We start from the raw sequence: 245,015 nt of genomic DNA on the forward strand, positions 1-245,015 counted from the left end.
GCTTTATTTATGGGTTGAGCCTAGTAATAACTTTGGTTTGAAGAAAATATCTGTGGGCAAAGCGTGGCTCCTGAGGCTGTGTCTGTGCAGGAAAATAGAGGTGAAGTTGCAAATAGGCAACCAAGCCCACACTCTCTTTAGTCTAGCTGGCAGGATGGGAAGGGCTAGGAGGGTAAAATTTGTGCCTTCTGTAGACCCTTGGTCTCTATGCTGATGTTGCCCAGCTGTGCTGCTGGTGGCTTTACTGCTACTATTAACCAGGCTCCTGCTGTATATACATATAATCCTGCTGATACACATATAATATACACCCTACCTGCAGATTAAGTCTTTTTGGCTCTTTTTAGGTGCGGTGGAATTATAAAAAGTAGGAGGAGAGGTAGATACTGAGTGCTGAAACCTGCTAGGTTCTTGGGATTCACACATTTTTGGGTATCTGGCCTGGGTGCACATGATCAACAGCCTTAGCTCTGTGCTAGCATAATGTGACAGACTGAGCACTGAGAGTGAAGAGTGGTGTGTGTTTGGAAAGAACATATGAACTCTCTTCTCCTTCCTGGATTTGTTAGGTTTGAGCTTATCTTTACAGTTCCTTAGCAACCTTATTTGTTTTCAGTAAGTGCTTTCTGGGTTTGATTGTGAGAGTTTCCCTCCACCACTGGCTGGGTTGCAGCTGGGGAGGGTTAGAAAAGAGCAAGAAAAGAGGACATGGCAGACACATCAGGTATCACACTGACTGCTGCTCCTTCAGCCAGGGGAAAAAAGGCTTGTTGTAGATGGTATTAAGTATGAGGGAGCAGGGGAGCAGGGTAAGGAGACTAGAGCAGAACTCTGTTACAGACATTTTCATTATTAAAGAGAAGAAAGTGGAAAATGTTAGCTGTGCATAATATATATAACATAGCCATACATAATACACGTTAACATGTGTATTACACATGGTGCAGAGAGTTCTCCCCTGTCTCCCAGTGCAATTTATCTCCTCCCTTTGAACTTTGCTAAAGTGCCTCTAGCAGTACTGACACATCCCAGATGCAATCCAAAAACATAGCTGAGAAATAGGTCAGTTGCATCAGAAGTCGGGTTTTCTAAAAAGGTACAAGGAAAAGAGACATGAGGTTTCTGAATGTGAAGTCTCTGTAGGACTGCCTTTCTAAATGGATGAATGTTCCAAGTTAGCAACATGCCTAACACTATATAGGAAGAACAGCGTCTCTGTCACTCATCTATACAGAGCATAGTGAAAAATCTGTAGGTAATCTGGGATTAAAATTTGTCCTAAATAACACGGGCATCATCTACTCAAAGCAATCAGTGAACACAGCAGATGTTCTCTGATCAACAAATTTCTAAGGCATCTCTTCTTCGTTTCTTGTTTTGTTTGACTTTTGGTGATACTCTGTTTACTCGATCTTCATCCCTCACCCTGCTTTTCTAAGATAATCATGAAGTAATTCAGGGGAAGTAGACATCAATTTTTTAGCAGAATTTAACAGGGAGTATGCATGGCAAATGACAAAATCTCATTTTCTTCCAACTTTCCCCCTTGACAATGCCGTAATTCTTTCTGTGATGCAACACAACACCTATGAAACCTGGATTTCTCACTCCATCCATGATCCTGAAGTACACCCATATGGGCCCTCTCTTCTGTTTTGATTGTTGCAAATTGTTCCTCTTGACTTCTTTCACCCTCTCACAGCCTCCAAAACAAACCTGACAGAGCTGCAATGCCACTTTTCCGCTGTTTCCCCAGACCATCTCTTTATGCTGGTAAGAAGTTAAGTTTCTTGTCTTGTCTTGTTTAAGCACAATAAACTGTATTTTTCACATATACAGTGCTGCAATGCAAACTAAGGTGAACCTCAGAATCTAAGTTTCTCTCCCTGTTTCCCAACATTTAGAAGTATTCCCTGGAGAAGGCAGTGCTCGTCAGGCATGCAGCGAAAGGGCTGTCACTTGAGTCAGAGCTCTGTGATCAGTTCTAAGGCTGCTTTAGGTACTGGCATTATTTTTCCCCCTTTTCATTCTGCACATTTAAACCACTGATGTCTGCTGCTGGCCTCTGGGCAGGAGAATTACTGATGCTGCTGTATGCCCTGGAATTATTGCTGCAGCAGAGACTATCTGTGCTGGTTGTAGATAGGCTTGCTGGGGCCCAAGGTCGTCTGCTGCCAAAAGATAGCTTAAAACCTTTCTCCCTCTCCACTTGTTTTTCAGATAAAGGCATGTTCCTTGAACTAGGTCAGGCTCCCTGTTTTCCTAATTCAAAGAAGTCCATGAGTAGTTGCATCTTTTCAACTTTGATTGCAATTTACTAATATTTCTCTTCAGTGGCAATTGAGCCCCTTGGCCTAGAAGTTGCTCTCTCCTCTGGAGGAAGGGACTGCAGCAGTGAGGAGGAGGAAGATTCAAGCAAAATGTCTTCTCTCTCCCCTGGTGTGTCATGTTCTTGCATGCGACAGAAACTGAATGCAACAAAGAAATGTGAGATATTGGGCAGTATAAATTCACCCAAAACATCTCTGAGCAAAGTTCTCATGAGCCTCTCACCTGTTTGGTGTGAGTCACTGCCAAAGATGGGCAGTCACAGCTGCTGTATCAGGGAGTCTGTCTCGGGACAAATTGCTACAAAGAATGTGATGTAGAACTTGCACTCACCTCCCATTGCTGCCATTTAATTTTTTTTTTTCAGTTTAAAAGATATTATTTTGAAGAATTAATGAGGCTCTCCAAAGGGCACATGCAACATGCCAATAAACACTGAAGAGCTTTTCATTCATAAGAGGCAATAGACTTCAGCTCCTGTTGACTTATTTTGCACTCAGGAATCATTCCTTGCTGAACAGCGTTATCTGGAAGAAACGTTAGACACGGCTTATATGTTATGTTGTGAAATGAAGTTTCACAAAATAAAACTAGATGCTTCTTTTTTGTTGTTTAATTTTTTCATTTTTTCTCTGGAGATGCTTGAAATACCTAAGGGCTTCTAGGATATTGTAGGGAAAATAGTGATATGACACAAATGTGTTCTGTAGTTGATGAGTGAGGGGCTTATCTTTGTGCTTCAGATCTCGCCTCTTCAGGGCTGTGCAGAAAGGCTCACTTGAAGAAAGATTCAGAGGCCTGGTAACGGCTGGGCACTTCTCTCTTTCCTTCCAGAGAGAGAGGGATACCCACCCTTCCTGCCATTAGCCCTCTACAGTTTCTCAGAGGCAGTAGGTCATATATAATAATATTTCTTAAAAAAACCAAGCAAACCCACAAACCAAACACTTTCTAGATAACACCACATGGGGAGTGCCGCAGCAGTGCTGACATAAGGAGTTAGGGAGGTGCAGCTGTTTGTGGGACTGGCAATCAAGTCAGGGAATTGAATTCGCTTGAAAAGGCAGGCAGGGGAGAGGGAAGGGGCTGTGCTTTCCTTTGAAGCCTGGATCAGCTCCCTGATCTAGCTCACAGCACAACTGGATGTGCACTGCTGCACTGGGGAGGCAGCAAAAGGCTGGGGGTGGGATAGGACATGTAAGGGAACTCCTGCCACTTGAGTTGCTGTTTACAGCAATATCAGTAACACAGCACCCAAGTTTGAGAATTACTACAGTTCTGAGTTTGCTCTTAAGGAAATGAATGGGACTTGAGACCTATACTTGCCAGTAAGCTTCATAACGGCTGTCCTTGCGACGGTCTCTTTTAACACCGTTTTACAGAAGTGATAGCAAAGGTCAACCAAATGGATTTGCTTTGGGAACAAAGATAAAATGTCAAGTAGTGAATTCTTTGTTGGTGTGGTCTCTGTTGGTGGTTTCCATGTACCTTCCTGTGGCTGGCGCCTTTGCTGTCTGTGCTGTGGTGTCGCTGGCACAGCTGTCAGCGTCACTTGGTCAGGAAAAAGTTGACTTAAGTGGAACCACTGATGATTTTTCATTTACTTTGCAAGGAAAACCTCTCAGAAATGCTGAGCTTTTTCAACAAAGACCAGTATCAGTTGTAAGAAAGATGCTAAGTCATCTCTGTGCCATTTTTAGCAGAAGAAATTGGTCCAGATTGGTTTTAAGGCAGCCTTCGAAATAGTATTCAGGAATCTTCTCCTGCTGATTAGAAGTAACCTCCTGACAGAACACCCTATGTGGCTTCTGGTTTAACTGGAAGGATTTTTTCCACTATGAAGATTTCTCAACATATATCTTTTTCCTCTGAGGGAAATGCTATGGATCCATGCCATGAACAAGACTTTTTGGGCTGCACTAAGTGATTTTGATTAATGAACTTGAATAAAATGTTAAGTTGGGCTTGTTCTAGTCTGAGCATGATTAGAAATACTTAATGTATGTTTTGCTTGGAAAGCTAATGCTACATCATAGCATGAGCCTCAAATTTTTGAAGACAGATTTGCTTATTTTCTCCAGCTATGAAAAATATTTTAAATTTCATTAGATCTATGTTAGTCTTTTCAGGATGAATTAGCTGGTTAGGTTCTTAATTACTTTTCTTTCAATTTTTGTAAGGAAATCTATTCTGTGGCCTATGTGGTTAAGTGATTGAAAGGTTTAAGCATGTGTAGACAAAGATGTCCATGCTAAGGAAAAAGTATAATTAGAGGAATATTATGAAAAAATGAAAGGTGAAATTATTTTTCAGCATGTGAGCTGCATAGGACACAATCAAACTACCCTAAGGATGGTCTCATGCATGACATTCTGTCAGAGGTAATTCTTGTTCCATTGGGGACTCATGTTTGTGGCAGGAGATTTATGCCACCTGACTGGTATGCCTGGAGAAAAAGATATATTAAATGCTAGCAGAGAAGAAGGAAAAAGCTTGTCAAAACATGCGGTTTATGAAAATTGTGCCAACAGTTGGTCAGAGCCAGTTTTGCTAGGGTTGTAATCAATTCTGGGAGCTGAGTTTACAGGGAAATTTTGCAGTTCTATGAAAAGGTAGAACAGGATGAACTTTTCAGCCTAGTAGGTAAAGAGTTTCCATGGGCCCAACTCTGTCAGCAAAACAAATGTGTGTTAAGGAAGAGCAGCCAAATTACTAAGACAAGGCAATAGCAGCAGTGTCTTCTCACAATAAAAGCCAGGTGGTTGAAATCAGAAAGTATCTGCTCTTCTATGTCCCCTCTTGGACACTGAACAAGACACTTGGATACTTACTCAGAGACTGAATATGGCTTTTCTGAATGATGGTAACTTCTACTTTTAAAACAGACAAGCTCTAAGACCTTGTCCTTGAAGCTCTCCTGTTTACTTGCAACTGTGAATTGCAGAAGAGTGTTGAACAGTCTGTCCTGGAGAACCCTGCTCCTTGTTTTCCTCGCCTTGAGGGAACCCTTAATGAGAACAGGCATTCCTCTTTGTTTGGGAATGTTACTCCACCTCTGTGTTTTATACATGCCAAGAAGTACTTGTGTGATTAAGGTGGTTTGTTATTTTAGATCGATAGTCTGGGTGTGGGATACATCCAGTTTCCATGGGCCAGAAAATCTCAGTGAGCTCACTGCTGCTCTCACATCCTGCTTAGGGAGAGATCTCAACAGGATCACTAAGGTTTAGCAGTTGTGTGAATAAAGATATCTCCAAGATTAATGTTGTCATGTGAACAGGAACCTTCTTTTTCCAAACAAATACACTGGTGTTTCATAATCTAGGAGAAAAATAAGCTGTTTGAAAAATGGAATTTCTCAGAATCACAATATTTGCAAACTTGGTGTTGTTCTAGACCAGAATATAAAGGCCAAACTTCCCATTGTATGAAAACTCTGGGGAAAGGAGAAAGTTGTTTTGTCACCATCAAAAAATTCATACCTTTATATTAGGTATAATATTGCCAATAATGCAAATATCAATCTTACTCTTTTGTAAGTCGAAGAAAAAGAAATTCAGTTTAGTAAAAGCACAATGCTTTATTTTGACATTCTTACTTCTACACATTTTGAATTTCCACCCATGTCACAAGACAAAAAACAGCTACACTCAATTAGCACCAAGAGTCCTTTTCATCTAAGGGCGTGATTTAGACACTTCTTTTCCCAAAGGTAAGACTTATTTCTTACATGCTGGATGGGTTGTCCCTGTGATTTCCTCAAATATGAGAAAATTCACTGCAGGGTTTGTGGTAGCACTGAAATGACTTCGTGCTTCACCCTGGAAGTTTAAAATGAGCATTAAGTCTCCACTAAATTCCTGGTACTTTGGGAAAGAGTATGAGAACAGGGAGAAACTCAATGGAGCCTTATTTCAATACCTCTCCTCTTATTTCCTAGTACAGAGAAATCCACACTTTGAAAAGTTCCTGAGCTGGAAGTAATCTTTTTGTTGTGTTTTGTTGTTACTGCATCTTTCTTTTATGACTCTTCCTATTGTTTGATTAATGCAATTTTGGCATCTTAAATACTGTATATTGGTTTGTTTAATAATTTAGTTTTGTTGAGTGGCACAGAAGTTATTGGGTTAAACTTGAGTTCTGATCATATTCTCAGATCTTCCTTAGATATTTTATTTGAGTATTATCAGATAAACATTTCCCTTCACCTGTTTCATGCCTATCATGACTTTACAGGCCTCAGTTTCCTTACTGATTTCTTTCCCAAGCCATGTCTTGGGAAAATTTGAATGTTTTTCACACAAACTGTAAAATAGGACAAATATTGCTTATCTGTTCTCTTTGTACTCTTTCTAGCTCTGTTGTGTTCTTTCTGAGAATTGTGTGTGATTGTGAAAAGGCATTTTTACATGACTAATTCAAACTTGCGCAACACTTTCTTTTTTATTTTCTCTTCTTAGATTATTGTTCAGATGGAGGCTGAATATTTATGTTCAGCCTTGTCTTGGCAATGCCAATGCCAGCAGATGAAAGAGCTGCAGAAACAAGAGGATCTTTCCAAGAAAGCTGCAGCTGGGGCGTTTGCTCAGCTCCAGACTTGCAAATGTCTTGCTTAGGGATACGGCTTAGTGGTGGACAGGGCAGGAATATTTTTACAGTTGCACTCAATGAGCTGAAAGGTCTTTTCCAACCTCAATGATCCTATGATTCTATGTGCCAGTTAGACACTGCTTAGGGGAGCTATTGCTAAGTTCTTCCATAACTTGTAGTTTGATAACAATGAAGTTTGATTGATGTAGTAAAGTTGACTGGCACCTGCAAAGATATCCATAAGACTATTGGGAAGTTGCATTTTAATGCCCCACAGGTTTAATGTATTGTTATGTACAAACAATGAACAAAACTGACATCTTTAAAAAAAAACAAAAACAAACCACTGAGACCTTGCAATTGCAGTAGAAAGGGAAAAAGTCATCCTGATACTCATAGTCAAAAAAGAAACCAAATGTTAAGAATTAGTATGGGGAAATGAGTACAAGGAAAATTAAATAGACTATAAAAATGCCCTGCTGTATAAATCCAAAGTGTGCCCATACTCTGCCTGCTGTGTGCGGTTTAGCTCTCCCTGTCCTCCACCTTGAAAAGGGCTGTAATAGAACTACTTCAGAAAAAGCCAGATGTGATCTTCAGCTATGAAATGACTTCTACAGGAAGAACAAATATGTCTTCTGTTTGGAAAGGCTATAACTGAAAATAAATATTGCAAAAATACAGGAATTCATGGATGGTATGGAGATTACAGAATCATTTAGGCTGGAAAATACCTTGAGGAGTATCCAACCATTTATTAACCCAGCACTGCCACATCCAACACTAAACCATGTCCCAAGTGCCTCATCCACTCATCTTTTAAATACCTCCAGGGATGATGATTCAACCACTTCCATGAGCAGCCTGTTCCAATGCTGGACAACCCTTTTTGTGAAGAAATGTTTCATAATACCCAATGTGAACCTTCCCTGGCACAACTTGATGCCATTTTTCTTGTCCCTATTGTTCTTTTATGGGAAAGATGGTTGATTTGGGACTATGCAATGAAGAAAATAAGTGACATATGCAATTTTTTAACACAGGCACTTAAGCTATGGAACTCCTGCTAGAAAATATGAGTGATAGAAGGAACTCCATTTTTCATAATTCCACTAAGGCTAGGGAATACTAAGAGGAAGTTACTACTTTACTTCTTTACAAACTAGCTGTGCAGTGGAATGGTCTGTGCTGCATGAAGAGTTAGGGGGAAAGGAGGAAGACTTCACAGAACAGAAAACTTAAGGAAGGATGGGAAAGAAAATGAAAAGTATGAGAGGTTCTGGATTGTAGGAATGAGGTGAAATGTTTTGACTCTGTGAGCCGAGGAGGTGGCTTGTGAAAGGAATTTGGAGATAGAAGGGTTTGGGACATAAAAAGTCACAGCTATGAAAAAGCAGATGAGAGAAGGGAGTCAGGGGATGACTGTGCTGTGCTATACAGGATTTTGATTGAGAATGGGCAGGGATTACTGTGGTGCCTCCCTGCTGCCTCTAAGCAGCTCTTATCTGGAAGCAGAAATTTGCAGACTTGGCCTTCCTCTCCCAGCAGCAAGGGCAATGTCACCCCTACATTCTCTTTTTGTCCTCAAAGGTATAAGAATTAAAGTGTAATTTCCAGACGAAAGCAAATCTGTTTTACCATCTATTTTAAAATCAATATTTCATCATCATGGATCCCCCAAACTAATCTCCTCCTCTACAGTTTTTCCCCTCCTTTTCCAGCGTGAGCTGGAGAAGTATGCACATACTTCTGTCCCGCGGGCAGGCTCAGCTGACGGTGGCACCGTCTCCTTTGCTCAAATCTATTTCCAAATTTAGTCAGGGAGACGTAGCAATAAATTGCGGACAAAACCCATTCCCGGCTTGACCAGCAGATGGCAATTCCTGCTTTGTGAGATGTCCTTAGGCGGCCTTTAAGGCGCACAGAAAGAGGAGCTTGCAGTAGCTGAGTGTCCGTAACACTACATTGAGCATAAAAACACCTCTGGAAATTGTGTTCGGGTTTCCTGTCAGCTACTACCAAATCAGATACCAGAGCTGCTCGGTGTGTGAAATCAGTGTTGTCATACACTAAGGAGAAAAGAACTTAACTCTGCTCTGTTCACTCAGCAGTTAACACTGTTTTGCTGTTCTAACAAACAGCACAGGAACTTTTGGTCCTGTTTTAGTGGTATTGCAGAGTCTACATTGCTTTGGGGGATGTTTTCTGTCACATCAAATGTTCCTGACATGCATTGACATGGAAAGCTGAAGTTAAAGCAAGAAGGTGTTTCTTGCTGTCACAAATCTATGGAAAATGACCTGTTCCATTTCAGAAGAAGAAGAAGAAGAAGGAAAAAAAAAAGCAAAGCAGAGCATGCAGATGCAGATAATATATGCATTAAATTATAGACTTTTGGAGGAAATTAGCAGAGAAGACTGCCACACACAAATCAATGTAAACTTGAGTTCGGTTCTTTGCTGTAAAACGGAAAATTTCAGGAATGATGTAAAAAGCCAGCAAGACAGAAAAATTATTAATGGACGAATTTATATTTTCCTTTTCCTTGCCTGAATTTCTGTTTCATTTTCACACTGAAATGGCGCTGTAGGGCTAATCACAGTGTGTTATTTAGGGAATGTTGTGAGTTACATGTTTCAGGATTGGTAACTCCCGGTGTAGGGAGGAGGAAGGGTTAAGAAGGGGGTCCAAGCAGACACTGCAGAAATGACTGGGCCAGAAGGGGGTACAGAAGTTCTCAGTAAGAATGGTGGGAAAAAAATCCTTAAATAATTTCTGGTGACCTTTTTGCCTGGAGAAGCTTAGATAGGATATGAAGCAAGCTTTATCTACCTTTTGTGGCTCAAAGTTTAGTTGTCCTGATGTGAGACTGAGGGCTGAAGGGAGTGCAAAGGGAATATTATTGGAAGAGGTACTAGGGATCCTGCCAAGAAGACAGGTTTACTTTTAAACACTCAGTATTTGAAACTGATCAAAATACTGTGTTTTACTTTCCAATTGTACCAATACTGTCATAATATAAAGAGAGAATTTGTTCCTAGACTGAGAGTGTGAGTAGCAGTTTTTGACTCAAGGTACTTTCCCAAGCTACTGTACACAGACCAGAAGTGTGCAAAGTCTGCCCTTGTGTTTCTGTCATCAGTGGCCTGTGCTCTGTGACACCCTGAGTTACAAGTCTTCTCATTGTCAGAATAGAAAGTGCTTCCTGGAGTAAGGGAGAGTCTGGACCACCAGAAAGAAGCCAGTTGAAGCAGAAGTCTGGAGGGGCTCAGGCTCCAAAGGAGGGCCAGGATTTGCTATTGGTGAATAGCTTAGGCAGACCACAGGGACTGTGCTCAAATGTTTGTTTAAAAACAAACAAACCTGTAACTCTTACATGTTAATGCGTAAGAGATTCTTGCTCTAAGCCTGTGCTCATTGCTTTAACATCAAACTTGTTTCTGAAAACTGTTGTTAGGAAACCATGTTATTAGGAAAGAGTAGCAGGAATTCATCCAGGTAATTGGGAGGGTTGGTTTTGGGGTAGGAGAGAGGAGAGGCTCATGGTGGTGAAAATGGAGTTAACATGGGCTTGCACCTGGCAATTTGCTTGAGAAATCCAGAGTTAGGAACACTGTGTCTCTCTGCATCAGCAATGATTTGAAATGTGGGAGATTGAGCTTGGATACAACCAGTCTAAGCAGATGTCTAACCAGAAAACAGGCATCAAGCCTCCTTGTGGCAATCAGCCTCCTTGTGGCAATCAGTGCTTCTGGTTAATATCTCCTCATATATTGCTCTCCAAAAGGAGAGTGACATCTCCTCTTTACAAGAAGCACACATCTTGACTAGAAGAAATCAGAAGTCTAGCTCTCCCACACTGATCCTGCACATCAGGAAAAGCAAAATGGGAAAAGTTGCACTCAAATCCCTTTGGAGGTTACCCTAGAGCATCAGTCCTACTGTGAACATTGAAGTCAGACACAAGGCTGGGGTTTTCATTAGTGTCTGTAATTCCAGGCTATGCTTGGATTCATTGCAGAATTGAAAATCTACTTTTTCCAACCAATAGCCTTGCAAAGACATATTGAAACCAAATAATACTGTGTACTTTTGCAGAGGTATTACCAGCCATAAAGACCTGGCAACTGTGACATCTGTAACAATCTTGCTAATTGTTTTTAAATTGGAATGGATCAACCCTTCTAACACTGAATAAAGAATTTTATTTTTCCCAAGGAGAAAAGCAGATAGGAGGCTGGATGTATACAGGTGAGCAGGGTTTTAACATGGATTTCTACAACGAGATTTGACACCAGGCTAACTGTTCCCATTTGTTATGTGGGTACTAGTTATTAGATTGCATAAAGTAAAAGATGGTCTAAAGTTAAAGCTCTGTAGTAACCCCACAATAATTCATGTGCAAACAAAACTTAAAGGTCGGGTTTTACTCCATAATCATTAACATGTAAACAGTCTTATGTGAGAATAATTATTTTTCTTCTTGTTCAACTTCTTCCACATGTCCTTGGAATATTAAGCTAACTCATGAAAAAGAAAAAGGTCCTCCTGTATATGTGTATATATAATGGTATATATAAGAAAGGGTTGGTAGTACTTTAACTACCCGCTTTTCTACTGACTCATGGCAGCACATCAAATATCCTGCAGAAATACAATTAGAAAAATGTCTTAAGATCAAAGGAACTACAAAATTAAAATGTCTGGGAACAAAGTGGGTTGTTAAGAATATCAGCAAATATTCTTTCTGTAAAACTAAGGGTCCCAGGTTATTTTTGAGATCACCTCCTTATGTCAGGGGTGGCTTTCTTAGTGGGAATATTAGGCATGTTTTGATAATACAGAAATCTGTAGTATCAGATTAATAGTGTTATTCTCCATAGCAAATTTACCTCAAATAGAAGAATTGTACATAATTTAGCACACAGTTTTCATGCCCAGTGTGTAGCATCATAGGTCTTACTAATTGTAAAATCCTGTTAGTACACAGAAGTGCTCTTCAGTAAATTCCAGCAAAGTGAATTCTGGAACAACGATAGTACTGCCTGTGCATGGTTATAAATCAGATTTCTAAATGTCTGGGAATTATTCATGTGGTTTAAGTGGCTTGGGTTTATATTGTTTTATTACTTATTTGGCCCAATTTGAACATGTGAGCTTTCCCTCAAAGGGTGGTACTCTGTGTACTGTATTATTCAAACAGTTGGCAACTTCTTAAAGGTTTACATATTACTTGAAGAGCTTACAGGAGCTGAAGGCTTTTAGTGAAATAATTAGGTGTTGTGTCATTTAATTTTAAATATTACTATCCTAGGGAGTTTAAATAAGATGACCTTGATTTCACCCTGATGAGAGAAGGAGGGAAGTGTTTTCTTTACAGTGTTTCTAACATATATGTGTCTAATATAAGACACAAAGAAACACCTAAATGGTTAGACCTTTTATATACTGAATAATTCTGCCTGAAAACAGATACTGTGGCTGTTATGTCACAGTGCTGTGATCAGAAGCCTCTGTAAGGCAAAATCTTTACACAGTTTATATTTTAAATGATTGGAAAGAGCCTTATGATGATAAAATAAAAATAGATTAATAATTTTATCTGTTTTAGGGAGTGCATCTAGGATTCCCAGAGAGGAATCTTAGCCTGTGTGCATCTCCTGAGTTATGAAAAATGCTGTTTCAGAGGGAGGACGAAGAGCGCTTGGGAGCCACTGAACCTGAACGATTCACATCTGGCTTTCAAGTAAATGGTGCACTATGAACGACCAGCTATGAGATAACCTCGTACTCCTCATGGGTGAGGCTGGCCAGGGGTAGCACTTTGTCTTGCTCAGCCTAAGTAATAGGATGGGCAATTTGGGATTCCTTAACGAAATTGATTTGTGTTAATATATGCTATACTAGAAGTCTTTCTGTACTCATTTGTTTTATTTTTGTATGTAAAGTAACAGTTACCCCTTTAATCTGGTAGGGATGGATTTTATCAGAGTATAAATAGAAAGTGCAGGGCCTAGGAAGGTTCTTACTTTAGAACAAGTGGTATATTTTTACTTAACCACAAAGTAAATATGTATTTAGAGGAAGGCCACTGATACAGGATTTATTTAACTTTTAAAAAATCCTTGTCAACAGAAGGATTAATTTAATTCTTCTTTTGAAAGACAGGAGATATTTAACGGTGCTAACAAGAATTGATATTTTTTTTTCACAAAATACAGTCATTGCAAATTAATGTTGCATTTTCACACACCTTTGTTGAAATCTATTTTACCCATATTAGCATACATGGGATGAACTGTGTGTTAATAACCTAGCAATTGGAGAAAAGTGAACCAAAGCGAGTATGTAATTATTTTTTTATTCACCTGCAAAAGATTGTGGTTTTTTTCTTGTAGGATACCCAACTTCAAATTCAGGATTTCAGATAATAGTTAAAAAGTAAATGCAGACTAAGGACAATAATTTAGAATAAAAAGAAAAGTAAAAAGGTAATATTTGTTAATCTTTCACATATTAAAGAAACTCTTCATGAGTAGAAAAACAGAATGGAATTAAGTCCTTCTCTACCAGCTGCAAGGCAGATGCATGAAATTATTCACTATATATTTAATGCCTGATATCGTTTAAATACTTACATGCAAATATGTACAGCCCAAAACTATTCTTTGCTGTATTTAGTACCTCTACCACAGTCTTAAAATGTCAGATTTTTTGATGTCGTATTTTCCAACACAAATCTGTTCTATTTTCTACATGGAAGACTTTATTAACAGTTTTCATATGCCTTGATATTTGAATTGACTCACTTAGATACACAATTTTGCTTACCTATTAAGTAAAATGCTGACAGTGTTGTAAATCATACCTTGAAATGGGGCCACTACCACCTGCTAATCCTTGTTATAGCCTTTAATACAGAAATACTTTCAAAGGGAAAAATGGACAACAGTGATCAACAAAATTAATTTAACTTACATAGAAATTAGAATTCTTAAAAATCAAGTGAGCAAGATTAGTGTCACTTCTATTCCTGGTGGTTTCTCACTCCAGGTTGTACTGTCAGAGGTAGTAGTTCTTTTCTTTTTCAGCTTTTTGCAGCCTGAAAAGTTGACTGAGTGGCCACTGAGCAACCAGCTAAAATCTGCTTCTAGACAACAATCTGATTTGGTTGATTTGGTAAAACATTTGCTTCTCTGATGCTCCAAACTTTTGTGAGAACAAAATTGAGTTCTTGAGATTGCAAAGGTGGAAGATATTAAATCTACATAAACAAAGGAACTCTGAGGTGCTTAGATCCTATGATAATGCATACAATATTAAATACTTGACCCACGTAGTTGTATCAAACCAAGCCTGAAGACAGCCTAAAACAATGGCTTGAAGCAGTTCCTGCTCATTTGAAAGAGATATTAACTTTGAAGCTAAATGAGAATGTTGCCAGCAGTGTTAGTTATTTCACTGCCAAGAGAGAGGTGAATGATCATGCTAGGACAATGTATTCTTCATGCTTCCTCATTTAGCAATAGGATCAAAACAAATTCCATGTTTGAGGTCAGAATAAAAATTATCCTAAGACATTCTTCCACTTAATATCCATGGGTGGGATTAATTTCACCAAATTTTAGGTGTCTAGAGTTCTCACTCGTACATCTAAGCTACTCATCTGGGCTCCTTCAGTATCACTTATCACAAATGTTAATGTTTAAAGTAATTTGTGCCCCTGTTCCCACCTCCCAACACCGCATGTCCCCAGTCAGATGTTCACGGTGGAGATAGTGGCAAGGTAGGCTAGAGAAATCCTACACTAAAAGTCTGTCATCAAATATTTAGCTTTGTGCAGCGGGGGATTGGCAGGGGCAGAGGGCTTTGACAGGTAGTGACTGCCACTTTCTTTCACTTGCCCACCTTTAATAGTAGCAGTTATGTGTCAACCACATTCCAGTCAACAGCTGGTCAAGTGCCATCCACTCTTCACTGAATGATAAACTAAATCCCAGTTTAATTTGTAAAGGAGCCAGACCTGAGCCATAAAGCGAACCTAAATAAGGAAAATGTTAAGTCTGGAATTGGTGTTTTAAATAAATGTGGAAGTGGGAACTGGACGTGTTGCTTTTCCTTAGCTTCACTGTTTAGACATTTAGTCTGCTTTCTTTCCCTCTCTCATACTGTTTGGAATTAGGAGGGAACCTATATCTTGACAACAAAGAGCAGTCTAGAAAACTTCTACTGTAGGTATTATCAAATTTAGGTTAGACACTTTCAACACTCCTTACAGTAAACAAGTAAAATCTGCGGTTTTTACCTTAGAAAATGTGACTCATCTACTCAGCAGTCAGATGCAGCCCCTGGTAGCTGGGCTTCAGACTCAGCTGGAGCCCAGTCTGAAACATCAGTAGAACATCCTGTCTGGCTGAGAGATGCATAAACACTCCTTACTGAATAGGATTTAATCTAATGTTGATCTTCACGCAGTTGGCGATACCATATGTTTTTGTGTTTTAATGGTTATCCTGTTTATCTCATCTTTCTGACCTAAGTCCAAATCCTTCTGCTGAATAGGTGTCTTAATAATACTAGCTTAAAATAAAGGAACAGAAAGGCTTAGTCATTAATATAATGCATTAGTCTAACAAGCCACAAGATTTTTTATTAACTTCATGTCCTCTCTGTATAGTTCCTCTCTTTCTTGGATTTGCTTCTACTGCACTTCTTGAAAATCTGTGGTAAAGTTAGACATTCTGCTGAAGACCTATTTTTTTCTGGATGATGTAGGCATATACTTTTCATTGATTACAGTACAAATTCTAATCAGAACAACAGAAGAAGGAAGAATCAAACTCTCTGAACACATATTATTCAGGCTTGGGATTCTGTGCACTTTACTTTTATGGAATATCACATGACTTTGAAAAGCTTTAAAAATGAAATGGTTTATGGAAAAACTGTCCTGGTGTGTCACTTACATTATGCTTCAACAACATAGGTAATATTTTTTAAGACATAGGCAATTGAAATATTCTTTCTGGTCAAAGAAAATGCTGCATGTGAGAGCTGCTGAAGTCTTGGTCTATTTTCAATAGCTTCTGAGAAAGCGAGTCAATGTTTAATGGGGAGCTGGCTAGAATTTCAGATAGGGTTGCAGAAGATGCCATTTCCATGCCCTGGGGCTTTTGAAAGCCCACAAATGATAGGGCAGATTCCTCCTTTGGCATTGGTCTTTTATATATTGATCCTAAAATAGTCACAGCCTAAGTACAACCATAGCAGATGTCTGTCGGAGAGCATTATGTCTTTTGCGTGCACAATTGCTGTTTGCTATCAGCTGTAGGGTATTAATAAAACATGTAAAATAAGCACATTACCATAAACAGGAAGGAATCTTAGACAAACCCAAGGCTTTCCTCACATCACATTTCTCATTTTATCCATACTCTCTTGTTTTTTCCTACTTTTCTCTCTGTTTTGCTGTTGGTTTTATGATTTTTTCTTTTTGTTTATAACAACAATTTAGCTGAAACATATGCAATTAAGAGGTATATTTTCTATATCTCTGTAACCTCTTTATTTTCACTGTTTTATGGTGATTATCTCATGTCCATCTTCCTTCTTTTTCCTTTTCAACTGTTTTTCTTATGAACATGCAGGGCTCAAATAGCAGAGCCACAAAGGTGACCTTCCTTTCACATACTTTTCCAGAGTTAGTATCATTTTTTTTTCAAATAATACTTCTAAAATTCTTTGATAGCAATAATTTAAACAACAGTGCTTTTGATGTGAATCTTTGGGGTTACAAAAAAACAGAAATCAAAACCTTCAGGAATCAAACGGTGGTCAAACCTGCCCATATTCTATTTGCAAAGTACATTTTCTATGGAAATTATCTGGCTATGAAGAGTGAGATTTTATTGTTCTTGTTCTTGGGAACTACTTGGGAAATAGCTGAGATCTCAAGAGACCTCTCTCAAAAGGGAAGAGGCTTAGCTCTTGAGAGGAGCAGAGTGTACAAAGAGCTACAAAGTTTCTCTAGATACCTACTTATGGCCTGTAAAGGAAGACCCCATGAGCCTAATTTTTTCTGAAATATAAATACTGCATATTTTTCAGTTTAGCTAAATAGCAATAGAACAACAAAATACAGAATATTGAAGGAACATTCAGAATAATTATAGATATTTCATTTATAAAAGCTGTATGTACTGGAGAATCTGATTTTTTGACTAAGTATTCCCAAACATGAGGAGAAAGGGAAAACAATTTGTTCATACTAATCAGGGTATAAGAAACACTTAATGACTGGAAATTTTTTTTCTTTAAATGCACAAAAGTGGAAGCTGCACACAATATGTTCACAATGGGTTTTCTTAAAGACACATCATTTATCTTAAAAAGTGGGGAAGAAACTGTAGTGCTTATAGGAAACAGGCAAATGAAACTGAGGTACATAAACATGACCTTGAAAAATACGCAGAGAGGGAATTAGTCTTGAGCTTGGCTGAGCACTGTCCAAAACTGAAAAAATACGTGGCACTTCCCCAAGTTGATTTGACTTTCCATCATACAGTTCTCAGGCTTCCATTCAGGACTCCCATCTGAGGAATCTCACTAAGAGTAGGAAACATATATAAGAGTTTGTGGAACCAAGGCCCCTTGTCCAGATGCAGTCTTGGATTTTGCCCTTGTTTATTTCTAAACTGAAAGGTTAATTAAGTTAATCGTTGTTGACGAATGTAATGAAGATTGAATCTGAAATCAAAAAAAGTTTGTTTGAACTGTCGTAACTGTTCAAAAAATGTTATATTGTGGTGGAAGAAGCTTTAATTATTGTCAGAAAGCTCAACAGATTTAGAAAACTGCTTCTGAACAAAGAATTGATGGAGAATGTGAGCTGTTAACTTTTGCATTTTAAATTGCCTATGAAATGTTTTGAGCACAGTTATGCTTATCATAGGCTCAGGGTTTTAATAAGCATTCAGACTTGTTCCTTGGGGGGAACAGATGTGTTTTTCAGTGGCTGGCCAAATATCCTCCCTTTGCTTTGACAATCTTTTTTTTATTTCATAAAACTTTCATAAAACTGTATTGTGTTTCATTGCTGGGCTTTTATTTTTTTTCTGAATACTACTTCTTTATGTTTATGTGTAATGTTTTTATGTTTTACTTAGAAGGGCATGGGTACACAAGACAGTGAGTGTGCAGCAAGATTAGTGCATCTATAAAATGCACTTCATTGTAATAATACATGTATTTTGCATTGTTATGTAGTTTCCTTTCTTTAGCTACTACTGTTTTTCATGTGGAGACCAATGTGTGCTGAACCAGAAGACAGGTTCTTAAGAATCTGTCCTTTGTTTCGACTAAACTTTGTTTTTTCCGTGTGGTAGGTAGGACAGAGAAGGTAATTCATGGTCAAAAAAGGAGGAAGAGGCTTTGGCAGGCAGGCTGGGGAGTGGGATGGTACAGCGGGCACAGCAGTAGAAACCCAGGCTCTGAGGGAAGAAATCGGGATGGTGTATGGACGCAAGAGTATGCTTGGAATCCTCCAGATCTCACAGGGAAGGACGAAGCACCCAGATTTAATCCGCTGATTTTCTTTCAAGAAGCTCTCTTACTCATCAAGCCCGAACTGCTAAAAACGTAAGTAGCTGCCGAACAGCGGAACAGATCTGCGTCTGCAAGCTTGGGGGCAGGATCATGAATCAAAAACTTGTCATTTAACACTCCTGACCTGCGCTTTCCCTATCCTCTCACTTCCCAGGCTGTGGGGAGGAAAGGTCAAGAGCTGATGCCCCTGTGCAAAGGGGAAACATGTCAAGAGGTGTACAGGAGCAAGTACTTTCTCTTCCTTTGTTAAAAATTGGGAAAGACAACTGGGCAGAAGCGGTTCCCGCACGGTCTCCCCTGGCACAGGGTGTCCCAAGGGGAGGTGCACAGCTGTCCAGAGGACAGCGGATGCCCCGAGGGCCCTGGAGCCGATCGTCTCCGTGCTGGGGCTGGCAGCCCTTCCCTCGGGGAGGAGGGTGGGCATTGGAGCTCCGGAGAGGCACAGAGCGCCGGGCAGGGCCGAGAACCGGCTATCACTGCTACAGTGGCTGTGGGGTGTGTGTGTGTGTGTGTGTGTGTGTGTGTGTGTGTGTGTGTGTGTGTGTGTGTGTGGCGGCGGGTGAGACTTTTGGGGCGGCTTCTCTTTATTTCGTTGTTGTTTGCAAACGGCCGGGGCGGAAGTTTCAGACTTTTCCCCCTCTCCCAGCTCGGGCGGGACACCGCTGGGCGCAGCTGCCCTGCCTCGTGGGGAGCGGGCAGGGCCCGGGAGCAGGGCTTGTTTACCGCTCTGCCCGCCGAGGGCAGTGCGCGGTACCTGTGCTGCAGGCTCGGGGCGCTCGCCCGCTTCCCGCCCCCTTCCCGGCGGCCTTTAACCGCTGGCTTCCAGTCTCGCCCTCCGCTTCCCCGCTCCCCCTCCTGCCCGGGAGGCCACCACACGGTGGGCTCGCCGCCGCCGACACGGTGCGCCCCGCTCCACCCCCTCCGCCGGAGAGCCAGGGCGGCAGGGAGGTGGGGGGGCCCGGAGCGTGGCTTTGCCCTGCCTTTCCCCGGCCCCCCTCCCTCCTCTCCCTCCTCCTCCTCCTCCTCCTCCCCCTCCTCCTCCTCCCTCCCTCCTCCCGCCGCCAATCGGCGCGGAGGGAAGCGCTCGTGCCGCTGACGCCCCCGAGGGAGCCCCCCTTTTAAAATAAAGCGGCGGCGGCGCGGCGGGAAGAGAGGGGTGTGCGCTGGTCTCGCTGGGTCTTGCACACCGACGGGAGGACAGACAGACAGAGAGATAGGCAGGGAGAGAGCGAGCCGCAGAATGACTGCAGCCCCCGCGGCCAGGGGCTGAAGGGGGCGAGGGACGAGAGGTCTCGAGGGGAAGGGAAGGAGAAGGAAGGCGGGAGCGGCGCGCCCGGAGGGTCTCGCGGTCGCTCCGAGGATGGCGCCGGTGAGCGAGCAGCTGGAGCCGCAGGGCGCGGGGGGAGACCCCGCCGCCGCCGCCACCCCCCTGCCCGGCCCGCCGGAGGTCGAGGAGCCGCGGAGGGAGAACGGCGGAGAGTGGCGCCCCGGGAGCGGCGAGAGCGGGGCCCAGCCCCGGGTGGCGGAGGAGGCCCCCGGGAGCCCGGGCTGCCCCGGGAGCGCTGCGGCGCCGGAGCCCCCCGAGGGCGGCTGGGGCTGGGTGGTGATGCTGGCCGCCATGTGGTGCAACGGCGCCGTCTTCGGCATTCAGAACTCGTGCGGGGTCCTCTTCGTCTCCATGCTCCGGCTCTTCGGCAGCAGCGAGGACAAGCAGCTGATATTTAAAACAGGTGAGGGGCGGCCGGGGAAGGGGTCGGGGTGGCTTCCAGCCCCCTCCGCCTCGGGCCTTCCCCGCCTGCAGCCCGGGAATAGGAGGTGCCCCGGCCGGGGACTCTCCCGCCGTCAGAGCCCGAGCCCCGGGGGGGGCCGCAGGAGCGGGACCCCTCTGGAGGGCTGGGCTGGGCCGGGCCGGAGCCTACTGGGACGCTCGGGAATACCCCCGAGGGGAAGGGCAGCTCTCCTGGCAGCCCTGCGCCCGGGCAGCGACCTGCCGGGGTATCGGGGCAGAAGCTGCGGGAGAGGAGCAGGTGTGCTCGGTTCTTTCACAACTGGATCTTTGGGCATCCGCTGTCGTGCCTTATGGGTTACGATGCACACTTCTGGCCGCAGAAACCTTTATTCCCCTGCCCCCGTTAGCCTAAAGATAAGTCTAAACGATTTATTACTAGTGGGGTATAGTGGCACTTAAGATATGTCAAGAATGGGCTTGACAGTTGCCATAGCGTTTTGATGTGCAGATTTACTGCTGCAACCAATGTCACAAAACTCACCAGTGAAGTTAATGGTATTTACTAAACTTTAAAGACATTAACAGTACTCTCACATGTTACTGATCTAAAGCACTTTAGACATATAAGATTCAATTATTTAAAAGATAAGCATACATTCTACTTTATTTTATGTAAGTTTTCTGTGGAAAGTGTCTTTTGCTCTCTGACTTTGTAAATTGAGGAAATTAAGTTTTTGGCTCTTGGAATAACAACAATTGAAATTAGGGAACAGAATTAAAATTATATTTTATTATAGTAAATAATAATGTTGACTTACATAAAAGATAGCTTTGTGTTAAATTATTAAAATGAAATACTGAAAAATAAACACAGTCTTTTATGTTTTTGTTCCTTTTGCAAAAAAATGTCTAGCCTTGCAGAGTTGTACACATTCTAGAGAACTTTTCCAGTATGGGGTGGGTGTTACAGACCTTTTGAAATTTATGTCTTCCTTAATACTTGCATAAGTGGGCCTGAAGATGAGATGTTAAGACAAGTTAATTTTCCTCCTGCAGCTTAATAACTATTTTTGTCTGAAGCAGAGAACCGGGGCAGGTGTTTAGACTGAAGCAGGAAAGCTGAAAAGTTGTGATGGAGCGTTCAGTGATGTCCTCTCTGGTACTCGAACAGTTTGCAGTGATATACATACAAGCTGTATTCCCCAGTGTTCTTGAGCTAGGAAGATGGGAAGCTACATCTGCAGGTCAGGTTGGGCAGTGCCTGTTTCTCAGAAGGGAGATGCACATCCAGAAGTAGGTGCCTAGGCTCCTTAGCCCACACAGGAGAAGAATGAGATTCAGAGAATGGGCTTTGACCATTTTGCATACTGACCTGGGAGCCCCTGGCCAGTCAGAAATGCAAAAGCAAATGGGTGGCTGATGCTCTCTGCCTGTTCATTGTACAGAAGTGTAAAAATTGCTTTTTCTGAGTATCTGGTTTGGTAGTAACAATCTCTTAAAAATTGTTGTGTTGTACTTAAAAAATAAGAGGTCTTTAGGTAGTAGTGTAGTACTCAAAATAATCAACAAGAGAAAGACTGAAATTATCTCCTAACTTCCAGAAGGGTCATTGCACCGCTGGTATCTGAGTGAGGTGAGATTGTGGGTGTGCTCCACACATGTTTTTGAAAATTTGCCCAATTGCAGAAAAGACGGGGGGAAAAAATGGAACCTGTCTTTAGACCCTAGCTGTTATACATCCTGCTTAGAAGAGCAAGAAGAGTTCTGAGTCCTGGATGCAGCCAGCACCTACTGTATTGCCTTTTAAATGATTTGAAGGGGGAAGAAAAGCTACAGCTGCACTTTGTTGCACTTTGTTTTGCTCTATCAGATATATTCTGGTTTGAGTAATGCAGAAGGTGCAAATTTTGTTTTTTTAAAAAATCCAAATAGGTTCAAACTGGGGGAAATACTACAAGGTACCGCCTTGACTAGATGACTTGTGTGCATGTGAAGGAGGAGTGCAAATGCAAGAAGTCTCTTGTAAGCAAAAGTACAACAGATAAAAAAAGTTCCTTTCCTTTTAATGCCTCAAAGTACCTTGATGAGTTGTGTAATGGAAGGGAAAAGTCACTGTGATTTTAGTGTTAGAGAAAAGTCTAGCCTGATCATTCCCATGGTATTGATCCAAATACTTAATCTGCTGAGCCTCTTGTGTTTGGACTGATTGCAACTCAAACCTGGCAGTGGTAGCTGAGTTAGTCAAGTTTAAGGAATTGGAAAACTGGAGTTTGTAATGAAAGTTTTCTTGCTGTGGGGCTTTGCTTTGGAAAGCAAAGTTTAATAGACTAATCCTGGGGGGGGAAAAGAAAATTCTCTAATACCCGAAATGCTGATTTTTTGAGAGGCATGAGTATTCTAGGTAGTTTCTATAAGGACCCCAGGTGTCTGTGGAATTTTACAGTTGATCCACAGTACCAAAGAATTCAGGTCTGTTTGTGATTTGTTAGGTTTTTGGGTTGTTTTTTGTTTGTTTTTTTTTTTACTATAGGGTTACTTAGCTGTTGCCAAGAGCGCATACGTTGCCAGAGATTTTTGTGTGCCTGCTCTTTTGGGACCAGTCAGTATTTGTCTCTTCCCTGGTGTTTCTCCTGAAAAGAGGAATTAAGTAGGTTGTAATAAAAGCTGCTTTTGGTATCTCTTTTAAATGCTTTTTGTAATATCTTAAAGTCAATGCAAGGCAAAATGGGAGGGCACTAAATATCATAGTCAATTCTATTTTTGTTAGTGTTAGTAGATGGCTGGGTGTCTATCAGTGTGAAAGGCAAAAAGGGAGGGGGCAGAATGGAAGATGTAGTCAAGAAGTGACTTTGCCTTGCAGATGAAGAGTGGAAGGAACTAAAAGTATGGGCAAGGCAGCAAGGCTATTTACAGCATGCAGCATCAGCACTGGATAAATAAGATAAAGAACTATAATTAATATTGTTGCAGGATTTAAGACTATTAATGGAAAAAACTTGTGGGCCATAGAGGGTTCAAAAATTCCTTCAAGGAACAGCTTTTATGAAAAAAAATTGAGTATAACCAGTACGCAGTATTTTGATATTTATATTAGTAAAAAGTAATTTCTTTGCTTCTGTAGTGCACTGTATAAGCAATTCCATTGTTTCCTTGTGTAGCCATTTTTTGTTCAAAAACTAATTGATTCACAACTCCAGAAGAGGAAAGGCCCCTAGTGTAAGTATAAAACTTCTAGAAAGGTGTGCCTGAAGCCTCAGGAAACTACTCTGTTCATTGTTTGTAGCTCATTGTGTTAGAGGAACAAGTTGGGTGGGGAAAAAACAATGACCATGAAATACAGGAGGCTCTTGGTCCTTGGAAATAAGGCAGACCTAGCTGGCCTCTAGTGTTCAATTGTAGTCTGATCATCCTTCAAGGGAAAGGATTGGTCCAGACGAGTCCAGGGTCTGGCAGGAAGAGCACTTGGTTCCTTTCCCTCTTGGAGTTGTCACATGGGGATGAGGAGCACTGAGCCAGTCCCATTGTTACCTCAAAGATTTCTGTGAGCCCCATCTAGTCCCATGTTCTGCTCTCTTGATAGGTGCCCCTGTTATATAGTTTTCTATGTGTTTATGTACCCATACTTGTTTACAGAAGGCAAATAAATACTATACTAGTGGCAACAGAGGTGAAAGTGGTAGGTTTCATTAAAAAAAAAAAGTCATATAAAATAGTTCAATAATAGATAAAATAAAGTAGTACCAATACTTTAATTGCTCCCTGTTCTATGATTTGCTGGTTCTGCAACTCTATTGCAGCTACTAATCTACTATTTAGTACACTTGTGTGTACAGGTATCACCTGCACAGTATGTACTGCTATTAGAGTTCTGCATCCACGTGTTTGCTTTATTAGCCAGTGTTCCTAGAAAACACCACCTCACCTTGCCTGGACTGGTTATCTGTGTGCTTGTATGCCTCTGGGTTTGACTGTCTAAGGTGCAGCCTTTGGTGACTTATCTGGGTATCAGCATGATTGATTGGCTGGCTTAACACTGTTGGCACCATCAGGACCCTTAGACCTGGATTGGTGAGAGTTTGATAGAGCAGGGAGGAGAACTCTGATTTTACTTTCACATTCAGGCTGTAATTCAGATACTGAGAAGATAATGTTGAATGACTACAAAGATCTACAGTGGATATTTTCACAGCACAGTTTGAAGTTTTCCTTTGCTCTTTTCTTGAATCTTTTGATATCTTCCTGAGTTTCCCTCCAGAGATAAAGACCATCAGCAATTATGATATAATTCAAGTCCTTGTTATGTAATTGTCCTTCAGAACCACATTTAGGGTTCTAAATCTATGGGCTGCTGTATCCAGTAAATTGGGAGGAGCCAGGCTGGAACCTGTGAGTTCTGTGAGGCTTATGAGAGAGCAACTGACTTTTGTTTTGAAGAAGTAGTAAGTCAAATGGAAAGCAGAAGTTATCAGGGTACACAAGTGTAACTTTTGTGAGGTACAAGGAAGTGTACTATGTAACACCTTCGTCACTAAGGATTACATTGCAGTGTAGGATGTAGCTCAGCAAAAAGCTGGACTTCAGTTTTGAAGGAAAGAAATAGCTACACAAGGAAACAATGTAATTGCTTATATAGTGCACATGATTATCAGTGCTGCTGTAGTCTGCTTTCATTCTCGTGTTTGTACGTCTGTTGAAACCAGAACAGTGAAGAAACAATGAGCTGTAACCTGATATATAAGTAGTGATTAATTTTATTCTGCTGCAGTAATTTTTGTACCCCTTTGACATGGCTTTGTGATTATAAATACCTATGCAAATGAAGATTCTGAAGAAGTTGATATGATGACTGGGTCAAACTGGAAAGTTGAAGGCAATTTCTGTAGTATGCTGTCTTTTTTTGGACCAGAATGATTAATTAGACGCTTCACTTCCCACTACACTACTGTCTATGCATACACACATGCAGTGGCTTTATGCCTCTGGAACATTTCTCTTGTAGAGAGATTACTTAGGTTGTCCTTCTGTGGGTTTTTTGTGGTTTTTGTTTTTTTTTCTTATATTTGATTTCATGTTGTTTCAGTTCTTCCTGTTCCAACTGCAGGTTAACTTACAACAAACAGCTTTGTTAGGGAGAATAATCTTCCTAATATGCCTGAAAGCTGGTTACCAGTTGTAACAGGCAGCACTTGAATTTCATAGTGACAAACCATCCCTATAGAACTCTGAAGAAGACTGGCAATTGTCACCACTCTGCATTAAATCTACATGCCTCAAGTTATGAGCTCTGGTGTGCTGCCCGTCAGACAAAACTATATCCTCTAAAATCTCCTTCATACAAATCCACTGAAATAGTAAATTTTACGGTACTCTGTTTGTGATAATTTTGTTGTTGCATGTGAAATACCTTTCATACTCCCAGTGTTATTTCTTTGTCGATGTCTCTGTTGCTCTTACTCTCTGTAATGTAGAGAAGAAAGGTACTATGCCACATTACAAAATGAGGCTTTGCTGTTTTCTGGCATGAGTGATGCACTGTGATGACATGTCTATTTTGCATTATTTACATAACATAATGTTTTTCTTACTGCTTATTATTAGTACCTGCAGCCAGTGAAGCTTATTTGACTTTGAAGTTTTCCAGTGTGCATTATTCCTTGCTCTTCAACTTTGTTTTGTTTAATTGGTGCCTGTAGTCTGTTCAATGCCATCTTGCTCATCCATTTTTTTGGCTACCATTCTTTGAGGTTTTTTCAGATCCCTTCCTCATTTTTGAGTTGCCTTAAATAACTGCTGTCTAAAGGGGAAGTTAGCAAAATGTGTATGTTTATTAATAAACCTTTTTCTTGGACTTAGCAAGATGTACCTGTGCTTAGTGTTTGCCTATCCATAAACATAATTTAATCTTTCAACAGTCTGCTTACCTCTGGACACTTACAGGTTCCTGATAATGTTCAATCTCTTTTATCATGATTTCTTTAGCCTCTGGGAAGGAGTGTTATTGAAGGCCATACTGAAGTTTAAATTATATTGATCTCTCTTTCTATTACTGAGTTCTTAATCTTGTATGAATCAATGTAGTAGACTGTCCTTAAACTATGATAGATAATATATCTGTATGTCTATATACTCTTTTAGCCAGTTTGAGTTAATTAGAGATAATGACAAACTGTAGCCTCTACTTGGAGCAATGTCTACTAGAGCAGGCATCTAAGGACCTTGCCCAGTTGGGTTTTGATCATCTGCAAGGATGGACACTCCACAGCCTCCAAAGTACTGGCGTTTGACAACTGTGAGCAAATATTTTTCTTACCTTTACATGGAATTTTCTCTATTTCAATTTGTGTCCATTGCCTCTTGCTTCTTGTCAGAATACCACTGAGAAGAGTTTGGCTCAGTCTTCACAGCCTCTCATGGGGTATTCGTGCATGCTCAGATTGCCCCCTGCAGCCTTTCCTGCTTGAACCTAACCAACACCACTCTCTCAGCCTCTCATCATGTGTCAGATGCTCCAGTTCCCTTATCTTTGCAGCCTTTTGCTGGATTCACAGTAGCAATTGGACTGCCTGTTCCACTTTTGGCATTGTTGGTGTTTCAGGCTTTTGACACTTGAAGGTCTCAGAGAAGGTAAAGTCAATCCATTGTCACCTCCAGTGTCAGGCATTGTGCTGACCCCCTCCCACATGTCCCTCACCTGGTAACATAAATACTGCACCAGCACACACCTCCTCAGGTGTCTAAGTGCCTGCTGCCTGCCACGCTCTTTTAATAGAGTTCTACACATCAAAGATCATGCTTTGAAATGAGAAAAATATTCAGAAAATTCTAACTTGTATTGCTGTGTATTGCAAAGGAAAATAAGGATTTTCAATAAACATTCATCTATAATGCTCAGCACGTAGTTGCCCGATCTGAAATTGCTTCTGCTCTGTGAACTCTGGGGAAGGAGATGCACTGATTATTTTCACCCAAGCTAATGTAGCACTGATAATATAACTGCGTGGTTTTAAAACAGTCCTTGTACAAAGGAATGATATAGGTTCTTTCTTATATCTTCCACAGACTTTTTTTTATTCTTTCATTTTGTGAACATACCATGCAGCCTTACACCACTGCAATTCAACCTTTAGCAAATATGTACAGAGGGGATAATTCTGAGAAGCATTCCCTTGTGATCTCATACTATCTGTTTCCGTTTCAGAAATCTAATTTATTACAATAACAACAGCTCTGTTTTAGATATTGCCTTCAATTTTCATGGGAACTGGATAGGAATGACTGGTTCTAATAGCTAAGTTAATAGCAGCCCTTTAGTAAGGATGGGACCAATTTAAAAATGATCAGTGCTAGTTCGTTCCCACACACAGGAAGGGATTACTGGGATGTTGAACCCAGCCTCTTTGTTATCCAGCAAGCATGTCTATAATCCCATGGAACACAGTGTCACTTAGATGGTAGGGACTTATTCTTAGACTGGAAGTTGTAAATCAATTTTCTTGCTGCCTTTTTGCTGAGTAAGCAGAAGTAGTGCAATCTTTGGCTGTTTATCTTCTGCAGTGTGCTTTGTTCAGCAGAGCTGTACTTTATGTATAGCTTCCAAGTACCCAGTAGTTTGTTTTCTTCATTTGCATTCTTGAGAACCTAGATTGGAGAAATAATAAGTAATTCAAAACATGTTAACTATTAATTTAATTCTCCTAGTCTCTAGCTCTTGTCCTCTTAGAAATGATTTGTAAAATGTGCAGTAAAGATTGTCTTCTGGCTCCTAAACTGGCTTTTAGCCATTTTTTCAAGGTGACTCAATAAAAATATTGTGAATAGAAAATGCATTGAGTAAATGAAATTAGTCTTCCTACTTCTTTGTAAAGAAGTATGTGGATATTGGTACCACATAATTTTAGCCGTATTTTATCAGTGCTGTAATTGAGGAAAGATAAAACACTATGATGTAATGTTCTAAATAAACTGTGATCTTTAAGCTTTTGTAGTCTAGAATGAACGAGCAGTCCTTTATTTTGGACCAAAACAGCTTTCTTAGTGGCAAGTTCATTACATGAAACCAGAACAGTGTTCTTGTGTACCAGGTAGGAAAGTTTGTTTTGAAGAAAGAAAAACCCCAAACCCCCAACTTTACTTAACTACAACATCAAAAGAGATTGTTCTAATTACAGATGTCCTAGTTTTAGCACTTCCTATATTGCATCGAAAGCTTAAGAGTCAAAGAATTCAAGAGAAAAAGAGAAGGTTAGTATTCATTACCAAGTGATCTGGAGTGAGTGTTGAGATGGGCTGTATCTTTGAAAACTTTTGTCTGTGCTGTCTCTGGTACCAGAGCTCTAAACCTGCCTGTTGTCCTTGGGCTGACTGACTGCTGCGACTTTGTTTGGTTTCTGTACCCGGGCACAAACATACTACATACAAACACATATTAGCCATGTGTCCCTTAAGGAGCTGCATAGTCTGCTCTAGATTAGAGTCTGAATGGCAGCTGAGCCACATACGGAGTGAGCAGTTGGGCAAACAAGGACATCTGTGTCAAACAAATGGATTGGGTTGGTCCAAGGAGGCCTGGAGCTCTTGTCCAAAGAGTGGGAAGCACTAAGTGCGCATGGGGTACACAGCCAGGGCTTTCTTGATCCTGTCTTGTAACTGAACATGCTGGGATTGTGGGTTCCACAGGTCAGACTGAGCCTGTTTGTTGTTGGTGTGCTCCCTGTAGTAGTTTCAAAGTGGTTGGAACTGGTTGATGACATCTGCTTCTATACAATGCTGCTTGTTTTTATGACAGGAAGGAAGGTGTGGTTGTGGTGCTCTACCTAAAGATGCTGTTAACTTCAGAGCACATGAGATTGAGAGCCTTAACTGGTGCATATTTTGGACAGTGGTATGTGTCATGGTTCAGAGTAACAGCCTTATCAGAGAGTTGATTTAGTATGGCTAGATAGTATTTTTTTGAATCTTGAGTGTACCATTTATATGATGACTTTTGTATTCTCCTTCAATTTATCTGTGAAAACACTGCCTGTGGCCCCTTGAGTACATTAGATTAAGTTGTCATGTGTGTGACAAAACTGAAGGTATGTACTTTAAAGAAAGCCTTTATGATTTTGGCACACAAAAGGGAATTTGAAGTTGCTCTTTGTTCTTTTATAACTTCAAGTAATTTCTTACCTTTGAATTATTTATGTAGCTTAGGCTCTTCAAAACCCAGCATTGCATTCCAGACTTGAAAGAAATTAGAGCTCTCAATTTAAAATTTCTGCCACAGCTGGGTACTGGCATTAATCTAGAAAATTAAATCAACACTAGGAAGTTTTCTGGAAGCTTAAATGTGCAAGTCTGGGATGTATTTTCTAATCCTATCAGAGTAACCCCATTTTTTACAAATTGAAGCATGAAGCATTATCAGCTTTTTACACCTCTGTACATATCAAAGTATTTTGTTCATAGTGCAGCAGTTTAATGAATATTTAGCTTCATGCAGTGAAATCATTGACCCTTGAAGGTGTTGTGGGGGGGAACCTGGGAGAGAACTGGGTAAATTAGTGGGAAGGATGGAGTAGAACTGCTCAAAATTAGTATGTACAATATTAGTCTTTGTATGCAGTCAGCATAGCCCAGCTCTAGTGTTCTGACTTTTTGTTTTTGCTTTTTCTGTTATTAGGCAAAGAAAATGGTATGTTTTATGCAGTTTATGCAACGTCATGCTGCAGTATTGATCTTTTGTATATGTGGTTTAAGGCATTTAACTTAATGTATGTTATGTTCAGTCTCTGCATTGAGGTTTGTGCCAATAACTGTATACTGTATTAATTACTTTATCTGAAAATTTCAATATTTCAGCAGTTGGTCAAAATATTTTAAAATATTTTGTAGAAAATTTAGCTGTATTTATTAAGATAATTGCATTGGGAAAATAAAGGTCAAGAAAGGCGAATATCCTATCCTGCTTGTTCTTTGGGATACTGTCTCTGAGCAATTATGACTTCCTTTCTATTTTATGTGGTATCCCACTCTACCAGTATTCTAAATGTAATTTTCCTGATCAGAGTAGGTAAGAGAGGTGCTATAAACAGTAAACTTAAAACCCAAGTGAAAAGTTTCATCATGTCTTTAAAATTGCCTCCATCTGGACCTATGTGGTTGTTCCAGAGTTTCAAACAGAAAAGGATGTGGGTTCTTAATGGGACAGCATTCCTCTAGGTTTCAAGTAAAGAATCAGAATGAAAAGGATAGACACTTGTAGCAAATTTTCATATTGAAATTACGTTGTCTTCTGAAGGTGATAAATCTTAGCATTTCACACTGCTTGCTGTTTATAAGCAGTGTGAATTCTCTCAAAACTGAGTGCTCATTCTTTGGGATAGGATCTCAGGCTGAGAGACTGTTGGTCAGCGTTTATTGCGCAGAAGATGGGGATAATATGAACAGCATTCTTAAAATGAAAAGACTTTAATTATTTTTATCAAGACATTGCTTTAGCAAAAGAGGGCTAAGGCTCTGCTTTTTCTTGATCTTTTGCAGAGATCTACAGAGTGCTCTGGAATTTCTCTTCAACACCCTTATTTGGTTTTTTGAAAGAGAATAATTTCTGTGACTAAGATACCAGAACTTGGTTCCAATGGCTTAAAACCCGGTTATTGCCTTTCTTTTGTGTGTTAAACTAAAATGTGAAGTAGGGGAGGCTCAGTGGACTCCAAAAGCTAATTAGGAGTGGTCATACTAGGAAACTGGTGACAGTAAGGTGGACAAGGTGGCCCTGACAGTCACCACATGCCTGAGGACGTTGTCCAAATGCTTCTTGAGCTGTGTCAGGCTGGTGCTGTGACCACTTCTCTGGGCAGCCTGTTCCAGTGCCCAGCCATTCTCTGAGTGAAGAACCTTTTGCTGATATCCAACCTAACCCTCCCCTGGCAGCTTCAGGCCATTCCCTTGGAACCTGTCACTGGTGACCAGAGAGAAGAGATCAGTGTCTGCTCCTCCTCTTCCCCCCACAAGGAAGGTGTAAGTGCAGTGAGGTCTCCCCTCAGTCTTCTCCAGGCTGAACAAAGTGACCTCGAGTCCCTTGTCATCTGAGGCTTGCCCTCTAGACTCTCCACCATCTTTGTGACCCTCCTTTGGATGCTCTCTAACACTTTATACCCTTTTTATATCCTTGCACCCAAAACTGCCCCCAGCACTGGAGGTGAGGCTGCCCCAGTACAGAGCAGAGCAGGACAATCCCCTCCCTTGCCTGGCTGGCCATGTTGTGCCTGATGCACCCCAGGATATGATTTGCCTTTCAGTTTATAGCTCTGCTTTTTATGAACTTTAAATTTCATGACAAAAAAATCACAGGGGCCATGAACTAACTTTTTCTCTTAGGCTTTCCGTGTCATTCTTGCCAGAACTATCACATATCTTTTGTGCAAAACTCATAGCTTGCAAGTTGTGAATTAATTTTAAGGTAATCTTGCCACCAAGTGTGAAATTATGTAATGAAAAAAAGTCCTTTTTTTCTTGAATAAGTGCCTGAAGTGGCCAACCTTTTAGTGAAATGTTAAGTGTAGCTTTGTGTGAAACAGATATCAATTAAATAATGGGATTAACAGTTTGTGATTGGGGGAACACATCAATGTTTAGTGGAAGACTAAGAGGTAGTTAAAGAACAGCTTAGCAGTGTTTACACATAGATAGTCGAAATGTGTGAAATTCAGGGCTAGAGTAAATGCAAAGGAAGGAAATTGGAGCCTCCACTTATTGTTAGGGCTGGTGAAGAGGAGATCAAAGGTATCTGCTTATTTTAAAAGTGGGACATCTTGTTAAACCACCCTCCACTGAGAATGCTGCATCCACACAGATTTGTTTGTTCATAAAAGTGCTTATCTTCCAAACTGACTTGTACTGCTTCTGATTTCAGCTATGCTTTGTTGGCATTGCTATTTGCTTTGGCAGTCATTTTTTGTCTTTAGCTACTTCTCCATTTTTTATGAAGTAATTTCATAATAGCAAAGCATTTTCCTGTGTGCAATTGGTTTATCTTAGGTGGGCATAGCTTCTGTGAAATTCTAAGTGATGGATTTCAGTTTAGTGTAAGACAAGGGTATCACAAATGTTTTATGATAGAAGACAATATCATAGGCTTTTAGAGCCAGTCTGTTTATATGCTTGGCTCCAATTTAAGGAGAGTTTCAAGTATCGTAGCTACATTTTTGCCCTCAGTAGTTATATCTGGTATGTGTTAAAATAATAAATGGGTAAACTATATATAGTTGTTCCCCTCCCATACCTTTTTTCCTGTTTTTATCTGGGTCAGTATGGGAGTGCTGAAGCAAATGTGACTGTTGGAGGGTTTTTTTCATGTTCTGAAAGGTATGATATTTCCTGAGGTGAGAGTCAGTCCTCCCAAATGGCAGTGGTGCCAGTCTTTCAGTGATGCTAGGCATCATACTGTGCAAATAGTGTATGTTTTGCTTTCATTGATTTTTTTTTTTTTCTTTAGCTTTGCTCTGCTTGTCTGTTTTGCTGCACTGGTGAGTTGGGTGACATTTTCAGGCAGTGATGCAAAATATGCAAGAGTGGTGTTACACCTGGAGAAAACTGGCAAGGTGTGGAATTCAGCTGGCAGATTACAGTAGATGGAGGTCTGTTGAGTACATTTAGTGGTTTATGGAGAGTTACTCAGCTGGGCAGATGCCAGCTTTTAACTTTAGGGTTGGTTGAAAATCTGCAGTTAACCCAAACTGTGCTGATTATATCTCCACTGCCTCTGGTGGGAGCTTTGACTCCTCACTCAATGCTTTCACATGGAAATCAAACCCAACTCCAGGTGTCCTGTAGCACACCCAAAAGTACTGTCATAGCCTTACGAGTATGTGGTACATCTTTGTGGTCTTTGCTCTAACAGTATCTGCAATGTCATGCACACCAGTCCATGCTACTTAGAGGTCACATTGACAAACCTGGTCATTGGATATTTAGGGGGTTATTGCCAAAGTTACCTTTCTTTTGAAGGTTTATCAGAGCCAGATAAGATCAATACAGAAAGCAATGCCCTGTGGAGCTCTTTGATGCTCTGATCTTGTATGTAGCCAGTAATTTAGCTCTATTTGCTGATGAGTCTCCCATGTGATGTTGTATAATCTTCAGCTTCTAGTTGCTCTAGGATTTACTTCATGGCATGTGGAAAACAGGCTGATGCTGGCTTCATGGCCAGCACTTCTGAATGATTCTGGAAAGGTAAATTCATCTTGTATTTGGAATGCCTAAATTAATTTATATAATTCCCAACAGTTAGATTGCAATTATAGGTGTTGGATCCATTTCAGCTGTTTCCAGATATGAGGTAGTTATAGGCAGCTTTTCCAGGTATGATTGAGGCCAGTGGTTTCTTGAAGAGCAAAGTTAGGCTACAAAGAAGAGCAAAAAAATCAGTGTAAACATCCAGAAAGTTGAAGTAGTTTACCTGCCAGCCCTGGTGGACTTATAAAACTTGTTCTTGGGGGCAAGATAGAGCTGCTTGGTGTGTCCTCTCCACCTTCCCCCCACTGCCCTTTAACCTTTTTGTTTCCAGTTTTGGTCTTGGCAGGGTTATAGAGCTGCTGGCATACACAGATGCCAGCCAGTCATGTCCTGTCTCTGGGAGAGGGAATTCATGCCGAGTCCCACATTTGGTAGAAGCTGGAAACTGCAAATTGCTTTCTCTCTGAAGCGGTACATTGCTTCTCTGAAATTTGTCATGGTAGGACCTAATGTTTTGCCAAAGTATCTGAGAGATGCCAGTTGGTACCTGCCATTCAAATTTATTTTTTTAAGTGTTGGCTGGGCTGATATGCTATTTGAGGCTTTTGTTCATGTGTTAATTACATCTCAGGAAGATAACCAAATACTTGTAAATGAAATTCGGAATTTTTTGTAGGAGGAAGGTGTCTAATAGGTAAATCATCTAACTAGGATTTAGGTGGATATACCCAAATACAAGTGGAATCATTCTGGTAATGATTTTTCTTATTCTAAGGAAATCTCTTCAGAGGACATTGCAACAGTTAAAACTTGAAAGTATTTAGCTATAACAAGAAATTTGTAGTTACTTTCAGTTTATTTTGGTATTGGAGGTTAAATAAAACAATAGAATAATTGAATCTGAAAGCATAGACATTGTTTGCTGATCTCTTGATGTAAAGAGCCCTGATTATGATCCCATTGGTACTCACTTTTATATATGTTCTCTACATATTATATATGAAAATGTTTCTATTTTGTTTTTATCATTTATTTAACTGGAATATTCTAACTTTTTTGTGTTGGGGGCTGTGTGTGGTGTTGGTAGGTTGGTGTTTTTTTAATTATTTGTTTGGTTTTATCTGTTTGTTTTTTGACTGCTTTGTTTTTGTTTTGTCCTGTAATTATTTTAGTTTCTCTGGAAATAGACCAGTTGCTATGAAAATAGTTCAGATTAGCATGCTGCTTGGTTTTGGCTTAAACAGGTATAGGCAGCCAGTGGCACTGCTGGGTTTCTGCATGGAAATGAAGAGCCACCTCTTCTTTTCCTAAGAGTTGTTGGCTGAATATGGGCAGTATCTGGAAAGGTCAGTGCTGCTCCCTTAGAAAATGGCTTGAAGAATATTTTAATTTTTTTCCTTTCTGAAATGGTTCCTTTTTCTCCTTAAGAATGTTATCTAGACAACTAATCTCAAGATTTTGCTGTGCTGTTGATCTTCAGCAGCAAATTGTCAGGTCTCTGAGTTCCTGTGTCTATCAGCTCTTGATACTTTACTGATGAGAATTGCCCAGAAGCAGCACTGGTTTCTACAGTTTCTGCTTGCAGCTGTCTGCTTTTCTGAGCTTTCAAACAGAGGAGAAATGCAGGAAGATGAAAAATACTCTTTTGTTATTGTAATAGTTTTACTACTTTTAGTACATTTACTTTTACATTCCTTACGTTAAATAAGGTAAGATGTTCTCCACTTTCGACTGGAAAGAGGGAAATGTAGAAGTAACACTTAATCCAATTAATGTATTTTCCTGCTCTGATTCATTGTGATGACTTTGAGCATCTGGTGGTAACTGAGCATGAGCTGCTTAAAGTCACAGAAACCCAATTCCTATTATTTCTGCTCATTGAAGAGAATAAATGAATTACCAGACACTAATCTTGGGATAATTGCTTGCTGAGCAGGAGATCTTAGCTCTTAAAGAAATTAGTTTTGTAAGTTTGTGGAGCTGTCAGAACTAGTGAACTATTAAAAAAAGGTTAACCACAAATGAACAGCAGCCGAGCTCTCAGTCTTTTATTCCTAACTATTGCAGTTGAACTTTGCAATATAGAAATATATGCAGTGAAGATAAATATTATTTCTTCCCCTTTGTTGTAGTTTAGTCCCAGCCAAAACAGGGACGCCCTTATGGGTTTTACTGTTATTATATCAACTGAAGTTTAAACTGGAGACTGAAATTTGTCAGTGTTTCTGGCAGTACAGCGGTAGGAGGTACGTGCAATAAGTTACTGTATGTACTGCTGTTTTGAATGACCAATCCATTCTGGGATTGAAGTAACTGTTATTTTGGGTTGGTCCTCTGACCTGGACATAGAAGAAGGCGTGTGCTTTTTAGCTCTAGGCAGTCTACCCTGTGACATTACCTCAGTTTTCCTTATTCTCCTTCATTTGACATGAATTAGGCAGGTTAGTGTCCAAAATTCTTTCTGAGTTTTTCATGACTGTGTGGCCTTGTGGTTTACGTCTTCAGGGTATTGGTATTTGAAAGTCATGTTGCTTTTCACTGGTGGTCCTACTCCTTTGCCTTTGGAGAGCAGCGTGAAGCAGGTGTTGGAGTCATCATTCTTAGTTCTTGCTCAGTGGCATTGACCTCACTGGAGTCTTCTACTGGGTCTGGGGGCAGACTTTGTCCCTCACACATCTATCTGGAAACATTCAGAGCCCAAAAATAGCTATATAAGCAAGCAAACCTCAAATACACATAGATTTTTTCCGTGTAGAATAAAATGCCTATTAATTTTCAACACCTTTATTTGCAGGAGTAACTAAGGAATACTTTAACTGGATCTTCTTGTCCTGATGGGTATTTTCTGTCTCTGTGGGTTGTTGCTATGGACAGTCAATGCATTTCTTTGTAAAATCTGTATTTGTCCGTTAAATTCTTACTCTGTATCTGCTCTTTACAAATAACAGTATATAGTCATTCAGATTTTTTTCACACTGTTTATAACAATGTTTAATACATTGCATGTTTGATCAAAACCCCACAGGGATTCCAGCAAAGTGATAACAGTATCCTGGGTTAACACAGATTAAGTGCTCTGATTGGAAGTAATGGTTTCATGCAATATGCTTCTGCCTGTCAATGAGAACTGCAATTTTGTCCTGTAGACAGTCTCTTTATTGTGGAATCTCTGCTTGAAACATCCTCAGCTTAAAAAAGTAAGCTTTATTTATTCTTCCATTTATTTTAACTACTGTCAAAATATCAGGATATAGCAGACTTCTCATGTAAGGACACTATAATTGGTGTTCTTTAGGGACAAACTGTGATGCCTGTAAGTTGTGCTTGACTTGTATTCAGAGTGGGCATGGAGGCTTCAGAGTCCTCCTCCAGTCAATGACCAGACATCATCCACAGGTTGGTAATAGTGGAAGTGTGAAAGCTATGTACTCTCACAGGCACCCGCTGCAAATATATGTTTTATTTTCAACACACAAGAAGGAAACAACACTTCCTTTTGCACTCAGGGATTTCTGTTTCTGAATGCAAACACACACTTTTACAAAAAAGTACAAAAAGTACAAAAGCAGGATCAAACCCAGCCTACTGTTTGCAGATTTGTTTCTGCCACAGCACAGCCCCAGTGCTTTTTATTTTTTTTTTAAATTTTAATAAAAGCTGCACACAGTGGAAATAAATCTATTATGGGGAAAAAGTCAATATTGTATATATTTGTCATTGCAGAATTGAATTTTGATTGTGAAAATATTAGCATAATCAGATTAGATTTATAAAAAAAATTTTAATGGATTGGTACAGAATTCAGAAGTATGTTATTTCAAATACATGGGTCTTCACAAATGCAGTTGTGCAAACAAGAAAATAGCTTATTCTTGGCATTTTTGGTGGTCAGGAGAATCACACTATGCACAGCATATCAAAATCAGAATAAAGTGGGAGGAGAGGAATGTTACTTCTTTCCCCACTGTTGTCTTTGAATTTCCTGGACTACTGCTAGAGAGTTCCTCGATTTGGTATTTCCTAATGCCTTTTTATTTCTAATTTAGAGTTAATTAGAGTTGTTTTATACCTTTCTTGAGAGCTTAAAAGTTGGTTTTAAACCCAAATGCTTCAAATTCTGAATTTTATGAGGAAGTTAGCATATGCAAAAGAATCGGTACGCACATTCTACAATCACAGAACCATTAAGGTTGGAGAAGACCCTTAAGATTGAGCCCAACCATTAACCCAGCACTGCTAAATCCATCATGTATCCTCAAATTCCACCTTCACATGTTTTTTGAACACTTACAGGGATGGTGATTCCACCCCTCTCCTGGGCAGCCTGTTTTCAATGCCTAACCCCCCATTCAGGGAATAAATTCTTCATAATATGCAGTGCACAATATCCTTTCTTGGTACAACTTGAGGACATTCCCTCTGGTCCATGATTTCCTACCTGGGAGAAGGGACCAACCTCTGCCTTGATACAACTTCCAGACCCTAACTTTTGAATGCAAGCTAAGAACCATAATGCACCATAAGAAGTAGTGGTGGCTTTTATTTTGCACACAACTTATTGCATACATCCCTGGCTGTGTGATTTACTGCTTTTTTAAAATGGGATTTGTGTTGCTGTGACTGATGAGTGGTCATGTTGTGTCAGTGTGCTCACTGGCATGACTGTGCTTGAGAAAATAAATTGACTTGGTGCAAAATCTGATTATAAAGATTTTTGAATAATTGAATTCAACTTTCGTCTTTTAAAGTAATGTCTTCAGTGGTATGAGAACTCTCCCAAGGAGAATTGGGACAGAAATATGTAATAGATTCTGTAATTTTCTGGCAGAAATTTCATTATTAAAATAGATATTTTATTTACTGTTATAAACTTGAGCTACTTGGGAACAAACCTCTAGGGTAAACTAAGTAATGTTTAATTTATCAAAAAATGTGGTTACTTGTTACTTCTATTGTATCTTCTTCCCTGTGTTTGGTAGCTATGGAGAAAAGAGACTTGCTGCATTCAAAAAACATTCCGAGACCTCAGTCTGTAATGGTGTACTTTGCATAGATCCTCCTGTTAATTTGCAAGGAAGATTTGACCTGTCAAGTGCACTGGCAGTGGATTTTAGAGGAAGTAACCCTGCTTATGAGGACTCTCCTAGCTGTGGTGTCTGTATTAATGATAGGCTGGGTAGGATCTCTGGATCCCCTGTTCAGAGCAAGTTCAGTCAGATCAGATTACTTAGGGCCTTTGTCCAGTTGAGTTTGGATAGAGATCCCATATTCCATCTTCTGCCTCTTGCATTATGGCTGTGCACCTTTTGAGCAGTGTAGTTACATTGTCACTGCTTTTTAGGTAACTCTGGATGTCAGTAAGATCTGTGCTCCTTGTGCCTCCCAAAACTTTTCATAAGGCTGAAAGCCCCCACATCTGCCAGCCTTCTCTCCAACATTAGGTGCTCCAACCCTCGGTTACCTTGGTGGCCTTCTTCTGTTCTCAGTCCAATATATCAATGTCTATCTCTTGCTCTGGGGTAGAGAAAACTCAGAGCAGCTCCAGGTACAGCCTCATGAAAATGCCTGTGTCCCTCAGCCTGTTGGTAATGCTCCTGCTAATGGTGCTTGGAGTGCAGTCAGTTTTTATCGCTGAAGGGCACACTGCTGGCTCACATTCAGCTTGTGTCCATGAGGAGGTCTCATGTGTCCCCTTCTGCAAATCTGCTGTCTAAGCAGTTGACCTGCAGTCTGCACTGGTTCCTGCTCTTTCATCCCAGGTACAAGACTTTTCATCTGCCTCTGAATTCCTTCTGGCTGCTGTTATCTCTTTTCTCAGCCTATTGAGGTCCGTGCACATGGCAGCCCTGACCTTCAGCACATCTCAGTCACTCCTTCCAATGTGTTGGTACATGTGAAGTGTTTCTTTCAGTATGTGTTATCTCTTATAAAGCCAACTGTATGTCTTTAATGCTCAATAAGAGACTTTCACACTGGAAATTGATCTAAGATAGTGTTCTGTACTCAGTAACTGATGCTTACCAATTACTAGTAATTGATGCTTACGAAGCTTAAAAAGTAATTTCTCCTATAATTACACCTTCCTCTCCTTGATCAGTCTGTGATTTTTGAACTGGGAGAGGCTGAAGTCCAACTGACATCAATTGCATTTAATACCTGTGGACTTCAGAATGCTCATTTGTAGAGGATACACAGTTAAAATTTATTTTCTTAATATAATCCATGCTTCCTTGTGTTCTAAATGTGTTTTCTGATAATTTTGGGAGTCTCATCTTGTTTTTGTTTGATGAAAAATTTAAAAAAAAGAAAACACACAATAAAGCCAACTAAACAAAAAAAAACCACCTTTAAACTGCAGTCACCTGAGTTATGTTTTAAGAAGATGAATTTTGTCTCTTCACTCTTTCTCTGCTTTCCAGGTGATTAGTTAATATTGCCAGAGCAAGGGACTCAAAATGGATTCCTTCTGGATGTTGCTGGTAACTGCTTTGTATATGCTAATTTGACCTCTCCTTGTTTCTTTAACCTACTTAATTCATACCTCCGAGGGCTTTTCTCTTATCAAATGGAAACTTTGTTTTTCTAAGAATCTTTTGTGATGGATGAGCCCTTTGTTGAAAGCTGTTAGAAGTTCCATCTTAAACATACTTTGAATGGCATGTTACTTTAGCATGTCCAGATAATTCTAAATAAGTGATTATATCTAAATACTGTTTTTCTTAAATTCTTTTATTCAAAAGAAGTTTAATTGCATGATTAATGATTGCTTGATGAACGATAAGTATGTAAAGCTGCTTTTAGACATGCAAAAGTTCATGATATTCAGCAGCTTTGAAGAGGTCTTATATCAGAGGTGGTGACCTCATTGTGGTGAACGACTACTTCTGTTTTGTTTCAGTGCTTTTTAGAACAAAAATTAGATGAGGGAGAAGATTACTCCTTTAGAAAGAAAATAAACCCTGTAAAAGAATAAGGCAACTCTCACTTCTTCTAAGTTTTTTTCCAGTTTCTTAGCAAAATGCAGAAAACACACTTAAAAATAAAAATTCTCTGGTAATGTACTGAAGAGTCTCTGTTCTTCTTGAGGAGTAGTTTTAAAAACAAATCCTAGTTGTGTCTTTGCCACGTGGAAATGCCAGGGTCTTTTCTCTCAAACAAAAAAAAAAGGGTTTTTTTCCTATCCCCATACTTTCTAAAAAATAATACTTTTATATATTAAAGCCATGAAAAGGGTGGTGGTCTTGAAGCTTCTACCAACTTGCACTTAGCAAATACTTAGTTCTGATTGTCAGGAAACCTACTATTTATGTTCAGCAATGCTGCAGTGTATGGCATCATCTCTTTGTTTTGGCAAGTTTTCGTGAAGATACTTCCTGACTAGGGGTGAGGGGCAAGGGAGAAGGATTGATAGAGATTTTCATGCCTTGTTCCTTGCAGGCTTTTGAAAAGAAGGAATGACTCAGTTTGACAGTAGCCATCTTGAATATGAGCAACTTGAGTGAATTTGTCCTCTGTCTTCTAAGGAGCTGTCCCTAGTTGCATTTATGAATGGAAGAGAAAGACATAAAAATAACATTGTTGCTCTTTTTATTTTTAAGATTCTGTAATTTCTTATATGAAGACTGTAATATTCTTATGAGTAGTAAACTGGTTGTAGAACTACCAGAATCCTTTAGTAAGTATGTTAGAAGTTTGTTGGGTTTTGTTTTTGTTTGTTTGTTTTGGTTTTTTAAAAAAAATTAATTCACTTCAGAGCTCCTGAAAGTAAAGCCATTGCCTCAAGCTAAGCATGATGTTGGCAGGAATTGTGCAAACTTCTTTGTGTAGTTTTTGCCAAAGAACCTTGTTCTTGACCTGAAATATCCCTCCTGTTTCCAGCTGTGAGCTTCATGAACAAACAGTATGAATTTTGACAAGCTGACCATTATTCATGCAGAATAATTTATTAGATCAAATTTTTGTTCCTAATTAGTTTCCCTTTGTTTTTTAACAAGCTTTACTTTGTTGTTTTCACTGCCTTCTTATCAGCTCTTACTTTTTGCTCATGTCATTGGGTTGAGTAAGTAATTCTGAGAAATGACTGAAGGATACAAGTGACATGTGACATTGCATTGTCTAGTTCAAATGTCAGATACCATAAACTTATGGTCTAAGAATGTATTAAAATGCAACATAATTTTATTAGTACATGGAATTATCTGAATTGGTCTTTAAATTGTTATGTTCATAAGCCAGGAATACCCACGGAGAGAATTAATTAAATTGGAGCTTTAAAAGAGAACTTGGAGTGGTTTGGCATTTAAATTGCTGCATCAGGTTTTGTTTTACAATAAGCTAGTGTTATATGCTATTTAGAAAATCAGGAATTTCTCCTGCAACAAAATCTTTTCCTTGGTCAAATAGTGGGAAATATTGAGTCAGACATAAACCAGTCTGTACTAAAGCTATTACGTGTGATTCCTTAACGCCTGAATGATATGGTGATAGAAGTTGTAGGCTGTTCCCCTCGGTAATACAGTATGCAGTTTTTTCCCTTCTTACTTTTCCCACTCATCTCCTTCCATCTGAATGATGAATAATGTTGAAGCAAAGTTCACTGTGAGCTCTTAGAAGATGGGAAGGCAAATATACTTTTCAGACCTATTGCCTGAATTGTTATTAAAATTACTCCCTTTTTGTTTGGGTAGGTATGTCACCTACATGTTCTTCTTTGGGGCTTCAGTTTGTTAGACTCTTTTTGTTCTTATCCTGTCACCCAAGTCTAGTTTTCCTTCTTCCCTTTTTTGTGCTTTCTCTACCTTGATGGTGACAAAGGAAACACAAGACTTGTGTCACACTAGCTTTAGTGTTGGAGCTTATCAGCTTAATGCTTTGCTTGGTCTTGGTGCTGCAGCTCCTATCTTGTTCCTACCTGCAGAGTTACCCATCCTTAGATCTTTCAAACCTTCTCAACACTTCGCAGTTCCTCAGTTTCAGGCTCCCAATTCGCTTCCTCTTGTGGGCCGAGTTTGCATTCCCTGTGCAGTAAAGATTCTCTTGTTTTCCTTAAAGAAACTCTCTGAAGAGCAGCCACCTTCTTCTGGAGATGGGTTCCTAGACAACTGGTGGGGTGGTTACCACCAGGTTTGAACTGCCAAGGGCTCCTCACATTACTGCTGATTTCATCCTTCTTTGGCACCCAGTGCTTTTTACTAAATAAAGCACAAGCCACAGGGCTTTCTGCACTTCAGTCTGCACGCTGAATTAAAACCAATCAGGCCTTTTGATTCTTTGTTTTCTTTGGGCTGGCTGGGGGATTCTGAGTGTCAACAGCTTTTCTTTAAAACACTTAGGCTAAAGAAACATGCCTGCTATAGTTTAGTTGTTGATAATTCTAGAATAATTAAAAAATAAGCACTGTTCTTTTGCTGTCTGTGCTCCCAATAGTTAATTACTTGTGCAGTCTGTCGGACTGATACTTTTGTTTGCAGTCTTACTTGAAAACTCTCCAACACTACTCGTGAGCAGGCATGCTAGTAATTCATGCTGTTTGATTACTTTTACCTAGTGCTAGTTTACATTACGTTATGCTATCAAGGTTAAGCTATGCACAACAAATTTCCGTATTTCTGTTTAGGCATCAGGCATGGGTGGTAGGTTTCGTTTTGTTTTGGTTTTTTTTTCCAGGAAGACATTTGAACTTCATGGAAATTTAGAACAGCTGCTGAGCTCCCTAACTTGTATTCCAGTTGCTGCAAGGAAAGTGTTCTGTCCCAGCAACTCTTATGCTATGCTAGTCTTTGGGAGGAAGTGCAGAGCTTCCCAGAGATTTGCTTTATGACTGAATGCTGCTCTTTTTACCAGTATGAAAGCTACTTGCGAATTTACCTGACATGTACATCTCTAGGGGGATTTTAGTGCAACTGCAATGCCTTGTTACCTAACCCTTGATACAATTTAGTACTCCTGGTGCCATCTCAGTTAACTCTAGTAGCTGACATTAAATGCTATAGTAGCTCTTCAGGAGGACAAACATGTTACCAAGTGGATGCTGTACATGAGAACTCCTTTGCTAAGATGGTGGAATTAAAACTGGACTTTCAGAATTGGAAATGGCTTGTTTAGCCAGCTCTGCTGAGCTTTGCTATGTCACTAGTTTTTCATTGACTGCTGTAAGGAAGAAATAATTGTTCTTGTGTGAGACGTTCAACCTGCTGAAAATACAAGCTTGGGCCAGAAGGGGAGGACTAGTGTATTTTAAGTGTGTGTATATATATATATATATATATATATATATATAATTTTTTTTCCTTTAGTTCTAAATGTTTGGGAAAATCTCAGGCAAGATCTGTCAGCCTGAGACCACTGAAGCTGCTGCAGCTTTGTGTCCTTGGTTTAGCCAGTACTGACACTGAAAATATTTCCAGTAGGCAACCTCACACGAAGTCCACATGCACACCACACATGTACACATGTGCACAGCTAGTCACACAAATTAATAGCAACAAATTCAAATAGCAATATTCACATGAACACAGCACTACTGGTGTTATCCTGCTCCCCTCTCTAGCTGAACAGAATGGAGTTTTGGAGTGCAAGTATATCTGTACTTATAATACATGTATATGTGTTTGCAATGTGGATCCCTCCAGGTGCTTCAGTGTTTCAGACACTCGGATATGAACACTGATGCCTTGACCAGAAGTTTAAATGGGAATTTAGCAAGCAGACAGGACAGGTTGTGCTGATCAGAGGCAAGGCATGGTGAGATTACCATACTGGCCAGCAAACTGCTTATGTGTGGGCAATGCTTTTCACCCTCTCATAAGTCTTACTTTTCCACATTTGTTCCCCCCCAAACCCCTAAACATCTCCCCAGTTCCTCCCATAAATGTCCCTTAAGATAATTGTGTGATTCTGAAATGTTTTCCTCCCAGTGTATCCCATGACCCAGGTCAGTTCTCTCCCTCGGTTCTCAAAGTGCCCAGGCATAGACTCATCCTGGTGGGTGTCACACCTGGGCATGGGGACCAGGCTCTCGTGGGACAGACCAGGGAGAACAGTCCAGGGTGTCCTGTGTTGGGGCACAGAGAGACAGGCTGGAGCTGATGAAGGCTCTTGGTGTGGGTCTGGGGGAAGCCAGGGCAGGATGCTCTTTGGGCTCCCTGTCCTGCCCCTGCCTCTCTGTGCCCCTGTGTGTGCCTGCAGCTAATCTTGCACTGCCTAACCCAGCGATGAGCAGCAGGAGCTCCATGGAAAACACAACCTGCTGAGGTCACTCGTGGTGCTGACAGCAGCCCTTGGCCAAGCTCAGTAGAGTTGTGCTCCATGAGCAGCAGAAATCAAAAGCTTTGTTCAGGATCTTGTATGTGATACAATTAATGGCCCTTTTTCTTGTTCTGTTGCTTTTCCTGCCCTTTTCTTCTCTCAGAAGCTGTAATTTAGTGGTTAGTGAAAAAAGCTCTGTGTCTTGAGCTTTTAGATCATTATACAACTTTTTCTTTTATAATCAAGGGGACAAAAATCCCTGTATATTTAATAAGGGTGTTTTGTATGTAATGTGTATGTATATATTGTATACACATTATTAATGTTAATCTAGCTGTTGTTCACACATTATCAAGTGACAGTTACTGCTGTAATTGCACTTTTGTTAGGCTTATTGTTATTTTTACTACTTCCTCTAAAACCGGAAATAGGGAATAATCATTCACTCAGTCATACAGAGTTAAACTGCATAGGTGGAAAATTGTTGGTGTAATTCTGATGGAGCTCTGGAAATTGCACTGAAGTAAATGGAGTTGTAGAAGTGGTGGTGATAGCTGAGCTACTTAGTGCTTAGTTAGCAAGCTGATAGAACATATGTAAAATACAGAGATTCTAAGAAATCAGAGTGAAATGTTATTGGATGGAGATTGAGCCTTCAACAGAAATAATTGGGTGCTTGTCTTTTGTGATAACTGTTAGATTATTCTGTAATGTACTAGTATGCATTATAACTGTAAAAAAAAATTCTGTACTGTTTATATATCGGTTCTTGCTTTTGACAGAACAAAAATGGCTGTGTCATTGCAAGAAAGTATTTAATATTTGCCCACTTTAAGCAAGACTACTAGTTTCTAGGAAGAGTGGTGTTTTTAGGCTTCTTCTCAACAAATAAGAAGTTTTTCTAGTGAACAGTTAAGGAGAAGGGCATTGACACTTCGTAAGATCTTCCAGCTCCCGTCAGACATTTGAAGGAAACAACTGATTCCTTGACTAAATATTCTAGTTTCTCTTAAAAAACTGCCAAACCCCAAATCAGCTTACATTAAGGAAGTAATAAATAATGTTTTAATCCAGGACTTAAAAAAAAAATTATACTGGACACTGTGTGCCTGTTTGTTTGTTCATGGTGGGTACAAAGAGTCTTTTTAAAACAGGCATCCAGAAGCTTGAAGAGCCAAAGGTATTGGTGAAAAAAGGGGAGGAAAAGAACCAGCAGTATGATTGGCTCAATTTTGTGCTGTTTTACCTACTTATTTTATAAATAAGAGCTTTGGACTTCTGATATTTTTCCAGAATACAGCAAAATAGTCAGTAAAAACATTGGTTTTATTACTAAGATAGTGTGTTCTTTATCGAGCAAAACTAATTTTTTCTTTAAAATGATCTTCAGAAGGTTGTAACCCTAACCAAAATTTGATGGACTGGTATGTGTTGTGGTGTCTTTGGGTTTTTTAACCACTGTTTTGATGAAGAATTGCTAGTAGGTGGATGCACAGTCAAAGAATAAGTAGCATAGTACCAGTTACTTCTAATTTTTTATATGAGATATGTAGGCTTTATTACTTCCTTTTTTTTACTTTATTACTCTTTGATGGAATTTTATCTATATAAAAACTTAAAGTATTTACTTTGTAAGGCCTCTCAGTATTTTGAGAGCTGATTTGATGTCTTAAGCATAAGCATATAATTTTTGGAAAATAATACTATACAATAAAGGAGAAAACCTGTAATGCTGAAGAGGAAGATGTGGACAGAGGATAGGTGAAAAATCTTGTAGAATAAGATTTGTGCCTTATCACAAGAAAAGAGTTTTTGCTCAAAAGAAGTATTGTCTTTTTAAAATGCTAAGACAATGTTTGAGTAGCTCAATCACTTGCCCATTTATTTGTATTTTAAAGTTAATTTGCTGTGTTTTGCTGTGGAACTTCCTGGTTCTGTCTGTGAAATAAGGAAGTTGTATGAAAGGAAAGGAAGTACAAGAAACAGTTGAAATTGGTTTTTGGATAAACCCAGTGACATGGATAAACCTGTGGACCCCTGGAGAGAGGGAGCCCATGCTGCAGCACATTTGCTGTGACCCACAGTGGAGCAGCCTGTTCCTGAAGGTCTGCAGCCCATGGAAGAGGTTTGCACAGCAGTTCCCATGGGAAGAACTCATACTGGAGAAGGAAGCTAGTGGAGCATGGTCCCCTGTGGAAGGAAATAAAGTCCTGTGGAAGGGACCCCATGCAGGAGCATGGGAAGAGTGTGAGGAGGAAGGAGCAGCAGAGACAATATGTGGTTGTTTCTCTGCAACCCCCATTCTATATACCCCTGTGCCACTGAAGGGATGAGATAGGGAATTTGGGAATGAAATTGAGCCCAGAAAGAAGGCGTGTGTGTATTTTAGGATTAGGTTTTGTTTCTCATTACTCTAATCTGATTTGATTTGTAACAAATTAAACTAATTTCCCTAAGTTGAGCCTGTTTTGCCCCTGACAGTAAGTGGAGACAGATCTCTCTGTCCTTGATCTCAACCCATAAGCCTTTAGTTATTTTCTCTCCCCTGTCCTGAGCTGAGGAGGGGAGTCATAGAGTGGCTTGGTAAGTGCCTGGTGTCTAATGAGGATTATTCTACCACACATTCAAATTCTCAGCTCTAGGTTATTAACTTGAAATAAGTGTGCTGTTCCTTTAAAATAGTCTTTAGGGAGTGTTTCCTTTCATGTTTCTCAGTAGTGTTTCCTAAGGAAAAAACCAAACCCCAAAACATTCGTATCAGAGAACCATAGCGTAGTTTGGGTTGGAAGGGAGCTTGAACATGTAGCTCCAATTCCCCTCACACCATGGCTGGATGCCCAGGGAACCCTGTGAATTTTTAGGGCGTCAGTTCTTTAAGCAAGAAATAATCATTTTGGATACCAGGAAAGCACTGCCAGCTCTGGGAGTGTGGGGTGCATCTAGTGCTGCAGCTCCTCCTGCTACCTCCTGGGAAGCAAGTTTGGGAACCACTGCTCTGAGAAACCACTTCTGGTTTGTGGCTTCTTTTTAACTAGGGGAAAGTGGCACGTTTAGAAATACAAATTACTTACAGCCCCAAGGTATGCTGTTCTAAGAGTAAGTCCCTCTGTGGTAGGTGCTCAATCCATGCCGTCTTTCTCAGCAGTAGGTATGCAAACTCTCCTTTCCTTTATCCCCCACCTTCCTTGGAAGGAAAAACAAGCACTAAATATTGATAAAAAGTGGCTTTCCCAAGTTCCTGCCCATTGGTTTGACTTCAGGATCTTGCAGAAAATAGGGTTTGGATGGTATGTTTTATCTTGGGGGAGGGTATTTTGATTCAACAGCTTATCAGGAAGCATTTTATTTAAAAAAAATTTGTACTTTACTAACTGTAAATATCATCCATATTATAGCTGCAACCTGTGATATTTGCTGTGTTGCCCACTCAAAATCCTTTGTTGTTCATAATAACTAAAAATATGCAGACGTGAACTCCAAATCTGCTGAGTACCTCAACAAGCTGTATTGCAGGTGTCCTGTATCTGTCAGGCTGATCCATGCAGCAAGTCAGATCCAGCTGCTTATCTAAGATAAAAATACTCTGTGGGTGTTCAGTGTAGCAATTTGTTCAAGTTTTCTAGACGAATGGCAGCCTGGCCATCTGGGTTGCTGGAAGTCAGATACCCTACTGCCTGGGTAGCTGGGCATTAAGTTAATGAGAAATAGTTTCTTGTCCCAGCAAGTCATATTAGGAGACTTGAAAATTTTGTATGGGGATGAGAGAGAAGAACAAGGTCAAGAGTTAACAGCAGCTGGTTCACTGTAAGGGTTAGAGTGCACATGAGTGTAACTGATATAATGGGCACATGCTGACATAAAGATTTTTTCTGTCACACGTGCTGTCTGCTCTTATCAAGCTTTCCATGCAAATGATTTCCTCTTGCTATTAATCCTCTGAAAGGGAGGATACTTTAATTCATGTGTTTGCTGTCCAAAAGCTTAAAATGCCCTTATTGTTTGACTTAAGTTTTCTGTACTTGAAGGGAAGAGAGTAGGAGATACAGGTAAAAGAAAATTAAATGCATGGAAGTTCCCTTTTTTTCCCCTTCAGCCTGTGAAAACAACATCCAACTCTTAGTGTTGCTTAAAAATCCAGTTTTGGACTTCTGTATCCACTTGGCGTTGCATTTGTGATAGGGCTGATAAAATGACGTGGAAAAACAAGAAAGCGTTCTTCATGAAGGATATATACTGAACTTGCTAATTGTCACCTCACTTTACCTGAAGGTTCCTTGCTTTAAAGTCAAATGTAGCTTTCCATGTAACTATAGCACAAAATAGTGTTACAATGCCAAAGATGGAAATTTGCTGTATAGTTTGGTGTTTGTACTTGTATTATTAAATGCAGGCAAGTGGCTCTGAACATTTGTCTGGTTTTTGGTTTGTAGAGTCAGGTTGCAAAATAGGCACTGTTGTTTCTGTGCAAATACAGACTCCCCTCTGAAGCAGATGCAAGTTAAACAATCAGATCTTACCTGGAAAAAATACTTACTTTTTGCAGCATCTAAATGATTTGCCCTAAAGTCACTTGTTCTTCTGTTTGATTTGGCCTGCTTAATAGAATTTGGTTGGTCTACCTATTTTTCTATGGTAACTAAAACTAACTAAATTCTATCCCTTAAAATGCCTAGTGACTGATGACTGCTTTGGGGTGGAGAGTGGGAAAGGGTGGTTTGTAACATGAGAATGTCTTTTAGATTACAATTTAATCCTTGAGAGTAGGATTGAAAACCTCAAGTTTGATTATTTTGTAGGGATGTACAGAACATAAGGGGAATATGTTGATGTAATCAGGGAAGAAGAGCTGTTAGAATCTGTCAAACTGAAGTTACTGACACGTGATGGGGTCTTTTAGCCAATCCTGATAGATTCAGAAGGATGTTTTAATGTGAAAAAGTAGGGTTAGTTTGTGAGTTGTGTGGTGGCAGTCTGTGCTCCTGAACTTTTTATCGTGTACCAAATGTACTTGTGAAGTAAGATTTCTTTATCATGCTGCTTTTATCTTCATGGTCTCACAAGGACTTCTGATACTGTAGAAGCGAAATTAATGCCTGTGTCAATTAAAAGGCAACCTTGATTTACAGGTCTTGCCCGAGTGCAAGTGAGGTGAGGGAAAGAAAGACTGATAGCCCCATTAAGAATTTAGGAATTTGAATCTTGAGGTCTAATCTATGCTATAGCTCTAAAACATGAGACCGCTGCGTAATGTTCGGTTGCAGATATGTTTGGAATGTATGCAGCTGTTGGTTGGGAGAGCAGTTAGGATTAAATCTTTCTGGAAAATCAGAGTGTCATCTTTGAAGTTAAGAGCTAGTACTTCCTTATGAAGAAAATTACTGATCCTAAATCAAAACAGAACACGATTCTTGGCCTTCAACCATTTTGGAATTAAGAAAAAAAAATGAATAAACAATCCAGTGCTAATTTGAGGGGAGGAAAGGAAAGATAAAAACTATCCTGGAAATCAGTTCTGGAGCTCATTTTTTTAGGGTATTAGTTAAAAATGTGATTACATTGTGCTTTGAAAAGAGTCTCAGTCAGCAGAAAACATTCTTGTATTACTACTAAACGGAAAAACAAGTGGTTACAGCCATTTCTTATCGATTTGTTCCTTGTTTATTCTTCCTACCACAGCATTTTCAGACTTTATTAAGTGTCAAAGGTCAAGCTCAGTTTGCTATGAAACCCAAATGCACGTGTTTTTCTGTTAATGATTAACTTCAGCTTTCCCTTAAAGGTTCCTGAAGGCTTAACACTTGAAATCTCTAGTAGCAATATTTTGTCTAACACTGCACTTTTGAGCTTTTGTTTTAGCTTCTACTAACTTAAGCACTTGTTTATTTTCCTCCAGCTTTTTACAAAATGTAGAAGAGTTGCAGTCTCTCTGGTAGTAATAGTTGTCTGTATATAAGTACATCTTTAACTGTTTCAGGCTTATATTTGAAAAAAACATTGTTTTTCTGTTTGAAAAAATATTGTGATAGCTTCCCATGGTACTTATTATTGGCTTCTTGCAGTGGTGTGGGATGTTTTGTCAGTATATGAATACTCTTATTTTCTTTTTTTTTCTTTTTTTTTTTTTTTTTCTCCTGTTCTGCTTTCCTGCTACTAATGTACACAAGGAGTTATCTCAGTAGAAATTCTGATCTTGTGTTGTCATTGCTGATGAAGGCAGAGGGTGAAATGAGTCTGATCCAATTCTGGTAAATGGCAAGTTTGGGGAGGCTCACTGTATTAGGGATATGTGTGACTCTCTTCTGGTACTTGGTATTGTATCTGTCACATCACATGAGAGAATATGGTGTAAAAACCTTGAAAGAAATAACCCTATGTTTTGACTTTGACAGTATGTCTGGCTTTGTTTTTTACACCTACAAGTATAAGCTTGCTTTGCTTGTACAACAACGTTACAACGCGTTGACAAGTTTGTGCTTCCTTCCACCCTCATGCATTACGTTCAACATGGCATAGGTGAACCTGGAGTAGCATTTTGGACAGTCAAGGGCAATACCCTGAAGAGATGCTATACATCAGCACAGGAAAACTTACAGCTGTTGGCAAGATCTTCGAGTTCAATCTTTCAGAATAAACTAATTCAGACTGCCTGATAATGACCTCATGTTTGCAGAAAGCAGAGGTTGTGCTTTCGTGCTTTGTGATATGGAAACAAGGTGTCTGTTCAAAGGTCTCTTTATAGGGATTCAGTGACTCATATTTAGTTATTGGATTTGGATGCATTGTGACAAGCAGTATTTTTCAATAATAAGGTTATTCGTTGAGAGTTTTTTTCCTTAGGGACAAGGAGAAAAGAGTGCTGGGGGGAAATTCCCAATGCCTTGCATTCCTGTTGGATACTTCCACTAGTTCCTGGTTCATAAATCTCCATTGGCTGACTGTGATCTTTGAGTGTGTTATGGAAATCTTAGATCCTATACAGATAATTATGATTTCCAAAGTGTGTTCAAGATAGCTTTGATGTCCAAAATTTCCTTGTGCTAAATTACCTTTGCCAAAACTATATGAGAATTTCAATTTAAATTATACTTCAAAAGACATATCTATTTTTTTGGATACTATTGCTTTAAGGGAGAGCCTAGCTCAGACATCTGCAAAGTAAACATGGGAAAGTAAGCAAATTGAAAGCTGTAGTCATGTAACCTGAGTTCTGAGTATAGGATACTTCCTGTAGCAGCATTATGTCATAAGTTTATTTTTAGTCCTTAAACACATACTTTCTCTAATGGGATCAGCAGTTCTCTTTTGGATAGAAGAAGCAGTGCGCTTTTTTGACAGTAGGGATTCTAAGTGTGTCTCTACATGCAGTTTAACATCTGCTTTCCTTTTCCACTGATGAGCTGTTCTGGGATCTGTGGATTACTCAGTAGTAGGAGAAGCAGTGTGGGAACCAGTTGCTCTCTCTCTCTTGCACCCACGACTAATGAAATTCCTTACAATTCATGAGAAGTTACTGAGCAGGTTCTGGAATAATTTTCACCGGCAGGTGTGACCAAAGCATGTAGCACAAGGTATTTGATGTTGTCTTTGGGTACTGATAGGTTAGGTAAAAATGGGGTGGCAATTTCCAGGAGGATGACCTACAGAGGCTCTCAGAGGATATGGGGGGGATGTTGGAATATTTGTTGGGTCTAATGGTTGTGTTGATCTGTTAGATTACTTACATCTGCTGAGCAATTCTCTCTTTTGGAAATTGCTGGCTTTCCCTGGAGGAAAAGAAAAAAAAAGATAATGGATAAAAGAGGATGTATCTGGAGTGCCTTAGCCAAAGGATAACCCAGTGCTTCTGGGCACGGGCAACAAGCATAAAACAATGCTGGTGGAAAAGTTGCATCAGTAGGAGGGAGATACAGTAGTTGTAAGCAATGGATTTCACATCTCTAATAACTGATCTCATAAGATCTACTTGTTAGGATCTATTTGGTTTAGAATTCAAGGATATCCTCAACTCCTTCCCAGTCTTAGGGGGAAAAAATTGTTTTAATCTCATGGTTTGGTTTTATTTCCTTTTTTTGTACTTGAAGGAGTTCATATTGCCAACTAATTTTTTTTTAGTCTGAAGAATTGCTGATGTTTAACATGATCCTCAAAATCCAGTTTTTCAAGCAGCTGGGATTTAGAACAGTACTGTTCCATAAATTATATGGAATAATTTGAGTTGAGTTGGAGGACTCAATAAATTGAGTTGAAGGAGACTCTCTGGTTATTTAGTCTGATACCCTTCACTCAAAGCCAGCCAAGTTAAAACACCTTGAACCTCTGAGTTAGATCAGATTGTTCAGTGTTGTCCAGTTAAATTTTAAATGTACCCAAGGAAGGAATTTCCACAACGTTTTTGGGTCACACTTTGTAAAATTTGACTACCTTTATGGTGAAAAATTTTCTTGACATCTAATTGGAATATCCTTTATTGTAGTTTCAGCTGGGTTTTTGTCCCATCGCTGTGCACCATTGAAAAGGAGTTAGCTTTATATTTGTAATAATCACCTGTCAGATACCTGGAGGCACTGATTAGATTCAATTTGAGCCACTTGTCTTCTGCATGCTGGACAAATTCAAGCTCTGCAGTGTGTCCTCAGGCAGGAGCATGTTGGTGGCTGGCCACCAGACTTGCTGTGCTCTTCTGTTATTGCTGAGTGATTAATATGGCAAGTTAAATTCAGTTTATGTACGTGAATGTGTACATGTGTCTCATGAAGAGAAATGTAATCCAAATAAGTGGTAAAAAAAAGGTGTCTATACCTTCAGACATCATTAGCATTTGTAGGAAAATAAGGTCACAGATAGTTTTCTAAATGTATTTACTCTAAAGCAGCTGCAATACACAAAGAACAAAAAGAGGGGGGGAAAAAGGAAGTATAACTAGAACATAGAGACTGGGAAGTAAATTGTTAGCACAGAAATTTATTATTAAATGATGCATGCAGTTCTGGCTACCCAGTCTCAGAAACAGTGGGGTGCACTCAGACTCATATGAAGGGGAAAACACATCTTCTGTACAAAGACTGAATCAAAAAGTTGCTTCATTTCAGAGAACAAATTAGTATGAACAGATCTGATTAAGGCATATAAAATTATGGGTTTCAAGAGGAACCACAGAAGGGACAATTAATTCGTGTTTCTTGTAGTGGAGGAATTAAATATTAGTAAGTTCAAAGCCAAGGGGAGTCATTTTTAATGTGGTGCTGGAGCATGTTCTGTAACTGATTCCAACAATAGCAGCGAAGCCAAAGTAATATTGATGGAACTAAATGTTCTTGTTGAATGGTTAGATGCAGCATTCTGCTTAGGCGGTTTCTAAGCTGCTTATTGCTGGATGTTGGGAGGATGTAGCCAGGGAAAAAGCAGGATGCTAGCTGTTTTTCCAGAGTTCTTTGTCTAAGTACTTTTTGGTGGTCAGAAACAGGATACCGGGCTAAATCAGTCTTCGATCTGCATAGCATTGCAATTATTTTGTTATTTTAAAAATTAAATGTCATGTAAATGTGATTAAACGGGCAAGGGATTATTAATACTAGCTGGAGACAAGCAAATTATTTCCAGAAATAACTTTCAACAACCGCTCTTGTTTCCTCCAGAACAGGATCTCTCAAATTCCCAAACTATTTTCATAATAAATCTTTTTATGGAAGCCAATCTTCTGCTTTGCTGAAGAGAATATCTGTGTGTGTAACTGGCCATAATAGAAGTACAGATCCTTTACCCATTCCAGAGTTAAATTATGGAGTTTTTTGCTCCACAAGAAGTTGTGGATGCTGAAAATACACTGGTGTTCCAGAGAAGTTTGGCAGTTCACGGAGGAGAAATACACTGGAAAAAGTAGTAATGTCCAAATTTATGTATAAAGAAAACCAAATAATAATAGGCTTACCAAGTCTCTCAGCTGTTAATGGTTTGAGGCTGGGAGAGTACATACAGGCTTCCTTATTCTTGCATAAATTGTAACTAATAACTTAGTGAAAGCTAAATATTATTCAAGCTTATTCAGCTTTTAGAAGTTAAGTGCCTTTATTTTTCTTGCCTCATATTACTTGTCTTCTAGACAGTAGCATTTTGTTCTCTTCCTCAACCAGAACAATCTCAAGGGAAAATATTTTTTAAAAAATCTTGAAGCTTGTTGAATAATGAAGGGTGTTAATACTGTGCTGAGCCAACCACTTGAAAAACACCTGAGGATAAAAGTTCCTTACTGTAATGCTTAGAAAATTTTGACTTTAAAGAAGACTGTTTTGGATGAATAGCATTTATTTAAATTTGTGCATGATAAGGCACTTCAATGGAACATGATAACGTTTTCTTTTTGTTGTCGTCCTGTAAATCCTAGTTCTTGACTCTAAAAAAATGAACTAAAATATTTAATAGCTTGGTTTATAATTTGGCAGATAAATATGTATTATGTAATCTAACTGTGACAATGGAAATAATTCAGAGTGCTCAGATATTAAGATACTATATTTATAATAAAGACACTATTTAAAGTAATTTTTTAATTTTTAAAGAATCATAAATAGCAGCATATTTTTGGAGCTTGTGGTATAGATGCATTGCTGTAGACTGTTGAACGGAGGAAATAATTAAAGAACTGTCAGAATACATGTTCAGATTTTCAGTGAACTGATCAGGAAAGAACATGTTGCTGTGACTTTCATGTTTGAATAATTCTAGTTGTAGAAGTTTTGAGTTTTTGTAATCCATTATGTGTTTTGGTGGCACAGAACAAAAAACCAGAATTTTCAGTTCAGCTGCTCTCTAGTCTGATACTTTTATCTTAAGGATGACTACTTTTCCATCTTCTAGGGAAGTCTGGGAATTGTTAAATCTACAAAAAATCCCATGTTTTGAGGAGCTAATTCTTAGCTTCCAGTGCCTTAAGGAGTGTTTAAATCCTTAGAATTGGAATAGGTTTTCTTCTATAGCAATCAAAATATTTTGTATATGAATGCAGTTATATGTAGCAATTAGGTGCTGTATTAATATCTGAATTAGCAGCTCTGGAATATGGCCAGCTTGTGCCAGGAAAGCAGCCAGTAGCCTGGAGGAGAAATACTTTAATTAATATGTAATAAATGCTCTAGAGAGCTCTCAGTATTCTGGCAAGCTGCATTTGTAATTTTTTGTATTATTTAGGACAGTTGTAACATCTGTTTGAAAAACTGTGGAAGACAATTCAGTGTATGTTTTTCATACTGCATGAAAAAATGTAAGGGTGCTTGGAAACTTACTTAAACAAAGTGAGATCGAAAATTACTTGGATCTATTGAATATATTTTAAAGCCATACATTTCTTCATAGAATGAAGAAATCACAGCAAGAATTATTTGCCTTGGGGCATGTAAAGATTTACTCATGTACTGTTCTGTTTATTTTTATTTTTGGTGCTAGGTTTTCTCACAAAGGAAGAAGACAGCACATTTTCTCGATCTATGCATACATGTGAACTTTAACTTCAAGAATACTCTTCAATAAGTAATAAAGTTGTCCAAACAAGACATGCCGACCATGTCTCTAAATTACATTTCTGTAGGCTAATGAGAGCAGCTTACTAACCTGAAGTAGTGATTTTAAAGGGCTCCAGTTTTCATTAGGTAGATAAGTGGTACAGCATGGGCTCCCACTTCTGTGGTGGGACTTGTTTCTACGTGACCATTCCGTTCTGAAATATTTCAGATAAGGCTTCATCATTTATCTTAATTGATCGATTGTATTGAAAACCAGTGGAAACCTTCTCTGTTCGGCTCTGCCCTGTCATTGTAATAATAAGAAGAGAGAATCAGGTGATAAAAAAGGCATAGTTTTTTCATGGGTATCTGGAAGCACAGAGACAAAATCAACATGTTAGTTTAATTTGAGCTGAATGTCTTCACTTCAGCCTTTTATATTCCTATTATTTTATTAGCTGTATTGGACATCAAAAAACACTGTAAACTTTGACTTCACTAAGGAGAATGGTAATAAAATCACATCCTATACCTCTAAAGTAATTTAATTTGTTACTTTATGCAAGCTACTTAAGCTCAGTTTCAGATGCCCACTCTCTTTGCCTCCATGAATAGGGTCCATGTGAAATTGGTTCCTCAAAACCAGTTCTCTCTGGTGGGCTTGTCTCGTGTCTGCTGCCTTTGTATCTTTTTGTACCTGGGCAGGAAGGGTGACAGAGGAGGTTCAGTCATTCATAGCACCTGAAATAGCACATGAAACTTTGGTGGCTGCTTCTCAAGACTTAGCTGCCTCTTGGCCTTGCAGGAGGGAGACTCTGATTCTTAGTGCTGCCCTGCAAATCATGCAGAGGTGCTGAGGGCTATTCATGGTGGTGTAGCCACCATTTATTTGGGAGGGTGACAGGCTGGAATGGACATTCTGTCCCCTGGTGTTTGCAGTTTCCTTTGGACAGTAAAACTGCAGGCTCGCTCTGGGAAAGATAAGTAAAAGGATGAGGAATCTTGTAGAAGTTGGACTTCCTAGAAGCTTTGTAGACTGGCTGGTCTCCAGCTGTATGAGAGCATCTCCTCCCTCAGACTCCTGCTTACAAACTGTGGTTTGTGTAATATCTTGTCCCATCAGGGGCCATCTGGGCTGTAATAGGGGACAGATCTCAGAGGAGTTATGTCCTGCCACACCCAAGGTGCCTTTGAGCATTCCTGTACTGCAGAGAAAGACTAGACCTTCCATAACATGTTCAGGCAGTGTCACAGGGTCTTTGTGCATCCTATTCTCTTGTGCTAGTCCCTTCATACAGCTTGAGTTTTTGCTGCAGAGGTGCAAAGCCAGCCGGGCTATTGTATATGGTGTAGTTCTATACAGGAAATGGCAATAAAAGTACTTCACTCTTTAAATTGTGCCTTGAAACTCTATTATTTTATCACATGATGAAAAAATCCCAGTAACACACCTCTCCCTCCCTTCCCCAAACATTTAGGCCATGGTTCATTAAAAGCATTGTTTGCCCTAAAATAAAGGCTTTGTTTCTTGTACTCATTTCTGGTTTTCTCCGGCCATCTATTTTCTTGCCTTTCATTTACTTTGTAAACTCTTGGAAGAAACAAGTTTTTGCTTGTTGATTTCTTTTTCTGTCCTTAGTGCACTGCACAGTGAGGTCTTAGTCAATGTGTAGGACTCATTGGCACTTCAACAACACATAAGCCTTGGTAGTGGTAGATCTATTTGCAAATATACTTCATTTAGTCTTGTGGTTATACACTTTTCCAGATAATTTTATTTGTCTTCATCTGAATCAGAGTTGTTTATCTAATTATATCTTTAGGAATGATATTCTAAACAAATTTCCAGTTACACAAATTTAAAACTCTTCCAGATTGAAAGAGTTGGCATGTCTTCCATACAATTCAAAATGAAGTTAAAATATTTCTTTCCAATTCATTTTGAATTAGAAGCTTTTTTCTTTCTGTCTAGACCATTTTTTTTCCCATATAGGCGGGGACATTTCCAATATATATGTTACTGCTAAAAAACCACCACTTGTGGCTGAAACTATAGTGGACTCACCTGGATCGAATCTTAATCATCTAAGAAGCAAAGTACAGTTTTCACAATATCTGTAAAGCTGGAGTGGTATCAAAAGTAGTGAAATTTTCCCATTATATATGGAAGTGGTTTTACTAACTCAAGTTTGCTTAGATAGAGGTAAAATCACATTCCTAATGTGTATATTACAGTATAAATGCCTATTGTTGATTACTCATTACTGATATTCAGTATGATCTACATTTAGTAATGAAGTTAAAAAATTACTAATTTTTTTTCAGCAAATGTACTTGTTTAAAGTCATTAAGGTCTAGCAATAAGTCAAGTGAAATGAACTAACTCATGTCAGAATGGATATGTATCCTCATAGGTATCTTTAATGACCTAGACATCAGTTTAAATATTAGGTTAGTTACTAGAGAAATGTTTGTGTGTTTATAAAAAAAAACAGTAATTGTAGTAATAGTAACAAAAAAGTTAATTGCAGTCTTTGAGCTGATAAAATCTAAATTAGTTGATTATGTAAATTGTTAGCATTTTTTACCGTGTTAGATAAATACATTTTAAGATGTAATTAAATGTTTTTAAAATAGTTACCCAGTTGCTACCCAACTTTAGTTCAGCAACATAAAATCCTAGGTGAAAACAAGTATTAACTGAAAGCTGAAATTGGTCTTCTAAATGTTGTCTTTTTTTTTTCTTCTTCTCTATTTTGCAGCATGGGTGAGCTCTCTTTCTATGGGAATGGTCTTCTTCTGTTCCCCAATAGTCAGCATATTCACAGACCTGTTTGGCTGTCGAAAAGTAGCTGTTATTGGAGCTGCAGTAGGGTTTGTTGGACTCCTTTCGAGTTCTTTTGTAAGGTAAAAAACTTAAATTCATAACTTTCAAGGTATTTTATAATTTTTTTAGTGTTGTAATGTTGATGTAATCAATAGAAGGGGCAAACAGTGCTACTTTATTATCTGTAGAAAACTTGTTTTGTTTTGTCTTTCAAACTATGACTTGTGAACTTTCAATTTAAAAAATATTTTTGAAAATGTAATGTTTATAAATAAATACAAGAGTCCCTATTTAACAGGAACTGCAATATGTAAATATATCAACAGCAACACTAGTGCTGTAAGATCAGCAGCATTGTCCAGGATAAGCTTACATGTTTGCTTGATTTATGCTGTGTTTTAACAGGTACATAAACATTGTTGTTGTCGTCCCTTCTTGCCCCCTTCCCTTAATTTTCTTTTGAGACAGTTTTAATGGTGAGAAAAACACAGTAGGGCCTCCAGGATGCTGTTAAACTTCTAGTGAAATTGGATGTTTTCTTCTGTTCTTACTGGTCCAATTGCCAAACATGGAGATAGAGGAGACATTGGTATATTGATTATACTAAAGGCTTATTTGTTTTTTCTTCTAGTTTGCTATTAATTTTTATGTTTCTTTTAATTTTTTCATTTGTATGAAACTTTTGCAGAGTAAATCTTAAGAAATTCAAGAGCAACTGATTTGTTGAATGTAGCCTGTAGAAGATGAGGAAACAGGAAATTTACTTAGTTTAGTCATTGTCAGAAATTGGTTAGTGAAGGTAGGGTGTAAAAGTAACAGGAAAATATCTCTCATTCTCAGTCTAATTTTTTTCCCCACCCTCAGCAGAATAAGTATAGGGACAATCAAGCCACATTCAGAAGAGCTTTCTACTTATGTGCAAATGTATTTATACCGGCAAAAAGCTTGTGAAAACGTATTTTCTGTGCTTGTACTTTGCAAGAGCAAGATGTTTTGTAAAGGTTTTAAAAATATTTCAGCTTAACTAAACTTTGAAGAGCACTTTGAGAGATGAATTCTTGTAAGAGTACATGCCAGGTTCATGTGCATACTTGGTGTTTCGTTTTGTTACTCACACTAAAATGATTTATGCCCGTGATGTTATCAGTTCATTAAAGGAGTATGGTTCAGATACAGAAGTCAGTGTTCTAGAAGTAAAATGTTGTAAACCAGACAAATGTTAGTAAGATCTACTGCTTTTGCGTTGCACTAATTTCTTAATATAAATTTTATGTCTTAGGAAATTGAGATGTGTTTATAAAGCAGGACAGTATTTAATATGCATGTTGTTCTGCAGGCTCTTTGAGAGAATTTTCATACAGAAGCAAAAATTCATTGTCTTCACTGTATGATGTTGCTCCTCTCATTTTGTAACTTCTGGTTTTATTTTTCTTGGTTACTTTCCATTAATAAAGGCAATAAGCTTTTCCCCCTTATGTTGTTTCTGCTGGCTTACATTGTACATCATCAGTTTCAGAAATTGATAGTTTAATATAGAAAGTGACAATATTATGTTACACAAGTAATTATTTTTCACTATAATACACAAAACCAGAGTTCCTGGAGTCAGATCTTTGTTAGTCAGATACTATTTTCTAAGAAGTTCTTTAATTGCATAGGAAGCTTGTGGAGTCTATTTTTGTACAGAGGAGTGCTGGCATCCTGTGATGAAAAGCACTACATAAAGCATTCATGTTTTTAAACTTTTAAAAAAAAGTTTAAAAAAAGTCAAAAAGGTTAACTGTTTTCCAGAAGTGCTTTAAAAGAAGGTGGTAACTGATGAAACAAGAGGTGAGGTTTCATTGTAAACATAGCATTAAAAAATTATATAAACTCTCAAATGCCACCTCAGAAAATTCATAAAATATTTCTTGCACCCTGCCTCCATCTAAATGTTAGAAAATGTTTTCTTTCACTACCTTATATTACAGCACTAATTTAATTAATTATACTGATGCTGTTACTTCATACTTTTAACATTTCTTGCACAAGTACTTTTTATTGATGTCACATGTTTGTGGTCAATTTGTTTCAGTTGTAGAGTAAATGGTAATAATAGTGAACTTTATGATGAAGACTCACCTTACTATGAGATTATTCATTTCTTATTAACAATTTTTTTTAGTTCTTTCTTAGCATATTCAATATATATATCAAAACACTGAATTTAAAATATTTATTCAAAAGGAGACTATTTGTCTAAAAAAATTAATACCTAAGGAGTTCATAATTTATCAATGTGTTACATTACAATATTTTGTCAGTATTTAAATATTTTTTTTTCAGTATTAATGATGTGTGCCACGTTTGTGACTTTATTGTCATAACAAACTGTTTACTTGATTTTTCTGGGTTCGTGAGGAGAGTTCAGGATTACATTTGTGCTGCTAGCAATGAGGAAATGTGCAAATCAGAACAATACAATTTTCTTTCTAAAATAAGAATCAAAAAACCCAGCAATGGTTGAACTTACATTTGGCTAATTTGCCCTGACAATTATTTTTTTAAAACTTTTTTTAGCCACACTATTTGATATAATTATAATTGAATGTAATTTTTCTTTTTATTACCTGTTCAGTGAAGTCTATGAAATTTTTCAGTGGAAGGAGATAGGTAGAATAGTTGCTGAATTAAGCTGATACAGCGCAATTCCACTGTTAGTATATACAAAATCTTATTTACAGTAGTGAGTTATGTTGATTGATTGTTTTGTTGTCACTACCAGGTGAATGAGCATCCACTGCCTTATGAAACACTAATGATTTGTTGTTTTCTTTTGGTACAGCACCATTGAGCCTCTGTACTTCACCTACGGGATCTTGTTTGCCTGTGGCTGCTCGTTTGCCTACCAGCCGTCCCTGGTCATTCTCGGGCACTATTTCAAGAAGCGCCTTGGACTGGTGAATGGCATTGTCACCGCGGGCAGCAGCTTGTTCACAGTGTCACTGCCCTTCCTCCTGAGGGTCCTGATCGACTCTGTCGACCTGCACAACACCTTGAGAGTCCTCTGCATCCTTATGTTTGTTCTGTTCCTGGCTGGATTTACATACAAACCTCTTGTTCCCAACACCAAAGACAAGGAGGGAGGAAAGAAGGGAAAATTCAAATTACCTCCTGCGAGAAAGATTTGCAATTTCTCCGTTTTCAAAGTTCTCAGTTACCGAATCTGGGCTTTTGGGATCCCAGCTGCACTTTTTGGATATTTTGTGCCTTATGTTCACTTGGTAAGTGCACATTTCTTCCTACGTGTGATGTGTTTGAAACTATACATACTTGCCTGCCTTTGTGTTATTGATTTAGAAAGCAATTGGTGATAGGAAGCCAGATTTAAACTGCAAGTTGTGTCGGGGAGAAATACAAAATTAATTTAGTTGTTGTCTTATTAAAAGAATGCTTTAATCAGAAGTATTAGTTAAGCCAGTTAAAATCTTTGTTCTCAATGCAAGGTTTAAAATACTTTAACCATGAAAAAAGAGATTTGAAAAATATTCTATACTATTTCAAAAAGAATTCTTTATTCTGGTACTCACCTGCGTATGTTGCCAGTAACACTTGTGTGTTTTAGGGGAAATGTGAAAGGAGTAAACAGTGGGAAACATATTAGAAGTGTAATTTTTGTTTCTTTGTATTGAGGTATGTTCAAGTGACAGTTTTTGGGATCTGTTGTAGTCACCATTTTTCAGGTTTATTAAAAGCAAAATACCTGGATATTTCTGTCTCTCAAATTTCAGCCTTGTAGTTTACTAGTACAGCATTAATATAACTGCTCCTCTCCCCCTGTCCCTCCCAGCTGCCAGGTGAGCTGTGTTTTACTGCTGTCTGCAGCAGCTGATGGGGCTCTGGTTTCTGGGGATGGGGAAGATGGCAATTAGCCATTTCCTGTACATGGACTTGAGTTGTTTGCCTAGCAGCTGTTTTTTCTGTAGTACACTCCTAAACTAAGAAATTTAGGTGCAGCTGGGAGATGTGTGCATTTGTATCAGGCTGGCTGGCACACATTGCACTGCTTAAATGGTGAATTATTGCTGGGCAGCTTGCTGGTGGTGCTCTCTAAACTGAGGTAGTGTAAACCAAAAGGCTTAAAAGGGAAAAGTGGGGGAAAAGCCCACAATCTCCAATGAGATGCTGCTTTGAGACCATCACACGTCCTCATATTAAGAGTATTTGTTGATAGAGCATGGGCTAGTAGAATGATTGTTAGTATGAAAACAGAAGGGTCATTTTAATATTCTTTATTTACCCATGATAGAACAGTGAGATTAATGATAATAATTATCTTCTGTCAAAAAATTGTCAATGCCTTAAAAGCTGGTTTTTATGCAACGTAACAAGTGGTTGTCACTGCTTTCTCGTAACTGATTAGATTACTGGCTCTGCATGAGATATTTATTTTTTAAATTACCTTATGGTTGGAACTAGTGTGTTTTTGAGCAGCTGTAAACTGACTTGTATTAATGGTTAGTTCTTGTAATTTAGTTTTTAATCATGTAGATCTTATTGTATAACACTTCAAATTAGCCTGTTTCAGAGGACTATACAATCCAGATGACATCCTGTGCTATTTCCCCATGAGCTTTGTAGAGATGTTTTAAAATAAAACCAACTTCAGAGGAGTAGGAGTCAAGTGTTCTAGAATAAGGTTTTGAATAGGTCATAAAAGATTCTTATCCCTTGCAGAGTACTGAAGAATAAGGCTATATAAGCAGGCACAAAGAACTTCTAAAATATATTTATTGAACAAAAAGCTTGTGATGTTTTTTGAAGATGCTTGTATTACTGCTTCCTGATTATAAGTCAGGCTAAAGCAGCTAGTTGGCTTATAGAGGGCAAAGCACCTTATATTATAGTATACTAGATAATATTATAATAATATAATTTTTTTAATAGGGTGTTCTCACTCTTGTGGAGTGCTTTCTCCCTCCATCAGATTGGCACAAATTCTGCTTAAGAAATAAATCTCTAGTATAGGAAAATTATTTGATTGGGACTGTTTCTAATATAGTGTTTGATAACACCACAAAGCTTATTCCAGTGTACTGCTAGAATCTAATATTTTAAAAATTACCTCAAAATTATATTAAGATACTCTTTTTGCTCAGAGCTTCAGAGAAACCATGATGCTTAAGTATTAACAACATAAAATCTTCAATGGTAGACAGACATGTGCTTTGTGTGCCCCCTTTGAGAGGGGAAGATTTAGTAAAACTTAGACCAAACAGTTCTGGTCAAAACCCTCCTTGACACCCACAAGTTTTCAATTTAATTTACTTGTATCTAAATTCTCAATTTTCCTTAAAGTCCCTGTATTAGAGAGCGTGCATAAATCAGTGTTTATGAAGGCACAGCATGGATTGTGCCCTTCAACACAGATACTTCAGCTCAAGTAGATAGCTCTGGATGTTTCTTATCCCAGTTTTGTCTGCTTTTGATAAAAAAGCCACACTTTGCATACTTCCAGAAGTACATAGAAGTATGTACTTAAAAATATGTCAAAGGCTATAAGAAAAAATAAGCTTTTTCACTGGTACATCTACCAGACCAGAGACTATTTTCCTCAGCTTTTGAAAATGAAAGTTGCTATTGCTTCATTGTTTATTGTATTTTTAAAACGGTAGTAATAGCGGAAAAGGGATATGATCCTTAGGCAAGTGACAGCTTTTGTTATGTTAAAATTCTTGAATTCTTACCCGTGTTAAGGATGGCTGACAGCAGCCAGACTGCTAGACAGGGATGCTGGTTACAAGTGCCCTAAGAAAAAAAACACTTATACAGTGAATGTCATGCCCTCTGAAGCCTGTTGGGAAGGAGAATACATGCTGTAAATCCATGCTGTATTACTACATGTAGTAAAAAAGAAGTGAAAACATTTTTGGGCTTTGAAATAACAGAATTAGCCAAGTCTTTTTAATTTAATTCTCTGCACTGTATTTGCTATGCAAAGTAAAAGCTGCTAAAATCAAAGAAACAGCCTGCTCATTAAACAGGCTCTAATTAAAATTAATTCCACTAACAAATTGATTATATGGCATGCTAGATAGGAGCTGGTAACTCTTCCCAGCTCCTTGACATGAATCCTGACTGGTGGGTATCAGGCATCAGATTCCTTTTGGCTCTTGCAGGGGAGAACCAAAAGGGAGAGCTTTTCTTATCCCAGTTTAATTGGTGTCAAATTCCATTAATAGGTGTTCCATTACATGCAACTTGGGAATTGGGTTGAGATAAAGACTATAAATAAGTTTTGACTTAAGTTTGTTATATACTTTCAGCATTAATTGAGATTGTTGAAGAGCATACTGATAAATTGTAAGATTACTAAATCAAATGGTTCTTCTTCCTCTCAGTTTTAAAACCAGTCCAAACTAGTGATTGAGGGGTTTTTTTTTTGTGCTCCTCTAAAATAGGCAGACAGACAAGTAAAATCCTTGCTTAGTCTATTTTGGTTTAAATTGTAAATTCATAACTGCAATCTGTGGAATTAACGAAAAATGCTCTTTCCAAGTGTTTTTAGTAAGGACTATCTCACAAGGAAACGAGTTATATTTGAAAGGAAGTATACCTAGTCTTTGTGCCACTTGTCCTGTGTTTGATTAAATAATAAATAGAGAACTTCTGCTTTTCAGCAGTCTGATGTTAAGGGCTTAGTGTTGTTCTCTTACCCTTAAAAAATGTTTACTCAATCAGAATCATGCATCCCTAATTCTTAGGAGCTTGTTAGGTAATTTCTGTTAAAATTTGATACAAGGTCACATACTCAGTAGCTTACAAGATGTGGTTGTTTTTTGTGCTTTATTTAGCAGGGTGAAAAAAAATACTGGATGTTGTCACTGTCTGGTCTTCAATAAGCAGTGACTAAAGTCATTACCAAGTTTCAGTATTTAGGAAAATATTAATTATGGCACGTTTACAGATAGGGGCCCAGTATTGTGTTATTTTGATTTAGCAATATTCAGCCACTATGAGGAGTACTGCTAGGACTGATAATATCATCTTATTACTTTGAGTGCAGTGTTTCAGTCCTGTAGTAATTTGTCTTGGACTGCTTACAAGTATGGCTTGATTTAGAAGTTAGTTTTCTTAAATGCCTCTTACTAAAGATAGGTCGTGCCTTATTTATAGCATTTGTCCCTTGCAGGATGAAAAAGTTGAATATCACAACCAAGTAGTTGAAAAAAAAAGTGCACATATTTATTATGTGTTCTACTTTTTAAAAAAGCAACTGGATGGTAGATAATGCATTAAAAGTCTGTCTTGATGAAGTTTACCTTTCTAAATTTAAATATTTGTTATGAAGAAAATACTCCTGAAGAATGACTATATATATTTGAAAATTAGGCTTATGGTTTACATATGGCTGCAGGCTTGTAAACAAAGCTACCCATTAATGGATACAGTGTGAAAGTTATCATGACACTGACTGTCCTCTTCAGAGCAACTCAGGAAAAATATTTCAATATCTCTTACCTTGCTTTGCTGCCTATTCCTTAATTTACTGTGTAAACCTGGCTTTTCCCGTTGAATGCTTATTCATGCTCATATTCCACAATGGGTACATAGTTGGATATGTAGAGATTTTTTGGTTAGCAGTAGCTATGTGGAGTGCATGTGTTCTCTGTTTGTTTGCTTTGTGTTTAAGAGATGAAAAAATGGTTTGTGTCCGACCATTTTTTCCAACAACTTTCTTAGGAGAATCTATCTTGGTAGGCAAATAAGTACTGGATTTCATGTCCTCCATAGATGGATGCTGAAGATTCAATGCCTCATTGCTTCTCTGAAATCTGCACGTGCCAGGTTCATCTGGACCCTCAGAGAACAGGGAAGTGAGATTGCAGACCTAATGCTTAGTGAAAAAAAGTAGATACTTCTGCTGAGAAATGAAACATCACCTTGGACTCTGCTCTAGGATTCTTGGAAAATAAAATGCATCTCAGAATGAAAAGTAAAGATGCTTCCAAGCAATTTTATTAATGGGAGAATCATGAAGCTGGTTACAGTTGCTGTAAGAGTACATGTTAGTCAAAAGAAGTTTTTCATGCATATAAACAAACTCATTTTCTTGGCTGCATCACAAAATCAGACAACTTGGATAAATATTAGTCTGTCCTCTGGGTGGCTGTGTCTGTCTCCAGATCTTGTGTTTGTCACTTTGAAGTTGCTGAGTCTAGTGCTATGCCTATGTAGTCTGTCCTTGGACAAAAAGATAGTGCTGTCTGGTGGTCTATGCTTCCTATCCTTTGCTGGAACATCTATTTTGTTCCTGCTCTTTAGATAAGAAAAGTCCTTTTCACTTCAGAATTATCATAATTAACAGGAGGACTGCTGATATGGATTAGAGCTTATGCAGACTTTTTTTGCCAGATTTGATTCCTTCCCCCCGCCTTCTGATCTGTAGTGTAAGTTCTGTGTCTTTTGTGTAATTTGACTGTTCTACAACTACTCTATCACCTTGGAGTACCTTTTTAAATCCAGCCTAGAGGATGGCTTGATCTTCAGCTCTGCTCTTTGAGACATCTATTTTGGCTTGTCTCTGCCCATTTCTCATTCTCTATCAGTGATGTGCCTTGTTTTTGTTAATAAGAGATCAGATTCTGCTGTGCAAATTCAGTGAGTTTGAACTTTTGCCCCCTAAAATATGTGCCAATAAAATCTGTCTTGTGCAATCAGCTTGGAGAAATGAAGAGCCAAGTTCTTGTAAGAGCCTCTGTAGTTACAGCTTTCACAGGAACTCGTCTGAAATTCTTGCTATCTAATTTGAAAGCTGCATTTACTTCCACATAATTTGGAAGTTTCTGAAACTTATTCAGGACAAAATATTCTATCTATTTTGCCTATTGAAAAATAGACATTTTCCACTTGTAAACTGTACCATACCCAGGCAAAAGCTTTGGGTTTTTAGGAAGAATTATATTGGAAAACATAAAGGGGGTATAGAAACCACCTAAGATTCTTCAGGCAGATCTGAGCTGCTGTATTGGGATAAGCTATGATAGGATGGATCTCTGAAATGCTGCAGTGTTTGATGTTCTGCCCAAGACCCTAATCATCATCCATAACATCTCTTACAAATATTTCTGTAACACTTCAAGCCTTCCTGGAGGGGAGAACACACTGATGTTGTGTTCCCTAAATGTTGTTAGATGTGACACCTCTAAATTACATCTCCTCATTTGAGAAATGATTGTTTTAGCTTCTACCCTTGTCCACAGACAGTGGCAGGGGGCTCCATGTTCTCTGCAGTGGGATATTTGCCCGAGGAGCCAGAGTAGAAAGGATTTAACTTGCAATATGTGAAGTTGTTCGGGCTCTGCATTGTGTGTAAAGTCCTGATCCTACACCCTCTCTCCTCCCTTTAATTCTTATGCCCCCGGACTCCAAAGTGGAGATAAATGGAAGCACAGAGATAAATGTTTTCCTCCGTGTCTGAGGGCAGAGCATAGTGAAGGGTCTGGTGTATGAACTCTAGTAACCAAAAATCTCTAAACTTTAACATACAAAGTCTGCATATCCACAATATGGTGTATACACATAACACATCTTGTAAGGCAATGACACATCAGTTCTTGGAAGGTAAGTACTGTCTGTTTTGTGAACCACGTGTATTATGTCATAAATTTGCTACTTTTAGAATGTTGTGTAAAATAATTCTGAATATCCAATGGGTGTATCTGGATTTTTTTTTTTTTTTTTAATTCATACTGGGACAAAACAGCCTCCATCACTCCATTCACTTCCTTTAATGTGCTGCTGTTCAAGGAACCTCTTCATTTCTTCAGATCTCCTACATCAGTCATTTGTCTGAAGTCTACCACATCTTTTATTGTCCAGAATCTGATGTTAGTCTTGTAATGGTAGGAAAGTATCTTTTAAATTATGTCCAGTACTAACCCTAACTGTGTGTCAAACAGATTTCTCTACACTGTAGATATTCTAAAAAAGCTAAAACTAGGTATAGCTGTCAGTTTTAGCATTATTACCTTTCTCATCTCTTTAATCTATCATATTTCTTTCTCCAATGGAAGGCTAACAAAACACTGGTTTTGTAAAGGTCTGATGTAATTGTTAAGCAGGTATCTCTGAGACCCAAAATCTTCAGTGGCTCCCCATGCTTTACTTGCTTTTCTAATCTTTGCATTTATCTCCCTTCAGATCTCAACATCTGCTGCAGTTTGACTGCCCAGGTTAGTGAAAATTTCCCCCTTTATCCCACTTCTATTTTCCCATTTCTGTCATTATCCTGTGCACCATTTCTTTTCCAGTATTCCTTAATGTTGACATATGAAGTATTTATTCTTGGTTAGATTGTCCACTTCGGACATTAGGGGTGGTGGTGGGAAAGGAAATAAATGATTTCCTACTTTATACTTGTAATTGCTATTGAAAGCATAGTTTAGATATGGTTTTTTTTTAGATACTGAAGACAAATAAACAATATAGGTACAGAAAGAACAGAAACAAAAAAGAATAAAACAAAGGTTTTCTAGGTTTTTTTTTGGAAGTAAAAGTAAATGAATTTTTTTAAAAAACAATTGGGCAGCAGGTATGTTCAGGTACAAACCATGTGACCCTGAAGGATAAGAGCAAAGCAGTCTTCCTCAGGTCTGTGCAATACTGGCAGGTTGAAAAGTCTGAGTTTCATTGTGATTTCCTTTGTTTCTGTCTGCAACAGCACTCTACTTCATGTACTCTGGTATAGTACAAACTATTCCGAGAGCAGATGGAGTGTATAGTTCAAAGTCAGAGTAAATTGCCAAGTGTGTTATCCTTTTTGTTGTTGTTGTTTTAATCCTATTTTAATGGTAAACTCAAAATCCTGTCTTTGGATGTTTGAAACATCTTGTCTTGAGCTGAACTCTTCATGTGCCCAGAAGCTTGAGATCACAGCTGCTTTTGCCCTGCTGTCCTCATACAAAGTAAGAAACACTCATTGCCAAATTCCTTCACTCTCATACAGACCACCTTTTGTGTCCAGTTCCTGCTCCAAGAAGGAACTTCTTTGGAAGTATGGAAAACTTCTTTGCTTTTTAAGTCCTATTCAGACTTGTGAATATCTTACCATGTGTTTTGAATCTTCCATTGAGGAGATCTCAGAACCTAGCCCTTTCCATTTGATTGTTGTAATTGTCAAGCTCTGAGTCATTTTTCAAGTTCCTTCCATCAGAAGAAAGTTGAGTTAAATTTTTCATTACTACTGAGCAGAACATTTGCTAGAAATGGAGAAGTGGTTTTGGATTGCTCCAGGCAGGAAAAGAAAAGGGAACCTAAATGTCTGTATTTCTGTATAAGGAATCTTTTTCTTAGGATTTAAATGAAAATTTGATTACTTGATTCGATCTCTCATGGCCCTGATCTAGTAGATACTTGGCAGTGTATTTAGGACTGTCTTAAAGAATTGAGACAATTGAGAGCTTTCTTCTGTTCCCCAGTAAAATGAGTCAGGTGCTTCACCCAGGTCTGTGGAAGCTTGACGGGGATTATGACCATGTCCACAAATAGATCTCTAATTCTGAAGTGCTATGGATGCTCTGGGAATTCTGTGGTGGTTAAATAGAGGTTTGATAATCTGTTTGGCTTTTACTTGCTTAGGTCCTGTGGTTTGAGGAGTTTAGCTTTGAGAGATGTGATATAAGTAGCACAGATGCTGTTGAGCAAGGACATCAGCCTCTCTTAGGACACGGCAGTAGCACTGGACAGTATTTGTACAGGATATCCTAATCCATTGCTTTGATATTCCATAATTTCTTAATCATAGCATATCATATAATGTGCTCGGTTTTAATCACATAAATTGTAAACTGATAACATTTTATTACATTAGTAAATGCCACAAGGATTTGAAAATAATTACTTTAGTTTTTACAAGAGCAATGTAAGTGGTAATGATAGAAAATTCCTTCCTTCAGTCACAGGTTTCCTTTTAATCAAATGTGCAGCAGAGTTTTACCAAGCTTAGAACTAAATTAAGAGTTTTTAAGTTGTATGACTCAGTAAGTATATATCTGTGACTATTCTAAGACATCCAGCAAATCACTTTGGGAATCATAGAAAATAAGACTTGGAGGTATGCTGGTACTTTATCCAATTTACTCAGCTTTTTTTTTGTTTTTTTTTGAGTACCAACTTACTGTGGAGTAAGACCTTTTTAAATAATACTTTTTAAAAAATCTTTATTCATAAGTCGTGCTTATCAAATTTGTTGGTTGCGAGGTCTTTTTTTTTTTGATTCTGTACACGTGGCCCATGTAATAATGAGTAATGAATAAAACAGGACATCAAAAAAAAAAAAAAATCAGCTGAGCAGTATGTAAAGGTCATGTCATGTCCTGAATTTATGTATTTTATTATTCTTGTATTAGACAGGCATTCTAAACTGGCTCATAAGAATTATGAGAGAATTACTAAATGCTGGCCAAAGTCAAGATTTGTTATATCTTTCCTTCCCTCTGTAAGCAAGCTTTGCTACCTACCATGCAGTAGAGATAAATTAGGGAAATTAGGGTTGGTTGTTTTTCCTTTTTCCCCCACAAATCTGTGTTGGTCCTTAGTTTGTGATGTTACCTGTTAGAGGTTTAAAAATAGTTCTGCTGTTATTCTGGAAATTCAGATTCATGTAATTGACCTGTAACTCTCTAGGATGTCCTGATAGTAGCTGATTTTGGACATAGTTGAGTTTTGAGAGTAACATAGGCCCTGGAAACACTGCTTCAGGCCACAAGAAACAGATAGAACTGAGACTGTAAATATGGATTGTAGTCCCAAATAGGAATAATTTTTAAAAATGTTTTAAAAGGGTTTTATCTAACAATTTAACTCTCATCCCTTGTGAACATAACATTTCATTTCTTGTGGACCCCTGACTTTATTCTGCATCCTTGTGCTCAGTCACTATGAGCTCCCAAAGATGCCTTATTTGCCTTATCTGTCCTTCTGCTGCTACCCAAGCCACACCAAGCAGCTGGTTTCCTTCACATGCTCTTTAGGATAACACTAACAGCTCTAAGATTTTTTAAAATAGCTATTATTATTTAGGGTATATGGCTTCAGGACTAGCTATTTTTTGAAAACAAAACCAAAAAACCATAAAAGCAAAAAACACTTAAAATTATTTTCACTGTCTAATTGTCAGCCTTGAGTATTTTTTAATTTTTAATGTTTAGGGTTTTTATGTTAAAAAGGCTTAACAGTTAACCTGTTAACTGTTGTGTTCAGTTTTACTTAAGAAATTCAGATTATGCTTTTTCTGAATCTTCATAGTACATGAATTATGCTGTTTAATCTGCTTTACTCAGTGGAATAAAAGAAAATTTCCCTATTGGCATGTAATGAATCACCTCGTTTATTTATTTTTTTCTTTGTTCTTTATATAGTTTAAATTGACAAGAGATAAAAAATGGTATTACCACTGTTGGGGCAGGTGTGTAAGCAGGAATTATTTAAAGATCTGTATATGAATATTTGTGAAGACAGCTATTGTATATATATAGAAATTATCTCAGGATATTGGCACTCCCTTAAAAATTGATCCAGGTTAGGTGTTAGTAATGCTATTTCTGTCTCTTAATATGAAGATCACCTTTTCTGTAGAAGTGCAGGAGTTGCTGGCTCATTTTGCTGTTTTTTTGCTCACCAATAAAAGTTTCTTTGGTTGAGTCTGGACTAGAAATGTATTTGCCTTAAATGATCTTCCTGGTGCCCAGTATCATAAAGCTCACTGGCAACTAGGTTTCTTTGTCTTTTTCTCACCCTTCTTAACCCTAGTTTTTGTGGTGAGACTGTATGTTGGAGAATAAACAGTGACTTATCCAGAGTTACTTTATGCTCTGCTTTTTAGCACTTTCTGAAACTTCCAATCATCCAGGACAATTCACTGCAAAGAAAGAGGTTACCAGTCCTGGCTACAGTGTTGATCCAGCTGATGGGATGGCCAGGGTGCCACCTGGACTTGGTGGGGCTGCTTTTCTCTGGCCTGGAGATAACTAAATTGCATAGAAAGTGAGAAAGTTATGCACAGTCTGTTCCTGTAGACCTTCCTGGAAATGGGTTGGGGTATTTCAAGGCTCTTTGGTCCTGATTCCACCCTACAATCCATACTGGCTTCTTGACCTCATTCCTGTGCTTGCACCGTTCTGTTGCACTTATCTCCAGGAGGCAGAACAAGGACATTTGTCCTGGAAAAGAGCTGCCCTACCTTTGTATGGCCCCCTTCTCCAGCCACACACTGTTCTTTTTCACAGTATGTTATTGCCAACAATCCTTGGCTGTTATTACCAACAATCCTTGGTTGGCTCCACAGCTATCTGGCTATCAGTGTTTGAGGCATGCACATGAGCCCCCTTATCTTCTGGGCTTCTACACCCCCTCAGCTCTTTCAGGAAACTTAATTTGGAGCAGTTAATAATATTTCTGGTATATGAATGGTACTCTCTAAGCATTTCCTTATATCTTTATGCTTGCTTTCAGTGGAACTGTCAGATGCAGGACTTGCATCAGTAATTGAAGAAAATGGTGGTTTTAATGTTCTCAGTTTCCTAGGTTATATGTTGCTGTTGGCCATCTCTTTTGGCCAGAGAGACTATTTCACTTAGCCTACTAAAACTTTGCTTGATTGGGAATTCCCAAAATGGAATATACATGGGAGGAAATTGGTTGACAGAATTATTTCTTTCTGGTTCATAACCATGAACTTCTATCAGATTCAGGTTCTTTGTGTTTGGAGAAAAAGGAGCTACAGCTTTGCTCAGATTGCTCAGATTGATGTCTTTGATTCATTGTGTGAATATAGCTGAAATATGTGTGCACTGAAGGGAAGGTCTTAGCAAAACCTTGGTCTTGGCTGGTTGGAGAGAGGCCAACCAAAACTGCATATCAGAAAGCATTCCAGCCACTACCAAGTGGCTAACATTTCTTCCAGTCTCATTCCAACAGTGATGAGAATTTGGACAACACGATCTGTGTGTATCACCCTGATAGCAGAGAGCACAGGTGTAAAGGAGAATGCTGATGCCAGAGATGCACTTAGCTCTGGTCTCCACTGGCTATATATCTTTATTTGGAAAACTGGATTGTATAAGGATAAAATATATTTTTTAATAATGAAGAAGCCGGGCTACTCTGGACTCTAATTTTGCCTGAACTTACCAGGTCTTCCCTACTTTTGGAAAAAGCCAGGCCTGCAATTCAGCATGGACACAGCCTTGAGTGAAGAAGCAGCTACATTACTGAGAACAGGCACACCACCACTAAAATGCTTTGGTCTTTGTGTGGCTGGATCCCCATTTTGCTGCTGTAGACAATGCCTGAAGAGTCATATAGTTCTGTATAGTTCTGCGGTGAGAAGAACATTAATGCCTGAGAATGTTTACAAGCAATTGCTCATTGTGGGATTTTTGAGAAGTTTTAACAGCTAAAAAAAAAAAAAAAATCTGTGGAAATCTGAATCTTGCTTGAGCTACTTCATGAATGTATTTAACCTAGAGTTACTTGTATTAGAGCTACTACTCAGACTTACAGCACTGAATTAGTCCTGAATCACTGTATTTTCCAGCAGTTAATACTGCTGCTGCTTGCAGCTTATTTGGTAACTGTGTCACTGAAGATTGAATCTGCTGTTTAGGATCTGAGTGTCAGCTCTGAGAGATCAGGCCAGGTTGCTCAGGGCTTTGTGCACTTGGTCCTGAAGAACCTCCAGGGAAGGAGACTGAACAAGCTCTCTGGACAGCCTGTACCACTGCCTTCCTGAGGAAAAAAATTTCTCCTTAAATCTAATTGGAAGCTTTCTTTAAGGTAATGGTGTGCTTAAGAGTCGCTAGAACAAAACAAACAAACAACCCAGAAAAACAAACCAACAACAAATTTAGATATATTAAATTTGGGATGAGTAGTGGTTATTTTCTTGCTAAAGGAGTTAATTGAATCAGTATTTTCCCTCCTTGACTGAAGAGTGGCAGCATTTTACCCCCTGTGTTGCTTTGAGAAATCCAGTTACTCAGTTGCAGGTGCAGGGTTAATAGTTATCTAGAAATAGAGCTTTATCTTGCCTTTTGAAAAGCCTCCAGGGAATGCATGGATCAGGCCTGCTAATTAAACAATCTGGAGGCTGCAGAAACCTGGAAGTGGAACAGGTGACAAAATTTGCAAGGAACACCTTGGCTTCTCTTGCCAGCTGGGCCAGCAGGTGATGACAGGCACATAAAGGTAGGGGTGGGAAAACTGTCAGCTTTTCCTTGCCTCACCTTTGGCAGAAAGGGAATAAGTAGAACAGCTTATCTTTTATGTTTAAATGTCATTTCAGATGAAAACTTGCATCAGATTCTGTTCCAAAATGTGTCTTACAAAGCAAAGGGAAAAACAGAAAGAGCAAGCAGCTGTCTTCAATTTAAATTAGAAGTTTTTCTTTAAAACTAGAATAAACCCCCCCCTTTTTTTTTTCTTAGAAAATCAGTTATATTGGACAAATTAATATTAGATTTAATAGGCTTTCTGTGAAAAGCCCCAAACAGGTTTTATATTTAAGAAAATTTCTTTTACTCAGAAAGTCCTATTTTCTTGTTGGAAAAAAGGGCTCTGCTTGTATAGTAGCATTCTGTCCAGGAAAGAATTGAGACTATTTTGCTCTAGAAGTATTTACTAAAATGGAACTTTTTCATTTTATAGATAAGAAATTAAGGGTTCTGGTTTGAAGTGATATCAGTTCGTGGTTACCTTGTCCCTCAAATGTTCTTACCATATCTTCACTTAAAATCAGTTTCTTCTGCTGGTCTTTCACTTCTCTGAACTTTCACTTGTTTTTACTTGTTTTAGTTTTCTTGTTCAGAACTACTTATGAATGCAGAGATTGCAGGACTGTGAAAAATGATTTCTCCATCTTTTAGTGCCCACTTTGGCATATTTGGTATTGCCAAGAACAATTCCAAAGAGCAATAGTACAAAAAAATCTCTTGTGGGTAATTTTCTGGTCACTGGGGATGATTACAAAAAGGCAAATTAAAAACCCAAAAAATCATGGCAAAAACCACAAACAAACAAAAAACCTGTGGCAGGAGAGAGAATAAAAAAAAAAAAAAAAAAAAATCCATCAGGCCAGTCTGGTGATATATAGATTAATTTTTTTTTTTTTTTTACCATGACTTGAAAAGTTGGAATTACTGTCACTGGTAGTTCATCCTGTTGTGGTCGATGGCTTGCTGTCAGGACCATCGATCAGTTCCTTTAGTTCTTCAGGCTGAAGTGGCTGATAAATCATTCCTCCAGTCTGCCCTGTTCATTGCTGCTGAAGCTGCTCCCTCTCGTGGGAATGCTTGCTGTTGTGTTTGGCACTGCAGCTGGCTTCTGACCCTCTTCCTCCTTGCCCTTGGACATCATGGATGTTGGGATGAGACTTCCAGAGGGCCTCTCCCATTTGCACTATCTGCTCTCCAGCTTTCTGCTTCTTGCTCCTGCCCTGAGCTATGCTGCAAATTTGGTAGCCTGAGTGTCTGTCTTAATGCACAGAGCAGAGTTGCAGTGATTCCCATTGTGAAAAACGAGGTTCACGTATTTTTTTTTATAGCATTTAAAAGTTTAATAGAAAGACAATTAGGAGATAAAAATAAAGTATACAGATATGGCCAGGTGTCTCTGCATTCAGCCAAGAGAGCACCCCTTACTAACAAAGGATTGCTCCTTAAAAGCAGAACCCTACTACATATCCATAAATTCTCATACATGATTCAAACATTCTCCTTAAGTTTTGGATGTTTCTTTTTTCAGTTTTTGACTCGCCCCCTTCTCAATAAATCAATCTTCTTGGCTCCACCGAGTTTTACATTCCCTGATAACAGAAATGCAATAAATTCCTCCCCCAGAGCTCTGGTCACTACTGTCTTCATCTGGGCAAGATAATCTAAGAATGAGGGGGTCTCCAACCATCTCCTCCAGTCCCTGGGTTATACAAACAAAAGTAGTCCCCGCTCCAATACCATGCCATAGCTCAACACATGTATATTATACTACCATTTCTAACCTTCATCAACAACAGAAATAGAAGGAACCACACTAATACAATAAAGTTTTCTAACCTTATACATATAACAATATTTGTGAAAAGCCAACAATATCATATGTATCTATAATGCCATCAACCACTCAGCCCCTGCACACCTGAGAGAGCCCCAGCCAGGGGGTAACAGCCTGTGTGGCTTCTGTGCTCCCTTGAATCTGTGACTAGTAAATAATTAAGAGTGGTTGGAAACAATATTTCTAAGGTTTTTTTTTGTGGGTTTTTATTTATTTATTTATTTTATTAGACAGAGCCTTCTTGCTTTCTGAATTAAGTTCATTAATTGTGGATAAAACAACAACACATTTCAAATTGTTTTTATTGTGTCACACTAAGACTCTGTAAAAGCAGAGTAAATCAGATGATCATCTGTAGCTGAGTTTGTAAATCTGAGATTGACAGACTACTTCTATTTGACTCAAGTTTTCCAAGGTCTATCTTTTAATTCTAAAGCAAATTTATTTTCTCTTTTTAAACAGATGAATCATGTAAAAGAGAGACTTGGTGACAGCGTGCCAGAAGAAGTGCTTCTGCTATGTCTGGGCATTACTTCAGGAGTTGGCAGATTGATCTTTGGCAGAGTTGCAGATTATATTCCTGGTGCAAAAAAAATTTATTTACAGGTATGTCTTTATTGCTTCTATGTTCCTTCTGAACTGTGGATTCCAAAGGACTTGGTTTGGGGTACCATTAATAAACAAGCAGAATTAACTGATTGGAGATTTAAATTTGGGGAGTTTCAAAACTCTAGGACACTCAGTGTATGAGTTTTGATACTAGGAGCCTTTGGTGCGAAGTTTATGAATCTCTGATTTTTGTTTTTAGCGCTAAGAAAATGTCTATTTTCCTGCTGGCTGTTTTCAGCTGGGAATAAAAGAAATTACTGTTCATTAGCATGTGAGTGGGAACCTTTGGGAATTCTCTAGATTCTGCTTTCTCTGCTCTATCCCAGATTATGATTTCATAATGGTTTTCCCCAGATAGGGGGGATAAAAATCAAGCCATGTTTCTCTGTTAAGGATTTTGGATCTCTTGATTTTTGACAGGTACTAATTTGGTGTCAAATATGTTCTGTGCATAGTACACAGGGGTATGGCAACACAAGAGGTGCTTAGCTGAGGAGATTTTGCAGAAAGAGTCCCAGCTTCCAGAAATGTTAAAGCTTGGAGACGAAGGAGGATATACACTTCTTTCCCTCCACGCTTATAAACCTTATTTTTTGGAGAAACTTGCAGTGCAAGTGTGGGATTTTGGAACAGCTTTAGTTCACTTTCATACCGGCAACTGCGAGGTGTTCTCCGGTTGGTCTCTTAAAATGAATAGCAAGGGAGGCATCTAGTGGGGATTGTCTGCACTGCATCATAGAAATCTAAAGTTCTTAGGAAAGAATTACCCTTCTGCTGGAGTATTTGTTGTTGTGGATAAATTTAGATTCCTAAATGTTTTATTGCAGTTAAGTGGAACGTTGGTTTCCAGTGCTTACATATGGATGATGCACGGGTAAAACTGTTTCCACTTCTAGTTTCTTTTTAATTCTGCTTCGTTTTGCTGAAAGTCTGTTCTATTCCTCTAGTCTAAAACTTATAAACAATCTAAGATGATACTAGAAATTTTTTTTAAGTATGCATGACTACAGCATGTAGTAGCAGTACATTAGGACACTCTTTTTTAACGGAAAAATTTAATGTTTCCACTCCTGTTGAATATAAGCACCCTGAAATAGACACTTATAATACTGATATTTTTACTTACAACAGTGAGGAGTCTAATTACAATATTCCAGTTATCTTAAACTTTTAATATTTCTGTGACTTATTTCTTAATATTAGTGCATGAGAAATGACCTTACACAATCACTGTACCATAGTGGATTACAATAGCATTTTCAAAGCTTGCGAAATGGGTAGAGGAATTTCTCTGCCTGTCATGTTTGTTTTATGTTAGTATGTAACTTCTGACGGTGGTAATCCATGGAGACTGATTATTTTAAGGTAAATGCAGGCAGGCAATCTAATTCACTGCAAATGCAAGGAGGTTCATCCAGTCCCTTAAGATCTGCAAATTTGCAAATCTTAATGTAATGCATTTTTTTATATTTTTTTCCCTTGTTCACGTTTAGGTAGCCTCATTCTTTTTCATTGGGCTGATGTCTATGATGATTCCACTGTGCAAGGTCTTTGGAGCTCTCGTTGCTGTCTGTCTCTTCATGGGCCTGTTTGACGGGTGCTTCATTTGCATTATGGCTCCCATTGCCTTCGAGCTCGTTGGGGCTCAGGATGTCTCCCAGGCCATCGGATTTCTCCTTGGACTCATGTCAGTGCCTATGGTAGTTGGTCCACCCATTGCAGGTGAGTGTAGGCAGGGTTTGTAGCTATAAATGTGTTTCTGTGTTTGCATGACTTTTTGGCTGTGTTTCCTATTCCTGCATCATGTGCAGAGCTTTGACATCAGAAATTTTCTCTGTGTGTGTTTGAGAAGATAAAGGAAATTTACTGCTCATGGGCTATTCATTTACTATGCTCTTCAAAGTTTGCTCAGTCTTCATTGTTATGCAGGTGTAAACATTCCTCAAAAGAAAGATAGGTTTCCAGTTGGCTTTAGGACCTGACATTTTCCATTTTGTACTGGAGACAGCCTATTGGTTGTTTGTGTTACCAATTGAATTGGAAAATTCAGTTTTCCAAATTGAAATCTGACAATTAACTGAATTCCAAAACTGGTTCATGTTAAAACCATTGTGAGGATAAAGGCTCCGGTCACTTTAATTGCTCCTCATAAGTAGGAATGCTGGCTTTATTCATCTTTTGGTGGGAGACTGACAAAGTATAGGTTTTGAAGATGAAAACTTGGGAGTTCTTGGGAGGCAGAAATAGCTAAAGCTGTATTCCTTATCACTGATGACTTTCAGTGGTAATTTACCCTGAGGTTTGGTGAACGCTACTGAAAGGTACTTCATAAAACATAATTGAACTATGCAGCATTATAAAGGACAAAATTATAATGCTAGAATTGCACTGACTTGGTGCTTCCTGATCTACTTCTTACTGTCACAGCTATTAATACTTAAATAGGATTTGACAAATGGGAGGAATTTGGAGAGAGCAATTAGAGTGAATTATTGGAAAACACACTTTTTAATAAGAGGCCAGGAGGAATGCAATATATGGAGTATATCTAGAATTAGAAGAATGGGCTTATTGATCAAAGGTAACTTACCAAAAGGAGGGAGAATTTCTCTAAGTCATGGAAAGATAACAGGTGCTGTTATCAGGTTAACAGGTTAACAGGTGCTTTCCATGTAACAGGAGAAGCTCAAATGAGCAACTTTCAAAGAGGAAAGACGGTGCATGCTTTTAGTGAATGGTAATTGAGCAATTTTTAATTCCTTGAGGGCTGATATACTGAGCTCTTCATTGCTGCTCCAAGTCAGCTCTGGAATACCTTTCTACCTCCATGTACCTCTGTTTGGCCATCTGGTTGTCAGGTTCTAGTGGTTATAATCTGCACCAGCTCTTGGGTTTCTGAACCCAAAGCCACAACCTTTTTTTTGTAGATTCCTGAGGCCCCTTTATTTATGAGTGGTAACACTCTGCCTTTCCAGGTTTGCTGCGGGATAAGATTGGCACCTACGATGTGGCATTTTACCTGGCTGGAGTCCCTCCCCTCATTGGAGGAGCTATTTTGTGTTTCATCCCCTGGGTCCACGAACGGCAGAAGTTGAAAGAGAGAGCAAAACCTGTTGATGGAGAAACTACTGAGAAAATGCTGGAAAATGAAAGCACTTTGGTGTCAGACATGACAGAAAAGCCAGTCAAAGAACTGGATTCTGGCTTTTGATGCCTTTTTCTTTTCCCTGACCTCTTCCTACTGAAGCTAGATTTCTACTTTTTGGCTGAAGATACTATACGATACTGAAGTCTTGAACCATTGCTCAAATTACAAAACTGCTACAAGAATCTTTTATACCATTGAACTTTTTTGACAAGTCTTTGAATTTGATTTCAAGCCACATTTTCAAGGTATTTGAAGTTTTGTAGCTTTAGTGTGTATGTGCGTAGTGATTCTGTGTGTGAAGAGAATATTTTTCTAATCCATCAGAACTGATTTCTGGAAATGTGAAAGCTGTTTTTCCTTCACTGACCTGGGATTCTTCAATGATATCTATGGTCCGTCCTCTGCAGGCACACCCCTGGGTGTTTATACTGGATAATGTAGTAGCTCTTATGACTGATCTGTTTTTTTGAAGTTTATCATGCTGTTTACAGTCTTTTATAATTCTCTAGCATGAACACGAATATGCATCTTTTTGCTGAAATGATTTTTTTCATTAGAAAGCTAAATTATTATATAACTGTTGAAACACTCACTTGTGTTTGCATTCACCTTTAACAGTAGCCCAAAGAACATTAAGGATGGCATTTTTAATGGGCTCAGGTTTTGAATATGTGCAAACCAACCTCCAAGTGCAAACATGTTCAGAAGTAAAGCTGCTGAGTAATAGAATTTTTTATTATTATTATTATTTTTTGGTGAAGGCAATACCCTTAAGATGTATGTGTATAAATCTGTTTTCAGCCAAACCTCAGAGTACTGGATAGTTTTGAAACTGTACTGACTAATTCTTTGGATCAGTATTGTGAATTAGACTAAATTTCAAATTATTCTGTTGTACTTGTTAAGATTTCTTTCCTTTTTGGTTCATAAAACCAAGACAGCTTTAAATGATACATTCTAAGTGCAATACCCAAGTTGTTTTTAATGTGGAAATATACACGAGCTATTAAAACAACATTCAGCAACTAAAGATTTTTGCACTAAGTGAACATGCAGGTTTATTACAGGTCTTTATATCTGTGCTCAATTGCCTGTAGATTATATGGCTCCATGTTTTATTCAAATATAAAGAAATGTCTTTGCATGTCCTATTTCTTGCTTAACATCCTAAACAAATGGCCCCATGGCTTCTGCATTCTTAGGTATTATGCACTGTTTGTCAAGCAAGTAACCTCTTTTCCAGAAAAATGTTTAAAAGCATAATACTTTGAGATTAAAACACTGCTTTTCAGTTTATCATAAAACACTTCTAAGCACATTGCTTCTGTGTGGATATGTTTCAGCAATCACTGGAATATTTAATAATTCTTTATTTCAGGTCCATTTAATACCAATCATTTTTGTTGTCTCATTTAAAACTGTCATAGCAAAGAGTAAACTAAATGCGATCTGGACAAAATTACTATTTAAGTGCTTTTTTAATTAGTAACTGTTCTTTACATAAACCATGGAGGCATACTGTTTGTTTTTGTTTTTTTTTTTTTATTTTTTTTTTAATTAAAGCCTTTATTATCTATTTTCATTCTTCTTTTTCCAGTGTTGCAGTAAACTGCTCAGAAAACCAATCTAAAACAGCAATACTATTGCATTTAATGTTTACACCTAGCAATTGACAGAAGTTCTTTAAATGTAATCATGGAACACATTCTAATTATTGTAGACCAAAGCTCAGAGAGTTTTATATTGCAGGATTTCAGTCCCTACTTTGCATGAGTGAGGTCTAAAAGAATTGAATATTAAAATGTTAGAGAGACATATGTGGAAGGGACTTGGAGGGTGGGGAGAAAAAAGCCAATCTGGAAAACTGTGGTCTCTTCAGGTTCACAGGGACTTGTGCTTTGGCACATTGTAAGTACTTCTAAAAATGTCATTAAAATATGCATAATAGTGTTAATTAAGATTTCTACCTTCACTACAGAAATGATGCTGACAGCCAATGCTGCTCTTGTCTGGAGTGTTTCTGTAGAACGTGATATTCAGTATTATTTTCCATTTGGGCAACACAGAAGGTATTGCTGGCTAAGTGTGGTAAAAGACTCATTTCCTGTTGTTCTGTTATGAAAAATCAGTGCTCATCATAGATCTTGCATTTAGTGTGTTTTTAGTCCTGAGTTTTATACCAAAAACAAAACTGCTGCTTTTTTTATCACTGGTGCAATTTGAAATTATTGTGACCAGGTATCTTGGTGTAATGATGGTATCTTTCCAACTTGCTGCTCTGCATCTCTAAATTTTCTGGGAGAGTATATAAAAGAATTGTTGTAAAGATTTATAAATGACATGGAAATGGTATATCAACAGTATGGACTAATTCTTGTCATGATGTTTAAAAAAAAAAATCCAAACTCTCATATTTGCATAAAATTTATAAAAATCCCCAAACCAACAAACCAAAAAAACTGCACAACCCGTGACCTCCATGGGGAGGGTACAATTACTAATTGTTTAGGAGTGATTCCTATGGTAAAACCAGCTAGTGAGTGGGATGCTGGATGAGAGGGAAGCAGAACTTAGCGGGAAGGGGAAGCTCTGCTGGTATTATAGTGTTGGAATAACAAACCCATTTCTGATGCAGTGCTTGTTTTGCAACAATGCTGAAATTGGAAAGGCTTTTCAGAGAAGATAAATTACTGCTTAAGAACTCTCTTAGCATCTTTTCTGTTAGCTTGTATCTGTGGGGAGAGTGTCCAGTAGCAAATGCTCTTTTCTGGACAGAAGCATAAGATGTTCGTGTCCTAAAGCTAGGTAGGAAGAAAAACAAGCTCAGATTGTTTGTGCTGAGGCTGACCAACAACTGAGAAACTTATTGAGAGAGATTATAGATTCTATTTGCCCTGAGGTTTTAAAAATGAGGTTAGATGACTCTATTCTAAAAAAAAAAAAAGCAAATAAATCCCTAAACAAACTAAAATATGAAAAATCCTACACAAATAGCAACTATTTAGTCAATTTATTTTTTAAAAAAATAATATTGTAGAAGTGGAGAAAAGGACTGAATATTCAATTTTAACTTAATAAATGCCAATAAGATTTTGTAACAATTTATTTTTAGGTGTGAAAACCTATTCATGGAAAACCTGCTGAAATCCTATTTTGATGACCCAAATCCTGCCAGCCTGAATCTTGTTGGGGGTAGATTCTAAAATTAAAATAGTAGCTTAATTCAAGAAGGCCCTTAAAATCACTCTGATACATCCCTCTCTTGAGAACAGTTCATAGAGTACTTTCCATAGACATTAGGCTTGTATCCTATAAACAGAGTAGTCATCTTTTCATTGAATGTTCTCAGGGTAAATTTTCAGAAGAAAATGAGTAGAAAGAGGGTCACTTTAAATGGCAGTGTGAAATTTCCAGTCCTACGTGGCGCTGTCATTTAATACACCAGATCTTGACTGCTGTTAAGAGTGTGTGTGTATCTGTAAATACAATGTATTTTGACTAGGGCATGCACAAACATTCTGCATCTCACTAGAGGAGGTGTAGTTCTGGAAGGTGGGAGATGGCTAAGGAAAAAGTGATCCCTTTCTGTGTGCCTCCCTGTTGACAAGCACAGCACCAGCAGAGTTCCAGCCAGCCAGTGAGTTTCCAGTCATGTAAACTTTGGCATATGTGCAGTATGCCTTCTAGTCTATATATAACTTGTGTCAACAGCTGTAATGTTTTGGAAGTGTATATGCTAAGATTAGAGGGATTTTATACTAAAATGTTTGCTAATATTGATAACACTGACATGTTTAAGTATCTTTATAGACATCATATTTTATATGTTGTTTTTGATATTAAAGAATACGTTTTCCTAGCCTTAACTCCAGTCTTTCAAGTTCTGCTTTGTTAGAAATGTAAGAAATGAATGTTTAATGTTTTTTGTGGTGCTAAAGTAACTGTGATCAGTTTCAAATTATTCAGAATAAAGTTGGTAGTGTTTAAGTGCTCCATTTGTTACTGCATGCATCATTTTTTGTCTTATTCTTGTGTAAAACTTGTCATTTTGTAATGTAATTTTGTTGTAGTCTGATAATTATTTAACCTAGTGTGCAGACTTTTATACAAAAGTCTTTACAGCTTTTATTGTCACTGTGGTCTGACTGAAATGTCCCCATTGCATTTGCTCCTACATTAATATATGGTGCAACCCACTTTAAGACTAATGATTTAAAAACCTAAGCTACCGAGGTGCTTGTTTCTGAAAAAATTATCTTCTCTATTTTCCATTCTGGGGCTTAATATCAGACTTGCAGAAGCAGTTGCATTCACAAAAGGCAGAAAGAAAAATTGATGGACAGAGGGAGGGAAACGGGTAAGATAAGTTTGAGTGGTGTTTTAAAAGAATTCTGATTTTGCTTTATGAACTGCCACTGTAATTCAGTGGGACCTTTAATCATTCACTGGCCTGCTACCAAGTTCCCTTTTTTACCTTGGTGGTATGAAGCATGAAGTGTTTCCTCGTTGGCAGCTTCAGTAAGTCCCAGGAATTCATTCACCTTTCCTGTGTAGTAGGGCCAAATATTTATTTTCTTTAATAAATATATCTGATGACATGGGTGAAACATCCCCTTTTCATCTGGGGTTATTCTCTAGGCTGCTTTTAGTTCAAATTAAAATTTGAAGAAGATTCCCAAAACCTTTGTAAGTGCCAGGGTGCTGTTGCCATTTGTACACGTTCAATGTACAAAGTCTCATTTTAAGTTTGTAAAACAACAGTGAGGAGAAGCCTGGGAAGGCATTTCAAATACTGCTGTACCTTTTTCAGCAAGCCACTTGTATAACGAGGCAAAACACATCTAGAAATGTGGTTTGACCTGTGTGTGACTACTATTATTTTATAGTTGAAATTATTTTATCTGGAATTGTCTCTACTGCTGGACGTATGAACAGAAGCTCAGCATCAGCGTTCTGCAGATACCTCGGGGCTCAAACTCTGTCCTCTTGCAAAGGTAGGCATGTGGGATCGATCAGGTTTAAACACTATCTGACAGTATCACTTGTAGCAAGCAGGTGCTTTTTTTTTTATCGGGAAGGTATTTGCAACATGCTTGCCAGTGCCAGGGGAAACGGGAATGGGCTGCTCACTGTCCGTGCGCTGCTATATCCCAGTATTTACTTGTTAGGAACAGCTCGCAAAACAAAGCAATGCAGTTTGGAATGATCTTTCGAGTTGTGTCGCTTAAACTTACCAAGTGCAGTGAAATTCAGAGTTTTCTTACAGGGAGCAGCACCTCAGTGCCAGGCAGGGATCACGCACTGAGTCCTGCTGCACAGTCTGTGAGCTGCTCCACGTGAGGGGTAGGAATTCACATAGTTTTAATATTTAAAACTTTTAATACCAGGCCTGCTTTAACACCTGCCCTCAGCAGACCCAGCAGGTTTCTCTCTCTTGAGAAGACTTATCAGTGTGACATAACACAATCGTTGGGGAAGACAAAGACCTTTTATGACCGGTTGGCTGAAAGGTCGGGTGCAATTTGAGTGATAGCACAGACTAAAAATAAATAAACTAATAAATCCTGGTTTATAAGGACACTTCCTCGGGTACTGTGGCACAAGCTTTCGCAGCGGCTGTGGGGTGCCAGCTGTCCCGGGAATGTCGCTCCCCAGCGCCGATCCCCGCTCCCAGGAGGAGCCCCTGGCGGAGGAGGAAGCCGCGGTGTCGCCCCCCGGCTCCGAGCTCCCCGCTCCTCCCGCTCCTCCTCCCGCTCCTCCCGGCGCCGTGCGCGGGGCGGAGCCGCCGGGGCCGCGCTCCCCGAGCCCGGAGCGGCCCTCGGAGCCGGCGGCGGGAGCCATGGCCGAGGCCGACCGGGAGCTGCGCGTCCGCATCATCGAGGCGGAGGAGACCGAGGCGGACGCGGAGACGGAGGCGGGGGCGGGGGCGGCCGGCGGCGGGCGATGCGCGGACGGGGCCGCGCTGCGCTGGTGCACCACCGGGGCGCTCTGCGCCTCCTTCCTGGGGCTGGTGAGTGAATGAGTGTGAGTGAGGGCGGCCCCGGGGAGCGGTGCAGACCCTTCCCCGGGACGGGCGAGGTGATCCCGCACTCTGCCCTGCAGGGGATGAGCATCGCGGTCCTGGGTCCCACCTTCCCCAACCTGGCCGCCAATGTCGGCAGGAACGTCAGCGACATGTACTACATCTTCGTGGGCCGGTCCCTGGGCTGTCTGACCGGGTCGATGGTCGGCGGGGTGCTCTTCGACTGCATGAATGCCACTCTGCTGCTCGGTGAGTGCTGCCCCGCCGGACACTGCCCGGGGCACCTTCTGCTTCTCCCCAGCGAGCGCAGCCCCAGAGGGAGATGTGTCGCCTTTACGGAGCGGTGCCGAGCCCCGGGAACGGGAGGGTCCGTGGGATGTGGTGCTGCTCCCCGCAGATCCCCGCTCGCTGTCGCCATGTTCCGCCCCGGCCGATCGCTGACACGGCGTGCGCCGGGCACTGCTGCTCTGCAGCATCGCTGCCAAGAGCCTGGGCCCGCCGGGCACAGGCACAGCCGGAACGGGCACTGAACTGACCAAATCTGCACGGATTGACCGAGTGCTGCCTTTAGTTTGCACTGCAAAGTACAACTGGGCTTTTTTTAGTTCGCATCAAGTAATGTGCACAGTGTAGGTGCTCTTGGAACATAACAGGCTTCTGCAGTGACACTACAGCACGTGGAACAGGAAGCTGTGTTTTGGCTGCCGGGTGTGCGGCGGAAACCTTCAGCAGTCACGCTGAGGCGCATTTCCATGGGGGAGCTTCCCCTTCCCTTAACGCTCATCAGTCACCATCATCTTCGTGTACTGCACGGAAGTCTGTAGCTTTTGACTGGAGGGCCGTAGCCAAATTTTAACTTAATTAAGGTGGGAAACATTAATTACTGTCTGTAATGGTATTAACATTTAAACTGTAGGAACCACAGTGGATGGTTTTGAGAGTTTTCTGGACTTGTGGAGACTTGTTCTTGTAAGAGCACAGGCCTGGCTTTGTCCAGGCAGAGTGAGGCTGCTCAGCCATCACGGTGCCCGGAGCCATACTCAACATCCAGAAAGGAGGGGCTCCTTTTAGGGTTGTCTTAGTGTCTCACTCCCGCAGAGATTCTCAGAACACACCTAAAATAGCGGAAGCCCTGGTCTCTTTTGTTTTCAAGTGCCTTTGTACTCTAAGCTAGGGATTAAAATGTATACCAGGGCTTGCTCTTCTTCTTCTTAGTTCAGGGAACTGTGCCTCTCATAAGAACCTTGCTGTAATCATATATATGGTCAGTTCAGATAAGATCCCTTTTTCTATTGCTAGTGCTTGCAGTTGTGGAGTGGGTTCCCTTGAACCTCCTCTTTGTGCACCTGACAAAGTCAGACTTTGACTTCTGTAATGGAATCAGTGTACACACCTGTAGAAATGCAATGTTAACTCGAAATAATTTCTTTTCCTGAGGATAGCTGTCTGTCAACAATGCTCGGCAAATGATGGATCTCCTTATCCTTTCCAGCTTGGTGGTGCTTATGGCAAGAGCACCATTTGAACTACTGAACCTGTTCTCGTTTTATCATCTGAGGGCTGCCTGTTAAAGATTTTGACTTGTGTAGTTTTTACCTTCCATCTTTCAACTGCTGGAACTCTGACACAGAGAAAAAAATCTATAGAGAGGAAAAATCAAAAACATCATCTGTGTTTGTCAAGGAAATTTTTAAGTGCTAATCATCAGGCATAGAGCTGAAATGAACTACCGAGCCCTTTCTGGGAAGTTATTTTTCGGGTCTGAGTGGGGCATCTTGGGAGCTGTACTTAATATTCTCCATCTCTAATGATTTCTTCATGTGGCTCAGCATGCGCACCTTCAAAAACGTTTTGAGGCATGTATTCTAAGTATCTTGCTAGGACTTTAGGGTTCTGGACATTGTTGCCATTTTTGTTTGGAATCAACCTAATTACATCAGCCCCCATTGATGTTTTAAGTATCTGCTGCATCTGTGATCATGTATGGATTTGAAAAATAATAGAGACAGCTGAACTGGTACAAGCTTTCCAAGAACCTAATACTGTCTGTTCAAGTTATTAATTGCAGGTTGTTTTATTATGAAGGCAATTATAAGCATAGAATTGAACTGCTGAACTTCCTCCCAAATGGTAATAAAAGCAATTTCCGTCTGCTAAAAATATTTTTTGAAATGGCTTATTGTAAGTGTAGCCAATAATGGCAAAGCTAATACAGTTAATGAATTGTTGTTAAACTTATTTATGAGAAATTTTGTAGTTCTGTCTAAAACTCCAGAAATTCCTTGGAATACATCCCTCATGTGAGAACAGAACATAAAGAGAAGTCAGAATCTTTATATGGAGATCACTTGGTAGACAAGGTACAATTACTTCATAGGATTTTTAAGAGCTTAATTATTTGGGTTCTTTTAAAAATTGAGCCAAATTAAATGTTGTGCAGTTCTCAGAGAACAGGCTTGACACTGTTCAAACTCAGGTTTTACTGGTTTCACGGTGAAGTGAAATCAGAAGTTTGCAGAAAACTTCTTAGTGTCCAAGCAGGAGCTGCTGCTCTCTTTGATAAGTTTGTCATGTAGGTTTTATATCCTGATGAAGTTAATTTTTTTTTTTTTCCAACTAAAAAATGATCTGCTGAACTTTCTAGCTGCTACTGCAAACCATGTATTGAAGTATTTACATTGCATCACTTATTAGGATTACCTGCAACTTTAATAATCATGAATTAATTTGTATTTCTTGGTCTTCTGTGTTATTTAAATGGAAACTGTAGTATGTGAGTTTTTTGTTTTGTTTTTTTAACCTTTCCAGCCTTATCCATGCTTGGAACAACGGCTGGTCTTTATGTGATACCCTGGTGTAAGGACTACCTGCTATTAACAATCTTGATGTCAGTTATTGGAGGTTCCATGGGAATTCTGGACACAGGTAAGGGACCCTGTGGTCTGACAGTTCTTTCACCAAAATAATGGGAAACTTCAAGCATACCAAAACAGTTGCTGTTTTTTCTCGTGATACATCTTAAATTATAAGAGGGGAGCTGTTTTACCTAGCTGTGATTCTTTGATTAAGCTGGTTCTGAGGCTTCCATTGTTTGTGTGTGTATGACAGGCCTTCCTTTAGGGGCTGGGGAGTGGAGAATATCTTGTTTCCTGGAGAAGATCAATTTGCATTTCAGTGGACCGTTACTCTAAGCAATTTTTAAATTACTCATTTAAATTACTCATTTAAGGAAGCTGGTCAGGATATGGTTCATTAGCATTAGCTGGGCTTAAGCTAGTTCTGAGCAAAGCCTTGGTGTTTGAGATTCTTAACAGCTGCTGTTGGCAGAGTTGCCCACCTACAGCTGTCTCAGTATCAGCTGGGGTATCACAGCACCATGGTGCCCATCTCCCTGAATTAAGGGATATTTCCCACCTTTGGCCAGCCATGCTTAGGTGTCTGGGAATACAAATTTGTTCTGTCCCCCAGATTCTAAATCTGTGGCATGTGCTTACTGCAAATGGCCTGGGCAAAAAATCCCCAAACCCAGCACTTTTGCTGAAAAGCTGTTCGAACCCAGTTTCTTAGCACAGGCTTATTATTGGAGGAAGGTGATCTCAGGGGTCTTTTACAACGTAAATGATACTATGACCCTGAGGTGTGTTGGTAAAGTTGCAGAACAAGTATAGGTGTGGTCAGGAAGGTCAGTTGTTATACTGGAGGCATGAAAAATGAACTCCCACAGAAATGAGTCCCCTGGGCACGGCTTAGACAGGGTGGGTTAGAGATGGCTGGCTTTAGAAAGCAGTTTGCATCAGGAGGCAAGGCCACAGCAAAGGGTTTGGGCACACTTAGAGATGCCTGGGAAATGCTGGCATACTTGCAATGTGGAGATTAGGAAATGCCCGAAAGTACATCAGTTAGCAGAGTGTTTTGGCTGACTGCTGGAGCACGTGGTGGTGAAGCAACACCAGCAGCCACTTCTGGCATCTCTCCAGGCATGTCCCAGCAGTGTGTGCTGAGCCTGCTGCCCTACTGCAGGAGCCTGGGGATGCTTACTACCCAGCAAGGTACTACTGGAGCTGGTTCATCACCTTAAGGGCAGGGTTACTTCTGAGAAGGAGCTGACCCATGTGTTAGCTTAGCCATCCAAACAGTTCTGGAAGCATCCCAGCCAGCCTGGCTATGGTGGCTCAGCTGGTTGGCAGCACAGAGGAACGATGGCTGCACATGTGAACTGTCTGCCTTAACTCTGTGGGGTTTGAAGGAGCTCTGCTAAGGTGTAAAAGGAGCACGGCACAGGATCCAGTAGTGAAGAGATGGTTTTGCATGGCACAGGTCATGTTAAATAAACTGAATGCAGAGCTCTATTTGCTGACTCCAGTAAGATTGTTATATGTGGCACTTGGTTTAAAAATTCTTTTTGGGAAAAAAAATCTTGTCAGCCAATGGTAAAAATACCTTCAGTGGGTGTACTGCTTGGATCAGAGCTCAGAGCCAGGGAGACTTCACATGCTGAGCAGGAGTAGCAGAAGAAACTCACAGCAAGGCAGAAGAGCAAAGCTGAATTGATTTGGAAGAGTGCTGAGTGACAAGGGCTGCTGTACTGCAGCACAGGAATTTGATTACTGTTTTGTTTTCCTGCATTCTTCTGAGGGACTACTTCAAAACACCTCTCTGAGATCTTATTTCCTACCATTTTTGTTGATCTACCGATGTTGTAGTTTGGTGTTTGCAGAAGTACTGAGGTAAACCCTTCTGTTTCTGGCTAGTCATTTGAACACAGTGGGGTGGACCCAGCCCATCAGAAGCAAGTGAATTGTTATTTTTCCTGTGGTGTTGTTTAATGAGGCCTCTGATTCTTAGCACTGGGCATTTTTGCTTTTGATACTTAGAGAAATGAGAAACACTTAAATCCACATGTCTTTTAAATACCTCCAGGGATGGTGACTTAACCACTTCCCTGGGCAGCCTGTTCTAATGCTTGACAACCCTTTTCCATGAAGAAATTTTTCCTAATACCCCATCTAAAACTCCCCTGGCACAGTTATGTCTGTCCGTTGCTGCTGGATTAAGCCACCGTGTGACTCTTTGTTTTGACTGCTGTGTATATCCTCCTAAAGCTCAAGTAATCTTCCAGTTAACTGGTGTTTTGCACATTTTATTTGCTAAACCTGACATTATTGTACATTGAATCAGTAATATAGGTTTGTTTGTTTTGTTTTGTTTTTATTTTATTTTAAACAATATCTGGTCTTGGACTAAAATGAATCTTTCTCTCTCTGATCTGCAGGTGGCAATGTACTGGCACTGAATACCTGGGGATCAGAGGTTGGGCCACACTTGCAGGCTTTGCACTTCAGTTTTGCTGCTGGTGCATTTCTGGCTCCGATTGTGGCTAAAATGGCCGTGGTGGGTTCTGTATCTGAAGAACTTGCAGGGGCTGAAAAGACAAACCAGTCTGTCCTGAAGTCTCTGCCAACAGCATCAGCTGCATCAACTACACCAGCACCAAAAGACCATCACGATGAAGACTTTTTGTGGTCCTATATTATCATAGGGAGCTATATTCTCTTAATTTCCGTCTTCTTTGTTGTTTTGTATTCAAAGGGCAGCTCAGATAGAGACAAATCAAAGGCTGCTGCACAGAAGGGCAAGCTTACCAAATACCACTGGCCTCTAGTTGGTCTCCTGTTCATATTCTTCTTATTCTACGTGGGAGCAGAGATCACTTACGGCTCTTATTTATTTACTTATGCAGTGGTCTTTGCTGAGATGACGGAAAGTGAAGCAGCTGCTTTGAATTCTGTATTCTGGGGCGCGTTTGCCGTGTGCAGAGCAGTGGCAATATTTGGTGCTGCTTTCCTGTCCCCTGCCACCATGATCGTGATAAGTCTCTCATGCTCTACTGCCTCCTCATCAGCCCTGGCCTTCTTTGCACATTACCGAGCCTCGCTGTGGGTGGGAAGTGCCGTGTACGGAGCATCCATGGCCACCGTCTTCCCCAGCGGCATTGCCTGGATAGAGCAGTACACGGTTATTGAAGGAAAAACGGCTTCTCTGTTTGTGGTGGGCGCGGCGCTGGGCGAGATGTGCATTCCTGCCGTGGTGGGCCATCTCCAGGGCAGGTTCCACCACATTCCTGTCGTTATGTACACTGCCTTTGGCACTTCCATAATGACAGTCCTGCTCTTCCCCGTGATGTACAAACTGGCCAACGCTTCCCGGAAGAAGGACACAAAAGAAGTGACTGACAGCGAGACCAGTAAAGCTTTGCTGTCAAACTCAAGGCTTACTGAGGACGAGGAGGAAGATGAGGATGTGAGACAGTGGAACGATGCAGACTTCGAGGTCGTAGAAATGAATGACAAGCTGAAAAAGTCTCTGACGGACACCTCCCATAGGATACCAGGGGACTCTGCAGCTGAAGTCTCTCTCCAGCCCCATCTGGACGATGCATTGGGCCATCCTCCAGTGGTTGCTGGTGGCTCCCCTGGCAGACAAAACGGGAATGTTGACTCAGAGAAGAGTGAATAGAGTCAAAGCTGACTTTTTTTTTTTTTAATGGAAATTAATTGAATTGTAGTTGTTGTCAAGCGATTCAGGAATCCTGTCATAGTGGTGCAGAGCTCAGCGTGTTCATTTGCCCAGCCCTTTCTCTTTCATTTTCAGCCTGCAGGGATGTGTCTTGGAGTGGGAAGGTCCTCAGTGTTCTGAATGGGTCAACATGATAAATGTTTGGCTATGCCAAAACTGTTAAAACTGAAGAGATGCTTTCTAAATGTTGCTTTCTAAATCCAAGGATGAGATGCTGTAAAAACTGGGAAAGAAAGGGTCTGCTCAGACGACTCAGTTTTTTGAGGTGGGTGAAAGGTGCAGGTCTGAGGTGCTTTGTCACAAAATGTTTTCATGAGTGAGGAGAGAGATCTGTTATCGGTAATGCTGAACTTTCTTACCTTGTGAAGGAGGAATGTTTCTACTACATCTGAAAGTTGTGTGTGATCAGATCAGTTAAAATTTCTGGTGATGCCCAGCAGCTATAAATTGAATAACCTTTTGGCAAACTATAGAAATTTTTGGTTCTGAGACAAAGACAAGAAAAAACTGGAAATTATTTCTTAAGAGTGAAACCATGCCAATCATGGCACTATCACTGAAATTAAGAAATGTATGCAGAAGATGATAAAATTATTATGTAATCTTTGAATGGTTTGAGTTGGAAGGGACCTTTAAAGATCATCCAGTTCCAAGCTGCTGCCATGGCACGGACACCTTCCACTGGACCAGGTTGCACAGAACTCTATCCAGGCTGACCTTGAAAACTTCCAGGGATGGGGCATTTACAACTTCTCAGGGCAACCTGTTTCAGTGCCTCACCACCCTCACAGGAAAGATTTTTTTTTCCTTTTAGTTTGAAGCCATTCCCCCTTGTCCTATCACTACATGCACTTGTAAAAAGTCCCACTCCATCTTTCTTGCTGGCTCCCTCCAGGTAGAAGAGATTACTTATTATATGGTATTTTTAAGCCAGCGGTTTAAATTAAGGTTACAGCAATTTCTCTTGTCTTCCTGTGCCAAGATTTAACAGGCTAATCAACGAAGATTTAAGAAGGAGAGAGAATTATCAATGAGACAACCCTTTCCAGTATGACTACATGCCCCTGGCCAGTTGGATTGGTGACATTTGCATTTATTTCTTCGGGGGATGACATGGAGATAGACTCTCCCTAGTGGAGAAGCCATGTTTGTATGTGTAGGTTCATTGCTGCTAAGCACAAAGTCCTGGGCAGGCGCAGCCATGCCAGGGAGCCCTTCCAGTAAGAGAAGAAAAAAAAGTAGCAGCAAATGGCAAAATCTGTCTCTGAATAAATAATCTTGCCATTTGTCAGCTTGGAACTCCAGATCAGTCAAGTATTTTTTTAAGTCTATGTGATCAGAATGTACTCTTGTTTGGGGTTTTTAACTTTGCACTTTGATAAATATTTTTCTTGCTAAGATGTTTCATTTAGTAACAAAAGGGCTCTAGGTGTAACATAGCACAGAATCTTAGATGTTCCCTGGGTTTCCAAGTCTGCTTTTGTTCCCTCTCTTGTCCTACAAGTGTGCAACCTGGGCTTGCATGTCTTTTTCTTTTCTTCTGAGAAGTTAATAAGAAGCCAGAATCAACTTGCAGTGAAAGTTTTTTTGTTTATATCTCACCATGTTGCAGGGCCTCTCTCTTTCTGTGCTGCTGGCACTTCAATGCCACTGTGTTTCTGACAGATTGCTTCTGTAGCACCTTTTTCCAGAGCAATGCATGAACCTCCACTTTAAAATGGAGCCTTGTTACACTTGTGGCACAATGGTTCTGTTTGCTTTGCAGGAATGGTAAAGACTCGTAAATGCCAGTCCCAGTCCTGGCCTAGGCACAGGTGCTGGGGTGAGTCTGTGTAGCCCTGCATGCTGAGCTGGTTTGCCGTGGAAGCAGTGAGGTAGGCAGAGAGAGTGGATGAAATGAGGGCAGCTGGAGCCTGTATTTCACTGTTTTTCCTCTTCCCATTTTTCCTCCTGCACACTGCTCCATTCATGTGGAAAGTAGGGGGTGTCAGCTGATGGCGAGGACAAATCCCACTAGTGGAGGGGGAGGGAGAAGGTGCAGGACACAATGAAAGATATGGAAACTGTTCTGTGGCAGCTCCCCCCTGGAGCTGCCATCCCCCTGGCTTTACTTGCATTGACACTGCTATAAAAAAGTTTCCCCGTACTTAAGATCATGTTGCCAGAAGAAGATTATCTAAAGAAAGATACTGGGCAACCAGGAAGATTCTAAACTCCCCCAATTCATGTGCTAATTTTGGATGAAATTCCAGAGCAGAATGTCTGCTAGTAATAGTGTAAGACTATTCTCAGGGATAGTTTAAATGGATTGTTTATATCATTTGCATAATCAAGTACAAAAAAAAACCAGAAAATTAAATCTAAGCTACATTGGGAAATACACTGTAATCTCTTAGAAGCTTATCTACTGCATATATACAAACACTTATTTGTGTTTCTGACCATCTTCCAGAAAACGCAAAAATATTGCACAAAACAAAGTTGGTTTTTTGGTTTTTGTTTTTTTTTACTGCCTGTATTAACTCCTGTATGAGTAACTTCAATTCATCCCCATTTCCTCCTGGAAAAGTAGGAGGCCTATGTAGTAGGAATGGAGCAACAGGCTGGAATCATGGTAAGAGCAGCTTTTTCCCTCAAATAAAGGATCCAAAAAGCAGTGGCTGTAAGACAGTGGAAGCTCAAGAATTATCTATGTAGAATCACTTTCCACTGATGTGGACTTAGTAAGGACTTGGAACCTTCACTGTCTTAGTTCTGGTCTTAAACTTGAACAGGGATAGATGGATAGAGCGCATTCTCCTTATCCCTTAACCAGCGTGCTTCTAATAGCAGGGGCTGCCCTTGACTGAAAATGAAACACTTGAAGCAATTTAAGTTTAAAACAAGATCTAGGACATTTCCAAGGATGAGTCCAGCTCATACCAATTCAAGGCACCCTCAATGGTCAAGGCTTAGCTCCCTGCTCTTGGATTTTACTGTTCCTCAAGGCTTGTTTTCAGACAATGAATGTTAGTTTTCATATGTTAAAATTTCCTTTCAAAATGCTTCCTGGCATATACAGCTGAAGTGAGGATCTATTTACAGTGCAGATCTATTTTAAGTTCCAGGTTCTCCAGAAAGCTCAAGTACTTAGGGGTCAGGGGTTGAAATCACTTTGAGTAACTGTATTACATTGCTATTACCCTGCTTATGCTAGAAAAGCCATCCCTCTGTTGAGGACAAGAGCTTTAAGCCATGGATGCTGTACCTGAATTTGATAAGAATCTTATTTTTGTCCACAAACCCAGGACTAGTTTGAAGATGAGTGCTCTGCTCCAGTGTGAAAGTTAACCTCTTGCAGCTAAGTGTCATTTAATACTTTATTTATGCTGAGGCACTGCCAAGTGCTGGACTGTATTGCAAGCACTCACTCCTGGCATTTGCACTTTTATCCTGTACATGACCAATGCTTGAATGCAAGACCAGGCAAAGTTTTATGCCTTGATGTTTTCTTTCTTTTTTACAGTTACTTTGCATACAAGTGCATTGCAATCTGTGGATGTTCTATTATATATGTAATTGTTTTTATTCTGCTTGATGTGGGTTTTAAATTGTACCATGTTCTGTGATATTTAATAGACTGACTTGTGTCTTGACTGTAATAAATTTTTATCTGGAGAATGCACTCAGGTTCCTTGATATAAATAAAATTTTGTTATATTTTTCAAACCTCCTCTGGACTTTTAAATTCAAAACTCAGTCCTTTTTTGACTAATGGTAAACTGGAAATGTTTCTCTTCTGGTTTGGGGAAGGCCTCCAAGAACTGCTGCTGATATTTTAGATCCCAAAGTTTAAGCTGGATTCTTAACTTTGATTTGAGCAGTGTTGTTTTCACATTATTGTGTGTGCCAGAGAACGGAAACAAATTTAGGGTAAATATTAAAAACACCCATATAATTTTTTACCATATCATTTTATTCAACTTCAGTATGGTTTCCATTATTAACTTCTAAAACAAAATGATTTCCAGTTTAGAAAACAATGCACTGACCACATAATTCCTTTTCCATTTTATACAGTTATACAAATATTCTAAATACACATTTTGTCAAGATGGTGGCAAATAAGATTTAACTGTACAGTACATAAGGAAAGAAAATATTTTAAGCATATTTAGAAGCAATAGAAATGTCTATACAAAACAAGCAAAAATGGAATAAAATTTTATATTTAAAGTATTGCAACAGTCCCACAGGTTTGTAACAAAAATGTCTTTGCACAGTTCCTCACAATGCCCCATTAATAGCTAAAGCAAGACAGCAATTTTTAGAAAATAATGTTTCAAAATGCTACACATGGTACTACTGCTTGCACAGTCTGATCAAAATAACGATCTACTTGGAATCAAGCAAAACTTAGGAGGAGATATACCAACCAACTTTAAAATTATCTGTATAAAAGTCATTGCACATTATTTTACTCAGTTGTTTGAAAAGTAAAAAAGTGTATTTACAAAATATTTCGCAGACAAAATTATAAAGTGAATGGATAATATATAAGTAACACGTCTTGATACTGACAGTTCAAGAACACACACGAATGGTTTTATCGTTTCAAGAGGTTTTCAGTGCTCCTTCCTCCAGGAAGTAAACTTGACTTCTACTTTGAAATGGATTTACAAGATGTTACACAGAGCTATTTCAACATCAGCATTATAAAACAGTATGTTAGAAACATGAAAGGAAGAAGAAATTTTTACATCTTAAAAAGTGAGCTATTCATAGATCAACAAATGGGTTGGGTTTTTTTCTTTTTTTAATTTAGTTATGGTAAATGTTCATTATTCTTCAGGTAATAAACCCAACAGTTAAAATGGAAATCTTGGACTAGGTGAGAATTGAAAAAGCACCATGCACAATAGTCTTAGTGTGGTAAACACTGAAGAAAACAAAAATAGCACCTGGAATCCTGTAACACAGATCATTTAAAACTGGTCAAGCAGCTGGCGGAGATAGGGTGCCTTTGACAGTTCTCTGCTCACTCTGGAGCGCTTGAAGAGTACTGGGCAGTTGAGGGAGACACACTGGATCTGCCGATCAAAGCAGCCTGTGCAGTTCTTGCATATCTGGATTACACAAGAAAAAGCGAAACAATTATTTTAAACAACACAAGTGAGGCATAGACCATTAAGGGACTACTAAATCCTCTGCCTATATCAGCAGAACAGGCACAGCCCTTCCCCCCAACATGGAGTGACCCAGAGCAGCTCCCTTCTCTGCTTCAAGCCTCTTGGGCTGCTGCCAGACAGCTCATTTGGCCACTGGTGGGTGGCTGGCAGCAATTCCCACTGAACTGGGCAGAGAGCAACAGCAGGACTCTACAGCTTGGGTTTCAATCCTGCTAATTATGTTCTGCTTGCATGTGGTGGCACTTGAAAAAACAAGGTAAATTAAGTTTAAGCAGGGAAGTGTGTTCTATTTGTGATAAACTCACTCTCTATAAAAGACTAGTGAAAAAAGACAACTCTTATCCTGCAGTTATTCTCTGCAGAGGAAAGGGACTTTAAATAAATTACTCATTTCAAGATAAGCTTTAATAAGTTTTACCTAGTCAGAGTCAAATCAATCCCAACACAGAAATACATATGCCACAGAAGTTGTACTGCTCACCTTGTTTAAGGAACTACTTGTTAATGCTGCTTCAAAGTACTTTAAATGTGAGATACCTGATGGAATAAAATAGCAGCAGGCACAGTTTTTCCAAAGGTAGATATCTTTTGGAAACTAAAGGCCACTGCTTTGCTATTTTATTTTTAACCTTTGCAGCATTTGCCACCTCCAACAGTTTTTCCAAAACCTTAGAAATTTGCTTCCAACCACACCTGTGTTTTGTAACATTAAAATATTGCAGAGTTTATCCTATCATTTGTACAGCCTGATCAACAAACCCAAATAATGTCCCTTTGCTTTTAAAACTAATTATTTTCCTTTTTTCCAGGTCCCATGCTGATACCAGGCCTGGATCAGCACCAAATCCCTTCAGACTGACATTAGCTGGAGAGGGGCATCCCCTCCTGACCAAGTCCCACAGGTGGCACCTCAGAGTGCCTGCAACAAATCCTCTGGCCTGCAACTGTGACCAGAAGGAACAGGATTTAAACAGCTGGTTCCAGGTTTGTGAACTAACTCAGGCTGTGGCTGGTTTAAATGCAAAGGACCAAACTAAATGGTACCTGAAACATGTCGTAAATTCAGTTTGTGTTGAGGGGAGAAGTCTATGGTTTTAACCTGGAGCATGTAGTTTTTGAGTGCAGTTTAAAATAATGTACAGCTCAGTGTTATATCAGTTTTCTGTTGGCTTCAGCATGTTTATAATCTCAAAGGGCTAAAAATTTAAGCTGTGAAGGATATATATGCCTTCATACTAAAATAAGACAGATGCTCCTACAGAGAGATCAAACACTGACTGGGACAGGATGCCAGGCCTTGCTGAGCTGTTGAGTGTTGCAGGGACAAGAGAACGTTTGAATCAAACTCACTGATCCTTCTGTGGGGCTGGACCAGTCTGCCAAGTGCTGCCTTATTCCTGAACAAGAGCAATGCAAAGGGTTCAAAGTACCACAGGAAAACAGCAGAACATGCATTTCCTCATTTCTGCCATTCACAATGCAGATAAAGGCAAATATTACAAAATACAGCAAATAGTCCACACCTTAGTAATGAAATATTTATGAAGTGAATTACAGTGCATTTTAGCAACCCCATGAGAATCCATCAAATCAATGCTTAGATTTAGGAACATTTATATCCCTGGCTTTAAGACAAATCTTTAAAATAGTTCATGTGCTAGTGCTAAAAATAAATCTAAATGAAAATATTTATTAATTATAAAATATGACAGTATGAAAATTAGGTGAGGGTATGCACATGTTTCCACAAGGGGAAGCATTGTGCTTTGCTGTAATTTATTCATGAGCACAGTCAGCTACCCTCTTAATTGACTTCTAGCTCAAGGGGAAAAAGCAGCTTGCAAAATTCCTATCGAGAGGAAAGGTAACAAGAAAATCCCCAAACTAAACCATATCCATGTTATGCATATAAATAAATAAATTTTCTGGCCCCAACATTTTTGTTTCTAGAACATCATCTGTTTTAATGCAAAAAAGAGTGAATATTTTACACTCTCACAGCTCTCTGTCATTATAAAAAGGGACCTACAAACCATACAGGGTACTCTTAAAAAATCAGAAGAAAATGAGAAAAGCATTTTCTGTTCTGATCCCCTCCTTTGCCTTAGCTTTCCGCAAAAGCCTAGGAGATTAACAGCTGCTGCACTGCCTCCAACAGCAATGGGAAAAGCAAACAAGCTGCAGCACATTTAACACCCGGACCATACTTCCCATTTCTGTCGGGAGTATTCAGTAACACACTGCTTTGAAATTTCAGCCCCTGTCTTTTGCTGGCAGACATCTGACAATGCTTTAATCGTACCTGGACCAGCTGTTCTTGTTTACGCTCCAACTCTCGGATTTCTTGGTTGAGAATCACTGCCACATGCTGTGGCTGGCTTCTGCATTTATTACAGATCCCATACTGGGTCAGTTCATCACACACGGGACAGTGTAAGGTCGTGAAATACTGGGAGATGGTGCCTTTGCGTCCTTCTAGCTCAGTGCGGGCAGCTGAGGCAGCCTTCTGAAACTGTTAAGAAAAATAATTAAGAGGTAATGAACTTACAAGAGAGCAGCTTGCCTTTTTCCTCGATTATCCTAGATGACATACTTTTCTTTTTCCCAAAGGAGTAAGAAAGTGCAAGATGGCCTGCAGGGCATGGGTTCATACACAAATTATGAATGTGCATCACAGCACTTTGAAGAGTGCAGCACTGGCCCCTGAAGTGATACAATGAACAGAACCCTCCCCACACCTATTTCACAGGGAATCAGAAAAATCTTTGGTCACATGCTTAACTCCTGATCTCACCTCAAACTCTGCCTCCTGCAGCTGTTCCTTTTTTAGGTGCTGATCTGATTTGCATCTAAATGTGCCCTGGCTGCAGCCCCAGTGGCTGCCTTCTGGATGCTGCCTGCCCTCGAGTGTCTGTGCTGGGCAGTCCTGGGCACAGCTCTGCCATGGTGCTCTGTTCCCATGGCTCTAGCTCATGCTCTTATTTCCTTGGACAAGGCTCCACCACTGGCCCATCACCCTCGGAAGTTCTCCTGTGGCTCTGTTCCCTGTGACTTCCTTGCTGCTCCTTGGCCTTGCAGAAAGCCAGGGCTCTTTTTACCTTTTTAAAACAGCTTGTTGGAGATACTTAAGGTGACTGCCATGGTGCCATTGGAAAGGTAAAGAAAAGAAGAAGAACTGAAGTCAATCAAGGCTGTGTTGGGAAATACAGCTATACTACTATATTGCAGTGGGAACACGATGTACCACTGTGCTGCTGAAGTCTGTTCTGAGCACAGTAACCAAACTACACAGATACACTGTCTTTCACCATCCCTTTTTGTCAGGGGAAATCACAAACTAAAATCCAGTTATCTAATGCTTCTTTTCCTGCATCTCAGTGACTTCTTTAACTTTTAGGGAAGCAATATTTGGATATTATTTGTTTTAAGTTCCTGGTGATACAAATTTTTAAAGTGTTCCTGCTGATGGGGCATGGCACCACAGGAAGGACTGTCAGAACATTTTGGAAAAACAGGAATTCCAACATCAAATATAGAGAGATTTAAAAGGCGGTACAGCCTAGCAGATGCACATACACATACTGCTAAAAATACAGAGTTATGGGAAAATATTTGCTTTAGCTACAGAAGGGATCAGGAAACAGAAGGTGACTGATCAACCCTGCACTGAAGGGCTGACTGAAGAAACTGATTTACTATGTGAAAAACAACCCCACACAGAAGCTCTAAGAATCAGAACTGCATATTTGAGCATCAAACACTGCTTCACAAAATAACCTTTGCTGTTGCCTCCTATCAACTTCATTCCACTAAAAGTCACAACAATGCCAAACGCTGCACACAGACGCACTGCACTTGCTAACTCTTATTTGGAAACACTCACCCGGGGCAGCTCGTGGTACCAGCTGAAGACGTCTATGCCAATGAGTGAGAACACCCTGGCCAAGGGGGGCAGGATCTGCTTGGTGATGTAGTAGGTGGCGTTGAGCCTCAGGCTGGGGTCCTGCAGCACTTCCAGCGGCCGCCGGACGAGCTGGATCAGGGGCAGGCCGGGCATGCCGTACACAATGACGTAGGGCACGCGCTCCCCGACGCGTGGCTCAGAGCGACGGTCATAGGCAAGCATTCTCCTGTCAAAACACAGCCTTGAGATTGCATCCAGAGGCAAATTCATAGTTACTTCATTTGCCTGTAAGCTTCCCCATCTGATTAGATTAGTTGCTCTCCAGATGACTGGAGTTAGTGCCTATTATGAAGCACAGGACCAAAATGTTTCACTTTTAATTTGTCTCTTGATCAGACCTAAATTTTGGAACTTGGGACACAAGCCCTAAAGACACGGTCTGTTTGAGGTCACTTGGATTTGCATGAAGATTGTGTTCTAGTTACCACTTCCTTAAAAAAAAAATTAGTAAGGAATGCCAGGGTACTAAAAAGAGCTCAAGTACAATTTGCTTTCTGGTCACATTCTGGTCCTTTGCTTTCTGAGACTGCTTTACTCAGAAAGCAAAGGACAATTTAATTTGAAGTAGGTATCAGTTTTGGACTTGGATATTATTTTATTTGAAAAGCATAGCTTAATTGGAAGACCTTTGGTATTAAGCAAGGTGACAAAATGTTTCACCTTACATTATCTATTTTTTTATTACTTATCAAGGATATCAACAGGATGAAATATTAACTTTAAGTAAGGTACTTATTAAAAATTAAAAACTATGCCTGGTAATGCATTTCACAGCACTAAGAGACATCACTGTCACAATTTGTAATTTATCTAATAACCGTGAGTGGTGAGTAATCTTGAAGAGTGCAGCCCTTGTACAAAACCCAAACTGTAAGTAGCAGAAGTGAACACACTATTACAGTGTCCTGACAAGACTTTCCTCTTGAATGTGTGGCTCTTTCCAGGACTACAAAATGGCTTCCTAGGACAATCTCTTTTCCAAAACAGAGAAGAAAGTCAGGGACAACTGCTTCAGCAGTATTTGAAGGAGAACAGCTGAACATCTGACCTGTAACTCAACAGTACAAAGGTCAAGAGGAAAAATTATCCAAAATCTTCTATTCATAACATGTCAGTACAAGGATCAAGAAAAAACAACCCTATGAGCTCCTATCTACAATCTGTCTGCACAAAGGTCAAGATAAGAAATATCTATGATTAGCACTTTTTGATCTCATTACCTGGTAATTTCCAGAGCAGGTACACAGGCTCCAGGTTTGTATGCTGAGCTCCCTCTGTACTCTTTTGCAAAGATGAAGTCCTGCATGCTAGCTTTTCCTTCCAGTAACTTCATGCATTGATTCTGAACATACTGCTTGATCTGACTTATGTCCCGTGTTTCAAATAGCAGCTTGATAGAACACTCAAGTATCTTTACAACCAATGGAGAAAGGCAAGAAAAACATGTATGTTTGAATAAAAAAATAATTAATTCAAATAAATTCAGTAAATTACATGGAAATAAAAATACACTGCACAGAAAAAGTACCAGTGGTGAACTAGGATATTGATAGACAACAGGTTGCAATCTCTTCCACTCAAAGACACTCATAAACACATTACTGGACAACTTTTTCCTCAGTCTGCCACATCATCCATACTCCAGCACTAAGATTTTTTCAACAATGAGAGAGTTTCCAAAGTATGAGAGAAGATGTTTTTCCCTGCCATCTAAAATATTTTGCCATGACTTTAGTAAACCCTTTTATGTGGTTACCTTTTTTACTGGCATGCATTTCTTTCAATTTAGCTAAAAACAAGATTTCCTAATTTCTTTTTAACCTCTTGATACACAGCTTAAAATTAAACAGGCAAGAAAGCGTATCTTAAAGGAATTCTTAGCTGAACTAGATTTATGTAAGTGAGCTATTTGGAAGACATGAGATCAATGTGCCTCGCTCATCATCTGGCAGTAATACTTCCAGGTAAAATGAACTGGATCAAGAACGGTCTTTGAGAGAACTTACATGGGCCAAGGGCTTTTTATGGGGTTTTAGGGGATGAAATATAACCTGTAAAATACAAATCCTTGTAATGCTGTAAAAGATCTTCAATTTATCTTTCAAATGGCTCACAGAAGAAAAACAGATGAAGATTAAGACAACTCAAAGGACTAGAAACTCTGAGAAAGGACAAATATAAAATGAAATAACAGATGATTATAATTTCATTCAGGAAGAAATCTATGAATACTTTACCTTGGAAACAGCAGGACAGGAGTCCCTTCGGACTGTCTCTATGCCTTTTGCATCAAAAACTGGGTCCTTCTGGTCCAGTGTTTCATACATGTAACCCACGTACCTCTTTTTAGTCTGCAGGACGCATGGCAAGTAGACCTGGAATGTTTAGAAAGAAGACAGCCCAGTCTGGAATGTGTTGGGAATATAAGTTAACTTTGAACATAGAGGGTTTCCTAAGGAATACTGTGCTTTTTCGGTTTGTTTGTTGGGGTTTTTGGTTGGTTTGCTTTTTTTTTTCTGTTGTTAACTCGTTACAATTGATAAAATAGATCAAAAGACTCTTAAAGGATGGCTTTAAGAGGAAGTTGGCATTCTGTAAGTGTCCCATTCTTAAATCACTTTATATTTCATTTAGCTGAAGCTCAGATGGAAAGTGACACACTGTATAAATTGTTGCAAGTCGCTTTGCTTTTCTGGATTGCACCTGTCACCATTTCTAATGTAACTCTATTATCTTACTTTCTTATAAAGACAACTTCATTTTAAACATCAGAGAAGAAAATGTTCCCAGCAAAAGTAGTAGCTTAGAACTTTCTGTTTTCAAACTTGATCTAATAACAAGATGCCAAAAATCTGCTAGTATCTCCATTTGGAGAAAGTATGTTTTTTAAATGCCTGTGCTTGCATAACAGTTTTCCCAGGAATGGATTTCATCATGAATGGGTCATGGTCTCTTTTGGTTATTTTCTCCAACCTCTTATTTCATTCTTGATTGTGGAAGTATTCCTTGACTACTTTCAAATGAAACAACTGAGAACAATTTTTTCTTTGTAGTTCTACTAGGATAACACCACATCTTCCTGACTCTCTTGGAAGAGGGAGCAGTGAGTTTAGGTTGCCTCAGGCTTACAAATTTTGATTGACTTTGTTGAGTCATGAACATACTTTGAAAATATCCAGATCACCTGAACTAATGCTAACTGACCTGAACATCTTGCTAATGAGTTTACAGTGACAAACTTCCAGCAAAATCAGTAACATATTGCCTTACTCTTCTATAAAAGATCTGTTGTGTTTAATACTTCTTCCAGAAGCCTACTGAATGGATTTTTATGATTTTTCATTTTACAGGTGTATGTATCACGTGGACATATGCTGAAGTCTGCTAAGACTGACTGAAAAATAAATATCAGGCTTGTAATTAATGCACTGGAATAGGGGATGGTGAACATTTTCTCTGATAAGTTGCACACATTGATTCAATTGCAGGTATACAATACCAAACTGAGGGAGATATTTCCAAAAACTGATTAGACAGGAACTCAAACTGCCTGATGCTGCCAGCACAACAAGCCACTGATGTGAAATTAGGCGTATTTCTTTTCATTGTTCACACTGTAGTGCTCCTCTGAACAGGTCCCTGAGGCATTAAGGAGCTTGCAATATACCCACAGAAACGGCACAGTACAACTTGTTTATCCTTATGTACATTAGCGTTCAGAAAAATCTTTTATCTTCAACTTTTTTTAGGGGGAGGGGATGTTTCTTTTATTTGGTGTTTGTACTGTTGTTGTTTTGATAACACCTGACAAATTTCAAGAAAAATATTCTCCTTTTACCTTTTCGAACTTCAGTTTAACAGGCTTGGGATTTGTTGCTGTTACAGCTTCAGCAATTTCTTGACCAATCTTAAAAGACTGCTCCTTTGTGGCTCCTTTCAAGAGTACAAACATGCTACAAGAAATCAGACATAGGAAGTGACTGCAAATCTATTCAACACAGTTCCTGAAAATTGTAAACTATAGTTTCCTGGTAGCAAGGCAGGGATGTTATTATGAGTTGTACTCCCTTTCTTCAGCTAGAAAAGCCAAAAATCTGAGAAATTTCAGTGTTCAGCATGAGATCAGGAGTGCCAAAGGGCTGATGAATGCTGTGACTATCTGATGAGGCAGGGAAAGGACTGCTCCCAGGCACTGCAAAACTGGAGTTCCCCGGAAAGAATTGTAAAGAGCTCTGGTATGCTATTTTTTCCCCACTATGGGCAGCAGCAGGATTTTACTTCCTTTCTCCAACAATTTTTTTTTTTTTTTAATGAAACCACTATGAATTCAGTATCTTTGAAATGTCAAGTCTTTTATCAGATCCGGCTGAAATCAGTTTCTGGGTTCATAAGTTTTTAGAAATGACAGCCAGACAAGCTTTGTTTCCCAAAGGCTGAAAATTATCCAAGTATGGAACAGAGATGGATATGCCTAGGGCATGGCTATTATTTAGATGAAAGACTAAGAAAATGTATGTCAGGCAGCCCAATTTTATCTTTGTATGCTCTGGTGGCTGCTTTTGAATTGCATCCACTTCTGAAGCTTAAAACAGTGCCTTCCTCAAGGTGCAATGTCTACTGTGTTATATATACTCTATTTTCCAAAACAAAAATGGTATCAGAAACAGACAATAATAATTTGGTAAATCAGATTTATATTAATTCACAACTGAAAAAATATTTCCCCCCCCTCTTTCTGTTCCACATAATTTTCAAAAGAAACAAAACCTTTAAAGTGCTTAAAGAAACCCAAGCAAACTCGGTATTACTCACTTTACATATTCTGCAAGGCAGTAAGCAACATCCAAAAGAGATCCACACACCCTTTTCAGCATCATAAATTCGCCTTGTTGAGACAAAAGCAAAATCTATCTATGAAGAACTACTATGATTTTAGAACATTTTAAGAAGCAGACCATGAATTACCTGTCTGTATCACCATATACAACGTGAGCACCCCATTTTTTTGTATCATTCACCAGTTTAATGGCACGCTCCAATGTTTCTCTGGCTTTGTGGACAATGCTGTCTCCAATCTGCAAAGTTAGATTGAAAATCTTTACTGCTAAGCCAAATACTAGCTCTTGGTAAACACAGTCTAACCATGTTTAATCTTGTTATGAAAATCACTGTATTGAGATTATATATTTCATTTCATGGTTTATATACATATAATGAATAAAAAGGTTGCTTAACAGCCCAAAATAACAAGAACTGAAAGAAAAATGATCAGAAATTATTAAGTATTAAAGAAAAATTTGTTTTAAACTTCTTTAGAAGTATTAAAAATCCATGGAGCAAGACAAGACTGCTCAGAATTATTTTCTCTATTTTTTGGATTCTGCTGATTCCTATGAAAATTAAGAAGAAGCTACAATGTTTTGTTTTATTTCCACTATTAGAACTGTAATCCAATCTACCTTTGGAAACAGTTCTACAGAAATGCCAACTCCAAATGCTCCTTTATGGGAAGAAGAAGAAGAAGAAGAAGGAGATGACCTTTATATTTTTCTGGAAGATCACAATTAAATCTTAAGTTGCTGATTTTCAGTACTACAAATAAAAACAGCTTTTCTGAAGGTATTTAGTTTGTTTCAAATTATAGTATTTGACTAATATCTTTCTACCATTTTATACATTTTTACCTGCAACTCTTACCTCAGTGCACGGCATTCTTCCAGAAAAATTAGCAGCAGTATAGCCAAAAGTAAAATTAGCGATATATTTAAGACCCAACTGACGAGCTTCAAGCATTCGTGTGACAGCCTTGTCATGTTTATAAGCCTTCATTGACTGTTTCACCATTATCCTGGTCTTCAAGATTTCTTCTAGCATCCTTGGCAGCACACCCTTTCTTACTGAAGGCTGCCGTAAAGGGAACAAAGAAAAACATGGTGTTAGAAAGCCCAACATAAACAGTTAAGAGTAAAATCAAACCTCAGAACTGTTAGTTAACCACTGATAGGAAGACAAATTAACTAGCAAAATGCCCTAGCCACCAACAGTTTGGCTTTTCCCACAAATATTACAAAGAATCTAGAATACAGGCAAAGCTCCTAAGGGCAGAACAAATAGCTTTTTGTTCTTTGTATTCATCACCCCTGTTGATGCAATGTTTAGATAACCTTATTAACTAAAATGGACTTTGATATTTAGCTGTTAATTCTCTAAGTATTAAATGCTGAAGGAACATTATCTTTTAAAAATTCTGCAAATATTCTCTACTTAAGGTTTTTGTTTTACATTAAGTACAGGTATGCTGGTGATTGCCTAACTATTTTTAACAGCTCCAGGCCATATTCATTACACATCAGCCTACAGGACACATTACAAAATGAGAACAATAGAAAACAAGTCAGGGAGTTTCATTTCTCAAATCATTACCCTTTTTTTCTAAGAAAGCATTCTGCTACACAGGCAGGAGAAAAATGAATTGTTACACACAGATAATTACTGTTTGATCCCCAAACTGCACAAGTAAAATACAGTTTAATTATAGATGAAATAAGCCTTCAGAATAAAGGAAAGCATGAAGACATTTTACTTCCTGAAATGCCAGAAGTTCTGCACTTTGACAAATATCAAAAACACTGTGAAATGAGAGAATGAACCTCCCCTTTCTGTCTGCTCTTAATGCAGCAAAATATGAACTACAATATCAATTTGAACTTAAGTCAGCCAACAGGCAGTGAAAGTGCTGTCACAGAGCACTAATATCATTACCTTGACAAAAGCTACTCCACTGGGTGACACTGTGATATCATGTCTAATCTGGTACAGTAAGTCAGGAGGTACTCTCAAAGATGTACAGCCAAATTTGAATGCATCATACCTAATAAAGAGAACATTTAAATATGAAGACCATTCATTTACAGACTAATCAAGCAAAAACATCAGCTGACATTTAAATGCTAACAATGCCAGCAAGGACAGAATAATCTCAGGTATAAACAAACATTACATAGTATCAAATTTCTTAGCTACATACAGAAGGTTCTAGGAACAAAGTCGTAATAAACAGCTAAATTCCACTGCATGCATAATTTATCAGTTCTACTCTCCGTTATGAATTATTACCAAATACAGAGTTAGTGGAGGCATGTACTCAATACTGTAATCCCCTATGGAAACCATGCATGTTTACCGAGTACCACACTGCACTTACTTTCTTCCTACAAATTCAGAATTTTAAATCAGAAACTTGAAAACCTGATGGTGACACCTAGCAATTCTTGCAGCCATCTTTCCATTCTTCAAAATACTGTTTTATAGAGGCAATTCTAAAGAGCAGTGAGATCTTTTTCCAATTAACAGAATAACTGTTAAGCTCAATAAAAGATGCTACAAAGAATAACTTAAATTGTACCTTTTAATTTTTAGTAATTAGAACAAGAGTGGACTACAACTGGTACAAGAACAAACATAATTCATTAAGGAATAACCCCAGTCTAGTTTTGAAGACAGATGGTGGAGTTATAATAATTTTAACTTATTCTAAAGCAATATTAAAAACCAGCATCATCACAATAATCAAAGAGGTGCATACACACACACATAGAGCTGTGTCCAGGGGTTTTTAAGAGAACAGTCTAATTCTGTATTTAATAAAAAATACATATGGATGTGTATATGTATGTGTATACACACACGCACACATCCACATCTGTATTGCAGATTTTTATCATCTGTACTGTGTAAGAGAAAATGGTGCTATTCATACAAGCCCATTGTTTCCAATGGCAACCAGGGGTTCTTGGTACCTCAGAAAAGACACATTTCTACAGAATCAAAGATTGTGAGAAAAGCATAACAACTTACTTTCCTAAGTTTTCAACATGCCCCAGGCAGGTAGAAAAACAGTAGTTGTATGCTATGACAATGGAAGGATATAAGGACTGGAAATCCAAGACAAGAACAGCGTTGCTGTAGAAGCGGGATTCTGGCTCCATTATCAAGGGAACACATTGTGGGGCTTTCATCTGAGCTCGCTGCTGGACACTGGGAGTCACAGCAATGTAGTTCATTGGCTTTGCAATGCGCAGCATCACAGACTCCACACGATACTGCAAAATAGTTTGGATATAACCATTTTCATTTCAAAAGTTCAGAACAAATGTGTATTAACTAGTGCAAACACACACATTTCCTGAAATAAAAGTACAGATAATTGCTTTTCCAAAATAAATAGCCATGCTCTTAACGTATATTTTAATTGTATTTTGTATCACTAGATCATCTTCAGGTCCCTTCCAGCCCTAACCGTTCCATGATTCTGTACTTTGTATTATATATAGTGGAATTTTTCCATGTGTTTCCTCTTTGTTTAGCCCTAATTACTGAAAATCGAGTACTTTTTATATATGGAAAAAACAAACATCCAACAGGCTTCAGGAATATATGTGGATGGCCATGCTACTGTCTGTGAATGAGCATTTGCTAAACTGTAGTACTGTTAGACTTGAAGATCACCAAAGAAAACGAAGTATAATATACAGTAAATGCACTGGGTATCATGCTTTCTCCCTTATACCACAACTAGAACAGGCAGGATAAAACAATGAACATGCTGTTCAAGACACCACAAAATGTCATATGTGTATCTGGCAACAAGAGAAAAAATCCCACCCCTATTTATTTGCATATTATTCAATGCTTTAGTAAAGGCTTTACAAGCACAAATGGGCAGGTATGCACATTCACATTCACCACTCACAATAAAAACCAAAATAGCTGAAAACAACGTAAGTGGGTGACAAGGGACTGAAAATCCCAAAATATCAAAGAACTGTTCTATTTGATAGATAGATATTCTATTTGATAGGTAATTCTATACTAATTCTTCTATAATTGTAAAATCCTGTGCTTTATAAGCAACTAAATCATTATTAAAGACACACTGCCTGACACACTACTTATTCAATCATTGTACTGAATGGGTTATATATAATTTCTTTAATCTTGAAGTCATAAATGAACTTTCAGAACCAACAGCTTTAATAAGACCCTGCACCTTAAAAAGAGGTTGGGGTTTGATGTGTAATTAGGGAGCCACATAAACTTCCACTGCTGCCTTCCACTAATTGCAAACTAATTTGTGTCTAGCGATGAACTCGGATGTGTGACAAGGTGGTCAAGGGATTGGTTCTAGCAAGAGGTAGATTTTGTGGTTCTTTCCCTAGTTTTCATAGCATCACAGAATTTAGGTTGGAAAAGACCTCTAAAATCACCAAATCCAACTGTTAACCAGTGCTGCCAAGCACCACATGTACACATCTCTTAACTCCAGGGATGGTGACACTGGACAGCCTATTCCAATGCCTGACCATCCTCTTGGAGAATAAATTCTTTTAATATCCAATCTAAACCAGCCATGGAATAAATTGAGGTCATTTCCTCTTGTCCTATTGCTTCTTACTCTGGGAGACGGACCCCCACCTCATTACACCCTTCTTTCAAGGAGTTGTAGAGAGCAGTAAGGTCACCTCCGAGCCTCCCTTTCTCCGGGCTAAACACCCCCAGATCCCCCAGCTGCTCCTCACAGCACTCATGCTCCAGACCCTTCACCAGCTTCACTGCCCTTCTCTGGACTCATTCCAGCCCCTCAGTGTCCTTCGTGTAGTGAGGGGCCCAGACTGAACAAAGGATTTGGGGTGTGGCCTCACCAGTGCCAAGGACAGAGGGACAGCCTGGTGCTGCTGGTCACATTATTTCTGACAGAGGCCAGGATGGCATTGGCCTTCTTGGCCACCCACTGAATCATGTTCAGCTGCTGTTGACCAGCACCCCCAGGTTTTTTTCCTGTGGGCAGTTTTCCAGCCATTCTTCCTGTAGCCTGTAGCCCTGCAAGGGGTTGTTGGGAGCCAAGGGCAGAACCCTCACACAACTGGCCTCAGCCCATTGACCCAGCCTGTCCAGATCCCTCTCTAGAGCCTTATTACTCTCCAGCAGATCAACATTCCCTCCCAACTTGGAGTTGTCTGCAAACTGACTAAGGGAGCAGTTGATCCCATTGTCCAGATCATCAATAAAGATACAAACCAGTACTGGCCTCCTGTTTGCTGCCCACGCTGAGTGTACTGGTACAGACGCACCTCAGTTGGGCTATTGATCCTACCACGTTTTTTTAGGCAGAGGGAGAACCACTAATCCCTACATGACCATTCTCTGGTGCATCTGTGACTCCTACCACATCAATAATCCTTTTGTCTTTGCTTCAATGTGGATCTCCAGCCCCTACCTCCACTGAGACAGCAGACTAAAGGACTTTGCTAGGACACTGCTTCTCAACCACTGGTGTGGTGCTCCCAAGTTTATCTCTAGTGAGCCTGATCTTATTCCTTTTCCCCTTCAAATAGAGTTTAAAGCTCTCTCAATAAGCCCTGCTGACTCCTGTGCAAAAACCAGCAAGATCTTCAAATGTCTGACTAATTATCTGTATACCTATGACCATCTCTTGTTAGATTTTGTTTAGTCTACTGAGAAATGTTCAAGATGGCTTAATATAATAAAACAAAATATTTTTAAAAAATTATTGTAAAACTCAATGAGAGATACAAACATGGAGAAATAAAATATCTAAAATCTGTTCTTACTACTATTCCATTTTAACCTGTTTTTTTTAGCTAAAGAGGAATATCTTCATAAAGGGTAGTGATTCTTCTGTGTGAAAAAAATTATTTGAGGTGACTGGGAATTGTTGCAAGTGTCATTTTTCCGATCTAGAAAGTTTCAATGGAAACAGAACATACGTGCACAGAAGGGAAGAGAAAAGAACAGTCAGGACAGAAAATGCAGCATGCTTCTGTTGCTCACTCCCACTCACAGACATCTGAGAAAATGACAGGCAGAACAGTCTTTGTGGGCTGCAATCACTGACAGTTTAAGCATATCTGTGTTGGCAGTATGCCGGTCCCACACTCCCTGTCCCTAACTGTGCATTTCTCTTCCCTTGCTCCAAGTATCAGCGGTGTTTTCTGATAATATGGTAAACCAGACTGGGGAACTAAACTGGCAAATACCTACTGAACACTGCCATGGTTCTGATGATGGCACCTGCCAGCCTGCTCCCCTTTTTCCCCAAGTACGGGATCATTACCCACAAGAAAGACCCACAAGAACCTGCTCTGGGTCAAGAGATGACACAGGCAACTGCAGTCCAAAAAAAAAGGTGGCAAAAGATTTTTAATAGGATTGAATTGTTAAGGAAACTACAGCTTCAGACACTTGCATATCTGGCTGGCTTATGGTAACAGAAGAACTGTAACATGTGACAGAGTAGCTGACTCTCATTTCAGGTGCTGTTCAGGTCTCACACGTAGCCATGAAAGCAGTTCAGTTAGCCTAGTCACTCACAATCTGGGCAAGGAAAGCTTTTGGTATTACTGGAGACTGCTGGGCTCTCAAAGTGCACATCTTCCTCTGTTCTGCTCCCTTTTCCCTCTGATGCTGGTATCAAAATAATAGAACCACAAACATCTTGCATGACATGCATTTAATAAAGCCAGAGCCCCTCTTGTCTTATTGTAAAATCTCACCCAGAGGTCTGCTGCACCAGAAATGTCATTTAGAACATAACCAGTGCTGCTTTGTCTGCTCTGAAAGAAACTAATCTCATCTTTCTAAAACACAATTAATTATATTTCTTAATGTTTTAGAAATCACTCATTTTCAGTCTCATCTAGGTGTGAACAATACCAACTCAAAGGGAAAGTTAGTGCTCCTGAAGGCAGTAGAAAAGATTCACTGGTGTGAGTACATTTGGGGAACTCTGTTTTTAACAGCTATTTTTAAACTTTGAGAGACCAGGCAATCCAAAAGCAGCAATAATAGATTGAACAGTATTCTTTATGTTTCAATTTCATGTTAATTCATGTTAACAGTCTTCTGTGACCTTATGAAAATATACATATGGATTGAGAAGATACCAAAGAATCTGAGCATTTTGTAAAACCTATTTTGGTTTTGTGAAGTATAAGGAGAACGAAGTCTTACCTGGGAGCCTCTTGTTAACACATGTAAGAACTGAATGCCAAAAAGTCTTGCCATTTCACTTGTTCTGTCAATCAAATCCAGTTTCTCTAACAACAGGAGATTCCCACGAACCCGGCTAACATAATGATCAACCATTTTCCATCTGTGAGAGTGAACACCTCATTATAAACAATCAGAAGAGTGCTTGCTCTTTCTACTAGGACAAATGTATTTTTATGGTAACTTACAACAAACTAGCAAATAAAATTTTCCTCTAGAACATTTTCATACAACTCTTTCAAAATTGTGGCATATATAAATATACACTTACGTATTCTAAAGATATACACAGAATGTGTTACAGCAAGCTACTGTTAAGGCATCTCACAATGACATACTATATCCTGTTCTCCTCATTGCCCCAAAGGATTACCAAAACAGACACAACTTCCTCCTCATCTCTTTACATGTTTTTTAACTAAGTGGACATTTGTGAAAACATCCTTCTGTATTAAGAATGCCTATCACTGTTGAACATAAATTCATAATTTCAGTATAAACCACATTTCCACTCAGTTACAATATTCAACTTTTACTGAAATTTCATGTATGTCACGAACAAATCAGTACTCAGTTTCATGAATTGTTCATATCACACAATACCAAACTGCTTCAAGAAGAGTGAAGCTGAATGTGATACATGTCATATGAAGGTATTTTTAAGCAGCTATAGCTACTGCCTTAACACCTTGCAAGCTGTTTTGTAATACTTTCAAGCCTAGATTGCTTGACATACACTTGAAGTGAAACAGAAGCCTGGAAGTTCATTAAAAGCCCTTCTGATGAATAGTATATACAAAATAAAATAAAGAAATTACAGAACTTCAAAATAGTATATCTATTCAGGTATGTTGAAAATGTAACTGAAAATATTTTGTTGTAATATTGAGAGCATAACTGTACAACAGAACATCCAAGTAAATAAGTTTATGTTGCTGCATATACACTGCTCTAGTGCCTGAGCTAAATTGATTACTTCTTCCTATGGTGGCTTTACCTTACACCTATCCAATGTTAAGAATCTGGCCTTAAAAACAGCAAACAAAATGGATTAATAGATCATTACCTGTAGACATCTGCCTTATTGTCAAACCAATCAGACAGAACTCGGAACGTAAATAAAGGAAAACGATGATGAAGAACGTGAAAGCCCACATTTTCAAAAGTGTAATTTGTTAGATTCACCTAGAAAAACATAGTGGACATGTCAAGATGCATGATGGCTTTCATAATTGAAAAATCTCAGCTTTTCAAAAACTGCATGAACTAAGTTTATTAACTTCCTATTAGCATTCTGTTTAAAAAGTTAGTCTTTATTCTTAGAAATCCCAACTATTTACAAGTCAGGAAAAAGCATCCCTTATCAATTGAAAAGAATATGCAGAATTAAGCAGCTCATAAAGATCAGGTCTGAACTTGGTCAGAACAAGATTTGTAAAGACTGGGCTATTTGAGTATTAAATGGAAAGTTAAAAATGCAAGGAAAAAAATAGAAAATCTGACTGCTTAAAATATGTTCAAGTACTTGAAGTAGTAAAAGTACCACGCTGGACAAATTGCTAAAACAAGTAAAACAAGTTCTCAAAACCCTCAAAACCACAAATCAGTGGAAACGAGTATCAGTAAGAAACGTTACTTTAAAACAAAAGCTTTAGCACTTTAAAATTTAGAGATACACAAAATGCATTCTCACAAACTGCAAACCACTCTATTTGAAAAGGTGTATAAAGAAAAAAAATCTAGAAGTTACACAAGTTACATGAAACTTTCAACAAAGTCTGCAATAATTAGCAAACCCAGTAAGTCAAAACATTAACCTTTTAAAAAATTTACCTCATGTCTCATCATTCTCCAAACATTCAAGACAATTCGTCCAACAACATTTATTTCACTCATTGTATCCGCTCCATATTCATCCAGCTCAGTAGCAAACCTGTTCTCTTTCTTTTCATCTAAACACATTAAAGGAGACTTTATTAAGACAAGTTATAAGACAGTCAAGACCAGATCAAGCCATCTCTCTTCCAATTTGTGCTCTCTAGAAAAGTAAGAATTTATAGATTCCTGCTGATTCCACAAAATTATTTAGTTACCAGTCATCCATACAATCTCTAAATAAAACTCCCTTAGGTTTTTCTGCTCTTGCCCTTTGCAGAGAACACTGACTTTAGCTTCACTGAAACAGTGAAGAAGGCAATGTATTCTCCATTGTGAATACATTGGTTATGCAATGCTGAATGTTATCTGAGAGTCAGAGGCAGGCAGGCAGATATATAGATGATAGATAGATAAGCAGATAAGTAGATAGATAGCTAGCTAGCTAGCTAGCTAGCTAGATTTCTGCCCTACGGCGTTTGTAACTCAAGGCTTTATTTGCAATGATCTTAAACAGTCTGAACCAGGTCATGGGAGAGAAAATTCAGTTTCTTTCACACAGTAAAAGCAAACCCACTGCAGTGGGAGCAGGTAGACCTAAGTTCTAGACAGCACAAGGAGAAGGAAACAGGAAGGACCTGATGCAGAAGCAGTACTCTAAATCTTTCTGTGAGACAGCAGTGACTAAAGTGGAGAAATATATCTTGCTATCCTTTATTTTTGTCATGCTTTGGAACACTACAGCACAAGAGAAGACAGTCTTTTTAGTATACATTTCTTTAAATTATCTTTTTTTCAGTTATTACAAGTCTACAGTTTTGGTGTTCTTTCCAGAGTTTACACAAATGTTTTTTAGAATGTACCACACAGACCAAAATCCATTATGAAAACATATTGATCATCAGTCTTACTTCTTATTAGTTTAATGGGAGAGAAATCACTTCAAGGCAATTTCCCCACAATTCTAAATCCATACCCATTCTTTAACTGCTGGTTGCTTTGTATTCTGCCACCACTCATTTATCAGGTACAGCACAGCCTGTACAGTACCCTGCTAATAACAACTGGAACATTTTGGACAGAGTGTAGAAGTGTGGATACACACTGCTTTGCAATAATGATCAGAACTGAACAATTAGATCCTCAGACAGCCATGATGAAGCATATTTACCCTTGATGACAGAAGTAAAAATTGCCTGAAATGCTGCAGAAGTGCTCTGAAACAACATAACACAGTTTTGTATGTTGACCTTCAAATGTGTGCCATATCAATTAAAATATGGTTAAGAAAACCTATTTGTCATTTACTGACCTTATCAGTAAATCACAGATTCTTGACCAAATTTAGCAAACCTTCCATCAAAATGCACACTATATTTTTAAACTCCTTATTGTTTCAGATTTTTAAGGAGGAAAACCAGCAATTTGTCTTTCTATGTTTGGATGGAAAAAATGCTCCCCCCAAGCAGCAACATTTTTTCTTCTGCTTTTCTTCATTTCCATATTCTGGATCTCCTGTGAAAGAGAGGAACTTGTATTTCTTCCCCCTCCATAATTTTTGTTTTTTAACTGTAAGCAGAAACTATCAGTTATTTCTACTTTCTGCAGTGTCATCCCAGTTCTCTTTCGACTCGTTTAGAAGATCTCCTATATTAGGTTTGCTTCATGTCTTGCTGGTAAAAAACAGGAAGCAAAGTATACTGTGATCACAAGAGAGACCCACCACCTGATGAACTCTGCCTGTGATGAGCACCATTATATTAAACCTGCATTACTTTACAAGTGGTGTGGGAAATGTATCTCTAGAACCATGTACGCCTCTTTGGGAACTATGCTGGTAAGAAACAGAATAGGACATTCCTCCTATCTTTCAAATGCATGAGACAACATAAAAAGAAGTCTCCTCTCATCTTCTCTTATCCACTCCCTAACTTTCAGCTGTGATGCAAAGGAGGAAACAGGAGGCCACAGTGCATACACAAAAAATGGCACCATGCACAGGCACAACACACACTTCTCTTGTGATGTGTCCTATGACTTATGAACAGTTAACTTGTAAATGGCAGAGGCAGCACCAGACTCAGCCAATAAAGCAAAACCAGAGAGAAGTCTCCAGCTTTCTTTTTGTTAAGCTGAGATCACAGGAAAGAAAGGAGAAGTCCCTTCCATCTTTATTTCAGTAGGAGGAAAGAGAAGCATACTTCTTGAAGGAGCACTACCTGTCCTAAAGATACAGCATGTGAAGAAGGGAGGGAAATACGAAGCATAGGGGTTGGAAGAGGAAGACAGATGGGGTCAAAACCTTGGACAAGGAGGCCACAAAGCAACAGAGAACACAACAACTTGCATGTATATGGTGATGCATGCAAGCCCACATTTATGGCATGACATTTCTGGGAAGAGCTCACAATTTTCTAATCTTTCTGCTGTAATTCTGTCCAAAAAACAAAAAATCACCTTAAAATAACACTGGTTCTTAGAACCATTTATAAGTGTTATGTATTCCACTTCTGAGTGCACATCTACCAGCTGGCACAGGAATATCTGCACTACAAACACTAGTCCTGTGCAGATAGTGCCTATGCTTTGCATGCTCACTTGAACTTCATGTACAAAAATGTTAAGGGCTACAACCCTGATTTCCTTCACTAGAATTGAAACCCATGTTGTGTGGGACCTCATAGTTGTAGAGAAGGAAGCCTGACTGTGAAATACATGGGGACTCTACCATTGGGAACCATAAAGCTCCCTTTCTTCTTTGAGGACCCATTCATGTGTATCCCAAAATCAGTAACCTGAGGAAGAGCTTATGTCAGGATGATGACATATTAACATATTAATAACTTTGCTGATCTAATTGCTTGGTTCTGCATCAATTACAGTGCAGATAGAGTTGTCCTGCAAGACATGAATGGTGACTCAGCCTTTGAGAACAAGAGCAGAGGCATCTGTCCCAAAGTGAAGAGATTGTTCAGCCATACTGCTACAGTAGAGCAGTAAATCTTTGTGATCTTTGGAGGTTTTAAGAAACTTCTGACTACAACACTTACTGTTCCTCTTACCACAGACATTGAAAATCTTCAGATGCAATGGTCAAAAATTTTTCTGTACATCCTTCAGTACCTCTGAAGACTATACCCAGAGGCATTATTTTGTAACTAGTGTACCATCTCTATTTGAGCAACCAGGGAAATTGAGTAACAAGGTTCATGCAATCCATTATTAATCCTGAAGAATAAATTTGAGAGCTTTGTGCTGAAAAAATAAACTTATGAGCATTGGTGGCCTATTTATATTTAAACTGTCGTGTGATCCTGTTTTAATATATGAACTATTTAAAGAATCACCAAAGTTCAACTGCCAACAACTTTCAGCTGAAGACACAAATTTTTTTCTTGTGTTTTCTTGTCTCTGGGAGGACTCTATAACTCAGTTCTTTTCCAAACATGTCACAAGTATTGAAAGCATCAAGAGTACACAAATATTCAAACCTCAAGGAAGGAGTGCCCTGAAACATATTCTCCTGGCCAGGCACACAGGATAACTACAAAAAAGATGATTCCTGTGCTGGGTATCCTCAAAGATTCAAGTAGCCCAGTATCACATCCTGTCACATACTCAAAGGCAGATGCTTCAGGATGGGGGGTAGCAGTTATTGATACTCCCCCTACAACTCTTCCAGCTTCTAACCATTTGCAGCTTCCTGGACCAGACATTATTTTCACATATATCATAGATCCCAATGGATTTTTCTTGCAAGAATTTGTCTGCTTTTAAAGTAATGTACACTTAAAGCATTTGTACTATCTTGTGACAAGGAACTCAAGAGTTCAGCACTGCTGAGATTAAAAATCAAAAATCAATAAACTTCTATTCTGTAGCTGCCACTTGTTAACTTTACTTGATTTCTGGTTCTTGAATTGGAACAGACCATGAAAACTAAATCTCTATTTCCCTTTATATCCCTCAATATTTCATAGGCTTTTACCTTTCCTACACTATTTTGTCTCTTCTGGAATCCCAAATTACTAAATTTCTATATACATTTGGATTGTCCTTCTCATCTTTACCAGTTCCCCATATCCACTTTAATGAGGGGGAAGGTTATGGGGAGGCTACAACTTCAGTATTTGAGCTACATGCACACTATAGAGTTTTACATTTACATTCATTGCTTTGTATTTTCCTTGCTCCATAATTCCTAACATTTGCTTTTGCAAAACAACAGGCTCAAGTTTTTAATAGAATGGTCACAGTAATGGACTTCTTATTTCATAGTGATTTAATTCCTGTACAGATCTTTGGCAAGAGCCCTGGGAAAAACAGCTTTTTCAACTGTTTTGATTTTTAACATCTCCTTCATCCACATCACCTTGATGACTGCAAAGAGCTACAACAAATTTTTGAGACAGTTTTCCATTTTACAAAGTCATCCTGACTCTTCTCAGGTGTGACAGCACATTTATTTAGCTGTTCACTAACTCCATTCTTCAGAATGATGGCTTCTATTGATTGGCTAAGTATAAACACTAGGGTTACCATTCTCATCAAGTTTTCTTGCCAGTCTAAACAGACATTTTTTCCAAATGCATCAGGAAAGCATCAGCATTTGGGCCCAATAAAATTTGCCCAAAGTACAAGAATGGTCATTAAAAGTGAGAATTTTATTACAAAGCTGCTGTCCAGGACAATTGCTGCTCAGGAGCAGTTTTATGTTCTTGTATTCCAGCCTGAGAAACCACAAATGATAATTATGGTAGGTAATCTGAATGACTGGAGCCAAGGAAAGCAAAAGAAGGTTTGGTAGCAGAAGCACCTGCAAGAACTGAAAATTTAACACACAACTACAGAATCTAAGTCTGGGTTCATGAATACAAGAGACACACAGAAGTGGAATATGCCAGGAATTTGAAAATTCAGAAAACACCAGAATCTCAGTGTTATTTCTAATTTTTTTTGAGGGGTGTGTGTGTGATTATACTATTAACAACATAGGAGCAAGAATAAAAAAGAAAATATCTATCTGAAGAAATACTCTGCATTTATTTTTTAAATTTGTTCATAGATTTCAACTTGCTTCCACTGGAACTAAACTGAAGCCCTAAACAAATAACTTACCTGGCACACGAGAAATCATCTGGCATAAATCAACATTCAATGCCGCAGCCCTCTGTAAGAGATAACCCCAGGAATGCATCTGGACTTCATAGCCTAGCAAAATGTCTGGGTCATATCTAGAGAGGTAGGGGGAAAAGAAAAGATGAGTTTCATATAATTTACAAAAATATTTTTCATGAACAAAGTATAAACAGGATTGCATTCAAATTATGTCGAGTTTAAAAAAGACGCAGTCACAATCAGTTTCTATGAAAGCAGCATCTGGACTAGGAGACAATATTTAAAACAGGCAATATCTTAGGACTTTTAATAACATTCAACGACAAAAATATTTAGAAAGAATATTTTCACTGGAATTTTTTTTTTTTACATACTTCTATTATGTCAGTCTTTACAAACAAAGAACAAAACTGAGGTCTCATCAGTTTTTATTAATGGCATCAGGATGTATTAAGCATAAACTGAAACTTAGTCACTGGCACAAGACAGATGTGCAGTGAAATATAGCCATGCCTATGGAACAGAATTTGCCAGTAGGTTAACTGGAATGTTTACAGATGATGTGTCAGTGTAACTTTGAGTAATCAGAGGGAACTTCAGGCTCTAAATGATAACACTTTTTTGGAAGTTACAATTTGTAGTTGAGTGAGAGTTGTCTAAACTGAAACATAGAGAAAAGCAACCATATCTACCAGTTATCTTTAAATACCTCTTTATTTAAGATAACCTTCTTTCTAGAAGGCACACAAGAAAAACTAATTTTATGCTGTATCTCTTTCTAGCTGGAAAACCTGAAGAAAAGTCAGAATTGACTTAAGACACAATCACTTCCAATAAGGCTCAGAGCAGAGCTCACTAGACAGAAGGATAAACAATGTGGCTTTAAAGACAAAGCACAGGTAGGAGTTAGCTCAAAGGAGTCAGTATCATCTAACTTTTAAGTAGGCACTATCAAAACCAGAAGTCATGATCTGGTGACTTGCTCAATAGCCTTAGAATGGTTTTGTTGGGCTGGGCAGAAAGAGACCAGACAAAGTAACATGAGATATCTGGTATTTTCATAGCAAAAAAAAAAAAAAAAAGGGAAGCTTCACTGGGATAAATAGCTGCTTCTTGGTTAGACTAAATGACCTTTAGTGTATTTTCCAACCTTGATGATTCTGTGATTCTTTCAATGCAGCTAAAAGGTTTTCAGTTCCAGCAGGCAGCATGCGATACAACTGAATGACATCAGGGCAGCTGTCAGGAGGTAGAGGATGGAAGAGAGGCTGAGGATCCTGTACCATAGTCTATGCCCAACCCTACAAAAACATGCAGGCTTGTAGACCTTGGTTTATGGAAGGGAGTAGGTAGGAACCTTGGATTTTGAACAGGAACTCTGTACTCCTTACATCCATGAACACATAAAAAAAATACAAATATTTCCTGACTGTTGAGTACAGAACATCCTTTCCCTGAATACTGAGTTGTATCACACACATTACAAATGAAACTTCAGACTTTATCAGGAAAGTGTCTTCCTTGCTTATGTGTCCTAGCCAAAGGCAATGACAACCCTTTTTGAAGATACTAATTACACTGAGAATAGCTCAAAAAAAGAGCTCCACACTTCTGCCATGGACACCAACCTTCTGTGAAAAATAGTTTAATGCTGGTACTCAGCATGGCTCTCTCTTTATTACAATTTGGGCTTTTGCACCTGCCAGAGGTTGCAAAAATCGCCTTTATTACCTACTTCTACTTGTGAGGGAATGGTTTTGATACAATTTTTGCCTAAAGCATGGGATTCTAAAGTAAGTTTTTGATTTCTACCATTCTACAGAAAAAAAAAAAAGGACTAGCACTTTGAATTTGGGGGATATTTTGCTATCTGCTGTTCACATAGAAAGAATCATTATTTGGTTTTGGATGTGGCAATGATCATCAGGACTGGACGCAGTAAATTTACTCAATATGGAACCCTATTCCACCAGTGGTACAACCCCAAAGATACTTGGAACAACTTATGGACAAATGACTCAAGTGAGACTGTAGCTCATTCCAGCAGCTGAATCAGTGTCAAAAAGAGTTATGACTGCTTGCTGCTCTGCACAACATATAATGATTGTGAAATGATGTTCCAAAATTATTAATAGTTTCATTTCAGCTTTGAATGAAATAAAACAGAATTATGCCATGTTTTAGAATAAACACTATAAAACTTAACATATTTTCAAATTAATTCTTGTAACTAAACTATCATGGTCCTAGCATATTGCAAAACAGTACTTATTAATTAAAATGAGAGAAGCAGTCATTCATTATCATATTTGAAAACTGGCATCACTTAATTCAAAATGGAAAATACTTGTAGACTTTACACAGGACAAGGCATTATACAGATGGGTTCCATGATAGATGCAAATGTCAATCAGAAACTCGTGTAGAACTACTTAAGCGGTACATAAAGCAATATTCATTATGCCAGAAATTTGCTTTCTCTTATAAGCCTGTTCTGAACAGAAACAAGAACTGTTTGGAAGTAGCAAGTTGGTGAAGTTTGTCCTTCACCAGCTGATGAAGGAGAATTGCTTCGGGTTTTAACTTGCCTTTGGGTATTAACTTAAACCTGCCCAAGCAGGTTTAACCTTTCTCACTTCCTACTTAAAAAAAAATTGTGGGCTATTATAATACTACTGCAACTCAATGTATTTAATCAGTTCTGGAGGTAATCTTCCCATTACCTTTTAACCTAATGAACAAAATGACCTCTGCAATCTATCTGCATATAATCTCAAGAACTGTTTCTCTAGTTCTTTCAGTGAAAGTGTTTTTATAGGACAAGACATAAAAACCTTTTAGTTTATGATGTTTTCAGATACATCCTTTTGCTTATATAAACAAATTGTATTTAACTTAAGTATCACATATCTTAACACAATTTTATGTGAATCCACATACAGATTGGAAAGCTTATTAATCAAAATACTTTTAAAAAAGCAGTGCGCTGGTTTTTAACTCAGTCTTGCTTGTCCAGGCCATCAGGGATTACTTGCAATTGCACATTACTGAGTTACAGGCTATCACTTTACAGCACATTACTTTGCTTTTCCATCCCAGCTAGACACCACCCATGTATTAAGGGTAGTGTCTAATTTCAGCTAATTTTGGCATCTCGAGTTTTCTAAACTGGTCTCTAGTGTCACTGAACAAAAAGGCCTCTTTGGTTGAATAATTTTTTGTATTTTAGCCACCTATTGCAGACCAAGATCCTGCCCTGTTTAACTTTCTTGGTGATGAGGATAGCTAATTAGACACTGACAGTGAAGTACAGATGTTTAAGTTTCAGTCAGATGACTTATATAAAGCTATCTAAATGGAAAATCAAGAGTGCCTAGTAAATGGTGAGATTAAATCTTACTGTAAATTCCCTTTAATCACAGTTCTTTAATGTAAGTTGGTCCATATTTAAAACTTGGATCCAAGTGGTATCCTTCTAAAAGAATGAAAACCAATAAAGTACTCCTGGCAACAGAGTTACTCAGATACTGCAGTAAGTTACACATATATGCATTTTGTATGTATATCTGTATGCATTCACAAGTGTATCTCTGAATTATCCCTGAAGGAAAAAAAACTAAAATTAAAATGAAGAATTCCTTTCTACTGAGTAACACCTGACCTCCTGAACTACATATGCGTAAGATCTACCTTTTGCAACAGGTTTAACAGACCTATCAAATTTCTTGCACCTAGTAAGAGACACTGCTGTTTCTTGCTTCTAATTTGCTTCCTGATGAACTATGTCCCAATTTATGCAGCAGAAATGCCCTCTCCTGCAGCCCAATCTGGTGTACTAGTGGTGCAAATGAACCAGTATGACACCTGCTGAGATCTCCTGTGGTATACTACTTGCTATTAGAAAAGAAGAGATGTCTGGAGCTAAAAGAGTAGATTATTCCACATGGGAAAATGAACAGGCAAACCCTAAGCTTAGTTGATGTCAGCTTAGCTGAAGTGTGACTCTCTCACTTTGTCTCTCTCCTTTTCATGCAATGCCACAAAGACAACAGGCTGCGAGCTAAGAGGACGAGTTTTATATGTTTCATCCTCCTGTCTCACAGATTTTACACTACTCTATGAAACTGATCTTTGTCACCAGTTCAAGCTATTTTATTAGAAGAAACTGTAATGAGACCAGCTGTTACACCTGAAAAAAACTAGTAAATTGTAATACTGATACTTGAAAGCTGCTGGCTAGGAGTAACACAACAGGAATAAGAGGTGTGCTTGCCACCACATGCTCTTTTGTTGAAAGGATGGGCCCTGATACTGCTTTGCATGCTGTTGCCAGACTTTCTGCAAAGATGAAAAACAGCATTTATGCTGGCAGGATTTAAACACAACAGCATTAACATTCAACTCATACATGCTGCAGAGAGAAGAAATGCGATTATTTTCCTTTCCACCTAAGTCGTATATGCTGCTATGACATCTCTCTCCCTCTTTCTTATTTGATGATTTCGTGAATGAACACTAAAATTCTCAGTTATACCTTCCCTTCTATTATGTGTCTGCTTTTCCTGACTGCTATTTCTCTTTCAGCTATGATTAAGAGAGAAAAAAAAAAGGGGGGGGGGGGGGGGGAAGTGTGTGGAAAATTATGCCAGACCTATGATACAGACAAAAGCAGTAACTGTGCATAGCAACAGAATGCTTGGTGACTCAAACACATAACTGAAATCTCTGAAAACATTTTTCCAGTTTGCCTTAGACAATAAAAATCCATAAAGTTGAAAAAGGACATTAAATACAGATTTCTACAGGAAAATGTCACTGATGAAGATGCTACTGGCCTGGAAAAAGAAGGTTAGATTAGCACATCTCTATTTTAAGAAGAAAACGTTGCAAGAGCATTTACAGAAGAAGAAATATAATGCACTGTATCCAGACAAAGAAAGTCATTAGCATTATACCTTACAAGAAAAACATTATTAAAAATATTTAAGTATTAAGCATTAACAGTTAATTAATATACAAATGTTAACTCCAAAATGTTTACGTAAAATCTTCCATTATACTCTGTTCATGTAATTTTATCAAAAACTACTTCAATGGAGACAAGGAGATGTGGATGTCTGGTAAGTCTCAAGTAGCAATGAATCTACTAGACTTCTTTTCAAGCCTGCCCTGTTTTCACATCCTCTGTATGTCAGAGACAGGGATTTTGCATTCTCACATGAATTCCCCAAATTTTGCTCCTCTCACACCTGCAGGAACAGCCCTTTTCTGCTATCTGGTAGCATCTGCACTTAACAAGAAATGGAACAATTTGCCTTAAAAGTTAAGGAGAGGCCCAGATACTTAATTTCTCTTTCATGGGAATCCACTGCTCCATCAGGCTTGCACATCTCTAGTTTTCCTATGTTTTAAATCCCCATGCAAACATTCCTGTAGCATTTCCTTCTACCTCTTCCTCCTGAGTCAGCTTTCTTGTGTTAGGGGAGTATGTATGTGTTTACTTTTTTTCCTGCCTTTAAGTTCAGAGAGATGGTTCTCTTACTTCCTCAAGCAGAAAGATTCTTCCATTTTTATTTCCATCTCAGTGCAGCTGACACCTTATGGTCAACAGAGGATTTATTTAAGAAAGCACTTCAGGCAGTACAACAGAATGCTTTAGGACAGCAATACATGCCCAGGCTCCATTTCAAGAAAAAAAAAAAATTCCCCTCTGACAGTTTCAGAGAGCCTACAACTTGGATGTCTCTGCTTCTAGGACATCCCCAGTGGCTGCACAGGATTAGAGGGATGCTGTCTCTCAGCTGCTTTATGCCAGTTTTGAGCTGAAGCCCTTTTTTTTTTTTTTTTGGTTTCCAGAGGATGGCTTACCAAAGAAGGGAAATGTGGACCTATGCAGGTGCAGCTCCCTCTCAAAGTCTAAGACAGCTGTCAGATTACCAAAAACCAATCTAATGATGCTTTTATTTTTTACAAATCTGTACTATTTGTTCTTCCCTCCCTCCTCCAAACTTGTATTTGTGGCTCTTCCCTCCTGTCTGTTTCCAGATTCTCAACCCTCAACCTCAGTATTCCAATACCTTTTAAAGTTGTCTCTGCATAGACTTTAGTACTCACACTTGTAAGTATTTGCATTTCACAGGTCACTCTCAGTAATAATCTCCTAGAAACAGAGGTGCTTATTCTCCTCAATATTTGGATAAATCTATGAATTTTCAGTATTGATGAAATCACAGATCACAATTCCAGAGAAGCAACCAGTTCTTCTTCTGGTCTACCAGAATAAACACAAGATGACTTATCTCTGTTTGCCAAGGGCTCTGAATTAATCAGAGACAGTATCTAGCAATCCATGGTATCTACTTCACGGATGCCAGGGTATTAACCATACTGTGGTCATTCAGATCTAGCACAGCCTAAACAACCTCATAGTGAAGGTATTAACTGTATCCAACTTCAGTTCATCAGTTCCAGAGAACTTTCTGGAGCAATACTCATCTTCAGTGAACACAGAATAACAACTTCAGCTCTGCTATAAAAATTTGGGAAACTTCAGTCACAAAAACCTAGTCAAAGACACTGATGAGCTATGAGTACTGCAGAAATGACAAATTTTCCAATAATAACTTTTCCTTCATCTGTATGCTGGAAAGAGTGACCAAGAATTCTCTATTTGGCTCTTCCAGAGTTTACATGTACTGACAAGAAGTTATAGAATCAACAACTATTTATTTCAACAGCCAGGATGGAAAGAAAACAAAAGGTCTAAACAAAGAAGAAGGCTGGAACTTTAAACAAAAATATCTACTATGTTCCACAATTTCACATATATGGAGTAAGAAGAAGAATTAGGCCAGCTACTAAGAGAATACCTAGAAATAGGAATGAGAATTCTTTAACTGGATTGTGTGAGATAATTCCTCCTGCAGCTGAGATCTTTTTTGTTCAGTGCTCCAACAAGTTGATAAAGTCTGTTCCTGATATTGACAATCTAGAGTGAATAGACAGTCTGTCATTCATTATGCCAGGAATCTGGAATCTGTCTTCCACCCTTCCCTCCTACAGCCCAAGAGGCCAAGAACATGAACCAAAAGCAGGCTGCAGTTATGCTGGGCGTGCTGCTGACTCACAAGAGCCTATTACTGTCCAGCCTAAAGCATGTATCAGAATATAAGATACTGATGCAATTCTCAGCTTGAAAATTACGGTGCTTTTGAGTGTTTCTCCATGAAGTTCAAGCAGTAATGTTTCTTACATATGGCCTGATAGTTTTCTTTCTCTAATGTATCAGACCTACTATTAAGTGCATCTACCAGAACAGCCAAAGTATCTAGCTTGTGCTGGGAGAAAATAACACTAAAAAGATCAACAGAAGATTGTTTAAAAAATAATTACTAATTTTCATTAAAGCTCCTTGTTTGATCATTTTTCATTGAGGAAGTTTTTGCAGTCCACTACTTCTTAATTGCATAGTTTTACCATACTTCCTCCTTCAGTTAAAGCTACTCTAGGCCTACTCTAGGCCTTGTTTTGTGCTTAAGAAATACAAAACATTTACTCCAATAAAATTTCTCTTTTTTTTTGCCCAGGCTACAGAAAATAAACTGGCAAAAAGAGCAGCAAACTATAGATGTGGTCCAAATTTCAAAAACCATCGTTTTTGAGAGTCCACCAGAAATCTGAGAGCTGAGGTGTTTAATTCTAGATCTGGGAGGGAAGTAGACTTAAGAAGATGACGGTAGCATGTTTCTCCACTAAAAAAATCTAACCTTTTATCTTCCAGGAATACAAGTCAACTAACTCAATCTTTGTGGATGAAGTTGCTGCATCAAAAAGATATGCTAGCACATGCTAGAGAAGATCTCATAAGCAGAGATTTCTCAATCAACCTGGTACATTCCATCTTGAAGTATACCAAAATAACATGATTTTTTCATTTTGTAATGCCTTCAGTATGTACAGATAGAGAAGACTTCTGTTCTTCAGTGAGAAACATATATTTTAACTGCTGAGTTCTCTCTACCATATCCTTTCTGTTCTGTCACTTTTTAAACTTCCACACAACTGGTGGAGAATTCTTCATTTATTGTAAGCCTTTCATTTTGAGTAATTTTCCTAAGCTTGATGGAGCACTAGATTTCCAAGAAAGAGAAAAATAATATTATATTCCTTACCTGAATTTTGTCTTCTCTGAACAGGGATCTGCTGCTCTGTCAGGACCCACCCTGTGCTGGTTGCATTCAGCAACTCTTTTTGTATTCTGGCTTCATGGGGTTGGTCAAAGTCTTTCTCATCAGAGGTTTTCTGGTTGGAGAGAGAAAGAATTGCAAATGTACTCTGCCTAGTTTTTTTTTCTTGTGCCTCTATTCCAGCAGGGTGACTCAGAGTTTAGATCTGTTTATTTTCCTTGAAATTTTACAGCTTTACACCTGACAGTAGGGTCTGAAGAGACGTCTGTGGTTCCACCTACGCACCAGGCGAGAGGGCTCCTGAACAGGCTTCTCAGCCTTGGTGGAGATGGGGAAAACCAGCAGTTTTCCTAGTTTGATGGAGCAGGGGATTTCCATTCAGAGAAGACAAAACTAATGAAGGAAACTGATTTTTCAATGAACCCTGATTTTAAACTGCAGCAGTTTCAGTACCGTGCAGGTTTTTTTTCTATCTTGCCTCAGAGATCCTAGAAAACTCTTCCTGTCTGAGGGGTTTTCTATAGCTCTCAGCACTCTATCTACTATTCTGAGAGTTTCAGAGAGAGATGTGTAATGAATTCTGGGGTTAACAGGAAAGTTGTATGTTAAAAAAGATTACTTATATGGCTGATAAGTTTCAAGACTGTAACTCAGCTGCTTAAGAGGATCTGAATGTTCTTGCTGTCAGAGAAAAGGAAAAGCAAAAAATATTTTTATTTGAAAGACCACCATGCTTGTCCACTCTAGAAATAAGCCTTTGAGGGAAACAACAACAACAAAAAAAAATCAGTATTTGAAAGACTGGCAAGGGTTGAAGGAACAAAATCTGCTGTTCCAAGCCTGAAAAATAAAAGCAGAACGTACAGATATGCTACCTTTTTACAATATTCACTACTTCCTGGAAAAGAGTTCTTTCATCAGTAGCGTAACTGACTTCTAGTCCTGTAACTCCAGATCTTGTAAGCAAAGGGGCTTGGTCTCTGCTCCCTAGAAGATAAAAGTAAAAAAACTTGTTACAATTTAGAATGAATTTCATTACTTCAGGCAACAACACTTCTTTAGAATAAAACATACAATGGAAAAGACATATGGAACACAACTTATTTTTATCTTTAATAATTATCACAATTAATTCCATGGACTTATTTTGTTCCTCTTGGGTGGAATAATTTTTTCTTTTCACTTTGTAGAATTCTGCTATAATGGTAATCTTGCACAGATTCTCAAATAGAAACAAACTTGATTCAAGAGAAATTTCAGTATTTTACATGCACAAAAGTCCAGCTACTAGAAAATTACATTTAATAAGAAATATTAAATGACTATATGACAGCTCACACACTGCTTTTATGCAAAATATAATTTTAATTGCTATCTTAGAGTAGTCCTTTGCAAAATGCCTTACAAAATGAAAATGCTATATAACAGTATAGTTCTTTTTTTCAGCACACTGCTAAGTTACTGACAGAAATGGAAAACCATGAGCAACTGCTCACTTAGTGCACATTAAGAGTGTCCGCATTGATAATGTCTGAGTAATATCTAAATTTGTATGCATGCAGGAACCCAGCACTTGCCTTCCATATTAAAAAAATAACCTTCTTTAAATGAATAATGCACAACACATACTCTATTTTCTCTCTACAACAGATAGTATGATCTCTGTTTCGATGACGTTGTATATTTTAGGAACTGGAGTTTTTAAAAGGCATTCTACTTTGACACATTCTTAAGGTCTTAAGAATTAAGAAAAGTGTGCTTTCAGAAATAAATGTTAAAGCAAGTACTGTGACTTACAAAGCAATAATAACATAAAAGGGGAAAAAAAAGATGTATCTCAATGTCAAGTCACTCCACAGGGAACTCAAAAAGTTCTGACCAAGAAAGTATTGACAGCACACATCAATTAAAGCAACAAATGTCACAATAACATTTAAACACATCATTTTATTTTACTAACAAAACCAGATCAGAACCTTTGTTTTTTCAAAGTATCATTGGACCTTTTACAGAAAGCTTTTTCTTGATAAATTATCAGTGGCACACACCTAGGGAGCCATAGTGGCTATACTGTGAAAAAAATCTCAGTAAGGTAATGGAAATAATTTTTTTAAAGATAGTAACAAGCATATAATACCAGAATAAAATTCACTGAGAATAATAAAAACTTAGCTTAACAAGATATAATATCTACAATACTTTGTAAAATAAACTGGTAAAAGAAGAAGCTGTTGCCTTATTGCTAAATTTATTTTTGGTAGGTTTTTGTCCATGCTTAAAATTTTAGACAGTATTTTGTGGTTTGATACACATTCACAATGCCAAAGAAACCCTGAAAGTAAGAGGACTACTTTGGGGATGTTTTTTGGTTTGAGGTTTTTTTTGGTTGGTTTTTTTTTTTTACTAGCCTAAACCAGTGGTACTCAACCTTTAACAGCTGGAGAGCCACTTCTTAATAAAATGGAGTTGTAGAGCACCATAAAAATCAAGTATCAACAGTGTGATTTTTTTTTTCCCATCATGACACTTCAATGTGTGATGATGCTGCCTTAATGCCACCACACATTGATACATCACGACATGACACATCAGCATCCTCTCTCCCAGCAGCATTCTGTCTTCAGTCCCTTCTGGCTGCTAGGAAGGAGTGGGGTGGAGGGGTGGAAGGGGCAAAAGGGCAAGTTTTTCCCCATTCTGCCCCACAGCTGCTGGGTGGGAGGTGATCTCTACTCTTACCTGTGGGGGGATCCCAGCAGCTCCTTTTCTTTCCCCCTATGGGAGGGGGAACTTCAGCGACTCCCACACTGCTGGTCCATTTGCTCAGTGCTCCCCGCGCTGCCTGATAGAGTGGAGCGCCGATCAGATGCCTACATTGCGAGAGCCGCCTGTAGGGCCATGAAGAGCCACATCCGGCTCTAGAGCCACAGGTTGAGTATCACTGGTCTAAACAAAGCCAAAAAGGTACAATAGAATAAGGGCCCCTGTTTAGATCCTAAAAGGATCAGATAAAACCACAAAAATAACCCTTAAGTAAAATATAAAACATACTGTCTTGCTTTTAACATTTTCTACTTGTAGCTATCCAGCAACTTGAGTAGGAAACTAAAGGCAGGTTTTCCTCTTTACACTTTTAGAACACTGCAGGAGCTTGTCCACAAGTACGCAAACATGGATATTTGCACACGCAAATGTTATTTGTGGTTTACAGCCCATGCAATAGTTCTTTGTAAGATATAAGCAGGAAAACTCCATATTTAATACGGCCATTCAACAAGACAAAATTAAATGAGATACATAGTAATATAGATACTCTATTACATTTTGCTTGCTGCTGTTTGATTACTACAAAATAGCATTTTTGTAAAATATATTAAGAAAAAAAGAAATAGGAACCTTGGCTTGAGAGTGTCCTGCCTCTATCAATCACTATAGCACCAGTGATTTCTTTTTTATCAGTATTTGGCAGCGCTGAGTCTGATGAGATGCAATAGAATAAAGCACAGATCGGATCAAACTCTGGGTCTGGTTCCAAATCTCGTCTTGTTCGAGCATGTAACTCCATACTGATGAGGGTAAGGTGCTGGACCTAGCAACAAACAAAGTCAGTATGTTAGCTTGTTCTGCAGGTTTCTTAAAAAAAATTAAGAGAAGACAGTGCAAATGAAGACAGTGCAGACATTTATTTGGTGGTATTACATTGTAACTACAAGGCTCTACCTGAAAATTAACAGAAGTGATTAAACATGCATCTTTGGATTTTACTTTTTTGCAAATAGTACCATCTTAGGAAAAACCAAGATGAATCATTAAACAGTTTCATACTCAATTAGGAAAACTCAGTATGTGTTTCTGAGTTCTGTAATCTTCTACCAAAAGCAGAAAATAAGATGAAAACCAGATAACGTTCAACTTAAACAATTGTAAATTCCTGTAGTGCTTTCAAACAGCTTTGCATATTGAGCTGAATCACATTTCTGAACTGGTCACCAACAAAGAATCACTCTTGGTCTTTATTCTCCCTTCCTTCCCTCACCCAGGACAAGCATGAAGACTAAGTCTTACACAAAGGTAGGGAGAATACCTATCTCTCCCTTCAGTTGCATTAATGAACTTCCACATCATATTGCCAGAGCTTTTTGCAGAATGGTTTACATTAAGAAAATGCTAATCCCTATATACTGTCAAGATATGACTCTGCAGTAAAGACGGTATTATTTAATATGGTTTCAACACTATGTTGCTCTTCTGTTGTCCTGCATAATATTGCTCATAATGTGGATTAATGGAGAGGCTGGGGAGATTATGAGGGAAAAAACCAGAAGCATTTCTGTGTATGTAGGATGCCCTGGGGCCAGCCTTATTTCTTCTAGATTTGAATGCTAAATCACTACAAACATCACTGAGTGAAATTTTACTGTCAATTCCCCCAAGATCACTGGTTTCTTGTGGCTTCTCCCATGTCCTTTACTCAGTGCTACCTCTTTATCAACTCTATAAACTGGCCAACAGCTAATTCCAGGTGTGGAGACTGTCGAGGAGCACATACACACAGCCTGCTTTCCCCATCAGCAACCAACATAGCAGTACTGTATTTACATTGCTTCCCTTTTGCCAGCACTTTGGTTTCTCTCCCCACACCAAACGCTCACCTACATTAAATATATAGAGACCTTCTTTGAGACAGGCACCCTTTTGTTAAATGTAGTAGAAACTGCCCAACAGGTTCAGAAGGTAACAAGTAGAAATACAGGGAGGGCCTTACTGATTGCTGCCAGATGCCTTATCTCTTATGGAAACAATCCATAAAAATCATGGTCAGCTAGTTTTTTAAGTAATGTTTTTATGCAAAACTTACTATTTCTTCCTTCTGATTTTTCCCTTATTTTTATTTTTAAAGACAGGTTTACTATCTTCTCAACCAAAATACTGCCAAGTCTAGTTCAATTCTCAGTTAGAGGCATTGGACATCAAGCTGAAACTGGCAGATAAACTACTTATAAGCTGCAGACATCACACACTGATTAATTTTTAAGTCACGTAGGGATCCAGGAGAAAAAGATTTTTATTTCTGCTGGTATAAAATAGGCCTGATAGATTATAATTATATAAAGTGACATGTAACAGTAAAGTTACCTCATGTAAAGATTTTGCTTCCTGCAGGTTTTCCACACTGACTTTAAAACCGTAAGTATTATTTAAAGACGGTCCTTCAATCTGGGAAGTCTCTTTCTTTGGGGCACCGAGGGCAGCAAATTGATTCTTATCAGGCATGGGAAGAAAAAAGCACAGGATAGTGAGAAAACAGAGGTTGCTAAACACATATATAATACTAAACAATATGCAATATAAGGTACAGATTTATCAGTGAAAACACAAATGCTACTCTGCAAATTACTAAATGTCCCCTACCTTTCACTATTTCCTCATTTCATTTTTCAACAAGCCAACAAACGTTGTATCTTTCTGCCTTTCAGGAATAATTTTAATTCACAGCAAAGCAAGAGGCAGTTTGGAGTATTTAAAAAACCTCCCAAACAACCAAAACCTCCCAAAACCCTACAAAAAAAACAACCCAGTCCCACATACACTGGGCTTTCTTAAAGGTCTAAGGATATGGAAACCAGCAATTCTCTATTCTCTCTTGAGCAACAATTTGTCAAAAACCCCTGTTTCAGTCATCACTTTTTAAGGCACTGAATTAAAGGTACATTAAAAACCTCCTTTAATCAGGTGAGCACCAGTATACCGAGAAGAAAAAACTACTGGGTCACTCCAGTAATGCACCTAGCCCACCATTCTGTTCCAACATGGAGAGCAGAAACACTGTTTAAGTAAAACAAGTCCAACCTCTTTCTCCTCTGTTGTCACACCACAAACTGCCCTCCTTGTTTTCAGAAAATGCTTAGAACATTGACTGAAAACGAATACACATAGAGAAGCATAAATATACACAGGTCTAGGTATATGTATATAAAAAACGGTAATCACACTAGAACTTAAAAAGGATGTTGTAACTCAAAGAGCAAAACATCTTTACATGGCGTCTGTTTAGTGTTTCATTACTACCCTAGAGCAGCACCCTCGATCTCCAACTTACACTCGCTTCCCCCAGATTAAACTCATAAATTTTTTCCTAACTTTGAGTGTGCTCTGATTCTGTAGCAATTGTACCCTACCATTTTAAATGTATTTTCAAGATCTTAACAGCAAAAGACAAAAACAACAAAGAGGAAAAAATGGAAATGTGTAGGTGCTGCATAATAAAAATACATCTGTACAGAAAATGTTAATTCACCTTCATTTGTGTGGTTAGAAGTACTCTTCGAAGACCATCAGTATTACTTCCCCTCTTGTGGCTCAGTTTCTGAGCTTTTGGTTCTGTAAATACATGAGTGAAAGCCTACTTAGCCTCAATAGTATTGTCTAGGCATTAAACAACATGCAAGAAACAACAGAGGCATTTCATTAAAATTACAAACAGATATTACATATATAAACAAATACAGCTTTATCCTTGGTCAAATCCAAAGCACAACTACTACAATTTGGTATTTATGGACATTTAGGAACAAAAATAATTTACAAAGCCTCGCATCATCATCATCTTGAACATTACAATGTTATTCACACTCTACATAATGTAGAGATTATTTTTGGAAAATTACAAGCTATATAGTCAACAAGATTAAAAAATCCCCCAAATAAGCAATACTTCTAAATTAAGTTTTTAACCAGCACTTCAGAGTTCAGAGAGACCATTCCGAAGCAAATGGATGTCCTATTTCTAGGCTTTTTCAATAATTCAAGTTACTTTTGACAATAATGCACAGAACTTCTCCTTTTAAAAAATAGTTTTAAATATATTTTTGCAGAGATATATTTTTTTCTTATCATGTCAAAAGAAATATATTCAAATTTTTGTGTGTGTGCATGTATTATTAGAATCACTTAATGGATTTACCTGCAGATAAAGGAGTAAAACCAAGAACTTCAGGTATCCCATCTTGGTTTTTTCTGTGCACAATGGGTGTACTGTGTAGACAAACAGATTCAGAATTTCCAGGATCTTCATTAACCGGAAATGGGGATGTGTCAAAAGATGTCCTAATGTCCTCCTGGGTGCATGGAGAATTTTGTGTACTTCCAACATCATTTTCTTCCAGAGAAGACAAAATAATATCCTGATTTTTCCACTCTGCATCTTCTAAACTGGACTGTTTAGGATCAGGAGATGCTACCTGCTGCCAAGGAGGAAGCACGGGAGAATCTGGTGAACTGTAACTGACATAATAATCTTCCTCCTCCTCCTCCTCCTTATCATGTTCTAGAGCTGAAGTAGGGTGTGTCTTGCTTTCACATGAAGTTTTATTAGAGTCTATGTAATTTTTAGTATTTACGTTAGTTCCTATAGTGCTTATAGACTTATCACAGGTTTCCTTGGTTTGCATTTTTGTATTTTCTGCCAAAGAGGCAGGAGAATTCTTTGTAGGCACAATAGGTCTTTCATCTTCCAGTCTAGACAAATTCAAATCTTTAGCTACTTTTATTACTTCTATAGACTTCTCTTCAGACAATACTGCAGAGCCAAAATTCTCATCTGCCTTTGCCAGCTCAGCAGAATGATTCTTAGGCAATTTCTTGAAATGTTCATACTCTTCTTTGGCATGAAGCCATATCTGAACTTGCTGTTGGCTTGGAGCACACTTGCATGGCATTATGACTATTTTTTTGTCTTCACTAGTTTTATGGCTATTACTTTCTCTTTTATTAACAGTAGAGTGTCCATAATGAGGAGGAGATCCTGGTCTAGGGCCTTCTGTCATTGCTGAAAATGCAGTCTTCCAGAGCCGTAGACCTTCTAATGAGAAGTCCCCCTCAAACTCAAGGAGGTCATTTGGAAGTCTGGTTTCCACTGTGAGAAGCCGCCCTCCAATCTCCCTGTGAAGGAAAGTAGTTTGAATTACCGTTTTACTCTAAACCACACTGGAGGCAGTCTTCCAGATGATAGAAAAGCAGAGTACTACTAACTGGCTTTCTCACTATGCAATTCCCATGGGCAATATTTTTATTTTACAAACCATGAAGGCACATTCCCACTTACTACAACAATATGCAATAAAAAATTCAGTGTTCATGAAAGAAAATGGGTATTTGGTCTGGAAGCACAGTAATTTTCAACTTCAAATGGAGGTATATCAGATGGGATCTTTCATGTATCAGTGCCACATAACAGCACAAAATTGTTTACAGGAATAAATTAAATATAATGTATTCATGATTGCATGTAGACAGAAATGCATTTAACACAGTACCTTGGCTTTTCTGGAGCATCTGAAGGATTGCTGCAAAATGGTTCCTGATAAACTGTTTCTGCGAGATCATGATCCAGCAAAGTTGCCATGATTTCTTCACGACTGGGTGGGGACATGAGAGGCTTAAGAATGTGAGCAGTACGAGGTGTAAAGCTTCCATTCTTTGATTGTGAAGGAGAACTGGTTGATCTTGGTGAACTATCTGGAGTTGGAGTTAATGCTTCATTGTTCCTTGAAACATGTAATTCTAAATCCTCAGAAGCTGCATCTATAAGTTCACCATCAGGTGATGACAATAAGGATGTAAAAGAGGTATTAACTGAATCAAGGGGTTGACAGGGCTCAAAAGTGGTTTCTTTTCTAATGTGGCTTTGAATCCAGTCTGAGCAAGTTGGCTGAGAAAGATTAAGAAATCTCTCTTTATTTACTGTATTTCTATTCAATTTGAATTTTTCATTTAAACAGACTTCAGTCTCTTGAGTACAAGAGGTATCAATGAAACTAGATCTAGAAGCTGAAGAATGAATGGTTTTTCTCCATTGACTATGGCAGTGGTTCTCACTATTATCTAGTGAGGTCTTCTCAAAAAGCTCAGGGCTCAGGGAACCAGACCGCATCCATTTATTTGTGCTTGAAGAATGTTGCTTTTCTTCTTCAGATTTTTGGTCATTATGACATAGAAAGTCACTTTCTGTTGTTTGTCCAGAACCAAGATCCTGAACTGCATCACTCAAGAATTTCTGGGGCAAATTTTGATCTGCTGGGACAAACTGGCTTGCAGAATAAAAACTGCAAAATCCACTTTGCCCTATAGTATTAATATCAAAGTTGTAATTGTGGTCTGGAGATAAGCTGTCTTCAAGTGAGTAACAGCTTTCAAAACCAGGGTCTGAAAAAAAAATAGGGCTGTCATCAGATACAGAATGATCAATGCGACTAGTGATTGGCTGGCTTGAAGACTCCATTTTTGGAAGTTTTGCTGTTTTTTCTTTAGGTTTTGTGCTCCTGGGAGCACGAGATTTTCTTGATGATGTGACTGATCGTGACCTTTTGATGGCTTTATTCTGTTCAAGAGGGCATGGTATGCCCTTGCTCAGCTGTGGTTTGTCCAGTAACGGTTCCTGTGCAATACTGGTATTCTGAGCTTTCTGCTGTCTCTTCTGGAGCAACTCTTTCAAAACAGCCAGACCAGACTGTCCTTCACCAAATGCTGATGGGGCCACTATATTCCTGTTTTTATACTGGGAGATGGGTTTTGGTTGCACAGTTGCTTCTGACAGAGGCGTTTGTTTTGTGGTTTCTGGTTTAAAATGTGACATATCCAAAATAAATCCTCTCTGGTTTTGATCGCAACTTAACTGTTTCACTGGACTTTTCAAAGATGTTACAAAACAGTTTTTAGGCAATTGAAGTGGGCCAGGGTTTTCTTCAGATGGCTTAAGAATAGAACAAGGATCAGAATGCTTGGATGCCTCTGGTAAACAAAAAATCTGCTGTTGATTATTGTCTTTACAATGCAAATAGTTAGTGGCATGTAATTGATCTATCTTTGCTGTGTCCAGAGAGTCACGAGTTTCATTTAATTTCCCAGCTGGTGGCAAATATCTGATTTGCAAATTTTTTATCTCTTCTGCTTTTGGAGAAGTCTTATCTTTTAAGATATGAGCATTCTGTGTTATGTGAGTTGAGTGATTAGATGGATCAAATATGTTTTGAATGAGAGCAGGATCCTTCATTCTAAATATAGCACTCTGAGTCCTAGACCTTTGAGAGCTCATTTTTGGTACTTCCCTTCCAGATGCCACGGAAGCAGATGTGAAAGATGAATGAGGGTCTTCCCGTGGAGCAGGCAAACACTGTGCATCTACAGGCTTATCAATTTCCATCAGTGAGTGAAAACAGGCTGATGAATTACCTTGTGCATCAGCTGCAGGGAGCTGTGCTGATGACAGATATCCAGCTGAAGAGCCAGGAAGAGGACTGTCTTTGAGGTTGTGAAGTGACTGAGAGCAGACAGAGTTGTAAGAAATCTCATGAGGATCTTGATGTTTCAGCACAAACTTGACCTCTGCAGCAGAGCGACCATTTCCTTTTTCATCTTTAAATACAACGCGTTTTCTTGAGGACACTTTTTCAACTGTTTTTTGTTTTGTTCTAGGCTTCTTCTTTCCTTCATCTGGTGTTTTATCAGCCTGATTAATCTTCTTCTTTTTCTTGGTAGATACAGTGGGGCTAGCAAATTTCTTTTTACATTTCTTAACCTGAGTTTTTGCTCGACTACTTTTTCCTACACTAGTGTTAACAGTCTTGCTGTTGTAGATATTGGGGGCCCTACTAAATAAAGCTTCTCTGTCCAGGTTGGTCAAAATTTCTTCTGCTTTTGGATCAGTGGGAGACCAGCAGCGAGGTGGAGATGTGTTTACTGGGCTTGTGCTTCTCTCAGAAAGAAAACCTAACTTAGACATAACATCACTATAGTTATAGTCACAGTCTTCAGCTTCAGCACTGTAGGAGGGTGAAGGAGGAGAAAGAATTGTATGAGTCCTTTTTCTGAAAGATAAAGTTCTTTTAATATTTGTACTACCTGTTTTTTGTGGTTTTCCAGCTTTTTTCTTGGTTGACTTATGTTTTGCTTTCCTTTTGTGACTTTTCTTTGGTGTTAGTGGATAAATAGGATATTTGGTTGCAGGAGAGTCAGGAACTTTTGGCCAAAAGTCCTTTAAAGGTGCAAGCTTTTTATATAAATTCATCTTTTCCTCTGTGAGTACTACTCTTTCCTCACTAGAATCTACTTTCCCCAATTTAACAAGCATATTTTTTCTCCCTCTAAATCTATTGATGATAATATATTTAATAATAACAGGTGGCAATTTTTTAGAAAGTTTTCTACGCTTTCGAGACTTCTGAGACCCATCCAAACTTTCAACACTTTCTATCGGTTGAGGTAGATTAATTTTTGAGTTGTGTGCGACAAAGCTCGATTCACCATCTTCAGTCTCATAATTTACCTTCCGTTTCGTTCGGAGCGTGTATTTATTCCCACATAGTCCAAATGACTGCTCAGCTTCAAGAGATCCATCTGCAAACGGGCAGTCAGTGTAATTAGCAGTACTTGTAGACATTTTGTTTTCAAAAGCCTCAAGAGGAACTTGAACTAAGTCACTAGGTAAAGCACTATCCTTATCAGGAACGTTACTACAAGCATTACCTTGTGTATAGCAGCCTTCCTTCACTGATGCAACATCATTTACACTTGCAGGCTCCTGACGATTGATAAAACTGTGCTTCTTTTTATTCAGTTTAAACCTGGACTGTTTGTTGCCCTGCTGTAATTTATATGTCACGGGAGCTAACTTCTGTGGTCGACTGAGACAATTAGAAAGAACAACACTAGGAAAGAACATATAATGTGCTGCTTGTTGACTGAGGCTTGGCTTTTCCGCCTTGTGCTCCTGAAATTCTTCATACCTAATTTTAAGCTTATTAAGGCCACCTTCATCAGTGTTATTTTCAAGTGAATGTACCACAGTTCGACTGCCTCCTGAACAAGATACCAATTCACAATTTTCTGTAGCTGTTGCTGGAAAAAAACTATTTATACTTGCACTGCTGGATTTTTCATTTACTTCAGAGGACATTTTACCTTTGGAGTGGCTCATATCAGAAAAGTTATATAAGCTTTTGTTCAACATGTTGTCACCAATATGGCGGCCCACATGCATAAAAGAGACATCCTTTTCAGCCTTTCTAATGCTAATGTACTTCCTACTAGGTATTGGTCTGTTCACTGATGAAATATCATCTTCATAGTCAAAAATATTATTTCCACATGAAGGAACTGGGAGAGTATCTTTCTTGTTACTCTCTTTGTGAGCGTTTTCTGCATGGGTACTATTGCTGAATGGAGTTGGGTACTTTGCTGAGTAAGTGCTTTCTTTTGTAAGAGAATGGACTGAAAGTTCAGGTCTTGTTTCTGTGTTTGGCTGTGAGAGGTCTTCTACAAAATCTTCATTATTCAAAACATGGTTAGAAAGGGCACTTGTGTGTTTACACTGAAAAGTAATTTTAGCAGAAGATGGGGGTTCTAGTGTAGCAGCATCTTTGTGAAAGATTGAGGTCTTTACAGACATTTTGCTTGTTGCAATGACGGAGGAGTGAGTTCGAGAACTTTCATTATTCAAAGGATTGTCTGAAATGGAAGAAAAGCAATTTTATTCTAGTTTTCCTGTAAAAATAACCTAAGGCAGTAAAACTTTTAACAGCATTTTCCTGAAAGCTTTCTCATCCAAATAAGAAACAAAACTCATGTAAATTACATTACATTTATAATCATGACAACTAAAGACCCTGACTGCATGAGCTGCTTTATCAAAATCACATCGTCAGTACATTTGTCTAAGACATTTTGTCAATTACTCCTCAATGGCAGAGTTGCATACAATTGTCAAAGATTTCATACTGACTTTCTGAAAGAAGGCTTCACCATCACTTTCAGATGACTACATAAAAAGACTGATTTCTAGAAAAGGTTGTACCCTGCTTTGTCCCTGAGAAGTACATATACTCATTGGCTCTGAAAAACAAAAAACTTATTTGAATGATCTTCCCTGTGCAAAAAGGTCATTCCACAGAAAGCTAAAGTAGTATATCTCACAACATGGCAAGGGCTTTGTATGAACTGTGCTGTCCACTAAACATAGGTAGTTTCCTGCACTTCTATAAAGCAGAGCAATACAGCACCCATCCTGGATTCATATCCATTATGTTCCCATATAATCTGGGACCGGCAGATGGTAACTTGCCCTATGCAGAGTCATGACATGTTATCTGTGAAGATTTTCATCTCTTTCAGTGATAGTTTCACCACACTTATTGCAGGGTAAGTATGGACAGGGACGTGATAACAAATTAATAAGTGTGTGCTTGCTCATAACCTTGCGGAAGGAGTAGTTTGACAGAGGTTGTACCACTGCAAAGAGGCAGATACCACAGGGCACCTCAGAAGGCATGCAGGAATTGGTTCATGTGTCCACCTCTTTAGCTGAAATGCTGAAGAAAGGTAAGAGTTATATCTGATATATGACCAGGAAGCATGTGCTGCACACTGATGTAATGGACTGGGGATCCTTTGGGCCTTTACTGTAAATCTCAACCAATTTTGGGATTATCTTAGATTCATGCTACCTTCATCTTAGCAATTTATTTGCTGCTGGCTGAGAAAAATAAAAGGAAGTCCCAATCTCTTTCTAATAACATTTTCTAATGCATACACAGAGTCCCTGAGCTGTGAAACACAGCTGAGAGATGCTGCCTATTATTCTTTGAGGGTAGGAGTCCACAGAAAGAATGAGGATGATTAACTTTTTGAAAACTCAGAAAATGGGAGTTTGGCAGCCAACAAATACCTGGAAAATACCTGGCTGTTCAGATATAAAAACTGCAAAAATACTTGTTAATCAGTCAGATCATATGGACACAGATTTACGTGTGGATAGAGATTTTATAATTTAGATTCAGACGTCTGAATTTATAATTCAGTCTCAGATGACCTGGACTGAGATCTGTTTTGAATTTACTGTATCTACAATTATAAGAAATCAATGTAAAAGTTCACAGTAATAAACTTGCTAAGCTGGTGTTCTGCATGTGATATTTCACTTACTTAAAATATGCTTACATTTAAACAATTACCTAAGAAACAGTCTCATTAGCTAGCAGCATCTCTTATTACAACAAATTAGAAAGTATGGCAAATAAGGAAAGTACAACTGTATATCTGACAAAAGCAAATAATATTAGTAGTACATCAAATCATGTATTCATCCCACCATTATACTATAAAAGCAAAGGAAAAAGCAAATTATGTTTTAAACATTGAACACAAAAGAATAGTGTGGTTGGCTATAATCTATAATCTATAATCTAAAAAGATCATATAGTTCATAATCTCAACTGAACATTATAATGTGACATGCAGATTTTCTAATGAAATACATAATATTGTTTATATATTTGCCTAACCTCAAAGTGTGCATTCTGTTTACTAATGTTATTTGATCAAAGACAGCGTGTTATAAAGACAGCAAAAGATCTCTACAGATTTTTTTTTTTTATAGATTTTGAAAGACAGTTCCTTCTCCAGCAGCTTTGTTACTGCGTAGTTTTAACTCACGCAATCCCAGATGTGAATATACAATCTGCAGAATGAAACACGCCAAAACAAAGGCTCCCTGTATTTTAGCATGTGTGGCAAATACTTGCAAAGAATTATCTAAATCTGTACGGTAATACACTTATCATTTACAATAATCCTAGGAGGATAAATGATCCTACAGAATCATTACTTTTAACACCATATTAGGTTTTTCCCATAAAACTAATTAAGCTATGTCCTTTTTTGGATCATTGATAAAATAAGAAAAACAGATTCTGGTAGGGCATAGAGGGCATTGAGATTAAAATACAGTTGTTTTTTAATGAAGATGTTAAAGGCTTGCATCTACAATCTGTTGAGAACTTTTCTTTCCAATTGAAACAAGGACTGAAAATGGTCAGCACTTCTGAGAAGTAGCAATTTGATGTGAAAATGAATGATGACTCCACTTCCAAAGCTGATTTTCTATTTACTTACCACCATTTTCATCTGCAGTTCCATCTAACTGAGGTATTGAGAGATTAGCTAGGAGCATATTGTTACCGCTCCACTCCATTTCTTCCTCTGAAGATGAATCCTCTTCTGTTGAACTCCGATGCATGTTTTTGCCAGCTGACCTGGAGAAAAGTGAAGGAACTAATTGATGCATAATACTTCTACTAGAAAATACCACGAGCCACAGTGAACATGAAACTCAATGGGGTGTGGTGCTATGTGGTTGTGTAATTTGGGGGAGCAAAAGGAAACATACAAAAATTTTGCCATATTTCTCTCTGGGAAAGTCAAAATAATATTCAATGTTACTGTTTTAAGAGGCAACAGTGGTCACCAATCATTTTAAACAGCAGGATTCACTAATCTAAGAAGATACAGTAACGGCATTTAGATGGTTAATTTTAGTTCAATTTTACTGAGATTTAATTTCATTGCTTCAAAGTGCTTGAAATTTGAAGACTAAACCAACTATGCAAAATTACTTCAGTTTAGCTGTTAGCAAACAGATGTTTACTTTTTTGTGGGTTTTTTTTGTTAAGAAATCTTTACTGTATTATAACAATAATCTCTCTTGGCTTAACTAAATCATGACCAGCAAAACTATGTTTCATTCAGCCTCTTACTGAATATTCTGAAGCAGCTGTTGTTAATACTTAAGTTGCTCTTACTAACTGTTCTACACTGCCATGTTTACAGTCATAAATTCACTGGGGGAAAAAAAGATGCAAATCTACAAAGAAAAGCTGATATGAATTTTTTGTGGTTTTAAGGTGGCATGCTTTCTATGAGCATGGGGGAAGGAAGAATATCACAGAAAACCACAAAAATCAAATCTTACAGTATATTATAACTCTATAACTACTTGGGAATTTGATTTCTTCTTTAAAATAGAGTGTGAGATGGACAAAATTCTTAACAGAAATATGCTATTCTGTGGCTACACAAAAGAAATCCAGATACATATTAAGGAATTGAACTTTGGGATTTTTAAATTTCTTTGTTGTTTAAGTTGTTAAGTGTAATATTTTAAAATATATAAATACAAATGTTTTTAAGTTACAGGAAGGAAAATACAAATAACCTAAATAAACCTTGCTTTTGCGGAACTCTTTTTTGACTGGATTTAGACCAGCATGAATTATACATATGGTACCACACTAGACATCTGAATGTCAGCACACAGCTAATTTAGATCAGGACAGATTTGTTAGTCCAGAAACAATAGGCTCAAATGTAACCACATAATATCTGGTCAGGCCTGAAAGCATGACTTGGAGAATCAAATAACAAGCACAGTTAGGTGCACTCTCCATGATCTAGGTGAGCTTAGTTGTCCCTCTTCTATGTTCCCAAAACATGGAAAAGCACAGCACAAAGCAATCAGCTTGATATGCAAATTAGTATCAAACTGGGGATGTTTCTTCCAACCTGATTTATGCTGTAATCCCAGGTAAATCTTTGTCAACTTCAGTAAACCAAATCAGACTGGAGATGACTTCTGCAGGTAACTTGGATTTCTCCTCATTCAAGCCCATCAGTTTGGGTTCCAGAAAAATTTATGTATCACATGATACATTAACTAGTCCAGGTCTTGGTGGGCTTTTTTCTCCAGTTCAATACAAATCAAACCCAAGGCATTTAATTCACTCAATAGGGTGTGGTTACTCCTCATTAGCTGAATAGATTTTCTGAGATAATGTGCGACTAGTAAATACTGACTAACAGAAAAGCCACAGTATGGATATATAAGGACCCACTAGGAAGCCACACAGATGGAATGAGCCTGAGCAGAGTCAGATCATCAGACTCATCACGCATGAGCAGAATCATGCAGGGGGCAAAGATACCCATGGCTTGTGCTTGAAATTAGTCCATATTCTGTAGAGATCTCAGTGAAACAGAACTTGTAATTCTCTCTGAACACAAGTTCACTGCCTGTGGAAGCACATGGTATGTACATTTTCCCTAGGGCTTTGTGTCTGGGATTAAGGTGTAGGCATATGTGAGCAAGATATTAGTGAGACAGCTCATCAAGTCTCTTGAGTTTTTAAGTAGAATTCTTTACTGCACGAAAGCAGTTAATTGCTTCAGGATCCTACCTGACTCCTGAAAGTTGTACAGTAGTCAAGCCCATACAGAGCTGTGCTTGAGCTAATGAATTCTGCAAAATACAGGTTTTCATAGTAACTACCACAGTAAGACTGAAGTTTGATGTTAAGTGTTTTGGATGGAAATGTCAACTTTTCAGACTACTGTGAGGGAAAAAAAATAGAAAAATCAAAGGTCAGATAGGAAAACTAGCTTTAGAGATCAATTATCTCTAACTAACTTCTGGTTCTGTTACAACTTTATTGTGCCTCTGGGAAATAAAAGAAGCATTTCTATACCTCTCTGTTTACAGATTACCTCTCTGATTACAACTTCCGATGTAGGAAAAAACCCCAAATATAAAAATATTATGTCTGTGAAGTTCCTCGTACTTCAAACAGAGTTATAAATACCAGAAGGTGTGCTGAAAGCAGGGGTCAAGAGAAACTGGATATATCTGCTTTCAATGCCTGTCAGTGCAGACTGCACAAAAGGTCATTACAACCTGAGAAGGTGTTCCAAGAATCTTGGACTTAAATACACTGAAGTTGCTGACCTTTAACAGTCAAGCAGAGTGAGCAACATTTGTGTTTTGATTTAAGCTTTGAACATGGAAACAAATGGATGTTTTTTCTTCGGGTTGCTTGGTTGGTCTTCATATGAATATTTCTTAAACATTGAGTTTAGTAAAAGATGTACAAAGATACACCTTAACATTTGTATCATATCCAAGGTGTGACCTTACAAGCAAGTTACCACTAAAGGTTTTCTTGTATTTGGACTTGTAGAACAAAAAACCTACTTACTTTTTCCTCAAAGAGAAAACTAGGAGGTTATGTTTGGCCAAACCTGAATACTTAATCTTTACTTCCACTTCAGATAACACTGATTATTCACATCATCATAATCTGAACACCTTGCATTCCAGCTCAAGATCTGCACAGATTTTTCCATGTTATCAACAGAGACCTCTCTACATCTCATTCGGCTCATAGCACACTTGAAAACAAGGTGGGAGGAAGGAAAGATCTGGCAGAAAAGAAACATTTTAAGAAAATACATACCTCCTTTTTTGCCCAGGCTCTTCCATGCTACTGTCCCACCTCTGAGACATTAGCAAGCTAAGTTCCATTTCCTCTTTCTCACACTGTGGCTCATTTTCTTCATCATCACTGTTCTGAGAATTTCGCCAGCTTCCAAGAGAACGATGGTGAGAGAGTGTTTTTTGATGTCCCATCTGATATCCATCATTCTCCAATCCAGCCAACAGATCAATCATGGCCTCATCAGCACTACTGCCCACTGCAGAAAAAGCCCATACAAGTAGAATCTATATTTTGTTCTACTTGTAAATGACTAGTTACAGTCTACCAGTAAAAAACATAACCAAGCAGACCAAACAAGCCCATCACAATCTAAAATCTACTAGTTTGTTACTGTCTAAGGCAAGGCATACTACAGAATATAGACTACTACAGCTCTTCTCATATCTTATTTTTTCAAATTTTATGATTTATCTTTTCTAGCTCTGTATCTAAAGCTTTGACAACTTTCTTTATTTCTGCCCTACTCTTTTTTTTGTACTAGATTCTGTGGATGCACTTCATTCTCTCTCCACTTTCCTATTACCTCCCCACATGCAGTAAAATCTTCACTCTCCCCTTTAATTTAGCTTGAGTGCCAGGTTCTGAAGCATCATTGCCTTCTCTTGCTCAATAGCTGCATTAGCTTTGTTAGGCACTTCTCTCTGTATCACTTGAGGACTTTCAATCACTGCATCTTGTGAAAAGAGATGCTGATTTTGACCAACTATTCCTCCTTCTCAACTATGGTTCCCTTTTCATGTCACTAAAAGCTTTCTATTCCAAGATTTCTCTAAACACTGAAAGTTTACCACATTTCACTCCTCTCTTTAAATTTGATATTTTCTTTTATTTAAGCCAAGCTTACAGTAATTTATGCATTTCCCTTCTCATTTTTTTTTTCTTAAAAATCCTTACAAGACTTTTTCTTACTCTCTTCCTACTTACCTATCATCTGACCTCATAACCAATTTATAACCTCCAGTCTACCAGCATCTTTGTTACTTCTCTCTTTCTCTGGCTGAAGAACTACAATCTCTACTTTGTTTCCTCAGGAAGCATTATATGATTACAATGATCTTAAAAATTATATAAAATAGATCTCAACATTGGTGAAAAAGGCAATTTTCATATTTTGCAAAGGCCTCACAAGATACCGTGCAACCATTTACAATAGAAACCATCCTCTTTTTCAGAGCTTTTGAATTAACCCACTTTCAATTATACTTTCTGCTCTTGCCTCCTTTGCCCTTTGTGAGGCTCATCATTAAACTCCAGCCTCTGCAACATGTTAATATGAACCTCCATAGTGAATAGCAGAAGTCATGTGGTTCACAGTCCCTGTGGCATTCAACTCTGCTAGAGGAATACTGAATACTGGTGCAGGCTATGAGGGAGCATGGGACCCAAATATGAGGCGTGTCTCATAGTCACACAAGACACCAGGAATCAGCATGACAAGAAGGGAGGAGAAAAAAAAAAGACAAAGAAAAAGTCATATAATCTAAATTTGATTATGTAGTCAATGGGAAAAACCAGACCATTTCAACACTTCAATTTGGTTGAGCAATTCAAATGTAAAGTCATAAGGCATAACCTACATATTATTTTAACCACTTTTTATCCTCTCGGGTCTGTTCATGCTTGCCAGCTCCCACAGAATTTCTTATAATTCTTTCAATAAATCCAAATCCTTGCCTATAAAATGTCTATAATCAAAATCTTGCCTATTCTCTGCAAAATAAAACAGCACTAAACTCTTAATCTAACTTCATCTACTCATCTACTCCTTTCTTAGCAAGAAGAGATTTCTAGGTTGTATATTGTATTACTCACAGACATACACTGTTGCCCAAGCACATACTCATACCCTACAGCTATCAAAACAAATGGAGGCTCCTACAGGTTTTAAATACTCCTCCCTGCCCCACACTATGTGGCTCATATTAACATTATACATTATGTTTACCAAAAACATAGAGATATATCATGAGCCATGTGCTTTTCATCTCCTTTAGAATATTTGAACTATTTCAGCCTCTCATAGTTTTTCACATAAGTTCTTTCTTGGTTATTTTATGGCTGTTTTCCCCTCGTGCCACTCACAATTTTACTGTCATGGTTTTTCTCCCTCGTAAATATTTTGCTTCTTGTTTCTTCACCTTCAACCACTCTTTGCATCTAAACTTGCCTCTCAACCTACTATTGTTCAGTATCTCCACACAGCTGAGCTTCTGAAGACAGATCATATGCATGTTTTTTTACCTTAACTGTATGAAAGACACAGCAACTGCAAGAGCATATACAGACCTGGTGACATTTCTTAGAAAACATAGGGTGTGTTTTGGTGGTGGTAGGGTATGCATGTTGAGCGTGTGTGAAGTCTCAACTTGTTTGAAATACTCCTTGAGATAAACTACTTTCTTTCATGATGGGTAGCCTCAGGGAACACAAAGACTGTACCACAATAAACTAGTCTGGAAGAAAAGACATTCCGGTCATACTCACTAAAAACTGTAGTCTGATTCAGTCTTTGAGACAAAGGCTGAAAGCTCTGACTATTCTCCACAATGTTTAAAATAGCTTCTTCATTAATAAGTGCTTCCTCTTCTTTATCAGCATGCATCCTATTGGAGTCTTTAAAAGAAGAAGAAAAAAAGAGAGATAAAGCATAAAACTTCTGAGTCAGAGACATCAATACATTATGAAAACAAGCCACTGCAGAATGGATTATACTATCCAGGTATATTTCCATTATTTGCTGTAGCAATTTAAGAAAGGCTTACTCTAACAATAATAAAAATTAAATCAAAACTACTCTTTGGTTTTTCATAACTAACAACCACAACTTCCTCAGCTTACTTCTGTTAATAGTATAAACATCCAAACCATGACACAGCTTTATGCCTAAACAATTAGGATATTAAAAAAAACTCACCTTTGCTCATCTGTTTATCATCATGGACTTCTACTGTATTAGCTGGTGTACATGGAAAGGCTTCAGGAGAAAGTACCTCAGAATGTAGTGTTAGCTCAGCAGAGAACTCCTCTGATCCATTACTGTAGTCCAATGATCCTGACAACGTTCTAGTTAATAGAAAAGCAAGTTTTAAATGCATATTTAAGGTTTGCATAGAATACTATATTTTATGACAAATGGCTAAACACTTACACAGAGAAGTCATTTTGCTTGAGAATTTCTTTAAGTCTCTTCTGAAAAAATTTTTCACTCTCTGTTGCTGGCACAAATCCACGGTCTTTAAAATTTGAAAAATATTTGTTATTCAGTTTTACTTTGACCTCTCAACACAGAGAGCAGCTAAAATTACTGATTTTATTAGGAAAAGGCTCAAAGTTGAAGTGCCTGCTAATTTTCAGTGCCAAATCTGAGGGCTGACTTTCCAAGTGTATTAAAAAAAACCTTTAAAATATTTCACATACTCCCACTGATTTCATTTGCAACTGTGAGTACCAACAGCATTTACAAATCACGATGCAATTACACCAAGGTGAGCATCCAAGAAAAATCAGTGGACAATTTTGAGTCTGGCTTGTGCAACCTGAATAACATTACACAGAAACACAGGAAAAAAGTCAATCCCAAAGTAGTCTGCCTTAACCAGGAACTTGCCCCTTTGCTTCTTGCAATCCTCTGTCTTACTTGCCAAATATAATTAATATTTTAAAAGAAATACAGCCTGGGTTCTACAGAGACTAGCCTATTTGTTATGCAGTTACATTGCAGAGCAGAGTCTTCCCTGTGTAATGAATTTTACACAAAAATGCAGGGATTAGTCCATCCTATTAGAATTTTAATCTAATATCACCTTAGCTATAATTCTGCAGAAATTAAATGGGAATTATGCCCTTGGGTAAAAACTACAATGGAAAGCTTCAAGATAAAGATATTTAGTTTTGTTGGTATTTAAATGTTTTCCATCACAAAGCATGCAATCTTAACTGCCCTTATCATTCATTCTGTCTAGAATGTTTTGCAGACATCTGAATCATGATGTTGTTAAGCAAGGTTACATGATCTTGCTTTTAAAACTGGAAAACATATACTGGACCATCAGCAAGCCCGAAAGTGAAAAAAACCAGTACATCTAAAAATCTCTCGAAACATCAATATAAATTCTATCCTATTGCTTGCTTCTCATTCTAAGTTTTAAATTAACAGCTCCACCATTTTCCTTGTTGTTTTTTTTGAGGATTTTTTTTTGGTTTTGTTGTTACCTTGTGACTCAGGTGGCTTAATCTGAGAAGATTCACATTTCTGTCTCCGTCGCTGCTTTTCATCCTCCCATATAGCTTGCAAACCAGGGTTCCTGCCAATCTGGGCTGAAATATGCAATTTTACATGAAGGGAAATCCGCCAAAATGACAAAGCATTCTTTCCCCCAACTGGATTCTGACACTCTTCTTCATCTCTTTGTCATTCTAGCCTGTTATTTTTTAATTGCCATTCCTGCCGTACTCTAGGATTTGGCATTATGAAAAAGTTAAGGCATAACTTCATTTGTTTTCCAGATTTCCTATTTGTAATCTAGATCTTTGGCTTTTTCTCATCTTCCCACCAAGTAACATATATATGATGTCGGAATTTCCATTACTATTTTTCCTATAGGTCTGAAACCTTCTGTTAGGCATTAACAAAATCTCATTATATGGCTTTGATAAGACACTGTTTTTATAACCTCTTTTCTTTCAGAGTAAATTTTTTTTTTAACTTCAGAAATTTGGAGATCAGCAATTCACTAACACCAAGATATGGATTGTGATTTAACTAAGATGAGCTTTAAAAGAAGAGTGAACATGGTTTCTGTTCTAAGACTGTTTTACATGGGAAGTTATTAACACTTCACCTTCAATATCCAGTTGATTCAAAATGTCAGCAGCTACTGCATCCACCTCCAATTCACAGGTACTTTGTGGCTCAACACCTTTCAACATTAAAGAGCTGTAACAACATAAATATCACAGGGTCAATTTTATCAATACACTAAGTTTGAAACATGCATCGTCATTGTTTTTTAACTGGACTAATATCTAAAATTATTCAGAGGGAACAGGAGTGACTGAATGAAGAATTATCAGTTCCCATCATCACCTTCAAGTCCTTAAACTAATGATCATATTCATATCTAATTAGATAAGAAATCTGTACCTTCAACTTAGAAGGTTTAGCATTTTCTTTCGTGAGGAGAAGAGAAAGAGGCGGTAGATAAACCCAAGTACTAAAGTAATTACAATCATGTTCTCCTCCTCAAATACAAGATGAAATGTTCTACAGAACTCAGCCAATAGGACCAGATGTGTAGGTGGGATCATGCACCCAGAAAACACAGTGGCAAGAATTTTTCTCTCTCATTCACAGTTCAGAACAATGCAGAGCACTTTTAACATTTACAACTAATTTTTCTGAAGCTTTTTCTTTATTTAGCCTGGTGAATAAGAGAGTATTAACAACCCAAACACATGCTGAACTATGGATAACTGACTCGATGAAGACTTAAAATACTAGAAACAGATTGAAGATTGTTGTACAATTATCTGATCACCTTCCTGCTGTGCCTTTTCAGATCTGCAAATGTCAGTGAGCAATTTTTAAGGAGTCCATGGAGGAAGCTAATGAATAGAAAACATCTCCCAGGTTTATTGTAAAAATCTGTTTACCCTTTAAAATCTTTTAGGGCAACACTGAAAATCCACTCCAAGCTCTTCAACTTTCTAGTAGGGCTTGTAGCAATAGGACAAGAAGCAATGGCTTTAAACTGAAAGAAGATAAATTTAGACTATATGTAGAGAAGATTTTTTTTTATGATGAGTGTGATGAAACACTGGAACAGGCTGTCAAAACAACTGGGAGAAGTCCCATCTCTGGAAACATTCAATGCCAGGTTACAGGGCTCTGAGAAACCTAGTCTAGTTGAAGGTGTTCCTGTTCATTGCAGGAGGGCTGGACTAGATGACATTTAAAGGTCGCTTTGAAACTATTTTATGATTCTAGGCATAAAAGACAATTTAAAGACTTTTAAAGACAATCCTTTGCCATTGTGTCTCTCTGTTCCCAGTCATGCCATCAGCTGAGAAACAAGCCCACAACATGCTCAAAATGTGTACTTTTCATGTCACACACTTTGGGTGTTTGTTCATCAAAGGATTCAAACTGAGCTCTGCCTGCCAAGTGGGCAAGAGGAACTGCAGGCAAGCTGAAACTTGTATTTTGATCCCACAGTAAGAAACAACTGCAAGATTACTGGGAAAAATGACTGAGGGAAGAGTCTGCAAGAATCGCTAGCTCCCTTTACAAAATCAAAACACTCCTGGGAACAAGTGAAAAAGGAGAACGATACAGAATGGTCACTGATATCAGAAATGTGGTGAAGACCTGCCTTGACTTTTATGGAGGATAGAAAATCAAAGATCTGAGCTTCCCACTTTCACTATTTCCTCTTTTAAAACCCAAAAACTAATGGGGGTTGCGGAGAAAGAGAAAGAAGGAAAGTTTTGGAAAAGTTTAAGGAAAATGTGTTTTAGAGACCTATTTCTCAAGAGTTTGTTTGATGACTAGAACCATTAACTGAAGCATTTCCTTTTTCTCTGACAAAGACAGCTTTCTATTGCTTTCCCTTCATTTTGCCACAAGATTTTGCCAAAAAAAAACAAAACACCAACACCATGTCTTGGTTTTCCACATCCCATCAAGAGTATGGCCAGTGATTCGAGAACTGATCAAGACCAAAGAAAAAACTGGCCAAGAACTTCCCAAGTAATCACATTTCTTACTTACAGGAGACTCTAATGTGGATTTCTTATATAAAAAATAACACTAAATTCAACATTAGTGAATTTAAAACAAAGTGGTAGATGTTAATGTTCTTAAGTATTTTTCCATAGTAATATTAATTTGAAGCATGTTCTTTGTCTGTAACTCACTCAAACAATTTGAGCAACTAGAAGGAGAAGAGTTAGCTCATTTTTCTCAAGCTCTAAATCAGATATGAGGAGCCTTTCTGTCAAAAACTACAGTATTTCAATTTACATGGTGTATTATTCAAGTTAAAAACACTGAGCTAATAACAGGCTTTTCTGAAACAAATCTAGGATTTATCATTATAGTTGTCATTAACACTTTCATGATGAAGGCAGGGCTGGCAGTCAAAACTGCACACTCTAAAGACTTGTGTGGAAGCTAATAAAGACACCTGACACACAGAGTAAATTTTTCATTAGACTTGAAAAAATGTCATCCCAATACAACCAGTTCATTAGCTTGGCGTTTAACATCCTTGTCAAGGCAAGCTGCTAGACACTTGCACTAGTTGAAGTCATGGCAGTAGCACTACAAGCTTCAGCAACATTCAGTAAGCCACAAAGGCCAAGAAGTCATTTGTTCCCACTTCAGGAAAGCCTTTGAAGGGCATATGAAAACAGAGCAGCTTTAACCAGCCCTTCTAACATTTCCATTTATGTTGATTAAAACAAAACAGTGAGGTGGTGAGGGGGGAGTACAAACTGTCCTGAAGTACAGTTATTTAATGTGGTTACATGCTGCTTTGGGAATTGTTTCAGCTGAGTATCAGCAGTAGCTTGGTCAGCTGTTAAGTTTGGTGCTTTTGCTCACCTAAATGTGTGCAACATACTGGGAAAATACACAAAGTAACCAACCACATTTCCCATTCTCCCTGATCAAGACACATTTCCTCAGCAGCTACAGCACTGTTCTTAGCAGGTGCGAAGACAGCATGAAGAAGTTAGAACATGTCTGGTCTCCCAGTTTTAGTTAATTGAAAATATGAACTATTTCATGTCATTAACAGTTGTAATGCCTTGGAAAATATTCAGAAATGGCCTGTTCAATACAGATTGCTTTATACAACAGACTAATCACCTGCCTCACATTGCATGCATCTGTTTTCCAAAGAAAGGCAGTGGTTTAGGTAATACTAAAACCATGAGTTGAGAATATCTGCATTAGAACAAGGTTAGAAAAGACAAATTAGCAAGGCCCAGGAAAAGCTTTTCACAGTATCTCTATTTCATTTTGTAAGAAGGAATGTAAAGAGAATTGTTCACAAGGTAAAACTTGTAATACCGGTATATGAAAGACAGGGTTAAGTGAGGTAGTGTAGGAGCAACACAGCTGCAGGAGAACAGACATTTACTCTCTGAAGAAGCAAGATAAATGAGGGTTGCCATGACTAGGTTAAATGGGATATTCATACCTGTTAATTTTAAATTGCCTTTTATACCTACACACTATGTGAGAAACTATATTTTAGCAATATAAATTGAGTTTACTTTTCTATAAAAAGCTCCAAATAGATTATTTTGAGAACAGAGAAAATGGTCCTTATTTTTGAAGAAAGTTATAGTTTTCTCGCACTATCTACTGATATAAAAAACATAGTTTAGGATGAAACTTGTGCTCAAAGAAACTACCAACATTTGGTTTCTCAGATGCTGAGGCAATTAATTAAGGCTACAGTCAACACCTTTTAAAAAAAAGTGCTCACTACATACAGCTAGGTAGATCAAAGCCCTTAAAAAACTTTAACAATAATCAACAAGGTCAGTATCTTAATTCACCAATATTAATGACAGCCTAAGGAAACGAGTCCTGTAATGACCACATCTGAGATATTTGTAATGTTAAAATGAGCACACAAGACAAAAACTGACTCCAAAGAGAATCTGAAAGGTGTTGCTCAATTGTGCTGATAAGGACTCTAAAATTTGACATAATAATTTTCCATACTCTGTTCATGGCAGAAAACATGTCCTTGTTTTCAGGATGTTCAAGTGACTTAAATAATGTGCACATTATATTAAAAAATCAAATAGCTAAATAAAAACATGCACAGGCTGACAAGCGAGAAAAGCAATTATGACAGTCACAAGCCTAGCAAAAATCTGCAATATTACATATCTGCTAGACTGTGCAGAAGTGCTATTTGTCTGATCTCTCCACTTCCATCTAAACTAGTGTCTAATAGCAAATCTAGGATTTAAAAAAAACAGAGTGTTTCTCAAAAGCATTCTACCAACCATTCCACTTTTAACACATCATGTCCAAGTGGCAGACTTGACTGGCAGATACTCTAAGTCTGATGTTTACCAGAAAGTTTTCTCAATGGAACTCACAGAAGTGTTTCATCATTTATTATCAGCTGCCTGAGAGGGATAACAAAATGTGTCTCATGTCCAGAACTCCTGATGTCAAAAATTGTTGGATAGCACTACCAGGTTCAGGTGACTGCTGCCCATTTTAAGGCTCTGTCAGTTTCAGTGCAATAACACTGGCAAGTATTATTATACCTGAAAGCCTTACAACATCAGGGATTCCTGAGCACTAAGATTTTGGACATTTGTTACTTGATAACAGAATCATTCTAGAATTACATTTTTAAAAGTGTCTCTGGCTTAATACAGTGCACTTATCATAGCTGCAAGTCAATAATTTAGAGATCTGCCAGGAAGGAGCAAGACAGGACACGGCTGAGTTGAATGCTGTTCTTGGTGAGTGGCCGAGTAGACAGGTGCTCTCTTACCATGAAAGAGGGAGTTCAGTCACCAAGAAACTTTGACATAGTTCTCAAATGTTTTCTGAAATAAGGAACCATCACTAGCATTTACTCATGCAAAATGCTGCTTATGTTACACATGTGACTTTTCAGTTTTGCATACTGCCTTCCAGGTATTCAGAACTGTACTTCAGCCAAGTGATATACTGCGTTCCAAAACCAAGAAATGCCCAACCATTGGCACTGCTTGGTTAAACAAGGTAACTTGTTAACTGCCACTTACAGCAAGGACTCGGCAGATACATGTTGGACTACCTCTAAAATGTATTCTTAATGTACACAAAGGATAATGGGTCCAAACAGACATCCCAGTCACTTAGAATACAAGACAGGCCTAGAAATTTTGTCTTCTCAAACAACATTTGACTATCTTTTCCCTTCTTGTTTCTTCTTGACAGAACAAGAAATAACTTAAGCATACAGCTGAAAGGTAGGGAAAGATGCATGCTTTCTTCATATCTGATATAAAGGACAAAGAAAGAAAATTAGAAGTTCAGTGATATTTAGAAAAAACTCCAAATGCTACTGATAATAGCAGTCAAGGGGTAAAATTACAGTAAGGAAAAAGATTTTGCTAAACAATTCACAAAACAGTTAAATATCGCAACTTGAACCAGACAGAACTTGAAGAGGACTGGATAATAAAGTGAGGTGGCTGTGCAGGTATTGCACATGAAATTAGAAATGAATGCAGCTGTTGATATGTAACTAAGTATGTTGGGAATACAGAACATTGTTAATAAGAGAGAAATAAAGGAAGGCAGCTACTGAGTAATGCTGTAGACTGGAAAAATAGAAATAGTTGAGTCACAACCATTTCAGGAAACAATTAAAAGGGTTTCCTTGGATAGGTATCTCATACTGTCTGGGTCAGATTTTCCCTCAGTAAGGCTGACCATGACAATAACAGATCCATTATGCCAACCTAGAAGCAAATTTTCAGAATCTGAAAGGAAATGAAGTAGGAAGGCAGTATGAAAGTGGCACTGCAGTATGGGTTTGATTACAAGAACACTGTTTTAACTTCAGGACTCCCATGAATAATCCAGGAGAAATTTTAACAGGAGAATAATTTTGTGTAGATACAGAACAGAGTAAAATCAGGACTGGAAAAGCTTAGGTTTGTTGCTTTGCTATGGCATGTACGTCCTACAGCATGGGGAAGACAGTCACACAACACCCTTAATAAAAAAACTTAATTTTTTAGACAAAAGAACATGTAACATAGTATCAAATGTAAACAATTTCAGTTGCAGGAATCATAAATGAGTTCCTAATTTATTAAAGCATTTTAAGAGCTAAATAAACGTGAAATTCTATTTGGTTATATAAAAAGGACACAACATCGATACAAATGTGGAGAACTGAATATAGAACAGTCACTGTGACTGAACATACTTCACATCTCATTAATACTGCAGTGTACTAATGAAATATGCTGATACGGCAAGCCAGTAGATGTGCTGGATACATAACCAGATCATAGTATCAGACAACAAAAGCAGGATAACTCAGATGTAGAATAATTGAAACAGGATGAAATTTTAAAATGGGATAAAAAAATCCTACAGGAATTTATAATGGGCATCCAAACAGAAGATTCTCAGTTGGAAAAATGAAAGAAGAGAAACATCTTGTACTAATAAATTCTAAAATGCTCACAAACCAACTGGCATGATAAATGAAACTGTAAAGTGTATTGGGAACTACCATTATCACTGCATATGGTATACAGAGAATTTGTGTGGTATATGATATAGTATTTCAGGCTTTATGTTCAAGAAATAAATTCCTGCTGGCAGAAGTACAGCACGAATACCAGGGAAATGGAGAGTCATGGTATTTTCCCCATTTTTGTAAATGCCCCACTTCTGGAACACATGTGAGCTCTGGAGAAGGACTGGCACAAGTGAGGTGCTGCACCACTGGCTGTATACATGGAAGCATGGAAGGAGGAGGAAAGAAGACCAGTCATTACAGCCATAAGGACACCCTGGCTCCAGCTCTGCTAAGCTCATCCCTTTGTGGTTTTGACAGCCAGAAAGTAGTACTTTGCTTTCTTTTTATCTGCCCTCCCCAGATCTGTGTAAAGTAACATCAGGTGAGCCTGGTCTAATTTATGATCTAACCTTTAAGTAAGCTGGCTTGCTGAACCAAGCCAAATGAAAAAAAAAATGGTCTGTGAATGAAAGAAATATGCATCCAGAAAGAAGAGACAGCCCAAGAACAACTACAAATAAAGTGACCAGAAGTAAAACTGCAATAAAACTGTAAGATGAATGTTGTTGCAAAATCCTCTTAATGTAGCAATAGAATCAGAGAACCAGATGTAATGAACACAAGCTCATGTTTTTGCACGCTAGAAAAACCTGAAGTAGGGTTTAATGCACACACTTTCTACTGGGGAAGCAAAATCTCCCAGCACGTCACACTAGCAGGAAGTGTGGCATATTGAGCCCAGTAAGTTCTTCAGAGAAGAATGACAGGATCCACCCAAAGACTGAGAAGATTACTAGATGACAGAAGGACCCACCAAGCGTTAGCAAATAACTTAAAAAATGAACTTGCTGTAGATAAACTGTACAAATCAAAGTAGCTTCAGATACTATGAGTGGCCCAACTCTGGCCACATAACCCCCAAAATTCCAGAAATACTCTATTTTCTTAAAGAAGTAAAATGATTACAAATTACAAACTGTAGAGTAGGAAATGTCTAGGAAAAAGGAAAAACATGGGAGACAAGGACGGAAATTCTAAGCTGAGATTCTTATGTAGCTACCTTTGAAATGGACGAACTGAAATTGTCTGATACATTATTCTTTTTTTTTTTTAACATGTAAAATATATAAGGATCCTTTAAATGAGAGACTGAAACTCTGTATTACACAGAAATTGATGCATATAGGGACATATGGCATACAACAGAAAAACCTGGGATAGTGACCTTGGTATTTCATCTTCTTCCCATTCAGTGAAAGATACATTGCTTGAATTTTCAGGCAAATGAGTTCTATGATGTTTACTTACACCTGATGTATTACCTAGGGAAAAAAGTAAAATGAGAAATTAATTGATTTATGCGGCAATATTTTTTACAAATATCATTATATAACTGCATTTATTAATTAATATTACCAGTCCACCTGCTATTAAAGAATAAATAGCACTGCATTATATCATCTTCACCCATTAACTATGCTGTCATATAAATGATCTAATTTTCTTTCTAACACATAGAAATATAAAACAAAAAATATATTTCCAACACACTGACATTATTCAAACTACATTTGTTGTATTCTAGTCATATCTTAGCCTAAATTCAACCTTCTCTTATCTTGAAAATTTCAAAAGAAATCATAAAGTCTGATGTAAGCTTCAGAATTTCCAGAGTCCACAGTTCAAATCCCAATGGAAATTAGAAGCCAAAAAACCACAAAATTCTACTTCACACTATTCCTTTTTTGTATTTGTGAGCTGGAAGGGAATATACAATACATTCCAGATACAATGGTAGTAGCAGTAAGTAGAAACCTGCAATGAAGGCATCTGTTTGACCTACAAGTAAAGAAAACACTGTAAGTTTGCTGAGAGGTCTCTGTGTAAGGAAGTGTGCTCCAAAGTCACACTGGTGAAGTCCTCTCTGAAGAATTCCTACCTCCCTTGAGGTGTCCACCTGAACCCTCAGTCTTCAGAGAAAGGAAAGACAACATACACAGGATATAGCACAAGAAAGAAAAAGGTCCAAGAATGGAATTGGAAGGAGGCAGAATGGGAAAAGACTCCGAAAATTACTCAGTCTCCCACTTCTACCTGAAAGACCAGCTTGAACCTTGAATTTTCTCAGCTATGTTGGTGTCATGCACTAGCAGTTTTCTGCTATTAAATTTACCTTTCTGCATTTGTTAAAGTTACACCAATTAACTCAATTGTCAGAGGTCTTCAGTAATTAAAATTTATTAGAACATGTATTTTTATTCTATAAATTTCATAATAGTCTTGCCAACATGAATTCCAATACTTGGAATATTAGGTTTAGGGATAAGTCATGTAGCAAAAATCCCTAAAGTACTACAAAAGCGACTGGCAGGCACTATGCTAAAAGAACCTTAGAAGCTACAAACAGAAGCAAGCAGGCTTAATTCCGTGTATTGCAGACCAAGCTTCCTGCACCCAGTCTAGGTTCCTGCAAACCCTGCCCCTATATTAAACTCTTAAGTGTACTGACATGGCACAAAGATGTGGCATTCAAGCGGGTGAAAAGACACTCTTGTGCTTATGCAGAGCCAGTTCACGTTTCAGACACACCTGTGCTGTTACAGTCTATGCACTTCAATGCCTGAGCAGATGATTCTGGACAGACCACACAAAATATCTGATCCCATTTGCACAGATCCAGCTCCAACCTAGCACACCTTACTGTCTGTGCTGTTCAAAAGTGATGACATGTCCTGGGCAGCTAGTCCAGGAAGAAACACAGCCATGTTTTTACTGTGTGACACATCAGCTAATTCTCCATATTAAAATGTAAGCTGACTATGCATGGAAACGTCTCTTGGTATTTTTCAACTGCAACTTGATTATTTTAAGTTGATTAAATGTGACCGAATAGTTGTATATTTTAAAGGAAAATACATGTCACAGCAGTTATGAAAGGTTATAGACCCACTGGTAAAATACATACTATTATTGAAAAAAAATTATATGCATTTCAAATACCACACCACAGCAGTTTCAATGCATTAATCCCTTTTTTATTCCCTATCATTGCTGTTTTAATATACTTCTAAAAACCAAGGCTCAAATTCCTGTATCAATTTGTTTCTTCAGAAAGTTAATCATAGGGATAGGAATTTAAGGACACTTGATAGTCCCCTTCTCTTGATATAAAGATCTTTAAAGACAATAGCAATGACACATCAAGGTCTTTCAGAGTCATATTACAGAAGCAGATTCAGCTACTGAAAATGAAAGTTTTGCAACAGTTACAGTGGTACATAGTGCATGAATGAATAGGCAGCCTTCTTCACAGCCCATAAAGACAAAGACTTGAGAAAATGAACTGCTGCCCCTTCTGGATACAAGCTGATGAAGACAAAATATTCCTGCTACTAGAAATCTGCATGCTGACCTCTCTCAGTCTTCAAAAAGACCAACTTATCTCAGTGAGAAAAGTGCCACTATGAACAGGCTCCTGAGGCTGCTTGCTTACACTGACAAACTAACATATTGCCAGACTCATTTTTGTATCATCATCTGCAAGGGAAGTAAGGTGTTTGCTGCAGATCTTTTAGCAAAGGCTTTTACTGGTGTCTTAGAAACAATGCTTGGCCTGGCCTGTGTGACACAGTTACACCTGAGTGAAAGGAATTCACACCCCCAAAACACAGAAGCTGAAGAACAGGCAGGTAAAGTGTGTCAGGTGTAAGCAGAGGCTGTGCCTTCTACACCATTCCATCAGCCTGAGCTCAGAGAGGGTTGCTGTACCAGGACAGGCTCTTGACAACAGTGCTTCTGTAAGGCTGCAACAGGGAGAAACCATTTGTTGCTTGGCGCTGTGCCAGGAGCAATAGACAGTGATCCTGTGCCTGGGGACTCCAACAGACTGAGGCAGGCATGTGTGATGTGGAGCCATGCAAAGCAGAATGAATCTTACTAGGAGCACTGCAGCCAGTGTCTGGTCAAGCCAGACAAGGTAGTGTCATTTTTTCCTTTTATTTTACTGGATTCTTCCCTATAAGAGTAGTTAAAGTCCCCTGGTCTCAGCCCATGCTCCTCTTTCACCCCCTCGTTCCCATTCAAGACTTAGGTCTCTCATCCTTAAATGAATTATGAAGGAGAATATAAACAGCTAATTATTTTCATCTATCATCTGAGAGAAAAAAAAAAGAGCTATGGAAAAAGAATGGAAGCAACAGCAACTATTTGATACAATCACATTGCATGTTTCCAGAAGGCTGATTAGAATATTTGGAAGACTAAAGGTACCTGACTATACTTCTTTATCACTGAAAATCCTGAAGATGCTCTGTCCATGGCAGAGCTTTTGCCTTCCTACTGTTCTGATACCAGCAAAGAAGTGTGGCCTAGTGTTGGGCACAAAAAGAGTGTTTTGTTTCCTTTAAACAAAAATTAGTTATAAAACTCCATGGGCTAATCTACTACTGTCTGAATGTACATGCATAAAAATAAGGAGGAAATTCAGCATGATTATTTTTCGGCATCTTTACAGAAAGGTATTTCACCATTCCTTTCAACTTTAACTTTAGCTGTAGGAACAATTAAGATTTAAGTAAACAATACTTATTTTACTAAACATTATGTACCAAAGGCATACTTTTCCTATTGTTAGTTCTCCTTTATAATGAAGAATTTAGAAGAATTAGGGATATTCTCACCAAACTTAATTTTTATGTCAGTATGTATGTCTAAAATGCCAAATTAGTTTTTTAAAATGCCTCCTTTGCTCACACACTAATAATTCAGATTTTACCTTAGAGCAAATGACTTTAGCACAAACATAAACATTTTAATTAAGAACATTGATTGTCATCAGAGCAAAATCATTAGCCGTAATTTTATAAACACACTACTGCAACAAAAAAAAAATAATTTGAATTGATGTAAGAATCAAAACCATAAAAAAACCAAAGTAACAGTATTGTTATGCTATCTTCCATGTCAATTCTCCTACTAAATATCAACAATTTTTCATCTTCTAGAAAAGAGGTGTGGTCATCTTGTGAAATGGTCACAGCTGCACCGCTGACAGAACACGTGTTTCTTGATATACAGCATCTCATTTCAGGAAGCAGGCTTTTCCTCAATCCCCACACAGAGGCATAAAAAGGAAAAAAGCTACATATGGACTTCGTTTTAACACAGAAATCAAACTTCAAGGAAGCAACACAATACTCATTCAGCCAAAATAAAGAAAAGCCTGACAGCTTGTGACATCTTGTTCAAAATGGTAGTTTTTAGCCTTCAAAACAATTATTTGGCCGTAAGAAATAAACACCTTACTTTTTCTCCTTGCCTTTCTGAATTTGACAGCAGCCAGGTTTATTAAATTCATTCCATATAAATTGTAGTCTATAAAGAGTTGGAGGAGGTAGGGAATATGGGCTTCATGAGGCTGGTAAGACTTGTTCATTATGGCTCCACCTTGCAGAAGCTCACAAACTCTAAAAGACAAATTAGGACATAAATAAAAAAATACTTCAGTAACACAATATTGATATTTGACTTTATCAAAATATAGAATACTTAAACATTTTAAATTTTGCCTTAGTTGTATTTTTAACTTAAGAACCATGTTTTCACAATAACAGATGAACAAAGATTATCTGTGTGCTAATAATGATACAATATTTGGGTGTTATTTGCAAAGGAGACTTGAATTCTTCAGCTTAAAAAACATGAAACTCTCTGAAAAAATCCTACAATATTCTATTCCTGCAAGTGAGGCCAATTAAATCTTTCAACAGAACAACTGTGGCAGCTGTATGCCTACACACCAGTAATAAGTTTGAAAGTCTCTTTACTTCTCGTTGAGATATATGATACATATGATACATATAATGTCCTTCATGGTTTTCAAGCTACATACTGTATACTCATAAGCAGTATTTTAAAACCCTGGAGAAGGACAAATCCTCTCTTTTAAATAGCTACACATTAAAAAATAACTGCAAGTATTTGGATAACTATAAACTGGTACACTAAATTATCTCAAATTAATAGTATACAACTATACAACAAAGAAAAGCACTAAGCATTTCCAAATGCAACAAACTGGGATTAAAAATAAAGTTTCATGCAGAAGAAAGAAAGGAATAATTTAAGTGAAGTGTCAGTCCTTATTTGGATAAGCGCAATTTGAATGTGAGAAGCTCCAAATTTTGAAACAACTGTCCTGTCATATATTAATACAGAAATTTTAAATCATGCAAAATTTCACGTGCTTAGAAGAAAAATCAGACAATCCTTTCTTATGATCATGTATTGGACCTTTTTAAAAAAAGTTACAGTATGTTATAGCACACACTCAAGGGATTTCAGTTCATGCTTGGGAAATAATTCCTCCTTATTTATTCATGAATTGACTGCAGCTTCTTTGACAGTAAGATTTAAATCTACAGCACTTTCATACAACAGAACATTACTCTATTGAGAAATAAAGAACCTGCCTAATAACAAAAGCTATTCTGTTTTCCAAGTAAATATCAAATTTAGTAATTTTTACTAGAATTAAAATCTCCCAGATTTTACTTCATAATAGATGAAATGAAGCCATATGAAAGACAGCTACATTGTTTTCCTTAAGAGTTACAGGAAAAGTAAGCTGATGCAAATTTGTTTAAATGTTCACAAATTACAATAAACACAGAACAACTACAGGCAAGTATATTTTGGTATTGCTTTCCTAACATTTTACTACTTTAAAAGATTATTGGTGTGTTTGAAATTGGTTTAAATTTTAAGTGTTTTCAGAAACTGTGAGATAATAATTTTGGAGCTTTTATTTTGTTAAGTTAGTGGTGAATCTTGTTTCAAACCTGACTTTTTAATTCAAGATATAAGGAAATCAGACAGAACTTCATACTTTCACGTCCTTACCTTTTAACCATTGCAGGATTGTAAAGATAAATCTTCATAAACTGTCTCTCCTTTTCATGGTAACCATAAAAAGGCCTGGAGAGAATGAAATAAAAGCAAGAAGCTAGCCAGTTATGCTGTGGCATTTATTCAATGACATTTTACTATAAGGAATATTGAATAAGCATGTCTATCTACCCAGGTGAAGATGTATTTTGTTTAGGTCTTCCCAATTAGCTGCTTATGCAAACACAATACCTGAAACACTCTTATGCTGCTTTGAGGCAATGAAGAGCTGACTTCCAGTAATGACTGTTCTGAAATTCTAAGGCAATAGAGGTGAAAAAGAGGCAGGTTCTCCTAATTTCTACCTCTTCTTTTCTCATTGATTCAAGTAAAGATTGTCATCAACAGTTTACTCTGCCCAGGTTTCACTATTGAGATGAACAGCTCTACTACAATTTACTTAGTTCTCACAAAAAGAGCAACATCAAGAAATTTGGTAGGTGACCTTCTTTGTTACTTTGTAAAAACATCAGAAAGCTCTGACTGAAAATAAAAACAAGTTATTCCAGCCACTTTACTCACAAAATCTAGAAGCTACCAGAACTGGCTGGAACAGAAATATTATCTTCCTACACTTAACAATTAGAAAGAATGTATTTCAGAAATGCACGAAAAAAGAAAATAAAACATAGTGTTGCACAACCCTGAAAATCAGTATTTATGTTGTTTTGAACATGAAAAACTGAATGCAATGTATCTCAATTACCTGTGCTCTTCCAGGATATTTTCCTATTATTCATTATCATTTGACTTATTTTTCAGCTCTTGGTTATGCAAGTCAAATAAAAAGTAACTAACAGAATCCTTAAAATGCTAACATTTGATATAGAAAGTTACACCTCATAAAGCACAATGGTCATCTTGACAGATTAATAAATGTATGTTTAAGAGCCTCCACTTCCGGGCCTGTGCTGCTGTAAGAGACAGATAAACATTACTTGAGAGTCTCCGTGGGGGCCATTTGACATGAACAAAAAAAAAAAGAACACCTACACTCATCAGGCTCCTGCAAGACATCCCTGGTTTCAGGGAATGTAGAATAATCCTGAGGTAGAAAATGCTGCATGGGAAGTACTGCTCTAACAGCAGAGACAGAAAAAGCTAAGGACAGATTTTGCAAAAATTATCGACATGAGGGTAGAATTTAGGAAAAAATAGATGGGTCAAAAAGGCTTTTTGGGAAAACCTGTTAATTATGTTTAAGTCGAAACAAGTGAGAAGTTATTTAGAAGTTGTACAGCCCTGTATGAAGACATACATGGGTGGGGAATGAAAAAGAATTAGCACTGCAATCAAGTCCAAAGTACTTCTATGTAGTACAACTGCAAAAAACTATTCAAAACAAACAACCAAAACTCCTGACAGGTCATACTTACATTCCAGATACTAATGACACTTTGAAAACATGTTGAACTGTAGAAGATGGACTGCCTAAAGCCACATTGAGTGCCCTGTCAATGCTGAACGCCACTTGACGAAGGTAGCATTCTGGATGCTGTCCAAAACCATCGTATGGTACATAGAGGTAAGGAAAGATACCATGTAAGTGGAGACAAGTCTTCTGACCTAAAAATAAAAGGAAAACATTTATTTTCTAATGACTACTTTTTCTTCTTCTAAGTAGTTGCTGCATCTCAATTTTTTCACATTACTTTCCAGTTCTGCAGACAGGATAAATTTATGATGCAAGTGCAGGCGTGTTTCAAACAAAAGGTACTAACGTAGAGCAGTTCTCACACTTGATTCATTGACAAAACCAACACAGAACAAGATGTTGTTATGTGACATACATATGATTACACATGATTATTACAGTAATAACACAGCATCTCTCTAAGAATAACTTTGCATCCTGAGTAAATGTTGGATGCTTAACAGTTTTCAGCCTTTGTGAAAATTCTTCAGTATCAATCACACAACCTCTAAGAAATTGTAAAGAACATCCAGAGGACCTATGAGGCCATTCAGTATTCTAGTTATTAAAGCATGAGTTGGGATGTGGAAACAAAACCAGGCGATTTTCAACTTTTAAAATCTGTTGATCTTTCAGAGATTTCTACTGTATATGCAAATCTCTAGACTTCTAACCACATCCTTACTTCTCAGCATTAGCTTCCGTGAGCCTGCAGGAAGAGCAGAGTGAAAGGACACACCGTGAAAACCTTTCTGCTAGACCACAGTCTGAGCTTCTCATTCACACAAGGCAGTACAGCAATACAGACTAGGACCTCAAACTCACATTTCTGGGGGGGACTAGTCTCAACTACAATGTATGTTATCTGTCCTTTTCTCACCACAGTGCAACAAAGCAGGCATTTGCTGGCATCCATTTGCCACCTTTTCAGTCACCAAAATCATTCATGACTTCTCACTGGCCAACGAAAAACTTCCACAGAAAAATACTGTAAGCATGTGTTGCTGATTAACAACCACCACCACAATCATAGGCAGCACATACCCCTTTGCATTTTGTTTGGATGAACTCCCTGCATGAGGACAGCAAAACTAGCTCTGCTTTCATCACCCAGGAGATGAATGTTACTAAAAGAGAGCACAACTTCAGTGGTCCACAAGACCAATGAAAAGACTTCCAAAAGTCCACTCTTTCAAGCTGAGGTTATTTCTCAGCTGGTGGAGCTTGCCTGAAGTATTTACACTCAATCATATCCCAGTGGCCACCCAGTGAAGACAGCTTAGGTCCATTAAAACACAGTCAAAGATGACTGCCTGCAAATCTTTTACACCTGTGAAAAAAGCATGCCCAAAAACCCCACTAAGAGCATAGCTTTTTTTGCCTCTTTTTTAAAACTGGGGTCAGATGTATTGTTCTTCAAAAAGAAGTAAAATAATTGCTAAAAAAATGGTACTACAAATCCATTTTTCAAGGTGAATTTTATTCTTCTTGCAAGTCAACTCCATCAAGTCTCCACATCAATGTTGAAATACAATCTATATATGTATTGATAATGCTGAGGTCATCATCTATGAATTCTGCCCATGTCTTTAAAATATTTCAAGAGAATAAAATTCTTATTTATGTACCATGTTTTTCAAACAATAATATATTAAGAGAAAGGGGAAACTAAAGAAACTTAAAACTATGGGTTTGGGTTTTTTTTTCAAAGGACAGTAACAGCTTTATATGGCAGGAAACTTCTTTGCCCCTAAGGTGGAAGAAGTCATATATTAGTAGCATGTGAACTGAGAGGACTCATTTGTGCAGTGGTAGCAAACCACTTATTTTCTATACCAAGTCACCAACAAATCTGAGTGTAAACTGATGGCTGTACTTGATTTTGAAATAAAGGAGCCCCCCATCCAAATATAATTATCAGAAAATTAATAGTTGTTTAAAGTTATACAGTTTCTCTATTCAAGTTTGGTTGGTTGGTTTTGGGAAGGATTTGAGTTTGGGTTTTTTTTATTATTTTTGTTACTAAGTTGGAAAGAGTGGATTGTTGTTGTTGGGTATTTTTTTAAATGTATCCCAGGATCATGTTCAGGGGGAAATTCAAAATAGTTCATGAAGTAATTTGTCTGAATGCTCACTGCAGCTTAAAAAAATAAGTGAACAAACCAACTCACCCCAAGCTCAGTTTGGTACTGGAATACAGACTGAATTTCTGCATGTACAAATATACATGTCTATCCCCCCATGAATGTTATAAATTCAGCTGTTTGCTTCCTAGAGCTTGTCAGTCAGAATCAGTTCTGCACATTTTATTTGCACTACTAGTTATGGATTCCTTTCAAAAGCATGAATTTTTTCATATTTAAAAAAAATACCTTAACTTTAATGGTTGTCCAAGTATTCTGAGTTATAGTTAATTTATGATCCCTTAGAACACAAAATTGCAGAGCACCAGAATAAAGAGAACAGTGACACAGTCTAAACTTACTGGGCTTAAATTCAGTTTCCTTTCAAGTTAAGCAGCTATTTAACAGTTCTTGCTGAACTGAAAATGTAATTTTATTGTTAAATGAAAAAGGGAACACATACAAAGAAAGTTTCCTTCTATTTCCTTCTGTTCCCTTCCCCTGTATTCCCCTTTATGTGCAAAAAACCCCATGAAAAACACTATGGCTTTCGATTGAGCAGAGTCAAATTACCACTTAACTCCAAGGAAATCTTATAGAACACACACCCTGAGCTGCTTTTCATTTTTGCTTCTGCCAAGAAAGCAAACAAGTTACTGCTGAGCTAAGACACCTATTAGGCTAACAGTTGTCAAGTTACATGGATTTACACAGCTATTTACTTTGATCCTTGATAGTATTGATTTATTTATTGGTTATACTGCTATTTTTACTTAAAATCGACATTATTACAAGTCTGACCCTGCTAACTGTTAAGAACAGTCATGTATTTCCAACATTTAGGCAAAATCATCAAAATGCACCAAATATCATAGTATTGAGTTTGAAGCTCAGACTCCAATAATAGCAACCATGGTTTGCACTAACCCATTAAAAATTCTAGTGGATTCTTTTCAATAGAGCCACAAGGAGAAAAAAGATGTATCCACTGAGGATTTCAGGCTACACAGACCTGCCAATTTACATGAATTAAAAACTTGGCTTAGGGAAATGTTAATGAGTTTTATGGTTTAAATATGTTAATCTTATGCTTCTGTTTCTTTTTGGAAATAGAGAAACAAATTTGTACCACAGAACAGCACTGACTGCTACAGCGCCCACTTACAGTGATCAGATGATGTTATTTTTGTATCTGTTCATCAGTTTCTTCACATCTGTAGAACCAGTGGATGTGCTGCTCAACAGCAGATTCTGCATTTGACCGCTCTCCACAGAATTTCTGGATACAAAATTGGCCACTGATGGGACAGGTGACTGAAATGTTTTCATTCAGTGGCCTCTTCTTCCCGGACCTAAAAGAATGAGGTCTGCACTGGCTGAATTATCTGCAGATTAAGTATCCCAGTATGACTAAAGGAGACTGCTAATTAAAGTAGAGACACCTACAAGTAAAGCTGAGGCTTAATCACGAGTCTTAGTAAGGCACTGAATGAAGTGATAAATGAAGGAACACAAGAATTGCTGCTATAGCAGAAAAGAGGCAGTACACAAAATGTTGAGATATTATGAGATACGCAACTAGCAAACTGGCCATTTTCTCTGAAAAGAAGACACTGCTAACTAAACATCAATATAGGTGAATAATATATTAATAATAATAATGAATCAATACTTCAAAAATAATACAAATGCAATATTTTCATACAGTATAGAAAGAAAGCCCACCTGCCAAACCCATACTTATAAAAGCAAGTGGCATAAATGTTACTGAAGTATTAAAATACAGCATTTTACATACTTGACTCATGAGACTGATATTAAGAAAGTCTATCTGGTATTTTTTCTGGAAGATAGTTGCCATATTACTATTAGGAACACAAACCAAGCATAATCCTAGAGTTACTCTATAATTTTTACATTACAAAAAAAAATATACAGTAGTGACCCTAAGATAGAAAACTTCAGTATTATTAGAAGAGAACTGAGACCAGGATGATAATGCAATGCAAAGATACCCAATAACTAGATACAAGATATAAGCAAGATACAGGAACTGATGTCATCTGTCCACCAGAATGCTCAGCCATGCAGAATGATCCGGTAGAGATAAAGTTGAGATGCATCTACACAGAATGGCTGAAGCTAGAAGGCACCTCTGAAAGTCATCTTGTCCAGCCCCTTGCCAAGCTTATGAACACCCAATTTCACAGTACAACAAATAAGAGAACCTGACGATTATCATTCAAGTGTCCTCAGAGAAATGTTTTTTCATCATTTGTAAACATTGACTTTGATATAAATTTCTAAAAACTTTCTTCCACCAAGATCAAACTGGACAAATTTCTGTACAAAAGAAAAATGTGAACATTATTAATAAGGGAACTTATTGTCCAGTTCAGGAATAAAGTTTGCAAGCATGCAAACATATTTTGCTGTGATATTTCTGCTACAGAACAAGCTGATCCTATTATAAGAAGCTAAGCAAAGCCATGAGGAACAATGGTGTGGGAGTAAAATAGAGACTACAGCAGCATTTAGAAGAATGACAAAACCCTGAGATTTTAGGAAATTCAGGCTGGGAATTAATAAAGAGATGCAGATTTGCAGTCTAGTAGAAGTACTTTAAATACAGTTTTGTAAAGTGGAAGGACCAACTAAGCATGGACAAGTATTAGAAGAAGAATGCACACAAACATGTCAAATATCACTACAGGAAGCAGAAAAAAATCAGACAATCATAAGGGATTTCTTCCCTTTAATAGCAACAGTGAAGCAAAGTAATTAGAAATCAAAAGACATGACATTACCATCTTAAAAAGAAAATTGGTATTTTTCAACTAACTGTTGAACCACTTACATTCAAAAACACTTCAAAAATGAACTGTGAGTAGTGATGCCTACTGAGAATTAGAAAACAAACAATCCTGTTGTAAAAACGTTTCTAAAAAATGAATTTTTTTAAATGGAATATTAGAATTCAATTTCAAAGTAATTTCTTCATGCAATAGAAGTTCCTGTGTCTTAGGCAATCTCACCCTTTCTCCAGGAAGAGGCTTCAGAGAGCAACATCGAGTTGTAACGGGAGTAGTTCATCTACCCTGCTTGGTAGGTGCAACATGGGCATCTTGTGCGCAGTTTAGATGGTGCTTTCAGTCTGAGCTATGTTGCTCACTGGGATGGCCTTGTCAAGCCTGAATCACTGAATACCATCAGAACTAAGCTATTGAAAAGGGACAGGTCTCAGCTACTTTCTAGTGCTAACACAGTCTCTGGAAACTATAGCTACCATTCCTTCCCTCTGACACAAAGGCAACGAATAACACACATGGACTGGTAAGATTTTTTTTAATGCTTTGATGAAAATCCCTTTCCCAAAAAATCTTTCCCCCTTAAGAATTTGATAAGTTATTCAGAAACATAAGAGTTTACACTTTTAATCTCAGAGAGTTCTTCAGTAGTGTATTACATTAATGTAACTTCTTCAATGATTAAATGAAACTTTCAGTCTTCTCCCAGAGTCATGAAACAAGTCAGCTTTTTCAAAAGGACTGAGAAGAAAGGGAGAACTACACACACTGCAGTCCTGGATACTACAGAAAACTGGATGTCAGAGAAGCAAAATAATGAAATTAGGCCTAGGAAATCTTGCAGCAGCAAGATATCCTCAAAACATAATCAAGAACAGAGTGCAAAGACCTTATTTCGCATATAATATTAGATAATTGTGCCAACATTTTCAGTTTTCCCCCAGGGTGTGAGAAGACACTTATTTCAGTAACACCTGTAAATGGGACCAAAAAAAATATTTTTCTTACAGTTTTTGGAACCCAAATGGAGTATTTGGTTATTTATAATTATTTAGCCAGTAATGTTCCTTGCAACATGTAATATGTCTAACTCTTATGAAGATCAAAAAAAAAACCAAACAAACAAAAACACACCAAAAACAATCCACTAGGAAAATGTGGCCTTTGACTCACTGCAATTAGATTGTTCCTCAGCCTTGATGCAGGGATCCTTAGTGAAGAAGGAGAACTGGGTTTTCGGTCTGTAATTTAAAATTAGAAATCTCTGTATAACTTCATGCACATTGGTGTGATACCCTGAGCTATGGCGGGAAACAAAGATCAAAGAAAAGCAAATCTCTGAGCAGTATGGAGATTTGAGCAAGAAATCCACAAGCTTCCTTGAATTTGGTATCTTCCAAAGGACAAATTTATCTCAGTTTAAGGTAACATCAAATAAAATTACATTTGAAACACTGATTTTTACTGGCATCTCTAACTGACATCCATGCAATCAATTTGCTCACTGACAGCTTTTACATAAAGAATAAGTTGTCTTAACAATTTGAAATATTAGGCCGAGGAGATCTCATGATTCACCAAGACTTGTCTTCTCCAGTCTACACAAAACTGAAGACCATTAGATATTTTTAACCATGGAGTATCCAAAGAAGAAAAAACCTTTGAGACCTCTCAGGCTAGAATTTTCATTGGGAATTACTGCTGATGGCAAGCATCAATTTTAAGTTCCAAAAGCAAGGCTACTATCTTTGTCTTACTGAGAACTTGTAACATCTATTTTTTTAGTCTAATGTGTTAAGAGAGGCACTGATTTTTATTTTTTTTTACACATAAACAATGAGCAAACCCCAAGAAAAAGCATAAAAGTTGAAACAGTTTATTTAATACATCAACTCAAAGAAGATGTTCTGATTATCTCCATAAAACTACCTCCTCCTGACTGGAATTGATTAGGATGGATATTTTTTTAATTACTGCTGAGACATTAGAAAACAATCTCAGAAGTACTACTGATAAGCCTAACCATTTATAGGATGCAAAGGTACATCATCAGAAAGGAACATCTATTCCCAACTGCTACCACCAAGCAAAAATAACTGCAATATAACTCAAGAAATTTATTGTTATGCAGTCCAACTAAAACCAGGAAAGTTCAGAGATGCAGAAGATAATTTAAAAATATCTCCATGAATAATGGAAACCAAAGAAGATAAGCTTCTCAAAAAGCAAAGATAAGGTATGTACAAACAATTCTTTAAGCTGATGGCTGTGAGTTATGAGAAACAGCTATAGTATTTTCTTCTTTTCTTAAGACATACAAGGTGAGGTCAGGTACTTGCTTATTAAGAACCCATCTATAAAATGAACCCCATACAAAATATTATTCTTGTTTCCTCTATTGACAGATTACTCATGTAAGCAGCTGGACAGTATCAGTGACTATTTCTAGAATGAGTTTCAGAAATCACTAAGAAGCCAGCTAAAATGAGCTAAAACACACAAAGGAGGCAAATGCATCTGTCCTCAGCTACAGATTCTAGCTATCATATTGGGCTCTTGGCACTCACAGGCTGACAGCACAGCCCAAGCAGCTATTCTGGTAAGAAACACAACCACATGAAAGCAACACAAGCAGATTATGTTAGACTACACTGACCAAAGCAGAGCTGAACAGAAAAGAATGTATTTACTTGTCCTAGGTTAACTGATGAGGTGTACATTACCACATCCTGTAAAATATGAAAAAACATGTCAGTAGTAAAAAGGGGGAGCAGAAGAGTCACACAGCTTTTACTTTCCAAAACCGTTCATTAAAGACTGGCACCGTTCATTAAAGTTCTATCTTACAGGTCTTTCTTGGGGCAAGTAAAGTCACATGTAAATGGAGAATAGTGCACAGATTCAAAGAAAAAGTTTTTGTGGTAACTGAAACTTTAACTTTCACTCCTTTAGGCTCATCTGCCTATTTAAATACTGTGATGCGTGTGCACTGCTCCAGCCACAACTCATCTCTTTGTCCTGTGTCACACAAAACCAACTGAAACATTTTTGTTCAACAGGTACTTTCCTGTCAGCTGCAGAGCTAGTTAGAGAAAAGGCAACATAAATTATTGCCAAATGTTATTTGTTACTCTAAACTGCAGGCAAAAAAACCCCTGGCCTTGTGGTAAGGTTAACAGTGTTTTCATCAGTATAATCTTTCACAGACACTTTTAAGATGTGTTGACTATAAATTACTGGACAACACCAAGCTTGTGTAATCTCCCCAAAATTACACACTGTAGAGTATTACACACTCTTGTGAGTCACATTATGTTAACAACTAAATGACATCAAATTCTGTTTGCTTTCCCTTACTGTATTCTTCAAGCAGCACTAAATAATTTTATAAATGTTTCTAGAAATTTTTTGTTTGGTATTTGCATCAAGATTTCTCACTTGCAGGTAACTGTCCTTTCAGCCCACTCCTCCAGCTGATGAAAACTAGAAGATGTGCTCCACAGATACAAGCACTGCTCTTAGGCTATCCATAAGCAAATTTGCAACACTTGGTACTCCTTATCACACATACCCTTTTATTTCACTAGAGAAATTCTTAACATCTTTTGCATGTTCTAGGCTTATAATTTTTGGACAAGCAGCAACTTACTAGGAAGTCCTTCCTTACTACAGACACCTTCCAAATTTCTGTGTAAGCTTTTGAAATGACTACATGGTGTGTGACAGTAATAGTAGGGGGCAGAATCTCATAAGCCAGGAAATAAATTGTTTTCTTAATATCTTACTAACTCTGTGTTTCAGGTTTACGTGGTAAGTGGTTGGCAGAGGAGAGGTTGCCGTGGGAAGAGGCCAGAGGCTGCTCTGTGCAGGACACAGCCAGACCCAACACACACACTGCAGAGCACAGCTCAGTCCCTTAGCCAAGCTGGGGACACTTCTGGGAAAACATGTTTAAGAAAGGGAACACTAGAGTCAGAGGAAAGTGGAGGAGAACATCTCCATGGAACAGCAGACATCCCCTGCAGCCCATGGAGGATGACACAGTGGAGCACAAGGATATTCCTGAAGGAACTGAAGCCTGTGGAGAGCCCACATCAGAGCAGAAGAAGGACATGATGAAGAAGAAGACAGAAAAGACACCATTATGTACTGGCTACAACGCCCCTGCCATTCTCCACGGGAGCGTGCATGGCAGGGGCAGGGTATGTGAGAAACAGAGCTGAGCCTGGGGGAAGGGAGATGAAAGGTATGCTGTTTTGAGTTTGTTTCTCACAACCTGAATCAATTTTAGTTGGCAATAAATCAGCTATTTTTTCCCAAACAGAGTTTGTTTTGCCTGAAATGGTAATTGGTAAGCAATTTCCCTGTTGTTATCTCAACCTATTGTTTTACTATTTCTGTTTTCCCTATTTTACCCCTGCATTAAAAGACTGGGGATGGTAGGCTGGACAAGTAAGCAGCTGGATGGGAATTTTGCTGTTGGCCAAGTCTGGATCAGAACACACCACTTAAAAGAAATGATACTCTGAATGTCAACCTCTAAAACATACTATGTCAGTAAAGTTAACAAAGTAAAGCAAGTCTTAGTGCTAGTAGACTCCTACCTGCTACCTTGTGATTTCTAACTGCACCAGAAAACTTCAGAGGGAGTTACAGCTGCAAATCTCTGCTTTAATTCTTTACTTAGAAGTTTCAGTCTACTTCATTTAAATTATGAAAAACAATATACAGCCTCAATCACCAAAGTAACAAAACCTTTCAATGCGACATTAATATATTAACCACAAGCCTGACTAAAATAAAGTAGATTACCAGAGGTTGCATCAAATGATGTAATGGTATAAATATTGTCCATTTGTTGTGTTAATACATAATTAAATAATGTGGGAGACAATATTATCCTTTACAACAAATTTATTTAAAAACATATTAGTGAATGATATGCCTGTTCATGAGTCTTCCAAAAAAGGTTGTGCATGAAGGTGCAGAACATTCAAGACATTTCCATGTTGGGGAAAAACTACAGCAAACAGACAGAACAATAAAATGCTCTATTCCATTGAAGCTTCTCAAGTTGAGATTGCACATACCTCAAATCCTTATTCATAGTTTTTCCTAAAGATCCCCATGACACGATCTTTCAAGCAGCTACACAAGTGAAACAGTAACAGCAGCAGCTGGTGTTCCATGAAACAATCCTCAGCCAAACTCAATTCTGTAATGCAGCTAGAGAGGAACCAGCTTCGTACATGACTTAGAGAAACCATATTCTTGAAAACTGGTGGTCTGAATCCTGATTTATCTAACAGAATTGTAAATCCTGAGCAATTCTAAAGTTTGTATCACACACATACACAAAAAATGCTTCTACTTCCTTTTCCTTCATATAATTTTTAACCTTCAGTTTAGCAGTTGTTCAATAATTAGACTTATCATCAAAAGATACTCAGGATTAACTTGAGAGGTACTGTGCAAGTGCAAATACAACAGTTTTAAACAGTGGAAAAAACGGCAGCATTACAAAAAAAAAAAAATCCGACTACAGCATTTTTCAGTATTTTTTAAACTTGTTTTCCTTCACACTAAAGAGCACAGTATATGGAAATCACACTACAGCAATGTTTTATTTTATTTTGCGTGTCAATATATTAGCCTCCTTGCTTTTCAGAAGACATGGCAGGGTAAGAGTCTTACAGAAGAAAAAAAGTCCTTTAAACCAAAAGTTAATGAAACTAGATCTTTTTAGACCTTTTCTATGGTATTTTAAAAGAATCTACATTTTAACTTTTTGCCTTCTACTGCAAAGACAGTCCTCAGGTGTCTGCCACACTCAGCTGTGGGTGCTAACAAGCAGGGTCTTACACTGACTCATTTCCAAGTGAACAAAGACCTTAACACCCACTAAAGCATGACTGAAGTCAATAGATGCTAAATGCAGGCACAGAATTTGTTATTCTTTAAATGTGATCTTTTTATGCTGTCTTCTTTTGTATTTTACAAAATATGTAAATGAATGCTCTTTCAGTAATACAGCCAATGCTACTACTTTATTCTACACATCCTGCAATACTATTAAGCATCTTACTTCCTATTTTAGGGTTTTTTTCTACATGCTACTTTCCTTCCTCACCCTGAATTAGGCATCCATCCCCCTCTTTTCATCATCTGTAGTCTAGTGTCTTTTGGCAGCACTTCAAGGGTTTCATGGCTATTTGCCTGCTCTAGGCCTTTGTTTCTGAAAAAAATGCCCAGACTTTGTAGTATCCTTATCTTAGGCTTGTTACTCTCATTAATTGAGAACACACACACTGTTCTACTTCTTCACATGATTAGAACTACAAAATCTTTTTCTGTTTCAGTGCTACAAAAAAAAATTAAACATCCGAGCGCTATACAGAAAGTATGTATCCAAAGACCGCTTGCCTTGTACAGATCATTTCATGCGGTTGTCTTGTATATACTCAACAACCTTCAGAGTGGCTGTAAAGACTGTGTAGACTGGATGCCTCACTTGCCAAGGCAGTGTATTGACAGCAGTATCTGCATTCTTTAAGAAATGTTTTCAAGTGTTACTCAGAAGTATTTGTCACAGATGTTGTGCCACCCAATCCAAATATTCCTATTTTGCAAGGTCATCTCACTGCCTATTATATTTTAAATTACTGAATTCTGTGTATAGCACAACTAACTAGTGACTACTTTTCTGCACTGAAAACAAAAGGACTCCCTCAAAAATTCAGCCAGCAATCTAATTTCACATTTTAAGATAATGTCACAAATTTGCTGAAGGAGTTCCTAATCTCTCCACTGCTCTGTTCAGATCTGAATTCTCTTATCACCATTTGTCCCTTTCCCCAAATCTATGATAGCAGTGATACATAGGCAGTGTCAGAGAATCACGGAACTAGATTGGAGAAGATCTCCTAGATCCAGTCCAACCTATGACCGAACACTACCATGTCAACTAAACCATGGCACTGTCACATCCAGTCTTTCCTTAAACACCTCCAGGGACAGTGACTCCTCCACCACTCTGGGCAGCCCATTCCAATGCCCAGCCACCCCCCTTCTATGAAGCAATTTCCTCCTTATGTCCAGCCTAAACCTCCCATGGTGCAGCTTAAGACTATATCCTTTGTGACTGAGATTCTACACAAGTTTTTCAATAAAAATAGTATCTGAGCAATAATGTTTTTTTTTTCCTATGGTTTTGTCTAATAGCATCAATAAAGTGTGCACCAATAGCAAAATAACTGCATTAAAATACAAAGATTTCCCCATCCCAGATTCTCAGTAGCCCTACTGCTGGTATCCAGTGAGCACGGAAAATAACAAAAAACCACAGAAAACCCCCAGAAAACCACCACCACAACATAATCCAACAAAAAAAAAATCACTCTACATAAAGAGGGGGTGCAAAAAGATAAACAGAAATTTAAAAAAAAAAAAGGCAGAGTGGGAGGTGTTGGTGTTGGCGGAGAACAGGGCCAATCTACTGACAGAAATCTTAGTAAGTGCCAGAACCAAGTGCTAGTTAAGCCCTTGACTCCTCACATATATATGACAGTGTATTTGTACAACTGATAGTGACTCTCTCACAAAACCTTAGCTACACGTGATACATAGTAAAGACCTGGAATCTATACATCAGAGCAACATGCCGAATTATTTACTTGCATAATGCATATCTCATTTGTCATAGTAGATAGAAATTTATGCCAATGAAGCAGACACCAATGCATACAGAAAGGCTCATCATCGAGGCAGATGAATATCACTGTAGTAAACAGCATTCCCACCTCTCCCTCGGAATTTTTATTACAATGCTGAGTAGGTTATACGTTAAAAAGGCAGAGGGAGCCTTTATTACATTGAGACAGCTAAAATGGTTTAGAAAACAGCAAAGTAGTTCTATGCTTAATTACATCATTAAGCACTGTAATGTTACAGAAACTTAAACCATAATACTTTCTGTTTAAACCCCACAAAAGCTTAAAAAATTAAAATCTAGTATTTTCATTTTGTAATCTCAGTTTTTCATATACAAGTTACTACTATTACCACAGTTCAGATTTGAAGATAACTTCCAAAAAAAATTTTAAATACATCAGTATGACAAGGAAAAAACCCTTTCAGAGTGAATGTGTAATTTGCATTGAATTTTTGACTGGGGATGATAAAAAAGATTATGCCTACTCACTGAATAATTGGTTAGAATCACTAAGCACCTTGTGCTAATTGCTAGGGAAAATGAGAAAATATAGTATTTTATCATCCTAATTTATCATTAGGATGTGAAACAAAGGAAAATACTTCTGGCATATTTTCACTCCTTTTAGTGACTGCAACCCTGGTGTTCTTTTAACAAAGAATTTATATGCAACACTGATAAACAGGGACTCCAGAACTACTACAGCAGATGAGGAGAAGATGAGATGAGAGAGGAAGCAGTTAAAATTTTGCAGCTCTAAAGATTGAAGATGTCCTTGTTTATTGCAAGAGGGTTAGACTAAATTACCTTTAAAAGTCCCTTCCAAACCAAACGATTCTATGGCTCTCTGAAGGTGAAAAACCAATTTGAATTGACCAGTAGATGCCACTTGACACACTTTGCTGATCTAGATCAAGATCTAAGGTAATTTTTTCCTTGTCTCAGGTCACAGAAGGACCAAAAATCTGTTTCAAAATTTATGTTGGTATTTCCAAGGCTCTATAAGACCATATTTCTCATATGTTACTTATGTAGTTCATATTTCAGGTTAAACTGCCAATGATTTATTACAATTTGATGAACAATACAAAGAAGCAAGCCAATTAATGGTAAGACACTGAATAATGAATAAGTTTCAGATACATAAAAGGTAAATGTGTTAAAGATGAAAGCATCAATTTAATGAAGTTCAAAGTTGCTGCTAAGTCACAAAATTCCTGTAGAAAACTGCAATATATTTATTACCAGAACATACACAACTAAAAAAAATTAATGGTATCATAACACATAGGCTTTGCTACATAAGAATAACATCAGCTCTTACATATCAGTTCTGAGGACAATTGTCTACCAAACACAAACTGACCCACATTTGGCCTCAGCAGAAGTGACAAACAAGATCAGCTCAGGCCAAAAAGAGTAGACCTGGCAAACAAACCACCTTTGATTCAGCTACTACTGTATGCTGGCTTCTGTAGTGAGTATATACTTTCCCATTTAATTCCAGCTCTTTAAGAGCAACAACTGCACAAGTCACCTTGTGGCTGGAATGAATAATGTACTAGATTCCTTATGAACTTTAATCTAAAACCAGTTTTATGACACTACTGCATGTTCAGCATCTGCACATATCAACTTCAGCAAGCGTATCAAAAGGTGAAATTATGAGTGGAGTTTGGTTGCAAATAGTACACCTGAAGTACTAAAGATTTACTTCTCATACTAGCACAGCAGAAACTACATTATAAAGGTGCACAGATTCATTTGAATTAAAGTACCTGCTTACTGGTCTTTTTTTTCCACTAAATTTAAATGTCAAATTTATTTAAATATTACCTATGAATTACTGTTGAAATATAAGTATATTTACTACATTTTAAAGTACATTTTTTAATATATATATATATTAAAGGATATTTGAACCTAGCATATATAACTGTGCATTTAGATATTTGAGTTTTCAGATTACAGTGAACTAAATGGAAAACATTTCAATGTTTAGATACTACCTTCTTTCCCCCACACATTTTTAACCTTAATACTTAGGAGGAAGTGAAATAACACAGTTTCACAAACCTGGAAATTCACTATATATGTTCCGCAGTTTTTAATTTTTGTCCTTTTATTTCTCTAAGAAAGGTAAGAGAAAGAACAAAACCCCAAAATGCAGCATAAGGAAACAAAAAAAATCAATCTCAAAATCTCCCTTGTACTCTATGTATTTCAATATAAAACCATCTTCCAGGTGTTTATACAGAGAAAAATAACATTTGAGAGGTCATTCTTTAGAAAAAGCAATTTGGCTATACGGTAGAGACAAAATCAGATGAAAGCTAAGCTGTCCAGATCATCTGGTCTTGCTCCTGCTCTCCATTTCTCTTTCTAGCCTGAACAAGACTGTGGAAATCTGCACTAGGAACTGAGCTGGAACATTGACCTGGCTAAAAATGTATCCTGCAAAACAATTTCCCTTTCAGAACATATTAGTTCCCCACGTTCACCATAACTGCACAACTTACTGTGCCAGCACACAAAGACACAGGGCAGTTGTGCACTCTTCTTGCTTCATACAGTATCAATGTCAGCTAATAGCATACGCAGCATTCTAAACTATTATCCAGTTGTTAGCTACTTTAAAAGCAAAGGGAAGAAAAATCCTGTACTACCACATTCTTATAAGTGGGAAGGAGTGGTTGGTACACCCATACAGCTTTTATGTTGTGCCCCTTCCACAGAGAGATAAAAAGCAATTGTTTTCTGCAAATACAAGAAAATACCAGTTAACTAACTGCTCTAATGCATTTAAGCAAAAAACATCTCTAAATGTTTCTTACTTCTAAAGCAACCTGGACAGACAGTATCTTACAGTATTTTTGGCAAACTAGACTGAGAAGGCAAGTAACTTCCAAATATGAATAAAACAGAAAAGGATTTGTGCTACATTTTCAAGACACAAATCCTATTATTCTTATCACTTGTAAACCACATCACATGACTTGAGTTTCATGCAGAGAAAAAGAACTAATTAATCCAGAGTGTAAAACAAATTAAGTGTTTCTAAAACAAGAGCAATTATACTAATGTTACTATAACTGTATCAGAGTTAGGACAATGGCTATTGAATGGTGAAAATCACATTTCTGCCCTTTTTCACATTTAAAAAAAGAAAAAAGACAGGTGATGGTAGTAGTGTTGTTCACAATTAAGAAATGTACTAGTAAAGTTTTATATACTTTGCAGTTATTTTCTGGACAACATACGTGGGCAGAATGAGAGACCAATGTGAAACCATGTGTTCACACACTAAGGCTATGAGATCACAATATACCAGAAAATAATAAAAACCAGTACAGTTTGAAGTGCACCTTTTTAAAGGTTAGATTTACTGAATGGCTACTAGTCAGAATACAGCTGATTCCCAAACTGATTAAAACAATTAAAGAGAATGAAAACATGACAGTGTCATACAGCAATAAATTGTCCTTCCACCACAGGTGAAAACAATGCCAGTTTTGGTAATTATAAATAAAGATCTATGTAAGGAAAACAAATATGCATGAAAGTTCACAAAGAAATTATAGCAGAAGAAATAGGCTCAGCACTGGAGATTCAAAAAAACCTGGACAAAGTTACTGTGTCAGAATTATGATTTATGAAATAGCTTTAAAAAGTAGAACAAAAGCAATCTAACTGGAATACAACCAATATGGGATTCAACACACACCTACCACAGTCTGTAGTTAGGCATTCAAAAGAATGCAAATTTATTTAAACATTCAGAAAGAAATAAGACTATTGTTAAGAAAACTTTTAAGTACTGATGATAGAAATCAACACTGTGGCTTGCCATGTGACCAGGTTTACATTTTTGCTCCAGAGAAGTTTGAGGTTAACCAACTAATAATTAACATCTGCACTCAACTGGAAGATATATAGCTCTAGGGATGTGTATTACAAAACAGGCTATTTTCTAAAGTACCTTTATTCTAGTTTAAAAAAGTGCTTAAAAGTCCAATTTGTAGTTCATTGCTTATAAAAAAAATTTGTGCAGACAAGCCCCTTGTGTACACTATAAACATGCATAGAGTAACTTACCTTTTTCTAGTGGAACCAAATATAACAAGAGACTGTCTAACTTCAAATGGAGCTAGTACAGTCAAAATTATTTTTAAAACATTCCTAGTCCTAAGTAAATTATTTCAGCAAAAGAAGAATCACTGCAAAAATAAGCAGACTCAAGACAGTAAAATTACTACTCTTCATCCAGTTATCACACCATGTTTAAACAACACAAGCTGTCTTGTTACCTGCCTGTATTTTAGGGCCCATGAATCCTGTCCATACGTGTGAAGCTCTTAATTTGCAGCTCCCTATCTTGATTCATTTCACTACATGCACTTCAATCCAAAACTTTTATCACATACTTTGCGGTAACATTGACTATATAAAGATGCTCTGTACTGCTGTTCCCTGAAGAGAGGGAGGACAAAAAAAAGTATTTTATTTCCATGTGTCTTCTGTCAGAAGAACAAACCTATTATGAATCAGATGGATCTTTTTTCTTGGTCCAGAGACCTACCTTTGTTTTAAAGCATGAGATTCATGCAGTCTAATGAGTTAAGCATCATACTGCTTCAAAGGGGTTTAGCAGCAGATTGGACCCCTTCAAAAGGTAATTCATCCTCCATTAAGACAGCAGTTTTATAGACAACACCTCTCCAGTGTTTCAGGGGCACAAACAGCTACTTCCAGAAACAGCAAGACAAGAAAGCAAAAAAAGCTATTTCCTGCCATGTAAATTTAGAAATACATTTTACAGGGGCATGTTATATGCACTCAAATTTGAATAAGTTAGAGGAAATTTCAAGCTGTTAGCACAAGATGTGTTTTCTAAGAAACTTCCAATATTTTCTACCATGTTCTACAATATCCTTACTTTTTACCTGTGTTATAGTCACCAGATGAATTAGGCTTCCTCCTATTACAATCCAAGATTAAAATACAGGAATATGTAACACAAAGCAAAAAAGCATAAAACCCCCACAAATGCACACAGAGAATCATATTTTTGTGATACTTGCAAGATTTTAAATTAAATTATACATTTCACTGCCTTTTTTAAACAGAGGAATGGTCAATGGACATCACCTCCTTAAAGTCTTGTTAGGAGCATGTTCAGCTTAAATAATCCAAGCCAGTGATGTTAATCAGAAACATCAAATCCAATTTACACTGCCAGCAAAAAATACTGATTCTATGCTATTAAACTTTATGAGAAATACAATGTAGAATGTTTGACAGCTTGCTGCTGAAGAGTATAAAGTCCTCTCAACTAAGCCCACAGCTACACTTGCCAGAAAGTATTCATCTTCTGAAATATACTTTCTTCCTTGCTTAGTTCTCCTTTTAAAAACTGTGTTTCAACCAGACCAATACTCACTCAAGCTGGAATAGTTACTTTGTTATGGACATAAATTAATAATGCTGAATGTGGTGAATATTAAGTGAAGGACACCGACTTTCAACAAATGAAGCCCATTGTGTAGAGGAGAGCAAATTCTTCTGTGACTGGTGAGGATCCTGCACTAAATGTGATGATGTCGGCTGCTCCTGCTACAAAAGTTATCTCTCCATTCCACTTGAAAATTCCCCAGTGATTCATTCTGACTTGTATTTCATCAACATGGGTTGTGCAAAATTCTTACTGAGTAAGAAATCTCCAAAGGCATGGAAGCTTCTTTCAGTGGATGGGTCTGACTATTTGGAAACATTTGTTTCCAAAACAATTCTAAGCCATATTTTGCAATGAGAGCTCATGCTCTCAGAAAGAGACAAGGGCAATGGCAATGCCAGGAAGGTCTCCCAATGCGGTAAATCAAATCAATGCCAGTGAAATACTTGTATTGCCATAAATAAATCGATCTGTCTAGAAATAAAGATAACTGTTTCAAAGAATATTGTGATGATCAGAACACTTGATGTTGAAGTGTTTAAGGCTAACAGGAACAAAAATACAATTACTTCAGAAAAAAAACAGCAGAGGCTTTCTATTTCACACAGCAGAGAAGCAAACCACATCTGGCCTGATGCTGTGCTCTCCTGAAGGTGCTTTTTACAGTGTTACTTATGCTAGAAGGAGGTTTGAATAAAAACAGACTGGGCTTGCCAAACTACACCTGTATTTACTAAAACAGTGACTTTATTATGCTGACACACTTGCCTGGTCTTTCAGTAGATCTAACCAGATCCACTACTACCTGAAAAAAGTGTCTGCTTTGTCGTTTACATCCTTCTGGAGAAGAGTTTCCTCACACAAAGGAAACAAGAAAATAGCATCTGCCAAAATACAATAAGCCTCAGAAATGTTTAACAATAATGGATAAATGGTAAAGCTCAATGTTTCTATGAACCCAGACACTCTGCTTTTGCAACTGGCTAAAATGCTACCATACCATACCGCTTATCCTGTTTAAAAGGGAGAAAGAATCAAGTAGCAAATAAATTCTAGACACATAACTTTTATTTATAAGGTATGCATTCACTACAGGATTCTCTCTTAGAACCAGAAAGAGGACACAGGAGGTAGAAGCCACTTGGCCTTTATGCCCTGAGATACATGTGAGACCACGTGCCATATTGGCATCCTCTGTTCAGTCACAAGCAGTCAGAAGAATCCAATCCTGCACATGCTGAATTATTAATCAGATACATTTCTAAGGACAAGCACATCTCAAAAACTGGCTTATCAAGCTAAAATTTACTCAAATTATGAATTTAACAGCTGCTTTTGGAAGACAATAAAGGACACTACTCTATGACACTAATGTCCCTCTCCCACAGTAAGAAAATGGCAGAGAGACCCTGATTATCCATGGACACACTTCATGGAGATGTTACATTTAGTTTCAAATTCTAGTTCCATTGTAGCAGTGACACCAGCTGAAGACACTATAAACGGATTGCTCAAATGCTTTGAAAGCACAGGCAAGATGTTTTGCCTGTCATCCCTGGAAGTATGAGCACATGCACAAGTTACAGCAGGTTGAACCAGCACATAAATTTACAGCATATCAGCTGCTCCTGCTATGACAGTTTGCATAGCTGTTACTACAGGGTAACACCATTAAAGTGGTGCTGCAAAGCTAGTGAACTCTCTCATGAGCTCCAAGAAAGAGAAAGCACAATCCTACCCACAGATTATATCTAAACTCCCAGCATTTGGGGTCAGCTGTTTACTTACAGCCCAGATCTGCACAGGCCAGTGAACTCTGAAATAAGACAAGGAGCCTAATGGGGAGCTGGAATGCAAATTTTTCTACTTCACACACCTGTACTCCATGTTCTGAGACTGAACTACATTCCCAACCAACTGAACTATTTCCCAACCAGAAGCAAGCCTGCACTGAATACAGCACTGAATCATATTGATGCAGTGGACTGATATTTAATGTTCCTTTTTTTTAAGTTATGGGGGAAGACTTTGATTTGTCTGTATTCCAGGACATTACAGACCTGGTTGTCCAGTGGTTTACATGTCAAAAGCAGCCATTCTGGAAAGATCGGTATCTTTCTTTAGGAGAAAACGTGGCTACCACTTTCTTCTAACAAGCAGCTCATAAGTATTTCAATTCCTCTCTCTAGAATTCTTCATTACTTATATGTCTGCTTGAATTTGACTAGCCTGAATTTCAGGTATTTTTTTTCCTGTGGTTTTCTTACTGAACTAGAACTTCTCATCACTTCTTCACAAGCTCTTGATGCCATCTAATAAAAGTTTACCTCAATATCCTCTAGAGGGGAAAAAAAAAATGTTTTGAGCATTCTTCTAAGCCTCCTATGTTTTTCTTACATACTTTAAAATGCATTGGCACAGTCACACTGTTTAGCACATCTGCTTCACAAATGCTACCTTCAAACTCTTTTCAGCATCATGCCAATAATTCATTCAGCCACTTGTCTGCAATGACTTGAAATTCTTTTCACAGTCCCTGTTTTCCATACCATGGACTTTGTTTACATTCTTTGTTCTTACATACAACACCACAATTTATCTGAACACTCAAACTCTACAAAGTGATCTACATAACATAGTATGACTGCTACTATTCTTTGTCTTTCTTGAATCCTGTGAACATTACACTTTACTTATACAAACTAACTGCATGGTCAACTGGCACTAAAATAGTTTATTAAAAATAAATATTATAATCAGTAGCTTCCCATGTGAAATATTTATGTTTCTTAAAGGGATGAAACCTCCAAAGTCACTGGCCTTTTCTAAAGATCAAGTTCCAGCTATTACCCTGCAATCACATGTAATTCAAAACAAATGAAAGCCTATGGTATCAGGTGATGCAGTTATCAGAAAACTTCTACCTTGAATTTTACATTGCAGTGAGAAATAAAATAAAAAATTCTCAAGCAGCTCTCCTGTGTCCTCTACTCTCAATAAGTTACTTTAATAAGTTTTACTACAGTTAGAAAGGATATTGTTTAACAAGCCAGAAAGAGACAGTATGGTTGTAGTTCATGGCACACAGCTAAGGAACAATAAATTAAACAAGCAGTACAAGAATAAAAAACTAAAAGTATATCAATAAGAATACCAAAAAAATGTGCAAAAATATGCAAGAGTATGTTTACCATAGAGCTCAAACCCAGGCCAACTGAAAACAAGACACATAGTATATTAAAACCATAGTAACATTTCTAACTACATATATTTTATCTGTATATATAGTAGTTAGAGTATGTGGGTGTGTTCGGACAAAAAAGGAGCACTCTGGTTGAAATGTTTGCATTCTAAATTTTTACTTGTGGGACTAAAAAAAGTTCTGTCAAACTCAAGATTTATTTACATATGTCCTTTTTTTTTATCTTTTCATCTGTGTTGCAGTATTCCTAGTTTAACTTTACTCATTTTAACCACCAAAGCTGATAATTTAAATCTTCTGAAGGGATACTCTGCATGCTAAGTGAACTGTTAAACACCAACAATCAAATGCAACCTAATCTGAACTATGCAAATTTTACTAAGTGTTGGCTGTTTGCCTTTGTTCCCTGATTGAAGATTTAATCACTTATTCATTTCATATCATGTCTCTCCTGAAACTCAGTTCAGAGGTCTGTAATGCTTCATCATGAGCAACTAGGGCACACCTCTGTTACCTGTACTGAGCTTCTCCCTTATATCACCTGGATGAATTCATGCTCCTTTTTCCAAATAGGGTAACTATTACACTTCTATTCTTAGGGAATCACAAATTATATGTCACTATGTGGTGGTTTAATGAAGACATTAGAAGAAAACCAAACCACAGAAATGGTAAAGTAAACAACCTGGATTTACAAAGTTTTTCTAAATACATCTTCTGACAGAGACCATCTCTCTCAAGTAGGTGCAGAACAAATATCTTAAGTTTGGTAAAATTCGTATCTATAGATTATATTCCTTCAGAACTGACAAAGAGCTCCATTAATAAATACCACATAAAAATGATTTTAGTATTCCTTCTTTTAATTGAAGACAATAGTATTAAATAAAATATTTCAACAAAACAAAGAAAATCTGCAATACAAACTAGTTGGATAAACCCATTTTTAATGCAGGTACATTAAATGCAATTCTTCTGTCATGTAACAGATTGGCAGAACAGTTGAGGTTGGAAGGCACCCTGGACACCATCTAGTCCAACTTCCCTGCTCAAAGCAGAGTCATCTAAAGCAGGTGGTCTATGGCAACGTCTACGACTTTAGTTATGAGGATTTTCCCCTCCATTTGACTCCAGTTTCTACACAAATGTATTTTAACAAATATTTAAGCCATCCAATCACAACCATAGTTAGCCTTAAGCCCCCAAAAAATTAAACAAAAGAAAAAGCAGTGGGGCAGTTTTTCTTCAAGAAAATAAATATAATTAATTACTGTGTGTATGAAGCATCCTAATTTGACACGAATTATATTGGCATGGCTGAAGTTTTACAAAACTTGTTTCAGAAAACAGATTTCAAACCTGAAAGTTTGCTGCTTTTCATTTTAATATCCACATATGTATGTTCTTTTACTCTTTTTATTGACTATCAGCTTACCTGGGCTCTACATTTTTCAGAATGCAGGTAACATGGACGTAAATATGGTATTACTTTCTACAGCTCCATGAACAATCAAACAGTAAAGCACTCTGACATTCTGGACCACCACTACTGGCACTCAGATTGGCATAGTTTTAACTGGTATAGTTTCAGGCTGACAGCTAAGCACACATTAGATTAACTTTGTTTTGGTGCTGAATGCTTCCTTGCAACTACAAGTACAGAACTGCTTCTCATTTAAAAACAAAGTTAAAATGACAAATCACAAAACAAGGGTTCCCAAGAGGCTTTTCTTTTATGTCCCCTGGAATTGCTGCAATTATTCTTAGAAGTCTGACTTTGCAAAAAAAAATTCTGCTTAAATTGAAGATGGCAAGGAAGAAGACTGTTGTAAATATGTATGTATGTATGTATGTATGTATACAAAGCTGCAGAAACAGAAGTTTATTTATTTGGGTTTTGAAAATTTATGTCTACTAGTTACTATGTTCAGAAAAAGGTATCAAATACCTATACAAGTTTAATATAAAAATTTCACATCTTACTATATTAAGCCTTTGAGTTGAATGGATCGTGGAGACGAACAGGAATGTTTAAAGAACACAACCTGCTTTTCCAATGCACTGAGAAAATCATCATCACTATCCAGTTGCATCAATCCTGCATCAATCCTAAATCCTCAGTTCTGATCTGTAATCTGTTTAAAAGCTGCATATTTTAGTAATAGGATAGAGGCCATCTACATTTAAGACACCCAGAGGGCTTAATTAAGCTCCTCAGTAGAACCTGGTAACCAGAATAGCAACATCCAAGCCAAATACAGACAGCTCACTGCATTAATGAAAGGTCCAGGTAGACTAAGGGTTTTCATACAAAAATAGGGCTAGTATACATGTGAAAAAAAACAAAAAAAAAACAAAGAGCATGCTGGAGAGTTTAAGATTAAATATTAGCTAAAAAAGGGAGCAATGTGGACAGAACAGAACTCTCAGGACACTGTACACGTAGAAAGTAAACAGGATAGTCTCCTTACCACACTAACAGGAGGCAAAACTTGCAAAAAACAATACAGATTAACTATGAAAGGTAATTTAATGTATTCTTAACATAATTTTTGATAAAACTATTAAACCTTTGAAACCAGAAAATCATACTAGTTGGTTTTATGTAGTGGATTCAATGCTTTTTACCCAAGAGCTTACAGAAACAAGCTTTTATTATCAGGTCTTTATTTCAGCTGGTGACAGAATACACATATGGTAACCTTCTCAAAACATTGTTTCCCTGTGCTACAGCTACTGGAATAGTAGAAGTTAGCCATAAAAGGAAAAAAAGAGAACTAGAAGCTACTGAACATATTTTTCTTTTTATTGTCAGAGAAGCAATAGTCTTCATCTCTTCGAAAATAGCTTTTGCTTTATTCACATGTGTTCAGATGCACCTAGCAGGTGTTTGTAGAACACCAGCCAGTGACTCTTCATCTTCACTACTCTTCTTCCATGTACCTCTAGTGGTATGCTCTACTTTTCATGCTGAGATCCTCTAAGAGCATTTACCAGCACATACTGTCAGCTTACATGTCCCTTGAGAACAACTGCAGCCAGATGACTGGAGGACTACAAGCTCCAAAAATAATTTGAGCTGCATCATCACAACAAGCTTGAGTAAGAAATGTGCTTGAATTCTAATCTGTGATTTTTCCTAAAATCAGTAAGCTTGACCAAATCTGAAAATACAGGTAGGTTGTTAAAGTACTTTTGGAGAAGACCCAAACAAGCACTACTGCTAATTGCTTGGTGACAACACACCTTAAATGAGCACTTAAGAGTCTTCTTCAGAAGCAATTATTTACGTGTCCAAGATTTGAAAAGAGAGACCATGTTCCTGAAGCAATGCAACAACTTCACACTAATGATCTTGTATCAGGAGACAGATGAAGAAGTTTATACAAGTTCAGAGGTACACTGAGGAATCACAGCTCCAGGGTTTTTTTGTCCCTGAGGTCTGTTGGACAGTTATTGCTGCAGTTAACTCATAAAATCCATAAAGATTACTGATTAGTAAATGGTTTTAAGCTGAAAATATAAAGTTGAAGTATAAAGTTGCCATCATCTCTTGCTCCTTTAAAAAAGAAGTAAAACATTTCTCAGGATGTACTGTTTTGTAAAGCAACAAGCACTGCTTCACTAGAGGCCCCAGTTCAAGTCTAGAAAAATCTCTTTGAGAACACCAGTACCACAGCACAGAAATTTTCCCATTCTCATGTTTCAGATTTGAAATTGCGTGCGTTTTATTTCCAGTACTAATGGTTTCACTTCTGTTCTGGACAATGGTATTTATTTCACTGTCCCAGCTCCTGGTCTTTTTGAGAGAAAGGTTTAACTCAGTCCTTTGAACAATAATGATGAAATTATTAATAATGAGTTTAAGAAACAACTGACACACCTGAACTCGCTCAGGCATGCAAAACAGAAGAACCTGGAAGTAGTGATAGCAAAGTTCAGGACAATGAAGAAAAGAACACATTTTCTTATTTGCAATTAGACCAAAAAGTGGAAACAGGACAATGTAGATTCAAATTATTCAGGTCAGATTACCAGTGCAGCACTGTGCCTGTATATAAATTAGGAATTTACTTCTATTTATAATTTTATAGATATTAGAAGCATTTTCAAAAGCCTCACAGGAAACTGACAGAAAAAACAAAATAGGAACTCTAGCACCCTAGCCATGAGACTGCTCTTACTTTTCCAGTGGGCATTCAAACAAGTGTACTAGAGGAAATGGACCATAATCAGAATGAAAAATCTGTGCTTAAAAAATATTTTATGTAGTTGAGACCAACACTTTGCTGATTATTTGGAATCCAAGTCAATTAACTTGAATGTACTTATTTCACTTCTGATATGAAGTGAATCAACAGCAGAACTTCTCACGCAGGTGACTGATACATCACGGTATTAACAGTTATGGCTGTGGACTGGGAAAACAACCTGAAACCCTCCAGAAAATAATAATAAGTCTTGTGCAAGCTTAAAGAGAAGCTGACTATTAAAACTTCCAGGACTCTAGCCTTTTCAGAGCTAAAAAATTTCCTCTTGAAAAAGCAGAGAATTGCCATCCAAACCATCAGAAGACCTTGAAATACAAAAACACAGGTAAAGCTATTTATTTTCTCTCTTGGCTTTAACCAAAACAATAATTCGCTGCTGTCAATGGGGTGTTTCTGCACTGTCCTGTTCTAAAATCTATGTTCAAAACATTTTAATTATATGTAGTATAAACAGATTTTAATTTCTTCAGGAAAAAAAACTTTAAGAGAAAAAAACCCTGTTTCCAACTCTTTGATGACAAAGGCAGTCTTCCAAATAAGCATCATTTAAACCCTATGCCTGTAGAAGAATTGTTCCTCTGCCTTTACTGTTGCTATTCATAGTTCTCTAAGCAGCTACTAGTCCTGAGCAGATGACTGTAACAAATTCAAACACTTCTGGCAGAGGCATGTTTATTATTGTCCAATATGACTGCCTGCCAAGTTTCCCTGTCCAGGAGTTTTGGGGGTGTTTTTAATAAAGGAGCTAAGTGAGCCAAACTATGTCAGGGACTATCCTTCAAGCAGTTCTTTCAGGAAGTGGAAGTGCACTATCATATATGCAGACTTGTACTTAGAATATGGCTCAAAAACATTAGGAAACACAGCACACTCAAAACTTCAATTTTCAGAGCATAAGATGCTATGCTGTGAGTCTTGGAAATCACTTATCAATACAGAATACTTAAAATCTTATCACATGATTGAAAAAGCATAAACTTTAATAAAATGGGCCTTCTTTAATTCCCCCCAAAAATGTAACTTTTTAATAAAACCTGCTTAGTGACTTCCCAATATATATGTATCCTAGTGTCTTGTGTCCAGTCTATTGCTCATTAGGTTGCTGTACAAATCTGCGCACAATACCATGGCATAAAGGTACATATCTTATGAGGAATTCTTAGGAGCACTGGTGCCTATCATTATCTTAAATTATGTTCTTGTGATTAAAATACCTAGTGGCATGAAAAGAAGGATGAATCCCACTTTAAATCTACCATGACCTTGTACAAAGGTCATTCAATCCCTTGGTCTTGATTCTACATCTGTAAAACCAAATTAATAATTGATTAAATATTTTAAAGCACAAAGTCATTCACTAACCACATATCTGGCATTCAGAGAAAAAAAGCAGCCACACAATTTAAATACGCAATAAACATTGAAAACCCACTCTTTGCAGGAGTCAGATTTAAAGAAAGAAAAGCCAAATGTCTTTGCAAAGATACTACACACTACTCTCAGCTTTCAATCTGAGCATAATCCTGCAAGGCCAACTTGAAGGAAATACTATCTTGTAAGAGTTTAATCCAATTGAAAATAACTCTAATATGTAAATGTACAAAGAAATGACCAAATAACAGCAATACTGCTTAAATGGTCAGTGGTTTGATATGGGAAGTATTTTGATTTATCTTGCTATTATCAGGTTTTCAAGTCTTGATGTATAAAATTCTGTTTAGGATGTGAACTGGGGACCTGTGGGGGAGACAAAAACCTCAGCTTATGACTACATGAAAAATAGCAATCACCTCAAAATGATGGCCAAAAAACCCATAAAAACTTAACCTCATACACAAATCACAAATAAGACTATGGGTTCTCCTGATTTGCTCCTACAAATAAGTAACTACCCTTGACTATTATGCATTAAAAACCCCACAGGACTCCAATTACTGGCTCTAAATAAAAACATCTGCAACACATTTCTATTAAAAAATAAAAAAAAAAAAACAAAATAGCACAAAAAAACACCCACAAACCTGTAAGGATGGAAATCCTAGAGATGGCCAGTATAGGAACTGTGATTCTTATATGCTACTGAAAAATCAAGTCTTGATGTTATATAACCGTACCAACCAGATCATCTACTGACAAATTTCCTTGCACCCAACTGATAAACTGTCCATTGAGATTTTGGTGTCTCATATATTAAGAAACTGTCCTGAAAGAAAAAAAGATCTAACACGTGGTTTCTTACAACACTGGTGTAGTAACAAAAAAAGCCTGCAAATATGACATTTTGGACACATTGACTCTGTTATTGTGGCTGCCACCGTTCAATAGATGGGAATCAAGAACTCCATTAACAAACAATTACACAACATAAAATATTTGTCTCCCCACTGAAAAAGGTGCAAGCCATTTCTAAATAGATATTAATTATAATCATCATCTACTGTTTTTTTTTTTTAATCCTTTCACTTAATGGAAATTATGAGTCTCAATTCAATCTAAAATTTCTTTTTTTACACTTTATTTCTTAAGAAAAGATCACTCCATTTTCATCACATTTTTTACTAATAGTAGGAAATATCTGATTGACTTATTTTTTTTTAACTCATTTTTTAACTGCTTAAGCAAATTCTAATATAAAACTACAACAACTCCAACCATCACTATCCTTCTTTGGAGTAAAGCCCCTTGTCTGTAAATAGGACTATGCAGAAATACCACTAAACCTCATGAGAGGTGATCTTTACAAGCCTTTTTAAAGCTAAACACTGCAACATACAGCTTAGAAATGAGAGAAAACGATGTCCAGTTGCAACTGAGCTTATTTTAAAATGTGACTGAAATTCATGAATAGCAAAATAGCTTTTGACCCCACTGCACAACTACAAAAATGGCCAAAGAGCAACAATTTTCACTACATATGCAACCTGTGCTTCATGACTTCAGAGCTGAACTTGCACTAACACAGAAAAGCAGAAATTACCTCAGGCCAGATTTACTTCTGAGTTAGGGATGAGTGTATACAGAAGCTATTTGCCAGAAAAACAAATAATTCATGCAGTTGGCACCTTGTCCTTTCACATGGCTAGCCTCCAGTGTCAACTTGGAGATTTCCTTATTCTAAATGCTAGCAGCTACTAGAACATAGGTTGAGTTAAAAAAAATCTACTTTACTCCTTGGTACTTTTTAAGATAATACACAGAATTGACAGGATACAAGAGTTACAAGAAAAAAAAGAAACATTTTACTTTTAAAAGCAGCTGATTAGTACTCAAATAGTATTAACAACTAGGACTTGATTGTTTATTCCTTGGCTGGAACACTGGAAAGAATTTCTGGAATTGCAATTAAGGTTCAATTCACTACAACTGTAAAAAGCACAACATGCCTTCTGTTTTGGTAGTACTCTAAGTTTCATAGAAAAAAGAGTAACAAAATGACACAGAGAGATTCTGGGTGGCACCAGTAACAATAATATTTAAGAATATTTAGAAAACCAACACAAACGCCAAAAAACAATTTCTGTCACCTCCACAGAAGTTTACTAGAAGTTATTTATTTTATATTGATGACACTATCCTTAATTACGAATTTCATCCTTGAACTGATTTTTAAACAATGTTTTCCCAAACATTTGAATTTTCCCTAAAAAAACCTCATTTTGTTAAAAACTGTATCACAACATTTATGATGTTAACATCATAACGTAACCTGCTATACCAGGTTCTACTCAGTCAATGAGACTATGGTTCCGGGTATGCACTTAAATACAATTTAAAGATATTGAAGAGCTAGGATGATATTCAGACTAGCAGAATATATCTAATTCCATTACATCTAGTTACATTAAGGAATGGCTGGTATATGTAACAGATCATTCCACATTTGAAAAAATTAAGAAACCATTTTAGTATGTTTAGATGGAAAAAAGTTGATAACCCCTCATGAACACAGATGGAATGGACTTCTAATTCACCAAGATTTTTTTTTTTCTTCACCTGTTTCTCCTCTTGTAATCCTCACAGGAATATGTCACCTCTAGAAGTATCCTGTTTTACTGTTCTGATGAACTGAAACAGCACACTTCTGCAAAGCTGCAGTGTGTGCAGTAATTCAGAACACAGCAGAAAATCATCTGCCTTTCTCAGTTACTCATTACAGCATCAATATGCAGCTCACAAAACAGTCTGAAGCTGTAAGTTATTTTCAGCTCTAGAACTCAATTATGCTGTGCTAACAATGAACCCAATTACTTGAGGACAAAAGATTAAGTCTACCTCCATTAAAAAAAAACAACAAAAAAACAGGATACCAAAAACTCTCCCCCAAAAGCCTCCTCAGCTCAGTAAACATACTGAATGAGCCCTTTCCCCTCTTTTGCCCCTCCCCTGAAATTCTAGCGTAAAATTGCTAACAAATGACCACACCTGGCCATTTACTTGTCACAACACAAGCTAAGTAAAATCAGAAGGCTTCAGAAAGCAACATTTATGCAATATGATGGTTACTGTATCAAATTCTTAGACCACGGAACTCTTGTTCAATACTGCACACCATAAAACATTTTAAATCGTTAACCAAATATAGAAGAAAAAAAATATAAAGCACTGGATTGGAAACTCATCAAGTTATCTGATGTAGAGATTCAACTATATGATCAAGTTTTAAGTTTCAACTGATGGCTTCTGCAAAGCAGCTGTAACAACAGACAAGTTTTGTACTACTCTTTTAGACATTGCACGTGCTTCTCCTGACCCTTGTATATCAAATTACGTATCTTCAGGCAATAAAAGCACTACAATGCAATCTCAAGTCACCAGGTTTTCTCCTAAATCAGTTTCTTATTCAAGTTCTCTGGCCAACTCCACTCTGATCTACTGTTCTTTTTCCACCACCATTTTATCTCCACAACTTTACTGCCAAATGCATAAGCTTCAGCTTCTTGTTACACTTACATTACATGTTCTGCCTTCAAAATATCAAATCCCCAGTAATTAGGGTACTACAAGTAAAAAATGCAGTCACTCATCCTTTAAAAAGTAAAATTGAAACATTCATTGTAATGAAATGGCTCTTACTGAGAGTCAGATGGCTACAGAAGCCGAATTACTAATAAACATAAAATACCTAGTGGTTTCCATAAGAGAACAACACTCAGAAAAAGCCAAAGGCTAACCTGGAAAGAACAAGATATTGCTACGGTTTTCTTACAATAAATCAAGTTTACATAGCATAAGTAAGACTTTTATAGAAATAACTGAGTAACGTAACAAACAAACAGGCTACAAGAAGCCCATTTGCACTAAAAAAGAGATGATCAGGTTGAAGAAATGAGTTGTTTTTCACAGCAATTGTGTTTTGTTGTGTTTTTGAAACCTGCCACATACGCGTCTTACATTATGCAGGCCCACCTATCTTTCACAGCCAGCACAAGATGCATTTTCTTGTGCACCCACCACTGCAGAGTCTGGCTTGAAGTGTGGCTGGTCTTGTTTATTTCTATTGATATACTGGGAAGATGAACACCAGATATTTATTTGTTTTATTTACATTTTCATATCCCTTAACCTAAAAATAATACAAATTGTCATGAAAGTAGGCAATACAACAAGTGCTCACATACTGTATAGTAGAGATGAGAATACTGTAGCTCTTCACTATGTTCTATACCTCTTAGACAGTTCTCAGTCAGGGAGACTTGGTTTTTCTCTCTTCGCCCACTGCACAGAGCAATAAACTTTATGCAATATCTCATGTACCTCCAGCCACAAGTCCAGAGATAAATTCCAGGGCATGAGTCAGCCCCATGAGCCAAAGCAAGCAAATCCAAAAGGGAGCGGCCTTAGATAACTGGTCCCTGTTATTGCAACGCCAACATCAGTGTTTTCCACAGTCCCGGCTCTCAGCACTCTCCTTCCTCCAACCTCCCCCACCCCCCAGCTTACCTCACATGCTCTACATATACCCTTCTGATCCCAGCCTTCCTTTCAACACATCCTACCCTTCCCCTGTTTTTCCATTCAGGAAATCCCTCCTACAAAATTCCACTTCAAAATAATGACTAACAATACTGCCATGCCATCTGTTTTCATAACATATCACTCTTTCTACACCTTTTAATGCTCCATTTATATAGAACATAACTTTTTTGGAGTGAGGACTACTCCACTATCATCTGCACACTGCCTAAAACAACTGTTTTTGATTCTTAAATCTTTCATCTTTAATACAGCAGTGGTTAAAAATGACTATTTATTTCCTTGATTAGATTTCCAACTGTTGGCATAAGAACACAAATTCACCAAAACCTGACATGCTGGCACAATCTGTAAATGCCTAGCAGTACTTTATTCTGTTTTTCCCATTTATCTGAAAGTGTGTTGATGGGGTTTTTCTGGGTTTTTGGGGTTTTTCTGGCTTTTCTTGTGGGTTTTTTGGGCTTTTTTAATGCATCAGACTGAAACCAGGAATCTGTAACGTAAAGATACTAAATTAATCTCTGCATGGGAATTGCAGATTTGTCAATGCACAATTCCTCAAGAACAGTACATCAAAAAAAAACCACCACCACCAAAAAACCACAACCCAGAAAACCATAAAAAACCAGAACAAAGAATGATCTGAATTACCATGCCATAACTGTACAACACTCTTCTGTTGTAAGAAAAATTCTTCTGAAGTAAGAAAAACATGGGACAATTTAAAACTGTATTTCCAATACAGAACACCTTTTTAGTCACATGATGACTTATATTCAGTTATTTCACAAAATTCTCATGTTTTCTGTCAGGTAAAACATACCATCAAAACACAAAAATCCAGATCCAGGATTTATTACTTTTACACAGCCATAACATACCCAAGATATCTATCTAGAAGTTTTATGAATGCTACAAAACAAACCTTGCTGTAATCAGAATTGAGATGCATTGCTTATACTTTCACTTCAGAGGATGGCCTGTTAAAAAACAGAAGGGGTAACAAGACACACACCAGAGATCTCTAAAACAGATTTGACTGTTATGCAGCAAGGAGAGGAATGAAACTTAAGTGTGGGGAAGCAGCCTTGCAATAATAGATCACAGAGCCCAGTCATCTCTGGTGTACTTGAGAGGTCAAAACTCAGGCCAATGCTGTTTAATATCTTCATTAAGGACCTAGACATGGAACAGGTGCACCTCAGCAAGTTCACAGATGATGAAATCTGGAGGAGTGCCTTCTACACCAGAGGGTCAGTCATGCTGACATTCACAACAGGCTGAAGAAACAGGTAGAAAAACTTCACAGAGCCCCACAAGGAGAAATGAAAAGACTTACCCTGGGGAGGAGTAACTCCATACATCACTAGGGGCTGGAGGCAGACTGTCTGGAAAGCAGCTCTGATGAAAAGGACCTGGGGTCCTGAACATAAATAAGCAGCCACAAAGAAGGCCAAGAGTGTCCTGAGCACCATTAGGAAGAATAGCACCAGCAGGTCGAGGGGCATGATGCTTCTCCTCTGCTCTGCACTAGTGAGATGCATCCTGGAGTGCTAGCTTCAGGTCTGGGTTTTCCAGCACTACACATGGACATACTAGAGTCAGACCATAAAGATAATTAAGGGCTAGGAACACTGAACATAGAAGAGAAGGCTGAATAAGCTAGGATTTTGTAGCCTCGGGAAGAGAAGGTGGGAAGGATCTTACTGATGTGCATGAAAACGGACAAGAAGCACTAAAGAAGAGTGAGTCTGACTCCTCAGTGGCACCCAATGAATGAACAAGAGGCAGTGAACACAAACTCAAACACAAGAAACTTAAAAAAAATAAATCTAATGGTCTTCCTTATTTCTTTGATTTGGTCTGCTGTGAGTGTGGTCAAACACTGGAAGTTACTTAGACAGATTGTGGCATTTTCATCCCTGGAGCTGGTCTAGATAGCCAGCTTTGTGCATGGTGCTTGGACTAACTAGACACTCTCTAGAGATATCCCTTCCAACATGAACATTAATCTGAGGGTGAAAATACACTTCTACTGTAAGAAATGATAAACAGATAACCCATGGGAGAACTGGGTTGTTTTTACTGCTGCTATTTTGGTCTAACAGTAGACAGCTAAGTGTCAGTTCCATAAAGCTAATTCAAACATTAAAATATTTGATACCATAGATTTGTTTTACCTCGGTGTAAGAATCTGTAATCTTTTCTGATTTCCTACAAACAGCAAAACAGGTTTCACCGCTTACAAATGTGAATGCCACAAATCCATTTGCTTAACAGTCCATGGACAAAGACACACAAAAACATCAAGAATGATTCATCCAGTATTTTGTAACACTTTAGCTAGCTTAAATATGTAACTTTTCAAAAGAAAATACAAAAGTTTCTATATCAAGAACTCCAGAAAATAGCCTCTTCATCTGGTTAATAAGCATATTAGAGATGTCAGAAATAAAAATTTGTTCATTATTGATCTGAAGGCAGTACCTGCCAACATGAGGGCTGAAGCAGTTTCCAACTCCCACAGCTTAATAAGATCTGTGCTAAGCAGAAACCCACCTAGGTAGTTTCAAACACAAAATGAAAGACTCATGCATCTCATTATACAAAACTAGGAAAACTTCTATTGTAAACCTCCCCTGAGGTGTAATGTCAGGTACTATGGATTAGATGCAACATTCCACAGTCCTTTCAATATTCATACTGAGTTCTGCATGTTGATATTGCACCTAAAATAGGACATGCAGCTTTGCTGTAGTAAACACTGGTTTAGTCAGCAAACAGCACAGAGGCACAACCTGAATGTAAATAAGCAGGGATGCTCCTACTTTTTCTCTAATTTTTGGGAAAAGAACATGTCACTAGGGGACAAACACAGCTGAGCAACAGTCTCTGTACTGAATATTCTCTCTTTTCTTCTTCTTTCCAAATCTTAATCAGTTTTCACCAACAACACCAAAACCTTCCAGTAACTTTCACAGCTGTAGGGCAATCAGCTTTAAGACAGCTAGCTACCCGGCAACCTTTCCACACCACTTGGATGCAACTGTGCTTACCTGGACACACAAGCAGGCAGTACAGAGCACCTGGATACTCACTGCTGACAAGAGTAATCTCTGTAATCACAGAATGGCTGAGGTTAGAAGGGACCTCTGGAGGTCACCTAGACCAAATTCCCTGCCCAAGCAGGGCCACCTAGAGGCGGTTGCCCAGGACCACATCCCAGAAACTTTTAAGTGCCTCCAAGGATGATGACCCCCGAACCTGAAACACTGCACATATACACCGAAGTACATAACATGAACTCATAAACATGCAGTCAACATAACAGACTGCAAATATATGAGTTGGGGAAGAAGTTATCAGAAATGGCTGTCTGCATACTGATCACAAGGCTGGAACATACAGACATCAAATGGTTCCCTAATAAGCCATATGGCTCAGCCCAGCCAGCAAGTGTGAAGTTTTACTTAAATGCCCTGCCAAAAACACACACAAACTTCTGCACACCTTATAACTCCCTTGTAATAAAAAGCAGCTCCTTTTCTTTCTTCAGAAAGAAAAGAGCCTTAACAAACACACATGAATTCAGACTATGCAAGAAGAGACATTTTGGGCAGTCCCTGTATCTGGTACAAACTTTTCTGGTATTTGTGTAGATTCTTGCATATTTTGGGCTTTGTTCTCAGTCTTAACTGTATCACTGGCAGAAAAAAATGCTGCCTGTTTGCAAGCTCACATAATAGATTATTCCACTGTATTCTTCAGAATTATTAGTTTCACCAGAATACATACAGGTATTGTGAATAACAGTGTGATTATGTGTAACTATACAGATTTCACAGCCAATATTTGTAATCAATCCCTGGACCTTGTTAACCAAGCCCACATCTTAACATTATAATTGTTACCACAACTGTAACCTTGATCAACATATAAAAGAACATTACTGTTCACATTCCTTTATTACTGGTCAGTGTAGTAGCACAGAAATAACACTATTTGTAGACAGCAGCTTCTTCACTTTACTATCAGTTCTGCTATTTATTTGATGTGGGACCCTAAGTAAATTCATCCTTCCTCACACAGGAAAGAAAGATACACATAAAGTATACCTTGATGTCTGTCAAGAATATGTTCCTGAAATGTGAGATAATTCAATACAGAGAAACGATTTTCCCCACAGAATAAATGTGATATAGAGGAGACATACAGAGGAACTTAAAAAATGCACACAATTTTAACATACAGGGGCAGCACATATGACATGGCAAACAGTGAGAAAAAGGCAAAGAATCAAGTTCATCAGTTGTCACCTGAACAACCAGTGATGACAGATAGGAGGCTGAGATATTGGCTTTGCAATAGCTGGAGATAACAGAGTCTCTTTAAGGTGCAATTAAAGGAGAAAAAAAATTTCAACTGCCAATTGTCCTGAGATTTTGAGGAGCGGGTCTCCTGTGAGACTGAATCTTTAGTGACTCCGTCCAATCATTATTAAAAATTTCAGCTGCTTCATTTGTGAGACAGAACATCGACTATAAATCTTCTAGTATGAGTGTTCATACTGCCTCCCTCCAAATGGTTGTATGTTCACCATCATGATTCTCAGAGGTCCACTGCACACAGAGGTCAATCAAGTCAAGCAAGGGTAAAGGACAAAACCAAGTAATGACAACAGTTAGTAGAAGAGGTTATTATTAAATGATCAATACTGGAACTTTGAATATGAGAGACTGAGAGGAAATTGATACCATGGTATTATCACACCTGCTTCCTTCTTTCAGAGATTTATCTTGTCTACTCAGACTGCAAAAATTACTAAGCAGGAGCTGTTTCTCACTGAGTGTTTACACATCATCTCATCCTGCCAATCTCAGTTGTGATATGCATGTGCTTCTCTGGTAAAAATAAGAGAGACAACTATTTTCAGACCAGTGTGCTATTTTGAGGAGGTTCATTTTACACACTGAAAAAGAATATATTTCAACAAGCAGCCAAAAAGCACCCTTAAGAAATATGTAACAGAACTGGAAATTGTAGTTGAGATAGATAAGCTCCTGGTCTACTTCCAGGGACACTAATCATAAAAACCAATCCCAGATTCAATACAGATGCAGCTACTTTGTGGCACACTTTGAAGTCTGCAGCTGATCGAGTTTTAAGCATGTAGTGTAGGGTCAGTTATGCATGTATTTTTTCCACTGAATTACAACAGCACAAAAATATTCAGTAACTTGACCACGTGGTACTCTACAATAGGAAGCACAATATTGCTTATGAACCCAGTATCTGGATTCTATTTAGAACATCAATTTTGTCACAGTATTTTAAAGTTTATTTAAGAAACAGAATTTTAGCAAGTTATATATATACAAACATTAAATTTGCTACGTAAGTTTCATGCTAGTGAAGCAGAATCTGTTTATTCAGGCAGCATCTCATTGCTCAAACAACTCAGCAGGCAATTTGTACAAAGTATGTAACAAACACCTCTTAAAAAAAACCCAAAAAACCACCAAAAACAAAAATCCAGAAGGTTCTTAAAAACAACCCAACCAAACACAACAACCTGACCAAACTCCCATCCCCACCAAAACCTGAATATTTAGAAAACATATCCTTTTAATACATGAGGCAATTTTTCAAACAGCTCTTCAGAAGTATAAGAAGCCTGTCAGTTCAAGATGCAGAAATGTTATGTTGGAAGGGAAGCTACACTGTACAACACAAAAATCTTTTAGGCCATGTTGTAGCCTACAGAATAACCCTTTGTCAAGAGTTGTATGCTGCTATGCTTTGGGAAAAGGTGAAAAAGTAAAGCAAAAGCACAAGCCTCACCACAATGGCTGTATCTTTGCATCTTCTCACTGTGAAGCCACAGAAGAAAGTGGAAGAGTGTCAGCAAGAAGTAGTACTTACCTCTGGGAAATTGAATATGGGAAGTAGCAGTAACTGGAACGATGCTCAGCTGTGAACACTGACCTAAGGAAGCTACAGGGAATGACTATTGTGGGGGACACTGTCTCAAATGGTAGTGAAAATGGGGAGAGCAGAAGTTCATCGTGAGCTGACCATAGAAAGCAGCAAGATCCTGCAATGAGTCCAGTCCTTCGCAAATGAGCAATAACAAGAGGACAGAAAGACAGACACTGGATGGAATCAGATATACAGCCTATCCAGGTCAGTGAAGGGGGAAAGGGGAGGGAGAAGAACAGAAGAAAGAAGATAAGCATGCCCCTTCACTGAGTCATACCAGAGCTACTGCTGCTGGAAGGGAGCCAGATTTTAGCTGGAGCTTTTGCCTCTGCTTTTCTTTCCCACTCTCAGAAAACCAAGAAGTGAAAACACCAAACTTAGATGTCTACCTGAAACACATTCAGATTTTGCTGACTGTAAGCCCCTGCTCTATATAACACTTAGCCTCAGAAAAACTTGAAATCAAAAGCATGCAAGAGTAACTTAAGAACATCCTTTTTTTTTTTTTTCTGGCTCGGTTTCTGTGCTGCCCTGAGTAAGATTCTTTCTCGGATCAGTGATTTCATAATGTAAAATACAAAACCCCTCTAAACAAGACAAATACATAAAGTGGCAGTTGAGGACAGCAGTTGTATTACTCCTCAAATTACACACTGCTTTGTCCTACATAAATTCCTAATCTGCCTTCTCCAAAGGCCTTCCTGTCAGCTGAACACACATTTCTCAGCCTAACACCCTTCAAAAGCAATTTAAAAATATGCACCTATTTTTGTACAATTTATCACGTATCAGCCTCAAATCACATCCACATCAAAATTATTTTTTCTTGCAAATATTTCAACTGTTTGACAATACTCATTATCACACATCAACAAGTATCTCCTATGCGGTTTATGAGTAGTATCCTCAGTTACTTCTGCTTGTCCTGTTAAGTGAAGTGATAATTTAGCAACCTCAGCTTGCTTATTAATGTCTCTCCTAAAATGTCACCCAGTTCATCTAATCTCTCTGATTTTTTTTATGAATGGATTTACAGCTTGGTTCTTTCTGTAGTTGAATAAGCACCTGACAGAAACACTCAACTGAGCTTTCACGTACACGTTCTGAAATGGTCAGTGAAATCTTGAGGACAGACTCAAAGAGCTAGCAGGAAATAAATCAAAGCTTTAATACCCCCGTACACCACAAAAGATCTCATAGTAAACAAATCTTCACAGTACCAACTAAATGGAAGCAACACGGTAGAGCAATCTTCTTCTGAGATCATCTACATTTAATATAAGTTGGAATGAAGCTTAGGCTGACTTACAGTGCTTGATTTGCAAACAGGGAATTAAATTCCACATACTTTTTCAGATGAATAAAAATAATACAGACATGGCATCCAATCACTAGTGGGGTTCCGTAGGGCTCCATCCTTGGCCCAGATCTGTTCAACATCTTCATTAACGACTTGGACACATGATGTGAAGGAATACTAAGTAAGTTTGTGGCAACACTAAATTGGGAGGAGCTGCTGACTCCCTCAAGGGCAGAAGGGCCCTTCAGAGAGACCTTGACAAATCAGTGAGATGGTGAACCATCAACCATATGAAATTTAACAAGGTCAAGTGCCAGATTCTGCAGCAAGGATGGAGCAACCCTGGTTTTGTGTATAGATCAGAGAACAAAACGCTGGAGAGCAGCACTGCGGAAAGGGACCTGGGGGTTCTGGTCAATGGCAACTTGAACAAGAGTCATTAAGCTATAAGAGATCATCCAAAGGAGGGCCACAGGGATAATGAAGAGCCTTGACGGGAAGCCACATGGGAAGCAGCTGAGGTTTGCTTGGTCTGTTCAGTCTGGATGAGACTGCGGAGACCTCATCGTGATCTTCCAGCTTCCTCATGAAGGAGGTGGCGCAGATCTCTTCACTCTCGTGACCAATGACAGGAGTCAAGGGGATGGCGTGAAGCTGCATCAGGGAAGGTTTAGGTTTGGTTATCAGGAAAAAGGTTTTCCTGGCATTGGAACTGGCTCCCCAGGGAAGTGGTCATAGCACCACACCTGACAGAGTTCCAGAAGAATTTGGACAACACTATCAGGCACATGGTGTGACTCTTGGAGTGTCCTGAGCACGGCCAGGAGTTGGATTTGATGATCCTGGTGGGTGCCTTCCAACTCAGCACATTCTGTGAATGACTAGGACCTATGGAACAAGATCTTCCCAAACAAAACTATAAACATACGTGACTTTTATGATTACAGATATGTCTTACCTTAAATATATCTGTTTTGAAGCTATAAATTCAGGTACATATGTGGTTGCAAAAATCATCACAAGGGTCAGATTAGCAACAGGAATGACAGTTCAAGAACTGACAATTCAACTAACAATGATACACTAACAGAAAAATAAATTTTCATTATGATTTCACTCTAAACAACAGGCCTTGCAATTTTTCCAAGTTTTTTTCTATTTTTACAAAAAGCATTTACAAAAGTACTATTTAGCAGACCATACTGCCTGAGAATAGAATGCGACTTTGTTTCATACTTGAGCATTAGCTAGTGAATTAAAACTTATTGTTTTTTATGTATAAGCAGCAATATTATGAGACTCCCTTAGAGATACAAATACTGCTGTATCAGATAATATCTATGCTTTTATACAATAAAGCATGAATTCAACACTGCTTTCATTGTATTACCACCATGGCAGTGTTGCAGCATTTCTGATATTATACTTTTGTCCATATCACTATGTCAACAGACATGCCAGTCTGCTTAAAGCACTAAACAGCCAAAATTGAATGAAATGGCTCAATCAGTTCACTTCACCTTTTGCTAGTGTAATCAGAATTTTACTGTTTATTTAAGAGAATAACAGAATATAGTAGGTGGATCTTTGGGCTTAAATAAAATTCTGATTCCTTGCATTTCAAGCTCTTATTATGCAAAGATGTAGAACATCAAGACAGAATTTGCACAGCCTTGCCAAATACAACAAGATTTCTTCCTCAAAACACATAAAGAAGTTGTCAAATGTTATTGTCAGTGCAGTCCATTCTAGGAGCTGATCCTTCCATTATTTTTAATTAAAAGTCTGGTTTCTTCCTCCCCCAACCACAAGCTGCTTTCATTTTATAGACTGTACCAGTAAACCTTTACAAATTAATTGTTGAGTACTGGATTACATAAAAGGTAACTCTGGCAATCCCTGTCATTCGCACACCTCACTGAGTGCAGTACCTCCACAAGATGGGGCAGAAAGCACAGGTGGGTGTCTTCAGGACCACAGTCCACAGCTGCTGGTGGACACAAGGATACAGCGGTGCCAGACATTTGACTTTCTGAACATCTGCATAAGCCACTGCCACATACCAATCAAACCCTCTTTACTCAGCAGGTGAAATTTTCAGTCTGTTCTGAACTTGACTCCAAATTAGCTTCACAGCTTGGGCACACAGCTATAAACACACTAAGAGTCGTGCAAAGTTAATCACACTGGAGGTGGAGCAGCCGATACAGCCATAATGGGTTGCTACCATGGAGGCAACTGAGCACCTTTCCTGAAGGTAAGGCAAACACATTAAACCCAGTGAGAAAGGGCTGTTCCCACCCAGACCAACTCAAGTGAAGACAAGCATCACACTGCCTGTAAGCCAAACAATAAGGACATCCCATTGTCTTAGACAGTTTGCTAGAGGTTGTTTTCACTACTCCTTTTTCCTCGAAGAAAATGTCAGTGTAGATGTAAGCGATTAGACTTCGTTTTAAATTTCAGCTCCTAAGAAATAACCTGAGAATCACTGTCAGAGTACTTCTGACAATGAGTGCTTAGGTTCAACACCTCTGAAGAAGAGACAGAATTACATTTCTCTGTTTTTCTAAGAAGAAAAAAAAATGCAGAAACGTAGTAAGAAGCTCATGAAGTTTAATAGCAAACATTGCTACAGGTACAGAACACTAAAAAAATTGAAAGTTTAAAAAGGAAATAAATAGGATAAACAACACTGCTTTTGCAGGCTCTAGTGAATTGTCTTCTCTAACGAAGACAAATTAGAAACACTTCTATTATGCAAACTGACATTAAAGTTTATGGTTGGGGAAACCAGGGATTTCCTACTGTATTCCTAATAGCTGGACAACTAAACTACTTCACTGTTTACTTTATGATGCCACATTCATGATATGGCATAGCCTAAACATTTTCTTAAAAGAAAATAAGCCTTAATGAGTTAACCACACGCATGCACAAAAACCTTGCTACCTGCCAACAACCCCAGGCTCTACATTTTTTAATCATGAAATAGTTATTCCTGCCATTACATAAATATTATTACATAATATCTCCTTTGTATGCAGAATTAGAGCTACAATAAAATAGGTCCCACTATTTCAATATTGTATCTATTAATCCCACTCGTTCACTTAATAATTTAGAGCTGTAGTTGCATCAGAACACAACAGCTTGAATATGTCACGTTTCTCTGTGCTTATACAGAGAAGACAGTTAATTCTGGATTAAAAAAAAAAAAACAAAACAAAAAACAAGCCAACAAAAAATACAACAAAAATATCTGCTCTACTATAATAACCGCCTGAAGGGAAAGACACCTCTGCCGTGCTCTTTATTACACGTTTTTTGTCTTGCCTAAGGTTTAATGTATGTGTATCAAGAGATAATTTTCAACATGCTAGTCAATAAAATATGCAGAAATACTTTAATTGTCAATGTCAGCATTACACAGCATATGTGTAAAGAGATCACAAGCAATAATACTTAGTATGTCTAGCATCCCAAAAACCAGGTTTTTTTTCCAATTTAATATTCAACGTATGGGCAAACTACAAGGCATATTAAATTAATTTTCCTAAGTATTTAGTTTGTTAGAAATTTGTTCTGAGAACGTATTTGTTTGCATCGGTCAGAAACACATCTGAGACGTGGGACGGCTGTAAGCACAAGGCCACACGGCGAAGAGGCAGCGAAGAAGTGGCATGTGACATTCGGGAGTCTCGGGGGGCAACATGTGGCCGGCGCTCAGGACGCTCCTCTCTGCAGTGCAGCACCGCTGCCTCCGGCCGTGCGCGATCCCTGCCGCGACACGAGCCCCCACTTCCCAAGTGCCGCACAAGTCTCACTTGTGCCCGCGCTCAGCGCCTTCCCCTTGTCGGCTCGCCCTCCCGCAGCAGCAGCTCCCGGGAAAGGCAGGAGAGCTGCGGTGGGCACCGGGGGCGATGGCGGTACGGGCCGGCCCCGGTGTTTGCACAGCTGCGCCGCTCTCCCGGGGCAGCCCCGCACAAAGCCCCGCCGGCCGCGCAGCCCCCGGCGCCACCGGGCGGGCGCGGCGCGACACCCGGGGCAGGTCCCCGCTCCTCGCCGCTGCCCTGCCGTCCCCGCTGGCAGGTGAGACGCGCCGCAGCGGCGGCGCCGGGCGCGGAGGGGGGGGGCGCGACCCAGCCACAAAGAGCGGGAGCGGGGTGGGCGGCGGCGGGGCCGGCGCCAGCGCGACCCGCGGCGCCGCAGCGGGGGGACGTCCCCGCCCGCCCGTCCGCCGGTGGCGGGGGTCATCCCTTACCTGCAGGGGTGGCGCCGAAGACTCTCACGACGGGCACCCGTTTGACCGGGGCCTCTCGGAAGCGGGACTGGCAGGGGTCCAGGCCGGGCAGCGGGCTGCCCATGTAGTAGTCGGCAGTCACGATCCGCACTGAGAACATGTTTGTTCGCCGCCGCCGCCGCCGAGGCACCAGCACAGCACCGAGCGAGCGCGGAGCGAGCGCGGAGCCCGCACGGCTCCCCCCGCCCGCCGCCGCTGCCGCCGCAGCGAGCGCGCGCGCGAGCGCAACACTCCCCGCGCCTGCCGCTCCTCGCCCGCCCGCGGGAGCGCGCGCAGCCCCGCACGCGCCTTGTCTGTGTCTCTGCTCCCCCCACCCCCCCACCCCCCCCGCTGCCGCCTGATGCTGCCGCTCTGGGCGCGTGCGCGGCGGCGCGCCCCCCGCGCGCTCCTACAGCCCGTGCGGCCGCGCGCCCCTCAGGGACAGCGCGGGCTCGTGCCCCGCGGACGCCCCGGCGGCGACGGCGGCGCCCCGGCCCCGGGCGGCAGCTGCTGTTGCCATGATGATGTCGTCACGGATGCAACCATTGGGGGGGGGGGGGGGTGTGTGGGGTGTGTGGATGGGCCATGTGTTGTGGGGAAAGGAGCTCAAGGAGCGGAGGAAGTGTCCCTCACTCCCCGACACACACACGCGCTCCCCCCCATCTTTCGGTTGGGCTCGGCAGGCTGGGAGCGAGGGGAAAATCTTCCTATCGCTTCCCCTGGCGGCGAGGGAGGAGGCAGGGAGGGAGAGAGAGACGGCCTCGGTGATTCGGCGATCGGCCGCGCGGGCTGGGGGTGAGGCTGCGGAATCCCGAGCCGCGGATGGGGCGGGAGAGGCAGCGCTGCCGGGACACGACGGGGTTAAGCTGGGTCGACCGCCATTTTGAATGGCGGGGAGGTGAGGCTCCGCACGCCGCAGGGACCAGCCAAAAAATAACCGAACCCTAAGAAGATGGGGGCGAGGAGGGAGACGGAACCGGGAGGAGGGGGTGGAGCGGCCGCGCGCCCTCGGGCTGTGGCGGTGAGCGCGCGCGGCGCGGGGTAGGGGCGGGGCCGGGGCTGCGGAGCGACGGCGGCGATTGGCGGCGGGGCCGAGCGCGCGGAGGGGGCGGGGCGGGGTGGGGCCGGGCCGGGCGCGCTGCGGCGGAGCGGCGGGGGCGGGGTCGTGGCCCCGCGGCGGCCGCGTCCTCCTGCTGCTGCTGCCCCTGATCCTCTGCGTCCTCCTCCGCCCTTTAGGAGAGCTTGCTTTGCGGTTTGCAGTGCTCTCCTGCAGGTTTTGATTGAAAACATAAAACAGGCTTTACTTCAGGTTGAGGCCATGAAAAAAGCCTTGGCTTTAGGTTTTTAAGATTCCCGTTGCAGTCTCTTTGTCTGAGGGGTGCGGATCCGGGGGTAAAAACCCCAAGACACAGCAAATATCCAAAGAGCTGGCAGTGTGGGAGATGAGCCGGTTAAAAGGCCAAATGCTCTCACACGCACTCAGGGCGATACTGATACATGTGCGTGCAGGACTGGATGATAGGAGACAAATGTACAAATCTATAAAACCTGACAAACGTCCAATATGTAGAACACATGTTTCGCATTTTGGTTACATGTGTTTCGGGTTTAGATTTGAACAAAAGACAGGTCAGGCAGTTGCTACCCTTCATTTTTTCATTGTAATGAACAGGAAGCTTGCCTGTCTACTCAAGGGTAACTGGTTTCCTACTCTTTCTTTGTAAGCTGTTTATTTTTTCTAGCTCACATCTGTTTTCCTCCTTAAACTCTTTTTCATGTGAACAGAAAAAAAAAAATCCAACTACCTAGTCATCAGAAATCTTGTGTCACAGAAGTGGTTAAAATAGGGTTGAAATCCAAACTATTTTCATTGTATCTAAAGAATAACTGAGCTGCAACTTTAATTTTTGACAGTTGTTTACATTTGCAAAGCTAATATTTGGAAAACCTTTGGAACTGCAGAAATACTCTTATGAATACTTAGATTTCACAAAAGCTAATAAATCACTAGGAGCTTACTGGTGGGGCTTGTTAACAAACAGCATCTCTAACTATTGTTATTTGAATGTATTTTGTAGTGCTCCTTCACTAATCCACTTCCTTAATTTTCCGTAGAACTTTGGTAAGGACAATAGCAATTCTTGTGTTACTCCATTCCATGCTCTGTTTTCTACTGTTCACATGATCTTCTTAACTTGCTGAGCATTGTGTCTTCCCACCACTGTGTATTTTGCTGACAGTTTAATGTATTTGAAGACTGGCAGATGTTCATGAGCTGCGTGAGCTGAAGGTACGTCAGCAGTCCTCTTCTGTGCTGGGGGATACCAGTCCACTGCTGTATTCTGTTGTCATCTGCACAGGCAGGAAGGAGAACATGATGTTGTATCTGCCCCTCAGCTGAGTTGATGAATAAACCAAGACATTTGAGCCACTGGTGGATTTTGGTTTATCGTAAATGACTGTGTTGTGTGAGAGGTAGCAAAAGTTCATACCTGGTAGTCCTGCTGAAGAGAAACCAGTTGCCCACAGTAGAATAGTGTAGAAAGCTGAAATAGTAATTTCTTTTATGTTGTTTATTAAGTCAGGGAGAACCATGCTTTGAAATCAGAAAGAACAGGAACAATTGATTCTGTTCTCAAACCTAGAGCCGGTTTCTTGTTCATATGAGGTATTAATTTGATTTCTGAAAACGTTACAGAAAAAAAAAACCAAACAGTGACTTTCCTCTTTGATATAAATAGCTTAATCTGAGTGGTAGTCTTAAAGCCATGCAGACACTTTTGTGGAACTTGCATGCTTTCTGAGCGGTACCTTTTCAGTTTCCCTCGGGTTTCTGCAGCTCACTTCTGTTTTCAGTTTTGTCTTGCAGTCAAGTGAGTAGGTTTGTCTGCAGGGTGGTACCAAGCTAAGACTGTATTTTCAGTAAAGTTTTGAGTCAGCACTGTCACAGGAGGTCCCCTGCCCTCCTTCTCCTGTCAGCGCAAGCATTTGAATAGCTGTACAAAACACTTGACTCAGAAACTGAGCCAGGTAAATGTGATCCCACTAAGAAATACGGGTTGATTTTAACCTCAATCAGGTCCTTGATCTCCCTCTTTATGTAGGGGTGTGAAAGCCTGTGCTTACACGGAGGAGGAGGTGCAGTGCAGGGACTGAGATTGAGCAGCAGGAAGAAAGAGAGCACTTCTTCCAGAAAGCTTAGCTTGTGGTAGTTTAAGTTGCTGAAGTCTGAAAATCGGTTTAACCCTTTCAATAGATGACAGACTCAAAGCCTGTTTCTGGATTTTCTACATTTCAATTTGTGTGTCAGTGTTTGTTTTTAAGAGTTGTTTTATGTGTTGTTCACTTGCATTTGTGTGTACATGTGTGATATATAAATTTTCTTGTAGTTTACACTTCATTACCTGAAAATTCTGCTGTCCTAGAGTGTCAGTAATTGTAAAAGGAAACATCCTGGTTAGAGAGCACTACCACTCATTTTCTCTTGTACCTCCAAACACTATTATGTTCTCTCTCTAGGGTTTTATCCAGTTTTCTGTTATAAAGCAAGTCACCCCCTTTCTCTGTTCCTCCAGTTGCTAAGCAGCAGCTGTTCTCCCCATTAGCCAGCCAAGTATTTGCATGAAAATAATCACTCTTGAATATATAACTGGTCCTAATCATGCACAGCTAAACAGCTGTACAATCAAAATTTGAGTATTAATAGTATTACTTATCAGCATAACTGATGACTGTCTTTTAAGTCAGAATTTCTCCACAGAGTAAAATCAATAATGGTTTGCCCTATTTTTTAAAACAAAAGGCATATCAGTTTTTATTTTTGTTTAATACTTACTGTGTAGCTACTTACAAAAACTGATCTCAAAATTATATCTGCAGTTCACAAAAAAATACAAATGCAAATATAAGCAGACAGAATCATCTAGTGACTAAACATGATGGAGGGCAAGGGAAAAGCCACATTTTTCAAATATTTATTTATAGTAGCAGAATGCAACAAAATTTGATGATAAGAGTTTAGACTATGATACAAAGATAAAATTTCCAACATTGCATCTTAACTTCAAAACCCACTAGTTGTCCATGTTTGAGTTCCTATTGATTTCAAGGATGTTCAGTATTTCTGAGGTCTGTGATCTGAAATCTTGGAGTGCTTTCTCAGTCAGGGGTTTTATCCACGCTGCTATTTCAGAATGAGAGCTGAACATGGCTCACATATTCTCGGGTGCTGTTTTTTCAGGTGACAGAAACACAGTTTCTGCAGGGAGAAAACCTGGACACATGGACAAAGAGTGACATGTGGTCCATCCGGCTGATATCCCAATCTAGAAAGTCAGATTGTTTGCATTACACAGGAACATTATTTCCCAGTGTGGCCCCACTAACTAAGTGAATGAAGAAGATCTGAATCTTCACACTGAAATACATGGTACTACACTGTATAGTTCTGGCCTGCCGAACGTGTACTTGCTTTGTCATGTGTGACAATCCATAGTTTTAGACTCTAAGGCTCCATACACACCCAGTGCAAGAAGTCCTCACATGTGGGTTCTGGCAAGCCTTGCTTACACTCCAGGTAGTTAAGCCCACTAAAGCCAGAATGTGAAGCAATACCATGCATGTGCATCAGACCAGCTGAAATTCAATTACTCTCTGGATGTTATCAGATGAAAATCTAAAGACAATATGTGAACAGCAAGAATTGAGCAACCTGTGGATGCCAAACAGCCTCCAAGTGGCTCTTAGGCTGCTGAATTAATTTCTAGGGGTAACAGTTTCATTTTTAATCTTGGAAATAATGCTTAAGATCCTAATTAATGAGATGTTTGTTTGTTTGTTTTAATTCTCAATTACTAGCTACAGGCTAGGCAGTAGGCTCTGAGGTATAGCCAATGGCATTACACCATCAGTGTCTTGTCACTAGAAACCTGATGGGAAACAAAACTAGGTCTCAATTATAAAAATATTAGAAGTATGAAAAAAGTGTTTTAGCAAAGGCTCTTAATAAACCTGTTAGGGCAAGAACATGTAATTGGAAAGTCAAAAATGTACTTGAAGGAGAGCCTATGGACATTGTATGGGACATAGGAAACAAATCATTACATAAGGTATGTGAAGGCATAGAAGGAAAAAAAAGATATATATCTTTGGTGTAGTAACATTAGATTCTGTTGGGGTAAGTGTATTTTTTAAATAAAATAATTATTTGACAAAATAAAGTAAATTTTCAAAATCATCAAGGCTGGAAGAGACCTTCAAGATCTACTAGTCCAACTGTCATCCAAGCACCATCATAGTCAGATTTAATCTGTGCTTCATATAAAGATTCAGTATAGTGTCATATGAGGAAAAAGGAAGATGTATAATGTAAAGAATTGCTGATGAGAGGTTCTGATGGATTGTTTTGAGAGAAGGACTACAAAACTGGAAGTTGGCTCCACGTAAAGTCTGCCCATTTAATGTATTTAGTGCAGTCCTAGTTAGCATATAAATAAAAGTTGCTAATAAACTTAAGTTTGAAGGAAAACAGCATATCAAATAAGATCTAAGACTTTGGAGTTAAGAAAGAAGAAAAAGATATTTTAAGCCAAAGAGCACTCTCAATGTAGAATGATTAGACGTAAACTGGAAATAAACTTTCCATGAAGGAAGGTTTCTATCCAATGGACAAATGGAGTTCTTCTTTCAGTGAAAACAGGAGGGCAGAGCATTTTAGTAAATTTTAATATGGAGATTGATGAGATTATGGAAAAGGTTATATGACGTTTGCTGGTTAATGCACATGACTGCACCTGATTATCAAAATTCTGGAAGGATTGCATGTAGATCCCTGAACATTTCAATAATGGGCTCCTCTAATCAATGCAGACAATTTAGCCATTAGGATAAATGAGTTTTCATCATCATTTTACAAAACATGGTGTAAACCATGAAGATGGTACAGCTTTCTGTTTCAGAAAATCTGGACAGTAGTATAAAAGGCAGCTCTTCTACAACATGTGGCCTTATGTATATGTTCTTATCTGTAAATGAATTGTGTGTACAAAATCACATACATAATATTTATATGAAAATGCAAACTACCTTTGACCATTTTTGTTTCCTGGGTTGTATTTGCATTTAGCAACTTATGTTTCGAACAGTTTTCATTGAAAGTTATCCTTTTCTTTGTTGGTTTTTTTTTTAATAGTTTTTTTCTAACATTTTCAGGTCTCTGTGTTGCCCTGTATCAGAAAAACCTGCCACTGAATGTACCTACAGGAAAATGCATAAGTATTCAAGAAAATTATATAAATCGAGACATAAAAATTAATAAAGAATTATATGTGTAACAATGTAGAACTATGCCACTTTTTAAAAAAAAATTAGAAAGTGTATTTAATTGAGAAGCAGCACATGCATCACGTAAGAAAAGGGCCAGTAAACACTTAATTGTAAAGATGGGATTCCTGATCTGCTCTTTGCTGATAGAATTCTACATGTCAAGAAGTGATGGAGGTTCCCTTCCATGCTTGGAAAATGACCTATTGTCAAGATTAAAATAATTATATGACTGCATAAGGAATTCAGTTTAGTATAACAAGAACACACATTGTTGGGAAGCAGTTAACAGTATAGCAGTAAGTGACATTTAGAGATTGCATATATGACAGTGAGAATTTCAAAGATGAAATTTGATTAAGGTGAACTGATTAAGTCAGATAATTGAGGAATAGTGTTGGAGTTGTTGGCATTGCTGAACCAGCGTAATTTAAAAACCTGTCTATTGCTTTGTACTAATGACTGTAAAAGTTGGGAATGGACTCAAAAGAGAAAACAGTGTGTAATGACATATAACATTTGAGTATTAATACTATTTCAGGAAACAGTATGTTCAGCAGTTGCTGACAAGTAGTGGAGTACACAAAGAATAGTGGTTGAGCATTTGAATAGCTTTTTTTAAAAAAAATCAAAGTAATAGACTTATTTTTACAGGAGTGCTGCCAATCCCTCCATACTCTGAAATTTCTATTCCACACAATGCAGCTCAGGTAGATGATTGTAAGAATTGCTTTTAAACAGGAAAGTAAAACATAATTTTTCATATTCTAGTTCTGATGAATAGCTGAAGCATTTAGTTGAAAGTCTCCACTGAGAAATATGTCTAGTGTGAAGACAGTTAGCCCAATTGGTTCAAATAATAAGTAATTAGAAGGATGTCATAATGGAAAATTTTCAAGTACGATAACTGCCAAAAGCTCTATCATTCTTCTATAACTTGTGTAGCCAAATACATGAGTATGTGGTTACTATTTGAATTTTTGTTGTTTTAAAATGGGAAATGTGTTTCTATGAATGAATCACAGAAATGGGACTGGGTGGTAAGGAGTGAAAGCCGTTTAAATTTAGATGCTCTGTTTTTCTCTGCCATGTAGTCTGACTTATGGGAGGCATTCCTCATTCATGCATCAGACAAAGTGAAAGAAGCCTCAGCGCAATATGTAGATCACAAACAGCCATCTGTTATCCGAAAGAGGACTTGCTATAAGAGTAAACTTAAAGTGTTTTAAGATGGCAGAGCTCCATTAAATATTTTGTCCATCTCTGTTGGTATTGGTGTCTGTCATATATGAATGTATACATTACATTGAAGTTTCAGATGCTTGCTATTTTTTTTCTATTAGGACAATTACCTCTGGTTTAGAACTCAGCATATAAATAAATATGTATATATAACCTTTTATCACCTCAATTATTTTTCCTTCTTTGAAATAATTTTCCTGATCAAACTGAATGCTAAGAAAAAAGCATTTTGAACTTTATACTTGCTTAGCTTAAGGTAAATGAAATAACTCTTGTTTAGGCTTGTAACATTTCCATTTGATTTTTTCTAGCTCCCAAAGAATTTCTGTTATTTTTATGTTAATTCCATCCAATTTGCATAGATCTTTCTTGTAATATGCCTAGAACATGTTTGTGACTTCCAGACATGGTTGTAAAGACTGTGGATGAAGAATTTATGTTTTATGTCCAGGCAACTGTGTGACCTCCATTTGTAGGGCAGAATTAATTACTTGGGTGTATTGATGTTTGGTCCACCACGAGGCTTGAAGGACTCTGCTGGCTGTCCACAAATAAAGTGTTGCACAGTCTGCCTGCAGCCATGTTTAGACAAACCATTACCTTCCTGCTCCAGGATACACTGCTTCCAAATATACAACCCAAATCTTAATTAGTTGGTACTCTTAGAAATCTATTTATGGTTTCTGCTTGCTTGTTATCTTTAGATCTTTCACAAATATGATGCCTCTGGGGTATTCCCATCCCAATCAATATATTCCAGAATCTGTTCCAGAATATTTCTCTCAGTCTTTTCCATAGCAGTAGCTTGCTTTTTCTTGTATTCAACTTAATTTTACAGTTTTCTGGCTGCATTTTAACCTCATTAATTTATGTTGAAGTATCTCAGTGTCATCAAAGTTGCCCACATTGTAGTCTCTTGGGGATTAATGAAGCTGTCAAATGAAAGAAGGCCTCACAATGGTTCCTGTGGCACCACAGGTATAGATAAATTACTGCTTTTCCTTTATTCCACTTTTATCTTGAGCCCTATAGTAGTCACTGTTTTCTCTAAGCTACAGAATTTTTACACAGTCCTTTGGGCCTCCTGCTCTGCATTGTTATTTATGCAGCACATCCTAAGGTTTTTGAGGTTTCATTAGAGTACCATGTGCATTCCAAAAATTAAGTTTTGTAATATCTAAAGAGTTCCTTTGGATCCTGTATTTTGTTCTGGCTTTTGGGGGAAGTGGTGGTGTTTGTTTTATTGTAAGCTAAATATTGTCTAATATTCTGCTGTCTTCTAAGGCTAACATTTTCAGGCTTGCTTCATTTGAAATTAAGTATAATGCAATTGCAGAGTTAGGCTCTTACCTAGATGTTTAAAAAACTAATTTTTTGGCTACTGAAGCCTAATTTCAAAAGTGTTCACTAACTGAATACCTTTTGCTAGTGTTCTTTTTTTCCTCAATACTCGCACTGGAAGGTATGGTGTTATTATGTTATTTTAATACTGGGATATTCATATTACTACAAGAATCTACCAATTCTAGCACTACCTGCTGAAGGATGACTCTGAAAATGCAGACCCCATCAGCACACAGATCTACCTTAACAATTTGAGTCTTAAAAATAAAATTAATTTTCATACCAATATATTGATCATTTTATGTCTCAAAGCATGAGGTGTACGTACTATTGGAGATGCAAAATGGGGAAAAACCCCAAATCTATAGAGCAGATCTGCTAATCTAATGCAATGTGCTAACTGAAGTTTGTACTAATTGAAAGGCAAGACACTGTGACTCTGTTTCCAGATTTTGGAGAGGAAAATAATGTATGCTGCTTATAAACACGTAGCCGTGTACAGAAATTGGCCATGTTCTCTCTGGGAGCTGTGCAGTTAAGTGACTGGGACTGGATTCTGTTATAATATATGGTGCATGTTTCCTGCTGTGTTTTGAATAATCTTGAACCTATTTTACCTAGAAAATCAGTGACACTTGTTTTTGTCCAAAAGCAGGAACTTGATGACTTGGCTAATAAGATGAAATGACACTGTCCCCAAAATCTGTGAAGTATTAAGTACTATTCCATATTCCAACCTCTTCACACACTCCACCTCCACCTCCTTTTCCCTGTGCTACTTTGTAAGCTATTTTGTGGAGACAATATTTTGTCCTGTTTTTCTGAGGACAGGACTGAAGCTTTTGACCTGTTTAATTTTTAATATCTAATAATTAACTGATGCATTTGCATTAGGACAGTGCTTTTTTGAAAAAAAAAAAGGTAAGTGAAATTACTAATGCATAGGGGAAAGTAGGAAATTATTATGCCATAAAAATAACTTTGAAAGAGTCTCACATTGTTCAGAGAGGGAAGAGAACATTCCAAGAAGTGATCACATTCTCAAACTTGGCTTTAGACACATTCTTTACCTTTAAAAGGAAATAAAAAATAATCAGTCAATAAATCAAGTGTAGTTGTGGGCTTGTCTGCAAAGCTGTAGCAACATGCTGAAATAAGGCCTTAGGACTGGACATTTGAAACAAGAATTGCCAGTGCCAAGGTCTCTTGTGCTTTGAGGAAAATGGGTATGTCTTTCATTAAACAATACTTTTTCTCCATACCCTGATTTATATATTTTATTTTTTTCTTGATCATTTTCAAAAGATAGCAGCTATGGTGGCTATTCAGGATAGATCTTTAGGTAAACATTAAAATCAGACTGTATTTTTGTGCTGTAATGAATAAGCTTTTAAAAGCATTCAAAGTTTTTTTAATATCTATTTGTTTGAAGAGGAAATTGGATTTCTTATGAAAAATGTCCACCCTTTCTTAGTTGCTGTTGGAGAAAAAAAACAAACATGTTTAAAGACCGCACGTTTTAGCTGCCACTATTTTTTGTGAGCAAGCTTTCAATGCCAGTAATCTGAGTTTCCTCTCTCTTGCTCCAGACAAGGTTACTAGTCAGTTCCCTAATTTCTTATTTTTTTCTTACTGGCAAAGAAGTGCTTTTTTTTTTTTTTTTGAAAAAAGTACTTCAGAAATTACTTATTATAAACAAAGGAATCCACAGCATCCACGTTTTTCAAGCTTATCCTGAGTAGCTTTACTCGTTTATCGCAATTTGAAAGTATTAGCATTTTTAAAATTCAATAGTTCTGTTTAGAAGTAAATTTCACTCAGATAAAGAGAAAATACAGCAGTAGTTTCCAAAGGGATGTGCATTACTTGGAAACATAAACAGCTTTATTTCTTATGTTCTGACAAAAAATGAGAGGAATAAGCCTGTTATAGGCACAACTTTTCAGTTAATACTGTATTGTTGTTAGCATAATATATATGTTCCTAAGAACGCAAAACTTTTAAAGCTTATTTTATTTTAATCATTTATAAAATTATAACACTGTTACTTCCAAGGCTTAAAAATTTAAAATTATTTGGTATGGACTATAGCAGTAGAGTAGAATTCATAATTTCCTCCTTTGGATCCTTTTTAATGTTACTTACCATATATTGCAATTATACTGCAAAATGAAAAAGGACTGCTGAGACCTGCCTTCCAGTGCTGTCCCTGACCACTGTGGGAATGCTGCTTTGGATGGCTCTTGCTTTTATGGTCCTAAACTGCCCCCCAGCATGCTGGCCCAGGTGACAGGCAGGCTGGTGTTCAGGTTTGTTCCTTTGGACCATTTTACTAAATCAGATCAGGTTTTTAAAATGTGCCAATTTGCCAAATTCATAACAAGACCTTTAGAGTTATTCAGTTCCATTGACAGATTTCTTTTCTATGTGCTTCAAATAGAACCATGGAATGGTTTGGCTTGGAAAGGACCTCAAACATCATCTAGTTCTAAACCCTTTTCCAAGGGCCTTCCACTAGACCAGCTTGCTCAAACCCCCCCTCCAGCCTGGCCTTGAAATGCATTAATTACTTTTTAAAATTACTTTTCATAACATCCAAATAAATTAGTAATGGGGGCCTCTGCTTAAAGGTCCTTTGTCCCTGGTCTCAGTTGTATGTAAGCTATCTAATTAATGTCCAATGAATTAATGTCCAATGAAAAAAACATAAGCAGGCCTAGGAAATGAAAATTTCCTCACTCTTTTTGTCCTCCAAGTCTTCCAGTCATTAGCAATGATTGGCAAAATCCCAAACGAGAGGTAAGAAATGCTTTACATACAATTACCTGCTGATTGAAGCATTTTCCTCAGAGTGTGCCAGGACTGTGAGACAGGAGAGGTTGGCTCGATGTCCTTCAAATGGAAAGCCTCGAATCCAGTCTACTGTTCCTCTTCAGCTGCTGTTGAATAATGCACTGTTCTAATCACTTCGCTGCTACATAAAAGTATGCAACAAAGGTATATGTCCCAAAGGAGGGGGAGATAACCTCTGCCAAGGGCTTAGTTCTAGAAAAGCTTATACTGCAGATGCAAATTTTTGCCTGAAGACTGAACCTAAATTTTGCCAAGGAGAGAGAGACTGAACAGCAATAAATATCCTGTAACCTGTTGCCTGGGCTACTGTAAACATGTCTCTGGTTCAAGCTTTTAAGAAGGCGAGAGTTGTGGTGCATTACTGTCACCAGGGACTGCTGTTGGAGGGCTAAGCCATCAGGCAGACACTGTGGCACTAAGTGGGAATAGCCAGGTTCTGCACACCATTTAGGTTGGGCATAAATGGCTGCACAAAGGACAAAGTTCTAAAGAATTAGGTCAGTGTGTTTTATATCTAATTAGGCCTCTAATCCTACAAATCACTTACAGTTTTGCATTATTATATGCTCATTGTGTCTTAAATGGAACTGCTCATTGAAGATATGGGTGTAAATGCATGCAGGAACAGATTTGGGCAATCACGTTTTGGTTTATTATTCGTTCCATAGCACTGTTGCAAATTTGGTATCTCTGATGTTACCCATTCCTCAGAGAGGGTGAAGGGGTATCTGAAACTGAATATATTTCTGTGAAATGGCTTGCACTCCATTACTGTACCTGTCCAAACTAAACACTTACACAAAGACATATCATAGAAAACATTTCAACTGTTAAGAGAGTCATAAGGCATAGATTTTCAATGCAAAAGGTCATGAGGCTGCGGTTTCACTGGGTAATGTGCTGCATTTGCATAGACACATATTCAGACAGTTAATGGTAGTGCAGAATGCTTTAATGATTTTCATTTGCATCAAGCTGTTCTCACCTCTTAGGAACATAATGGATAAATAGAAGAGGCCTTTTGTTTGCTCTTCATGAAAGTTACCAGTGATTAAGTGGTGCTGAGGGAACAGACTCATGCTCTCATTTGAAAAAGAAAACCAAAACCAACAACAAAACTGCCCATCAAAGCTGACTTCAAAGTGACCTACTTCATTTTGATTTAAAATGGCACTTGAGTAATTTATTTTAATATTATGCAGATTTCCTAATTCAAAACAGAGAAGTGGTCACTCTTAACTGAAAATACAGAAGTAGTTACTACATCAGATGCAAAATACTCATAATTTGTTAGAGTACTCTTTATAGTGTTGAATTACAAACAAAGCTATATACACTTAGATCAGGTTTTCTTCCAAATGGATTCAGCAGTCATGTTTTTTATGAAAAAATATGTCCAGAATAGTTGTGAGTAATTTGATCCGTTTTGCACTATGCTATGGTGTTTCATAAGAAAATCCATGCCAGAGGCTTGCTAGACAAAATCTTGTAATGATTCCGTATAGGGCCTCCCTGTGAAAAACTTGTCCACACCCTCCTGGAATATAAAGGTGTACAGACTTCCAAATGATGTCTTGGACCCTTGCAACTCAGTATCAGCTTCTTGGGCTTCTCTGTCATGCATCAGCTCAAAAGTCCCTTCTTGAAAAGGGCTTAAAGGGCTTAGTCTCTGGCTGTGTTAGGTTTTTAGGCATTTTCTGAAGGATTTCAGGTGCAATTCAGTCTCTCAATGTGATCTTGAAAAAAATCTGAGTGGCTTTTTGAGAAAAGCTCTGTTCTTAAATACCTTTCTCTCAGAATAGTCATGCTTAAATTTTTGTTCCTAATTTGTAGGCACACAAATCGTGATTTCATTGCCCCAGTTTGCACTTTGGTGCCTTGGTATCAGTATTTTATTATATTTGTCCAAATGTGCTAGAGTTTCGACTTTATGTGTCACACCGAGAAGCTCAGCCAAGACACTCCACATCCCAAATACCCAGATTTCAGTAATCTCCACTCAGGGTACAAGGGTGCAATGTTTGTGAGAGCTGCTAGAATGAACAGGCTTTCAAGTACTTGGGTCTTTTCAGTTAATGACTTCCAGTTCTTTCAGTTTCTAACCCTCTGGCTTCCAGATAGTGATCTTGAGTACTTCTTGTGGCATTCCAAGCCTGTCATTTAAATCAAGATATGGAACTTGACTTCATGTATTTGGAACATTCTCCATTTTCGAAGAATCGGTAAGATATGCAAATGGAGACCTACCAAATACATACTTTTTATGGCCCTTTTGTTTTGTATTGGCTTTGTAATTTGTTCAGTGTTTGACTAAGGGGTAATTAAATTTACAATGAGAATATATGGTCCCTCCTTTCCTTCACTGATTTTAGTTCTTTACTCCTCCAGTTAATTTTCTTTTAAATCTGCCTTTGTGTTCTCAGTGTGCCATGAAAGGACTAATCAACAGCCTGAGTACAGGGGCAGTTGAGGGAGATTTCTGTCTGCAATCAATCTCCCCACTACAGCAGGAGTGCTGCACAACCTTACATGTACAATAAAACTGGCTGAATTCAGTGACCACTGCCTGACCAGCATAATGATTCCTTAGCAATTTATGGCAGGTTTGGAGTGAAAGGATTCAGGATTATATTCAAGAGGTCTGTGTATGCAAGGCTATAACTATCTTGTGTTAGGAGTAAAAGACCTTTTTGGAATTACATGTAATTTCAGTGTACGGTAGGACGCAGTGTCTTCTCACATGAAAAGAAGACCCATTATTGACATTGTATTTCAGTACATATAGATAAATATGTATTCTACATGTATTATCCATGTAGATTTTTTGAATTTTGTGTGTTTATAGCCTCACAGTGGTCCTGATCATCTTAATCTTTGGTTTTAGTTATGCACTTGCGTGCAACAAATGGAACTATAGCTTACGAACTGACTAAGGAGATATTCTAGAAGCAAATCCTAGAAGTGAAGGTGAAGCATTTTAGCTGATGTTGACAGAATTGCAGAAATTCTTTGCTGTAGTGGGAAAACTTTGTGCAAAACCAGAAATGTTCTTATGGTTTTAATTGAGTGGCAGAAATTTACTTCTGTGTAGTCATCCCTGCTAAGAGATTCTTTAAAACCAACATTTTCCATTTTTCCTTGTTTATTTCTTTTTTGGCTAGTAGTTGCTTTCCTGAATTGGATTTTAAACTATGAATCTAAGGAGGATAAAATGCTTTTTGAAGAATTTGATCCAGATGTATATTACTGTTTCAATAGATATCTTTTAAGTATTTAGGGTGAGTATGGTTTTTGGGGAATTTGGGGGTTTGTTTGGTTTTGGTTGTTTGGGCTTGTAGGGATATTTTGGTTGTTGTTTTTTGTTGGTTTTTTTTTTTTTAATTTTTTTAATATCCCAGTTAACTTAGAAGCAGCCAAATTCTTGCTGTGAAAGTCTATAGTATTTCAGCAGAGATTCATGTGGCCCTTGGGTTTTTGGACTATATCATGTTGCAAGCTCCTAAAATAAGACTGTTTGGAAAGCTACAGGCTTCCCATCTTTTTGTCTGGAAAAGTTATAAAATGGAACAGGCAGGCTTTTCACTGAGCTGCTGAGAATGCAGTTCTGGGTATGCAATCAGGACTAAATAAGGAGCAAGATCTGCACTAAAAATAGAAACAGAGGCTGATCCAACTGCAGCCTGAGTTACAATCCTCACACAGCAAAGGGCTGGTAGGTTCAGCTGAGGACACTCAGAGAGAATCAAATAAACTTTATCTTGCCCCTAAAAAAACATCATATCCTAGCTGCTCTAACCAGATTTTTACCATTCATCAGAGCTATTAATCATGCCTGCAAATTATTTAACATGCTTTTTCAAATGTAGATATTTTACTAATATTATTTTATTAGAGAGAGGATTATATTTGTGACACAGTAAGAGAGAAATGTGGGTTGGGTTTATGCAACTGTTTGAGGAACATGGTGGAAAAGGACACAGTGAGATTTACTGCACTTTTCCTCTCAGCTGGGTAAATACATTCTTATCACTGCTTTGTGCCTTAAGCTAATGTGTCCACTGCCAACGTGACTCCAGTTGGGCACAGTGAGCTGATTTGGGTATCTGGCCAGGCCTGGGCTCTTGTCACAGTCTGTGCAGTTCATAGTGTGTGCTTTGAGGGAAGTTATTCTGCTTGTTTCAAGAACAAAGTACAGAGCCATGTAGTTCATTCCCGTATCCTCCCCTCCTCTTTGCTGGTAAAATAGTTCAGAACATATTCATCTTTCGTTTATGTATTTCCTTTTCACTAACACATACCTCATAAGCTTAAGCCAAACTTGCCCAGGGAGTTCAAATATATCCTTTGATACAGAATAGATTGTTATTTCTTATTTATTGTTAGGAACATTTGGTTATTAAATATTTGGATTAAATGAGCTCAGCCAGCTACAGCTATGTTCTGCTTGCTTTCTTTGTCTGTTCCTGCATCTCTCCACGCAGCAATATGGCAAGCATAAAAAACTTTCTGTTACTTTAGTCTTAAAAGGCAGAGAATCTGTAACAGACTCTGGTAATTCATCATAGAATTTCAATTTTTCTAAATATGATTACATATGAAAATTTTAAAAAGTAGAAGACACCAAATCACTCATCTACTGACTAAATATTTAAAAATATTTTAATTAATTTTTAGTTTTCAATTAGCTGCAGAATTTGTTACTGAAAATACACCCTGTTAATGTATTTTTGCCTGTTAATCACAGGAGTTGCTCAGTCAAATTGGAGGACGGTGAGTGGAGGAGAAACATCTGGGTCATTTGACACATGCAAAAGCTCACATAGCAGTGGGAGTAAGTGGAAGAAGACCAAGGACAGAGATCATCAAACTTGCACAGTCCAAGAGCAAGGCAAATAAAATACACGGTGTCAGTGAGTCACAAACCAATGGCTTGGTTAGATTTTCCTTCTTCAGTTCTCTCCACACCATAATATGAACTACAATATTCCCTGTTTCCAGACTCCTATCCCAGTACCCCTGTCTCCTCTCTTCTGCATCCCATACCGAATGCACAGCTTAGCAGAAGCTGAGAGCAGCTGTCTTGCAGAAAGCCAAGCTGAGCAACACCATCTTGTAGTTGGGGAGGCAGCAGCCTCATTCTCCAACTGAGTTCAGAGTCCCTTTTTCTTGTTTTGTTGTTGTGTTCTCATTATGTGTGCTTATATTTGAAGATCTGTATTTTCTAGGGAAAAAAAGGAGTGTGCACAGTCCAGGAGGCATGTAGAGGGGATATTGGGTGATAATTGCTGTGAGTGCTTTACACTGAAATATGTGTACATTGTGTTTTAGTCACATTCAAAACATACACTGATTGTCTCATTTTTTGATAAACTAAATCTTTATAAGACTACATAAGGTTATGCATTAGTTTAACAATGGGTTATACGCACCTAGTTTTCATGTACTGTTAGCTATTTGAAAGAAATAATTTGGTGTAGTAAAAGCAATATAAGCACAGACATAGTAATTTTGCTGACTTTGTTAAAAGTAGTTAATTACTAGAATCAGTTCAGTGATAACACTTAAAAAGTCACACCCAACACAACAAAGTATTGCTTCAATTACGTATGGAAAGAGGGAAATCCTTTTAATAACATATTTTAGGTAACTGGAAGTTGCACAAAGAGGAAATGGCATTGCTTGAACTCAGTTTCAGCCCACATAGAGGCTTACATGAATGTTGTATCAGTTTACAGTGAGTCTGGTTCTAGATTAGAAAACAGTGGTGGTGACCAATGCATTATAACTCAAATGTTAAGCGATAACTCCAAAACTACATATGAATAGGTGTGAGATTCTACCTTACCTGCCTCTTCACTATTAATTCTGAATGTAATAAAAACATATTAAGTCCTTACATATGCAGAATGAATTAATCCAAATTAAGAATTTTTTTTCTTATAAAGGATTTGTTTGTTTTTTATCAGAGACCTTCTGAAGTACAAGGGGAGGTCGCAGCTGTTCTCTTCACTCACATGTAGTCTAACAAAACAAACAACATATGTATAGGTCACGAGAGTTTAGCACTCAGAACACGGGGATTTGTATATGGTTTTGAAAACTGTAAATAACAAATTATGCCTAACCTTTATCATTCTGGCTATCAATCTGATTTGTTAGTAAATGTTTGTGTTGGAATTAAGGTTTTTGTATATTGCAATGTTCAGAAAAATAAAAATTCCCCCACCACATGCAAGATAGCAAGGTCCACATTTGCATCCTCAGTCTTAATTCTAATTATCATAAGTCTTATAGATTTACATAATTACTGCATTTGCATAATCACTTAAGACCTAGATCTGTGCTCCAATGAAAGCAGACCTGAAACCTTTTAGAAGATGATGCTTACAAAATTACATTTTGTACTATGAGGATACAGGCCAGAACTCAGAAATGGGCATGATGCTCTTTCTTTAGGGCACGTTGGCATCTGGGCACCTGAGTGAGTTTGGTGGGTTAGTACAGGAGCATCCTAATGGTCACAAGCAGTCTGCTGGTGGCCCTTGTGCCATGATGTATCTGGGTAGGGCTTGGGGAGGAGGGGCTATGGATTATACCATGTTTGCTCATGGTCCGAAGGACTTTTGGTTCAATTACAGTGTGGACACAGCTGTGGTGGTCTCATTTACCCTCAGAGGGGGGCTTTCAAATAGTGGCGATTAAAATAACAAACCCCAAATGCATCACTCAGTTTCTTGTAAGTCAAGTGGGAAGATTAGCTGGAAAATTCACACATACAAATCAATGTGTCCTTCCCCTTTTTAAAAATTTGTCTTGTTGAAGACACTGAGCTACAGAAACCCATCAATTTGCACATGGTCACATAGATATTTGCCTTTGAGCCAAGTAGTGAATTTCCCTTTGACTTCCCCAAACCACAGAACCCTTACCTCTCTTTTTACTCTCAGAATTCTGTCAGTTGATGGAAATTGTGCTTGCTAGACTGAAATACTAGAAAGTAGTTAAGTATTTCAGTGCAGAATAGGTGGTTGCTATTCTGTTATATGATAGGATAAATTAATTCCTTATAGGAAATGGGTAGCTTATAGGATATAGGTTAGGTCTTGACACCACGCAAGTCATGACAGAAAGTTATTGTCATTTGATCGTTTTTGGATGGCCTCTTTACAGTTAAGTCAGACTTTTAAACCAGTTTCCAGTGGACAAATATCTGAACCAGAAAGGTCATCATGATTGTTAGCAATCTTAAATAGCTTCATGTCAATAGTGTGAGAATGTGACATTACTCTCTGTGCCAGGAAGAAATTAAATTATGGTGTTTGCATAAAATCTTTGTGTTATGCTTAGTCTGCAGAATATCTGCTTAAAAGATTTCAGCAGATACTCCTCCTCCAAACACAGACCTAAAATCAAAAACAGTTGAAGGCATCTTCTCAGAATAGAGTTGCCCTGAATGGACGTCTCCAAGCACAAGCCAAGAAGGCAATGATCTCCATGTTCCAGGGATAGCTGTTTCCTTCTATTCTTTCCTGTCAGTCCTTCTAATTGGCAGATTACTTGGCAATATCAAGTAAGACTCAGCAAAATTAACTTTTTTAATCACTACTTGCCAAAAGAGTCCTGCTTTCCCAAAATCTGAAAAGAGTAACTGTAGAACTAATGGACTTCTAGCATTTGGAGCCACCAAACAAAGGAAGGGTTTGGGATCTGTACTTAAAATTTTTCCCTCTCAGCCTGCATGCTGGATAGCTGTTAAGAAAAGGAAGTACTGCTTTTCACTCATTCTTGCACAATGGTAAGATCTCATTGAGGCAATTCTAACTGGCAGGGAAAATGAGATTTTCCTCCTAGACCTGTGAAGTATCTTGAGTACATTTCAGGAATTGCTGCATGATGTTTTAAACCATCTTCTGGCTTTGAAGTAGTGGCCAGTCCTGAGAGGCCAAAGAAGTTGAACTTGCAGCAGTCTATATTCAGTGTCTTTTCCCACCTCACTGTATTCTTGAAGGTTCTTGAAGTGTACATCTAAGGCAAATATGGTAGTCCCTGCTTCACAGTGGGACTTGTGTCTGGAACCATCAGCTCACAGAAGTCCCTATCCTTGACGAAAAATTGATGCCCTTAATGACTTTTGGCCATCACTTCAATGACAAGAGAGATGGAAAAATCAAGCTGATCCCTCTTCTGTGCTCTGGATACAGAGCACTTAATGGAATCCTCCAATTTCTGTCAATGGTGGTTACAAAGCTCCACCTGAACTTGAGAATTCATCTTTCTATATTCCTCTGTCAAACCACATTATTGGAGTCAGTCATCTCTTTACACTTGGGATGTAACAAGTGCCCTGTTAACTACAAAAAGTGAAGTATTTTAAGATATTCACTTGACTTTTCCTACCTAGTTATTGCAGATTGCATATCTGTTTTCAGATTGTTATAGCAATTCCAGGTAAAGCATTAGATCATACTCTGTCAGAGCAGCATCTGTGCCGACAATTTCAGCAAGAAAATTATTTATCTTAGACATCTAGAGCATCATCCTGAAGCTCTGTCTTCCCAATTCAACAGATGTTACGTACATTAACAGCTCTTGATGGGTTGCAACATAAAGTATTGCTCCTATTGCAACCTCTTAAGAATCTGAGTCTGACAGGGAAGGAACTAATGATTGTTATTGAGTGCCCTGCAGTGAAAATACAGATATATGCTGCATGTGGATAACTGCTAGGAGGAAAATAGAGAATGAGTTACCTATCAGTAACAATGAGTGCTAGATGTGCACATATCCCACACGGCCCCCTTTCTCCTTTTGTTGCGCTCCTGCACCCTTGGGATTCTCACACACAAAGGCATGCTGAGTGTTCTGTTGTCCAAATCAAAATCTCCAGGTGCCTCAAGGCTTACATGTGCTGTATCAGCTATGTCAGCTCTTGCAGTCCCATAAACAAACGTCAACTCCAGCAGATATGCATATATACCTCTTATTAAACCCTGGTGCTGTATCTTAGCAGTCATTCAATCACAGGAATAAAAAGCTTTCCTACAGGTTCTTTGTGCAATGAAAGTAACAATACCAGATAGCATAAGCATGTTCAGTCATACAAAGGATAAAATAATTTTAAAATACACACACAAAGCAACAGTAAGAGTACCTGAACAAACAATATTTGAAATAGAGCGAGTTACTACTTCTAAGATATTTTCCTTAGACTCTAAATTTTGAAACTTATTAATGGAATGTGGCATCAATAAATAGCTTGTTGTAAACCCTTGTCTGCACAGCAAGTGTGCAGTTATACTGTCATGTATAAAATTTAAGAACACAAGCAAAATTGCCAGCAATCACCAGGCTAACAGTTATAAGACAACAGTAAGCCAACATCCCTAAAAGCAAAAATTTGGACCAATCTGAAACTAAAATTGCCGAGAGCACATCACTTTGCTCTCGAAGAATTCTGTACGTTTCCAAATCACAGCCAAGCAAAATACAGGTAGACATCTGTCTGCAATCTGCATAGTTGCAGGCTGTGTCTTCTGCTAATTCATCCTTTAAACAATGAGTATTTCTGTGCAATCCTGTTGTTGTCATACATTATATACAGTGGGTTAAACTTCTCAGTATCTTGTAAATAACAACAGTAAATTAACCTGAAGATTAGACAGTGCAAAACCTACTAGGAAAATAACGATTCAGGAGACTAGACAAAAAAACAAAACCAAAACAAAAAATAAAGGTAGAAAACACTGAAAATGAGAAAAGAGCAGAGGGGGAACAAAATAATAAACTCTGATGAAAGAGTCCATGCCAGTAAATGTAATATCCTATTCAAGAAAAAAAGAGTGAAGCACTGATGGGAACAGGAGGGCATGTTCATCCAAACCCATTATAGGAAAGCAGAATAATTGCTCCTCTTTTGTTCTTTACCATGTTTTAATACTACTGTATAAAGTCATGCATTGTAGCTGTTGAAGGAAATGTATACCTAGAATTTAAAAGTAAGCATATGCCATAAGACGAGTCATCAGCCACAGAGATAGGAAATAATGATTGTGGTCATTCCAAGAGAATTCATGGGCCTTCTGAAAGCCAAGGATCAGATTCAGACTTGATTCCCTCAATTTGGTTAAACAAGCCACAACTGTTTCCAGGTTTGTTTTCCTGTGATTCAAACTCCAGTCTTACCTTTGCCCTTTTGTCTCAGTGGAAGATCAGCGTGTACATATGAACACAGAATTATTTTCTTTTCCATAATGATCGAACCCAAATGTTATTTTACCTTTGCCAGCTTTGTGTAGGGTGATGTGCCATCTTGCATATTTATTTTCCTGGAGTGATTCCCAGAAGTATGCTATGTTTTTTCTTGCTCATGTCTCCCTAGCTTTATTTATGAGTTGGGCACACCAGGTTTTCAGTCCCTGGGGACAGGCCTACAAAAAATCTGTGGACAGTATTTAATACATACAAATACAAGACCAGTAAAAAGGCAGCTGCGGATGGCACTCTAAATTGATTCGCAGTTTCAGACTAGATCGTGGATAAGTTAGCATCCATGTTTTAAAGCACAAACACCTTTACCTGTTTTGTTATGTTGGTGGAAGAGTCTTTTCTCAAGTGAAAATAATTGAATGTGCAAATTTTTACTTGGTTTACAGATTTAAAATTCCATTGTTCTCTGATGACTCGTCTAATAGCAGTATTGTTATTGATTCTAACTGATTGCTTAGAACCAAGTTTTAAAGATATCTTTTCTTGCTATTAGAAACATTAATTAGCTTTTGCTGTAAAATAAATCAAGATAAGGCCCTCTTTCTCACATGCCATCGCAACTGATGAGATCTGAGAGGTGTACTATTCCTTCATTTATAGCTTGCAATCCCATTAATTGAATGACCTGAGGAAACTTAATGGCTAGTAAGGATACATAGGAAAGCTCACATACAGTTTGATGTTCATATTAAACTGCTGTTGTGTTTACAGGTTGGTTGCTTGAAAAAAAACCACAAACCGTTTTTACCATCCTCTAGTACTTCTTTGAGATGCCATAATTGCTGGACCATTCATTAAAACAGAACGGATGGATAAGCATTCTGATGGTCAAGCCAAGGAGCAGGGCATCTTCCCTGCCCCCCCATCACAACGCTGTAATTCATCTGACAAGTCCACTTGATATTCCTGCCTGTGTTCTTCATCTGGCAAGTGTTTCCTCCCTAGATCTCGTTGTAAGAGCTGCACTAGGTGTGATGAGGCTGTCGACTCATGTAGCATGTTAACACATTGGTACTTTACTTAAGGATGCTCCTAGACTTGTTTCCGGGCCAGCTCTAGTGTTGGTGCAAACTGCAAGCACAAGATCTCACTTGCAAGGCTGTCTGTGTGTCTGTGCACATCTGGGGGTTTGGTAAGTGGTATTTAGTGAGGTGGTTTAGCAGGCTGCTCGATGCAATGAGCAGGGGATGTGGTACTGCTCCTGTGCATGGGAAGCAGGTGCAGTGGGGAGCACAGTTCCATGTCAGCCATAGCCAAGATAATTCTCCCAAGTTCTGTGCCAGAGCAGGCTTTCTAGTGATGGCATGCAACTTCTGTGCCAGGCTGGGCACTGTTGCCTTGTGGCAGGCAGGAGGGAAATGCAAGGGCTGTAAGTCTGAAGGAAGAATTAGCACTGCCAGTTTGGTTCCACCCTGTGGCATTGGCAGCTATCAGACCTGCTGGTGACAGGCAGGACAGAACTGCTGAGGTGACCTGCCACTTACCACCCTTCACCCTCTTGTTTCTACTGACACCCGAACTGCCAAAGCAATTCCCTTTAAGGCAATTCACCCAGTGACTCTAAAGAGCTGATTACTCAGTGAGATGATATGGAGCAAGGTAGCCTGAGGACATGCATTACTGTGGGCTGGCTTTGCAGCTCCTGCCATCTCAGCTACTGCTCTGTAAAGTCTGAGATCTGGACTGAGGGAAAACCAGTAACTAGCTTAAAGGAAGGGGATGCCCTCATTAACCCTTAATTAAGGGTCCCAAGTAATACCAAATACCTCACTTAAGTGTCCAGCACTTGTCTGTCTCTCTGCTTGCTTCTTGACATCTTTACCACACCCAGCTGAAACAGTTGCCTTCTCCATCCTGACACCCCAAAGTGCCAACAGAGCTCCAAATCCTTTTCTGTGTAGCAGACCCCTGACAAATAATCAGGTGCTGGATGAGACCAGCAGGCGTGCCTTGTTGCAGCTGTTGTCTATGTTAGCAGGAGCAGGTGGGTGTTGCTAGTCAAGGAGAAGAGGCAATTGGGGTCTTTCCTTCATCTCAATCACAGGACTTGAAGAAGACTTTCTTAAAGGCATCCCATCCATCACACAGCTCCAGCTGACACCCAAGTCAGGGATATGGCACTGGCCTTGAAGAAGCAGTGCTGTAATTTATGCAGGCTAACAAGTGCATACATCCCATGCTTCATGCCAGAGCCAGGATACCTTTTGCAGAGGTGCTGTAGCTTAAGCAGATACAACTTGGGAGAATGAAGAAGAGAGACTGTGCTGCTGAGAAGGAGAAGCAACAAAGCTCGTTTCTGGGGGTGAGGAGAGAGCAGAGCAGATGCTGATGTATTACCCTGGTTCACTGGTCCTACAGGTATTGGCCAGGCCAAAACTGCAAGGGATGCTCTCAACTATGGCCTTCTGTTTTTAAAGAGACCAACTTAGCATGTTACTTGTGAGTTTATGTGCAGGTTTTCTTCAGTTCTTTGGGTGTATTTTTTTCCTATAGAATCATAGAAGGGTTGGGGTTGGAAGCAGCCTTAAAGATCATCTAGTTCTAACCATTGCCATGTTTGTTTGTATTATTTTGTTTTCTTTAATAAGAAAGCAATCATTCAGAAGCATGACTGGACTTTCTTGCAAGTAGTTACATTTAATCTGCCTGGTGACTTGTAGGAGAAAAATTGCACTAGTTTGAACTGGACTGAGTAGCAAGGATACTTTAATCTGGGGCAGCAAAGAGAAAATTGTATAACACTGTTGTGCTGTCTTGAGTGGGAGAAGAAGCCAGTGAATTGCATGATTTTTCTGTCTTTGCAATCAGTTTGTTATGCAGAAAGGAATGCCATGAGATTCTGCATTTTATCTGCTGGGTTTTCCCTGGCAGCATCTGAAGAAGTTCATTATAAGTGTTTATCACATGATCCACTTAATCAAACCACTGAAACTCAAGAGAATAAGTCATTCTAACAAGACCCTTCAGAGCTGCCTCATAAGCTACTTACTGATGTACTCTTCCTTGGTGAGTGTACAATGAGTTTCCTTGTATCCCAGTCTATGATACAGGAAGTTCATTATCCCCAGTCCGAATTCAGACGTAAAGAAAGGAAGCAGGGCTTACAAAGAAGTGACAGATAATTTGCAAAGGATTTTAGTTAGCCACTCGAATCCCAGATAGAGTCAGACTGTAAGCTCTTCATAAGAACAGCCTTCTGGTATCCAGCACTAGGCACAAGGCAGCTGTATCTACATAGCTGCTTCTAATGTTGTAAAATGCAGGCAACACACAAAAAAATTATGAAAAATACTTCTTTTGATTAGAGGTTCCCTAATGGAAGCATGTGAGAGAAAAAAGAAATCAGAACTGGAAGCATGCTTTCTATCACAGTGTGATAGTCAGAGCTGATAGTTGGGCTGATGCAAAATGCTTCCAAAGCCTTTGCTAAATCCCTGGGTGCACCAAGGGGTCGAGGCACTGAGACTTGGCTGACAGGCTCACAGCTCGCAGACACACAGTTTGCAACCTGTGCTTGTACCCATATGTCTGGTGGGATAAATGCCTTTCTTTCCATGTGCTGTACCTAAGAAATGTCCTGGTTGTAGGGAGTAGGTAGCTCAAGGACTCCTCTGCCTCCTTGAAGGCATTAATTTTACTGAGCTCTGCCACAAGCAATGTGACACCAGATTTCCTAGCACTCACTGGATTTTCTCACCAATGCTGTTTCACAGACAATGTGTCATCAAGTCTTGTCTTCTTGCTCTCTGCAAAAGACCAGTTTGGGTATCACCACAGATGTAGGCTTAGACCATACTTAATATAAAAATGTCCTGGATAGTTTTCCCCAAGCACCACCCTCTCCATACAGTAGCACTGCTGAACTACACCTCTCATTTCATGTCATGTGAAGGCAATACAAGGTCACACCAGATCCAGTGTTGATTTTGTGTAGGGATGCACAGGCTGAGCCTGATATGGGTCTCTGGATGAACATTTTTTTGTACTAAAAAAACTGCTGTTGGGCCCAGGAACATCAGATGGAGACAAGTTACTCTGTAAGCCATCAAAACCAGGGAAGTGTGCACAACTGAGAAATATGGGCAAGAGAAAAACAATAACCTGGTTTGATGAGGATGGTGCTTTTTTCCCTGGTATAGCTCCAGTAAAGCAAGTCACAAAATTCACACCATTGTCTGGGCACTGCTCTGAGGGAGTGGTGAAACCTGTCTCTCCAATGCCAAGTCCATCCGGCCCAGAGCTTAAAATTCAACCTGTTAATTACTCCTGGGAATAATTAACTCCAGTCTGGAATGAGCAAGAAATCTTGACTACATCAATCAGTGCGAGGGCCTGAGATGTTCGGTTTTCATTTCTTGGGTTTTCCATGTACTGTGTACCTGTCTTGTCTTAATGTAGCTGTCTGTCTCTTGACTGCTGATATACCAATATATCAAATTGTCATCAGTATTGCTGTGTCCTCAGGAGGGACTGTGCTGGTATAGGAGGTTGGTTTCCAACTACTAAGTTAAAATGGGACACAAAAGCCTGGAGGAAAATATTGTTTTTCTCTTTTTCCTCTCCTTTTTAAAAATAGTAAATGCTAAGCTATTTTACCTCTTAAAAAAAAGAAAAAAAGAGACCAAAAGAGATGAGTCTATGCTAGCTGATTAGTTTTGCTACTGTGTTCAATTTTATTACAGTGTAATTCCCTTCCTCTTTCTCACTTCTTTATTGTACTCTGTTGGTCTTCTCAGGTGCTATTGTGCCTATTTTAAGAGCTCCCCTTCATCTTTCTTTTGGGATAGTCTTACTGCTGGCTTTCTGCTGTTTCAGCTTCTACACAGCTGGTGCTTCAAGAAAAAAAACTGTCTCTTGTAAGGCTGTGAGAAGAATGGACCCATAAAAGTCAATAATTTTTGTATGTATGTGGTTCTTTAATCAGTAAGTCTTCAACAACCTTACCTAAATGATCACTTTGCTATTGTCTCAGCTTCTTAGCTGAGGAGGATAGAGAAGAGTGAGTGGGTAACTTTCTTCTGTCTGCAGCAGTGCAGTAATAAAGTGAAGAATAAAACTTCTGTTTTCCAAACTCTGCCCTGTATGTGGGAAAAGCCAGTACTGAACATCTGGAACCATTACTGGTAAGGATATTTTTAATCTGCTCTAAAGAGGGGTGTTCAGTTGTCCTCTGTATGCTGTTGGTTCAGCATTTGGGAACCACTAGTGCCTTATCAGTGCTGAGGCTGGATTTCAGTGTCTCTGTACATCTGTTTGGAGGGAAGTTCTGGAAGACTGTGGTGGGAGCATCTGGCTGTGTGCATTTGCACATGTGTGAGATGCACACAGCGCCCACTGAGAACTGATGCTACCTGATACCGACTAGACTGGGTTTGGTCAGTGCCAAGCTGGGTTCAACTCCCTCTCCCAGCCTAGGGATGAAAGATCCTTTAATGCACTCGCTGCTTCTGAGATGTTCAACTCAATCACTAGTAGTGTTATCTGTTTAGAAGTCTTTCTTGCTGAATTTCTTCTTTTGAAGACTGCAGGGTTTTTAGCAGTGGACTGCAGCACCTGCTGCTTGCTGGAAATCCCGAGGCTGGCATGAGAGCATTGCAGTGCTGAACGTGCCAGTCACAATGCATCACATTTACCAGATTTTCACTGGGCGTAGCTGATGGAAAACAGAACAGACATGCTGTAAGGACTGTCAGCCCAAGTAAAGAAAGGTAGTTTTGAAGAAGGCCTCCAAGATAGTATTTCCAGAATATACTTCCTTAGAAAAAAAGTGGAAAATCCAGAGAATGAAATTCAGCTAGAATGAGCTCACTGCAGGTAGTGCTGGTTGTGATTTTTTAAAAATCAATTTCAGTTATTAACTATTCTAGTAGTTTGAGGGGGAGTGTGGGATGTTTGTCCAGTGTCTGCCATTACAGTACCTTCTTCTGCATCCCAAGAAAATCCACACTTATGAGTTTTTCTGGAGCTTTCTAACATTGTGCATTTTCCCATTCTTTGAAGAGTGGTACAAGTCAGACAGAGAGGCCTTCATCTTTCCAATAGTCAAAGTAGGTCCTGGGAAGTTTCCTACTCCTTGGCAGGTCCTCCTTCCACAACAGCCAGTCCTGCAGGGATTTACATCCACTGGGTTCACACAGGTCTCACCTGAGATTCCCTTGATCTGTCCATTAGCCCCAAGGACTTGGTGTCTGCAGAGGTTGCTGTGAAACTCCCCTTACCTGAGGGTTAGTTGGGCAAGCATGCACTTGCCCCTCACCCTCTGAAAACTGAAGTCCTTGATAATTTTCAATAAAGAACATGTTTTTTAAAACCCAACCTTTGCTTTTGGTGACATTTCTTGCAGTTTGCGTGGATCTGTGCAGTGGCATGCAGTGCTCAGAGCCACGCTGTGAGGAGTATGTGTGTCTGTGTGCATTTGTGTGTCTACATTTGTTTGGTCCAATCTACATCAGCGAGCCCTTGAAATGTAGCCTAGCTGGCAGATCTAGTCAGGCTGGGAAACTTAGCTTTAGATGGTTTTTTGTTTGTTTACAAGTGATCTTGGCCACAGACAGGGACACACAGCTGGTGGTCTGTGCACTGTTCCATGATCAGGCTGAGGCTGGGCTTGAAGCCGATGAAGGCTGGAGTGGGGCTAAGCAATTCCATCTTATTCTTGGCCTAATTTGGAGGTGGATTGGACAGGCTGCTACTCTGCTGCCTTCTTCTGTGGTCTGGCATCTCAGGGCCTGGTTTGGCTTTGCCTGTGTGGACAGCAGCATGCAGCGCCCGTCTGCCATGGCAGTGGAACCTCTGCTTACTCAGATGTCCTCCTGCAGCCCAGAGAACACCTCTTGCTGTGAGCAATAACTTGTAATACCACACAAATACAGGCATTTCTCTTCCTGCACTGGTTGTAATATGCAGGTGGGAGAGGTGTGTCTGATGTTTCAGAGAGGGTTTTGCAAGTGGCTTTTGTGAGATGTTCATGTGCCAGTGTGGTTCATGCTGGCTGAAGGGACTGCATGAGCATCCACTGGCACCGCTCAAGGAGAAGTGACACTCTGGAGATGTGTAATGATACCGATGTGCTTTGTGCCAGCCTGGAACTTCTGCAAAAGACCCATGTTGGGGGTTCTGGGGAGAGGAAGCAGTGCCAGCCCATCAGTATTGTAAACTGGGTGCTGTGGCAGTGCTTCCCTGCAGCAACATCCTGATAAAGGATGGTGGAGGAGAAGGCTGATGAAAGCTGTGACCTTCCAGGCAGATCTGTTTCCCAAACACAGGTTAAACAATAGCAGACTGCTACAGATGTGGGCATGGAGGAACCTGTTAAATTCAGGCCAAAGTGTAATGAGAGATGTTTGCTTTGGAAGATAATGTGTACCTGTTCTGCACACTGAGGGTGAGGGAACTCCCTGAGACATGTTTTACTTCATTACCACAGTAAACCTCTTGCACTGTAAGGCCACAGAGCTCAAAATTCTTCCCCCCCACATCCCCTTCCCTTTTAAAATGAGGGGTCTCTATCAGCTTTACCAGCACCTCCAGCTGACAACCCAGAAGCATCCTAAATGGTGGGAATTGCTCCTTTTCTGATCTCATTGCGGAGCTTCCTGACCACACTGCCCAAGTTCTCTGCCCAGACTGATGCTGTTACTGAGATGCCCATGTCTCTGCTACTTGCAGCCTGGTCAGAGGCTGGAGATGAGGCAAAGGCTCTCAGCAAGGCACCCTTTGGTGGAGCTATTTTAATGAACCAGTTTCATTATCCGCCTTACTGGTGGTCCTGGAGGGGCTGCAGGGAAGGCTGCTGCTTTATTTTCTTAAATGGCATCAAATGATGGCAGTTAAGACCCTACCAGGGGTAAACGAGCTCTTAGGGTATCATTTCTTGTTCTGTATACAAGGCTTTATTAAATTAACTTTGTACTTGAATCATCCTACACATCCCTCTCTGGAGAGGCCAATCTAACTTAACTGTGGGATAAAATTTTGCAACCCTATTTTTGTCACACAGGTGACTTGCATAAAAAAATCTTTACATGCATTAATGTCGTCTGAGTTTCGGCAAGCCTTCAAAGCAGGCTGTCTCTAAATCCTCTATTTCTACCTTAATGCAGCAGTCATCCCAGTGTTAAATATGTAACTCTCTTGCTTTGCTTACTTTCCATGTTAGGGACAATAGATTTCCTCTCCCACACACCCCTTGCAAATGTACAGGTGCTGTGAGACAAACCCCTGGTGCTGTCACCATCCAAGAGATGCCTTTTGCCTCTGTGGGTACCTGCAGCTTGGCAGCTCCAGCTGGGCAGCAGCACTGCCAGCCTGCAGGATGGAGTCTTGCATACTTTCAGCTACTTCTCTGTTATTTGCACATAAAGTTAATAACTGACTCAAGAGTTCATCTACAAATATATATTTAGGGCTGCTCTTGGTAAATTTTCCCTCTTTCAGCCACAAAGCTCTTGTATTCTGCAATTTCCTTTGTGTATTTTCCCTTAACCCTAATCAATTTTAACATTAATGCATTAGTTTTGAAACAGCTGGTGTATTCTCAGCCTCTTCTTCTCCCTTACCTGCTGATTTTTTAAATTTTTTTTTCTTTTCTCACCGTCCTCTATACTTCTGCTGTTTGCAAAAAACAGCTTTTCTCCTGCCTCTCCCTCTTCACAGCTCCCACCATCTGTCTCTCTACAAATACAAAGCTTTAGGGGAAATGATTCACTAGGCTGCTAGCTCATTACTCACACTCTCCCCATCATGGTTTCTGTCCTTGTAGCATGCTCTAACTAATGTAAAGATCAATGAATCCTAGGAATTGTTATTCGATTAACAAACCAAAAAAAACCCCAAAAAATAAAGGGAAAGAGAAAAGGCTCTGGCAGTTAAATATATTGGGCTCTTATAACTTCCCAAACAGCAAAGCTTAGTTTTATTTCCTCGCTCTGCTAGTATTGTTTTGCAGAAAAGGATCGTTCAAACAGAATAAAAATAATCACGAGACCATTTAATGCAACCGTGTGCATCACATGATGCAGGAGTTACTTAATGAAATTCCCTGGCCCAAACCAAGTAAATCTGTGGTAAATCTAGAGCACATATTTTCGGATGACAGCCAAAATGATGAAAGGAATTTACTACCCAGCCTCACTAATCATTTTGAATGCTTAACTGCACTCCCTAATATGCTGCTTTACAAGCAGCAAAACTGACACAGCCTCATTCCCTACATGCTTCTCTCCTCCAGACTTGTGGAGGCTGTGTATCGCAGAAGGCCTCCCAGACTCTGCCAGGGCCAGGGTGGACAGCTGTCCACCCCTGGGAAGAGACCAGAACCTCTCCCTACTCAGCATGTGGGTTTGGGGGCTGCTCTTTGGGTAATTCTTTCCATGAAACTCACAGGCACTTAATATCTTTGAGCTCTCCCTATTAAATGTGGCAGAAATTGGCTAGGAGGCTCAGAATCCATTTGAGACAGACTATTTCACAGTGTTAAAACACTTCAGATACCTTAAAATAACAGAGTCAGCCATACTGAGCTGGCAGAAAATGCCACAGCATTTCAGATTTGCTCAGCCTAGAGGCTGAGCTCGATGTTGTAGTGCACTCCAGGTGACCCCAAATGTTGACCCACATCCCACTCCTTTTGTCTTTGTTGACCATTTAAGATAGATTTCTGTCATGATTTTAGGCTGTTGCCACATACTAGAAAGTTATTTTCTTAATTGAAAATTCATCCCATGAAAAACAGACCTCCCTTCCCCACATGTAAGTAGGTGCCAAGAAGTACCAGTGCCTAACACAGTTTTATTGTGCCTTCTCAGGAAGCTGCCGGCATGTCAGGTATTAGCCCGTTTCAGTTGCTGAGCTTCTCTTTTGAAACTGGAGTTGCAAGAAGCACAGCAAATACCACAATCAAGATCACAGGAGTTGACAACACTGAATACACGCTTCTCTTAAATGGCTGCAATTATTTGTGCAAAAGTCTGCTAAAGGAAAATCTGACTTTTAATTTTTTTCTCCATGAGCACCACAAAGCATGTGCTGCATCAACACACCATGCTGGCACCACCTCCATGGAAAGCTAATTAAATAATTTGGATACTGCACGAGGAATACTTCTGGGCTAATTTTCTTTCCAGGCTTGCAATCACATGTACTTTTTTATAAAGCTGTGTTTGGGTCCTTTTATGACAAATATTAGAGCTGAGGAGGATCTTTGTACTACTGCTCTAAAGAATAAGGGCTGCAGAATTTTAAGCCAATAGGGTTCACTGTTATCTCAGTAAGGTTAAGGCTGTTAAAACCAAAAAAAACCTCACCCAAGTCATGCTTATGTGGTCTGTAATTTTAGCAGACGTGATGTTGTTGAGCCATCCTGGTGGCCAGCACCCTGTGGTTCTCCATGTTTGATTATTTTATTGTTCTATGCTGCATACTGCAAGTTGTAGGAGTCAATGTTCTTTCTCTTAACAATTGCTGGCTTTCCAAATGCCAATTGTCCTTTGACATGCTCTGTTTTAAATAAGGGGCTGAAGAGCAGTAGTGAAGCTAAAGCCCTGCCATAAAAAATACTGCAGTGTTCCACGGCACTGACAGCACACACGCAGTGGTGCATTCAGCTCTCCTTTTGGGGACTATTGCTGCAACATGCTGGAGGTGTGAGGGACCAAGCTGTAAGGAAAGGGAACTCCAGAGATTTCAGATCTGATAGTCCTCTAATTGAAGACAAGTCTCTTTATGCATGGCTAAGGAAAATCTGCCTTATCCAACCCATTTCTCTGTTGTCCCCAGCAATAATAAAAGTGGACACGGTATATAAGATTGCCTTACAAAAGGCAAATATATTTAATAGTGTATATACAAATTAATGGTTCAATAACGCTATACAAAGCAGGAATATCTTTAAGGAAACCCTGAGCAAAAAGGAGGATGTAATTTTTATATTATACTTACTGCAACATTATTTCTGGCATTTGTTTGCTATAATAACTAATAAAAGGAATATGTTAAAACCAGATGTTAAAATAAAAGTGGGCATTCTTTCCATTTGTAGCTTATTTGAAAAGCTAGAGAAGAGAGTTCTGTCCCATCAGCTTTGGAAATAGATGTTTAACATGGTAGAGAACAAGCTGAGCCTGAGTAACCCAAGACAACCAACTCCTTTAGCAGAAAGAGTGTCTTCTGTCATCAAAAAGAGCCATCTGGAAGAGTGCTGGCTCCCTGCCAGGAACAACCCTTTAACAACCACTCGTCATGTGCTTTAAGTTATAATGTTCATAGCGGCACAACCTGGAGTGTTGGTAAAGGTCCTATTGGAGGAGCAATGTATTCCTCCTCACGCAGTAACCGCAAAAGAATGTTCTTCTTATTCTTTGGCCAGTTATAAATGTGAGTGTTCTGCAGCCAGGTAGGCACATGTTCCTGAAAAAAAAACAAGCAAAATAAAAGCTAAATCCTATAAATCCTTCTGAATCCCTACAAGAACCTCTCAGATTCTGTCAGACCCTGCCAAGGAAGATTTCATTTTGTCTGTTCTAGGCACTTCCTGTAACAAGAAGAAATGTTAATTTGGCTTCAGAATTGTATTTGGGTTCCTAAATAAATGAACTTTGTGTGATCTCACAGCTTGCCTGTCTCTCTTTCTCTTCTGCCATCACATTGGCTAATTTCACCATGTTTCAAAGGAAGTCTGATGTCACTGACAGACACTGAAAAGCTTGTGAAAACAGAAAAAAAGAAGAGGAGAAGAGAAGAGGAGAAGAAGAGGAGAAGAAGAGGAGAAGAGGAGAAGAAGAGGAGAAGAAGTGGAGAGGAGGAGTGGAGGAGGAGTGGAGGAGGAGAAGAGAGGAGAGGAGTGGAGGAGGAGAGGAGGGGAGGGGAGGGGAGGGGAGGGGAGGGGAGGGGAGGGGAGGGGAGGGGAGGGGAGGGGAGGGGAGGGGAGGGGAGGGGAGGGGAGGGGAAGGGAGGGGAAGGGAGGGGAAGGGAGGGGAGGGGAGGGGAGGGGAGGGGAGGGGAGGGAGGGAAGGGAAGGAAGGGAAGGGAAGGGAAGGGAAGGGAAGGGAAGGGAAGGGAAGGAAGGGAAGGGAAGGGAAGGGAAGGGAAGGGAAGGGAAGGGAAGGGAAGGGAAGGGAAGGAAGGGAAGGGAAGGGAAGGGAAGGGAAGGGAAGGGAAGGGAAGGGAAGGGAAGAGAAGAGAAGAGAAGAGAAGAGAAGAGAAGAGAAGAGAAGAGAAGAGAAGAGAAGAGAAGA

General features: G+C 38.6%; 4 protein-coding genes across 8 annotated transcripts in view; 2 read left to right on the forward strand and 2 right to left on the reverse strand.

Moving 5' to 3' along the window:
• The first annotated feature begins 19,489 nt into the window (after positions 1-19,489).
• Positions 19,490-84,889, forward strand: SLC16A10 (solute carrier family 16 member 10). The gene is made up of 6 exons (XM_058836358.1): positions 19,490-20,252; positions 58,974-59,118; positions 61,863-62,301; positions 77,588-77,731; positions 79,228-79,456; positions 80,710-84,889. Exons 1-6 carry the CDS (start codon positions 19,883-19,885, stop codon positions 80,943-80,945), a joined length of 1,563 nt encoding a protein of 520 aa, XP_058692341.1. The 5' UTR covers positions 19,490-19,882; the 3' UTR covers positions 80,946-84,889.
• Positions 84,890-85,661: 772 nt separating this feature from the next.
• Positions 85,662-97,185, forward strand: MFSD4B (major facilitator superfamily domain containing 4B). 2 transcript variants are annotated; one of them, XM_058836357.1, is made up of 4 exons: positions 85,662-85,876; positions 86,985-87,153; positions 89,713-89,829; positions 92,177-97,185. In XM_058836357.1, the coding sequence occupies exons 2-4, from the start codon at positions 86,988-86,990 to the stop codon at positions 93,418-93,420; spliced, it is 1,527 nt and encodes a 508-aa protein (XP_058692340.1). In that variant the 5' UTR covers positions 85,662-85,876; positions 86,985-86,987; the 3' UTR covers positions 93,421-97,185. The 2 variants fall into 2 exon arrangements, with proteins under 2 accessions (XP_058692340.1, XP_058692339.1); XM_058836356.1 differs by lacking the exon at positions 85,662-85,876 and adding an exon at positions 86,368-86,892.
• Positions 97,186-97,414: 229 nt separating this feature from the next.
• REV3L (REV3 like, DNA directed polymerase zeta catalytic subunit) lies at positions 97,415-211,067 on the reverse strand. 2 transcript variants are annotated; one of them, XM_058836354.1, is made up of 32 exons: positions 210,739-211,067; positions 167,619-167,808; positions 166,198-166,272; positions 164,602-164,762; positions 160,523-160,619; positions 152,857-152,951; positions 152,228-152,332; positions 151,164-151,248; positions 150,930-151,078; positions 150,500-150,628; positions 147,974-148,211; positions 144,804-144,943; positions 138,173-142,361; positions 136,822-137,798; positions 136,156-136,238; positions 134,994-135,119; positions 133,254-133,446; positions 130,736-130,847; positions 121,675-121,790; positions 116,515-116,633; positions 115,748-115,866; positions 114,643-114,784; positions 110,470-110,714; positions 109,375-109,483; positions 108,310-108,516; positions 107,578-107,687; positions 106,451-106,565; positions 104,850-104,987; positions 103,833-104,023; positions 102,532-102,778; positions 100,951-101,160; positions 97,415-98,585 (listed from the first exon to the last, which is right to left on the reverse strand). In XM_058836354.1, the coding sequence occupies exons 1-32, from the start codon at positions 210,875-210,877 to the stop codon at positions 98,445-98,447; spliced, it is 9,492 nt and encodes a 3,163-aa protein (XP_058692337.1). In that variant the 5' UTR covers positions 210,878-211,067; the 3' UTR covers positions 97,415-98,444. The 2 variants fall into 2 exon arrangements, with proteins under 2 accessions (XP_058692337.1, XP_058692338.1); XM_058836355.1 differs by lacking the exons at positions 144,804-144,943; positions 147,974-148,211; positions 150,500-150,628; ... (7 more) ...; positions 167,619-167,808; positions 210,739-211,067 and adding an exon at positions 143,160-143,197.
• A 32,017-nt stretch (positions 211,068-243,084) lies between these two features.
• TRAF3IP2 (TRAF3 interacting protein 2) overlaps positions 243,085-245,015 on the reverse strand; it is a 29,153-nt gene continuing 27,222 nt past the window's right edge. Inside the window, exon 5 of one of the 3 annotated variants that reach the window (XM_058835770.1) lies at positions 243,085-244,188. In XM_058835770.1, coding sequence (XP_058691753.1) covers positions 244,042-244,188 — 147 coding nt within the window. In that variant the 3' untranslated portion in view covers positions 243,085-244,041. The remainder of the gene's footprint in view (positions 244,189-245,015) is intronic. The other 2 variants (XM_058835768.1, XM_058835769.1) reach the window with 2 other exon arrangements.

The sequence above is a fragment of the Poecile atricapillus genome, chromosome 3 (assembly GCF_030490865.1).
Source record: "Poecile atricapillus isolate bPoeAtr1 chromosome 3, bPoeAtr1.hap1, whole genome shotgun sequence".
Lineage (NCBI taxonomy): Eukaryota > Metazoa > Chordata > Aves > Passeriformes > Paridae > Poecile > Poecile atricapillus.

What these genes read in the sequence shown, in the direction of transcription:
- SLC16A10 (XM_058836358.1), top strand. Translation starts at nt 19,883, where the DNA reads ATGGCGCCGGTGAGCGAGCAGCTGGAGCCGCAGGGCGCGGGGGGAGAC. An exon ending in GCAGCTGATATTTAAAACAG is followed by an intron (nt 20,253 to 58,973) that starts GTGAGGGGCGGC and finishes TCTATTTTGCAG; the next exon opens with CATGGGTGAGCTCTCTTTCT. An exon ending in AGTTGGTCCACCCATTGCAG is followed by an intron (nt 79,457 to 80,709) that starts GTGAGTGTAGGC and finishes CTGCCTTTCCAG; the next exon opens with GTTTGCTGCGGGATAAGATT.
- MFSD4B (XM_058836356.1), top strand. Translation starts at nt 86,524, where the DNA reads ATGTCGCTCCCCAGCGCCGATCCCCGCTCCCAGGAGGAGCCCCTGGCG. An exon ending in GCGCCTCCTTCCTGGGGCTG is followed by an intron (nt 86,893 to 86,984) that starts GTGAGTGAATGA and finishes TCTGCCCTGCAG; the next exon opens with GGGATGAGCATCGCGGTCCT. An exon ending in CATGGGAATTCTGGACACAG is followed by an intron (nt 89,830 to 92,176) that starts GTAAGGGACCCT and finishes TCTGATCTGCAG; the next exon opens with GTGGCAATGTACTGGCACTG.
- REV3L (XM_058836354.1), bottom strand. Translation starts at nt 210,877, where the DNA reads ATGTTCTCAGTGCGGATCGTGACTGCCGACTACTACATGGGCAGCCCG. An exon ending in GTGTCATTAGTATCTGGAAT is followed by an intron (nt 166,273 to 167,618) that starts GTAAGTATGACC and finishes CATTCTCTCCAG; the next exon opens with GCCTTTTTATGGTTACCATG. An exon ending in AAGCAAAATCTTTACATGAG is followed by an intron (nt 133,447 to 134,993) that starts GTAACTTTACTG and finishes GTTTGTTGCTAG; the next exon opens with GTCCAGCACCTTACCCTCAT.